Genomic DNA, 288358 nt, shown 5'->3' on the forward strand with positions numbered 1-288358 from the left:
TGGCTGAACTCAATGGTCGTGTCTTTTTACAAGTTACTATGTTACTATGTTATGCAATCACAATCACTACCATTAACTCTTCTTTCAAAATATGACGACATAATAAATAAAAAAAAAGTAAGCCTTATTTAGACTAGTCCAGGTGATCCCAATAGATATATTCATATTCTCATCATTTGCATTTGCAAAGGATCAATTTGCAGCACATTCTACCTCCTGGCAATTATTTTCTATTATTTTAGCTGCCAACATTATTGACGGCTACTTACCCCAGAATTTTCTTCCCTGACAAAAAAAGACCCCGAAGTTTGCTAATTTGTATTGGTTTGCTGAAATATTAGAACCAAAACATACGACTTTTAAAAAGTCAAACTGAGAATTCCAATTGAATTTCCAGCAGTTTGAATTTTATCACATTTACTAGTATGTTCCTGACAGTCTGGAAAGTTTTTGAATGAGCTATCACATTTACCAAAACCTTTTGGATATGCTGAATATTCTGATCAATTGGGTAGTTGCCCAAAAATCTATTTAAATGCATAAGAAAAAAAAAATCTATCAATAAGGAATATTCCCCTCACCCATAAAAATTTGAGAATTCTATCAGTTTGATTGAGAAGAAAAGATGACTTTGTGCATAGTCTCCAGTGGGGCCAATCTTATTTATAATGCTGTGTAAAAATAAAATGCCAAAAGTATACACCACACATCCCATTTCACATAGACTCCATAAAGTATAGATATCCAAATTACAGAAGGATCTATTATCCAGAAAACGCCAGGTTTCCGACGATTCTTGATAACAGGTCCCATACCTGCAGTACAGTAAATCTGCTAAAGAATTTACACCATAAAGGAATAACATATGTGGATATTATCATGGAGGAAGTGATGTGAATGAGATGCAAAAGTGGCTGCCCTAGCTTTATAATGGCAGTTACCAGCCAGAACCTTGGGGAAAATTCATTGTCTTAGTAAACTGCTTAGTAAATTGCTAACTGCTATAGAAAATTTACTGGAGACATTTTCCCTGGAGAAAAGAGATGAATTTGACAAAAGAAATGGAATTTTCACCAATGCAAATATAGTTGGTCAAAACTTATAGTACGCTCCTTTTATTACTTTTTTCAATACTGTCTTGATTTTTATGGTGTACTTATTTCCTTATTACACTGTTTATATTACAAGTAATTCACGCTACCATATAAAATATTATTCCTTAACCAATTTTCTGTATTTCTGGTGTGTAGGTTGTCATCCTGGGTTTTTGTGTCAGAATCTGTGCTTTCAGAAAGAGCCAGCACTTAGAAAACTGCTTTCAGATAAGCTTTTATTTCTCCTACTCAACTTATCTGGAGGAGTCACAGTGGGACTTGGATTGTTACTATACATCTAGCAATGCAGGTGTCAGCTGTTATCTTTCCACTGTTATGTTGCTAGGGGAAAAGGGAGGGAGTTGCTATCACTACAATTTGCAATGCAGCATTAAAGAGTAGCTGAAGTTTATCAGAGCACAGGTCACATGACTGAGGGCACCTGGATAAGTGACATGTCTAGCCCCATGTCAGATTTCTAAATTAAATATTAAAAAAAAGTTCTTTTGAAAAAGAATTCTGCTGGAGCTGCATTGTTAACTGTTGAATTTTAAGAAATAAACCCATGTTTTTTCCTTTTAATTAATTTAGATTTTTGGTGAAAAAACGCCACATTTTTACATTCACGCTTTAGGAATTAAGCCCACAGTTGTTAAAGCTGTGTGATGATTTTTTTCATATTTGTAATGGGGTGGCCAAAGTATGGGGGCAGGTTGCTGTTGCTGTGCATGCCAGGCCCCTCTTCAGATTCTTGGAGTAGTTATGCCATTGATTAGCTCTTTAAAATGGATGAATTATCTGAATGTGATACATGGTTTTTTCAAGTACTGTATAAGAACAACAAGGGAGCTTCATAAATATGCTGTTTATTTTATACAGTGGTTGATACTTGCATAAGTCACATCACACACCTCTATAAATATACCCCTATGGTCTGGAATCTAATGTTTCCATTAGTTCAGAGCTGTCAGTATCACTTCAAGTGATATACTGTATATATATATATATATATATATATATCTGTGTGTGTGTATTGTTATGGTTCTGGTTCCTCTGTTAAAATGCTTATAAAATGTAAAAGATTGATGTTTTTATAACAAGCTGATATACTTCTAGCTATGTCTAAAGGGAATGATGTGAAAAACTGCTGAAGTAGGCATAGTAAATATATTGTGTTAGCATTACTGATAGAATACTGGAGAATATAACAGTTTGTGTATAAATATAAGTCTTTGAAAATAATTGTCAAATTTTTCAGCACTAAAAAAAAAAATCTACTTTTTTAAAAACAGACATGTGAAAACTGTTTGTAAGAGAAACATTTATTTAAATCATCACAAGAACACAATTGTACTAAACAGGTTAAAAAAAAGTGCAAGAAAATTAAAATTAAATTATGGACTTCCCCAATGAGCACACCTTTTATTCCATGCCAACACAGGCATAACTCAGTTGGTTTCGTATGGTTACAAAAGAATAAGAGGTGCTTTTACCACCACATATATTAATTGGATTTTTTTTTTCAAAAACACTTTCTACAATATGTAATAAAATATTTCAGCCAAAAATCTGCGACAACCCAGAAAATGTGCAGGTAATAAATAGTGAGAAATATAACAGATTCATTTTAATAAGGATCAAACAAATGCATCTCTCAAAGCTATATAGGTCATTTTTCAGCGTGGGTGTGTGTATGTGTCATTCTGAGTACAAATTACCAAACAGTCAGCTTTCCTGTGTTTTGGTGGAATTCAACCATTTGGAAAACTAGAATAAAAAATGGGATTGTTATTTTTGACACCTGCTGAACTTTTCAGGACATTACTTCGTTACTGTCAAACTTCTGGTTGAGTTCCATCTGAATACTCAAAATATTAGGCCTGGAGCTGACAGAAATCAGACATGTAGTACAGTTTTCAGGTGTTTTCAGGTGTTTGGGAGCAATTTGTTTTTTTTTAATACATTTATTTTGCAAATGGTCGTAGTAAGCAATATTGTTGTAATACTATTTTACAATTATGTTCATTTTTTGGTGTAAGGTCTTTGAGGATGAATAACATTCTTTATTTGTGGAGACCAAAGTCATCAGTTCTTTTCACAGCTCCTGAAGGCACTGGGGATCCACTGAACAACACATGTGGCCATTCTAGACAGAGGAAAGAAAAATGTAAATTAACATTTGGAATCTCTCAACAAGCTGTAACAACCAGCTGCCCTACTTGTAAGAGCAATTTAGCGTAATGTTTAGAAGAAAACCTCTCAATTATAAGTCACTTTGGGAATATCTCCTTTTGGCGTTATATTCATGAATATACACTGCACTTATACCCAACAAATGGGGCTTTTATAGTCCTAATTTAGATTTGAGACTCACAGAAACCTTTCAGCCAAAAAACCTTTCAGCCAAAAAACCTTTCAGCCAAAAAACCTTTCATGGTAACATTTGTTGGTGTTGGAAATTAAGACATTTTTTTGCTTCCAACTAAAGAGTCTGAAGCTATTTTTCGGCATGGCAGTAGGAAAGCATATGTATTGCAAAGTAACTTGAAATTGCCTCATAAAGCAACTTCAGGCTACAATGCAATATACTGTATATTTTATCCCACTGGCAATTTACATGAATGTGATAGGATGGACTTGGATGTTTTGTGACCCGTGCAAGAACAAAATAAGCGTGGGTAATAAAATGCCCCGTCTGCCAGGACCCTGAAAGGGAATATCTGATTCTATATGTTTCCTGGTAGAAACTTTACAACTTTTACTGAATTGCTAACAAATATTTGTTATGGGGAAGGCAGGGTTATATTTAGTAACTAAGTAAGCACATAAAGAATGAGCTCTTTTTTACTAGACCTTTGTTTCATTTGATGCAGAAAAGACAACTTGTAATAGTGGCACATACATTGATATAAATATCCTTTATAGATAATTACCCAAAGAGGATGAACATGGAAGAACTATTACTATAATAAAATATAAATAATTGTCATTTCCTCCCACTTACCTAATTACACATTATTTATTTGAGTTTGTATTGAATGCAGATATACTGTGTCTAGGGAAATTCTAGCACCGTCTGGTGTTAATTAATTACCCAAGAAATGTACTTTTAACAGTCAGCTGTTTTAATTGTTCTTCATTATAAAAAAAAAAATGCAGAGGTTTTCATGTAATTTTTAAAATCAATAAGTAGTGTGATAAAGCTAAACAGATACATGTAAGTTGAAATGCATGTTTATTTAAAATAGATAATAAATGCAATCATTTGGGGACATAGCTAGTAAGACCTGAGCATGTATAACAGAGAGGGTGTATAAACTGATCTACAGTATAGATGGTATTACACAACAAATAGACTAATCCACCTTTTTTGTGGTCTCCAGTATGATGTTTGTGGGGAAGGGGCAACATTTTCAAGCAAGGGGAGGCCTGCTGGGTGGTTAGGGCAGCCAACTGGAAAAGGGCCACTCTGCAAACTTAACAGACTCTCATCACTATGGTCACTTGAATAAAGTGGAGGTCTAAACGTCTTACAACATAAAAGCTATGATCACAAGTACTATGGCTTACATGGGTGAATTCAAGAGTAGATATGGTGAATTTTGGTTAAGTCTATAATAAGGTAGCAAAGCTTAAACCATCAAACCAATGACATAGGAAGAGCCTAGGCATAAAGAGAATAGGTTAACAATACATTAGCTTTTGAAACAGGGAGTCATCAAACTATCTTTCTTGGCTATGTCAGATGTAAATGCAATTGCGCTGACCCCTCCCTGCTAACTGTATGAGTTAATCAAATCAACTAGATACTGTATATTGTTATCTGTTTAATGCTGTGTTTATTATTGTTACTACATGTCTATTACAACTACAGAATTAATACATTTTATATTAATAAACTGTATAAATGTTTTTTTGTTGTTGTTAATGTCTATGAAAATTACAATATGTAAAGAAACTAATACAAACTGTCAAATCGATCATTACAGATTGCTTACAGTGAACTTAAATCAACATGCAGATGTGTTATTATAGTCACCGATAAAACCTCACCAATATATTTCAGTGTCTTTTTAACAATGCCATGTCTTTATATAACATGACAATATTTTTGTAAAAACATCTTGGGGAATTATTACAGTATATATTGTGTTAACAAACTAGTTCAGTGTGGCGCCTTTGTAGAATGATTGCAAAACTGCCTTAAGTAAAACTTAACTTTTAATAAATTAGGCTAAAAAGAGAAGAGCGCCCACAAAAGACAAACCTACTGCTAATAGCCCATAAGGCCGCAGTGCAGGAACAATATCCCTAAAAAACATTCATTTAAAAACCAGCAAATGGTGGAAACGGTGGTATCTTAATCAGCCAACAAAAATACTTCTACGGTAGTAGTATAAACCATTGGTTACAGTGCAAGCACTACCCACTCCCACCCTTCCATTTGTGCCCCAAGTTAGTCAGCAAGAACCTGCCTGTCTACGTAGGGACAAAGTGGGAGCTAGGCTGCCACCGTCCACCTATGCCGCCCAATGCGTTTCGCTGACTACATCAGCTTCCTCAGGGGCATAAGTAGTGGGCGCTCATCTTTTCAAAGTTTAGATAGGCATTCGCGCTGCGTGTTCGCGTGTTAAAGCAATATTCGCCTGGTAGTTTTCCCCTTTTTCCCGCAATTGAGTGACTGTTTTCTAATTTTCTTATGTTTCTAATTCTTTTGATTTTTGTTGTTATTTTACCTTTAACTAACTTTGCACCTAGGTACCTTTGTTGGTTTTATAGGGGGTTAAATATGTACCCCCTATTAAAAAACGCCCATATATTTGTCAGGCGCCATATGATTGTGCGAAAATACGCCAGCGAAAAGACGCACTAACGTCTCTACGACCTTTTTTGATGATGTCATGCGCAATACCCGGAAATCGCACCCAGCGTAATCTCGCACGAACACGCGGCGCGAACACGCGGCACGAACAGGCGGCACGAATGCCTATCTAAACTTTGAAAAGATGAGTGCCCACCACTTATGCCCCTTAGGAAGCTGATGTAGTAAGCGAAACGCGTTGGGCGGCATAGGTGGACGGTGGCAGCCTAGCTCCCACTTTGTCCCTACGTAGACAGGCAGGTTCTTGGGGCACAAATGGAAGGGTGGGAGCGGGTAGTGCTTGCACTGTAACCAATGGTTTATACTACTACCGTCGAAGTATTTTTGTTGGCTGATTAAGATACCACCGTTTCCACCATTTGCTGGTTTTTAAATGAATGTTTTTTAGGGATATTGTTCCTGCACTGTGGCCTTATGGGCTATTAGCAGTGGGTTTGCCTTTTGTGGGCGCTCTTCTCTTTTTAGCCTAATTTATTAAAAGTTAAGTTTTACTTAAGGCAGTTTTGCCAATCATACTACATAGGCGCCACACTGAACTAGTTTGCTTTGAAGTGATTGTTTATGGACTAATAGTGTTTTGATTTCACTTCTTCTTTTTCTTCTTCTGTGATTAGTAGTTTAATCTACACAAACTTGCAGTGTGGTTGCCTTCGTTACACTGTGTTTACTGCTCCTCATTTCATTTCCTGAGTATATATTGTGTTACATAATATTGCCTATTCATAAATGTTTCTTGCTTTTTGTGTTTTTTATATTTGGTGTACTTCCATGGGATTTTGTTGGTGAATATGAAAAGAACAGTTCAGATAAGAGGTTCTGTGAACAGTGCTGAGTAAGAGAATACATTAAAAATTGAATATTCATTTCTTATTCTGTCATTTGAAAGCATCAGGTCTAATGGAGAGTTGACCATATAATGATTAATCAATTGCTTGCAGTTCTTTTAAAGAAAAATGTGTGCTGGAAGGACATTAAAGAACAAGTTCAATAAAAATGCCCTCCGCTTAAATTGAAGCAGAAAAATGGCATATGGCAAACACTTCACTTTAATGAAATTTCATGCTAAACAGTCACTTGTAAACGTTGGTGCAATAAGCCATGTGGCTTCCCAGTACCTCAAAAGACCATAAACAAGCACGAGAGATTTTCCACACCCTAAACCAAACATGATAGAGGTATTTGCATTTTTACTGGAGAATTCTATGTAAATCGAACAAGCTTTCTTGTGTCTTGTAAAACATAAAACGAGGGTTCTACTGTAATTGTAACCCTGAGCATAGAATTAGTTATGCGGCCAGGCATGGTGCAGTGTTATAACATCCAATGTACCCTTATGGTGAACATTAAAGAAAACAGATTATCTGGCTGACTGTGATCAGTCTGTAAAACCTACATAGTTTTGCATATGTGGCACAATACCAACAGAAAGAGAAGAAATTGTAGCAACAGTGAAAAACCAAAGGTGAGACAACATTAATGTTGTCTATTCATGTTCATATATGAGACAACAGAGGTTATTTAATAAAATCTGATATTTTCTGGTCAGAGTTTTAAAGGAATTGTTCAATGTAGAAATAAAAACTGGGTAAATAGGTAGCCCGTGTAAAATAAAAAATGTTTCTAATATAGTTAGTTAGTCAAAAATGTAATGTATAAAGGCTGGAGTGACTGGATGTCTATCATAATAGCCAGAACACTACTTCCTGCTTTTCAGCTCTCTTGGTTTCCAGGCAATAACCAATCAGTGACTTGGGGGGCCATATGGGTCATAACTTTTGAATCGGAGCTGAATGCTAAGGATCAATTGCAAACTCACTGAACAGTTATGTGGTCCCCCTTCAAGTCACTGACTAACTCAGAGTTAGAGAGCTGAAAAGCAGGAAGTTGGGTTCTGGCTACTATATTAGACATCCAGTCACTCCAGCCTTTATATATTACATTTTTGGCTAACTACAGTAACTATTTTCTACTGCGCATGTGTTTGCCCGGATAAATTTGATGGAAGAAGAAGCCAGAAGATCTCTCCATGGTGAGACTTTCCTTCTCCTTTAAAGGGGTTGTTCACCTTCCAAACACTTTTTTCAATTCGGTTGTTTTCAGATTGTCAAGCTTTTTTCAATTACTTTCCATTATTTATTTTTTACTGTTTTTCCAAAATCTAAGTTTAAAGTTGAATGTTCGTGTCTGTGGTGTTTGAGTCTGGCAGCTCAGTAATTCAGGTGCAGATTCTGAACTGTAACAGTTTTGCAACATTGAGTTGATCCATTTCTCAGCAGCATCTCTGGAATATTAGCAAATATTGTATCAATTCTAACAGCTGTCTGTAATGAAACCCAGAGATTCTGCTCTGCAAGGACAAAGATAAGAAATGTATAAACTTAATGTATCAATTTAGAACAGTTTACAGGGTCGGCGACCCCCTCCCATATTTCAATATTAGAAAAACGGTGACACATAGAAAATAGAAAGTAATTGGAAAAAGTCGTTATTTCTAGTGATCTATCTGAATACAACTAGTTGTTTGAAGCTGAACAACCCCTTTAACATAGATAGATTTCTCTTGTAAGATCTTATATATCTTGAAAGGGAATAACAGGAAATTGCACACTTTTCAGCCAACAAGCCTGGAACATGATTGTTCTACTTTAATGACAGAGAAATAAAATACACTGTTGTAGTGAATAGTACTATAAATACAGTATGGTGCCATGTTTCAGGTATATGAATCCACATTGCTTTCTGTACAGATATATAAAATGGCACATTTGGATTGTGAATTAATTATGTTTTTTCCTTAAATATCTGTAAAATTCTCTATCATTGATTATATAATACTAATTCTCAGAGGCAGTCTGAGGGACAGAGGAAAGATATATATCAGAAATGGTAGTTTTCCTGTGTTTATATTAAAAAAAACTGTCCCGTTGATATTTTGGATTCTGTGCTCCTCTCCTTACTCACAAACGGCTGTATATGAGGATTCATGATAAATCGCTTTATTAGAAACAGACCCAAATGCCACTTGTAAAGTTCACAAACCTTACTGGTTATTTTATATTTAGATCTACATTAGTAAAACAAATCCACTGCATTGAACCATGCCTAACACTACCATTTACAAAAAACAATCTTTAGCATTATGCTCATATTTTATCAGTTCTATAGGTCAAGTAAACCTTTTTGTGACGAGGACTATTTATTATGTTACAAAGACACTGCTATCCTTGTTCAAACTTAGAAATCCATTTTAGTCAGCTGTTCCAGCAGCTAGGGATGTAGCGAACTGCCGATTTGGTGTTCGCGAACGCCGTTCGCGAACACCGGCAAAAAATGCGAACGTTCGCGAACAGTTCGCGAACTTCGAACACCCGCTAAAATCGTTCGTTTCGAACGATCGAAGGATTTTAATCGTTCGATCGAAGGATTTTCATTCGAATCGAACGATCGAAGCCATTCGATCGAATGCTTTTCATTCGATCGAATGCTTACAATCGTTCGAACGAATGGAAATCGTTCGATTTTTAGCGGTCGAAGGAATTCGAATGGTCGAACGATCGAACGCGAACTCAAAATGCGAACGTTCCCAAACATTCGCGAACATTCGGCGGACGCGAACGGTCGAAGTTCGCGTGAACTAGTTCGCGGGCGAACAGTTCGCTACATCCCTACCAGCAGCACTCTCATTAATCTCACTGTTATCTGGAAAGCAGAATTTCCCATAAATAAAAAAATGACCTAGTTGGGCAGCTATTTTTATTCTTGTTATAGCTGAAATGTACACGTTGAATATATATATATTGTGATATGGTAAAAGGAAAATGCATGTTAGTTCAGGGGTTAAGGGCCCTGGATGAAGGATATGGCAGTTAAGAAACTGCATTGTTATTCTTCTTTAGGGTATCCAGGGCTGGAATGATGGGAAGGATCTGGGCGGGCCTTCCATTCCACTCCAGACTGACCTGGGTGTGGTGTTAGCTACCTGCTCATAAATTAATCAGGTGTCTAATTTCAGTGTGTGTGAGGGGCTGAGGAGCCTGCTGTGAACTCAAGCTGAGAGTTACACAGAGATACCATTACAGATTTTGCCTGTTTAAAACTACAAGCCTGGAGCCTTTGCTTTGCACACCAGACACTGAGGAAACTGAGCTGAATCAGTAAGTGCTGGACTGTGATATTTTATTTGCTTTATTTCAACCTGCTGAAACCTTCTGTTTATGCTGTCTGTGTGAACGGCTTCAAATAAAGCAGCCCAGGCTGAATTGGACTGAATTAAGGCTCTGTGTGTTGATTCTGTGCTACAAAAGTGCCGTGGTCAAGATTCCTGCTACCTGAAATCTCACAATATATACATTTCTTTAGGCCACAGCAGTGACAAGGCATATTGCTTTAGTTAAACAAACACCTATTTATGTTATGAATTGAAATTTTGAATTGAAACAAGCAATGGAAAAAATTGTTGACAATGCTTTGGTCGTGAGATCTGTTGATCACCAGCTGAATATCTGCAAGTAAGTGAATCTTTTGGGCATAATCTTTAGTAGTATATCATCTATTCTATAGTATACTCATAGGGAAGTGAAAAAAATTGGCATAACTAAAAATACAAACAAGTGAGGTTTGAAAAAATAATGATCCATGGATTATTGAACTATAAAATGTATTTACCTTGCACTGACAGAGGGTGCACTCCGTGCCTTGTTTTACCCAAGTGGAGCCTGTAAACCGAACCACATTTGTTTCATCTACACAAGTCTTTGTGATGTCATTGCGTATAATATCTGCTTGGCATGGGTCAATGATGCAGCGTGGGCAGCATTCACTTTCTGGAACCACGCTAAATTCACAATCAATTTCTGGGCACGGCAAGGGCCAGCAATCAACTTCTCCTTGCTAAGAGCAGAGACATATAATAAGTAAACCAATTATTTGCATGCAGTTGAAAGAAATATTTTGGGGTGGGTTTGTTTTCTATCATACTTACTAAGCATCTGCACTGCTGGCAATTTTGTACCCATGTGTCTCCACTTTTATATGTCAGCTCTCCACTCTGGTGCAAACATTGACTACTTAGCCTTGGGTCACATTCAGGGCAGCAAAAAAGGTCAACAGTTGGATTCTCACAGTCACAGACCATACGGCGACACATTACTAACCCAACCTGCAATAAAGTATAATATAGAAAACATTAAAATGAAGTGTGACTTGAGATGAAAATTATGAGCATGTGTATGGATAATTCTTCTAATGTATATTCCTATTTCTACCACAAAAACATGATATATACTGTAAATTGGCTAAAAAAAGAGCTAGATGTTAAATGGCTTTATTATAATATTATTACAGTATATACCCGAGTATAAACCGAGTTTTTCAGCATCCAAAATGTGCTGAAAAAGTCTACATCGGCTTATACTCGGGTCAGCGGTACCCGACCCGAGTAGCTGAGATTGCAGTCACTTTTCATCATTCCTATACCAACAGTACACTTGGGGAGAGACTGCAATATCCCACAATGCCCTCTGTTAGTTATATGAAAGAATAACAGTGCACCCTCTGTTGGTTATATGAAAGAATAACAGTGACTGCAAAATCACACAGCCCCCTCTGTTGGTTATATGAAAGAATAACAGTGCGCCCTCTGTTGGTTATATGAAAGAATAACAGTGACTGCAATATCACACAGCACCCTCTGTTGGTTATATGAAAGAATAACAGTGACTGCAATATCACACAGCGCTATCTGTTGGTTATATGGAAGAATAACAGTGACTGCAATATCACACAGTGCCCTCTGTTGGTTATATGAAAGATTAACAGTGACTGCAATATCACACAGTGCCCTCTGTTGGTTATATGAAAGAATAACAGTGACTGCAATATCACACAGTGCCCTCTGTTGGTTATATGAAAGAATAACAGTGCGCCCTCTGTTGGTTATATGAAAGAATAACAGTGACTGCAATATCACACAGCACCCTCTGTTGGTTATATGAAAGAATAACAGTGACTGCAATATCACACAGTGCCCTCTGTTGGTTATATGAAAGATTAACAGTGACTGCAATATCACACAGCGCCCTCTGTTGGTTATATGAAAGAATAACAGTGACTGCAATATCACACAGCGCCCTCTGTTGGTTATATGAAAGAATAACAGTGACTGCAATATCACACAGCGCCCTCTGTTGGTTATACAAAAGATTAACAGTGATGGCAATATCACACAGCACCCTCTGCACATGGTAGTGGGACAGTGGGACAATGCACACAGTAATCCGTTTTGCAATTCTCTGTCACCATCAACTTTGCAAAGAAGTCCGGTTGATCGCTGGGTGGTCGCTTTGGCAGAATGTGCGCTGCTGGGAGACAGGGCTGTAGTTGTGTCTAGGCTTATACTAGAGTCAATAAGTTTTCCCAGTTTTCGTAGGTAAAATTAGGTACCTCGGCTTATACTCAGGTCGGCTTACACTCGAGTAGATACGGTATAACAATAAGTTTTGTTAGCTACAGTGATAAACTCACTACTTGATGCAAATGGAGCCAAAATTGCTCATAGTTGCTTAAGGGATTAATGATATTTGAAGATATAGTATAAAGTATCAGGAAACAGGTGGTGACTTAGAGCCTGTGCTGTATATATATCTGCCAAAAAAATTGTTTATTTCATTGTTCTGTCTAACGCTGGCCATATGCAGGCTCATAAAAGCTGGCTACTTGGTTCCTCCAGATGGACCTGTCCATAAGATGAGGAGCGCATCAGGGAACTTATACACTCTTTGACTTATAGACCACAGCAGGGACCATTGATCAAATCGGCCTGATTTGTCCCTCTACTGTACATGGAAGTCAAATCAAGCCCAGATCTGGCAATGTATGGTCACATTAAGGTGAGCTTAAGGATGCAAAATAATGAAAACCATTGTCAAAACAGGGCTGTGAAACTCTAGGCTTGTAGTATCAATAAAGCCATCCAAGTCCTTTTTAAAGGGGTTTTTTATGATGTCATTTTTATTTCTAAATTACACTGTTTAAACTGAAAATAATTCACTCTACAATATAACATTTCATTCCTGAACAGCAAGTGTATTTTTTTTAGTTGTAATATTGGTGTGTAGGCAGCCATCTCAGGTCACTTTGCGTGGTCATGTGCTTTAAGAAAGAGCCAGCACTTTAGGATGGAACTGCTTTCTGGCAGGCTGTTGTTTCTCCTACTCAATGTAACTGAATGTGTCGTAGTGGGACCTGGATTTTGCTATTGAGTGCTGTTCTTAGATTTACCAGGCAGCTGTTATCTTGTGTTAAGGAGCTGCTATCTGGTTACCTTCCCATTGTTCTGTTGTTAGGCTGCTGAGGGGCAAAGGAAGCTGGTGATATCACTCCAACTTGCAGTAAAGTTTATTAGAGCACAAGTCACATGACTGGGGGCAGCTGGGAAACTGACAGTATGTCTAGCCCCATGTCAGATTTCAATATTAAATATAAGAAAAAAACTGTTTGCTCTTTTGAGAAATAGATTTCAGTACAGAATTCTGCTGGAGCAGCACTATTAACTGATGCATTTAAAAAAAAAAATTCCTCATGACAATATCCTTAAAGGCTTCACAGTCTGCTTAATGGCTCCTTAGATCTGTTTGCATGATCATAATTATCATGTTCCTGAAACATGCAAAAATAGTTGCACTCAGAGAGGAAACTTGGAAATCCTTAGATTTGCATGCCACAAAAGTTTTTAGGAGAACTTCCCAAAATGCTGCTTTTCCTATGTGTTCAGTATGAGTCCAATGAAAAGTGCTTTTGTTGCGCATGCATTCTGCCTACTGTCTTAAAATTGAAATGTCTAGTTTTTGTTATACATTCCAGAACAATGACACTGTAAGTACTTTCAGTTTATACTTGATTCCACCTTCCTGGTTTTCAGAGCATTTACTGGAAAGAGAGGATAATGTATCCTTCCCAGTTAAACCTCTATAAGGAATTCTTACTTATCTGTAAGCCTGAGACACAGATACCATTTATGAGAATTGAGGGGCTCTATTATACTGTACACACATAAATACACATTCCCAAGTGTGGCTTTTTGCAAAAATAAGGGTGACAACAAAAACAGCAATATCATTTTTTTATAGTAATAGGAACATGGTATAGCCATTTTTATACAAACCTTATTTATATGGCTCATGCTGAACATAGGCATAGATTGAAAGAATAATTTATGAATGATTGAAAAAATAATCTTTGATCCTATGGTTGTAGGCTTCTTTGGACAATGTAAATTTTTTTGCACATTTTTTAATTTAAATTGTTGAAATAATTAGCATCTAGGGCTTCTGGCCTTTTTGCCTTCCGAAGTGGCAGACACAATGCCTCCCCTCATCTACAACACATGAACTTGTCCTACACAGCAGGGGGTGACAACTGCTGTAAAGCGATCAGTTGTGCTGTTTTACACAAAAAGAGCTGAATTTCTGTTAAATTCACCGAATTCTGCTTTTACAGCAGATAATGATATGATGTTTTGAAAACAAAACCTTTCACTACACTTTAGGTACGGTAATTCAATTTCAGAGGTGTAGAATCAAAGGAAATAAATCAATGGAACACAATCAATTGGCCATTATCCATAAATTATATACCTGACAAGAGCAAACAGAGCAGCGATCATTTTCTATCACCCAAATCTGCCCATTGTGCTTAATCTTTCCTTCGTGTGTGCAGTCACCAGAACAGTTTTTTCCATGTGGACAGCGACAATCGAATCCTCCATCCAAATTGAAGCACATGGTGTCATTACTGCAGCTGTGTCTTCCCGTTGCACATTCATCAATGTCTGTAAAAAAAAAAACATCATACAATGCTCAGATTATTTACCAGAAAACTAGCTTCATGGAATCTGTTCTACAGAAAAACACAGCAAATGCTATAATAACGTAACATCAGTGATACCAAATCCATATTTAAGACTGCCAGGTATTTGAAAATATACTTTATACATTTTGAAGTGGAAAATTATATTTTTAAAATAACTACCAACAATTGAATTTCCTAATTTACAAAAATTGTGTTTTTTCTAGATTTCGTAAAAACTCTAAAAATTTGAGATTTATTAAGTATAAAAAGCACGAAAAAAGAAGCTTCAATGCAGAAAGAAACAAACGGATAATTCTTCAAGATCCCCCAATAGTATTACAATAGCTCATGCTAAGTATCACTGGGAAAGGAAGGAAAATATTCTACATATATAATGCATATTACATGAAACAATATATTGCTCCATGGCAGATATGTACTACCTTCTCCATATCCAGATTTTAAATGTTTGTAATGGATAAATTGTAAAACAAAAAGCCATGCATGCAATATCATAACTATGTACAGAGGTTAACCAACTGTAAAAAAAAAAAAAAATTTAAACTTCGTGCCTGAGATATGTATTGCTGTCTGTTCATCAATAAAAAAAAAAAATTGCTACTGCTAAATTGTCCTTCAATTATGTAATGTCTCCAGGTCTAATTTCTCTTGAATATCTGCATGTACAATGCCACTATGTTTGACCAAATCCAATGACAATGAAATCATGTTATATCTATATATATCTGTATATGAATATATGAAGTAATTTCTTCACTTGCATTAGACCAAATGCTGTCCTACCTTTTGTATATGTAATCTTACATTGTGAGTTAACCTTAAATATTTTATTGCATTAGAAAGATGAAGAGCTGTCCACGTATAACAACAGTTTTAAATCTGTAGATGAAATGAGAGAACTTGTGCAGAGAGAACCAGATTGGATAAACTTGTTGCAGATGACCGAGCAGCCCGATTATGACCTAGAGAACTTTGTAATGCAATCAGAATACCTCATCCAGGAGCTCTCTAATGTTTTAATTGCTTTGGGAGATAGCATAAATTCCCTGTGTCTTGCCCTGCAAGTGGAGGAACGGGCCAGCAAGCAAATAAGTAAAAAGAGAATTCAGTAAATAACTTAAAACATTAACATTTCTGTTAATTTTATAAATAATTTTGTTTGATTTTATTGTATCTTTTTTTACTCTCTACTTGTATTTGTTAAATTCGAGTACTTTAAATAAAGTGTACTTTAAAAAAAAAAAAGCACAAAAAAACCCTCTAATACAAAAATTCAGCAAGTAAAAGTTGTCGAGGTCCTATAGAAGTCAGTGGGATCTGAGCTGAGAAACGTTCAGAAATGACACAGTGTTCTGTGCTGAGTTGGTGCAAGGTTGCATTTGACAATGTGGAATGCCAAGCATCATACCTGACAGAAAAGGGAGTACACCAACCAAACCATTACAGAAATAACCATAAAAGACCCCCCACGAAACTTGGTTAGCATGCTTAGTGAAAAACCAAAACGCATCCCTAATTTGAAAAACAGCAGCAGGTCAACTATGTCACTGCCACTGCCAGGCACAACCATTTACCTGCAGCAAACTTGGGTAGGGTTTGTAGACACAGGACCAAATAACAATGACATCTTGAACTAAAGCCACTGCTGCAAGAATGGCAGATTTACTAGGAATGGCAGAAACCAGGTTAAGATCATATACACAAACGAAAGGAGAAGAATCTCTGGACTTGAGACTAAAGCTAAAATTCAGCTGAAGGAAGACATTCAGTCCGTCTGTCCTGATTCTAAATGATGAAGCAACATGAAAATTGTTTCTGAGGTTTGATTTTTCATTTCAGTCAGACTATTAATCTGCAGTTGGTAGAAAGCATTTTGCAAAAACCCTCCACAACTTTGGATTCTCTCATCAGAGATGATGAAGTAGGGATTCTTTGACAATGACTTGGGTCAGCTCGAGATCTTTTTTTTTTCAAAAAAGTAAAATGAGCCATTTTAGAAAACCTGCCAACCAATAATAGGATGGCTGTTTAAACTGAAGACAAGGTAAGATGGGGAGAACATTCTGTAGGTCACACATAAAACAAACAGCAAAAAAGTATGTGGCATTTTGAAGCAACACTGCCCACCAGCCGTATCTCTGCCATATCTCTAAAGAAAATCAACCAAGACCAGAAGGCAGATTGTAATAATAGGAGTTTTTTCAATAATGGCTCATGGTAATACTCTGATTAAACCCAATAGCTCATTGCAATTCTTTGCTACAGAACTATATAAAACTATAACACAAATAACTGTTCTACTGTTGAACCCAATGTTGTATGTTGAGCCCAATATAGTGTAAAAAGACAGCTTTATAACGTATAATTGTGTATAACAAAGCTTTGTATTATAGTATACAAGGCGGCTTTATAATCTGTAATACTGTATAATGAAGCTTTGTGCAAGAGAATTCAGGGGAACTAATCAACTTGATGACATAATACTTGTTCTTTATTCTTATTCTGGATATTTTCATATGTATTCTCTAATATGTGTATGATTTTTGAATTCGTTATCAGACTCTTCTTTATTATAGATGGGGGCACAATATGCTATTCAGCTACCGGTTAGCCAAGATAAGATCTTTGCTTCGGATGTGCTTGTTGGGAGTCTGGCCAAATCCCGATGAGCGCATGGGAAGCAAGATCTGTTATTAACCAAATCATTATAACTTTTTACTAAATTACTATATGAGCTCATTGTTTGCTAGGCCTATATAAACTGGGGGTCTCCATTTGGTCAATTGAGATCTCACTTGTGGGGTTAATGCGTGTGGCCACAGGACCTTTGAAGCCATTTGAGCCTCGATCTGCGGACTGTGACAGAATCTCCCTGTCTGGATTGCAATGCTTGCTCAGTTTGCTCATTCGGTAAAGTATATCTTACGTTGTGGGAGTCCACAGACTATTACAACCCAATGTCTCTTTACACTGCCAGTTGATCTTCTGCCTAACAAAGTGAATACACTCCCTAGAACCCCTGGTAAAGGAGCCCTTCCTGGTAGGCAAATGGTTAAGGCGCCTGCCTACGGGGCACATGGTCGTGAGTTCGATCCCCGCCATCACCTGGTGTAACTTGTTGGCCTGAGGCAGTTGGTCGGATGGTGGGCACATGACAATTTACTAACAGGCATAGAGGATAATTTGCTAGTTAAAGAGACCATAGCTAACGCAGTTTTGCTCCCTATCACCAGACAAATTACGCTCAGTCGAACGATCGTTACTCTGCAAATTCACTAAAATGCTAATTTTACAGAATTTTACATTTTACACCAGAGTTTCCTTCACCACCTTAGACCTGGCTAACTGATAAGATGAAGCTACAGACTCCTCAATCTTATGTCAGTGACATCATATCCTGTATGCTGAAAAGTCCTAAAAGTTTTAAAAAACGCTGGTGTTTTTTCATATGTTAAAGCGGGATTGCCTTAAAAGCTCTAACTATTACAATTTTTTGTGTTTTTTAACCATTTGAGGGGCATGCCACATTTGTTTTAGGGTGGACTCATGTCTAGGGCATTAGATGATCTCTTTTGTCTTTATTTTGCTTCCTTGGACACTTGTAATAATAAGTGGCCACTTCAAGCATTTGCTCCAACATCTCTAATAAAGACATATATAAGACCTATATGTACTGGCCCTATTTAAATTGACCTAAGCGTAAGAGCACTAATGAAGTTTCGCAAGCAAAATTGAATGCTAACGAAAGTTCAGTATGAATTGCTCGTGCTGACAAATTAACCCTAGCAAAACTTCGCCAGCATTAGGTTACAGAGACACAACATTTCATTTTAGTGAATTAGTGTAGTGGTAGCAAATGTATGCCTAGCAAAGTGGGGCGGAGACTTCGCTATCAAAAATTCGACCTTAGTGAATTTGCCCCCATGAATTTACTCAGGACAAAGCTTGTCAACCCAGTGACAAAGATTATACTGGAAAAAACATAGGAGCAGTAAGCATCTGAGTTTATTCTTAATTATTATTAGAACCAGGCCTTTCTGCTTCCTCTGCCTAACATATTTTCTACTGTAAATTACAAATGTCTTGCTGTTTGTCAGTAGTACATGGCTGACTCCTGTTGGAAGTCACTTAGACTGGGGATGCATCTGTCAGATGCTCACAGCATGAATGTGTTGTATGCAGCTGGAATAAGGTTAAGGAGATTAAAAATAAATTATTAAATACTGCAAGAAAAATGTCATTTAAACTTGATGAAACAGAATTATTAAACATTTACAACAGTTCAATGAATTTCTAAAAATACTGTACCAACAATTTCCCTTTTATGTTTTTCTCTAACTCGAACCAGGGGCCCTAGCCCAAAATATAAAAAAAGGTCTCAGTTTCAACCATTATTCCTCCTTCACCAAAAGGTGTGTTCAGCATTATACCTTCATGCAGGTAGTGCCCCCTGGCATCCACAAACCCAGACTCATCCAGTAGCCTATCAGATGTTAAAGGGCAATTCATCATTCCACACAGGGTATTTCCTTGGCATTGCATTTTGTGCGCATGTGCATGCCTATAAAGAAATGCTTGCTCTCAATGAATAGTTCTTGCTTGCAATTCTAGAAATTGTGTTTACTTAATATAGCTTTATTTTTGCCCAAATGATGGTAGATGTATACAGTATATGGCGCCATCAAGCAGAGAGTTATATTCACTGCCATAAACATTTAACTGGTCATTTACTTATCCCCTTGGCAGTAATGCAGGACCACTCAGTAAAAGACATCCCAACTTGTTTTTTCCAGAACACTTAATAAATATGTTGTACTGACCTTCACATGACTCTCCGCCTAAGGAAAACATTCCATTGTCATGGTAGCCGTCTCTGCATTCGCAGTGGTACCAGCCGGGTAGGTTAATGCAGTTAGCACGGCTGTCACATTGAACAAAACCTTCAGTGCATTCATCAATGTCTAATCAACAACAAGAAAAAAGAATTAGGTTGATGTATACATAACCTCTGAGCACTGTCTTGTCTGCAGTTTTACTGAACAAACAGTACTCTCTGTGTGACAGGTACGGCAGGTGAACAATACACTGCAGGGCATGCTTAGATCTTTTCACAATCACTTCAGTCGTTTTTAAAGAAGGTTTGTGTAATATTTTAGCTATAGGAACACCACTACCATTATTTTCAAGACTATTGGGGAAATATAACATAAATCTTGTCTTTCAAATATTTAGTAATACTTTGCTACACGAAGTAACTCAAATTTGTTAGGATTTTTGTAATAAATAAAAGTAGCCTTGTCAGTTCTTTGCTATACGAGAATGCTATTTACAACTTTACTATATATATATATTGTAAAATGTATAATTAAGCAATTGAATTCTTAATGAATCAGATGAAAATTAAGCGTAGGACTGGCCAGATATGGGATGACTTTGACGTAGTTGGCCAGCTTAAATATATTGCAATATATGGACAAACAATCCCTGTGTTGTTTAAAGGGTAAGGCATTTTTTAGTAGCAGTATGCACAAAATGTCTCTGTCTTAAATATATTGATAATGGGTTGAGTGCAGAGGACCTCTTGTAGTTGACTATATGTATTTTGTGGTCACACCCTCATTGCACCCCCGCCTAATGGTTTTAAAAAATAGTGGTGAGCACAACTTTCCCTTGTTTGTTATAGTTATACAGGAGCAGTGACCAGCTCCATGTTGTAGCTCCCACCCTTCCCAGCTATAGTCAGGTGATCCCACTGGTGTCTAATAAAAGGGCAGCCAAGTTTGGGAGTTTTACTTTGAAAGCAGCTAGTAAGTTGCAGGTAAAACTTAGTCCCTTTGTAAAATGTATAATTAAGCAATTGAATTCTTAATGAATCAGATGAAAATTAAGCGTAGGACTGGCCAGATATGGGATGACTTTGACGTAGTTGGCCAGCTTAAATATATTGCAATATATGGACAAACAATCCCTGTGTTGTTTAAAGGGTAAGGCATTTTTTAGTAGCAGTATGCACAAAATGTCTCTGTCTTAAATATATTGATAATGGGTGCAGAGGACCTCTTGTAGTTGACTATATATATATATATATATATATATATATATATATATATATAGACAAGACATCACACATTATTAATATATTAAAGGGATTCTGTCATGATTTTTATGGTGTGGTTTTTATTTCTAAATTACACTGTTTACACTGAAAATAATTCACTCTACAATATAAAATTTCATTCCTGAACCAGCAAGTGAATTTTTTTTCATTTATAATATTGGTGTGTAGGCAGCCATCTCAGATTATTTTGCCTGGTCATGTGCTTTCAGAAAGAGCCAGCACTTTAGGATGAAACTGCTTTCTGGCAGGCTGTTGTTTCTCCTACTCAATGTGACTGAATGTGTCTCAGTGGGACCTGGATTTTACTATTGAGTGCTGTTCTTAGATCTATCAGGCAGCTGTTATCTTGTGTTGGGGGCTGTTTTATGGTTACCTTCCCATTGTTCTGTTGTTAGGCTGCTGGGGGGGAAGGGAGTGATATCACTCTAACTTGCAGTGCAGCAGTAAAGAGTGACTGATGTTTATCAGAGCACAAGTAACATGGTTTGGGGGCACCTATAAAATGGCCATTATGTCTAGCCCCATGCCAAATTTCAAAATTAAATATTAAAAATCTGTTTGTTTTTTTACAAAACAGATTTCAGAGCATAATTCAGCTGAAGCAGCACTATTAACTGAAGCGTTTTGAAAAAATACATGTTTTTATGCAACGGTATCCCTTTATAATATATTGATAATAGGTTGAGTGCAGAGGACCTCTTGTCTTTGTCTGTATGCATTTTGTGGTTACAGTCTCATTGCACCACTGCCTAATGGTTTGATATTTTTAGCGGGACAACTTTCTCTTTTTTGCTACAGGTTTAGGATCTATTATCCGGAATGATTGAGATATAGGGTTTTCTGGATAAGGGATATTTCTGTAATTTGGCTCACCATACCTTAGGTCTGCTTAAGATCATTTAAACATGAAATAAATTGTTTAACAACCAATATGGATTAATGTAGCTTAGTTAGAAACAAATACAAAGTACTATTTTATTATTAGTGTTCCTTTGTAACATTAAACTCAGATGAGTTGTGTTTTGAAAAGAAATTCAGTGCATGTCATTTGTACAAGAGTCAGAAGAGCACTTCAGACAGAATCATTTTACAGACATAAAAAAACAAATTTCAGTGTGGCAGTCATATAGAGGTTTGTTGTTCTTACATATACAGTGACGCTCTGCAAATGAGGCAAGTTGAATAACTCGCCTCAGGCAGCAGCACCAGATAGGGTTCCAGGGGTGGCAAAAAGCCACTCCTGGTGCCTTTAAGAGCTGGATTTCGGGCTTTACTATTGCACTCTCCGCATTAACGTTGCTGCCTCCCCCGGAAAGGTAAGCGGGCAGGGGGGGCGGCATTATAGGAGCTGCCTCAGGCGGCTCTTTCCTAAGAAACAGCGCTGACATTATAGTACAGTTAACACAGAGACCCCATTACTACATATTGTATCCATAGAACAGAGTTCCATTGCTGCATACAATACACATATCAACATGCAACATTAATGCATATGCTTCAGTGTGCAATACAGTCTATGAAGCAAAGAATAAAAAAACAACCATACTGTATAAATGCTTTGTAATCATTTTCTCTGTTTATAGAAATAAGAGTACAGTATATTTGTGGGGGATAGAACTCACAGATCCTTCTAACTGAATACGATAGTTAAACATTTCCTTTAATACAGTATATTAACAATATTTTCTTGTGTATGTCTTATCATAGGACCCTATCAGGGGCGATCCTGGCCTCTCCGCCTCCTGAGGCAGCAGCAGTTGCTGCTGCCCCCCTCCCCCGGAAATTCGCTCTTAAAGTACCAGGAGCAGCATTTTTGCTGCCCCTGGTACCTAGTGGGGCGCTGCCGCCTGAGGCGACAGCCTCAACACGCCTCATTGGCGAAGCACCCCTGGACCTTATACAAACTGAATATTAACATAATGCCAAACAAGCAATGTGATCAGTCTTTACAATAACTAAATTCAGACATCCTACAACATGTATGTGATCACACATACAAAAAGGGTCAGACTGGGGGCCCACTTGGGAAGCTACTTCTCGGAACCCCGTCCCAGCAGCGAAGACACCTTATGCCCCCCCCTCGCCGCAACCCTCCAGCGGCAACCTGGGGTCAGAAAGGGAGTTCAGGGAGCAGTGCTAATAGTGGGCCAATCTGACCCTGCATAGATATCCACATATAGTTATGTGGTGTTTTCCATCCCCTAGATACCTGGCAGGGCATCGAGCGTAATGCAGTGGAGCAGCATGAGGAAATGCACACTATACATATAAGTGGCTACTTAAAGGACAAATCAACCCCAAAATATATTTGTTTAAAAAGAAAACATCCTTCTAGGCAACTTTTCAATATACATGTATTAAAAAGGTTCAGTGCTTTTAAAGTTATTAGAAAAGCAACAGCTATTGAAATCATTTGCTTAACATTAAAAGAATCTGAGCTCACCAGAAAAGACATGTCTGTTAATCAGTTGCCTTGTCTGAGCCATCAGGGCAGAGAATAGAAAGGGACAGACGCACACTGCTTTCAGTAGCAATACATACACAAATAACTTAACAACCATTGAACATTTTAATGAATGTATATTGCAAAATTGTTTCGAATTATGTTTCCTTTTATTAGGCAAAAAAATATTTTTTGGGTGACATTCCCTTTATATCTGGTCCCCGGTTAAGTACTCTTTTAGGTGTATACTGGGTTATTATTTATATTAGGTAGGGCCATATTTATTGATAGGCACCTGTGGGCCTGTTCCTAGGGCAAACCAAAACTTAGCTGTCATACTGACAGAATATATAAAAAGACAATGTGAGTGCTTATCTCAGGAACTATCACACATCGCTGTTGCTAGTTTAATACCCTTCATCCTTGACATATAAAAATAACAATTCGCATTCACTCATTTGTAGCGCCATTACTTCCAACAGTATTGTCACTGGACTTCCTACACTGAATGTAACAAATCTACAAAAATATGAAATCAAATTATTTTCAAAACAAACTCATTGTTAGGAATAATTGCAGGTTTGTGTGGAGCCTGTGTGCCGAGAAACTCACCGCTAACAAGGACTGCAAGTTCAACTGATATTTATTCAAGAAAAAATGTAAATGCAGGACAGAAATTTTAAAAACAAGTCCTTAAGATGGGCCAAAAGTCAAGGGCAGGTGGCAAACAAACTTAAACCAGGACACAGGCCAAAGGTCAGGACGGGCAGAACCATACAGGCCGAGGTCAAAACCGGGAGATCAGATAATTGGGAATAAGGCAAGGGGAAGATCAGGACAGGTACAACTTGCAGAGTAAAGAAACTGGCTGAGGTCAAATTGGGGACTTGGAAAAAGCAAAACAGGGACAGGCAGACCTGGATGTATGATGAGGTGACAAAGGCCTGGGGCTAGGGTGGCAAAATTTTAGGAGGGCAACATTTTAGGGGCGTCATGCTGCCTAAAGAGCATTCGGTGCTCCAGTGCTTGAGAGTGTGCTCTCGTGCGCACAGGGGGGTTTCACATCTAAGGGGCCGGCCCTAGGACCATGCATCCATGGGAGGGGGTGTGAGCATGCAAGAGAAGAGTCTGCCACTGGCCTCGGGCGTTGCTTCCTCAAATCCGGCCCTGAGGAAAGGAATAGGGTCACTGGATCAGGAACAGTATTTCAGAATCACGGGCAAGAACTTGAGACTTGGAGTTGGCAGATTGGCCAATTATTCAGGTTTGGGGTGACAGAGAAGCAGGCTTAAAAAGCCCTTTAACAAGCTATTGCTTGGCAGCAAAGTCTGACTTTCAATTGTACTTTAAGGGTTTTCAAAATTGTCTTGGCAACTTCATTCTACTATGAAATGCCTATATTTTACTACCGGCAGTTTACAATAATCCCAGTAGCGGCATTAGACATTTTTCTTTGTTGAACTGTGTGCACTTGCAATGAATAACTAGATAAACAACCAATATTTTGGTTAATACAAAGCAGATGTATTACCATGTCAGCACTTCATCTATAATAAAGAAATACTCAGATCTCTTTCCCTGCACTAAAATAAAACAAAAGTGTTGTTTTAAACAAAACTGTGCTGCCTCAGAGATCACCTGACCAGAAATACTCCAGCTTTAACTGTAACAGGAAGAATTGTGGAAGCAAATGACAAACTCTGTCTGTTAATTGGTTCATGTGACCTAACATGTATGGTTTGTTTGTGTGCACTGTGAATCCTAGGATCCCAGGGGGTGGTCCTTATTTTTTTTTTTTTTTAAATGGCAATTTTCTATTTATGAATACTCTATGCCACATATTACTAAAAAGTATATTATTTTGAAAATGGATTATTTACATGAAGCAGGGTTTAATATATGATCTGTTTTATGCAATATATTTTTATATAGACATTCATTGTTCAGTAGTATAGTTTCCCTTTAAATAGTTTTAAACACCCAGGATGGTTTTATCATGAATTCAAAACATATGCTGTCTTAGATATAATCAAGTACAAGGTGCAGCCTTATTATTAAAGTGAAAAGCAAAATCATAAAAAAATTAAGAAGTATTTGTTTAAATGGCAATGCCTTATTTTAGAGCATTCTAATTAATGGGTTTCTGGATAACAGAATACCATACCTGGAATAGCTGCATAATAGATTGGGATGTATTCAGATCAACTGTGTTGAACATATATAGAATAGTTTTATCATGAAATTAAAATGTATGCTGGCTTACATATAATCAAGTACAAAGTTCGGCCTAATTATTAAAGAGAAAAACAAAATCATAAAAAAATTAAAAAGCGTTTGTTGAAATGGCAATGCCTTATTTTGGAGCATCCTGATTAATGGGTTTCTGGATAACAGAATACCATAGCTGCATAAAAGAATAAGATGTATTCAGAGCATCTGTGGTTAAAATATATAGAACCATTTCAAACTATACCTATTTTATTTCCAAAAATTCATGAAATTACATATTGTAAATGCTTATGTGTTTTTATTGTAGATAATCCTGCTATACCGATGAACATGTGAAGGTTTACAATAAAGGCCAATGCTTTTTAACAATTCATTATTTCCTAGACTTTGATTTTAAAGTCAATTTGTGCAAAAGTCCATTTATGCTACTGTACCTTTATTTTACAACTGAAATGGTAGATTGTTTACGAGTAAATCAAATGTTATTACTTACCAAATTATTTAGTTTCTAAAAATTATAAACCCACAGAATGTTTCGAACAGTTCACTAACTGCTACAGTGAACCAAAAGAAACCTTCATTCAGAACTGCCATTGGCAGGTAAAAGAGCAATCTTTGATATGGGACACTATACATGCTCTACTGAAGCTGGTCATCAGCCAACTTAGCCCAGGTCACCAGATGAGTGGGGTGGAGAGGGGTTGGCATTTACCCGGGGCTGGTTCAAAGCTATCAGTGGCAAACAACGCCATAGGCCAATGTGGCTTCATCTCGCAGCATAGGCTAATGTAGTTTATGTTTACTGTGTAGATGCAGAGTGCTTGAATTAGATCCATATATGATGGTGATAGTTGAGTATCATTACCACATAAAAGGAAACTTGGTATAGTTACATAGTTAAATCGGGTTGAAAAAAGACCAATGTCCAACTCCTCCAAATGAAATCCAGCATACATACACACACTCAACTCCGACCCCTCCATTCACTCACATAACTAAATATAACTATAGCTATACTAACTATAGATCTTAGTATCACAATAGTCTTGGATTTTACACTTGTCCAATGCTCTTAAAAGCATTAACAGAATCAGCCATCTCAAAATCACCCGGCAGTGCATTCCACAACCTCACTGTCCTGACTGTGAAGAACCACCTATTTTGCTTCAAATGAAAGTTAATTTCCTCTAGTCTGAAGGGATGGCCTCTCGTGTGGTGATCGTCTTTATTGGTAAAAAGGTCCCCTGCTATTTCTCTATAATGTTCTCTAATGTACTTGTAAAGTGTAATCATGTCCCCTCGCGAGCGTCTTTTTTCCAGAGAAAACAACCCCAACCTTGACAGTCCACCCTCATAACTGTCTTAACAGTTTAGTTGTATATTTCTACACTCTCTCCAGCTCATTTATATCCCTCTTAATGACTGTAGCCCAAAACTGCACTGCATACTCCAGATGAGGCCTTACCAGGGACCTATAAAGAGGCAAAATGTATGTGTTTATCGCTTGAGTTTATGCCCTTCTTTATGCAGGACAGTACCTTATTTGCTTTAGTAGCCACAGAATGACACTGCCCAGAATTAGACAACTTGTTATCCTTCTGAATTAACAAAACTCCCAACACACTGCCATTTAGTGTATTATTATTTTTGCCAAAGTGCATAACCTTGCATTTATCAACATTGAACCTCATTTTCCAGTTTGCTGCCCAGTTTAGACAAATCACTCTGCAAAGTGGCAGCATCCTGCATGGAACCTATAGTTCTACACAATTTTGTATCATCAGCAAAGATTTGAAAAGCAAATGATGAAGTACAGAGCATCCCGCATGGAACCTATAGTTCTGCACAATTTAGTATCATCTGCAAAAATAGAAACAGTACTTTCAATGCCCACCTCCAGGTCATTAATAAACAAGTTGAAAAGCAAGTGACCTAGTACAGAGCCATGCGGTACACCACTAACAACACTGGTCTAATTAGAAAATGTTCCATTTACCTCTGCTCTTTGTAATCCATCTTTTAGCCAGTTCTAGATCCAGGTACAAAACCTATGTTCCAGGCAAACATTCCTTTTAAACAGTAGCCTTCTGTGTGGCACTGTATCAAATGCTTTACTGTGTGGCACTGTATCAAATGCTTTAGCAAAGTCTAAATAGATCACATCCACTGCAATCCCAGAATTGAGGTCCCTGATAACCTTCTCATAAAAAGAAATTAAATTAGTCTAAAACCATGCTGGCACAAACTCATTTGCAATGAAGTCAAGTATCTTTTCCCTTAATACACCTTCGAAAAGCTTTCCACTGATGCCACATTAACCGGCCTATAGTTTTGAGGCTGAGAACGGGATCCTTTTTTGAATAGAGGCACCACATTAGCAATTCTCCAGTCTCTCGACACTATGCCAGACCTCCATGAATCCTGAAAAATTAAGTAAAAACAATTTTGGCAATTACAGAGCTAAGCTCACTAAGTACCCTGGGATGAATACCATATGGCCCCAGGCATTTGTTTATCTTAACATGTTTTAGTCTCTTTTGAATTTCCTTGTGCATGAACCATGCATCGTTAGTTGTATTTCTAGAATTGGGACTATTAGGAAGGCAACCTTCATTAAAGGGCTGTTCACTTTCAAACACCTTTTCAGTTCAGTTGGTTTCAAATAGTTCACCAGAAATAAAGACCTTTCCCAATTACTTTGTATCTTGAATTTGTGCCCGATTTTCTAATATTGAAGTATTAAATTTTATTTATAAAGTATTTACTTTACTCTGGTAGGAAGAGGAAGAGTTTAACTGTTCTAAAATGATACAATCAGTTGATACATTTGTAATCTTTAGTCCTGATGAGCAGAATCCCTGAGTTTCATTAAAGACAGCCATTAGAATTGATACAATAATTGCTAATATTTCACAGATGCTACTGAAAAATCAACTAATTTTATCAACTAAATGTAGCAAATTGTAATAGAATAATAAGAATTCTCCTGGATCACTGAGCTGCCAGTAACATTAAACTTTAAACTACATTTTTGAGAGAACAGTAAAAAAGAAGGAAAGCAATTGAAAAAAACTGTTAGTGGTGAATATTATGAAAACAGGAAAACTGGAAAAAGGGTTTGGAAGGTGAACAACCCCTTTAACTGGTTCCTCATTAGTGCAGACGGATTAAAAAATAACAGTCCAGAATTTCTGATTTTTTCTGTTCTCATCAATCAGCTGACCCCCCCCCCTGATATTAAGGGTCCCATTCCTTCTTGCTTAATTTTTTTATTTACATATTTAAAAAATAATTTTGGATTCATATTACTCCTAGTGCAATACCCTTTTCCACTTCAATGTTAGCTTGTCTGATAGCTTTTTTATATGATTTATTGGCCTCCTTGTACCTGATAAACGTTTCAGCTGTCCCAGCTAAAGTGAAAGCCTTAAAAGCATGTTTTACTTACCCCTTACCTCAACACCAACACTTCTATTGAACCACAAAGGTTTTGTTTTTCAACAAAGTTCCCCTTACAAGGGGAATATACTGACATGTATAGTTTGTGCAAGGTTTACCTCCATATAATATGTATATATGTATGTACATATAATATGTATGTATAATATGCTTTTTATTCATTCATATCTTTGTCCACTGGAGCTTCAAAACACAAATATATAATATTTTGTTTTATTTTCTTTAGGAGCCAACATACCAGCATGGTTATTAACAGTGCAAAGAACTCAAAGTACTTCTAGTTTTATAGTTGATTGAAGCTGCTGTGTTACATATTACTAGTGATTATCCTTAGTAATGAAGAAAATATTTTAATTCACTATGATTCTCAGTGTATATCTGATATATTTTCTCTGCATCTTCATATCACTTTTGAAAATAATATATACATTTTTAAAGAACAGGGATTCAATGTTCTCTTTTCTAAAACATCATGTTCCAATATTTTTCTATCTATAGCCTGGGTTTCATTCTCAAGGTCAGAATTTCTCAGATACAATGAAATACACTTGCTTTGCATTGACTTGCTTCACTGGAGCCGTCACTATGTCGCTATGTTCAGAAATCAGTACTGATATGGCTTTGACAAGACTATTTTTACTTATTTTGTGCTATATCAATTATTAAAGTATTACTAGTGAAACTTGGATGTTATGTCACTCTAATACATATTAGTTCATTAAAGCATGCAGTCTTGGACACAGAGCAATGCATTAGGGGTATTTTTTTTCCTCTACCCAACAGTTTTCCGGAAAGTGAAGATTTACATCTGCTAAATGGCTTCAGTGCTAAATGAATTAGACGGACTATCAGAGAGGATTGAGTTATGCCCTTCCATAGACATTGTATTGTATTTGGACTTTCCTTGTCCTTTAAACAATTGGATTGTTATATCTCTAAATGCTCCATATGATAAACATATGCAAAGAATCTTAACATAAGCACATTGCATGATATAAAAAAAATATATTACTTTTCTGAGAGCACAAATTAAATGGTTTGCACAGTTCCCTGGGATTAAGACCATATACAGTAAAAGAAAAAGCAGAATTAGAACACTGCAAAGGATGGTTGGTTAGCAACTATGCCCTGACTTAAAGTGGCCATAGAAGTTGGCCCTTGACACTTAGGGGCAGATTTATCAAGTGTCAAATTGAAAATTTGAATTTTAAAGTTTTTTTATGGTCAAAACTGGCAAATTCGACTAGGGAGCTATCCAAATTAGAGTTTTTTAAAAAATTTCAATTAGATTTATCATACTCTGGTCCTTTAAGAACTCACCTAAAAGCCGCCGAATTGCTGTTTAGGTCAATGGGAGACGTCCAGAGATCAATTCTGAATTGTTTGCAGCCTTCCTGGGATTCAAGTTTTTTTCAGAGAAAAAACTTGAATCGAGTTATTAAAACTCAAATCAAATTTGATTCAAATTCGATTCGAGTTTTCGGGTCGATCCTATTCGCCTGAGTTTAAAAAATTTGATTTTAATAATGCATTTCGATTGGTTGAATTTTGAGTTCACAGTAGATTATGGGAGTTTTAAAAAAACTCACATGAATTCGAAATTCGACCCTTGATAAATCTGCTCTAAGTGGTTATAGAAGATGGCCCCTGATTTAAAGTGACCATTGGCTACAGTCAATCAATTAAAGTAATATTGTATTATATTGTAGAGAAATCAATTAAAGCTCTCTTTAGGTTGCGGAAGGAAAGGGGGTCCTTGTCAGGGCTCTGAAGAGCAAAGCGTGCTCTTCTCAGGGCACGGAAAGCCAAACGGATTCCTTCTCAGGACTCAGCAGTTCAGAGATCATTAGCTGTGTTATTTGAGTGAAGTTGCTCCTGATTGGCAGGCTACCAATATAACTGCATTTTAAAGGTATAGTGTCCTGCCAAATAAACACATCAACCGTCCCACTGTGTATGTGTATTGTGGATCAGAGAAGTTCCCAGGGAGGGGTATTACAGTTCAGCCTGTCGTGACCTTGGGTGGAGGCACGCCATATTAAAGTGAACCTGCTCTCCCATATAGTGGAGGCACAGGGCTCCTGTAGCGCCACACGCAAATAAATGCATGCTAGATCTCATGCAGTAGCAGAATTGGGCTATATAAGATAACAGGTCCCTTGAGAAAAGTTAGACTCACAGCTTAAAGGGCAATTCACATTCATTAGCAAAACTGTAACAACTGACAAAAAAAACTACAGAAATATGTTCAAAATTTCTTAACCTGCCAAATTTTGTAAAATTAATATTGTAATTTAGGGGTGTGGCCACAAAAATGGGTGTGGTCAAAATGGCAACTTTTTTGTCCCTCTTTTTATTTCCAAAATGTTGGGAGGTATGATATATAGGAGTTGGATTTTACTCTAAGATATACTGGAAATGTATCCACAAATATAGGAGAATGCCTACCATTTGTTTCACTCTGCAATACATTGTCACCTATATTTTTTTTGCAGACGTTTCAGCTGGGCAGAGCTTTAACAGCAGCATGGTGGTCCCCTGAGGTCAGGTTCTCTTGTGGGTCCCAAGTATCCAAGTCCAAAATGCAGCATACGTTATAACTGTGCTAGAGAACACAGTTGCTGGCAAATGGTGTGTGTGAATGGAAATATGATTTTGTGCATTCCAGTTTTGTATTCTGTTTTTCTGACTGGTGGAGGTATAATATATGAGTCATAGTTTATAAGAGCTTTCCTACACTGAGGCTAGCATAGCAGGCAGAGAAATGGTATTTACTGTGTGTTTATATTACTTATGGCCATTTTAACAACACAGATATTTATAGGTTATTTATAGTATCTGTCAAGTCCTGTACAAATTATGTTTGTAATAAAATTCATCCCTGCCAGAAGGTATAAATTAGATGAAGAAAAGGTCAACGGATGCTCAATCTATAGAAGCAAAAACATCTTGCATTTTTATTATGCAATAAATGGAAACGGCTTTCTTCATATTTGTGTGATAAAGCAAAAAAAAACAAAAAAATAGCAAAACTTATGCAAGTGCCTTTGATGTGTTTTTCAAAGGAATCATTTGTTAATGCAAATATCACATAAAATAGGATTTAATTTGTAAGGTAGTTCTCATCTGAAGCTCAAGATCAAAGCAGGATACCATACTCATAACACAACCTCTAACAGGAAAGCAAAGTAACAAACTGACTGATAAAGCACATTTTATGTATATGTAATTATATTGACAAAGCTCAATGATTAGCTTACCGTTTGTACATTTAGAAGTCATTAATAGTTATCTTTTCTTAGCTGGCACTTAGTATAACTCTTAAACAGAGAGTGGAACTGTGGGACACAAAATAGGAGCATTTGCTGAGCATTTCCACATCTCCAACTGATACCATGCGGGAAAACTCATAAAAAAGTGCAAAACTTGTTCCAGGTCTACTAGCCAACTGGCACCAAACACATAAGGGCAAATTCATTAAAGGGCGAATTTACGCCACACTCTGCTCCACTTTGCCAGGATCAAGTTCGGTATCACTACGCTAATTCCCTAAAATACGAAGTTGCGTCTCAAGGAAGCAAAATAAAGACAAAAGAGATTGTCCTAGACATGAGCCCACCCTAAAACAAATGTGGCATAACCCTCAAATGGTTAAAAAAATATTAAAATAATTTTTTTTAATAATTAAAACTTTTATAGACAATCACCCTTTAAAATACCAGCGTTTTTTTTTTTTAATTTTTATAACTTTTTGGAATACAGGATATGATGTCACTGACTTAAGATTGAGGAGGATGCAGTTTCATCTTATCAGTTTGCCAGGTCTAAGCTGGCGAAGGAAACTCTGGCGACAGATTTGCTCTTTAATGAATTTGCAGTGTAATGATCGTTTGACCTGACTGAAAATGAGCCTGTCGAAAGGGATCGAAACTACACTAGCGACGGTCTCTTTCGCTAGAGAAGTGTCCTCTACACCTGTTAGTATATTAGCGATGTCCCTGCGGATGGGATTTCTGGTGAATTTTCGCTATCGACGGACACTTCGCTAGTGGTACTTCAGCAATGAGAGCAAAATGTCGCTAGAGATCTTGCGCTCAAGTTAATTTGCATATGGCAGGAAATTTAAATGAATAGTTCAGTGTGAAAATAAAAACTGGGTAAATAAATAGGCTGTGCAAAATAAAAAATGTTTCTAATATAGTTAGTTAGCCAAAAATGTAATATATAAAGGCTGGAGTGAACAGATGTCTAATAAAACAGCCAGAATCCAACTTCCTGCTTTTCAGCTCTATAGTCAGCGACTTGAAGGGGGGCCACATGGTACATTTCTGTTCAGTGAGTTTGCAATTGACCCTCAGCATTCAGCTCAGATTCAAAAGCAGCAGATTTGACCCATGTGCCCCCCCCCCCCAAGTCTCTGATTGTTTACTGGCTGGTAGCCAGGGTAACCAGTCAGTGTAAACCAAGAGAGCTGAAAAGCAGGAAGTAGTGTTCTGACTGACAAGTTATACATCAAATCACAACAGCCTTTATACATTACATTTTTGGCTAACTAACTATATTAGAAACATTTTTTATTTTGCACAGCCTATCTATTTACCCAGTTTTTATTTTTACACTGAACAATTCTTTTAAAGTTCTACGAGCAAATACTTTACATTTACACTGTTTATTACACATGTCCAGGGAACCTTAATAAAGACAATATAGTTGTTATAATGCCCTACACATGAGCCCAATGTGAAGTAAATGTTCTATATGTTAGAAAATGTATGGAGATAAACGGTTACAAAAAAATTTTTTTAAGGACTTTTGCATCCTATCACTTTGAAAAAAGGAAAAGTCGCCAACGTTTTTTGAACTTTGATGCATTTTCCACTCAGAATATGATTGGACAGAAGATTGAGGAATATCTATGTACTCCATTTCACTTCACCTGATCTGAGCTGGCGATATTTTAGTGAATTTGCGGAGTAACGTCCATTCGTCAGAGCGAATTGTCATCTGAACATGAATGAACACTAGCAAATTGATGCCTGCACCTGTTAGTGAATTGGCGATGTCCCTGCAGGTGGCAACGCTGTCGAAAAGTCACTTCGTCCTTTAGTGAATCTGCACCTAGTACTTCATGTATATGAGAAGTCTGTGTATGTGTCTACAATTGTTGTAGCAAATTACTTCAAATAAGAATTATTGGTTGTGCCTACTTTGTGTTAGCAGAGAGCTGATCTGAACTGCATGTGCAGCTTCTTTGAAGGTGAAGAAGGACACAACAACTTCTGTGTGAACTGTAACTCAGTTGCTTTATAGCACTCAGCTTAAACACTTCAGTACAACTTTCATAGAGAGAATACACTCAGGAAGAGGAAGAAGAAAATCAAACAGGGTTACATGTCAAACATGACATCACATTGCTAAGCAACAATAGACCAGGACTGGACTGGGAGTCAAAATAGGCCCCGGTAGAGTCCTGCGCGGGTCAATTTTTTGGAACCTGTACCTGACCCATACCCTCAACCTGCAATCTGCAACCTGGACCCGCAACCCGCATTCTTACCCGCTTGGACCCTCTACCCGACCCACAAGTACCTTATCCGCAACCCGGACCCGCGACATGCTGACCATCAAAAATCAGGAAGTGACATCATCAGAAGTAGGCGTGATCATAAAAAAGGAGTATAAATCACTATTGAGAAGACCCGCGGCCCGTGACCCGTAAACCTGCAGAACCGCCGACCTGCATCTATACCTGCACCCGGAACTTCTACCCGCAACCCGCAGGGTACCGCAGGTTTTTGCGGGTAACTGCAATAGACCCTCCCTGCATTAAGTAACACACACTGAAACAATCTCTGTCTGTTGTATTCCAACACTTTGCTTCCAAACTGCCCCTTCTGTCAACCACTTTGCTCCCTGCCAAGTAGCATAAGCTCACTAGTAGTGATGGGCGAATTTATTCGCCAGGCGCAAATTCGCGGCGAATTTGCGCGATTCGCCGCCAGCGAATAAATTCGCGAAACGCCCGCGAAATTTCGCGGCAAAAATTTGCGTTGGCGTCAAAAAACGGGCGTCGGCGTAAAAAAAACGGGCGCCGGCGTTGTTTCGCAAATTTTTCGGGCGAAGCGAAACGGAGCAAATTCGCCCATCACTACTCACTAGCAGTGTTTTCCCTTCTATACTTTTTTTTTACCCAAAAGGCACTTTATTCCTTCACATAAAGGTATACTGATCAATGTATCACAACTTATCTGCATTTATTAGAACAGCATTGTTTGGTAACATACCCTTTGGGCATTCCTGCTGTTCAGAAAGATTAATAAACAGCTGTGAGCAGAAGGAGAAGCAAATATAAAGCAATAAACATTACTTTTTAAACAAAATGTTTCATCCAGATCTAATATGTTTTTTTGTGAGCTGTTCTGCATCTGTCTTTAAACACCATTATAAACAGTGGTACTTGAAATGTAACTGAACATAGAGGAATCACAGTACATAAATTTAAAAAAGCAGCACTTAAATGGCATGACTTAGACTGCATTTTATACACTGCCAAATTTGCAGATTTATAGAAAAACTCCCTGAAGTAACAGTTTGTGTATCGGATTAATAATACAACACAAATACAGTTGAAGAATTCTAGCTAAGCATAAAAAGAAGCAACCAAGGAACAATATAAAGCCCACAAAATTAAATATTAATAAAAATGTATTCTTCCTGGCAAAGCAAAATAAAGCATAAAGCAAAATAAAGCATAAAGCAAAATAAAGCATAGCGTGAAGATAAACAAGGTACATTACTATACAACTAAAAATATAAATTCACTGTTCTTTTGCTAGTATGCAACCATAATGCATTCAGTAAAATGCATGCTCTCTTCCTCTTCTAGATACTTCTTTCAATAACACTTTTACAAATAATTTTAAAAACTTAGGGGCAGATTTATCAATGGTCGAATTTCGAAGTGAAAAATACTTCAAAATTCGACCATCTAATAGAATCATTCGAATTCGTAGTTGAAGAATTTTATTCATCGTACGATCGTATTCCGATCGTAGTACGATCGTACGATTTTCCTACGATACCCAAAAACTTAGAAATATGCTGATCTGATGTTGATCAGAGAGGGATCCTGCATGTAAAAACTGACTAAACCAGCACCACATATGCATATGTGTTAAAAAAAAGGAGTGAGAATAATCGAACAGACACTGAATTCAGAGTGTTCTGATTGTTTTCTGAAAGGGTATGTGCTTTCATACAAAGAATCTAATTCACCAGGCCATATAAGCCTGTGGAGATTAATTTAGAAAGCTCTGAACATATAGCTCTTAATTATAAATTATAATAATTATATATAAATTATAATAAAAGAGGAGGATACATTTCTCATCCCAAATACAAAAAGATACAAAAATTTGTCTTTAAAAAGTCATCCACTTATCTAACTGGACAAACACTCCTTACATAAGAAGGATCATTTACAAAGTGCATTGCGCAATGTGCTAGTTGCCATGTTTTTATCCACAATGCAGCTGTTTCCCTACAATTCCACCATAACTGTGCATGTGAGTGAATTTGCACCCCCCACAATTGCACTATAGATATATTTTTCAAAATGCATCCTTTAATAGTGCTGCCCCAGCAGACTTCTGCACTGAAATCCATTTTTCAAAAGAGCAAACAGATATTTTTTATTTCATTTTGAAATCTGACATGGGGCTAGACATATTGTTAGTTTCCCAGGTGCCTCCAGTCATGGGACTTGTGCTCTGATAAACTTCAGTCACTCTTTACTGCTGTACTGTAAGTGACCCCCAGCAGCCCCTCAGTAGAACAACGGGAAGCTAACCAGACAGCTCCCTGGTAAATATAAGAACAGCACTCAATAGTAAAAATCCATGTCCCACTGCGACTCCTTCAGTTACATTGAGTAGGGGAAACAATAGCCTGTCAGAAAGCAGTTTCATAGTGCAGCACTAGCTCTTTCTGAAAGCACATGACCAGGCAAAATGACCTGAGATGGCTGCCTACACACCAATATTACAACTACAAAAAAAAACACTTGTTAGGTAAGATATACAATTTAACATGCTACAGTGATTTTCTGCAGTATAAACAATGTAATTTAAAAATAAAAATTACACCAATAAAAATCGACAGTATCATTTTAAACATGTGCAGTTACCATTGTTTTACCCATGAATATTGGAGCCTTGCACATCAGATGCAGTTGTTGACATGGCATCAGGTACTGACTCATCTAGTAGAGGAAACCCTAGACTGGCAGAGTTCCCCTGCATCAATAGTTGAACTTGTGAACTATTCATTAGACATATAGGATGGATATGTGTACTTGGTGCAAATACATGCAAGGAGTTTGCATGTAGTATTGTTTGCATGTATTGTGACAGCAGCTGAGGCTGCAATTTTAAACGAGTCCTATATACTTAAGTAGCATCGAGTAATTAGTAGTATATGGAAGACCTAAGTAAAATTGCATCACATACTGTAGGTCAACCAAGTTGCCCAAGTATATAATCGTTTTGTGTTAATTGCTCAGACCTTTATGCACATCCCAATCTCCTTACCTGCTTCACATCCTGGTCCTGTAAAGCCTTGTGGGCATGCACAAATATTAGGAGCTATGCAGGTGCCCCCATTTCTGCAGCCGTCCGTGCAGAAAGCTTCAGCAAGAGAAATAAAGACACAACTGTTAATGTCTATTATTTAACCATATCTTCGTTTTTTGGCATTTTAATATTTGTTTTTAGTAAACTATCAACATGATACCACTTTAAATACTAAAGGGGTAATGTAATAAATGGTCTTGATACTGTCTAGTAACCCATAGCAACCAATTAGGAGGTAGCATTTACTGGTCAGCTGCTGGGAAATGTAAGACTTTTTATTAACTTACACTGTAATTGTTTTATTTAGGAAATGTGTTATACAGTATATGTGGAGATGCAATCTTAGCAGGGCCTCTTATTTAACTTTGATTCTCATGCTGTACTAACCATGTCAAAGCTGCTCTTTGTAGTTTGGAATACACTTTCAAATACATTTTTGGACAGACATTCTTGACAAAAAAATACATTGTTACTTGGAATGAACAATCACACAGAAAAAGAGGAATTAAGAAGGACATTGAAAAGGTGGGTTTAGGTGCAAGATCAAATATAAATAAATTGTCTCAAAGAGTGTTCTTCACAAACTCACAGGGGGTTATTTATTAAAGTCCGAAAGCTAGTTTTTTTTACTATAAAATCCAAATTCTTAGTGGGAAAAAAATAATTTTTCAAGATTTATTATACCCCGAGCATGCAAAAAGTCAGAATCTGAAAAAACGCCATCTTCAACTTGTCGAGGTCCTGTAGAATTCAATGGCAGAGGTCCTATTTGCAATTTGAAGATATTATGGTCTGCGCTGGGTTTCATGTGATAATCCAAACATTTCGGGCTTTTCTGCGGATTCCTCCGATTTCATGGTTTGACTTTTCCGTTGTCAAATCAGAAATTTTTTCCGCGCGACAATACGAAAAAGTTGCTTTTTTGCCACAATCCAAAAAAGTCACGTTTTTTCCTGATCTGATTTTTTTGGTGTTTTTTAATGATTGATAAAGGTAAATCATGGATTCTAGTTTGGTCGGACTTTTTTTATTTAAAAAAATTTCAGAAAAATTGGATTTTGATAAATAATCCCCTCAAAGTAAACGATATGTGTACAGGTATATTAGCTTACCCTTGCAGACAGTGCCGTTCCCTGTATATCCAGGCTGGCAAACACAGTTGTGTCCTCCCACGGTGTTAAAACACATTGCATTTTCATCACAGCTATGCTGGTTGGTTGCACACTCGTTGTGCTCTGAAAAACATGGATCACTTTTTTTTTAGTAGAATGACAATTTACTTTTACTGCTAACAAAGTAAGGGGATTCCTAAACTGCTACTGTTGTATTTTTACATTAGTATAATTCGCCTGGTTCTTAAGTTGATAACAGGCAATACAAAATGTATGTCATTGAGTAGCAAGGAGGAGAAAAAATTTAAATAATTCACCATAACATTTCCAAAATGTAAATACTGTATATCGATTTTTGCCCACAAAATGGCAAGTTTTTTTCAGTTACGGTATATAAGGTCAGGCACTGGATTTGGCTGAATTCTACTAATAATTTCTTGGATTCAGCCTTGATCTTGATTGCAACAAAAATCTGATTATTTTTTCATTCATTTTAAAAAATTTGACTTTTTAAAAAATAAACTATACAAAAGTTAAAAAAATACACTGCCAATTGACATACACAAAAGATTGTCATATTTCATTTCCCACATTTACTCAATCGAACGTCTTTTTTTGATGAATAAAAATCAAAAACCTCATTTTGGAAAACTGAAATTCAAAAATAATAAAATTTTTATGCTGATATTTAAATTGAAGAAAAAAATCGAATTTTTATAAAACTGCTCCTCTCTTTACCAACGATTCAAACCCAGATTAAATAATGCAGTATATAATTCTCGTGTTCTGCTTTATATGTACTATTTAGAATGAATCTTTTTTTATGCTGTATATAAATGTATAAGAAAGAAAATAATTGTATTGAAAATAAAGAAAACACAGGAGGTATTTTGGAGGTACAATATCCTTATTCCAACACCAATTACCACTAACTACAAAAAAGATGAAGAGAACATAAAGATATCACAAAGGACAACTACAATTGATATAAATGATCTTGGACCAGCCTTCATTAGCCTTCATAAGAGCTAAAAGAAACACATTAGTTTAGCACCACAAGAGATCATCAAATAGGAATTACATTGTTACAATTATGTTGTGAAATCACAATTTATTAGGCCTCTGTACTCTGCATCTTTTACCTTAATGCTATTGAAATTATACTGATGTTTATTCCTCAACTGGGATTATTCCTCAGGAAAGCATCTGCAAAATGGATTATTGAAAGGCATACAGACTTGTATGTATCTGCCAGGGGGGATAAATGAAAGACTGGTTTCAAAAGTGATAAAGACTATTCTGTATATTTCAATATTCTGTTTGGCCTCTGTAAGGCACCTCCAGCCTTTCAAAAATACCACTAAGGGGTGACTGCAAGTGCAGTGTGCACCATGCAATTTTGGACAATTTGTCATGTTTTTCACCCACAATGCAACTTTATTCCCAAAATTCCAGCATCATTGTGGCCAAGCACAGGGTTGTGCCGGCCTCAATTAACCAGATATGTTAAAATGGGCACAACATCGCTTGCGGTTTGACACAAATCCAGTGCAAGTTGTGTTTAGCATTTCCAGAGTAGAGGTTGTGTCACTTACGAGACACTGAGTTCAAAATACCTTTTACATCTGATTTGCTGGTCACCTGTCAAAAAAAACTGCTGTGGGAAACCTGGAGCTACCACCAGAGCCAGGGTGGCAGTAGCTCCAGGGTTCCCCAATAGACGCAATCTTGCACCATTTATTAAAAGGACACGATGAATGCAATTAGCACCCATATGGAAGCACAGAAGTATGTTCGGACACAAATATGTCAATTCATTGTGTCAACAAGTGTTCTACATTGTGTCCATATAAGAGCACCTGCAGCTGTGGGTGTGATCATTTCATCAGTCATACCATAACCTGAGGAACAACCATATTTATACTAAAATAATAATTTAATAATTCCCAGATGTCTCCTTGTCCGATTCTGATATGTGATGCCTTCCCTAACCATTGGGATGATAGTTTACTTACTCTGCTCCCTTACTTGTCTGATTGTCTTTTTGCTTCATAAAGTCTGCATCATAAAGCCTAGGGCCTCACAAGTTTGTTGATAAGTACCATTGATTATGAAGCCTCCAGTACTTTATATATGCAAGCTTTAAGGTATTGAAATAACCCAACATAATAATTCCTCTGGTAGCAAATTAGTACCAAAGAGGTTAATTTAAAACAAGCTGATTAATATGTCAAGGAACTTTGTTTGCTGAGTGGTACTGTAAACGAAAATAATAAATGTGAGATTTTAAATATATATTATATCTATCTATCTATCTATCTATCTATCTATCTATCTATCTATCTATCTATCTATCTATCTATCTATCTATCTATATATATATATATATAGATATATATATATAGATATATATATATAGATATATATATATATAGGTATATATTAAGATAGCATTTTTGCAAACATGGTCTTCAGTATGTTAGAGGGTATATTATATCAATGTACTCCATTACCTATGCCCATATAATGAATGAATGATGACTGGAAAATTGCTGGTTGCAGTACAATTTGCTTGCAGACCATAAAAAGCATTTTTTAAAACAATGATCTCGTGGACTTATAAGTGCCTAGTAATAATAAATTCCATTTTTTTTTCTAATATTGTTGATGCTCACGCAAATACAGAACTTATTTTGACTTTTCAAAATATCAGAAAAATGTCCCTCGTCAATATTTATATTCATTAATCTAAAGACTACACACACATATCTGCCAATTTTTCTAGCATGAGACTCCTAATTTTTTTATGTGATTGGTGATATTGTTAATTTCTTCATCAACAGGACCCCTTACAGTGCATGAATCCCGTAGCCTGAGATTTATCAGCATGTGACAGATGGTTGGTCCCAAGTTCGTCACATCCAGTGGTCTATAACAAGGTAAATGACATCAATTACCATCTGTAATTACTGTGGCTTACAATTAATTCTCCCCAGTGGTTAAGGTTAGCAGTTTTTAATGGAGCTTGTCATACTAAAAATACCAAGTCAATGATTATTGCAAAATGTTGTTCAGTATAGAAATGCCGGAATGCAATTTTAATTAACTATTAGTGTACTTCTTCAAGTTTAATTGTCACCTGTTAGGAATACATTTCCTAATTAAAACATTAAGAAAAAAAACATGTTTTAATATCTCAATGATTAGACTGACTTTTTGCAGAGTTTATACTGTAGCTAGCACAGGACCTACATTTTCATCTACTTAATAAATTGTTCATAGCTCTGTTATATTAATGAAGAAGCTACTTTCTGGCTAATAATCTTAAAATTGAATGCAGAATAATCACTCATGGTGACAAATTTCAAATATTGCTGAACTACTCCATACAATGACTCAGTTGATGGGAGTAAGCAAGCTGGAGGTCTGTTACTGTGAGATGCAGGGTAAATGCTAATTTGTCGCTGTAGATATCGTGATGATAGCATTTTTAATTTATGCAGTATTGCTCTGAGATAAGCACCTGACCACATGTTGGAGCACAAATGAAAACCACTGCCTCATGGCCTTGGGCGAATTTATGAATCTATATAAACCTTAGGCATTAACCTATAATGATAAGGCTATACTCCCTGATTTTGTTTGCTTCTTAAACTTCATTTAGTTACAGGGGATCTGCTTCTTTAAGTTAGGATGCAATCAAATTTTCCTTCATTTAGTTCAAGGGGATCTGCTTCTTTATGTTAGGATGCAATCCCATTTTTTTTTTTGAATTCCATTGATATATTCAAACTTTTATAGAATCTTTATATTGCAGGTTCCTTAGTGACCCTGAACATTACTCTTGCTTTCTTAAATGTAAAGTACTTTACTTTGTTGGATGCACTATTACTTTCTGTACACAGTCATTCATTCCAGAAGTCAAGGTAGTAGTCAAATTGGCTATTCCACAGCTCTTGTGGACCTTGTTGAGTTGAAAATATTGCTCTATAATAACATAATATCCCAGCAGTTCTCAACAACGGTGCCTCCAGTTGCCTGATAACAATCTAGTGATGGCCAAAGCTTGGTATTACCTTCAACTTTTAATACTTTGCAGACACAAATCATCTGAGAAAATATTGATTTCAAATTTAAATCCTCTTAATTCTTTACATAATAATCCTTATTCAACAATTGCAATATTTGCTTGTCCATTGATAAAATAAATCTAAAGTCTTGCTTCTAAAAAACTTGCCCATGTGTTTCTCTTTCTGTTGTACCAGTGCACCTCAAAGCAGAAAGCCCGTAATGATCAAAGATTTAATCTTAAAAGTGATTAGTTAGCAATGCCTGTAGATATTTTTAATTGCGTTTCAGTAATTAGCTTCTGTGTATTTCATTACTCGCTTGATGAAATATTAAGATTCATTTGCCTATTTGCAAAATGTGAAATGCTGCATTAAGAGGACGTTATAGCCATGTTTGCCTGATATGATCTATTGACAGGTGAAATAACATGCCTCCAGTTAACACACACAAAGAAAATACAAAAACATAAGAATTGCAGTTCTTATGTTACAGTGTAAAGGGCTAAACACTTTTGATGACAATTTCACAAACTCTTACAGCCAAGTTTAACACAAAACGTGTATCTTCTATAAACAGTTTTTGGTTGATTTTTTTTAACCGTTTAATACTAAGTAGTATTTTTGAGATGTTTTTCTATTTACTCATATTATTTTGCTCTGATTTTTTAACAGTGGTTTATATATTGCAAAGTTCTACTTTGTAAAGGTTTCTAGCTACCCATCCACATTAATATCTGTCTGAAAGTACTATGTAAACATTATTGACATATAGTTCAGTGGATTTGCATACATTTGCATACTGTAAAAGATACTTTAGGGATATAATCAGAAGAGAAATATTCTGAAGTGTTTAATTCCCAAGTGAAATGTGCTCACATTTCCCACCATACCATATATCCAGCCAGGGATCTAAAGGTAGCCATCCAGAGCTCAACATGACTGCTTGAATACAAGCTATCATTTTAGACCCAGCAGAATGTTAGTAGTCACATCCTAGTAGTCTGCCTGACAATCTTGCCAATCCCACCTTCTACAGAGGAATGCATCACATGAAGTGATAAATAAATCTCTCATGTTTCGCTTTGCCAAAAAAATTGTGCAACTACACGAAAATTTGGGAAACACATTAAAGTCTATGGGTGACATTTTTGTTGCGCTGACTTTTTTGTCGCCAAGAGTCTATGGGTGATTTGATGGTGACATTTTTGTCTACTATGCAACATTTTTGTTTTCTGCACGACATTTTTGTCATGCACAAAAAAACATGTGGTGAAATTTTGGTGCCGCTCCGTCAAGCTTTCCGCCTGTGTCGAAACTCAGAAATTCACAATGGAACCATATATGACGAAAAAAATTCACTCATCACTAATCACATGAAGTGATACAAAAATGGGATACTATCTTACACATTAAAGAGAGTAATTGAAATTTTTAATTTTGATTTATAATCTTGTTATAATATTTTAGCTTCTTTATAATAGGTTATGAAAAGATAACGCTGCAACCTCCTGATCATAGAAATGGAAAGGAAAAGAATGCATATATTATTATTGTTATTGAAATAAGTAGAATTCTAAGAATTTAGCAACAAAAGACTTTTATGTTCTCGTGTGTGTTGAAATGACATATTCCCTTATATGATTTTATTTTCCTTACCTGTGCAAGAGTAATCATCAATTTTCAAATAGCCAGTTTGACAGACACACATGAAGGAGCCCGGAGTATTCACACAAACTGTATTTTCCCGACAGTAATGACGACCTTCAGTGCATTCATCAATATCTGTGAAGAGGTGAAAGTAAGAAGTATGAAACCTCCCTCTGCAGGGCACACAATGATAATTATCAATTTTTCATATGTCACTGAAGATCATCTCATAACATCTCATAAGTACTAAATATTGGGTCTACAAGTGAACTATCACAAGGTTAGATGGCATCCAAATAAAGGTTTACTAAACTAAAATATATCACTATATATAACAAAACTGGGTAGCCTTTTGTATTAAATGATTGGCCTACATTTTAACAAGTATATTAACGTTTAATAAAAATGGAGGCTGCCGGGCAATGCCACAACAAGGGTTGGGATAAGAGAATAAAGTAGCTGTCTTGGGAACACTGCTGTGAGATTTAAAAAGTCCATCAGGCAGCGTATTTCACTCTGTTCCTAATTCAGGTGTCTCTTTTATTAATAATAACCAGTCAATTGTATCTTCAGTTGCATTGAGAACTCAACTAATTGAAAAAGTTGAATGATAGATGGGTAAGATCCTTGATTATAGCAGATGGTTCTTTCCTGGACTGAGCCAAATCATGCAAGAGGTGGTTATGCATGAGATGATTCATGCATGAGATGGTTATACCTATGAGTATTTCTGATGTTTTTACTACTCTTTCTGCAGTGATGAAAAGAGTTGTAAAAGATTATTTAAAGCACACACTTTTCTTGCACAATGCTTGTTGATTTACAAGAGCACCAAATAACTATGAAAACTATTCTAAGGAAATAATAGATGCTACATCCTGCCAGGTGTCTTAATGAAACACATTGTTAAAGGCATACGGTTGTGTTTATTATGTTGTTGTTTTTAATATGATATATACTGTGTGAATTGCAAATAATACATTCTAGCATTTAAAATTGTATTCTCAGACAAACATTTTTTGACGCCCATAGACTTAAATGGGCGTCTGCGACATTTCACCGGCTGCGAATTTGGCGAAACGAAATGGGTCAAATTCGCCCATCCCTAATTGTAAGCCATGACAAGCAGACAGAGTCGTCTTAACTGCAACTGGTTTTGCCTGAGAGCAGTCATCCCTCCCAGAGTGAACCCTCTCTGTCTATATGCCATGGTATATACAGTATGCCTTAATAAAAGCTTGACATGACAAATATAATCCCATTTGCTAGTGCTTTGCTACCATCAAAAAGGAAATATTTGTCATATTTTATTTTGAGTGCTCCCTTTTTTTTCTAATTATTATCTAACTTACAGGCAGTTGCCATGGAAGATTTATTTTCCAGACCAATTTAAACTGAATGCTCAATTGAGTTGTTCACAGAACAATATCCTTGTAGGATACACTACCAACCCATTAAATACATTCTCAAGAACAATTTATTTAAAAAAAGATGAGTATGAAATAAGTTTAATTAAAACAAAAACTTCCAAACGTTACTATTCTTGAACTTCACTGCTTACTGTCTCAATAATTTAAATAATTTTCATATACTCCGGGTGAATTTCAAATGCTATCTTATGAGATATGGTTGTCTAATACATAAATACATTCCATGTTTATTCTGCTGTTTATATGGATCAAGCACTGATATCTGGAAGCTGAAAGTTTAAAAGCAGACCTATTCCAACATTATGATTTCAATCAATCGTTCATAATCATGGAAAACACTGCACACATTAAAACCAAATTATATTCAAAATAAGGTATACTTTAATGGTAAGGTCTGATCCAATGTATGAACCCATAGTTTTGTGCTAGGAGTTGTAGCAACCAAGACATAACCAGTGAACGATTCAGGCAGCATTGTTGTGGCTATATTAACTTAAACACTCAAGCATCCGTTTGGAAGCTTTCCCTCTTCCTCACTCATTTGCTTTTGTAAGACTGATTACACCTTTTCATTAGCAGTCTAAAGCCAGGGATGAAAATCAAATGACTGAGAAACTTGGCAGAGCTATTCTGCACACACCAGCTTCCTAAAACATCAAGCCTGATCTCAATAAGCCAATGCATTCCTAGCTAGCCATCATTGGTGCTATTTAAATCAGAGGTCATGGCCTTTCTCAAGGCTAAAGGTGGCCATACATGGAAAGATCCGCTCGTTTGGCGATGTCGCCAAACGAGCGGATCTCCCTCCGATATGCCCACCTTGAGGTGGGCAATATCGGGCAGATCCGATCGTGGGCCCTAGGGCCCAACGATCGGATCCTAGCATTCGGCAAACGGGCGGTCGGATCGCGGGACCGCATCAACGAACAGATGCGGCCGCGATCCGACGGGATTTTTAAACCCATCCGATCGAGATCTGGCCGACTTTCGGCCAGATCTCGATCGGGGAAGCCCGTCGGGGGCCCCCATACACGGGCCAATAAGCTGCCGACACAGTCTGTCGGCAGCTTTTATCGGCCCGTGTATGGCCACCTTAAGAGACATTATAATCATCACCTGGTCTTTACTGGGATTCAATATAGACCCTGGTACCTTATTTCCATACAACCATTTTCAGTTTACTTTAGTGATTGTGGATGCTTACAAAAATCTAAAGTACTTAAAATACTAGGGACTATTTTGAATCCCAGTCCAGACCAGGTGATGATCCTTGAGAAAGGCTATTACCTCTGATTTAAATACAGTGAAACTGAACCAAGAGAAAGCAGAATACCCATTTCTTATATAGCCTAATGAATATTCTGATTGTACATTTTTACTCCCATGGGGTACAGTCACGTTTAACTAGTGTGGCCTCCTCCCAGTTGCAAATGGTTTTTAAAACAAATATAAGTGTGCGGTTCCTATGACTGGCAGATTGACAGACAGGGCCCCATCTCCCCTTTACTCAAGAGAAGACTCCTTGGAGCCACCAAATATTGTCAAAGTTATTGTCTTTTAAGTAATTATATATTAAAATGTTCTTTTATGAGAGTTCCAGTATTTCAATTAGAAAAAAAAACTGTCTTTCCAAGAGCCCTAGTATAGTTTAATATACATTATCTTGGCATGGCCTTCTCCAAAAGTGTTTTCCATACATTTATGTTTGTTGTGCTTTAAAATGTGTTTTCCATACATTTATACATTTTCGGTTCTCTCAGAGGATCTGAGAGTGGAGAATGATTTGTTTCCAGTAACCAAGAGGTCAAATTTATCCATTAGAAAGTGTTTCTAAATGAATTCAACTTCTGTTGCTTATTATTTACGCATCAGTGTCCTTCTCTCTCTATAGACTGTGCAAACAGAAAAATTGGTTGAAATTAAGATTTTTATTTTTACCAAATATGAATGGTTGCACTGACATGGCAGTTAAAGGATGGCCTTTACTTCTGAGCCTGTAAGACCGTCTGGTCTCTGTCTGAATGAGAAGGATTTGCAGTAGCTGGGAAAAAGGCGGTAAAAGGCTTACTTTTCTATCTCTAAGGGATCTTGCACTTAAGTCCAGGTCTGTGGCAAATGATCTCTGTTGTTTTTAAGTAAGTTATTTTTGATGATAGTGTATATTTTAATATGCATGGCATCAGACCTAAATACAGTCTATTTAAATGTACATATTCTGTGTCATTTTGCTCATAATCTACATCATTTCTGAACCTGTTTTTTTTCCACATGCCTAAAGTAAACAACACATATCTGTATATTTTATATGCAATTTATGTAGACAAGAAGGGAAGGTTCATCCTGCAGTTTATGTGCTGGAAAGGCTTGACCCTCTCTTTTCATCAAAGTTTCATTAGACAACCAGTTGTGCATGCTTAGCGTAATTATCATCATGTCTTTCTGAACAAGACAATTTAGCTTCAATTTTAATCACTAACACCGGTGTAAATTATGCTATTAGCATATGAGTCTTTTCGAGAAGCCTGTTTTAATCTCATTATTATTAGTAATAAAAGCAATTATATATTATTCTGAAACAAACTGTCATATCAGACAAGGTAGTAAATTGATAACTACTATTTTTAAAAAGTATTAATTGCATAAGAACATGAAATCTTGTAAAAAATGCAGATTTTTAAATCCAGAAAGGATTTATATATATTGGCAACCATGTAAATATACTATAATTTGGGGAATTATAAATTGCTAATATTGTTGTAGTTTAACATTAAAGGGATCCTGTCATCGGAAAACATGTTTTTTTCAAAACGCATCAGTTAATAGTGCTACTCCAGCAGTATTCTGCACTGAAATCCATTTCTCAAAAGAGCAAACAGATTTCTTTATATTCAATTTTGAAATCTGACATAGGGCTATACATTTTGTCAATTTCCCAGCTGTCCCTGTCATGTGACTTGTGCCTTTAGGAGAGAGAAATGCTTTCTGGCAGGCTGCTGTTTTTCCTTCTCAAACGGAAAGGAAGGGGGGTGATATCACTCAAACTTGCAGTACAGAGTGATTGAAGTTTATCAGAGCACAAGTCACATGACTTGGGGCAGCTGGGAAATTGACAATATGTCAAGCCCCATGTCAGATTTCAAAATTGAATATAAAAAAATCTGTTTTCTCTTTTGAGAAATGGATTTCAGTGCAGAATTCTGCTGGAGCAGCACTATTAACCGATTCATTTTGAAAAAAATGTTTTTTCCCATGACAGTATCCCTTTAAAGGGGTTGTTTACCTTTAAAATAACTTTTAGTATGATGTAGAGCATGATATTCTAAAACCACTTGCAACTGGTTTTTATTTTTCATTATATTTCATTATTTTCATTATATATATAATAATATATAATAATTATTATATTTCATTCTATTGTTTATATTTATTACCATGGCAACCATGTATAGATTTGAACAAGAGACTGGAATATGAATAGGTGAGGCACTCAATAGAAAGAGGAGTAATAAAATGTAGCTATAACAATACATTTGTAGCCTTACCGAGCATTCGATTTTTGGATGGGTCAGGGACCCCCATTTAAAAGCTGGAATGGATCAGAAGAAGAAGGCAAATAATTGAAAAATTATAAAAAAAGAAAAATGAAGGCCAACCGAAAATGTGCTTAGAATTAGCCAATCTACAGTATAACACACTAAAAGTTAACTTAAAGGGGTGGTTCACCTTTAAGTTAACTTTTAGTACGTTATAGAATAGCTAAATTGTAAGCAACTTTTTAACCGGACTTTTGTTTCCTTTCAGTCTTCAATATTTTAATGTAAAAGTTTAATACATAAATCATTCTGATTTAAAATGTGTTAAAATGTGATAACTATTGATTGTTACTTGTCACTGGGGGGGGGATCATGCAGTATGGTAGTTGGGTTCCCAGATAATCCTTGACCTCCTTCTCCTAATCAGGGGTGGACTAGGTCGGCAGGACACAGGGAAAAAACCGGGCCCAGACCACATCTCCCGATCAGCTGCCCCTAAAAAAATGACATGCGCACGGGGCCCAAGAAGTTTGGAACCCTGTGGACTCCAATGCTCCAGTCTGACCCTGCCCCTAATCATGTAGAGTGAGACCCTTGATGATTCTTACCCCACCCAGGGCAAGGTGGTTATGTGCAATCTACCATGCGGTGGTAGAGGTGTGTAATATGTATTTGACCCTACCATGTAGCCAGGGGCCAAATTCAACTAGATATTTAAGTATACATTAAATCATCAATCCTGGGTGGAAAAAATAAAAATATTTGTCTAGATCCTTGCCTATCCCCTGCACACATTAGGAGGCCTGTTTATTAAAGGTCAGATTTTTATGGTTTTAGAGGTTTTTGAAACCATGACTAAACTTACAAACTCTAAAACCGCGAATGTAATTGAATTTATTAAAAGATCCTAATATAAAAGGTGTGAGTGAATAAAGCACTGAACGATGAGGGGAGGAACCCTAGGTCCTTGGTCAGCTCATTATATAAATCATCTTAATCTGTAACTGGCTCTAGAATTATTAATTTAATTAATTAAATTGTTTAAAACACCAGGACAGGCAAAGTTTTACCAAAAATTAAAAAAACTACATTGCCTATCTGCATGCACATACAGTATATAATAAATACTGTAATTCATTAGCATATCATAATAGCTGTGATTTGATTCTGCTATGAGTAGAACTCAGTGCTTTGTCTCAGATGACATATTCATCTTTTTCTAGCTTTTCAATATCAAAAGAGATTAGAAACATCTCAAAGATGCAGCTGTCGAGTCAGACGTCATTAAGTTTCATTTAATGTTCTTGTTTTCAAATATTATTGGCATATCTTTTTGACATGTGTGATTGAGTATGATTTTGTAAATTTTTATTTTACAGTTGCAGGATAGCTATCAATCAAAGTAAACATGTTTATAAAAGTGGCAGTTGATATTAAATACCCTGCATTACTACCAGGCTAGCACTGACTTTCATATGCCGAAGGTCAGCACCTCTTGTTACAAGCACTTTAAGGGCACTGCACTTAACCCAACGCAAGCCTCTTTGGGTCAAATAGCAAATGTTATGAAAAACAGGAAATAAAAGGAAGGAATTTGGGAAAACAACTTGTGTATATGTACAAAGGAAGAGGCATACCGTATGAGTTTTACAAACTGGACATGTTGCTTGAACATACCTTATTTATTCTCCACATATAGTACATCTGTGAAGCACTACTTTTTGAATGGATCGAGAGCCCATATCATATTAATGCTTTCTGATCCAAAAACACAATTTAAAACAGATGGGTTTTAATACAGTGTTGAGTTTGGCCATTTTCTATTTGTTCCTCCAGGTTCTACTTCACCCCAACATATGCATTCTTCTTTACCTCAAATCCTTTTCCCAGTTGAATCAAAGCACCCCCAAAATATATATCTGCCATTCCCATGATAGGCACAACATGCAGTGCTGTTTTTTATATAGAAGATCTTCTAGGGCCACCTATCTTGGCAGGGCAAAGTGCATGTGCCAATGTGTATGCATTGCTTTCACCCTTTTATAAAAGCTATGTGGAGCGTAACATAAATATAATATTTGCCATTCAGTCTTGGTAGACTGGAACTTCTGCCCTGGTTAATGGATATGAACATTTTCCCCAGTAGAAAATGTGTTTATCTTATACAGATATAAAATCTATTATTCGGAATGGTTTTCCAGAGCTTTTGCTAAAAATCATTTAAACTCTATAGGATTGTTTGTAACCAATATGGATTCATGCAGATTAGTACAAGGTACTGTTTTATTATTACAAAGAAAAGAGAAATATTTTTTAAGTATTAAAATGTAATTCCTTATAATGGAGTCTGTGGGAGACAGCCTTCCTGTAACTTGGAACTTTCTGGATAACGGGTTTCCGTATAATAGAGATTCCATACTAGTACTCACCAAGGGGCACATTTACTAAGCTCGAGTGAAGGATTCAAATGAAAAAAACTTCGAATTTTGAAGTTTTTTTTGGGCTACTTCGACGATCGAATTAGCTAATTCGACCTTCGACTATGACTTCAACTTCGAATCGAACAATTCAAACTAAAAAACGTTTGACTATTCGATAGTTGAAATACTGTCTCTTTAAAAAAAACTTTGACTACCTACTTCACCAACTAAAACCTACTGTTAAGCTCCCCATAGACGCGACGATTCTTCTTGCCAAACCACCGATTTTAGGGAAGTCCGACCAATCCTTCGAAATTATCGTGCGGTTAGTGGGATTCGAACGATCGTACATCTTACGATTTTTGTCAGGAAATTGATCGGCCAGGTCAAAAAATCTTTGTCGGTCCCAGTGCAATCTATCTATGTTTGCAGGGCCAAGCAGGCAGCTCCCCTTTGTTTTCCTGGCAAATTGGTCTTTTTAGTTGATGCGAAATTTGGGGGTTGTGGAAGCACTCTTAAGGCTAAATCAAGGTATGTTTAAGTATAAGGGAAGTGCTACTTACAATGCACTTCCCTTTACCCGCCCCCTTTATACTAATGGTGGTCCTATGCTTTTAAATATGGGCGTTGGTTTGGGCAATCTCTCTCTCTTAAAAGCCCTTATGGGCGGGGGAGGATTTAGCCTTCAGACTGACACCAATGTTCAACACACACTGAATACAGGTAATGCTATTATGCAGAGAACCAAGTCTTTTTATACTATGACCTGAGATAAATAAGTTAGGGACCGCCATATGGGGTTTACCTTGACGTGGTATGGTGGCTTTTCAACTTTATGATCATAACTTTGTAACTAAAAACCCCTGTTTTGTAAACACATGCACTTGCATTTATACTGAATTGCTTATGAGACAGGGGACCAGGGAAGTGCATTGTAAGTAGCACTTCCCTTATACTTAGACATACCTTGATTTAGCCTTAAGAGTGCTTCCACAACCCCCAAATTTCATATACTTTTTAGTTGATGGTCAATTCGTATGATCGTACAATCGTTCCGAGAAAATCGTGGTCTCACGATGAGAATCGGATCTTTTAAAAATCTCAACATCTATGGCTAGCTTTAGCCTATGGGAAGCTTTCTTAGCAATTTCTGATCGAAGGAAAATCGTTCGATCGATGGATTAAAATCCTTCAAATCGTTCAATCAAACGATTTTTCCTTCAATCGATCAAACTAAATGCGGTAAATCCTTCGACTTCGATATTCAAAGTCGAAGGATTTTACTTCAATGTTCGAATATCGAGGGTTAATTAACCCTCGATATTCGACCCTTATGTAAATGTGCCCCCTATTGTATGGATAGTGCTAACTAATTCTGTGAACTAACATTAGACATTCATGTTTATATGGACAGCACATAAAAATTGGTCCACAAAGAACAGCATATTCCCCTTTTTACCTGCTTTAAGTAGAACAAATAGAAGGAAAAAAAAGAATTTTGATAGAAGGAACCTTTTAAGCTTTTAACAGCTTAGGATAATATAAAATATACAACCTGCTGCCAAACATATTGGCTGGTCCAGCCTTTTGTAAATCCATACCCAGTTGAACCCAATCCATACTTGGCTAACATACCTTCACAGTAAGCATTATCTTCTCTAAGGGCCCGAAAGCCATCCCGACAAATGCAAACAGCTTTATCATCTAGGTTCTTACAGATGGAATATTCCATGCAGTTGTGTCCTTCTGAACAGAAGTCATGTCCTTTAAAAAGCACACGTTATGCAGAGTTAGTTATCCTCCAGCATGTTGTTTATATTTTCATAAACATAAAAATAACTTTTATTTTATCAAGAGTGAGGCAATGATTGTTTACAAAACATTTCATTAAACTTAGAATTAAAACACAGAATCAGTCATTACTTCTGTTTTTCAGTTGTATTGTTTTTCTACATTATGTACCCATCTCTTAATTGTGTTCAGACATGAAACCCGGATGCCATATTTTCTGAATAAAGTGTTATTTTCTTTGTAAACCAGACTGAAATTAAAACTGCTAAAAATATAAGCCAAATCAACTAGGCAACTAATAACTTGGTTCACTCGATTTTTTTATCTGCCTCTAGTTCTTGCAGCAAATGTTAATATTCCTCCCTATTTAGATCACCAATTATGCCAACTCTATTATTCACACTGTGTGAAAATGTTACTTGGTACAATTACATTACTGTAGCCAGTTACCATGGCAATAAATGCATTGCAACAAAAATTGCATACAAGTGATGGAATCCACATTTCACCTATAATCTACATGAACCAGTTACCATTACACTCACACTGAAAAAGAATAAGGTTTACTTTAATTAACCAGTAAGTGTCCAAATTCTGTAAGCGACTGGTGACTCCCTGTTTTGTTTAAAGGGTAAGGCATTTTTTGGTAGCTTAAAGCACAAAATGTCTCAATGTCTGTATGTATTTGTCTGTAATGTATTTATCTGTATGAATTTTGTGGTCACATGCTCATTGCACCTCCACTTAATGGTTTAAAAATTAGTGGTGAGTACAACTTTCCTTTGTATGTTTTATATAGAGTAGATAGATAGATAGATAGATAGATAGATAGATAGATAGATAGATAGATAGATAGATAATAGATAGATAGATCTTTCCTTTAATATTTATAAATGTATTGACTGTTATATATAAAAAATATTCTATGTCAGCAGATACATATGATAAATATTACAGCTAGGAATTTCACAAACACACAAGTACACTTTAAGACTTTTCATCCATCCTCAGCCTACTGGCATTTACTTCCAAAATGTTGTGTATTTCTGGGGGAGACTCCAGTCAGATATTGGTTATGGATATCAAATTGTATACTGGGATTCCCCCAAAATGTAAAACTGGAACTGGGGATCTTCATTCAGTCATAGTTAACTCTGTACATGTAATCAAATATAAATAGAAACAAAGGCCATAGCAATCTTGACAATTCATTGCATGTAAAACCCACAGTAATACATTTTATATCAAGAACTCCACAGGCAGACAGCACTTCTGGATATGTTTATTGGGAACACTGCTGTAAACCGCCTAAAGCGTTTCGGGATTGTCAGGGCCGGGCCAAGATAGCTGGGCGCCCAAGGCAACCCGGCAGCCCTCTTCACCCCCTTGCGCGCCGGACTTCGAGTGCGCATGCGGCCAGAAATGCGCATGCACGCACAGCCAGAAGTGTGCATGCGTGCACATCAGAAACTGCGTGTGTCAGGAACTGTGGCATAAACTGCACATCCTGGAAATATTTTAATTCGTGAAGGGGGAAGAGAGCGCCAGTGGGAGAGAAAGGGTCTGGACAAGGGGTAGGCTGAAGAAAGAGGTACGTTCTTGCGCCCCCACTTGATTGCGCCCTAGGCACGTGCCTCTTCTGCCTACCCCTAGTTCCGGCCCTGGGGATTGTATCCCTTAATCATAATACATTTTATCTATCACATTAAAGGGGACCTGTCACCCAAAAAAATTATTCCAAATCCTATTTTATCACATTTGTCAAGCAAAATTAACTTTAATTACACTATATAAATTATTTGAATCTTGTTTCCTTCAGTCTGGGAATTCATAATTATAGCAAGCAGGCAGGAGCCATTTTGTGGACATTGTTATTAAGACAAGTCTTGTATCATCTCAGAATCTTGTTTGTGCACCAGAATGGGGGACCTGATGTCCATCCCCATGTTCTGGCTACACAATTAAATGGTAAAGAGAACGGGGGGATGTGGGGAGAACAGTGACATGTAGGAATTGCTGAATGGAAAGTGAAAGTAATTGTCTGCCCCGCCTCTATGCCCAGGGCATAGAGGAGGGGCAGACCGTATTTGATTGACAGCTGAGATTTTTAAATGAGCTTACAGCAGCTATGAATGTTTTAATAAAAAATAGAAATTGGATTTCATGTTTAATTTGAAAATTACTTTTATAATACAGATATTTGTGTCTGGGTGACAGGTCCACTTTAAAACCACAATAAATTACACACAGTTTACAAAAATACATTGTAAGCTAGAACTCTAGGAGACAATAAATGTACTGTAATTTCTAAATCAAACCAGCTTCTACGTTTTACATAGATTCCCTCCTCCAGAATGTATCTCACCTCAGCTGCTGGATGTTTACTACAATTAAAATACATGGCCACCAATATTTTAGAACAAAGCTGCTTATTATATTCCTTTTTACTTTTATTCTCCATATTAGGTGCATAGTACAGTAGAATGGACAAGTGGAGCCCGACGGGCCAGTTCTAATTATATATTTCTCTAGTCGGCCCTCCTGTCAGTGCAAACATGTGGGTTAATATCAATCTCATCTCTGGATGCAGGACAGAAGAATTGACCCCTCCCCTGGTACATAAGTTGTGGCTTCACCTCCCCTTGCCAGTTCTTTGTCCTGCCTCGGAGGTGAAGGACAGAAATGTTTCCTTTCTTTCTAATTCTTTTTTCTTTTAGCTTCAGAGCTTCTACATTCAAGGATGGGGACATGCTTTGCTGTCTCCCAACGTATGGTGACTTTCCCTCCTTGCAGTGCGTTGTGCAGCAAGTGGAATCACCCGAAGATTACTGCAGATCGGCAGTTATCCATGGAGTATGGGGACATGCTTTGCCGTTTCCCAACGTATGGTGACTTTCCCTCCTTGCAGTGCATTGTACAGCAAGTGGTATCACCTGAAGATATCAGCCCTGGATAAATCAGAGATGAGGGGCAACAAGGGCATCCAGAGAGGCCAGTAATTCCCTCCTTGCTTACACAGCAAATGGAATGAGTGCACATCACGCTGTTGGTAGGCCCAATACCATTCAGCTGCATATGTATTAGAGTAAGGGTATGCAGTGCTACCTATTATTACTCCCTATGACCAACACTAATAAGGTGAGAGTAAACAGTACTACAGCTTCTTACAATTACTCCCCTAAACCTAAAGCGACCAGTGTGGTACCTGGTTTTTGACAACTTTTCTCATGGTGCCATGGGCGTATTGTTTTGGACGCAGGCGTCAATATGGACACAATATGGACACAGCCGTCACAACGTCATTGCGCACGTCGCGCGTCTGACGTCATGACGTCACAAACAGCACGGACTTCTCAACGCTGTGTCACACACTCTGGAGAAGTTCAGCAAGCGCAAAGAGTAGCTTACACTCTGCACCAAAGCACAGAAGCCTAAAATAAGGCCCTACTGTTTCCAAGTGAGTTACCACCATAAGAGCCCTGTGCTAACAGAACCTTTGGAAAGATCAGATTCCCTAAGGAACTCAGGGACCACATCCAAACTGCCAAATCCTCTAAGAGGCCCACAAAGAGGGCAGAGAAAGTGGTGAAATGCAAAAAATTGAAAACACCTTAAGAAAATCTGAACAAAATTATTGTTCTGACTGTACCCCAACAGAGGCACCGATCTTGTTACCACAGATCAATGCTACCCCAGAGCATAACCCCATGTTTACTACTGACAATAATGAGGGGCAACAAAAGGCTACTCTCAGCTCCCCTACAGGGTTAACTCAGCGCCCAGGTCCAAATCTGCGGGAACAACCCTCCACATCCCAAATGCCCCTGCAATTAGGGGACTTTTTGGAATGGATAAAAGCCACTTTCCAACCTCCTCCTCAGCAATCACCACATGCTAGAAAGAGGAGGAGAGCTCAAGATGCCATGTCAGACTCTTCTGAACCGGAGGCTTCATTCCCATGGGCCCAAGAACTAATGTATCAACCACCTGAATCAGCACAACAATTAGCTGCAGAGGTGGAAAAACTCCATGCTACATTCGCTTTCTTAGCAGATTCTGCACTAGATATTGCTCGACTTGCAGCAAAATCCACAACTAGTACAGTAGTTGCCAGGAGAGCTCTATGGCTATGCCACTGGTCAGACGACAGCTTCTAAAAACAAACTGACCAACCACAAATTGTCAGGTGAATCCATTTTTGGACCAGAATTGAAACAAATCATTACAGACAGGGGGCAAAAGCACTTTTCGTCCAACGGGAAAGAGAGGTCTTCTAATGCAAACAAATAGATTTTCTACCAAAAAGCCATGGTCTGCTCAACATCGCAGTTACCAATCTTTTCGAAACCCTTCCTTTCGTAATTCCAATGCTGATCATGGAACACGGAGAAATAGACCCCAATGGCACCAACCAGTGAGGCAGGCCAGAAAACCAACTGCCTCAAAACCCAACTCCTCATGACTCATCTCAGCAACAGCCCCAGGTAGGAGGTTGTCTAACACAGTTCCTCTCCTACTGGGAAGCACATATTACAGACCAATGGGTGCTGCAAATAATCAAATTCGGATACAAAATTCCATTTTCAACCCTTCCTCCAAAACAATTTGTCCCGTCTATGCCCTCCCCACAAAGATGAGAGGCTTTGGATGTTCCCTGTTACAAGCAGGAGTAATTGTTCCAGTGCCGGAACTTCAGAAGTTTTGCGGCTTCTACTCCACCCTCTTTCTTGTAAGAAAAAAGGAAGGCTCATTCAGACCAGTCCTCAACCTAAAAAGGTTAAACAAATTTGTTTCCAACCACAAATTCAACATGGAGTCAGTACGCTCCACCATAGCCTTCATGGAACCCGACAATTTCATGACATCAATAGACCTGCAGTATGCTTACCTGCACATACCGATTCACCCAAGGTCACAACCATTCCTCAGATTTGCAGTCAAGGATAAGCACTTTCAGTTCACACCACTACCCTTCGGCCTCTGCACAGCTCCAAGGGTATTTACCAAGGTCCTGGCACCACTCATGGCTTACCTACGATGCTCAGGAATTCACATCTTGCCTTACCTGGACGATTCACTGCTAAGAGCCCAGTCCATAACACAGGCATCAACCGACACAGAGACCTGTATACTGTCCTGCAGCAACATGGCTGGTTAATAAATCACCGCAAGAGTTCTCTCATACCGTCGCAAACCATTCAATTTCTAGGACTAATCTTCAATTCACAACAACAAATACTCCAGAGAACACAGTTCCAGCCATATCTGCATTGTTCATTCCCGGAGTCCTGAACTGGGAAGCAGACTTCCTCAGCAGACAAGAGATCAGAGGGAATGGGAACTACACGGCGAGGTGTTCACACAAATAGTGCAAAAATGGGGTCTACCGGACATATATATCTTAGCGTCCAGACACAATTTCAAACTTCCTTGCTACTGTTCCCAAGCCAAAGACCCAGGAGCAGCATATACAGATGCACTGGTGATTCCATGGACTTTCAACAAGTGTATGCCACCACTGGCGATTCTTCCCAGGATAATTGCCAAGATAAAACAGGAACAGACCACGACCATTCTCATTGCACCCGACTGGCCGAACAGACTATGGTACATGGACTTGGTCAACATGTCAGTGTCCAAACCATGGTGACTGCCCACATGACCGGACCTCCTCATGCAGGGTCCAGCCAGACACCACAACCTGGCTATGCTTAATTTGATGGCCTGGTTCTTGAGTCCCAATTATTAGAACAAAGAGGTTTTTCACCAGCAGCTGTAAAAATACTGCTCCATTCTCGAAAACCTTCCACCACAAGGTATAGTATAGTATACGTTTCTTACCTGGTGTTCAGCCAAACAATTAGTATGGTCAGACAGTACAACCCAGGTAATCACAGACTTTCTTACAGATGGCTTTACTAGAGGCCTTGCACTAAACACACTGAGGTCTCAGATCTCGGCTTTATCAGAACTTTCAAATATCCGGTGGGCAGAAGACACCACCATACAATGAGTCTTACATGTCAAACCACCTTTAAAGATCCTACTCCGCCTTGGGACTTACCGTTAGTGCTCGCCACACTACAGAAACCACCTTTCAAACCCATACACTCTTGTGACCTTAAATCAGGGTGTCACTCAAGGTGCCCATAGCCATAACATCAGCTAAGAGGTTATCAGAAATGGCGGCCCTCTCAAGGTAGTATCCAGCTTTCACATTAACCAAGAGTTGGTATTACCATCTCTATGCCCAAATCCAGCGAATGATTAAGAAAAACAATTACACAAGCTAGACGTAGTAAAAACAATTCACATATATTTAAAACGGACTGCAGTTCTAAGGAAATCAGACTCTCTATTGATATCTTATTCTGCAACTCACAAAGGGAAAGGAGTTTCCAAGAGAACCATTGCTAGATGGTTAGTAGAGACAATACATTTTGCTTACGAAAGTAACAAAAATCCAAAGCCCTTTGAAGTCAAGGCTCACTCTACTAGAGCACAAAGCACTTCATGGGCCTTACACAACTTGGCTACACCTCAACAAATATGCAAGGCAGCCACTTGGCTTTCTCCCAATACCTTCATAAAGTTTTATAAACTACATTTAACCTCGGCCGTATTGGCCACAAAGTGTTACAGGCTGTGATGGCACAGTAGAGCCCCCATGGTTAAAGGACTACACTTAACAGTATTTTATTCAATGTGTTTGTTGCCATACTACTACTTGCATAGTTTTATTGCAAACAGTATATTTTCAACGTTTTATGATTGAAATAATAATAATACTTGCTTTGTTTTATTGCAAACGGTATTCTTTCATTGTGTTATTGTGGGCATAACAATAGTTGCATGTTATATTACATTATACAGTACACTTAACACTAAGAGACTACAAAAATCTGCTTAATACCCACCGTTAATTACGGGACAGCTTTTGGACGTCCCCACACGTTTGCACTGTCAGGAGGGCCGACTAGAGGAAAAGGGATTTTATACTTACTGGAAAATCCTTTTCTAGTAGGCCGGAACTGTCAGTGCAATAAGTCCCACCCAGGCTGATTTTAGTATGGGTCTGTGGACATAAAATTTTTCCATATCTTAATAACTGTCTCTTGACCTTTGTTCTACTTTCCTGAATACACTCCACCTCATTAAGCTTTACAAATGAACTGGCAATGGGAGGTGGAGCCACAACTTATATACCAGGGGAGGGGTCAAGAGTCTTATTCTTCTGTCCTGCCTCCAGAGATGAGATTGATATTAACCCACACGTTTGCACTGACAGTTCGGACCTACTAGAAAAGGATTTTCCAGTAAGTATAAAATCCCTTTCTTAATAAACATAAAAGCTGCATGATAGAAGATAAAAATAATAAAAGAAGAAGGAATATTTATCTCTGTGACAAAGCATTTTTATTATAGCAAATATTTAGCAGTGCAGGTAAGATTCTGGTCTGGATCTCCATAAAAGAGAAGCAGTTTGGATTAAGAAATAACATTTATTATCTCCTAGAGCATTAAATGAAATACAGGGACTAAGCTTACAATGTTTTTATAAACTGTGTGCAATTATTTTTGTTATTATTATAGTGGTTTTAACCTGCAATCTGTATGAAATGTGTTACTGTATTTTCTACAATCAACGAATTGTAAAGACACTCGTCACTGACTCATAGAAAACTTTGCTTCATTTTATAAAGCAGAATATTTTGGAATAAACCAAGGCAAAATACTTTTAGCAAGCATTAATGGTTAATATTTGCACTTGGAAAAGTTTGTCAATAAACCTTTGGGAGAGCTGACAGTCTCAGCTGCAGTTAAACCAACCATTATGGCCTTAGGTCAACTGATACAACATGCTGGCAATTGCACAGCTCCTGTCTTTCTGGTTTTATGTGCAGGCCAGTGTTTGTGTGCTCCACAGCTGTAATACTAATACAGCTGAAATACTAATGCTCCTGATGTGCTGCAATTACTTCTGTAGCAGTTACAGAAGTAGAACTGTTTCCAAAGGAATGTTTATGTTGTATGCCCAGTCCTGGAGCCTGTATTATGGACAGCTTTGAGCAGTACTTGTAAATTAGTTATTTCCTGCTTCCCACCAAGTGCAACACTCACCACTTATCACTGTATGGCTAAATTGTTGCTGAACTGTGAAGCCTAATATATAGAGCCCCATGCCTCTATATTTCCAGCCCCTGAATGCACAATCCAGCCCAGTTTGAAAACACAGCTACAGCTTATTGCTAGGGTCTGTGATATGTGAGCAATTACCTAGACCAGTGCAACCAACAAATTATTGTTTATTATTATGCTCTTTATAGCTTTCCTGAGCTGACCATTATAGAATTATTTTTCATGTTCATAAACTACATAAGCATACAGTATATCAAATTAAATCACGTTTTAGCTATTGTCTAAATATTCTTTTAATTGGGGATGCTGATGTGTTGATGTGTTTTACAGTTGTATTAGAAACCAAATCTGTTAATGGTTTGGTTTGCAAATCCCTGCCATTAATACACTGAGGCTACAATGTGTTCAGTGTTATTTTACACTCACATAACCACATGTTGACTTTTCAAAGAGAACATACTTTACATATTTATCTTGTGATTTTATATCAATCCTATTGCTAAATGAGAAATATATATTTTAATCTTATTGTCCCCTGAAGCCAGTAGTTGCTAGGCAGCAATATAAAACTATATTAAATATGAGGAGGCAGAAGAGGAAGGGGCAAGCTCATGATCAAGGCACATTAGAAATAAATGATGGATAGGAGACATATTTAATTGAGTACAAGAGGTGAGCAGGTTTACCTCATGAGAAAAAATGAACCAGTTAAGCAGATAAAAGGCACTGCAGGTTATACTTAATGGGAAGGAAGAAGAATTCTTTCAGCAGGAGATGGTAATAAATGGGATTAAAGAGGTGCTTTGGCATCCTGGATTCAGTGTATTAGATACAATAAATTTGTGCTGTATGTTTAGCTGTTGTGGCACAGGATATAGTAAACCATCTTACCTTTTTGCATACCAGATTTCATATGTTCATTTTTTCCATTAAGCAGACAATATACCATATATCTCACATATATCTAATCAGTACTGATTGTGCTCCCTGAGGAAGTGAGGTGGAAGCCCAATGAAATGTTGTGCATGCCACACACCATTTACTAAGAATAATTTACCATAAAGGATCTTAATGGATGGAGTGACCCCCACTGAAATGTTGACATGTTTGCCCCTATACTATTGCATGTGGACTTTTGCACAGTGGATTTGGCTGTGAGAGGCTTATAGCACCCTACAACAACTACAGCAAAGATAAGTTTGCTTTGAAAGTATGGCAGAATTTAGGTCTAATGTATTTTTATATAAATGATTGTAAAATGTATGAGAGTGCTATTCTAAGTATTTTTGCAATTTGTATTGCATTATTATGTGATATTATGAGATACATTTAGGAGCCCATTCACCAAGCTCGAGTGAAGGATTCGAAGTAAAAAAACTTCGAATTTCAAAGTGTTTTTTTGGCTACTTCGACCATCGAATGGGCTACTTCGACCATCGAATGGGCTACTTCGACCTTCAACTACGACTTCGAATCAAAGGATTCGAACTAAAAATCGTTCGAATATTCGACTATTTGATATTCGAAGTACTGTCTCTTTAAGAAAAAACTTCAACCCCCTAGTTCGCCACCTAAAAGCTACCGAACCCAATGTTAGCCTATGGGGAAGGTCCCCATAGGCTTGGCTAACTTTTTTAGATTGAAGGATATTCCTTCGATCGTTGGATTAAAATCCTTTGAATCGGTCGATTCGAAGGATTTTGCGCAAAAACTTAGATCGAACGATCGAAGGAATAATTCATAGTCGGGAACTGACCAGCAGGTTTTTCTGTTGTAACAAAATTCATTCAGATTAACAGTACATGTAATCCTTAATATCTATATTAAAATAAATGAATGCAAATTGCAAAAGTGCTTAGAATAGCTCTCTCGTCAATTTTACATTCATTTATTTTAAAGGTTTAGTTATCCTTTAAATGAGACTTTCCCGATACCAGTATTTCCACTCTGCAAGTTAAAAAAAAATATTTGTAGCTCTCAATATCATCCTAATGCTCAAATGATCCAAAAGTGGTTATAATTGCACAGAGGTGAAGCACAGTAGAGAAAGGTGAAAAAAGCAGATACTTTTCACCTCAATGTGCAATTACGCTATAGGACAAAGAAAAATTTGACTTATTGAGCTCACTAGTTCAAAGGGGTTATAAATTTGCTGTCTTGCTCCCTGTCCCTGTAACTTGTGTATTAGATGTAATAAAACATAATGTGAAACTGACTATTAGCAATGTATTCTTTTGGACCCATAACTTTCGTACATATTCGGTACTGTCAAAAACAATTTTAAATTCTGAAAACAAATAATGTAAATTCCAACCATCAGAGCATAGTGAATGCTCCCATCCCATGTGGGAGCAGGAGGTGTATTTTACAATGTCCTACCTTTGCAAACCTTGCAACAGCTGTTCTGCAAAGTGATTTGCTGTGACTGGGGACAGTTCAGGGGCAAACATTCTGGTGATTCAACGCGCTGCATTGTATTACCCTGCAAAACAATGCACAACATAAGGAACAGCTACAAAATAAAAAAAAATAAAAAACAAAAAAACAGCTCACACATATTGAAGCAATACTCAAACAGGGCTTGCAAAATCGCAATTATATTTGTTATAATTTTTTTTAAAAACTTGCAGGATTATTGTCACCAAAACTTTACTATGAAGCAGGGGTACATAAATGTAAATTTTAAAGGTGAATGCTAATTTATTTTCATTATTCTTGGAAATATTATGATTGCATTCATCTATAAAGCACCAAATTATTCCACAATGATGAACATAACATTTTATAAATATAAAAACCAATACTGTAGGTAAAGAGGGAATTTCCTTCAAGGGCCCCACATTCTACAGGGTCAGGGGTTGATGAACTCAGACTTAAAATTGCACATATGTATGACTTTGCTATATAATAAAAGGAATGAAACCAAATCGTGGACAGCAATGGGAGCAGAAAAAAACCTATGCTATGTTTTCAGCTCAGGTTAACCAGAATTAAAGCCTGAACAGAGATGTATTGTTTACTGCAGGGACAGTGGTGATCTCACCTTAAACATAACTGCATAATTATAGACTGTGATATACAGGAGAACACTATAATGTAAAATTCCATGTGAATATGTGAATTTCATTAAAAAAAGAACAATTTATGAAGGCCAGTTTAGCAATAATTCTTGTTCAAATCAAAGTACAGGGCAGCTTTGACCATTCTATGGAGAATACAGTGATAAATAATTTTTATTCCTTTTGCTAAGTAGTAATCCAAAATGTTATTTATTTATTTATTAATTTGGAACTTGGAAAAAAGGGTTAACTGGACAACAGGGCTCATATGCTGTATAATTAATCATTAGAGATTCATCAAAAAAATATAATGTCAAAGCAATAATTTTGTATTGCGTGATCATATCAGCTTGTTTAATGTTTACATCACAGTTAGGTTTCACAAGGTGTTGTTTTTATTCAGAAACATAATCCATTCATTTTTTTAAGGTACAGTATAAAGAATAACTGGCTATGTCTCTGTCTCTCCTAGGTACAATCTCTGAGCTTTGGAGTTACTTTATACTGATTTTAGAAATGACTTTGCATATACACAAATAGTATTGATAGCCGCATATACACTATATTGTATTCCATTAACAGTTTGGTAGGTCCTTTTAATCGTTGGCTTGATATCCTGCACCACAGTAAGAGCAATGATAGATGAGGAGATTAGTTGTCTGCAAAAATTCTCCTCTTTTGCAGACGAGTAATCTCCTTCAAATGCTTTCCCATTGTCTTTAAAGTGAATCACTGGTGGTAAAACATATACTTTGCTTCAGCTTTCTGAAGTAGTTGCCTCAAGAGCAAACATCAGGCAACTTCTGAAAGCCAAAGGGACAAGTGTTTTACCACTTCGCCACTTTATCAGAGGGAACCATATATGTTGCATTTTCATCAAACCTTAGGGGGTTATTTATCAAGGTCCGAATATCCGAACCCCGAATAATTTGTGGTTTTCGGAGGGAAAAAAAACTAAGACTTTTTCGTGATTTATTAAAGTCTGATGGTCTACAAACTCTGAATACAAAACCCGGACATCTAAAAGCTCTCAAGGTCCTGTATAAGTCAATAGGAAGGTCCCAGTGTCTGCACAGATGTCCATAGCGAAATCCGATGAGTTTGTGGTTTCTGCCCAAAAAACTCCGGAGTTTTTTGCGCAGAAACCACAAACAATTCAGAGTTTTCGGGGAAAGCTCCGATGTTTGCCCGACCCTATTTTTTCGGGCTTTTTTCTTCATAAATATGGTCCGTTCGGGCAATCGGATTTGCTCAGATTTCTAATTTAGAAATACTCAGATAAATTCGGACCTTGATAAATAACCCCCTTAGAGTCTAAACATTTTTTATAAATTGAAATTCACTTTGGTTTTCATAATATCTGTCTAACAAGTAACCCTATAGTTAATGAAAACTAAACATAGTTTAGTCTTGTGAGCTTGAGAACGACTTTTAAATTGTTACTTGTATTAAACCCCAACCAGATACACTGTACATATAAAATTGCCATCACTAGAACCAACCAACTACTGTACTACATACGCTGTGCTTTATGTATATTTGAGAATATCTCCTGTTATTAAAATATATAACAAAAACGGTGCTACTGGATACTGACTCCAGCATTGTCTGTGCTCTGTTTGCTTGCCTAAAAATCCAGCACTGCTGAGAACAAACATTTCTGCTACATTATTTTCAGAACGTATGAAGCTTGTTACTCGTATTGTATACAATCCAGGCAATTAGCCAAGTATCTGTAGCTGATACAACTTTCAAGGTAAATGTAGCTAAATTGAAAGCTACACGAATGAGAATATTATTGTGTAGACAAATCTCTTTTTTTTAATTATGTATTAAAAGAAATTCTGATATATGAAAGTTCAGTTTTTTTTATAGTTATCCAAATATTCAGCATTTAACCACACAGCTCGATGTGTGAGTATTATGGCCCCATCTGTGTCCAGATTGCCTCACAGCCTCCTATATAATGTACAGTTTTACAAGTATAATGTCACTATATTTTGATCGAAGTGTTAGTTAAGTTGGCTGGTTTGTTGCCTAAAGTTTAAATTGCCAGGAAAAACCTGTTCCATATGCTAAGTATAGATAACATGGAAAGAGTTTTATTCTGTGGCACTTATTTTATATTAGCAGCTTAAAAAAATCATTAGTAAAATGCATTCACTGTCCGGGAAAAAAAACCATTAGATTGGTATAAGTAAACTAATTTGTTCTGCCTTGAGATTCTGCTAGCAAAAGTAGATATGCTATAATTGGTTACTGCTGCCAGTTTAGCTGTAGGTTAGAAAGTGCACACTCTGAAACAATGATGAAGGTGGGGTGGCAGTTCAAGGGGGTTGAAATTTGTAAACCTCAAAATACATCAATAAATATCAGAATTGAACATTGTTTACAAATCAGCCAACAAAGCTGTCCAATAAACTTCAACCTCAATATGAATCTTGACCAGCAAAAAAAAAACAACACAAAAATAGGCAAGGATAGCTGTTTTATTGAGCTGTACATATGGTATTCCAATAAAATATCTTCTTTATGGGTATCCTCATGTCTGGGTGTGTTTGGCCTTCAATTATTCCATGCTATAATACAGTAAATACAAAGAGAACTACAAATGAATTTCAGTACCAAGTTCTTTCCTCCTCTAGACAATAACCAGGGAGCAATTTTCATATAGCATGAACAGGCAGGCACTACGTTGCTTTGTAATTTATTCATGTGCTACACAGCACAGATCAAGAAAGGTCAGAAAGATATTTTTAGAAAATATTTTTAAAAGTCTATTTTGCATAAATGCCACTCTGCTCAGATTGTGATGTGTTTGGATTAGCAAATTCCTGCCCACCCACCTACTGTACAGCTTTTTAACAAATTTTCCACAAATAGTAAAAAGCAGCTTCTCTACCTATTAGGTCCATGACACTATTCTATTTTAAAACTTCAGGGCACCCCCTGTCATCATTATTCCTGTGTGCAGGGTCGTGTAAAAATGTCCCCGCCATTACCTAGTAATATACTGTAAATCAATAAGGAAGTAATTATGCAATTGGCTTGACTCATTGCTTTGAAATGAAATCTTAAATGCAAACACACAAAGTAGTGCTACACAATCCTTACCGCTTTTTTGTAGTCGAGTGCTGACTGTGATTCTGTCTGCTCAGGTCTGATCCATAACATCCAAACATATTTCAGCAGCACTCCGATAGAGTGAAAATTCTATTTATTTGTGCAACAAGTGAAGCAACATTTCGGGCTTAACCAGTCCTTTATAAAGCAGCTTGATAAAGGGCTGGTGAAGCCCGAAGTGTTGCTTTACTTGTTGCACAAATAAATAGAATTTTCACTATATTGGATTGCTGCTGAAATATGTTTGGAAGCAAGCTTAAATGCATCTTAAATTATCTTTTAATTTTCCTTAATTAAGCTGTTAATTAACCAATAAATTGTCTAATATAAAATATAGTATGCATTTCCTATTGCTTAGAATTGTGAATGACTTAAGGAAATAAGATTTGGAATGGGTCCAATAAGTAATCCCTGATCCAAGGCTATTGTGATTTTAGAGGGAAACTATCACAAAAATTTAAAAAATAATATAAGCTCTTCTTAACTAATTAAAGATCAATTAAAAAAGAAATTTTTTTACCAAGCTTATAGCATCTTCATTCTCTTCTCGTGCAGGAATTGGGTGTCAGATTTTGATTGACAGTTAGGTCTAATATTTATTTTAATGGTAGACTCCCTTTCCTATCACATATATTAGAGCTCACTCAAATAACTGACTCCAAAACAAACAAAATAACTGACTTTGGCACAAATCCTGCATGTAAAGAGACAGGAGAGAATACAAGCTGTTTCTTCTTATGAAATACTTATAACAGTTGAGTTCACTTCTAATGACCAGAAAATGTCCTTCCCTCCCTCTAGTAAACAATAAGAAGTTACAAAAAAGTTAGCACCTTCCCTAACCACAGTCCTATCTGTTAAATTATGTTTACCACCAGCTGCATGCCTTCAACATCAATTGGACTGTTGTTTACTGTCTGCCACCTAAGGTTGTTGCTTATATTAGTTTTACCTTGGGCTGTACAATTCAAAATTGCCTGTTCAGGTTTCAGAGTTCTGAAATCTGAACAAATGCAATGAGTTACACCTTTATTTCACTTGCCCACCCTCCATATAATCAGTCCGTCCCTCAATATAATTGCCCCAAGTTCTAATTACACCAGTCCACCCCTTCTAAAATTGCCACCACCTCTATTTTGTCACCCTTCAGGTTTAGCTACTTGGAAAAGTGTTACCTGCCCTGACCACTAGCCTGTCCATTAGACTCTACTTGCTATTTTTTTCTGCCCTGACCACTGGACAGTTATTAGGCTTTCCCTAGCTTCTGCCTTTTAAGAACCCTACCCTGTCTCATTATGCATCAAACCTTCTCTGCCTATCAGCAGGGTCAGTGTTTAAGGATCTGCTTGATTATAATTCTGAACTCGAAAGTTTAAACCACTCCAGTTGACCACATAATCTGCATGTTACTCAGCACATGGGTATCTATCCTAAAATGTTGACATAAATTAAAAGATGTAAAAACAGAAATATGTATTAATAGGTAGAAGCCAAAGCAATAAACTTTGTGGATAGGTGGCATATTAGGATACAAATTACAGGTAGGTGTTGGGATTTCTTTCTTTACATATTGATCCTTTTAAGGATTTTGTTCTAAGCACAAATCCATAACGTTTAAGAGACAGTATTGGAATAACTTAAAAGTTACAGTTTGAACCAGGTCAGATATCCATAATAAATCTTGACAGATTTTGTTTCAAATATAACATAGTTGACCAGTAAATACTACCTGCTGATTAGCTGCAATGGGTTACTAGAGCTGGAGCGAGCAAACTTTTAAATTTTTATTACATTAACCTATAAAGGTGTATGCATTTAACTATACCTTTCAAAGGCAACATATGGGTCTGACAAGTGGATTTTTTTATTGCCATTAGATAAACTAAAAAGAAGACTTCAGCTTCTTATAAAATGAATGCATTTCAGAATACATGGCAAAACCATCTGTTTCTTCCAGCATTAGCGGATACAAATCCCTGAGATTTGATTCTTATCTTTGTAGCATGCTGCTCTTTGTTTGCCATATTGTTTCCATGACTATTTAAACATGACCATTAGAGGAGAATGATTGATGCTTTCCATGAAAAATCTTTGTTAAAAGATGAAAATATTCTCTATCTCTCTTTGCAATTTTTTCCTAAGGAACCTTACATGAATCAAAGGCCCAGAATGTATACACAGACATTAAAATAATGGAGTGGAGCTCAGGGGCATCATTTTCAGTTGCTTCAGTATCTTCCTACTCCAGCTGCGCATGTGATAACAGCTGGAGTGTCGGCACTCACATCATGAAGATATGGAAGCGTCTGAACATGGCGCTCTTGAGCTCAGCTGCTCTACAAATTTAGGTCAGTTTTGCTGGATGGGGCACATATTCTTTTTAAACAATATGCGGGTAGGAAGCAGGAAGGGGGTCCAGTGGAGAAGGCAAAGTTCTCCTTTAAACTCATTAGTCAGTTGATTTGTTGGTCAGCTGCTTTACTACTGAGAATTTTCTAAGCTAATGTTTTTAAAGCTTTATGATAAAAAGGTACTGTAATAAAAATGTGCAAAATGTAATACTGAGTTACTGGTCAACTGGTTGAAAACAAATATCTGATTGGTTGCTCTGGGTTACTAGACCTGGGCAAACTACATGCTGTCAATTATATTACACCATACATTTGTACTCTAAACAACAGAGCAGCATATTGCAAAATCCGACGTAGCTATCATAAAACTAAATGATGGTAAGAGCAGCATTTCTGATTGCCAATAGTTAGAATAATTCATACTCTATTATCCAAAGAAAGTGTATGGACAGTATATGCAAAATTGTGTGACTGGTCCTCCATGGGAGGCTATTAAGAGTAAGATTTGATTAGAATGCTTATTTGTTCCCCTAGATACTGCTGAAAGCCATTTGAAGGTCAAAAAGAGCAACATTTTGAGAGCTGTATATGGTCCACTTGGAACAATGTTTTATATTTTATGATATAGCAACATATTCTGCAACCTTGTTATTCATTAAAAAGGAACCTGGCCTGAAGGGGAACCTCACTCAAAACAGTCTAAAATCCACTGGCTAAGGATTATATATACATATCCATTTTGGCTTACCCCAGGAGAAAAATATAGATTTTATTTTTATTTTATATTTTATTTTATTTTTATTTATTAAAAATATAGATTTAATATTATTTTTTTACTTCATTATTATAAACCATACTGTTATTTAAATAGTATTTTGCTTAAGGATAGAAACGATAATGTTTTTGCTTAAGATAAAATCCTGGATCCGTTGAAGCATTCAGCATTTGCAAGACACTTACCTTGCACTGAAATAGCACACATAGTCCTGAGCTAGAGTAGACAGCTTCTCTTTCCCCTTCAAAATACATTTGGCCTTGATACATACAGACAGCTATAATGAAGAAGAGAAATCCAGTAAATCAGTTAAGGAAATATATATATTATAATACATATATATATATATATATTCAGTAGCTAATTGCACAGTTTCTCTATAGCATTAGCACAATAATACTAGCTCTTTTTTAATAAGCCTGTATACAATTTGAGGCACTATACAACAGGGTTCTGTAGTGACATACGCATAAAGAATCTATAAATACACATTTTATAGGTGTGAGCATGTGTTTAAAATATAGAGATGGGGAGAAACTGTCACACTGGAGGAATTAACTGGCAACAGAATGCGAAAATGACATTTTCATTATGTAAATCAGAAAGCCTATTATTCACATGTTCTATACTGTATGCCATGTATGGAACAAATGTCTGTTTCCCAGTTGCCGCAATGATTTTTCTGCTGTTCTGATGAGTATAGGGAAGTCCCTATTGTGTGCTGTACACTACATTTCTAAAGCTTTGGGTTAGCATAGACTGAATGCTTATGCTTTGCTTATTTTATTTTTATTTTGAAAATATTTTATTTGATTTTCATGTTATATGCTTTGCTTAAATATGAATGACAACAGTCATTCCCCATTTCCCCATATAATAAATGTATTATTTAGAAAATCCTTCACCGAAAATATATTATTTTTCCTTAAAATATGGCAAGATGGCTACTGAATGCCTCCATATAAACTAGACATTTTAGTTATTTTTTTTTAATTTTGAGCAAGCTGTGCAGTTTCACATATACATCATGTAGGCATACATCTCTTCATTTATCCTGTTACTTTTCTTCCTTAAAACTGCATAGCAACCAAGTGACACTAGTTGGTGCCAAGTCATGAAAAGTTACCCTCAGATTCACTGTTAATGATGTCTTGACCTGTAGAGCCAAGTGAACCTATTTTAAAGATTTGAAATATATATTTTTTCTTCTTCACATATCCACATGGTAAGTACGTGTTACTTCTATAACATAGCAGTTAATTAATCCATACAAAAAGTCTTCTGAACTTCCTACCCTTTGAGAGCAGACAACTCTCCCATTCCCTATGAAGTCACAGCTGCTACATTCATGATATCTACTGTTTGACTTCTAAACTGGTGGCTCAGCAAACTGGAATAGCAATGCAGTTTTTCCTCCTCATAGGCTAAGACATGCTTTAATTATTTTAGTGCTGTTAGAAAGCTACCCGTGCTGTTGTATAGACCATTCACTTTTGTTTTTGCTTCACCGTCACTAGCTTTTTAAAGCTTCTGAAATGTATTCCTGCATGTAAAAGTGACCTTCTGCTCTGCAACAGCTGTCAGTTTGTTCAGCCTTTGACAGATAGCACTCTGAATACATTACTGTACAAAAACAACTGGTCATTTTCTCTAAATTAATAAAACTGTGTAATTATCTTCCCAAGTTTTTTCTTGTTTACATGTATTGTGCTAATGATTTTCCTTTTATTTTACATGTGTGGGGTTTTCTGAATATTAGATTTACCACCAAAGTCTGCAATTGCGCTTCAGATTTGCCACCATCATGGGACATATGCTTTTAATCAGGTGTAGAGATGAATATTTATACATAATGATTTTTTTCTTGAAGGGTTGACATCAAACAAAAGATGATTGGCGTTTATGTAAAATAGACTAGTGTTCCATTTGCGAAACAACTGTTACTCCATAAATCAGAAAAGTCTTTTCAGGTTTAAGTCTTAGATGTGCAAATGAAATTGATTTTTTATGTAGAAAAGCATTTCGAAGTCAAACAGATTAAAGAAATAAAACTTAATATTGAACTGAACATGTATAATACATCAGATTTGCTAGATAAAATGCAAAATTAAATAAATAAAGGCCATTTGAATTCTACACCAACAAAAACTATCCAATTACTTGATCTCTGAAAGGGCACAGTTAAACTTTGATTTGTAAAGTGAACGGTTTCACTGAATGCTGAAAACTTATATTTACCCAGCACAGAGAAGAAATCCAGGAGGTTTAGTCATTTCTATGCATTTCTCATAAATTCAGTGATAAAGCTGAATATTGTTCCCTTAACTGCCATTATAGCTTGCAAAGAATCAAAACTTCTCCCAAACCAATATGGCTGCTACTGTTTTATGTGGCATTGTTTTCAGGCTAATTGTCTGTTACTAAATTTCTCCTGAGGTAGAATCAAAGCATTTTCCACATTATATTTATGTATAAGGACAATGGGACATAAGGATATGTGAAATGTTTTTTTAGATGTCCTTTGTCTACAATGCCGTTAATAATACTAGAGAATTAATTTGCTTTCAATTGAACTACAGTTTTCCAACTTATGTGAACTTTTATTTAGGCTCTTAAAGGAGAAACAAAACCTTAATAAAAAAAACCCTACCCTGCATAGACCCCCCTCCCCCCCCAGCCTAGATGCCCCCACAGGCAGCGCTGATTCTGATGAAGAAGCCGCCTGAATCGGCTCCTTAAATGCCACCCCCCCTCACCGGCTTACGTATCGGGGGGGGAGGCAGGAACACTAGTGCGGAGAGCGCAATTGCCTGGGTGTTGACATATATATATCTCAACTCCTGGACTTTGTTTTTCATTGGTCTATGTACGACTGAAGTGACATTTCAGTCCTCTTTGGGACTTTCCTCAAGGCAGAATACACAGATGAAAGTGAAGTCTTGGGGGCAGATTTATCAAGGGTCAAATTAAAAATTCTAATTATTTTGTTTTTATTTTAGTGTAATTCCACTAGGGAATAGTCCAAATTCGAATCGAGTTAAAAAAAAATCGAGATTCGAATTTTGAAATTTATCATGTACTGTCCCTTTAAGAATTAAAATTCAACTATTTGCCATCTAAAACCTTCCAGATTGGTGCATTAGCCTATGGGGGACCTCCTACAATCAATTTGGAGTCATTTGGTGGACTTTTGAAAATTAAGTTTTTTAAAAAAAATAACTCAAATCAATGGTGAAAAAACTCAAATAAATTTAAGTTTGCAGGTCAGTCCTATTCACCTGAATTTAAAAATTTTAATTTTTTTAATAAATTTTATAAATTCTGTCTTTTTTTTTAATTTTGAGTTTATGAGAGTTTTTATAAACACCCACAGACACGAAATTCAGCCCTTGATAAATATTCCTCTTGGGCTTGCTGATTTTGAGTCATTTTGAATTTGACACTCTTATTGAAAATGAAGGGTAAAATGTAATTTCACTGCATTTGAAATGTTTTAGATGTTTTAACTCATTTCACATTTCACATTTCAAAATTTAATTATAAAAATTTAGAAAATTCCGATTTTCATAAATCTGCTTCCTCATATCACATTTCCTTGCTAGGTTAACTGCGGTTCATTTGTTTGTGTAGTATTTTTTTCTTAACTGGGTTCCTTTAAAGTATCAGTACTATTTGTGATACATTTCAACCATATACTCCACCATTACAATAGGACTGATAATGAAATAAAAATGATTTCTTATGCTAATAATGATGTTTATGTGGTGTTTATACAAATGGCCTGTAGATTTCACTGTGTTCAGACTAATACTGTGCATGTAAGAGTTACTGTTGTGTAAGAGCTGCATGAGCCTGCTAATAAAGCACTGTTATACTATACTCATCCTTGGCTATCTAAAACATAACAATTGGCGACAGGATGTCTCTTCTACCTCTGCAGCAGCCTGCACCTTTTCTTCCAAACCCTGGTGAGCCTACCATACTGCTTGGATTTGTATGTTTGAAAATTACATTATTGCTGCTGACCAAGGGGAGAACCTACCTATGGGGTAGAGAATTTACCTTATGCACTGATCATAGCCCTTTAACTACATTGCTTACCACAAAGGGACTAGGAAGAGCTGGAATGCGTATAGCGAGATGGTCAGCAAGGCTACTGAATTTCAACTATATAATGCAATACAAACAAGGTTTGAAAAATGTTATTGCTGATTGTTTGTCACATTTACTTTACCTGCAGCTTCTGATACACTGAATGAGGACATAGAAGTTGCAGCATTGACTGATTTACTATCTACAGTTACAGCTGCTGATTTTAAGCAAGCTTGCCTCACATGCCCAATTCAAGTAAAATTACGGGACATCTTACAAAGCAAATGGCCGAATGCTGAGAAGAAACTCAGTCCTGATCTTCAACCTTACTACAGGATTAGACAGGAACTGTCCTTAGTAGATGGCTATGTTGTCCGTGGAGCTCATCGTTTACTGGTACCAGAGACCTTGCGAGAAAAGCTCATACAACTTGCACATGAGAGTCATCAAGGAATTGTATGTACAAAACAAAGACTACGAGAACTATACTGGTGGCCAGCAATGGATGCTGATGTGATAACTGCCATTCATTCTTGTGTTACTTGTCAGAATCATGACAAAATAGCTATCACACGTACACCACCACTTCAGCCAGTACCATTCCCTGATTCAGCATGGGAAAAAATTTCTATAGATATTGTCGGTCCTTTTACAGATGTTCCTATAGACTGTAGATTTGCTATAACCTTGATAGACTATTACAGTAAATGGCCTGAAATTGCATTTGTTTCTCATATAACATCAGCTACAGCAATAACATTTCTGTCTACAGTCTTCAGCAGAGAAGGTAATCCAAATGAGTAAATATCAGACAACGGACCACAGTTTGTCTCATATGAGTTTGAATCCTTTCTGAGAGAGAGGAATATTGTGCATAGGAAATCTTCAGTGTATTACCCACAAGCAAATGGAGAAATCAAGTGATTCAACAGAAGTCTGAAAGAAGCACTAAAGACAGCAAATCTTACTGGGAAATCTTGGAAAGTATTTACAACAGAGTTACTACATAACTACAGAGCAACATGCCATGTAACAACCTAATCATCTCCAGCTGAATTATTACATGGCAGACAGATGCACACTAAGTTACATGTTGCAGACATCAAACTTCCACAAAATACTGTGCCTACAAAATCGTCTACTGCTGACATTGTGAAACATTAAGCCAAATGCAAGGCTTATACTGACAGAAAACGTGGTGCCAGAGAAGTACACTTTCAACCTGGATCTTTAGTCAGAATTAAGAAACCAGGAATACTGAAACAAGGACAATCTAAATTTACTACACCACTTGAAGTGAGACGCCAGCGAGAACCATACACATATGAACTGTCTGATGGACACATATGTCTTGCTCCTGTCAGGAATGTCTTTGGAGAAGCACCATTTGATGAAGGACATTTTCCTACTACTGATGCCAACTTCAATAGGCCTGAAGAAAGTGAACCTATAAGGTGTACTGAGAGAATCAGAAAACTAACTGCATGGACCAAGGACTATGTGATGTGAAGAATGTATATTTTGGCTTTAAAATGCATTGCTGTTGTTTAGTACATTTGCCAAAATGCTTTCCTACTATAGGGGGAATATGTGGTGTTTATACAAATGGCTTGTAGATGTCACTATGTTCAGACTTATACTGTGCATGCTTCCTGGACAGCTTAAAAGTGAAAGTTACTGTTGTGTAAGAGCTGCATGAGCCTGATAATAAAGCACTGTTAAAGTGTACTCATCCTTGGCCATCTAAAACATAACAGTTTACTTGCCAGAAACAAAGCAGCATACGTTTATTATTAGGAGAAATTATCTGCGTGGGCTTTCTGTGAAATGAACTTGTCAGACAAACCTAATGGGCTTTTTTTTACTGATTTACTGAAATGATAAACCTCAGTAGACCAGTTAATCAATTAGACAATGCATTTTTTTAACTTTGCCTCACACACAGGTACTGGCTGAAGAAATCATTGAAAGTAGGATTGATTTCTAATGAAATGCCACTGTAAACACTCCAGAAAAGTGTATCTTGCCCAGAAGGGCTAACAATGACTGTACCATGTAGAATTAGGATACTGATCAGCACTGGTCAGGACTTGGCCGTTCCAGAACATTCACTTTATTCTTCTTTAACCATTCTTTAATTAAACAACTTGTGTGTTTAGGATTGTTGTCTTGCTGTATGACCCACTGTTTCTTGAGCTTTAGTTCACAGACAGATATCTTGACATTTTTACTTTATAATTCGCTGGTATAGTTCAGAATTTATTGTTCCATCAATGATGGATAGCTGTTAAGGCCCAGATGCAGCAGAACAGGCCCAAACCAGAACACTTCCACCACCATGTTTCACAGATGAGATATGGTTATGCAGTATTTTCTTCCTCCAAATGTAATGCTCCTCATTTAAGTCAAAAAGTTCTATTTTGGCTTCATCCGTCCACAAAACATTCTTCCCAGTATCCTCCTGGTTTTCCACATGATCTTTAACAAACTGTAAATGCTCAGCAATATTTTGGGGGGAGAGCAGTGGTTTTCTCCTTGCTACCCTGTCATACACACCATTGCTATTCAGTGATGGTGTACATCAACATTCGACAATGTGAGACATTGTGAGTTGCTTAGAAGTTACCCTGGGTTCCTTTGTAACCTCTTTGACTCTTTTCAGTTGGAGTTATCTTTCATGGTTGACCACTTCTGGGTAGGGTACACACTCTGTCTGACTGGTGATTGGTGGAGTCCAAACTTTTTAGAGATAGAACCTTTTCCAGCTTTATGGGCATCAGCAACCCTTTTTATGTGGTCCTCAGAAAACTCCTTTGTTTGAGCCATGATACACAACCGCAGTATGTGTGGTCAGGCTTTGCTGTATCCTCGTTCTTTAAACAGGGTCTCTCATTTGCACATGATTGCAGTCCCATTGACTGAAAACACCAGACTCTGATTTCACCTTCAAATTATATGATAATCCTAAGGATTTACTTACCTTTGCCACATGCGGATATGTAATTGGATCTTTTTTACATGACCAAATATAATACTTTTTGTTTAATTAGGCTTTCTTCATCTACTTTTTGGACTTGTTTGAAAATCAGATGACCTTTTAGGTCACATTCATATGAAAATATAGAAACAGATAACTTGCAATATTTTCATTATTTTTTTCTGTCTAGGATACTGTCACCCATTCCTTGGATGGTATTTATATCAAAAGAGGTTTAAACTTTATTCTTTTCCTTAATCCTACATCTCTAATTTTGCAAACTACAAGTTTTAGAGGATTTGGGATTGACTTTTTCAATGGGTCTATTGTAATGTAAACTAGAGAACAGAGACTTGCAGCAATTCAGGACCTGAAAAAGGCAAAAAAAATTGCATTTACCAGACAATGACTAGAGGCCAGTGACACTACAAAGCCTAATACCTGCCAGGCCATGACTATAGGCCAGAAATTACACTGCAGAGATTTATTCTTAGTGCTGCACAGCAGCATAAACTAAATTTCAATGTATCAGTTCAGTTTTCTGTAGGCCTATCAGGGTTGCTACATTGTGTGACATTTAGTTCTCTCAGTAGGAGAGCGTGACTGTCATGCTAAATGCTTGACACTTGACAGAGCTGCTTCAATGGAATTCAGTATTTTCTCAGCTCATGTTAATAAAGCTAGTTCATAAACCCTCAATACAATCTAAAAGAGTAATCATATTCCCGTCTAGATGCTTGTTGAGGATTCTGCTGCTGAGCTGAGCTACTACAAAAATACATTTTTCCAATGTACAGAATGCAAAAACTGAAGCAAATCACCATTTTGACTCCAAATGCATATTTTTATTTAAAAATTCTAGCATTGTTTTGAACAGACACAAAACAGCATGCGTTAGAACTTGCACAAGATCTATAGATGAGGGTACAACGTAGCATTGGCTTTGTTGAATCATGCACAGGTTTTTCTAAGCCCTTTATGCATTGTCATCACTTCCAGCTTTTTGACACACATAGCGTAAATCTCTGGGTGCAAATCAGTTGCATGTGTTGTCACAACACTCTAAGGGAACCCTGGAAATAGCACCAACTTACTGCAGGGTTTTATTTTAATGCTCCCTTGAATACATGGGCGCTGTTTATTGCAACTTGCATAACACTGTAGACAAATCATTAGAGCAGGCTGAATCTGGTAATTGGTGCTCACAGTGATGTGTAAGCACCCTACTTTTGTGATCAGCATTTAAGCATACAAAATTTTGCTTGTATTTTAGCACTTTGCACTACCTAACTCTTACAGATTCTGTCTGTATTTCTGCAATATTACAATTTGGGCACCTGTAAAGAACCTGCTGTCTATGGCCCCTTGAGTGTGTAAATGTTTACTAGGAACTGGGAAAATAATAAAGGTCTTACTTAATGTTCTTACTTACACATTCACAATCTAGAAAATTTCTTCCACAAGTGACTAGACTGTAAGGTTATAAAAATTTTAAATTCATTGCTGGAGCTATCTTAGCTTGCTTGTAAACTCCTGCTAAAGCAGTTAATTAATGAAATACTTTGTGCCGCCTAATTTCATTACAAGCACTCTGCGTTGTCTAGTTATTTAACCTGTGGCTGTCCTTAGTCTGGTTGAAATTAGATTGCAGAAACACCATTTAATTATGCCTGAAATCATTAATGACTGAAGACAAGACATGAAGAGGCACCATTCATCACTTTATTGAGTCTAGTATGTGAAAACTGGTACATTATAAAAGATGTATAGGTAGGTCATGCATAATACAAAAAGAGAAAGATAATGCTAATGACTGTGTAAGACCTGCAGCTATTAGAAACGGTAATGGAAAACCACAACATTATGCATAACCAATCAATGCAAATTCACAAGGCCGGATTTACATAGTGGGCACCCCTCTGCCCGCTGACATTCATCGCCTGGAGACCAGAGCAATGGGGTTTGGTGCACAGAAATTTAAAAACCTATTGTATCTCCTGCTCATCCCCAGTGTTTCTGAACCAATGTGGCTGTGGTTGGGCATGCTGCCCCCAAAAATCCTGCTGCCTAAGGCCCCGGCCTTGGTGGCATTTCCTCAAATCCAGGTCTGCAAATACATGTAAAATTCCAATAGGTTTACAAAAAAATAGTCATCTAAATGATCCCTCTTTGGAACCCTTCTTTGTGTATTTCAGTTTTCCTGAAGGAACTGTGGGTGTCTGGCTTCTCTTTATGGAGAATCTATTAGAGCAGTTATAGCAGTGTTTGTTACACTCTGAGGCCAGCCCTCTTATCAGTGTCAAGTTCAGTTTTAACGAGAGTCAAGTGGAAGCTTTCTTAATTTTCTGTCTATAAAATTATGTATTATTTTTTCCAAAATCTCAATAAGAAGCTTGAATGTTTACAGAAACGATATACTTGCACAAATCTGCAGACTTGTATCTTGGAACCACAATCCTGCATGTTTATCCATTCAAACCCACCTACTACCCAATCCAACCAACAACTGTTTTACTGAAAATCTGACCAGTTACATCATCATAAAAAGAGGGAGGTAAAAAATAAGTTTATATTGCAATAGCAACCCAGAGACCCACCGACGACCCTCAGTCATACTGATATCTACATATCCTATATGCAACCTGCAAAATACATGCATTTCTGTGCTATAATACTATAGTAATTTAAGTATCAGTCATGATAAAAAAAAGAATATCACTAAGACAGACTTTGCTGCTAAATCCAGCTAAGTGTGCGTGTGTATATATATTTTTTACAAAAGCAATGGGAATTTCTTTTTAAAGCATTAAAAGAATTCATCTGAATTGATACTGACAGATATGTACTTTAGGGGTTCTTACACTTCACTAGCTATTGCTTGGAACAGGTACTTCAGTGCTGAAGGCAATTGGCTATCCACCTCCATCAGCAGAAAACAGAGGTAGGAGAACAATCAGCTGTATTTTATTTTCATTTCTCACTCGCAGTCATTTCTTACATAGAAACCTTTTCAAAAACACACTAGGTTCTCAAGAAAAGCAACAATCTAGCCACTAACTGAAACTGGCAAAATGTAGTTTAGAAATGCATTGGAAGTGTAGTGTGTGTGTTAAATTGACAATATTTAATCACACAAAGCCATGTGAGCTACTAAGCTTGTCTTGCTCTGCTGAACCGTAATATGAATAAAACTGCCAGTGGATTGTGAATCTGCAATTCTCCCAACCTTGTTTCAAGCCAATAAACTGACTACTGACTGCTAAGGCATTCATATATGATGACAAGTGGGGGAGAAAATCTGATATCTTCTAAAAGAGAAATTTATAGAGATGTAATGCTTTCTTTCTAAGTTGTCAAAGTAGGTATTTTTTTATTTTTGTTTGTTTTTACAAACATAATTACATTTTTGTACTTTTTAATACTATCCAATACTAATTGACTTTTCTTCTCTTATTCATGTAGTTCTGTCCTGTGCAAACATTTTTTTAGAATGTGGCGTTTACATTTTTTTCCTTGCATTCAGGCACTATGTGCCAAGAAGGCATGGGACTACTCCTCTCTAATTTGCATCTCTGGGAAGAGCCTGTTTTATTACTTTACTGTAAAAATGTAAAGCACCTTGTTTGTCTAAGCTTGCTTTAAAGGAGTGGTTCGCCATTAAGTTAACTTTTAGTATGTTATAAAACTGCCAATTCTAAGTAACTTTTCAGTTGGTCTTCATGTTTTAAAATAGTTTTTGTATTTATTTGCTGCCTTCTGACTCATTCCTGCTTTCAAATGAGGGGGTCACTGACCCCATCTAAAAGCAAGTGATCTTTAATGCTACAGACTTATTGTTATGGTTACTTTTTAAGACTCATCTTTCTAATTAGGTCCTCTCCTAATCATATTTGATCAAATTTGAACCTTGATAAAATCACCCCCCCCCATTTTAAACCCTTTATTATATGGGACATTTCAACTGCAAATGTCATTATTAATTTATTAAATAACATTATGACGGTGGTAGTATAGTCACATAGATATGTAAAACAGTGTGCATTGTTGGTAACAGATTGATCAGTGCTCCTTCTGTTACTGATGTAGGTACAAATTCTGTTGGGAGTTAGAGGCTTCAATTAATGAAAACACTGAGGTGACAGATAACATTATACAGCGTAGAAAAATTTGCCTGCCAGCCCTCCATATATGTTCCTCACTACATAACTTTAGAAGTGGCAGAGATTTCTCTGCTGATCTACAGCAGAATTATGTGTAAGGTTGTTCCTTCTATTTCACAGTCTCCAGTGTCCTTGGAATGCACCTTGTGCATTGGAAGGGTGACAGGTGTAAGTCTTTTGGCATCATATATACACTGTCTGGGGAATGGACTGCCACCTCAGTGATAGGCTTTGTGTGATGTATTAAACTATCTTGTCATCTGAAGTCTTACCCTTGATAATGATGGGGGATTTACTCACACTTCTCATCCTTCCATCATTTCTGAGATGCACACAACCCACAATGTCTTTATTTATGAACACTGCAGGAATTTGAATACAATATGCAGTGGCCCACGGTGACTTTACAGCCCAATATGGCACATGTGCCAACTTCAACTTTGGGATCTCTAGGTACTGCTGGACTAAAATTTCCAGCATGCAGCAAAATATGATACACAATAAATGTTGTAGACAACAACTGGAAACCAAAAGGCGAGCAATGTCACTGACTACATGAACAGAGGCACCTGATCAGGCAGGTGGAGAGACACAGAAACTTGTTTTTGCTTTGACCTCTTTTGAGGTATATAAAAAAGCATGGCACCTTGAGATATCGCATGGTTTCATGTCTACAGCTTTGTGGGGGTGTTAGCAATATCTGTTTTCTCCACGCTGCACTGCTTTTCCTTTTAACTCCATAGCAACGAGATGAATGTAGTATACAGATAAACCTTCAGAGAATAAATGGAAAAACTGCAATATAGAAAGGTTATCTATACACTACATAATTCGAATAAAACATGTAAAACATGTTGCCACCAAGTACAAAAAACCACATGCTTTCATAACTAACCTTCTTCAGCTGTACTTGTTCCACAGCTCTAATTATACTTTGGTACACAATTACTAACCATTAATGCTATTTCTATAGCTTTATCTTTCTAAGCGAACCCTTTTTTCCAAATCAGCAGGCACTACCTAATTCATTTTTGCAGAAGACTAAAAATAGGATATACCAGCAGCCTAAATAATTTATTTCCTTTGCTTCTAAGCAGGGCATTTTTGACTGCCTACGTATCTTAATTTGAATGCTTCTTTGAACGATTTAGTAAGAGAAACAGGCTTTATTAAACTATTTACATGAAAAAGAATAGGATTGGAAAAAAATGTATGCTGCCATATATGAAATAATACCATTAGTTAATGATAATGATAATTAACGAATATATTGTTACTAAATCGGGGGTTTTTTAAATGCAAGCGAAAGAATGCGATGTGGCTGATGGCGGAGCGCTTCCCTTGTATGCCAACTCCTGCTAAGCCGCAGCTCTCGCGATAGATCGGCTCCTTCTAGCCGGCTTCCACTTCACGCTTCTGTTACCGTTACAGAGCGCTGTTCAAAGCATTCACGGAGTCTGGCAAGTTAGTATTAATATGTTGGCTTTATTGAGCGCTTTACAATTGCTAGGGAGGGGGATTCACATCTAACGCGTTTCGTGTCAGAAAACCTGACACTTCATCAGAGTTTATTAAATGCACCCTAACCCTGAGAATAATGCCATATTTATGTTTGTGCTGCACCTACAGTATAAATAAATCAGTAGGAAGGCAGTTTAATGTTTCTTCTATAAACTTATTTGTTCTTATTTTGAAAATTGGAAGCAGTTCAGGGAACATTAGCTAAGTTTCTGAAATACTTGACAAAGTACTGGCAAAATGAGCACATGTACCCCCAGAATACCATTCTTTAGAAAGTAAATGATTGGCTGGGGCAGCAGCTCTCAAGATTGCCAAGGATTCACATAGTAATCACATTCAATACAAGAGCTGCACCTGCCTGAAACATTAAATATACAGAAGGTGCTTTGGTGCAGAGAAGATGGGTATTTTAGACAGTCGAGATGAATAAGTACAGGTACTGACATATACAGTATTTGGAGGAGGAGTCTACTTGAAGTTTACTAAGGAACTTTCATATTTGTACATTATTTTTCTTTCAAACTTTTCTATTGAAATTTTACATAAACAATAAGATAATTAACAACATATTTTGTACATTCTCGTAATTAGAAGATATTGAGCTGCTCATCAGAATTGTTTAGGGCAACTGTAGTTATTAGTATGGATCTCATTTAGCCTATACTAGACCCCCTGGCTTCCCATCATCCAAAGGGTATATTTTCAGATGTTACTCCCATTATTTATAAGATATATTTTCTTAGTTATTTACCCCATGCAAAAGATGCAGCTGTGAGCAACAATTGACTATCAGTTTGTATCAATCTCATAATTATTTATTTACTTTTTTATATATATAATTACCTTTTTTTCATTTCAGCGACACACTTGGTGGCCAATTCACTAACTTCGAGTGAAGGATTCGAAGGTAAAAAACTTTTGGGCCACTTCGACCTTCGAAGGATTCGAACTAAAAATCGTTCGACTATTCGACCATTCGATAGTCGAAGTACTGTCTCTTTAAAAAAACTTTGACCCCCTAGTTCGCCATCTAAAAGCTACCAAAGTCAATGTTAGCCTATGGGGAAGGTCCCCATAGGCTTGGCTAACTTTTTTTGATCGAAGGATATTCCTTCGATCGTTGGATTAAAATCCTTTGAATTATCCTTCGATCGTTCGATCGAACGATCTGCGCTAAATCCTTCGACTTCGATATTTGAAGTCGAAGGATTTTAATTCCTAGTCGAATATCGAGGGTTAATTAACCCTCGATATTCGACCCCTAACTATTGATTAGAGTCCTTCCTAAACTTAGATCATTGTGAGGAACTCCATTTCAAGAATTTTCCTTTCCTGCATTGTTAGTGACATATGCCACTGGTCATTTGTGCAATTTATTGGTTAGTAAACTAAATCTAGTAACACACAAACACTTTAAGGAAAAGTATAATCACAGGAAGGGTCCCAAGTGTAGACGCCTACTCAGTGATTATAACAACTTACCTGAGACTTTGGGATGGAGCTCCTGTTCACTGGAAAAATGCTCTGACCAGGGGTACTACTAGGAACACCACCTTGCAATCTTCTTTTGCTTCTTGGAGCTTCCCTTTGGGCCTGGACACATGCCCATCTGCAGTATAGTGAAAAGCCATTGTTTTGCTCCTACGGTTTTTAGCTTTTCACTCTACTGCACATGCACTTCCTGACCAGTCCATAAAGATGATCCAGGAGAAATAAGATAGAGAGTGGTGTGGTGCTCCTACATTAGTATCCCAGGCAGATGCAGCTTTCAGTGAAAAAGGACTAGACCAAAGTCTCGGGTAAGTCATTATAATCACTGGGAGGCACTTTATATTCGGCACTCACCTGTGATTATATTTTCCTTCTCCTTGAAATGTGGCCATTATTCGACACATAAAAGGGTTCTTTAATCGCCACAACCACAGTTACATTTATGCAAAATTAGGCACAATCAATGTGTGTATTAATGCCATCCATTAAAAATTCTTTTGTCCAAAAGGGGCTCCCTGCACTTCCCTGGTGCATGTATCCTACCTTCTTTTGTGACACACGTTTGGCTGCACCTATTGAAACAGGGGAGCCCTGCAGCTACTACCACCTTCAAGGTAACAGTAATTCTACTCTCAATATGTGCAGTTGACTTGTGCATAAAGAATCATACTCAGATGTCATTTTGACAGGAAGAGATGGAAAGTGCATAGATGCAATTTCCTTTTGTGGCTGCAATAATACTGGAATTACAGGGGGAAAGTGCTGCATTCTGTGTAAGACATAGTGAATTTTGTCTTTCATACACTGTTAAAGAAACAGTAACACCAAAAAGTACTGGAAATATAATGTACTGTTGCACTGCATTGGTAAAACAGGTGTGTTTGCTTCAAAAACACTACTATAGTTTATATAAACAAGCTTCTGTGTAGCCAAAGGGGCAGCCATTCAAAGCTGAAAAAAGGAGAAAAGGCACAGGATACATGACAGACAAGCACTGTAGTATATAATGGGATTCTTCAAAACTTATCTGTTATCTACTGTCTATCTTATACTTGAATGACTGCTCCCATGGCAACACAGCAGCTGGTTTATAAAAACTATAGTTGTGTTCCTAAAGCAAAACCAGTGCAGGGTAACAGTAGATTATGTTACTGTTGGTGTTGGTGTTACTGTTCCTCAAAGGGCTTTTCATTAAAAAAAAACATGAAAAATGTGACGTAAAGTAAATAGTATTTACAGCCTGCAATTCATCTCAATTATAATATCAGGATGCAATGGAAATAAAGAATGTGTGTACCAGCTGCACTGTGTGCCACAATATAAAATAAAGCCAGTATATGGTAATACTGAAGTCAAAATCTATCTTGTTGAAGATGACAACATATCCCACTATTTCTGAGCAAATTTAAAGCATTTTGAAACTCACGTTGACAGTCTTTGCAGCATTTGCCAGGAACATATGCAGGAGAAAATCCACTCAAACAGTTGGGCACAGAACAGGTAAGTGTTTCACACTGAGCAGTTCCATTCTGTAAAATAAAAAAAGTGCAATTGTAATCTGTATGTAAATATGTTTGATCCACCACAATATACACATATCAGCATAACAACACTTGACTGCATTTGGCTCACAAACGATGTAACTTTCATATTCAGATTTTTTTGTTGTTTTAGACTAGAGAAATGTTACATTTGCCTCAAATACATCCTAGTATGTAGCCATCTAGATGAAAGACAGATTGTGATACCGTCATAAAAAAGTAGTGGAAGTAAAATATTCCATGATATATGCTTTAAAGGTTAAATACATATTTTCATCCTGTATTAGTTATACCATAAACCTAATGTTAGCACTAGAACACAATTTTTATGCATTTTTTGCATTTTGTTGGTGTGCTTTGACAAAATGCCACATTTGATATATAGGCTATAGACTTCTAATCCATAATATGATTACTATGCAAAAACACACTCTCTGGAGTAGTTTATCCTGCAAGGAGCCAGTATAGTATTTCTAAAGGGCAAATAAATCCTCAGTCATAAGTGCTGAATAGCAGGCTTTGTGCCCAATCAGTGGTATCCCTAATGGTTTGCCTAGAAGAATCCTCATTCTATATGTAGCTTCAGGTCAAAATGTTGAAGCCATGGATCTTAACTATCAGAAAGTGCCTGTAACTGTAACTGTATGCTGCTACTGCAGTGCTATGCTTTGCCTTCATAATCTCTAGCCTTATGTTTTATGAGGGCTTTAGATCTCTGTAGTTTCCATTTTTATTAAGCCTGTGCAGCTCTGAAAGTTAACGCAACATCTTACTTCATTTCTACACTGGGCTGCTGAAAGGCACTGCAAATGTCAGTGCTTTCTTTCTCTGAATCTTATAATATCGCTTTCATTTATTATGGGCAGAGAACATGGTATCAGTACACAGTTGGAAAAGACTATGCAATTATCTTGCATTCCCATCTATCTGTCCATCCAAGAACATATGCTGTTTGGTTTAAGGTTGTATTAAACATTTATTTGTGAGTCCTATGTGCTAGTAAATGTATTTTAATTTCAAGCCAATTCATTGGATTCAAAAATCCAAGCTTAGTGGTAGTATTAAAAAATGCAGATGGATGAGGTTAATGCACAGGGTACAGACTGAGACATTAAGCACAAACTGTTGGATGCAATGACATTTGTTACTTAAATTTGCTTTTCCTGTCTGTATCAAATGAAATTATAAACATCTGTTACAGTCAAAGGATGAATACAACAAGTGTAGGACTGCGGGAGACTGGGCCCACAAAGGCTGTAGCACCGGGGCCCACACCCGAAGGCCCCCCCTCCACCACCCTACATGGCCCCCTGTCCCAACCGTAACCCCCTTTGACACCCTTACATTTTCTTTTCGCGATCATGGCAGAAAAGAGCAGAAATGGGGAGCAGGGAGTGCACAGTTAATGTGCTCATGGGTCTGGGGCGGCAGGTCTGTTTCCTTCCTCCTATAGTATCTGTTATATGTTTCTTGAGCACAATTTCACAGATATTTTAAACTATTATGAGAAATTAAAAGGCAACTAAATCACTGGAACTGAGGTGAATTCAACGAGTCTTGCCTTAAATTGGCAGATTATATGAATCCCAGGTAGAATAGATTGACTGTATATTTTATCTGGAAAGGACCTAGAAAGGTTGATATTTGTTTTACCTTTTGTATAAGTATAAATTATATGTATAAAGCAAGGAAAATTTAGATGCATCAGAAGGTTCTTATCTGAATGTAGAGCAATTATTATTATTATTGCCCATAAGTACAGCAGTTCCCTGTGGGCTATAATATAAAATTCGAATACAAAAAATTGTAACAGTTAATAATGTTATAGAATACCAGGATACAGAGAAAGGACACCAACTTTTATTTCTTTACTCAGGCATTCAGATATTTCCAGCCGCACCATTCCTAAATTACTCATGCCAGATATAAACTATAAATATATCTTTTGTTGCCAGAGGGGAGATATTATGCTTCCTACATTTCTGAAGCATTAACAAATGTAAGGATTACATATTGTAGCACTTTTATTTGAATACCGTTTGGTTATGAAAAAATTAGCATATTGTGACCCTTCATCTTATGTTGAATAGTAATTGCCAGGAATGGGAAAATGCTGATTTCAATAATGCAACAACTAAGGAATTCCGGTTGGAAATCCATGATTTAATGAAAAAGAAGTGATGAAAGGAGAGGGAAAGCTAGTACTGAGGCAGTTTATTGCCAATAGATTAGCCACAATAGTGCAAGCTAGAACACTATATTTATTATGTAGAACGCGTTACCATTCCCAAGTAAACAGCTATTGAAGTTCTGTCTGTAGGGATGGGCGATTTTTTTTCGCCTAGTTTTGCCAAAAAAATGACGCCCATAGACTTGTATGGCGGCGTGCGTCAAACCAAAAGACGCGCAACTAAACAATTTTTTGACGCCCATAGACTTTAATGGGCGTCTGCGACATTTCGCATTTAGAATTTTTGGCGAAACGAAACGGGTCAAATTCGCCCATCCCTATCTGTCTGTTTGTTTAGAATAGCAGCTGCCATATTAGCTTGGTGTGACATCACTTCCTGCCTGAGTCTCTCCATGCTTCATTATTGTTCTGGGATTGGAGAAGGGAGGAGAAGAGAGGAGCAAACTGAGCATGCTCAACCCGTGCTCTGGAGATTTCAGCTGAAAGAAGGTAGTTTGATACAGAAGCCCATGTGTGCACAATAGAAGGAATGCATTTTTTATTTTGACAGAGGACTTAGAGCAGCATTACTTTGATTGTTTATTGATGTACTGTATTTACATAGACCTTTCTGATAAAGCTTAGTCCTTTAAGAAAAAAATGTATCCTACATAAAATTGCAATGAAAAAACCCTACACATAGACAGATTAGCATACCGTGCATGTACATTTTTTGCATCCAACCATCCAAGATTCCAGCTCTCTGTAGATGTTGCCCTTTACTGTGCAAGACCTCTCACAATAGCATTGATCCAACCTATTCATCCTCTGCTCAGCTCTTGACAGCTGAAAACATATTTGACACATTGGGAAGAGGAAGAAAAAAAAAAGGTTACGACACAATATATCCCTGATTCCATGAGATCCAAGAGTTAGAAATGAATGGCACATTTGATGGAACAATAAAGCAGGACATGATTTTTCTAAATCAAGTACACACATTTTGTACAGTTTGGTACAAGGACAGAACTTTAACATTAGGATTAGGGTATGATGTTAAAGACAAAGTGTGCCCTACTTATACTTTAGGCATGATTTCCACTTAAACTGACAGAACAGTAGTTATTGTGGGAAGAGCAACCCTCCTGTGCATAGTGTGTCCTTTCATTTGAGTGGAAGCTGAAAAGATATTTTGCACTAATTAAACTCAAGCAGCTATGACCTACTAAAGTTCCTATTATATTTGTACAGAAGGCCCAACCTGGCTAGAAATATATTATAAGCTCCTATTCTGTACATCTGAATTCAATGTAAATATTTAAGGGTCATATGAATAAACTGTATTCTTATGTGAGCTAGAACTATTCAACTGAATGGAGTGAAGTCATTTTTATAGAACAGGAGGATGGAATGTCAAAAAGGAGTTAGCACCTGGGGTCCCATGGGGATACCTTCCAAAAAAACCACAGAGTCTCCTTTAATGTTCATCAGATAGGGTCAGTTAAGGACATTATATGCTCCTGGGACCCCAGCAACCACAGGATCTTCTTTCCCTATTTTTTTACTCATGGCTTTGATGTTTTGATACACATGCAAGCTGCATATTAATGCCTTTTCATAATTAAATTTTTGTGCACCATCAAAACATCTCAATTTTACTGTTGTTGCCAGCACAACCTTTTCTTATTTGGCAGGACATTATAAAATGTCTTACTAATAGCTAATGTACATCATGCTAAAAATGATGTACACATACAGTACAGTCAATTCATGAGCGGTGAAATGTGTTTTGACTGGCTGTATTTAAACACGGGTGTAATTTACAAATATGCTGGGGATGCGACAGGGACTTTAGGCATGAGTAATTTAATGGTTTGAGAAATCTGTCCATAGGCCCAGCAATAGAATTGGATCTCACCATATTTAATCATTTTTCTGCTGAAGTCAGCATTAAAAATCAGGTTCTATTTTATTTAATCATTTGTTATTCAGCTGCAAGAGTATGAATATGTATGAGCTCTTTCCTCTTATAGCACAAAGACTATATTTTATACTGGAAACTTAGTTATCTCATATAAACTTATTTGAGATGTCTTTTTTATTTTTCGTTTATCTTGCTACAAGAAAATTATGTGTATTTTTGTATCAGTTTAAATGTATAGATTTGCTCAGGACTAAATCTCTTGCAATCAACATGCTGGTGCAATATGGCATTTTCAAGAGCACTTTCGTTAGTAAGATGGGAGCAACTACAGTTTTCTCTATGGTTAAAACATGTATGCAATAATTAGAAGATGGATACGTATAAACTATACCTATGCACTTATGGGACCTCTTATCCAGAATGCTCGGGACCTGGGGTTTTCTGGATAAGGGGTCTTTACCTAATCTGGATCTCCATACCTTAAGTCTACTAAAAATCATTTAAACATTAAATAAACCCAGTATGATTGTTTTGTCTCCAATAAGGATTAATTTCTCTTCTTTTTCTCGATATCTGTAGTTAATTTGGCCAGATCAGTAGCACTTCCATTGTATTTTAGTACATTTTTATTTAGCCAGGGAGTGCTCCCACAACCTTTCCTTTTTGCATTAATTATATCATAGTTGGGATCAATCAAAAATTACTGTTTTATTATTACAGAGAAATATTAAGAATTTAGTTATTTGATTAAAATGGAGTCTATGGGAAATGGTCTTCCTGTAATTCGGAGCTTTCTGGATAATGGGTTTCCAGACAACTGATCCCATACTTAGCAGCATTATATATAAAGACATATAATATGTGCACTGAGCAAAAACAAACTGAGTAACATTTTCTGGTATAACCCTAGCAACCATGCATTGGTTTGAATACAATACTAGAATGTGAATAAGCAAGGCCTTGAATAGAAATATGAGTTATAAAAAGTAGCAATAACAAAACATTTCCAGCCTTGCAGAGCGTTTGTTTTTTAGAAGGGGTCAGTAACCCCCATTAGAAAGCTGAAAAGAGCCAGAAGAAGAAGGCAAATAATTCAAAAACTATACAAAAAAAATAAAAAAATGAAGGCCAATTGAAATGTTCCTTAGAATTAGTCATACTTAAACATACTAAAATTTACCTGAAAGTTGAACTACCCCTTTGAATAATGCATATTAAAATACTGACCTAGGACATGCGGATGATTTTAACAAAGCTACTTAGGCGCCCCTCTAATTCATTTTGTGTGGCAGTGTACTAAATATCAAAAGGTGTATATTTAATAGGGGCAATGGGAATCTTGTGCACAGATTATACACCACTATATATAAAATGTGCATCTGCTGCAATTTACATGTAAAACTGAGTTGACCAGAATAATCATCAACACCAGTAATATAATATATCTAACCTCAGGACAAGAAAAATGAAGCGAAATGAGGGAACATGAAAGCCACCAGGCCCGGACTGAGAATTAAAATAGGCCCTGGCATTTCAGGTACACAGAGGCCCAATCAGCCCACACAGAGGCCCAAACAGCCCCCACCAGCCCACTGAATAGTGACTTTCTATGGCACCTTATAGTAGCCCCTCTGGCATTTGCCAGAACCCACAGATTGCCAGTCCGGGCCTGAAAGCCACTCACTCAAGCTGTGAGAAATGTTGTCAGTTCTGCAGCATCGGCAATCTGAGCCCAGTGTGCATCTTAATAACTATTTGCTACAGCACTAATGAATTTATACATAATGGTACTTGTCAGACAGAGGGCACTATATTAACTCATTACTTTCCTAGCATTAGCAGAAGGTGCTGCACTGAAGACACATAGGATGGGTATCAGACATTTTCTAACTTTGTTTATATTTAAAAGGGGCTCAGGGTGGATCTGCTTTACTGGAAAAAGAACTGCAAAACAATGGGGTTTAATTCCAGATAAACTCCAGCCAGAAATCAAATGCGTAAGATACAGATATAAACACATACAAAAGTGAGGGAATGTACTCCTGCAGTATCCTTTCTATCAACATTCAGTCCCCACAATGTATTTCACTTTTAAAAATGAAAGTCCAGACACATAATCCATGACGTGCTATTAAGAGAAGCCATAATAAATATTTATTTCAGAAATTATTGTCCAAGCTTTATGCAAATAAAATAGTCCCTTTGCCTCCAGTAGGACTGCCATTATTATGCAGACTGCGCGTATGTATTTATAGTTACATAGTTAAATCGGGTTGAAAAAAGACAAAGTCCATCAAGTTCAACCCCTTTGAAAGTATGTATGCAGGGCTCATCAGGGGGTACAGGGGGGACAAGTGTCCCAGGCCCGGGCATGAAGGGGGGCCTGGCAGTGCTGCAATTTTGAAAGAGCCGAAGCCGTGCGGCCATCCCGAACAGCCGAAATGCGGAAGTGCCAAAAAGCCGAACATCTGAAGGACCTGAAGCCACGAAAACAGCCGAAGCCGAAGCGGCGATAAGACCCAAAGTCACGAAAGGAAGCAAAGTTGAAGTACTGTAACTATTAGTTCAATTATACTGAACACCAATTTGTGTTTTCTTTTTTTTTTTAATCCCCTGGCCACCAATGTATTATTTTAATAATCTATAGGCCCCTGCCCCCAATGTTTTGTTTTTTTTTAAAAATTGTGAATAAAAACCAATAGTGTGATTTTTATTTTCAATTGGACAGCTGAAAACCCAGACTTTTTGGGATTATTGTCAAGAAAACCACAATTTTTTCAGATTCTTATATGAAACCCAGTGCAGATCATGGTATCTTCCAATTGTAAAAGGGGCATCTGCCATTGAATTCTACGTGACCTCAACAGTTTTGAGATGGAGTACTTTTTTTTCAGACTTTTAGCAGCCTCACGGTTTAATACATCTTGACAAATTTGAGGTCTTTTACCCCACTAATAAATAGAAAAAATTCTGCCACTCTGTCAACTCCAGTCTTATTACTAAGTAAAATGAAACAATACCTTTGCTGATGTCTTGGCCAATATGTCTTGCAGCTCCATAATTTTCTGCACAAGCCCATGAAAGTCATTACATGTAGGGCATGCTGAAAAAGTAATATGAGAGAAGGAGAGAAAATAGCAATGTATTTTAACAAAATGAACTAGTGTTTAAAACAGTTTTTGGTAATGAAATCAGAAAATGTGATACTTACTGCGATTAAGATCAGGGCACTGCGAGATAAACCCTTGTGGCATGACAACTATTTGTAGATCTTGCATTATACCCTATAAACAAGAACTTTTAAATTAAAATCTTACACAGATTTTTATCAGAAAAAAACAGTTGCCAGAAAAAAGCTGCCGAGGTTCAAAAGTAATCAGTGGGAATAGACTCTAACCACCACTTTATATATTTTTCCAGTTCATTAAAATATTTGAGTTTTTTAGGCTCATTGAAAATTAATGGAACAATATGATTCTCGCTGGCTTAACACTTTTTTACTGAGAAGTAACAAACGTTAGAATATTTTGCTGTGGTTTATTTTTGAATAAGATAGCATTCGAGAAAAAAGATGCACGAGCTTTGTTGCAGTTTTTTTCGTGCTCTTGTAGACAATTGTTTTGGTGCTCTTGTAGACAATAGTATATAGAATAAACATTTTTGTTTATACTATAGTTGTACATAATGTACATAATGTACAATAAGTTGTAGGTGTCAAGGTATGAAGCCCTAGAACAGGGCCGAAACTAGGGGTAGGCAGAGTAGGCACGTGCCTAGGGCGCAAAAGCTAGGGGGGCGCCACGCACATGCCTTCTCTGACACCTACCCCATGTCCGGTCACCTCTCTCCAAAATTTTCTTCTATTTGGCCCAGTAGTTGTACTTCGAACATCATTTGGCACATACGCGCGAGAACGTCAAAAGGCGAATGCGCCTGCGCACCACATGAAAGCACCAGGTGCCGGATGGGCCAGGTTGCCTAGGGCGCCTGCCCAGCATGGCCCAGCCCTGCCCTAGAATGGTGTTAAACCAATTTAACAGTAGTAAAGCATTATATATTTTAGTGCCTTCAGAGAAATACTTTGTTTAACAACCTTAAAGGAGTTGTTTGCAGTCAATAGGATGACAATCAGTTGTGAGTGAGAGGCCCTGTTTTATGTAAAGAATGGGGATCAAGCAAAGCCTGTGGATGTGTATCATGGCTCGAACAAAACAGTCAGACAGATTGTGTACAAATGGAGGAAAATCAAGACCGTTGGTACCCAGAAGTGGTCGACCATCAAAGATAACTCTATATATATATATATATATATATGTGTCTTTGAGGTACATATATGTAATTTATGATTATTTATATGCCATAACAGTAGCTTTCAAATGGACACTCCCACGTGTTTTTAGGATATTTTATTTTTTATATGAATTAAGCACTTTATTGTTATCTCATACCAACCAGATGATGTTGATGTAAACTGTTTATTATGAAAGCACTAGCACTTTTGCACATGGAGCATTGTTTGTTTTATATGCTAATTACTGAAGGGTCACTTCCTGTCTGTACTTGGGAGGGGAGGGTATTTATTCAGTGAATTGTTTGGCACATGTTTCACCTTGAGAAAGGTCCCAATGGGGACCGAAACGTAACGTCGGTTACATATGCAATAACACTTTTTTACTCACAGAAACCCTGGTGTTGCTGGTCTCTTCTTTATTTTATATATATATATATATATATATATATATATATATATATATATATATATATATATACATATATATAGTAATTATTCATAGAGTGGAACAATACCCAGACCAGCAACACCAGGATTCACAGGACATACTGTACAGGCTGTATGTACTCACTTAATACACTTTCTTTTTGCAAATTCCTGGTGCTGTCTGCCTTTTTTTTTTTAAAAAAAAAGAAAGAAAATGACCATACAGATTCTCCATAATTCATATTTAACCCCCGAAAGACGTTATAAAATGGCAAATCTCCCCTCGAATGGTTGTACTCGATGTCAAGCCCCCAAAGCAGATCTCTTGCACATGTTCTGGTTTTGTCCTAAAATTACAGACTTTTGGCTGGATGTCTCCTCTTACTGGTTGCAGAAAACTAACAAATTGATTCAACCTACTATAGAATGGGCAATGTTTAGCTCGGTGAAGCAATATACAAATTTAACTAGAGAAGAGAATCACCTAGCGACCCGATTGGCAGCAGCGTCTAGAAAGGCAATCTTACACCAATGGCTCTCTACGGACAGCCCATCCTTTCTACTTACCAAACAAAAGCTACATTACATCTTTCACATGGACTGGCTGAAGGCCACAACCAAAAAAGAACAACAGGTGGACAAATTCTTCTCTGTTTGGGGCGCTTACATCAATAGCCTCCCACATCCACTTAAATATCTAACCACATATACTTTTCAAAACACTACATGGTATGACTTAGAAACTCTTAGGGATAATCCACTATTACGGGAAACTTCTCACTATGTTCAGACTACACTTTATGGGAACGCAACAGCTCCGAATTCGCCCCCCAGGACTCAGCGAACTAACAGGCTTTTGCCTTCATATTTACGGTAATCGACCTTGACCTAAGGAAATATTTTGGGTTTTTTTAATATACCTTACTATATCAGAGCTCATACTCCCTGTTTATTTGTTTATTCTTCAGTTTGTCATTCTATTTCATTACTGACTTTATGATACACGTACATGTAACTGTATGTTATTCCCCTTACTGTCGTGGACCTCTGGTAGGTCCAAATGTTTTCATGGATGTACGTGACCTACTTTCAATAGAAACAAATTAAAAAAAAAAAAAAGAATAAATATATGAAATTATATTTTAAAAAAATTTTACCTTAAAATAGCCATGCACATTATTTTTTTGTCCCAACCATAAAGCTGTCCCTGGTGGTACATCCATAAATGGTTTTTCCACAATTCTCTCATAGATCCTGTTGGCCACAGTAGAAATATTAGTTACTTTATTAATTATGTAAATATACATTTTTTTATCCAGTCAAAAAAATAATTTAGTGTCCTTACTTGTTACAGTCAATGTGCAAAACCAGATGTGATGCACTGATTGCTATAGAAAATCTATGCCATTTATCATCTGCCAAAATGTAAGGGAAAACTTCCGTTTGGGACTGGTGGCTTCCTGAGCGGTAATGTAATCTGACTTCGTTTCTATGCCCACTGCTTTCCAGTTCCAAATATCTGCAAAAAACATAATACAGCAAAAATTAACTTGGCATCTCAGGGAAGTCTTGTGTAAAGCAGCTCAGCTTATGCAGACAAATGCAACTAAAGGAAGGAAAAGAATTTGCACCAGTAGTTTTGTATTATTTGTTAAATACACGAAAAAGATGAGAAAAGAGAGATGAAGAAAAACAAAGACAGACAGACCAAACACAGTTACGATTGGCCCAGACACATAAGAAGGACTAGTATTTTGCGTAGTACTTAAATATCTATAATGTACAAACTGCTTGCCATATTCTTAAATATTCTGTTTCTATCACAACATATCCTGTTTGTATTGCATTCAACAGCTAAATACAATTATAACAGTATGGGTTGCTGACATAATGGGTCAGATTAAATTCCATGAAAATTATATTTTTTATGGATTATCATGTGAAAGCTTCTGGCTGAGATTCAACTTGAATCAACTTGAATTCAGTTACAGTTTTTCCCATAGACTTCAACACACTTTTCATGTGATAAACAGTGAGATGTTTTCCTTATTGAATTGCATCTGACTCTATGAGAAAATCTGGAACAATTAATTATTACAATTATGATACAAGTAAATCATGGGACACATTTGTCAATTTTGTTTTTTTTTGATTCATCTCATCTGAAAAATTTGAAAAATATTTTTTGTGCTTGTTTTGTATTTGCTATTCGGTAATTATGATTTGTAGCTTGAATTTCCTGTAGATTTTAGTGTTAATGTAATAGAAAGATGCATTCAAGTGAAACATTAGCCAAAAAACAATGGCATTCGCCAAAAAACAAGCAAAAAAAAATGCTAACTGATTAGAGGGGAAATCTGATTTTCTTAAATCTAGTAAACATTTCTCATCATTTCTCATCATTTCTCATCTCGTTAATTGATCTTTTATGATCATATTTCTCAACCTCCTGAATTTCTCAGTAACTTCTAAAACTGTAAATGGTCTGCAACTCTGCACACTGCTGATATGACAATTTGCCTAAATTCTGTAATCAAAGGCTTAAGTTACTTTTTTTAAATGTACTGTACATGATCACCTAGGCACCCAATCTAATATATTTATCAGATTCTCTGCCCTTATAATGCATTACTTGCTACATTTTCAATCATTTTACTTTTTGATAAAACACATCCATGAACAGCAGGTTTTCCTTCTTGGGTTTCAGTAGCACATTGACCTTTTTACCCTATGTTTTAGCTTTGCACCAACCCTTTGCACTCTAAAGGGAAAATGCTATTAAAAATCGCAAGCGGCGCTTTTGCAAATGTTTAGCGCTGCTCGCAATGTACATCATTTGCTGGTGAATATTACATTGTGCATTATTGCTCTGCATTAACATCTGCTCTGGAGTTTTATTAAGTATTTTGTTGCAAAAAAAATAAGCGATTGCAAAATTGTATTACATACACTGTGTATGTTCGCAAAAGCAATTTGTTCGCAAACATTGCAAGGAAGTTGTTGAGATCTGTAATCATTCAAAAAGGATTCAGTGATAATACATCCAATAATCTATCTAGCCATCCTGATGAGTTCCTGTATGATATTTACTGCCAAGACCGGATTTGGTCTAGGGCAGCAGAATTTCAGGGTTGGCACTGAAGACACCAGGAGATGTGGGAATTCTACTGCACCCCAGTCTCCAGTGTTAATGCTCTGGACCTAGTAACTGATTAGAGTCAGCTCAAATTAACCCTCAATTTTAAGTAGCCAGGTGCACGTACCGTCAGTGGTCCATCATCCACCAGGAACAGCCAAACAAAAATACTTCGTACAGCACCTTGTAGTTCAAAAATGCCTTTATTCACAATTCCATGGCAAAACCTGGTCAGCAATGTTTCAGGCCTATGTGTGGCCTTTTATCAAGCTGGATAAGAGGGTGAGAGGTCCGTGGACAAGCAGCTAGCTTGTCACAGTTGCCAGACGAGTAGAAAAATTAAGCCCATATATTTAATTAATCTCATAGAGTACACTTACAGTATATCCAACCCTAACCAGAATGTTTGAGATACCTATCAAAAGTGAAAACACGCAAATTATAAAAATGTATATAGTGAGTGAGAGATATTAACAGTATGGAGTGCTAAGGGTATATGTGTTGATGAATTATTTTTTCCCCTGGGAGGCCAGCCAGGCCAAGTCATTAGAGTCCTCATATTATTAATTATTAAACCTTGCACCCCACCCAACAGCTCATTCCTATGTCTCTATGTACTTATATCCCTGGTTAGAAATGTATCAGAGCAAGAAGAAATTCACTGGGACACAGGAATTTAATTTCCTAACCAGTGTAGGATAAGATGAGTTTTTAGTGGGGTCTTTAAAATTTATAGCAATTAATGTAGCAGTGAACTTTAGAAATCTTAGGCAAGAAGTAGGAAAAACATACATAAAACTGTTTTACAGGAAATTAAAGGCTTGTATATATGAATAAATAATAGTGAAAATATTGGCAGTATTCTATGCCAAATTTTGTGTTTAATAAATGCTCAAGCTACCAGAAGTTAGATCTTTAGACAGTGGAATAATGTAGAGGCAATGGAGTCTGGTAGATACATTTCATTTACACTGCAATATGAAATATGAAATTAAAGTTGGTTGTATCAAAAAAAAAAGTCTTCAGAATATCATAAGTGAAGTGGAAGGAAGAGAACAGGCTAAACAAAGCCCAAGGTCACAGTCAGAAAAATAATTGGAGTGGGTTGCAAGAGATTCTTTTGTGATATTAGCAGTTTTTGTAGGCTTGGGTAATTTTTATGAAATGGGATTATTTAAAAACATTCACTGTGTGCAATGATGGGAATGTTGTGTTCTGGGACTAAAAGAAAGGTTGGATGTTGTCAGTGACGTTGGCTATTTTCTCCAGTTCCAAATGCCAATACTATTTCTGGGAAGTTTTTGCGACTTTTAATTGCTCTTTCTATTCAGGTCCTCTCCTATTCATATTCCAGTCTCTTATTCAAATCAATGCATGGTTGCTAGGGTAATTTGGACCCTTGCAATCAGATTGCTAAAACTGCAAACTGGAGAGCTGCTGAATAAAAAGCTGAATTACTCAAAAACCACAAATAATAAAACCGATTGCAAATTAAGTACTAAGTGAAAATTGCTTTTGAAGAAGTAGCTTCTGTCCACGAATTGAGTCAAGTGTTAGTTTGTTGTGCGCTCCATTCATGCTTTTTAACATTTTCTAAATAAAGCGATGGTTTTAACACTGCTAGTGCTATGTGACTGAGGATTTTCTTCCCGATAACCTTGTCAATCTCCATTTATTTTTTCCTAGACCAGAAAAGTTCAGCAGCTTTTAAAAAAAAAAAAAAATACACGCTCAAAGAAAAATCAAGGTTTGTCAAGGTTATCAGGCCAAAATGCAGTGTGGTGAGTTCATTAACTAGCACAGTGTTTGTTTCAAGATTGCGCAACCCTGAAAGCTCAAGCAATATGAAATAGGCCCCTAACATGTCTCACACATGTCTTCGAAAATAAACTACTTTTTTATTGGCAGATCTTGATCTAATCTAAATATCAGTAGCTTTTGGGTTCAGGGGCATGTTATTTGCAAGGGCATAAGAAGCACAAATGCCAAAAAATATCTCTGTGTATACATTTCACTTGTCACTTTTTTGTTATAAAAGAAGACAAATAGTTAAACTAAAGCCAAGATTCCAGTCAACCATCACATGACTAATGTGTGTAATAACATCTGGATTGCTGCAAGTTAAATCATCAGTGCAGTGGAGCACCATGAGCTGCCATAACATGTGTGGGTCCATTTTATGGTTCATATTAATGGGGAAGGGAGGGTAGGTAAATTAACACCTGAAGTGTAAGATGTGCAATAATTATGACTGATTCGGGGAGATTTAGTCGCCCCGCAACAAATTGCCTCTTCTTCAGGCGACTAGTTTCCCTGACCAGCCTTCCCATCCTCTAGAATCTAATTGGCTGGTGGGATGACACTCGGAGCGCTTTGGTTTCCGAAGTCGTCCCAAGTTGCCTCACGAGGAAACTTTGGGCGACTTCAGAAAACAAAGCACTCGAGTGCCATCCCGCTGACGATTTTAATTCTAGCCGGCGGGAAGGCAGTTCAGGGAGACTAGTCGCCCGAAGAAGAGCCGAATTGTCCCGGGCAACTAAATCTCCCCGAATCTCCACATGTATCTCTGCCCTAATATGGAAAGGGCTGTTTTCCAAAGAAACGTATCACATATCACAACATTAATCTGAGTAATTAGTTCCTCTGTGTTAGAGATGGATAATCCTATTTCAGAACGCCATGTTTCCTGAGTATAAATGTAGTCTTTGGTTTAATTTGGATGTATACGTTTGTGTTCAAAATAAGAGGATTAAAATAAAATAGTATTCAAATAAAACTAGAATATTAACAGTTATTTTGTTACAAATTATTTGAGGTAATCAATTGAAAATAATAAATCAATGCAATAATATTAACCAGTAGAGGCTATGCACAGCCAGATATATGAGAACACAGTATAAGAGGAACACAATGAAACCTCTGGTATAGCATTTATGTCTCCAGCACAGTCATCATTAAACATTATACAGATATGGAACCTGTTATCCAGAATGCTCGGGGCCTGGGTTTTTCCAGATAATGGATCTTTACATAATTTTGATCTTCATAACTTCAGTCAACTAGTTCATGTAATAATTAAATAAACCCAATAGGTCGGTTTTGCTTCCAATAAGGATTAATTATATCTCAGTTGGAATCAAGTACAAGGTACAGGTATAGGATCCCTTATCCGGAATCCCGATATCCAGAAAGCTCCGAATTACGGAATGGCTGTCTCCCATAGACTCCATGTTATCCAAATAATCCAAATTTTTAAAAATGATTTCCTTTTTCTGTGTAATAATAAAACAGTAGCTTGTACTTGATTCCAACTAAGATATAATGAATCCTTATTGGAAGCAAAACCAGCCTATTGGGTGTATTTCATGTTTAAATGAATTTCTAGTACACTTAAGGCATGAAGACCCAAATTACAGAAAGATCCATTATCCAGAAAACCCCAGGTCCCAAACATTCTGGATAACAGGTCCCATACCTGTACTGTTTTATTATTACAAAGAAAAGGGAATTTTTTTTTTTAAATTGGATTATAAAAGGTATGAGTGAATATAAATGAGGAACAAATACAATAAGGAAGCCTCGAAATCTTAATTCAATAAGAATGTTCAAATGATTGCAAACAGAAAAAAAAAACAAAATACTCTAAAAGCTCAGTGTAAATAAGAATTTTAATATTTGGAAAGGACATGACTTCACCAGCTTTTAGATGGCGATGTTATGTTTTAGAGATTTTCCTGCTTTTTGCATTTAATAAATATTTAATTGTTTGAGGTTTGGAGCAATTCTTCTATTACACAATTTTTAGCATTAACATTTTTGATTCAAGAAAATGAAAAAAATACAAATGTTAATCAAATAGCCCTTGAGACTGCTACTCCAAATAGCGGTAAAAATATTGCTCTATCGTTTTCTTTGGTTCTTTAGGGTTCAGGGACTTGTCTGTCTTTTCTGTTTCTTAACATCAGAAGTGAATATCACTATAGGAAAAAGAGAAATAACTGGCTTTTTGCCACGCAAAGGAAAACAGCACAATACTGTACTTCAGCTCAATCAAATGCGTGAATAAGTAGATTTTCTAATAAAAAGCATCAGCTGAGGTCACATGTGCCATGACAGTTAGGTACTGACCTTGTAAATCAACATAGTATTCATGCAGTTGTACCATATTAATGTGAAGAAGTAGGTGCTACACTGCATGACACAAAATAAACATATAGCTCTCAACATTCTGACTCACAGAGTTCATCAAAAATGCATTGTGCCAAGCAACGTGTGGAGCTTTATGCAACCTAGATGTGAGCATCACGTTTACAGTTTGAGCCTACGTTGTACATGTCCCCCTGCATTTTCACAAACAGCAAATACTGAAAGCTTAATGAGGCTTAGCACCTGCCATATATCTCTGTGTTATTATGGTTTCATACAAGAATTACACTGTGCTTCTGGGTATTGTAATAAATACCCAGACCAGTATTGTAATAAATAAAATAAAGTTTTATTTTAAAAAACTGGCAGAACTGTGTGTACAGTTCTGCCAGTAGGAAAAGATACATTTTTTAAAATAATACTTTATTTTATTTATTACAATACTGATATTTTTTCTATAAGCAGTATTTAGTAGTTCAATCAACAGTCTAAAACCCCTACTCTGGGAAGTGTATAATTTAGAGAACATTTCAGTAAACCATTGTTCTAACCATTTTTATAATGAGGCTGGAGTGTTTTTTAGTCTCATCTTGGACCTAATCCCCACTGGACTCATTACAACTGCACCCACTCTTGTGGTTGTACAAAAATAAGCATAGGTACTTTCGATATAGTTGGGTTCAGCAACTTTGAGTCCATCTTGCCTTCTGATCAGAACTTATGCAGACATCATTTTAATGCTGAGCACCAGAAACATTGTATCCCCCTACTAGGAATATTTTCTGATTCGTCAAACACACACCTGCATGTCATTTCTATTTTCTCTTTTTACAGCTTTTCTAAAACATATGACAAAATATGATTTGTTCCAACATGTTTCCCAATAGCAGTGCTTAAAGTGGTTCCATAGTTTATGTTAACAGCCGCTATGCAACACCACACTAGCAACATCACAAAATGAGTTTTTTAGCATTCAAATATAATGTACAGTGTACTGTTACAATGCACTGGTAAAAATGGTGCATTTGTTTCAGAAGCTCTGCTGCAGTTTCCATAAATAAGATTCTTGGCAGCTATGGAGGCAGCCATTTGAACTGAAGCTTGGATACAAGGCATACCTTTACACAGCAGATAAAACAAACTCTGAGTTCTTGCACAGGAATGAAAACTTTCCCATATAAAATAGGACAGTACTGGTATATTAACTCTTCAGCTGAAAAAATCCTATGTATAGTGTCAACAGTAACAGCAGTTTTTTTCGAGATATATTATATTATGTATGCATTGATGTACAGTACTATATATTATTAATTATGTAGAGTTCAGTTACTTATAAATTAAGCTACCCAAAGGTTCTGTCTAGCACAAGTTGATAAGGTGACTATATATGGCTTTTTTGCCTTGTAGGTATTGTCCCTACTTTCACAACACATTTAGTTACAGTAACATCCAGCACATGAGCCACAGCTAAACACAACTAGTAGCATGTACCTTAATGGCCTATAGTTAAAATACATTTCCATTTATAGCATTCATTACTTAATATGCAGAGCATAATTTAATCTATGTAGAGAACGTATATGGTTGATTAAATGAAGACATTAGGATGGTCATCTGTTAAAATTTGTCTAATGTCCTCAGTACTTAATTGGTTTTAACAAATTTGTATATTGATTTTATTTGTTTTATTACAACTAATTTTTAAAATGAGTATTATCATAAGGTATAGATAAAATCAATTCATGAACTTACCTGTGATCTGAGTGGTGGATAGAAAGAATAACGCCCGAATTTAACATGGCCTGCTTTAAAGTCACCAAAATTGTGAATTCATGTTTATTTCTCAGCTTCTGGAAAATTCTTTCTGCATTTTCTGTTGAGGCTTTTATGCTTCTAGATGTATCTAAAATAAAAATTGTAATTATATTTAGTATATCAGTATATTATTCAGAACACCCTGACCCCACATCACTCCAGACTAATACTATAAGATCTAGCTCCGAAAATAGTAGGGCCTATGTTACAAGTGACATTTCCTCTAGTGGTAATCTTCTGCAATATATGTGTATTGCAATTTAAAGCAGAAAAACTATTTCATACAGTCAAGAATGCAGCCAGGGTATGTTCAGAACCAAAGAAAAACATATATCCAGCATGGGGAACATCCAGTTCTCTTCAGGGACATTTGGCCTATAGGGCTTTTATGAGCCATTTATCTGTAATAAATGGTCAACCTTATGACAATTAATGGTGCAGAGGTGGACTTACTTACAGCAAGACAGTCTTCTAAATTAGTACTTTTAAAATGGAGAGTCCAGCCACCCTTGTCATGTGAACTTTAAATCTGGTGAGGCAAGACTTGGTAAAGCAGCTCCTACTCCACACCATGCATGGTATTAGCTGCTTCTGAATGCAAACTTTAATTTAACAGCAAATCCTGGAGAAGTTCAGCTGCAGAGAAACACTTACAACTTTTACTTGAAGTTTTGCCCTAGTGGTTTTTACATCTTTTAAATCTCAGATTTTCATATATTTTTAAAAATATAGGAAAACCACAAATGTTTCAAGATTTGTTTAAAAAAAAAAAAAATTAAATTTGATTGTTAGTAAATGGACCCCTAAGTGAAAAAATTTGACAATTTGAAGTTGGCCAAAATTACCTCTTTAAACATGTATTTCTGTATGGCAGTTGCCCGTGCAGGTGCTTATGAAGAATCCTCTTTAATTGAATTGGGAAACGGAACTGCGAGAAGCCATAGTCCTAAGGATGTAGTGCCATGATACCTCCTGTTCGGCTGTGCAGCCTAGTCATATAATTGTACTGTATAAGATTATTGCTAGTGATGGGCGAATAAATTCGCCAGACACTAATTAGCTGTGAATTTCCATGCTTCGCCGCAATCGGATTCATTCGCAAAACTGTGGCGACAATTCGCGCATAAAAATGTCGAGCATAAAAATTATTTTACCGCCATTGACTTCAATGCGTTTCACAAAATTTTCACAGTTTCGCAAATTTCACAGTAAATCCGTGAATTTTTTTGGTGAAACGCCACAGATTCGCCCATCACTAATTATTGCATAAAAGGGAGGAGTTTGGGTATTAAAATAACACAGTGCCTTTCATTGACAAATCAATGTCTCCACACTAGTAGAGAAGAATGAGGAAACATTGCAATAGAGAAATCAGTTCTTCCATCAAAAAAGAAAACAGAATTTAGTGTGACTTTTAACATGTACAACAAAATAATAACCAAAATATCAGTTTCTGTCATAAATATAAAAGTAGCCTTTTAAAATATTCTTATATTCAAACATATTTGTAACAGCCTCTTGGCGAACCCCCTGGTGCCAAGGTTGTACATTATTACCGACTTACAGGTCCTGAGTCCCCTTTGCAAGGTGCAAGGGTACTGGGAATTCTTCTCCGGCAGTGCCTCCACCTAATGGGATCTGGGAATCCACCTGCGGTGGCCCATTAGGAATAACATGCAACACACACTTTGCTTTTATAAAAAACAACAACTTTATATAAAGAAAGTGAAAATTAAAGGGTAAGTAAAAACAGCATTTACATCATACAAATATAACCCACTCCCCTGGGAACCTGTGGCAGTCCATTTCCTGGCCCGCCATGCCAGGCAAAGTCCCGCACTACTCCCTTTGGCAGAATCAGAAAGTCTCGGTCCCTTTTCCCCAAATGAGCACACTTGGTCCCAGGCAGCGCTAACAGCCCAAAATACCTTTCCCTCCAGTAAGGGATCCCTCGTGGCAGGCATCTACAAACAGCCTATGTCATAAATGGAAACCATCCTGGATCCTCTCTTTTTCTACCCTCCCCGGGGCACACCTTACCCTGGGGATTCACACAGATGGGTAGGCTCCTCCTGAGCTGGAGCAGGCATCCACAGCGATGAATCCATTTCATGAAGCACATGAAGCTTGCTTGATCCTCCAGACATAGCTCCCAGCACTGTCTATAGCACGAGCACACTGTTGCTGAATCTGTAGATGAACTGTAGCTCCCAGCACTGCATATAGCGCAAGCATTTCCACATTCAGTTAGGAAAATCCGGAGCTTCAGACCCTCCTGATTGAGATCCCAGGCATGGGGTCGCCTACCCCAGCCTCAGAGGCCTCCTGCCTCTACATAGTGGCAGTTGAAATCACTATCTCCTTAGTGAAGGACAATCAGCAGAAATACTCCAGCAGTAATGGCTGTGAGCACATGGCAATCTTTTGGGATCGGCCATGCTGCACCAACACAAGGGCTCTGCCCCTTAGGAAACCCTGTAGTTAGTCCCAAACATGGTTTCTGCACCATGAGGCTCCGACCAGAGGGGAATTAACCCTCCGGGTCCCTACATATTTGTAACATTTTTAAGCATTATGTTAAAAAAATATTTAAGCAGTTTATTTATCTAAATGGTCAAAAGCTATAAAAGAAAAGCTATAGAACTGGTGAAGTCTGATATTAAAGAGGATACAAACGACTAAGAATATAAGACTACACAAAGTGTATAGAAACAAGGATGTGATAAGCTTTCAGTTCTCTGTGGAAAACAAATAAGGAACAAAGGATTATTACTTTCCATTAAAAAGAAACTCTTGAACAAAGTATCCTGCATTGATGATGAAAGCTCAGCGGAATTACTGAATGAAAAATATATTCCTTCAATGAACATGTGACTCAGAGATCAATAAGTGAATAAGATAAAGTTTCACATAGAACTTTAATTACTTTCTGTCCTGGCTTCTTCTAAATTCTACACTTAATCCTCAGCATCTGTTTTAAAACATACAAATTCCTCAACTCGAATATCTGTCTTTTATGAGCAAGTTAAGTTGTAAACGGAATAACTTGGGGCATTGGAATAATTTAAAGATGGGTAGACAAAGCAAGATATTATCACTAAACAGAACAATGAATCCTTATTAATGAAGACATATATCTAGATTATCTGATCTTCTGTTGGAAAGATCACACAGCAGACTGCTCATTTATGCAAAGACTTCAGTCAGGAACATTATCCTTTGCCACTGTTATTCTTTCGTTATTGTTAGATTTAATATAGACAAACAGATAATATCTTTTAGCCAAACTGTTTCTAATTGTCAAACCTGCCTAGCTGACAATCATTCATGGTTTAAGGATCTTTCTAAACTCACAGGAAATTTTCTTTTCTGCGTACTTTTTAAGTTCAGGTCAGAGCAAATACAAAATTATGTGCTCACGTTAATGTGTTATACAGGGTCTTTAATCATGAAATGGTGACTGAAGCATGAAATACAGTTGCACTGTAGAGCCCCTCAAAAACACAATACTGTGGTCTCTATCTACTCAAAATAGTGTAGCACCCTGTATTACCATTATGTATAGGTGAATTGTCTAATTTAAATGCAATGCCTTTTGTTGTTGTTTTTTCTTTTAAAGTTTTTCTATTAACACTATAATTAGATTATTAGTTTAGATAATTAGTTTTGAAGTTAGCAAACAAGGTTTTCAGTTGGTGTATCAGTGTGTAGGAGAAACAACAGTTTATCTTAAAGCAGATTAATTGTGAAGTGCTGGTTCTTTCTGAAAACACAGGATCAGGCACAATGGTATGAGATGGCAGCCTACACACCAGTATTATACTTATTGGATTAAGAATAACATTTTAAATGGTAGAATAAATTACTTGCAATGTACACAGTGTATTTTAGTGATAAAACTATGCCAAATAAAACCAGGCCAGAATCATATAGCAACAACCTACGTAGCACTTTTGCCCTGCATTGCATAAAGCAAATACATAACTAATGCTGCAATATGGGTCAGAATACATTCTAAACATAGTTCACATTAAACTACAGTGTAAGATATGCATTTCTAGTCAGTGTCTGCTGGGATTCAAGCCAGGGACCTTTGGGTTTCTGGTTATGTTCCTTAACCATGTAAGATATGCATTTCTAGTCAGTGTCAGGCTCTGTTGGGATTATAGCCAGGGACCTTTGGGTTTCTGGTTCTGTGCCTTAACCATTGGGCCAGATGAGCAGGCAGGGTCGCTCACTATCTTTTAATCGGCCTTTGCATCCCTAGCAAAGAAGAGTAAACAGATCCGCACACACACAATTTTCTGCAGTTGGGGAACTTCCCCTTCTATTATGCCATTAAGAAAATCAAAGTTTCTATATAAAGCCAGCCTCCCTCACCCTCCTTGCCTAATCATTGACCTACATTAGCACTGTGACATCGCCCCCTAGCTATGGTTCCTGCTCTAGCCTCCTTCCTTATCCTACCTTTAACCTTGCCTTGTTTACCTTTCCTTGTTCTGGTCCTATCTTACCTTAAACCTTGCCTTGCCTGTTTATATTCCTGTTCCAGTCCTGCTTTGACCTTGATCTGCCTTGCCTTAACATTGCCTTGACCTTGCCCTGCCTTGTCTTCTTTGCTATTTTGTATATTGCTCTGGTCCTTGCTCCAATCTTGACTTTGCCTTGTCCTTACCTTGCACCTTGCCCTATCTTTCCTTCTCCTGTCTGAATCTACACCCGCACCATCCTGTACTATCCAGTGTGTTCCTGTCTATGCCTGCTCCATCCTGCTCCTGTTTTGACTCTTCACCCTCGTTATCCTGTCCAGTCTGACTCACCGCCATCTTCATCCAGTCCAGTTCTGATTCTACGTCCTCGTCACCCTGTTTCTGCTCTTTCCCTTTCTGTGTTCCATGGGAACAGACAGTTCTTTCCTAATGGACTCACCTTCCTCCTCTGCCTCCACAGCACCCCCTACCTTATCCTTGACAGTTAGGTAAGTTACTTATGAAATTACCTTTAAAAAACATTATTTTGTAAAGCACATGAGTTTGTAAATTTACATTTGTCTTGAGAAGGAAAATATTCTTTGTTTGAGTAGATAAATATTCTCATTTGTTATACTTGCAGGACGCTATATTTGAACAGAACAACAGAATTCTGATAACTTACTTTAATACTTTAGTTTACTCATCACTGACCATGTTCTCGTTAACCATGACAGAAGGGCTATCCAAAGTTGAGTCATATTTACCTATGAGAGCAGCATTATGCTGAATAAAAATTATTTTTGTGGTCATCCACTAGTTTCTTGGAGCACTTTAAAATGCAAAACTAAAGTATATACAGTTGTGTTCAGAATAATAACAGATTTTTTTAAAAAGTGAATAAAGCTCAAAATTCTTATTATAGCTTTTATTTCCATACACACAAATGCATTGGGAACACTGTACATTCTATTCCAAATCAAAACATGAAGACAATTTGTGTTATTATTTTACAGAAAGTAAAGAAAAGGGAATATTAGCCTGTTAAAAAAACAGTGTCTGTATTCTTCTTTACAAACTCAAACATTCACTGCATAAACTGAAAAATGTTTCAAGATTTTGATTTCCTTTGAATCACTGAACTAATATTTAGTTGTATAACAACTGATTCTGAGAACTGCTGCACATCTGTGTTGCGTGGAGTTAACCAACTTCTGCCACCTGTTACATTCCACAATTCTTCTGCATTTTTTTTATTTTGCTTTAGAAACAGCATTTTTGATGTCACCCCACAAGTATTCTATTGGATTAAGGTTGGAGGACTGGACTGGCCACTCCATAACGTCTTATTCGTCTTGAACCAAGATGTTGCTCATTTACTGGTGTGTTTTGGGTCGGTGTCTTGTTAAAAACATCCATTTGTAGGGCATTTACTCTTTGGCATAATGCAACATTACCTCTTCAAGTATTTTGATGTATTGAAACTGCACCATAGTATGAGAAACATCCCCATATCATGATGCTTGCGCCACCATGCTTCACTGTCTTCACTGTTTTTGGGGGTCGTCTGACAAACTGCAGCCTCTAGATCCAAAAAGAACAATTTTGCTTTCTTCAGTCAACAAAATGTTGCATCATGTCTCTTTAGGCCAGTCAATGTGTAACCTCTTTAGCACGCCGGACTTTGTGGGGGCTTTATGCCAATAGCTTTGCTTCACATAGGCATCTTCTAATTGTAACTGTACTCCCGGGTAACTTTAGACCTTCTTTGATCTTCTTGAAGCATTGGCTGAGTCTTTGCTATTTTGGCTATTCTTCTATCTATTCGTATGGTAATTTTCCATTTTCCTTCACATCTTTCAGATTTTGGTTGCCATTTTAAAGCATTTGAGATAATGTTAGCTGAGCTGCCTATAATTTTCTGTACTTCTTTATATGGTTTCCCCTCTCCAATCAACTTTAATCAAAGTATGTCTTCTGAATAATGTCTGGAACAACCCATTTTACTCAGATTTTCAGAGCAAATCCACTATAATCAGCATGCACAACATTTGCCTCCTTCCTTAAAGGACCAGTAAAATCAATATTTTTTCGGAAAAAAAAACACCAACACAAATTAAAGTTTAACATTGCAGATCCTTTATTAAGAAATAACTTACTGAAACTCCACTTCTCCTCCCTGGCTATCTCCCATATTCTCCTGACAGTATGTGGAGGAGCCGTGGTCCTTAGTAAGAAGCAGGCAGCCAACCAGATGTTTAGAATACAAGGGTAGACGGAGCCATGTAGTAAAGCTGCGTGCTGCTACTGATCCTGAGCGCTGGGCCAGTGGAAGTGTTGGGTGGCAAGGATTGTACTGTTAGCTTCTCTGCGGCAGCGAGTCTTTTTCCGCACCGGCTCCTCTCCAGGCTCCTCTCCTCTGCTCCTCCAGGCAGGGCAGCTTACTGAATGTCAATGAGCTCACTCCTTCCAGCCATGCCAGTTCGTCCTGACACCTCCAGTACCAGTAATTAGGCTTTTTATTCCATTACCACACAACATGTTTCGGGCACCTGGCCCTTTCTCACACTTGAGAAAGGGCCAGGTGCCCGAAACATGTTGTGTGGTAATGGAATAAAAAGCCTAATTGCAGTTACTCTGCTTTTGTGAGTGTTTCCAACTGCTACTATAAATCGAATATATAAGGGATGCCAGAGGCGGAGCACCCAAGGAATCACCACAAGAACTGTTTGAATTAACGCTAATCAGTGTAAAAAGCCTTTTTGGAGCACCTCCAGTACCAGTCTCAGTACCACCAGTGCCACAGCCGGCGAGTCTGAGCAGCAGCCAGAGCCAAGAGAGTAACCCTTTCATGGAAATAGCCATGAGCAGCTGCAGGTACAACAGCGGGGTCATGCAACCCCTCAGCATCCTGAGCGCATCCGAAGGAACCTGCATGAACTCGGCTCTGAGTGGCAGCCCTTTACTACCAGTGTCTAGCAGAAGCGCTGCTCCAAGCCGAGCACATCTCCAACAGTCTGGCCCCGTATGACTCCGGCGATCGGCCTAGTGGGTCTAAGTCCAGGGAAAAAGAATTCTTGCGAGTCTGTGAGGAACGATGCCCCTAAATTGAAATCTCTCTCTTTGTCAGCGATTTGTTCTCCTTTGCTGTGATGCCTGTAGAAGTGATTTCTATTGGAACCTTAGCATGCATCTCACACATCACCCACTCCCCGGCTCAGACTTGCAGATACCTCTGACTTCAGGACAAAAGAGAGTTAGGGGGGAAACACAGCAAGTTTTACTCAGCCCTTGCTACTTGTTTAGGCTCTGCACTAAAGACTCTGCGCTGGCTCTGCACGCTAAAGCAAGAGCAGAGCAGCATTAGCAGAAGAGCGCTTTATAGCAGGAATGACAGTGCAGAGGTCCAACACAGTAGCCTCTAAACAAGTAAGTTATGTGGGGATCATATAATAATCTCTCTAATGCTTTATTTACCAGTAAGTTTTTCTAGCTGAAGCAAGGTCACCCATTCCAAAGAAAGGAGTTTCCATCTAAATATTCGGAAGGGGTTTTTTACAGTGAGAGTTGTGAAAATTGGAATTCTCTCCCTGAATCAGTTGTACAGGCTGATACATTGAATAGCTTTAAGAAGGGGTTGGATGGCTTTTTAGCCAGAGGGAATACATGTTTATGGGAGATAGCTCATAGTACAAGTTGATCCAGGGACTAGTGCGATTGCCATTTTGGAGTCAGGAAGGAATTTTTCCCTCTCTGAGGTAAAATGGAGAGGGTTCAAATTTAAAAAAAAAGTTTTTTTTTCCTTCCTCTGATTCAACTAGCAGTTAGGCAGGTTCTATATATAGATTTAAAAAGTGGAACTTGATGGAAGTGTGCCTTTTTTCAACCTAACTTACTATGTTACTATTACTCTACTACACCTACTAGTAAATTATTTGCCACGTAGAAATATAATTTTGAGCAAAAACAATCAGGTTAGTGATGTCGGACTGCTATTATTCTTAACACAACTATATTTTTAGTTTGCATTTTAAAATTCACCAAAGAAATTAGAGCATTATTAAACATAATGCTGTTCACAATAACACCACCTCAAAATCACCGCAATTTTTTATTGAACCACTCCCAAAAAAGATTATCCAAGATACTATTTATTTCTTCACTCAACATATGAATTGCTTCTGTGCTGAAGATATTTGGAGATAGCATTCTCAAAAATAAATCTTGCAGAAGCACTTCCTTTCAGTAGTGTGTACCTGGAAAAGTTAAATCTGTTTTTGAATTGTTCTGTGTTACCTGGTCACTATGAGTTTGTAGAACTAGGACACTCTTTGCTCTTATTAATTATATTACCCCAATGTTTAATTCCAGCTAATAAGAAAAAGATGGGTTGTTCCCCACTTTTATGTGTGATGCTCAATGCATCCATATGGGATCAAAGAAATGCTGGCTGTGCACTTTGATAATCCCTATGTATGCATGTCAACTATGCAAAATACGTTTGTCAGCACATGCAAGATTGTTTTTTGTTTTTAAATAATTACTACTTTGCTTTTGTTTAACATTGTCCAATATATAAAAAATCTACATCAGACATATTTTTGTCATGATAAAAGTCAATACAATCACAATTAAATGAGACTTACGGCCAACAACTTTCATTAAGCACTGCAAATATGTTAGAACAAAAAATCTGAGGATGGAAATCCAAACCTGTTCTGAATACCAAGTCACATTGTACTGGAATGCACATTAATGGATTAACTGAAATGTTACTAAATTGTAATTAAAGAACCCCATATTATACAAATAGCTGTAATCCCTGTCTGGTTATTATATGAAAATAGAAAAATGTTAATTTCAAGCTGGTAGACACCTTCTGTAAAATGCAACATTGTTGAAATGTTAAATGATCGACTAGACAAAGCACAAAGCTTGCAAGTCAAGTTTCAAAAAAATTATTTGAGGACAGTGACTGTCAATTATCTATTGGGTTTATAATTAAAGAACAATGATGCTGCCTTTCCAGCATACTCAAGGTGCTCAGTTTAGTCATACATTCTATAAGTATATACAGTGATTATAGTACTGTTTCTCAAAATCTGAGGCTAGCCTTATTTTGAGACTTGTTTATACCCAAGAAACTTCCTATTGACTAACATTTATATATACATTTAATATCCACCCTGACTGACACCTCCCAGCAATGTGATGTCAGCAGCAAATAATACATGATCCAAAGCTTGCCAAAAGCGATAAAAAGAGAGAGAGATTTTTCAGAGTTTTTTCAGATCAAATGGTCTTTATGAGAGACACGTCTATAGAGTTTCATTATGCCCAGTAGGATACTTTATGATTTAAATAGTTCTAAATGGTTCAGCTGGAAAACAGGTGACTGTAACAAATTATGATATTTATTGTGCCAAAATTCAGTGTTGTAATAGCTAGTATTTCTTCTAACCATGACTAATATTTTGCTACAAAGACAGCTAAGAAGAGCATTAAGAATTAAAGACATTGGTGCAATAAGAAGTGCTATTTTTTCATAAATTTCCACTTTTTGTGCTAGGTAATAAATGGTGACAGTCTGCACCCATGAAAAATAAGTAGATTGCTGTTGTGGAAGCAATACTCTGTTCCATATAGCTAAATGATTGGTTATTAGAAAGGTTATTAAAATGTTAATATGCATAAAGAAAGAAACTACATAAGAAGGTGCAGATCTACCATTTTTGTTTGCCCACAATGCACCTTGTTCCCATGTTTTTGCACCTGCCACTGTTAGGAGTAAATTTGTGTCTCTTGAATTCGGCACATAGGTTTGTGCCTGACATTAAATAGCTTTACTCTACATTGTAAGAAATGGCAAATTAGTGGCACTTGGATGTCAACTTTCACCTGTGTGTCATTGTTGAGGTGAAAAAAGAAGCACAAAGTAAATTGTGGGTCCTGCACTTACTGCCTCCACAGTATTAGGTACAAAGCTCAATTTTGCTCCTGAATGCTGTTCTCTATGTTTGCTCCAGGCATGTAATTTTCTGCACCAGGTAGATGCAAGTGCTAATATGGCAACCTATGGGGCTATAAATTGCTATACAAAACATATACACTGCATGCAATAACACAAACTATTTTCATTTTTAATATACAAAATATATATAAAACATGCTCATCAAATCACAAATGTGATAAAACAAGTAATATTCCTTAATTTGTTTGCAAAATCCTGTACTGCAATGTTCTTATTCTACACAACATGATAGGTGTTTAGCTTGTTACAGCTGGTTTTAATGTAGGGCAGGCCATGTGCCCACAGCCAGTATCATCAGAGGGGTCCTGTGGATTTGTGTGTAATTTTTGTCCTTCCTCAGACGGGGGACCAGCTTTTGCTAAGGGTCCTTCTTCTTTTACTCCAGTCCTTTTAGATTTCATTGATTATCACAATTTTTCAAAAACAGTTGTTCTACTCCTACAGGCAACTACTACTATGAATAAATCCTATTCTATTCACCTTCTTTATTTAAAAAAATATATTAATATGCACAAACAATGTAATGCAGCTAAAGGATGTGTGCTGTCATTAGAATGCTGTATATACTGTACTCTGCGATACAGAACATATATAATAAAGAGTATGTGGGTAGCATATTATGTATTCGTTCTTATGTGTTTTCAAGAAACATGACTGACTTAGTGATCTGAAAATTGTATTTAAAGATCTAATTTAGTTGCTATGTTGACTAATCTCCTACTTAGAATGAATAATATCACTCTGTGTGAGATCCCACTGGGATGTGTTCAGAAAATTTATCAGTGACTATATCTATTTTTATGGCTCTTTGTTTTATCCTAACTGCATTATTACAGATTTTCTCTGTGGTTAATATGCAATAAGACCTTACTTAATAAAATATTATTCATTATTTATGAGGACACTTCTGCAACAAGCGTAATTGTATGCAGTATTTGTATGTGTCGCTGCATATTTTATAGTGCTTATTTGCCATCACAAAAGGATTTACAGCATTCTTTAAACAAAGGTTCATATTTTATAAATGAGCATGCTTGTTTAAATGTTAAAGGAAAAAATTCAAATAAAGCATCAAAGTTCAGATCTTGCAATAAACCGGTTGAATTAAAACAATCTTGTCCATTAAATATTTAGAAGTTTTTAAAGAAAGCCCTCAGGGATCATGATTATTACTTCTCTTATTTAAAATACATCATTTTAATAACATTTCATCATAGGTTTATTTTTCAGATCTTGCTGTAAGCATGCTATATTAATATAATCTAGGTGTCTCCTTGAACTGTTTATACGTCTTTATCAGCTAAGCATCTACTAACCTCCCCCTCTGCATTTCAATCAAAAGATTATGTTGAGGGTATAGCTGTGCCTCCTGTGCATAATGTCCAGGAATATAAGAACTTTCCTATGCTTTACCTGCCAACTCCTATGTATTAAGTTTGGCGCCAGAGAATATATACTGTATTTATATACTCAAACAATTACAGGGCAATTCTCATCTGTGATAGTTGAATACTCATGTTTAGGAGCTGTGGCTTCCTGTACCAATTTTATATACATATTGTTTATTTTTATATATTTTACTTATATATTTGCATTTTTACTATATATATAATGCAGTTATTTTTTATAGGAAAGGCAAATAGTGTCTTATTAACATTTATTTTAATAAAATGTGAAACTTTCCTGTGAATATTATACAAATTGAAAAAATGTGTCCACATAACCTTAACCGAAGACTTCACAAACAATCCCTTACATATTCTGTTGGTATCAGAACCCAATAATAGACAGCTAGCAGAACTTAACCCATCTATGAAGATTTCATAGGAGGAAATAACATTTCTTCCTGAACCCTGGTTTTATTGCCTTTCTTGCTAGAAGGAATTCCAACCCATTTTAAATTCTACAATGAATTTCTCATGCTGACCAGATGCATAATATGACTTATATATAATATGACTGTCAAGAGCCTGATTAACAGCTTCGTAGATGTTACTTTCTCTTTATTTACCAATTACCATGCACATGTTTACTGGAAACACATAGCACAGCTAGATGAAAGATGAAAGAACCAAGTGTTAAAATATGCCTATATTTCTGTTATTGTAGTTTTTATTGTACAAAAATACTAATACATTAATTTGGTGAAAAATATTAAGGGGTTTAAATACAAACCATGAATATCCTTGTATGTATTTTATTTCAGTGCCAAACTTTTTGTGCAGAATTAGCTTTTGACAAAAATCTCAAAATCTCGTTTCATATACCACTTTGCTATTTGTGTCATAACCCATGTAAACTAGCTCTTTCTTTTAGCTTTGGATGTTATTTTGTGCCTAAGGCATATTGCCTATCTTTAACAGATAGACCTGGTTACAGTTACATAATAATGGGGGATGAAAAAGACAAAAGGCCCTACATTTTAACTTTTCTAAACCCACTCCTTATTGGTGCAGAGTACAGACATACATTCTCCTGCAAACTAGATACAATTTCATAGAAGGAAATAACATTTCTTCCTGAACCCTGGTTTTATTGCCTGCCTATGACCTTTCTTGCTAGAAGGAATTCCAACCCATTTTAAATTCTACAATGAATTTCTCATTCTGACCAGATGCATAATATGACTTCCATAGTCATAGTGATAGAATTCTTTCTGAAGGTTACATTTTTTTCTCATAATTTTTTAGTTAATGCATTCAATGAATAGTTGGGAAAATCTTGGTAAAAACCTGGTATATATGCAGTTGAAGCTGATAAAAATAGAATAAACAATTGTATGTGTCATTGACCTTCTTTTCTAGTATCTGTGTGCACTTACAAATGTGAATCCCATACATAAAGGTACTGTCTGACCAATTATTTATTTTTAGGAAAAATGTGTGTGCTTTCCTTTAATTAATTATCCTATGGCAGCCAGCAGAAAAATGGCTGATCCACTCCGGCATATACTATTGGTTGAATATCGAGGGTTAATTAACCCTCGATATTCGGCCATCGAAGTTAAATCCTTCGACTTTGAATATTGAAGTCGAAAGATTTACCGCAATTCGTTCATTTGAACGATCGTAGGAAAAATCGTTCAATCGAACGATTAAATCCTTTGAATCGAACGATTCGAAGGATTTTAACCCATAGATCGAACGAATTTCCTTCGATCCGAAATTGCCTAGAAAGCCTATGGGGACCTTCCCCATAGGCTAACATTGATGCTCGGTAGGTTTTAGGTGGCGAAGTAGGTGGTCAAAGTTTTTTTTAAAGAGACAGTACTTCGACTATCGAATGGTCGAATAGTCGAAAGATTTTTAGTTTGAATCATTCGATTCGCAGTCGAAGTTCGAAGTAGCCAATTCGATGGTCGAAATAGCCAAAAAGAATTTCGATATTCAAAGTATTTTTTATTCTAATCATTCACTCGAGCTTAGTAAATGTGCCCCCAATTGTGACTGGCCTAAGGATGTACTATTCTTTGCAGTAGCATATACCAATAACGATTCCAATATCCTTTTCGAACTACAATTTGTAAAAATGTATTTAAAAGACAAGGAAAAATGTATTGATGAAATTTTTCAAGAACCCCAAATGGCTCTTATTGCTAATCTCTGCAAGACTGCCTACCACATGTTCTCTCACTTAACCAGGCATCCTCTGCAATGATTTAGACGTGACATACGTGCAGTACAGACGTGGGTAGAAAAAAATATTTTGTACTGAAAATGTGCCAAATCTGATGGTCTGACTTTGAAGCATGGGAGGTCTGGGTTGCTGAAAACTACCTCAGGCTGCCTATCCTCTTCCAAATATTATTTTGAGATCATTTTCAACAGGGCCAGATGGCTGATGCTCTATCTCACTTCCATTGTAATCTGCTTATTTAAGCCACCAGCTATACAAACCAATCAATACTATTTGCTAAATGTAAGTGGATAATGCAGACAATATCCAGCTATTTGGCCCATAAGCCTAAAGGTCAGACACTAAGGAAAATGTGAGTTGTCTACAGACTTTACAGGGAGATCTATATTTTCTAAAAATATAAAATAAAAAAAGACCCACAAATGTAAGCTATTGGTTCAAGGTGATTGTGTTCCATGAAACAAACAGGATTTGTTAGGTAATTACATTTTGATCTAGAAGAAACATTCCATCATAAATTTCTTGACTTCCAGGGACATTAAGGAATATAGCTAATTAGCAAAATGCTATAAAAATTAAAAATCTTTGCTTGTGTTTACGTGAACATGTGCTCACATGAAATGTGCATGACTGTTTACCCTATAAATATGCATTCATTTAATTACAGAGACAATGCATAAAATGTCCATGCAGCATATACCAGTGCACAATAAAAAAAAAAAAAAAAAAAAATTCTAGAAATATATTTCCTAATGTTTACATTTTTGCACACCCAATATTAAACTAAAATTATTGAAGTTCACCTAGAGATGAAGAAAAGCATGATACCTCTTATTCTTCTTATATAGTTATGGGACCTGTTATCAAGAATTTTCAGGACCTGGGGGTTTTCCATAATTTGGATCTTCACTGTAAGCATTAAATAAACCCAATAAGCTGGGTTTGCTTCCAAAAAGGATTTATTATATCTTGTTTGGATCAAGTACAAAGTACTGTTTTATTATTAAAGAGAAAAAGGAAATAGTTTTAAAAATGTTGGATTACTGATTATAATGGAGTACATGGAAGACAGTCTTTCAGTAATTGTCAGTTTAATAAATATAAAGAGAAGAAACTTATATCCATTGCCAGTTTTCCCATTTTAGTCATCATTTCATTTCAGTAAAGAAAAGAGAACAGGTTAGTTAGGGAAAGTAGGTCAGCAAACATAAATGGGGGAATTTAATATAGGTCACTAGTGGAATAATTTTGCCTTTCCAAACATTTTGCAGTCCCTTTGCTCCTCACTTGACAGTACGATAGCAAGTTTTGTAGTTTATAGTATAGTGTGCAGTGTATGTAATAAAACGTCTTAGTAGTTAGTTAAGGTTTACACACAACACATTTTTGCTAAAGTAATTGCATCTAGCTTGAATCTTTTCTAAAGGTTCTCCAGTTTGCCTCAAATAGGAGAAAAATGATATCCTGCCCCCATCAGCAATAAGACGAATCTCTTATCAACACTGTGCCTTACGTATTGAAACAGATAGTCTTGCTTTTCCGCACTTGTTAAAAGACATCCAACAATGATGTCCAACTTGATACCTACAGACTGGGTGTGGCCTCCAATGATTTTTTTAGGTTGTATAAACTGCTTTTTGTAACATAATCCCACTGCACAGAAAAACATTAAGGCTGGGGGGAGACTAAGCCTTCCCAAACCTAGCTGATAATACAGAATCAAGAGAGAAATGAAAAAAAGAGCTTTACAGCCTCAAGAGGATTGGCTAGAGCTAGGCCGGGGATGAAATTTGAAGCTTCCTGCACCCTAGCCAATCCCCTAGTGACAGGACAGACTTGCCTTTTGTAGGGACCTATAGGATATCCTATCCCTATAGAGTTAATCCCCTACCTTTTGTAGGTAGTTCTCTTTTCCCTTGTTATTGGGCCAAGCCCTTGTAACTGGTAAAGTGTAACACCCACACCTATTGGACAAAGAGTGTAATGACACTCCCCTGCCACACTGCTATATAGTGCTGTGCAGGGAGTGTCCTCTTCCTCTTTGGCTCCTGGTGCTGCTGCTAGGTGAATCTCCACTGAGCCTGGGATCACCATAGGCCCCAGTAAGCATTTACCCCAGAGGGACCTGACACCTCTGGTGCTAAGTCGGGGACCAGGTAACCCCGTGAACGAGGACCAGCTAAGATAGTAAGATACTGTTATAGTTCTCTCTAGGAGAGGAAGACAGAGAGGTGTAGCAGAAAGAGCAGCTGTCGCTCCAACGAGGATTGTAGTAGGGAGTAGCTTCCCACAAGGCCTGTTTGCCTTTAGAGCAGGGAACTCAGTTGATAGGCATCTAGGTGAGCAAAGGACTACCTGTACCCTACCTGATAGATCCCGATCCCCTCACTGGCAACGTCGGTTGAACTGGGAATTGATGTACACCTATCTGCAATATCTTTTGGGAGTCGCACCTGTTTGACAGTGAACCCTGTACTGTCCAAAGTGATTCCACCTGCTGTGTCCTCAGTACTTTGTAAGTAAACCTGTGGTCATTTGCCTCTGGCATAATAAATCTGTGCTCCTGTTTTACCTTTTTAAAGAACCTCCTGGCGTCCATTATTCTATTTGCACTTAAATGCCTGTGAGTTGTAGTTCAACTACAGTTTAAAGGGGAAGCTTCCATTTGGCGAAGGCTCTGCCCTGGGTGAAGATTCGCATTGTAACCCATGCTCACTACCTAGCTGGTCACCCTTAACTTCTAATTGGCAGATTAGGCCAAGAAAGCGTTACATTTTGGCGCCCAACGTGGGGCCACGCCCCTAAATCCAGGCTATTTTTGTATTTTTGTTGATTTAGTGTTTTTGTGCACTGTCGCTTTAAATTTTCGTGACAGGCGGCGGACCTGATTGGCAAAAGGCTGCCTGCACGTCTTTTCTACTAAATTTGCTAGGCATTTTTCCCCTAGTATCTCAGGGCCGTGGGTTCGGGCTTGGAGGTTCTATTTCCCGATACACGAGCCTGCGCCATAGCTCAAGTCTCGCGAGCGCGAGATTTCACTGGCGCCAATCTTTTTCCCGCGCAGTAACTGTTGGCGCGCTTAGGTAGTAAGGCGGTCCCTGACGTCACGTCCCGCCGCCATTTTGTGAAGAGACTTTACAGGGAGAAGACGTGTGCATCACAGCTCCACCTGTTTGTGCCTGTGGACTTCCGGCGGCTGCCTAGAAAGTTTCACTGCACTTCCTACTCTTCACCCCAAGCGGTATATGCTTGCTACCGTTTTCTTTTTCAGCAAACCGGAGGATTTCTTCATCGCTCCTGTTCAAGGTGCTGCACCATCACGGACCACGGCTGTGGCCCATCCACGTGCGGACCTTCCGGACTTCACTACTCATTACCCTGAGGCTGCGGGTATAGTGGAGGACTTACTACCTACATTCTTCATACGGTAAAACCTTTTCCCCATTATTATGGCTGACCATTCTTGGGAAGGTTGGGCGGATACGGAAGAAAACCTAACTGGGGCTCCGCTGTTCTCGGATGAGGACATAGAAGATGTAGACTTTGGCCTTAGATATATTTGGACATATGGAGAAAAACTAAATGTCCACTATAACCGGATAGTTGTTCCCTATTGCGGGCACTGTACCCGTGAACTATCCACAGAGACCTGTAATTTCCACTCTTCGTGTCCCTATTGCTTTCACGAGTGCTGGTTAGGTCCCTATGTACTTTATGCTGATCCTAAAAAGGGCATAAAGACAAAATCCATCGCTACAGACACAGATGGACTGTCTTCAGTGTCAGGAGACTCTGCTCCTGCATCTGTTCCCGCATATCCTCTTCACCTCTCCTCAGTGTGTCCACCCAACCTCCAAAGCCTGCCCGTTCCTATAAAAGCTTTGTCTATTTCACTTGGAGTAGGCGCTAGTGGGGATGCAGCCACAAAGAGTGAGGATCCACGTGTTCCACCCAGAGGGAGGGGGAGTACTATGCGCAGGAACCCTGATGTTGTACCTAGGCCTATCACACCCAAGCCTGCCACGCCTAGGCCTGCTACTCCTAAGCCAACCACTGCACCAAAGGATGAGGCTTCATCCACAGTGGTTCCATCAGAGCTTCCAAAATCTCAGCAGCCTGTTGCCTGCTTGTCAAAACCCTTGCTTTCTCCAGAGGCACAAGGTTTCTGGGTCTCTCAGGGAAGGGCCGACCCTAAGAAGGCACGCACAGTGTCTAGGGTGCAACGCATCATCAATGCCCGTGTTCGTGACCGTTGGGGTTATCCAATGCCCTATGCACCTGAGTGGGTTTATGACGAAGTAGAGAAGAATTTGGAAGAATGGCTTTATGGAGAACTTTTAAAGAAAACAGATGTGGGACCCAAGGGATTGTTTCAAAGCGATCCACAGAAGCGGCAGCGTGACATGGTCTTCCTCTGTGACACCCTCAGCGAATGGTGGTATGGGCGTACCATCTTAAAGCACCATGTTAAAAGTTGTGGGAAGTTTCAAGAGGACCGCTTCTTCAGCTTGTCAACCACTCTGCCTAATGGAGGGAAGGTAGAAAAGCCTCACCCTTCCTACTATTTGTCATACGAACACACCCTGGAGAAGTATGGGGTGAATGTTTGAGCTGTCCACAGTGGTTCCGGCTGGACCTGTGTGTGTAAAATTCTCAGTATACCTCTAAGAGTGAGTATTCCTCTTAGAGAAGATTTGTTTACACTTGAGGACGTCGTTTGATTGCCCCAAGTTTTGGGCCTTCTTCATTTCCTGATGTTCTTCAAGATTGATGCCCCAAGTTTTGGGCCTTCTTCACTGTTTTGTTCACTCATTGTTCCATTTCTGGACGTTTGAACATTGTCTGGAACTTGTAAATAGTTGGGTTCATGAGACAAAGACTGCTGAGCCCCCACCAAAAACTCTTCTACCTCTGACTACTCGCTGAGTAGCACCTTTATTCTTTGCCTTACTACTCCCCAAGTGGCTCTCAGTGACTTTGTACACTTGGGTAGGGGGGGGTGTGATATGGAATAAAGCTTTTGGTTATGGTGGGGTCATGTAACTCAACTGCAATGAAAATGAGTGTTCATGTGTGAAAAGAAATCAATGCTAATTTTTCTTTTCAGCCAAGCCTGTGCCTGGACCTCCTGATACACTATGGATGGTTCAAGTATCGTAAGTTAAGTGCCTGAGTGTTTCTTTAAGGACCTCATGAATGTAATAAAGTTATGCAACTGATGTTATTTGCACTGAAACTTATCCAATGCAGTATTGCACTTTTGCTCTTTACTGTTCTTTTCTCCACAGTACCCATTGTTACCAGGTATTCCTCAGGAGAGGATACCAGAAGAGTGATGTTCAATGGTATTGTTGGTTTGCACTTATATATTCACTTTGTTACTATTGTGTCTATATCATTTCACCATTGTCAGGACGAAATGGATTTTTCCCCCGGGTGTATGTAGGGACCTATAGGATATCCTATCCCTATAGAGTTAATCCCATACCTTTTGTATGTAGTTCTCTTTTCCCTTGTTATTGGGCCAAGCCCTTGTAACTGGTAAAGTGTAACACCCACACCTATTGGACAAAGAGTGTAATGACACTCCCCTGCCACACTGCTATATAGTGCTGTGCAGGGAGTGTCCTCTTCCTCTTTGGCTCCTGGTGCTGCTGCTAGGTGAATCTCCACTGAGCCTGGGATCACCATAGGCCCCAGTAAGCATTTACCCCAGAGGGACCTGACACCTCTGGTGCTAAGTCGGGGACCAGGTAACCCCGTGAACGAGGACCAGCTAAGATAGTAAGATACTGTTATAGTTCTCTCTAGGAGAGGAAGACAGAGAGGTGTAGCAGAAAGAGCAGCTGTCGCTCCAATGAGGATTGTAGTAGGGAGTAGCTTCCCACAAGGCCTGTTTGCCTTTAGAGCAGGGAACTCAGTTGATAGGCATCTAGGTGAGCAAAGGACTACCTGTACCCTACCTGATAGATCCCGATCCCCTCACTGGCAACGTCGGTTGAACTGGGAATTGATGTACACCTATCTGCAATATCTTTTGGGAGTCGCACCTGTTTGACTGTGAACCCTGTACTGTCCAAAGTGATTCCACCTGCTGTGTCCTCAGTACTTTGTAAGTAAACCTGTGGTCATTTGCCTCTGGCATAATAAATCTGTGCTCCTGTTTTACCTTTTTAAAGAACCTCCTGGCGTCCATTATTCTATTTGCACTTAAATGCCTGTGAGTTGTAGTTCAACTACAGTTTAAAGGGGAAGCTTCCATTTGGCGAAGGCTCTGCCCTGGGTGAAGATTCGCATTGTAACCCATGCTCACTACCTAGCTGGTCACCCTTAACTTCTAATTGGCAGATTAGGCCAAGAAGGCGTTACACTTTAGTTTAGTTTAGTCTAAGAAGTTGAGTCTATTGCTCAGTCCAAGCAGAACATTTTATCAAAGTAAGTCCTGCCTGTATAAAGGTGGCCATAGACGTAACAATTACGATCGTTCTTGGAAAAGATCTTTCCAAGAAAGATCGCTCGTTTCAATACACACGTGTAGAGCTGAATCATCAGATATACAGGTAGATATACGGGAAGAAACAATAGAATTCTACCTGTATCTAACGATTCAGCACTAACAATGGCCGATATTTGGGTCCCTTCAAAGGCACCAGATCAAAATTTTCCATCCAGCCCGATCGACGAGCCGACCGATATCCAAGTCTTCTGCCGATATCGGTCGGCTCTTTTTCCACCATACACGCACCGAATATCGGACGAAAATTAGTTTTGTACGACATTATCTGTGTGTCTATGGCCACCTTAAGCCTTGATTCAAGAACTTTACAGAGCACATGTTATGTTTTCAGATGTAAATGTCACTAATGATGTGTCAGAGGGAAAATGGCCGAAGGGTGAAAACTGCTATTTGTTTTAGGAAAACATGATGGTGCTGCCGCACAAAGGGATATTTGCCATACAAATGATGCAGAGAAGGTGGGGGAAATTCAACTTATATTCAAGGTAGGAGAATGTAGGATATACATGTCCTTTAATCTCTGTCAGTGACTTACTACTCAACATAACTCTTACAGAGTCTTACATAACCTTCAACACATCTCTAGCACTGCACCAAAGCCACCAGTTGTGTAAAATGCCTTTAGAAAGCACTGATATAGGCTATAGTAGTGTTTCTGATTCTGTTGAAAACATAATTTTCTTTACCAGCGTAGGACAATAGTATGTTATGAATATAAAACTTTTTAATTTTTTGGTGTTACTGTTCCTTTAAATGGAACAGTAGGAGGATTCCTGGTGGACCCAGTCTAGAATACTTCCCATCATCTGACACTTATTTCCACTCTGGGCCAGTGATAGGCGAATCTGTCCGAAACGCATTGAAGTCAATGGGCGTCAAAATAATTTTGACGCTTGACAATTTTTATATGCGACAATTTTTTTTGTTGCGGTGGATTTTTTGTCTGCGAATTTTTGACACCGTTTCGTAAAAACATATGCAGGTGGAGAAACTTGAAAAAATGTCACAAATCCATGCATGGTGCATTTATCTACTCTGGGCATATAAAAATCTTATATAATTTGACTATTTAACTACTATTAGAGCTGGCCCAGAGTGTCAGGTCCTCTGGTGGTCCAGTCTAACACTGGAAAGAATACAGCCAGACACTCACGACTGAGAAACCTTTGGCTGATGCCTAATTTTGGCAGCTATAAAGCAGTGACAAGCACTATGCCTGCTTCTAGTGCTATGCTTGGTCTATGGATCAGTGTTATATGACAGTATGTGACAAATTGCACACAATGCACTGAATGGTGGGTCATAGGTTTTGGTGGCAAAGCCCAGCAACAAAAATATAACTATATATTCTTTATTAGACCAATGCAAAGGAAAAAGAAAAAGACAGTTATAGCAGAATCATATTAAAGGAAGAAATTGAGTGATTAACAATGTTAAAACAGAATCCCCCACTTTTACTGCTATCGAAAATCTAATAAATGTTTTATTGTTTATGTTTACGCAACTTTTTACTTAGAAACGTGTCTCTGCCATGGCAGGTTTTTTTGTTTTGTTTCTTTTTTCAAATGGGCTTAACTTGTCTTTATTGTTATTTTACAAGGCAATGAAACAATAGAAGAGCTAAAAGAATAATGAACACATAACATTTTCATAATTGTCCTTGTCTACCCTGTTGTGGGAACAGATGAGACTTTTATTAAGCCCATCAACACATTTCCAGCTTGTGAGCAGCTAACAAGAGACAGAAGCTTTCAAGTGAAATATTTTCTTCTTTAATGTAAGCTGCTTCCAGCATCCATTCTTTGAGGAAAAGACAAGCTCAGGATAAACAGATAGCAAGAAACTGCTGAATAACAAGAAAATCCCTCACATTTGCTGGTAATGCCAAGCATACAAGTCTCCAGCTGCTGCTGCTGTAGCACTACAACTACAAATCCCAACAAGCTGGGCATGCTGGGAGTGATAACTATGATAATTATTTGTACTGTAACTAATTTGATCTGAATAATTACCAAAGCTCAAACATTCTGACACTTTAAGCAGTTTTTATGCCCTGAGACACCAGCAAAATTATCTTTTTGGAAATTCTTATGAGTTATGTTATTCCACATAAAAGCGGTCCTTTATATCAAGGAAAGCAATCAACCATGTTTTTGCACTTTGTGCACTGCCTACCTTAGTTGCTGAATTGTTGCAGGTCTCCGGACTTTCTTTCAGAGAACAAAGAGGCAGGGGGAAGCATGAAGCCTTCTGCCCAGCTGCCCCCTATCCATCCCTTAACTTGCATGTCATTCAGGCAGGCAAGTTAGGGAGTGGCAGAGAAAACAGGTGCAAAGTGGCCTTGTTTTTATTGCTTGTCCTATGGCTGGTGGTAAGGACAAGGCTGGCCTGTGACCCCTGGTGATGGGATGTACATTTTATGCCAGATTTTTAGAAGTGCAGAATTATCTTGCGAGTCCCTTAACTCTCTTGTACTTTTGCCTGGGCAAATGTAAATGACCCCTAAAGGCAACCCAGCTGGATTTCCTAGGAGTCTGTATTTATATAAATTGAGTTGGGTGACATAACCACTGGGGGTATGTGTGGCAAAAAGTCCTGTCATGTCTATGACCTTCCTAGACTTTATTTTTGTCATATTATACCATGAGTCATAATTAACCCATAAAATATACAATTATAAATGGTAATGGATAAATGTCATCAGTTACAGTTGGTGCTTACCGATATCACTTGTGTCACATAACTCACACTGAAATCTATGTATTAAAAAATACTGTACCAGCTATTGGTAAAAATGAGGATATTAAAAACCAGGCGTTTCATGACCTGTAAAAAAAACTACTGACATATGATTACAGAACACCCCATAGGTAGTGATGGGCGAATTTATTCGCCAGGCGCGAATTCGCGGCGAATTCGCGCGATTCGCGCCGAGCGAATATATTCGCAAAACGCCCGCGAAAATTCGCGGTAAAAATTCGGCGGCGTCAAAAAACTTTTTTTCGAAAAACGGACGCCGGCGCCAAAAACGGGCGCCGGCGTCGCAAAAACAGGTGCCGGCGTCAAAAACGAGACGCCGGCGCCGTTTCGCGAATTTTTCGCCGTTTCGCGAATTTCGCTTGAAATTCTCGAATTTTTCGGCGAAGCGAAACTGCGCAAATTCGCCCATCACTACCCATAGGCTAAAACAGCAATTCAGCAGGTTTAGGGTGGTGACTGGTCAAATTTGAACTCTTAAAGGGCCAGTAAAAACGCGAATCTAATTTTAACTATTCCCTAATTCCTAATTCCACTTACTAAAATTTGAAAATTCGAATTCAAAAATTTGAATTTTCACTTCGACCCTTAAATCTGCCCTTAAATCTGCTTACATATGTACTGGGTACACTTTAGTGCCAGTGTGCAAAGAATAATGCAAACACTCAGATTCTAAATACTGGATTTCAAAGTAAACCAGTAGTGCCCCTTCTTGCACACAGTTGCACCAATTTTACATCCCAGCATTCAGATTATATGTATGACTGCTATTGTATGTATGTTTCTTAGATGCTAATTGTTTCTGCCATAGAAATACAGAGAACAGGCCATCAATAACATCAAGTAACAATGGCAACTGTGCAATTTTCGGAGACGGGGCGAGTAATTAGCTAACTCACTCTTGATGTAGATAAAGTATATCAAATGACTCAAAAATCTGCCATTAGCAACGACTTCCATTTTATTGCATTTCATTTTGGTCCAATTTCACAGATCTTGTAACCTACAAATGGCCACACATGTAACTACAGGTATGGGATCCATTATCCATAAACTCTTTATCCAGAATGCTCTGAATTACAGAAAGGGTGTCTCCCATAGACTCCTTTTTATCCAAATAATTAAAATTTTTAAAACTGATTACCTTTTTCTCTGTAATAATAAAACAGTAGCTTGTACTTGATCCAAACTAAGATATAATTAATCCTTATTGGAAGCAGAACCAGTCTGTCTGGTTTATTTAATATTTACATGATCTTATAGTAGACTTCAGGTATGCAGACCCAAATGACAGAAAGAACCGTTATCCAGAAAACCCCAGGTCCCGAGCATTCTGGATAACAGGTCCCTTACCTGTATTTGGATATTTTCTTGTTTTTGTCAAAATTAACAGCCAACCCTGAATTTATTGGGTCAACCAGCAATCAAAGACATATTTCATTGTACTGGATATGAGTGCTCACACTTGAAGAAACACTAAAACTAAAAATGAAAGTGTTTTAAAATAATTAAAATATAATATACTGTTGCCCTGCCTTGGTAAAAAAAATATAAATAAGCTATAAAGCCATGGGGATCAAGGCACGTCATATAGTAGATATTAAATAAACTGTGTAGAATACAAAGGGTAGGGAGAAAAATAAGGGGCATATGCCATTCATTGCTCTCTACAGGACATTTGTTGCAGAAAAAACGGCTTACTTGTAGTTTTTGCAGTTACAAACTTAATATGAAAAAATAAGTATTCTCAGTTTTTAACAATACTGGAAACAGAAACCAGTTGCTACATGTGGGGAGTTCTTAGTTCTCAAATACACATGGCCAAATCAAATACAATCTGATTAAATGCCCACCTATATATGACTACACTTACTCTATCCTCAGCACAATTCAACACTCTGCAATCATTTATACACTTGAAGAAAATATATATATCTTAACCTGGTATTTTCTCCTTCATATGAAACTTCTCCTGGAGCCCTGGTCTCTAAAGCATCCCAGTTTTTGGTTTTGATTTTCAACTGCACATTTTTGTACTGCAGACATGCGTCAGAAAAAAAAGAGCCATAGTCAAGTATTGCCTACTGGCTGCATCCCAAGCTCCTAATGAACTGAATCTGCAATACAAGATGTCCTGTTTCCCTTCCTGATATATCCTGTCATTTCAGTTTGCTGTTGGACAGTTGAAAACATTATCCATTACTTGTTGCATCACAAGCACAGATGGAGGAACTAGAAGAAAAACACAGTTTTTTGCGATTTCCACTATTCAAACTATCAAACACCAATTTCCTGCAAATTTTGACCTAAAAGCACAAACAGAGTAGGTTAACTCAATCACCTATAAAATCTGGCAGCCATTAATAAAGTGCATTTAGCAAGGAAAATTAATTTCAGCCAGAGCTACCCTGGTAATTGTGCTCTTTATTATGTGCATTTGATTTTTCACATGATCAGGTAACACCTGTCAATAAGTAAAATGTAGACTGGTGGCCTATTAAGCTTCCACAATAATAAGCTCCACCACCATAGTCTTTCAGCCAACATTCATTGTGCATGTATATGCTGAAAGCACTGCTTGGGGGTTTCATCTGTACAAAGAAATACTGGAAAGAAAAAAACTGCTGAAGCTAACGTGGGGGCAGCAGATAAAGGTTATCAGCCATATGGAGGAAATGTTGGAAGCAGCATATAAACCTAATCTGCACAATTATTGTTTCTCCACGATATATACGTAAAGATAATCTGGAAGCCACACATTCAGGGATGTAACATACACTCACCTGCATATAAAATATTTCTTGGCCTGCCAAATGCTTGTTGCATTTATTGTTACTACCCAACACGGACATTAAGCATTATTTCACCTAATCATACTATAATTTCTAAAATGTGCTTTAAATTAAGTTCTAGTATGCTATATAGGAACCTAATCTAAAGTACTTTTCAATTTTTAAAGCAGGTCTTAATTTATTATTGAAGGTTTTTTTTCTGCTTCCTTCAAGCATGCAAGTACAGGTATGGGATCCTTATCTGGTGGAAACCCATTATCCATAGGAGGGGCATCTCCCATAGAATCAATTTTATCCAAATAATCCAAATTTATAAAAATTATTTCCTTTTTCTCTGTAATAATAAAACACTTTTGGGGCTGCTGCCACCTGAGGCAGAAACCCAGATGTTGCCCCCCCCTTGACCGCTCCGTGCTTAAAAATCAGCGTCGGAGCGGGTCAAAGGGGGGCAGCATCGCTAGTCCATTGAGCCTAATTGTCCTCTCTGCACTAGCGGAGCCGAATTTCCGAGTTAAGTTACAAGAGGCGGAATATTGCTGCCCATTGTAACTGCCCGCTTGCTGCTGCCTGAGGCAAGGTTCTCACCATACCTCATGGCAGCAGCAGCCCTGCTTCTACTTGATCCAGATTAAGATATATTTAATCCTTATTTGGAGCAAAATCAGCCTATTGGGTATATATAATGTTTGCATAATTTTCTAGTAGACTTGAGGTATTTAGATCCAAATTACAGAAAGATCCATTATCCGGAAAACCTCAGTTCCCCACATTCAGGATAACAGGTCCCGTACCAATATTATAAATGTGGTTGCTACCAATAACTGACACTAGAAAGCTTAAACAGATTGATTTTGAGACTTCCATTTTAATATACTTATGGTATTTTGACCCTGGCAACCACATAGCAGACTTATATTGCAAAACAAAAGAAAAATACAAAAAATGAACTGAATTTTGTGTTAGAATACTACTGTCTAGACATATTAGAATTAGATTAAACGTAAACTATCCTTTTAGGACGGTGAGAGCTCTTTAGTTTCAGAATCCATTTTATATTTTCTCTTTCTATACACACAGGCCAAAACTTTATTTTATTTTTTTGCCATAAGTCACAGGTTCCCAGCAGCATTAATCTCCCTGGCTAATCAGGGGTAGCGTGTGTTATTATTCATTGCATCCCTAGACTCAAATCAACCATCTGCCAGCCTTAGTTCTGGTGTACATTAATTATGGGGCAATCAATCAGTGGGAAAGCAAAGCTGTAGCAAAAGAACACTGCCACTAAGTGGGGAAAGCTCACAGCTAAGGGGGATCTCTGCTCACCAAGTGACCAATCCCCTAATTGTAAAATTAGAAGTATTTGTGACCACAACCACTTCATTTGTTCAAATGTTCTTAATATGAGGAAGCCTAACCAGTATCCCCACTGCACAGTGCTCAACAATACTAATCTGTACCACTCAATGACCACTGCATCTCTGTCTTCTATGCTGGTTGCCATACTTCTTCATGATGGATCTATTATTTTTAGATGTGCCCCAAGCAAAAAAAAACAAAACATAAACCTGTGCTACTTAACATTATATGAGCAAATCTGAAGTCTTGCTTTGGCCAGGGGAGTAAAAAGTAAATTTGGTTTTGCTGAATGTTGCAGAAAATGTTGGGATTCTGCCAAATTCTAAAAGGAATCCTAGTTTATGTGCAAGCCACCTCTCAATTGTTCCAACAATGCTAACATTTCATTGGATATTGGCCCCAATTAGAAAAAAAACTTTTATTTTAACAAATGATGATAGAGGGAGATGAATGAATCAAACAGTCAGAGAGCAAGATGATGCCCAACAATGGTCAGTATATATATATATATATATATATATATATATATATATATATATATATATATATATATATATATATATATATCCAGACAAAGGCCAACCATAGCAGGCATATCCAGCAGTCTGAGTCCCTCCAGCTGTTGTTGAACAAGCAAAACCCCCTGCACCCTCAGAATAACAAATGCCGCAGTTGGATGGAAGCTGGGGGTCAGTAACAGCCAGAGGGTGTAATTGCTCCCTAAGGAATACCTTGGAAAAGGAAGGCTTTACTCCGGTTGTGGAATCCTTGAACCTGCTGCACTCCAGGGGTGGCCTCTCCCAGTTGGAGATCCTTGAAGATGTCTATCTGCAGGGAAGGGTCCACACCAAAGCCTGCACCTGCACAGGGAAGAGAGCACCTCAAGTTACTGGGAATGGCATTAGATTCCATCTACCTATATCTATCGATCTATCATCTATCTACTGTATCTATCTATCTATCCATCATCTATCTATCTATCTATGTCTATCTATCTATCATCTATCTATCTATCTATCTCTATCTATCTATCTATCTATCTATCTATCATCTATATATATCATTTATCTATATATTTATCTATCCATTGTCTATCTATATATCTATCATCTATCTGTCGATCTGTCTATCTACCATCTATATATATATATATATCATCTATCTACAGTATCTACCTATCTATTTATCTATCCATCGTCTATCTATCTATCATCATCATCTACTGTACCTATCTAGCTACTGTATCTATCTACTGTATCTATCTACTGTATCTATCTAGATCTCTCAAAGGTCAAGGTACCTGATATAACTGCACTTGTCTGTAATAGCAGGATCCACTTGGCACCAGTCTGACCTACTTCATCATCAATATCCAAGAAACTTATATGTTCCATCTCCAAATCCCATTCCCCATCCCATATCATCATATCAGTTTCATACCCAATATAAGCTCAGATATAATCTCAGCAAAGGGAGGGGACCGATTTATCTTGCTATGTCTCTTACCTGGTCTGAGGCAGAAAAGAAGGCAGAATGAGCCCAATATAAACTCCATTCTGCCGCGGATGCACTTATTCCATAATCTCCACTCCTGCTGCTGCGAGTCTAGTGCTGCTGCCGCTGTCCGGGAGTCTCTCCTAGAAGAGCACAGGCAGCCAGCGGATGAGCCAGTAACTTGGATTCCCCTGCGCTCGCATCATGAGCTCCAGCAGCAGCAGCAGGAAGGCAGGGCTGCCCAATAAGTGCCCACTGGCACCCTCCTACCCACCCCAGAGCCTGCAAAGGGGGATCTGGAAAGCAGGGAAATCCTCACTCCGAACCTGTTAAGAGACAATGGCTGTTCCTCTCCACAGAAGCTGCTGCTAGAGCTGCACTAATTGCTCCTTCAGGGATTGGGGAGAGGAGGGGGAAAGGGACAGGCTCCTGTGTCCCTTTCCTCTTTGGGTGTGAACAATTGGTCCTTCCAGTGGCTGCTGATGAGAGCTTTGTGCAGACACCATCCGACTGCTCAGCTGTACAGGTTGTGTCCTCTAGTGATTGGCAGGGGGTGGGGGCTGAATGACTGCTTTTACTGGTGCAGATGGGCATCCCTTTACATTACTAGGTGTTCCCGGGAGCCTCTGTGCCCTGTCCTTTCTAAACTCATTTAAGAAATAGCTGAATGCAGCATCCTCTCTTTTAGTACTGACTTAAAGCTGGAGACAGGAACATTAAGATTAGTGGAGCACTATAAATATGATTTAGATTTGTGCTTCAGTTCACTTCCCAGTCCCACATACAATGTATTTCCAGATCATCTTAATGGAGAAGAATTTTAGCCTCATGAAATATACGGGTAGATCCTCCTTAGTAAGGCTGACATCATTGCTCTCAGTTCTTTCTGCCATTTACCTACAGGACCCTTTTCATTTCTTCCCACTGTAGTCGCAATCGACTACAAATCGATTTGGTACTTTTCTGCAGTGATTGAATATATAATTTTATTTTTAAATCTGCATTTCTATTGTTAATTCACTCTGCCCATTTTAATTTCCTGTCATTAACAAACCCAGCTGAATTTCATTCATTTTCTATTATAATGAATACGATTTTGTCTTAGGAGAATACAATTCCACTAAGAATGGAAAATGACATGGATCAGTACATTAGTAAAAGCTTCTGGAAAATTAGTATGTTAGTTTGGAGGGAAAAAACCCTCCTCTTGTATTGTTTCAACTTTTGGGTAAAAAATATGGGCAGTCCAATGGGATCTAGACATGTCAGCGCTGAAAAGGATCAAACAGCTTCTCATTAGATTGGTCACCCATGTCTAGTCTTATAAATCCTTGTAACCACAGGAAGAGCAGACTTTCAACATAAGCATCTTTACACTGACATCAACTTGCTGCAGTCCCACACACTGCGATTTTACTAGAATTTTTTTAAAATTTAAATGACAAGAAATGCATTAATATGTCACTTATCTGTGGACATTTTGGGTGCTAAATATGTTAAGTAATGCTCAGTGTTTTATATCCTTGATATGCTGATATAAATATAATTTATATATATATATATAATTTTTTTTTAATTCAGTAGGTTTTGTGTGAGTTCCAATGGTACAACTATAGATAGAGAGGTATTGTTTTTGTGTGTTTTCTTTACATATACTTTATTTAAATAAGCTACTATGAATGGCATTCATGGGTCTCCAAAATAAAATAAAAAAACGCTCTCATATAAAACACCAGTGTGAAGGGCATATAATCCTAAAGACAAAACTTAGTATTAATTTAGCATTTTAACAATTTCGATAAGTTCTATAACAAATAATTTATTGGTTAGAGATGCAGTATTTAGGGGCTGATGAATAAAATATATTTAAATAAATATGGAGGGTTGGGCTTGTCTATGTAGAAAACAAACAGTCGCATTCTTTGTCATGTTCCAGTTTTCCTGCAGTTCCTTTTTCTTAATTCTGGTTTTTGTTTAAAAAATAAAAGGGGGCAAGTATAGAAAAAACGTCAATCACAGCAAAAAAAACAATGGCTTTTTTTACATTGATAACCCATCTTGACCCTCGACTGTCAATAAATCAGCCTCTAAGTGTTTGGTCCCACCCCCAGCATCTGCCACTGTTCACCCCTTGTCACCTGCTGCTGGGGCAGTATCACATTTATCTCTAAGCTAACAGGACAGTCTCTAGTGCAGCAGCTTTTGGGGAGGTGTCCTGCTTGGTGTAGCTGTCTGGGCAAAATCCACATTCAGATCAGACTAGAAGGCTTCTAGCAGCATTTTTACCCTTTTCAGACCCTCTCATCTTGCATGCACAGTTATGAGAAAACATATGGTATGGTAAAGATCTGGTTCCTGCTATGATATTTTTGTGTTTTTATGTGTATTTATGTGACCATAATATATTGAGTCTCAGTTCAGACATTTTATTAAAATATTAGGATATTAAAAGTCACCTCAGAGTTTGATGACGTTTATAAAAGCAATTGGTCTGCAGCCTCATTTCTGTCCATGGAAATCCTCTGTGACTTCTATCAGCCCTATATTTGACAAGAGAGGGATGCATTATTCCCTATATAAACTGAAGTATTTTAATTTTCCAATGACCCAAAATGTAAATTACACCACTGTAAACGAAAAGTTCTGACATCTTCTTGACAGCAAACTATCATCAATGCCAGTACCACAATTGACAGGTACCAACAGGGTTAAGCTATGAGGCCAGTTGAAATCTGATGAAGGACAACTCTATGGCTATTGGTTAGAAAGCCAGCACTTCCACTCCCATGCACTTGTCTTCCATCCTATTAGCATGACCCTAATTGCAACCAAACACTGAAATAGCTGTCATGTCAGGCAAAGACACAAAACAGCCCTATTTGATTTTAAAGGAAACAACACGCAGTGACAGGGAGTCATTCTGAGAAATAACTGCCAGAGTGCCTGGCCACCTATCCACTACCTGCTTAAACACACAAGAGCCATGAATGTCCTGTGAATTATATCCTTTTAAACTGTGTTTAGTGATATCATCCGTTATAATTGGTGCTTTGTGATGTTTGTCACATGGCTCACTGTATTATAATAAATGATGTACCCCTGTTGTAAAATATGAGGATATTTGATCTTTTATATGGTCATGGGACTCCTCTGTGACTTATAATTAGGGATGCACCGAATCCAGGATTCGGTTTGGGATTCGACCAGGATTCAACATTCTTCAGCAGGATTCGGATTCGGACGAATCATTCTGCCTGGCCGAACCGAATCCGAATCCTAATTTACATATGCAAATTAGGGGCGGGGAGGGAAATTACGTGACTTTTTGTCAGAAAACAAGGAAGTAAAAAATGTTTTCCCCCTTCCCACCCCTAATTTGCATATGCAAATTAGGGTTCGGATTCGGTTCGGTATTCGGCCGAATATTTCACAAAGGATTCGGGAGTTCGGCGAATCCAAAAAAGTGGATTCGGTGCATCCCTACTTATAATATCATCATATTTTACTACAGGGGGTATATATAAATAATGCCCCATTACTCATCAGAATCGAGTTAACTAAGAAAGCTAAGAGCCCTTCTGTACAAACCAATATTTCCTACAAAAAACATAATTGTTAGGTCTATGCATAAACAGGTCACACAATGCCAATTTATTCCTCATTCTCTCAAGCTTCGGATAAGACAACAAAGATTGAAATTCTGAGATTTGGTGATAAGCCTGTCTCGATGTTTACCAATGTTTCCTTGACAGCTTTTGTTCATTAATAATTTCCTTGAATAACCTTTCTACACTAATTTTTTTATCATGGACTAAATCCTAGCAATCAACTTCACGATGATGACTTGAATACTGCAACAATGTGTTTTGTTCAGTTATTTTCCACAAAGAATGTTTTTAAATTGGAACATCAATCACAACTAAGACATCCAAAAATGCTGCAAGAATTGCACTGAAATAAAAAGTTAATGTAATATCCTCAGTTCTAGTGTTTAACCATTCCATAAATGACACTAATGACTACTTGTTGACAACTAGGGGCCTATTTATCATGCTGTGTAAAACAATGGAGAAAAACATCACCAATGATGTAAGAAGTTAGAAAACAAAACAAGAATCTGATCAGTTGCTATGAGCAACATCACCGGTGATGTTTTTCTCCAATATTTTATGGATAAATAAACAATAAACAGGCCCCTTAATCTATGGATCTGCACAAAGCTAAACAATGTCTGGTGAGATTCATCTGGATAAATGTGCTCATCATCAAATGTGTACATATAGGCATTAGTGTAAGGGGGCAACAGTGCAGACGATAGCATTCCATTTGCATTGTAGGTAATACATATATTTCAGAAGAAAATAATTGTCATACAGTATTAAGGTAACCCAATCCAAAATATGATGTATAGAAGTTTATATGCATGTAATGCAAATGAGACAGACAAGCATGCATTTTAGGAGCACAGAGTAAAGATTACTCAAAGTATTCACAGTTAAATAGCCGCAAGAATAACAACTACTATTAGAAAGTTGTTGTTCGTGGAAGACACAGACGTATGCATGTGTGTATTGGTGGTGGAAACCCCAGGACAAATAGCCATTTAAAAACAAAGCTGGGCTGCTGTTTATTTAATAAGCACCCCTTTCTACATAAGCTGTATCAGTTTGTTTTCATGTGACAGCAAATAGGGTAAAAACATAGAAAACAATATTGGAATTTTTCAACAGAACAAAAACTCTTCTTTACTGTATTTAATGGGAAAAGGGCAAGATGAGTTTTTCACTGGATATGAGTCTGATGGAGAAAAGAGCTTAGCCCTGGCCTGAATAAAAACTGAGGGATTAGAGGTGGAAGAGAATTTCTGGGCATAGCTTCAATTATTTCTATACTATGGAAAAAAATTATAGAGCAGGTGACAACAGTCTATGAACTCTATGGATAAAAGCTCACAGCAGGCGGAAGGACTTAACTGTGTGTGCGGCAAGATCCTATTAACAGCCAGTATACTTGTATACCATGTTTAAAGTTTATGTGTTGATTAATGAAAGCTGAGAGTGAGAAGAGAAAAAACAGCCTTTCAATGTATTGTTTGTGCTGGGTAGGAATGGTACTAATGAACAAAACTAATGAGCCCATAGATTAAAGGTGCCTTTGACTTTTTGTGCATTCTGTTTGTGAAGGCTACACAAAGGATAGTGGCCGGAAGCTGGATCTGGCCCAAAACTCTCTTTTGATTCCATTGCCAGCTCAGGAGACCTCAAGTCAATATCAGATTGTAAATTCACCTGCATTTTCAGTTTCTTACATTTTGAAACTATATATTAACAGATAGATGATAGATCAAAACAAAACACAATCAGTGGTCTGAATATATATATATATCACGAGTTGTGCAATCTCTTGTTTAAACAAAACTTTAGAAAAAAAAGCTTGGCACATCTAAACCTAAAAAAAATTGATTAATGGAAACTTACACAGAGTACTTATCTGAGCACGCCTGCATTTTACATTAATTTTCTATTTTTAGCAGTTGCTTGGATATTTGCATTTTTAAACAGCTAATACTTGTTTTTTGTCTCAACTGAGAGTCAGCATCCCAAAGGTAAGCAGAATTAACGTAGTGCCTAGAAAATGCATAGACAGGGCTGGCCCTTCAAAAAGCTGTTGAGCTGAAAGCCTGTCTAGTAATATGAAACTGCTAATAAAAATTAATGTAAACTTAGTGGTTCTCAAATGACCACTCTTAGTTAGTTGACATCAATTTTTTGGGGTTAAGGTCCCCTTTTAATAAGAAGACCACAAATTCCAGCACTGGCGGGAAACCATTAGGGAACAAAACGATATCTGATTTAAATACTATACACTATCCTCCTGTATATCATAAGCCTGTCTGTTTCCTGGCATTTTTTCTTACAGTTTTACTTATCAAACTGACATTAACTGTTCAAACTGAATTCGTAAAATGTTTATGACATGAGTGAACAATTATCTGCAATACAGAAGTGGCTTGTAATGGCTTGTAATTATTCATTTGAAATTAATAGACAGACTAAATGAGATAGTGATTGCTAAAATAGCTTTGCACTTTCTTCCCTCTGCAAAAAAGTTAATTGTTTTGTTACTGTTAGGAAGAAATAAGACTGTCATAAATATGTACATTGAATTTCTGATTTCTATAAATGTTGTAGCAAATTATTCTCTCGGCACCCCAGTCCTAGTTACTGCAGGTTTTTTTATTATTATTATTATTATAGCAGCGACATTGTCCCCTGTAATGCTTTGCGTTACAACCGTGGTTGGAATGATCCCATTGAGTGGTAGATAGAATTTAACTATAAACATGTATCAGCACATGCTTTTTGGGCCCTGGTTGCAGTGGCAACTATGGAGAACACAAGTTTGAACAACAGATGATGGGCAAAATTATAAACTGTTGTTGGCCAAGGATCAGGACAGGCAGCAGACATCAAAATGCATAAAACTAGATGTAGGTTGAACTGAAGAACTGCTCAGATGAGTAGTGAAACGCTTTCAATAAACCTTTCAAAAGTCCAGTTGCCTTTGACTTATTTCTACTAGATACTGTAGATAAAGGTCAAATTTAAACTCCAAGGTTCAAGTCATGGTCAGGGCAGACAGCAAATAAACAAAACCCAGACAGGGGTCAGAAGCAGGCTGTGAATAGGTATAGTCAGAATCTGTAGTAACAGGCTGCAACTTGGGTGCAAGGAAACATTAACAATTTTATTTGCCCCAGGGTCCCCAATGTCATTTGCACATGAACCTGAAAAGCTGATATGCTAGCATGTCTTACATATGGACTCATAGACATGGACATGGCATTAGTGCATTTGGAATAATCCATATAACATTCATTCTTATGAGTCTGCATTGGCATGTCAAAATAAATATATACATGTCCATGTGCCCAGTGGTGTAAGTCAGTGTACAATGTCAGTTTCATATCATCACATCACTACAAAAGATTTAAATACAAACCAAATTATATCAATACATTCAAAAGTGCCTGCCGGAAGGTAATGCTCAGATTTCCATTAGAGACGCTTTTCCAGTGCTGTTTGGATTCAGGAGTAGTAAAAACCTTAAAAATAATAAATGGTATAAACATATTCGTATACCAAATAATTTCAGCTTTAACTACTGCACACATTAGAGATACAATGACCAGGGCCAACATTGGAAATCACGTGGCCCTGTACAACAACTCAAGTCCCGCCCCAGGCCCTGCCCTCCCCACACCACAAGTTAAAAGACCACACAGACATCAGCGCTAAAAATGCAACCCACACAAGTTATAAAAAGCCATCTATGGTCCTATAAGTTTAAAAAAACTGTGGCACCAGGGCCCCCTACAAGTTAAAAAAAAAGAATTGGTGACCAGGGCCCCCCTGTAAGTTAAAAAAAAAGCATTGGCACCAGGGCCCCCATTAAAGTTTTTTCAAAAATTATTGGTGGTCAGGGCCCCTCATAAGTTACAAAAAATGTCAGTGCCAGGGCCCTCATAAAAGTTTTTTTAAAAAAACATTGGTGCCAGGGCCCCCCTTACAAGTTGAAATTTTTTTTAAAAAAAACATTGGTGGCAGGGGTATTCAAATAATACATGGATAGGGGTTTAAAAAAATAAAAAACGCACATTGGTGTTCAGTAGAACTGAACTGGTGGCTTCAGGCTCCTTTCGTGACTTCAGGTCTTTTTGCGGCTTCAGGACTTCAACTTTGGCTCTTTTCGTTACTTCGGGTCTTTTCTCAGCTTCGGGACTTCAACTTCAGCTCGTTTCAGGACTTCAGCTATTTGGGACTTCAGCTTTTTGGCTCTTCGGGACTACGGCTGTTCAGGACGGCACAGCTTGTCAAGGGGGACCCAGCTATTTTGAAAAGTGCAGCACAGCCAGTACCCCCTGTGCTCCCCCTGATGGCGGCCCTGAAAATGACCTAACAATGTACAACATAAACTTGCAATTTTAGATAAATAAAACTAAAAAATATATTTTCTGTTCAGTCCATTCAGCCACACGCTGAATGTTTTTTTACTCAAAACATATATCTGCACAATTAGTTTCAGTCACCTGAAATCACAGTTGAACAGCTTTATTCACAGCCAAACAGAAGTGTTCAGGTAAGGGAGATCTAAATTTAAATTTAGAAATTCTAAACCTGGGCTAGTCACACGATGATCTAAAGCTGGGATCAATCAAAGTTTTATGTGTATTTTTCAACACTTAAAAGTATTTAATTGTGTCTTAACTACCCAACATCACTTTTAGCTAGTCATATATAAATTTCAATATCAGGTTATTAGGTTTTTAAATCAGGTATGCTTGAAGAAGGGCTGATGAAAACCCAATTATTTCCTGGTGAGCACAATATATTTACTCAATTGGCAACTAGAGTGCTACAGTTTGTTAAGAATATGACTGTAAGGGCTGTGGAAGAGGGGAAATGCTACCTGTTATATATATAACACCCTTACTATACCAAGAGTTCAGTACATACTAAAAGACAAAAGCAACAGCTTTTAATTTTCTCAAGGTTCAGGTTTTTCATGTATAGTTTTTCAAATCTTTTCATCAATTTGGAGCCAAAGTATTAAAAGGGTACTACTTTTAAAAACTATTTTTGCATAGTGAAAGAAAATGGACTTCTACACAATTTTCCAATATACATTACACATTGTCAATGGATTTACAGTTTCTTGTAAAATGAATTGCTATTAAAAGCAGTACCTGCCAGTTTACATTCTCTGCATTCTGTCTCCTGAAACAGTGTTACAACCCAGCTGATAAAAGCTGATTAAAACAACAGGAAGCCAGACCCAGACAACAAAAACAAACGCCACTCTTGACTGCAATTACATTTATGAATAACTGTGGAGCCTTTTTAAAATGATGTGCTGGAAAGTTGCTTAATATTACAATTCCTTTTATGATGAAAAATGAGGAACTCTCTTAAAGCATTGGCTACACTGGACATTGTCCACCTTGCAGAGAAATCACCACAGCACAGTGCAGAACGATCTATTAAAACACTATGCACTCTGCCAGAAGATGACACATTCAGTGCATCTTAGGTTCCCAGTTTCCTGGCTCTGAGTAATAGTTGGAGTGTTTTATACTTATACTTAATAATGGAATGAGAAAACATACGCTATTATTTAAATCTTTGTACAGCATTAATAGACAGATGGAGGTATGAAATGATATGAACTCTTTACATTTTTGGAGCCCCTAGGTTACAATTAATCATTCATTTACCGTATATACTCGAGTATAAGCCGAGTTTTTCAGCCCCCAAAATATGCTGAAAAACTCTACCTCGGCTTATACTCGGGTCAAACGCAAAAACGGTCGCCTGCATCTAAGAATAGTCGCCGGTGTCCAAGAATAGTCTCCAAGAATAGTCACCGGCATCCAAGAATGGTCGTCGGCGTCCAAAAACGAGATGCCGGCACCTCCAATGGGAGCAGAAACCCTAAATTTTTTGATTGAAACTTACCAGAAGCTGCTGCATTTCTCACCCTAGGCTTATACTCGAGTCAATAAGCTTTCCCAGTTTTTGGAGGTAAAATTAGGTACCTCGGCTTATACTCGGGACGGCTTATACTCGAGTATATACGGTAAGTGTCAAAATACATTTGAACCTTTGATAAAGTACAGTGGCATTCCCCTTGGTAGAACTCTGGTTTCACCCCGCTATAAATACGCCACGTTGTTAGAAAATAACTGTAGCCCTAATGCTCATTATTCTTGCCAGATTCTACTAGAAGAGCAAGGTGTAAAGTACAGAGTTGTGGCACCATCCCTTGACTGGAAGCAACTTATTTAAAAGTACAGTAAATATTTTATTTATCTAACACTGATCAATGAAACATTATCAATTTTCTCACTACAAATATATACATTTAATTGGTGATAAACGTCACCAGTTACTCATGACAGTCAATTAATAATTTGTAGATATGATCCAACTAAAACAAATTATAAAATGAAAGCAAAATCTAGTTAGTTGGCACATATATTGTCACAAATCACTGGTTCAACTTACCAACTAAATTAGTCCATATATAGATAATTATGCAGCTATGAGTCCTATGGAAATAAGACACCCAGACTGATTAGATTTATTGCATTCGTGGATTAATAAGAGGATGAGGTTTACAGAGGCCTGAACCCGAAACGTTGCACTGCTATACCGCAATAAACGTGCAAGGTGTTCCTTGCTTGCATCAGTTCGGTGTGCCTCTGGATTGCTTGACTTCTAGATTGGATTTGGGGTTGCCGGACCTCTACCATTGTGCACCAGACAGCACTATAATTATCTCACACAAGGGTGTGCGAGAGCCAGATTTCTCTTGTTCAGCATGGCAAAGCATGCCCTATAGGTAAGCATATTTATTTATTTGTGATCCATTCTATCCATTTGACAATACTAATCCTGTCCCAGGGGCATCTAGCTCCTTCATCATGCCCTGTGATTTTGCTGGTGTCTCGGCCGCCACAGTGCATGCGATCTTCATTACTCTCTGCCTATGTTTTAGCAGATAGTAATGCAGATATTTTTCAAAATATTTTGTGGAAAATGTAAAATCATTTTGAAAATTGTTTTGAAAACCTGTCACTGGATCTCTTATCCTGGTGCAGAAATCCCTCAGGCATTTAACAGCAAATATTTTTGCAATAAACTCCCATTCTGTAGGATATTTCCCCTCTCTATTTTTGCTTTATAAATTATGATATGACACTGTAAGCACATTACAGCTGCAGCTGACAGCACAACAATGCAAAGACAATGTATGCTCAATCTTATAAATGATGGAAATGTATGGAAACAGCTCCATAATAAAACTACTCTTCTCTTTCAGTTTGCATCTTATCACATTGAGATTAACTCATTAAATGGCCCAAATTACGATTCATGCACAAGCAAACAATTTCACTGCAGTTCAGTATATATTAATACTTTATTATATATATTTTATTACCAGCATCAGAAGTTCTGCCAGCCACTGGGGGTCATACTTTCCATTGAAACTGACATGAAACTCCATGTGTTGCATCCCACTGACATCCTTCAGGCCTGGTATTATCAAGTGCCTGAGTGCCTTTCTGGTAATAAGAAGCAAACCACAGTATGACAAAATGTGAGATTCCATCATACAGGCATATTATTATCTACCAGGAATAGAATATGATTTTTGTGGACAGCTATTAATCTTCCTATTTGATGTTGAAAATGAAGTGAAGTTATTCTTTGCATTGTTCAGTCAAAAACGTTGATTCATTTTAATATTATGTCTTGCATTCTACAGAAATGAAATCCCTTGATCTTATTTTCTTTTTTCTGTAGGGCTAAGTAACAAAGAAGATTTAATGATCGCTCCCAATCTATACAGCCTTTGTAGACAATTTCTATTTTTAAAGTACACTTAAAAAATGTGCAGTACCTAATTAAATACACATCTACTTAAATCATTAATTCAAGGCTCAAGTGAACTGCCTGACTTGCACTTTTTTATAAACGCACTTACAGCCCACTAGTCCTATGGGTTCCATTACATTACACCACTTTTCCTCAGTTAGAAAAGATTCCTATATGCAATATGTAATTCAAGTTCTTACCCTTTCTTTAAATTCTTTCTTAGCCACTTTGTGGGAAACCTTTATTAGAAATTCTAGTAAAGGAAAATTTATGAGGGCTGCCCATTCAGCATCAAAGGATGATACAGCTGTGCCTATCACATATTATCAAGATTATTATTATTATTGTAGATTATCATTATTGTGTATCACATGGATAAATAATAAAAGGGACCTTTTGGATTCTAATAAACTTTGGAATGTAAGGCAGTATTGTACAATTCTAATGTTGATAGATCTACCTAATGTAACATAGCTCTCTAATCTTAAAGCCAATGTGGGCAGAAGGGAAATCCTTCAACCTCCTTCTATCAGGTAACTTTCACTGGCACTATTTAATTCAAGCATATATATTGCATAAAAAGTACTTTCATTTAGAAGCTAGTCTTCTACACAGTTCACAATCTACATCTGCCATTGCTGTCATGTTTGCTGTTTCATACAGTTTGGCATATTTGGTATTTTAAACGAAAATATTTGCACCCTGTAACATTCCTGACAGAGGCCACATATCACTGGAAAGAAGCTGTCACTTCTTTCCACAAGCAACGGCAAGGAGTTAGTAACTTCAACGTCCTTGGTCAATCCCTATCATCTTCTTCTTTCTGTCAATAGTGATGTAGATTCAAGGGATACTGTTTGCCACCTGGGTATTATTCATACAACAGGTGTCTACCCACAGTGTATCAGGATTTTCACGATGTGTGCCAAGGGATTTTACTCACTATCTGTGAGTCCTACCTGTAATGTTTTGGGTAGCCAAGGATGAGTAGAGTATAACAGCTCTTTATTAGCAGAGACTCATGCAGGCATTACATAACAGTAACTTTCACTTTTAAGCTGTATGAAGTATGCACAGTTTAAGTCTGGGCACAGTGACATCTACAGGCCATTTGTATAAACACCACATATTCCCCCTATAGTAGGAAAGCATTTGGGCAAATGTAATAAACAACAACAATGCATCTTAAAGCAATGATATACATTATTTACATCACATAGTTGTGGGTCCATGTAGGTAGTTTTCTGATTCTCTCAGTATGCCTTATAGGTTCACTTTCTTCAAGCCTATTGCAGTTGACATCAGGAGTAGGAAAATGTCCTTATCAAATGGAGCTTCTCCAAAGTCATTCCTAACAGGAGCAAGACAACTTGCATTCCATATGCATCCATCAAACAGTTCATATGTGTATGGTCCTCGCTGGCATCTCACTTCAAGTGGTGTAGTAAATTTAGATTGTCCTTGTTTCAGTATTCCTGGTTTCTTAATTCTGACTAAAGATCCAGGCTGAAAGTGTACTTCTCTGGCACCATTTTTTCTGTCAGTATAAGCCTTGCATTTGGCTTGGTGACGTTTCACAATGTCAGCAGTAGATGATTTTGTAGGCACAGTATTTTGTGGAAGTTTGATGTATGCAACATGTAACTTAGTGCGCATCTCTCTGCCATGTAATAATTCAGCTTGAGATGATTGGGTTGTTGCATGGCACGTTGCTCTGTAGTTATATAGGAACTCTGTTGTAAATACTTTCCAAGATTTCCCAGTAAGATTTGCTGTCTGTAGTGCTTCTTTCAGACTTCTGTTGAATCACTCGATTTCTCCATTTGCTTGTGGGTAATACACGGAAGATTTCCTATGCACAATATTCCTCTCTCTCAGAAAGAATTCAAACTCAGATGAGACAAACTGTGGTCCGTTGTCTGATGTTAACTCCTTTGGATTACCTTCTCTGCTGAAGACTGTAGACAGAAATGTCACTGTAGCTGATGTTATATGAGAAACAAATGCAATTTCAGGCCATTTACTGTAATAGTCTATCAAGGTTATAGTAAATCTACAGTCTATAGGAGCATCTGTAAAAGGACCGACAATATCAATAGCAAGCTGAATCAGGTAATGGTACATCTGGTCTCAACTTAACTTTGTGTACAAAGTTCATTGCACAACCCAGTGAAGTGTTGGTTTGTGGTGAAATTTTAGACACTGGCTGTGTGGCAGGCACTGGTGCTGTAGTAATGAGACCATCAACTAATTGTAGGGTTTTTTTTTTTTAACATCATAACCTTTATTAAAAGATGACAGGCATGACATGTAGCGAAGAATGCAACATAAGAGGCTTAATGGACAATGCAGTAGATGACATATCACATGACAGTCACATACCAGTCAAATAAAGTTATACAATGTGATAATCAAAAGAAAAGAAAACAGTAAAAGAAAAGAAACAAAACAAAAGAAAAAAAACCAGAGAAAGTGCATATATTCAACATTGTCTAGAAAACAACAATATGATAATCTGCCAACAACAATATATATAGATAAGAGTCCCGAATGCAGTAAGCAAAGCTGTCTAAATGCAAGCATACATCGTGTACTCAATAGAGCAATCCAATCGCCGTGCCTAAGAGGCCGGCCACGATCCCCAAACCTTGTCAAATTTGTTAGATGATCCCCGTTTAGTGTATAGGTAAGACATACAGTTAATAAAGCTAAGCATTTGTTCCATCCACATCTGATGGGTCGGGGGAGCAACATTCTTCCACTGTTGAGTTAGGCATTTGCGTGCATGGAAGAGGCTCTGGCGAACAATAACTAACTGATCCCTATTGAATTGGGAGTCATCACAGGCACCCAATATGGCTAGTTCAAGGGAAGGGACTAGAGGGGTCCCCAGTACATTCGTTAGCGTAGCAAACACCTCCTCCCAGTACTTCTGTAGTTTCCTACAATCCCAAAACATATGTTTGGGCGTTCCCATCTCTGAGGTACATCTAGTACAGGTAGGGGGGTTCTGGGAGTGCATTCTGTGCAATCTCACCGGGGTGAAATAGGCTCTATGCAGAATATACCTCTGTATCATTTTGTGGTTAGCGTTGGGGGACACAAATCCAGGTGCCTCCAGGGCATCTAGCCATTCCTCATCAGTAAGTGAAGGGATGTCTAGTTGCCAAGCCCTGAATAAGCTAGCATTGGTTTTATCAAATTTACTAGATCGTAAAACTTTATATAAATTGGAAATAAGATGTTGGTTATCTTGCAGTTCCAGTATCCTGCAAAAAGGGGGTTTCCCAATTTTAAACGGGTCTTTAGAATATGCATGCTGAACCTGCCTATAGTGTAACCAGTGGGAAGCAGGTATATCAAAGTCCCTTTGGAGATGCTCAAATGGTACAATAGCATTATTATGAAATAGATGGTGCAACAGCTTTATGCCTTTCCTCTCCCATGCCCGACCCACCGGTATCAATACAAATTCCCGAAGTTGTGGGTTATGCCAAATAGGAGTATCTGGATGTTTTAATTGATGAGTGCATACAGCTCGTGCTCGCTCCCACACTTTACGGGCTAACTGCATAAGGGGGCTACAAACGGATTTTCTCCTATCTAGTGAGGGTCTCAAAACTAATTGTAGGTTTAATGCAGCAAAGAGATCCCTTCCAAGTATATCACTACCCTTATTCACAATGTAAAAGTCACATTTTGCAGTATTTGATTCAGATTGTACAGTCACTGGCAAGCAACCAAGCACAGGGAATGGATCCTTTAAGTAACTGACCAGTTTCAGGGCAGGGGCAACAAGCGGATCTTTTGCAAAGTATTTAAAAAAAATATCCTTTGGTAGTATAGAATAAGGTGAACCTGTTTTAAGCATCAGTGTTGGACTGGCCCACTGGGACACCAGGAAAAATCCCGGTGAGCCCCAGTCCTTGTGGGCCCCTACGACCACACATCTATTTTTTGCCAGCGCTCCGGTTTTGCGCTTGCTTCTTCCACAGCAATGGGCCCCCCAGCGCTGCCGCCTATTCTACCTGGGCTCCTGGGCTGGCTAGTACTGAACTACCTGGCATAAGCTGCTCCCTGACTCTGCTATGCTCCGGGCCAGTTGGTTGTTTGTGCTGCGCATGTTTTCAGTGCGCAGACCGTCTGTGCCTGATGACGTCATGAACTGGCCGGCGTCCACTGCGAAGTTCACGTGGGGGAAGAGAGAGAGGTGCGTGTTTGAAGCGTCAGAGAGACAGCGTTACTGCTGGACTGGTGCGGTGGGGTGGATCCTGGCTGGCTGCATTCGCTGGGCAAGTTGTGCTGATTAGTCTTCTCTTCTCCCTGTCTCCTCAGCCCAGTTTTGTTGCTGGAGAATATTAATTTTTTTATACTACACACTACAGTGCTGGTGAGTGCCATCTCCTGGTGATGTTCATTATGGCCTTTAGCAACTGCTTTTTTTCTGGGAGCCTATCATTTCCCCCTTTGCTCAAACATTGGGAAATTGGTGTTTGCTCATTGCTAGTAATTTGTTTAATGAAAGTCGCAAAACTTCTGAGTATGTCATGTCTTCATTTGACATTTGCAAGTGTGTTTTCTATTCACAGTTGTTTTTCTTCTACAAAGGAGCAGATCAGCAAATTATAAGATGATCCATTTACCTATTGCTGTGGGCCTTCAGACTGGAATTTTCGAAAACTAAAAAAAATAGTTGTTCAATAAGGGTTGGACTGGACATGCAAGTGAAAAAAACAGATGGGCCCAGCCTTTGCAAGGGTTAAATCCTGCTGTAGGAGCAGTCTCTCTCTAATGCGAGGTGAGTTTGTTTTTTCCAATATTTGGTCTCTTAGCATTTCATCTTTTAGATTCCCAAACTCACAGGTAACAACCAGCTCTCTCAAAGCTGCTACAAATTTTTCTGTGGATTCGCCTTTACGTTGTCCACGTTGGCGGAATTTATATCTTTCAGCAACCACATTTTCCCTTGCCACGAAAAAGTTCTTTATAGCAGTAAGAGCAGTTTCATAAATATCATCAGGTAATGGTAATGTATAGAATATACGCTGTCCCTCTGCTCCCAGGCAGTGAATAAGTAAATCACGCTTTCTAGCAGCAGAAATCTCCCCTTGGTCGGCAGCAATAATGTAATTTTCAAACATACAAATCCAAGCAGTAAAAGGTATGGTAGGCTCACCAGGGTTTGGAAGAAGAGGTGCAGGCTGCTGCAGAGGTAGAAGATCCATATCGTTGTCAATTTGTTATGTTTTGGGTAGCCGAGGATGAGTAGAGTATAACAGTGCTTTAGTAGCTCTCACTCTTTGAGTATGCTATAATAGGTGCTGCATAAAACTTAAAGCCTTCATTCATTTTCCAGATATCCCAGGTATCAGGCATACCATTTGTTCCCTCCCCTTTTATAAACTATATCCCTTACAGTATACAGATATGGGACCTGTTATCCAGAATGTTCGGGACCTTAGAATTTCCAGTTAATGGATCTTGCCGTAATTTGGATCTTCATACCTTAAATCAACTAGAAAATCATGGAAACATTAAATAAACCTAATAGGCTGGTTTTGCTTATAATAAAGTACAGGACAGTAAAGTACTGTTTAATTGTTAGAGAAAAGGGAAATCATTTTTAAAAATTTTTAATTATTTGGATAAAATTGAGTCTATGGGAGATGGCCTTTCCATAATTCGGAGCTTTCTGTATTGGGAAGAAGTATCTCTTTCTTGGTAAAAATCTGGGATTAATTCCTAATTGTGAAACTTCTGTTGTGGCAAATGCTATGATATTCTAAACAGTGTGCTGGAACCTAATTTCTTAGTCCTGATCTGTGAAGAAATAAAAAATATCCATATTTTAATATATATTGTCCGTTAGACCGCTGCACACACTTAAAATGAGGTTCTGCCCTGTTTCTAACAGAAATAGTATATAAAAGTTGCAGAAAATGCTGTTGCACTCTTGGGACTTTTGCAAATAAAATTAACTTTATTTAGAATTATTTAGAATTTAGATTTTATATATATATATATATATATATATATATATATATATATATATATATATATATATATATATATATATATATATATATATATATATATATATATACACATTTGCATAAATTTGTGCTATGTAACTGAATTTACTAAATATATTTACTAAAGTTTATTACAAACTATTTTAAACTTTCATCTTATTGATTTGATTTAAAACTGGAGTTTATAGGGCTATTTATTCAGTGTGTCGTTGTTAAAAGATAAATCCATATAATGATTAATGATGCCTGAAGCCTTTGTGGTTTAGAATTTATTAATCTTAATTTTTTCATTATTTTGAGCATTAGGATAATGGTACAAATGGTGACTTTTACCCTCATATGTTTTAACAGATAAAAATGCAAATATCTGAATTCACCTCCCCCCTCACATGCTCCCATTAAGAAAGTAAATATGGAGCTATTCAGCCTAAATACCAAGAATATCAAGGGCAGTAAATATACTTCAACAACAAGGGGCAAATTTACTTATATCGAGGGTTAATTAACCCTTAATATTCGACTGCCGAATTTAAATCCTTCGACTTCGAATATCAAAGTCGAAGGATTTAGCGCAAATAGTTTGATCGAACGATCGAACGAAAAATCGTTTTGATCCATCGATCGAACGATTTTTCTTCGACCAAAAAAAGATAGCAAAGCCTATCGGGACCTTCCCATAACATTGACTTCGGTAGGTTTTAGGTGGCGAACTAGGTGGTCGAAGTTTTTTTTAAAGAGACAGTACTTTGACTATCGAATGGTCGAATAGTCGAACGATTTTTAGTTTGAATCGTTTGATTCAAAGTTGTGGTCGAAGGTCGAAGTAGCCCATTCGATGGTCGAAGTAGCCAAAAAAAACAGTCGAAATTTGAAGTTTTTTTTCTTCTAATCCTTCACTCGAGCTAAGTATATGGGCCCCCTAATGTCACCCTTACTGATATTCATGCTGGGCTTTCAGGTATATATAGAAGAAACACTCACCATAGGTGGCGTTTTCATTGGGCCCCAAACCCACTGCTCCAGGCAGCCACTGTTTAAATAACACTGCTCTAAAGGCAATTTCATCAGGATGCAAACTAGCCCCAACTATACTGCCTCCCAGCCTCATGGGCTCCATAGCTAGCCTAGAGAGTGCTACTTTACTACCCCGACACTAGGAGAGTCAAGCAAGCCTTCAGTTCAAACGTGGGGAACGATCGCAAAAATAAAAATGTAATATAAGCTGTTCATACTGATATAAGAAACATTTTAATACAATAAATTAAATATTCTGCATCATTTCTGACATAATCAAGTTTATGTTAAATATGCCTCTCTCAGCATCTGTTTCTCTTCATTTTGTCTTCACATAGCAGTTGGGTGTCAGGTAGTCATTGACAGTTAGATCCAATATATCTTATAGGGGGGCTCCTTTTGCCTAGAAGATGTATAAGAGCTCAGTTTGTTAAAATCACCAGACACTATGTCTCTCTACATGCAAGATTTGTGCATGAGGCAGTTATTTTGTTAGATTTTTAATGGTATCAGTTATTTGAGTGAGCTCTAATACATCTGCTAGGAAAGGAGGCCCCACCATAAGATATATTGAACTCCAACACCGAACTCCAGCATGATGAGAGAATGAAGAGAAACAGATGCTGAGAAAGGGACAATGAACATAAACTTGAATATTTAATTGATTGTATTTACAAAGTTTCTTATTTTAGTATGAGGAAGCTCATTTTCATGATAGTTCCCCCTTTAAAGTTAAATGTGCCTCATGGAAGGGCAAGTAACCTTTGCTGACCCTGCAGGGGTGCTACCTAAAGTGAAGCTATTTTATCATACCATGTGAGTTTCTTATTTCAGTATGAAGAAGCTTATATTAAATTTTCATTTTCGCGATAGTTCCCCTTTAAAGTTAAATGTGCCCCATGAAGGGCAAGTAACCTTTGCTGACCCTGCAGGGAGGGTTCCTAAAGTGAAGCTATTATATCACCCCATGGGAGAAAGATGTCTGTGTGTGTAGAGATTTACAGTAACCAATAAACTTGTAGCCCAGTTAATCAGATCAGTGCAATTTTGTTGCCCATGCATCAGACCAAATAGTTCCATGTTATGTTCATAAGACATTTGAAATGAGTATCTTTTCATCTCTTTATTTAATCTGTGCCGATGTAGACAGTACAGTATATAGAGAGAGAGAGAGAGAGAGAGAGAGAGAGAGAGAGAGAGAGAGAGAGAGAGAGAGAGAGAGAGAGCAAGCCATTGTATGAAGTTTGGCTGTCATCAAGTCAAATTCACTCAGGATTGTTGTTACTTGTTCATATAGTCAGTTTTGCAGGACTTTTAACCAGCAAACCTTGGGGCCCTTCCTAGCCATTGTTCTCAAAAAAAGTGCTCTTGATATTTAATTGTTTGTTGCCTACCATGATCATAGCCTGTTCCTTGCTACAGTGATCCAAACCAGTTTGATTCCCCTGGTTTCTATTTAACTTGGTGGGTTCAGGTTTGCTAGTGAAACATGTCTTGAAACATATCCAAGTCTTGGCCGCACATAAGTAGCAGAGCACTCAATCCCAAGCCAAGGTTGATTACAGTTGATAAACAATTATAGAACAGCAGAAACCCAAAATAAATGTTTCCACTGGGCTGCTAAAACATAGAACTTTGGTTATTTCCAACAGAGCTTTCCAACTGGAAACTTCTGGTATGGAGGTGATTTTTTATGTCCGTCAATTAGCCACATGTTTCATGTATACCTTTGGTTGGCATTATGGTTGGTATGCATCAAACAAACATAAATATATAAATAATCATTGGAGATCACTTTACTATTTTCTTGTAATACTGTGATTAGCCCTTGGGTTGCTGTTTTTCTCCCACCTTAGAATCCTATTTAGAAACTGTTTGTAACAGTTTTTGGTAAAATCAACATTTTCTATTGATAAATTACCAGTGATGGAATTTTTATGTGCATAGTAAGATGTTACTTAAATCATTCCTAAAATGATAACCAAAACAAATGCCTAACAAAAATATTCTCATTTAGTAAAAAGTTCTTAAGCCTCTTATATAAAATAATCAGTTTTGCTGTGAAAATGGTTCATCAAAAAGTTCTGGAAACATGTTAAAGCACATAAAATCTCCTTGTCAATGAAGTATTTTTGTCAATTTGGGCAATTTAGAAATAAAAGCTGAACTGAAAATCACTGGCAATATAACCAATTTTTACCACATTTTTTTGTTTTCATAGACAGGGTCATTACAAGCTCACCTGCCTATGCTGGACAAAATACTCCACTATTACAGTATGTGGGTAAAAAATGGTAAACAACCTGGTAAACAACAATGATAGTCACTCCTACTAATGTGGTCCAAGGATTTGGTAAATCCCACAGAGTAAAAATATAATTAACAATTGAACCTAAAAAGGAGTTTTTATGTCTATCATGTAGATACAGTAACAAACACCTAAACTGCCAGTGGAGCTAACCATTTACCTGCCATTCTCTTACTGTGTTTAAATGCAGTCTACTGAACAGGGCATGTAAATGTTCTCCTTTGTATAGTATATGACTAAAAATCTAATTGGTGTATGGAGTGTCTGGAATATAAACAACATACTGTACTAAATTTATTCAAAGGCATCTTTTCAAATGAAAAAAAGTAACAAGACAATGATTACTTTATCTGCACACAGCTACATCTACAGCTTTGTTTACTGTATGTAAATATAGTGGTAGTGATGAACTTCAATAATACGCAGTGGGTTGCTGCAAAAAGGTGCTGTTTATTTAAACACACTTGACAAAGAGCTACGCTCGAAACATGTAGTGTTTAAATAAACAGCACCTTTTTGCAGCAACCCACTGCGTATTATTGAAGTTCATCACTACCACTATATTTGGATTAATCTGCTTCATTGGACGGAAGTATTTGTAATTGAACTGAGACTTTGAATCCTACATTCTATTAGCTTTGTTTATGTAGTCTGAACTATACTGTGGGTTAAGTGGCAAAATCTTTTCATTGGATTGAAAAATTACTAAGGATCTAGCTTTTGATCTTAACATCTGCTCATCCCTCCCAACTAGGCTTATGTGACATTTTTGTTCATCAATTTGTATCCTAGTAATAACCCCATTCTTTTTCTCAGTGACAAGATACTGTATACTGGATCATTCTCCATTTATATATAAAAAAAACACACCCTCATCAAACTTTCCATATCCTAGATGTGAGTCCTTGCTATGATATTGATCAAAGAGCTTAGATTCTGCCTATATGTACAATAGTTGTTATTAAATAATATCAAAATAATGATTTTTTTCTCATGAAATATATTTTATATTGTTTATATACAGCATATTATATATTGCAGTAGTGATAGGTGAATCTGACCCGTTTTGCTTTGCCAAAAATTTGCAAAATGGCAAAAAAGTTGTCATACGCATTGAAGCCAATGGGCATCAAACCAGGTGACAATTTTTCAAACAATGCAACATATTTTTTCTTTTACTATCCATTATAGTCTATATATATATATATATATATATATATATATATATATATATATATATATATATATATATATATATATATATATATATATATATATAAAACAACATACTGCATGTAATGACTATGAAGATTTTCATTCATCCAGGTCATGGTATATCTAGTATAAGTAATTCTAAAACAACTGGACTTGCTGAGTACTCATTGAAGACATCTCACTACTCATCCGAGCAGCTTCTTCAGCTCAACTGACTGGTGTGGGAAGTTCTCGGCATATAAACTCTTCCACTAATCCAATCACAATGGCACATTGTAACTGTTCAAAGAGGTGACATCTGAAACTCACAGAAGTGTTATTCTGTGGGGTTACTGTGATAGGATTACACCACATCCCTGTGTTTTTCAAACCTAGCAACACACTAAGGCAAAAACTGGTACACCCAAAGGATCAAACACCAAAAGAAAAACAAAGCAATGTGGTATACGGAGTCCAGTGTAGAGAGACATGCACAGATCTATACATTGTGGAGACAAAGCAACTGCTCACCAAGCGAATGGCTCAACATAGAAGGGCAAACTCTACAGGGCAAGACTCAGCTTTCTTTCTACATCTAAAAGACAAGGGACACTCCTTTGAAGATAACAATGTCCAAATCTTGGATAAAGAAGACCGCTGGTTTGAACAAGGCGTGAAAGAGGTGATTCATGTCAAGGTGGAGAAAACATTCCTAAATAGAGGTTGGGGCCCACGACACCACCTGTCTGTAAGTATTTTAATGCAGTTTTACTAGTAAGAAAGTAACACTAGAGAAGAAACTTTCACGCTGACAAATTTTCGCTAGAGATAGTATGCCATCGTTCATTTGCCTAGACTAATTTCCACATTTTTACAAATACGCATAGTTGTAGCAAATTAACATCTGATGTAGTTAGAAGTATGGCAAAGCTTTCCAAAGCAAAAATTTGGACCTAAGAAAATTTGCCCCATAGAGAGAGATGTTTTTATACGTGGAGTCATCCTGTTTTTTTGTCGCTGTATCTACTTCATAAACTGCAAGTACTTAAAGAGAAATACTGTAAATTTAAGGAAATTACTGCAATTTATATTACAGTAAATATGAAATTTTATAGAATTGTGCTTGGTACCAGAATAGCCATCTATAAGATGCTATAGACAGTCACTATTTATTGGGCCTTTGGGGGGTGTTGTTTGGGCCTATTTTGAAGTGTGAGCTTTTGTATTTGTTTAAGCTCGTCATTATACAGAATATTCATACAATGAGATTTGTGTGGTGCTTCTTTTACAGCAGTCTTGGAAGAAGCAATTGATCAATTTGATATGATTTATAGTCCAGGAAATTCTTCATGGAACCATTAAATGGATATTCTCATCACAACATTACCCTATTTTATAATAATAGTAACATGTATTTTTCTAAATAAGATTTAAATGTGTTCTTTTTTTTATTATTTAAAGGTTAAGATGCCATATATTGATATAATGTATAAGTGCTATTCACCAGATTTCTCATATGTAAACAGTGAAGCACTACTATACTTCGCTTTACATTGCAAAGCCCCCTTTAAATTACAGTATGTAATAAATAACTTCATGGTTGCTATGGGTTACTGTTTACCAGAGATGAAATAGAAATAATAAGCTTTGTACAAGAATATAGGCTTTCTCAGTTTTTTTAACTTTTTCAATGCCAGCCGATATGGCACTTTATTGCCAGTCCGTTTTTGAACATTTTGTTCTTTTTCGTTTTATGGGCCTTACCTTAGATGGTTCTTTTAGTTTACCCAGGAAAGAGATATATCGTTTTCTTCAGGACAAGCTAAGGTTTCAAAATTTTATTTTAATTTAATATTGTTGTAATTCCACTTCTGTAACAAGATATAGGCTTATAGGTGTCTAAAAATTGAAACGTTGCCTTTATCTTTGGGGGGTTGATACATTTTTCAGAGTTTTCAACTGAAACGGGGGAATGTAATAAAAGTTGTAAAGAGAAAAACAATCCGCACCAATAAGAATAAAAATCCACATCTCGCAATGTAATTTTGTTCCTTAAACTGTTATTGCATTGCGAATTTTAATTGCACATGGGAATTTTAATTGCGCACTCTTAAGAAGTGCTTGAAGGAGCAAACAAAAAATCTTTTGGAGCAAACATAACGACTTTTTCAGTAAGAAGTTTTATTATATTAAATGCGCATTGGCGCAAACTATAAATTTCACAAACGGTCTTCGATTGTTGGAAGTGGTTGCTAAACAGTTTCCAGGTTCGCAAAAGCTATATTATATTTGTGCAAAGCTAAATTTGTTCGCGTAAAGGCATAACTTTTCGCATTGCAAATAGTTTTTCCATTACCAACTTTTATTTCATTTCCCTGAAAGTGTGCCATTGTACTTTTTGCTTATGAAAATCATGTTTCTAATTATATAAATAAGATGAAACTCCAGCACACGGATGCTTAAGGGTTCATAACCCGTGTTTATTGTCAATGCCAAACAGGAAACAACGTTTCGGGGGCGTACCCCTTCGTCAGGTGAGCTGTGCAGACCCCACCTCCACCTTAAGTAGAGGGCAAACCAGTGCAGGTGTGCCTTTCAATCCCAAATCCAAGGTTAACCCCCAATTAACCACATAGTATCAAAAGATTAACATATCAATGTACAAATGCAATTAGCAGAAATATCAGTCCACATTTTGATCAGAGATAATAATCTACATATTTGGTCAAAAAGATGTCAAAAAAAGTCCATAATAATCATTGGAAAAACGTCCATATCTGAATACATATTGATCCTGAAAAATGAAAAAAGTCCAATGAAAAATATTCAATGTTCAGTGAAGGCAAAATTCATAGCAACATAAAATGTACAAAAAGCTCTATAAATATGGCTATATAAGGAAGGATTAGATATTACCTTTCCTTAGATACTTTGTATCGAAACAATAATCAACTTAGGAGAATCTGTAAGAGAACAGGAAATAAATTAGCAACAAACGTATTTAGCAACTTTGTAAATAGTTATAAGAAGCAAGCCAAACTGAACTCCTCGTTTAACCCTCTAGGAACCTGTGTCTGCAATAACCAGATCCAGAATGCTTCACGTTGTGCCAATTTTTGTTTTAGAATGTGCTCAGGTGCCTTAACCCTTTCTAAGACCTGCCACCTTAATTGGGACACTCGGTGACCTTTTTCAAAAAAATGTTTATACAGAAATGTTTCAAATTTTCTCTTTTTCTCACCTATCCCTTTGATAGGTTCCTTCTGTGGTTCATAATTCCTGATAGCCGCCTTGTGTTCATTCAACCGTATTTTAATTTGTCTGCTTGTTTGGCCAATGTATGCCAAGCCGCATGGGCACTTTAAACAGTATATTACCCCCTGAGAGTTGCAGGTGTGGAAACCCTTAATGCTGTGTTTTGTACCACTCAAGGGGTGTACCACGTAATCGCCCTTAATAATGCCGGTACAATGCCCGCAATTAAGGCAGGGATAGGTACCCACCTTAGATGTATTTTCCACAGGGGTAGGCATACCTTTCTTCTTAATCATGTCACCCACATTCCTACCACGTTTATAGGAAAAAACTGGGGGTAGGCTGAATAACTTGCCAAATTTAACATCGTTTTTGAGACACTTCCAATGTTTTAAGATGGTTTTTCTTATATACTTAGAATTAGTATCGTAGGTAGAAATGAATGGTACACGTTTGTCCCTATCCTGTGTTCTTTTCTGTTTAACCAGTAAACTAGCTCGTGGTATCTTACCCACCTCCTCCCGTATTTTCAATAAGTTATTCTTATCGTAACCTTTTGTTGTGAATTTCCCAATCATTTTATCAGACTCGTGTGTATACAGTTCGTCATCAGATGTAATTCTCCTAACCCTCATTAACTGGCTCTTTGGGAGACCGTTAAAAAGACCCGGGGCGTGAAAACTAGTCGGACTTAAAAGATTATTACGGTCTGTGGGTTTGGTAAAAACTGATGTTGAAAAACCATTATCCAATCGATGGATATCGACATCCAAAAAGTGTATATTGTTGGGGTGATATTCCAAAGTAAATTTCAAAGAGCCATGTACACTGTTCAAATAAACAAGAAACTCCAACAGTTTCTCCTCTCCACCTTTCCAAAGGAAAAAGGTATCGTCCACATAACGCCAATAAGATACAATATGTGGGGAAAATTCTGGATTGGAAAAAATATATGTGTTTTCAAAAAAATCCATAAAAATGTTAGCGTAAGCTGGTGACATATTAGCACCCATAGCGCAACCTTGTGTTTGCAGAAAAAACTTCTTCTGGAAAGAAAAGTGATTTTTGGTTAATACCATCTCCAATAAAGAACATAAAAAGGTGATTTGGTGTGTAGGTGTTTTTGTAAAGCTCAGATATGAACGTACACATTCAACACCCTCATTGTGTGGGATAGACGTAAAGAGATCACACACATCCAGGGAACACAAAAGAAAATCCTCTGTCGGTATAGTTATTTCACCCAAACGTAGCAAGAATTCCCCTGTATCCTGTACACAGAATTTCAAGGTTGGAATAATTTCCTGCAATGCAATATCGATATAAATTGCTAGGGGTTGTAACACAGAACCCACATTGCTGACTATTGGGCGCCCAGGTGGTTTGTTAAGGGACTTATGAATTTTTGGTAAAAAATTGATTTGTGGAATCTTAGCCTCATTGCGAAAAAGTAACTCGTATGTTTCATCAGTAATAATTCCCTCCATAACTGCAGAGTATAGGAAGATCTTTATTTCATCCCTTAGACGGATTGAAGGATCAAAATCAATCTTTTTATAGTGAAATTCATTATTTAACTGGCGGAGTGCTTCGCTAGTATAATCACATTCATTTAAGATAACGACTCCTCCTCCCTTGTCAGCTTTACAAATTACGATAGACTCATTTTCCTGAAGACTGCTTAATGCTTTTTTCTCAGCCATGGTGATGTTAGATTTAACCTTACTACTATTAAGGTGGCCATAGACTACAAGATCCGCTCGTTTGGCGACATCGCCAAACGAGCGGATCTTTCCCCGATATGCCGCTAAACTGCGTGGCTATATCGGGGGTAATTCGAACGTTCGGCCGTATGGCCGAACGATCGAATTACGATGCGACAAGCAGCTCCGACGGGTCGGTCGGGTAAAAATCCAACCTTCCCGATCGATATCGTGGCCAGATATCGATCGGGAAGACCCGTCGGAAGCCCCCATACACGGGCAGATAAGCTGTCAAATCGGTCCAAACGACCGATATCGGCAGTTTTATCTGCCCGTGTATGGCCACCTTTACTGTTAGACAGGTACTTTTCAACATCCATTCTCACAAGGAATTCAAAGGCATCGAGTGAGGGGTAGTTGCCAGGGGGAACAAAAGTACTTTTTTGTTGCAATTTACATGCCAATTTTGAATTAACATTATCAATTCTAACATTTTCATCTTTGTTTGAAAAATATGTCTTTAACTTCAGTGAACGCATGAATTTATAAAAATCAATAGTAAAGTCAAATGGTGCGTTAACATGAACTGGAACAAAATTAAGTCCCTTATTGAGGACTGTTAATTCAGCCTCAGACACCAGACGCACCATTTGACTTTACTATTGATTTTTATAAATTCATGCGTTCACTGAAGTTAAAGACATATTTTTCAAACAAAGATGAAAATGTTAGAATTGATAATGTTAATTCAAAATTGGCATGTAAATTGCAACAAAAAAGTACTTTTGTTCCCCCTGGCAACTACCCCTCACTCGATGCCTTTGAATTCCTTGTGAGAATGGATGTTGAAAAGTACCTGTCTAACAGTAAGAGTAGTAAGGTTAAATCTAACATCACCATGGCTGAGAAAAAAGCATTAAGCAGTCTTCAGGAAAATGAGTCTATCGTAATTTGTAAAGCTGACAAGGGAGGAGGAGTCGTTATCTTAAATGAATGTGATTATACTAGCGAAGCACTCCGCCAGTTAAATAATGAATTTCACTATAAAAAGATTGATTTTGATCCTTCAATCCGTCTAAGGGATGAAATAAAGATCTTCCTATACTCTGCAGTTATGGAGGGAATTATTACTGATGAAACATACGAGTTACTTTTTCGCAATGAGGCTAAGATTCCACAAATCAATTTTTTACCAAAAATTCATAAGTCCCTTAACAAACCACCTGGGCGCCCAATAGTCAGCAATGTGGGTTCTGTGTTACAACCCCTAGCAATTTATATCGATATTGCATTGCAGGAAATTATTCCAACCTTGAAATTCTGTGTACAGGATACAGGGGAATTCTTGCTACGTTTGGGTGAAATAACTATACCGACAGAGGATTTTCTTTTGTGTTCCCTGGATGTGTGTGATCTCTTTACGTCTATCCCACACAATGAGGGTGTTGAATGTGTACGTTCATATCTGAGCTTTACAAAAACACCTACACACCAAATCACCTTTTTATGTTCTTTATTGGAGATGGTATTAACCAAAAATCACTTTTCTTTCCAGAAGAAGTTTTTTCTGCAAACACAAGGTTGCGCTATGGGTGCTAATATGTCACCAGCTTACGCTAACATTTTTATGGATTTTTTTGAAAACACATATATTTTTTCCAATCCAGAATTTTCCCCACATATTGTATCTTATTGGCGTTATGTGGACGATACCTTTTTCCTTTGGAAAGGTGGAGAGGAGAAACTGTTGGAGTTTCTTGTTTATTTGAACAGTGTACATGGCTCTTTGAAATTTACTTTGGAATATCACCCCAACAATATACACTTTTTGGATGTCGATATCCATCGATTGGATAATGGTTTTTCAACATCAGTTTTTACCAAACCCACAGACCGTAATAATCTTTTAAGTCCGACTAGTTTTCACGCCCCGGGTCTTTTTAACGGTCTCCCAAAGAGCCAGTTAATGAGGGTTAGGAGAATTACATCTGATGACGAACTGTATACACACGAGTCTGATAAAATGATTGGGAAATTCACAACAAAAGGTTACGATAAGAATAACTTATTGAAAATACGGGAGGAGGTGGGTAAGATACCACGAGCTAGTTTACTGGTTAAACAGAAAAGAACACAGGATAGGGACAAACGTGTACCATTCATTTCTACCTACGATACTAATTCTAAGTATATAAGAAAAACCATCTTAAAACATTGGAAGTGTCTCAAAAACGATGTTAAATTTGGCAAGTTATTCAGCCTACCCCCAGTTTTTTCCTATAAACGTGGTAGGAATGTGGGTGACATGATTAAGAAGAAAGGTATGCCTACCCCTGTGGAAAATACATCTAAGGTGGGTACCTATCCCTGCCTTAATTGCGGGCATTGTACCGGCATTATTAAGGGCGATTACGTGGTACACCCCTTGAGTGGTACAAAACACAGCATTAAGGGTTTCCACACCTGCAACTCTCAGGGGGTAATATACTGTTTAAAGTGCCCATGCGGCTTGGCATACATTGGCCAAACAAGCAGACAAATTAAAATACGGTTGAATGAACACAAGGCGGCTATCAGGAATTATGAACCACAGAAGGAACCTATCAAAGGGATAGGTGAGAAAAAGAGAAAATTTGAAACATTTCTGTATAAACATTTTTTTGAAAAAGGTCACCGAGTGTCCCAATTAAGGTGGCAGGTCTTAGAAAGGGTTAAGGCACCTGAGCACATTCTAAAACAAAAATTGGCACAACGTGAAGCATTCTGGATCTGGTTATTGCAGACACAGGTTCCTAGAGGGTTAAACGAGGAGTTCAGTTTGGCTTGCTTCTTATAACTATTTACAAAGTTGCTAAATACGTTTGTTGCTAATTTATTTCCTGTTCTCTTACAGATTCTCCTAAGTTGATTATTGTTTCGATACAAAGTATCTAAGGAAAGGTAATATCTAATCCTTCCTTATATAGCCATATTTATAGAGCTTTTTGTACATTTTATGTTGCTATGAATTTTGCCTTCACTGAACATTGAATATTTTTCATTGGACTTTTTTCATTTTTCAGGATCAATATGTATTCAGATATGGACGTTTTTCCAATGATTATTATGGACTTTTTTTGACATCTTTTTGACCAAATATGTAGATTATTATCTCTGATCAAAATGTGGACTGATATTTCTGCTAATTGCATTTGTACATTGATATGTTTATCTTTTGATACTATGTGGTTAATTGGGGGTTAACCTTGGATTTGGGATTGAAAGGCACACCTGCACTGGTTTGCCCTCTACTTAAGGTGGAGGTGGGGTCTGCACAGCTCACCTGACGAAGGGGTACGCCCCCGAAACGTTGTTTCCTGTAAGGTCCCTGCTGTGTCAGCGTTGCGCCCTGGTCGGTGTGGTCGCAGGTGCAGTAATCAGGCAACTGATGTGCGCCAGCGCGCCGCATCGAATGCGGGCGACGGACGCCGGCGCGGAGGCGCGGGCGACGGTCGCGGGCGCCGGGGCGTGCGCGACGCAACGGACGCGCGCGTCGTAGCGGACGCGCGCGACGTAACGGACGCGCGCGACGGACGCACGTAACGGACGCGGTCTGATGACGTCAGTTGGCGCCAAACTAGCGCTATTTAAACCTGCTCCAGTCTCTGCTCTGTGCCTAGTTATTAGGTTTATAACTGAAACCCTAGCGTTGATACTTTCCTGACGATATTGTGTTTGACCCTGCCTGTACCTGGACTCCGATTCTTGCTTGTTGCCTTGACCTTCTGCTTGTTTACCGTTGACGATTCTCGCTGCCTGCCTTGACCCGGATATCCTGACTACGCCTTGCCTGATCCTTCTGTACCTCGTTTAGTCTCACTGGCTACTCTCCACACCCCTGCTCCCCGTTTCCAACCTCGGGTGAGTTAGTGGGTGTGTGAGGCGCTTGTGGTTCATTGTCTTCTGTTCCTACTCCTTCTACGTCTGGATCATACTGGTAAGCCTGACATTATAACCAGGCCATGGATCCAGCTGAAGGGGCTTCACCGCTTACCGTACTCATCCAACAGATGTCGGAATTGACACAAGCAGTGAGGGAGCTTCAGAGCGGATATACCCAGATGCAATCCCAGCTGAGGGCCCAACCATCCACCGCAAGCCAATCCACTGTAGCTGCTACCGCTTCCGTTGGTCCCACTGAGGTACAAGTTCTCACCTCCGAAATCTCGGAACCAAGAGTTGCTTTTCCCGAAAAGTTCTCTGGGGATCGGAAAGCCTTCCGTAATTTCAGGAGCAGCTGCAAACTCCTTTTTTCTCTGAAACCTCACACATACCCCGATGAGAACACACGAGTAGGGGTTATTATTACCTTTCTGTCCGGAGAACCCCAGACCTGGGCCTTTCGTTTAATGGATCGACGGAGCCCTGTATTAGCGTCTGTGGACACTTTTTTTGATGCCATGGCGATTCTCTATGACGACCCTCATAGAGTCTCCACCGCTGAAGCCGCCCTTCATGCTCTCAAACAGGGAACTCGTCCTGCGGAGGACTATACGCTTGAGTTCCGGCAATGGTCCGAAGATACGGATTGGAATCCTGCGGCCCTTAAACACCAATATCGTTTGGGTCTTTCCCCTGAACTGAAAAACGAGCTCGCTCGTACAGGAATTCCAGATACGTTGGAGGGTCTCATCACTCTTGCCATTCAGCTCGACCAGAGACTCAGAGAGCGCAGAGAAGAGGAGAAAGCTGAAAAAGCTGGCCTGATACCTCATACCTGGGTTGTACCTACCGCCCCTCCTCCAGTCCAAGTACCTTTTCCCTTGCCTTCCTCTGCTTCAGATTCGTCCTCGGAACCAATGCAAATTGGAGCCATCAGGTCTGCCCTCACTGCGGAAGAACGCCTTCGTCGCCGCAGGTTAAACCTTTGCCTCTACTGTGGCCAGGCCGGTCACTTACTAAGGAGCTGCCCAACCCGTCCTACGGGTAAAGACTTTTTTAGTAAAGACTTAAAATGTTGTAACAAACCAGTACCTTTACTGACAGTCTCTCTCTTTCTGCAGTGGGGAAGTCAAACAGCAAAACTCCAAGCCATCCTTGATTCCGGAGCAAGTGGCTGTTTCATGGACAGTATGATCGTTTCCCAACTCCAGATTCCTCTCCAACCTAAGAAGAATCCCATTTCCCTTCGGGTGGCTGATGGTTCCTTAATTACTTCGGGCCCAGTGGTGCAAGAAACCATTCCTCTTTTTGTTTCCCTCAATAAAAAGCATTCGGAAATGATGAATTTAGATGTGGTCACGTCTCCTCTTTTTCCTGTCATTTTGGGGTTGCCATGGTTACAAAAACACAATCCATCCATCAATTGGGCCACAGGGGAAATAACCTTTCTTTCGCAATTTTGTCAATCTAAATGTAGATTCGAAAGTTATCCTTCTTCTAGTCAAGTTTGTTCGTTATCCTCCTCATCCGAAGTTCTTCAAATTCTTCCTCAAAGCTATTGGGAGTTCGCAGATGTGTTCAACAAGAAAGGTGCCGATTCTCTACCCCCTCATCGCATCTATGATTGCCCAATTAATCTTTTGCCCGGTTCCCAAGTACCCTTTGGTCGTATTTACCCGTTGTCCGAACCAGAACTAGCTGAACTTCGCTCATATCTCGATGAAAATTTGGCCAAAGGTTTTATTCGTCAATCCTCTTCTCCAGCCGGGGCAGGGATATTCTTTGTCGAAAAGAAAGATCACTCATTAAGACCCTGTATTGATTATAGAGACTTGAACAAAATAACGATCAAAAACCGATATCCTCTTCCTTTAATTCCAGAGTTATTCCAACGCTTAACGGAGGCCAAGATTTTTTCTAAGTTGGATCTGAGGGGAGCATATAATCTGGTCAGGATACGTGAGGGAGATGAGTGGAAGACGGCGTTTCGTACTCGCTACGGCCACTTCGAATATCTGGTGATGCCGTTCGGCCTTTGCAACGCTCCCGCAACATTCCAGCATTTTGTCAATGACATTTTTCGGGACTTTCTTGACATTTTTGTTATAATTTATCTGGATGACATTTTAATTTTTTCTAGTTCCTTAGATGAACACAGGATCCATATGAGGAGGGTTCTTGCTCGCCTTCGCACTCACCAACTCTATGCCAAAATTGAAAAGTGCATTTTTGAGCAGTCCTCTGTTGAATTTCTAGGATTCTTTATTTCTCCTCTAGGCATCCAGATGGATTCAAAGAAGATCTCGGCAATCCTCGACTGGCCAGCTCCCACATCCAGGAAGGCAGTTCAACGCTTTATTGGTTTCGCAAACTTCTACAGGAAGTTTATTAGAGGTTTCTCTCAGACTATTCTACCAATAACAGAGCTGACTCGCATGAATAAGAAATTTTTTTGGTCCTCTCAAGCCCAAGTATCTTTCGAAAACTTAAAGAAACTTTTCACATCAGCTCCTATCCTTTGTCATCCTGATTTATCCTTACCATTTGTTCTGGAAGTCGATGCCTCTGAAGTTGCGGTGGGCGCTGTTTTGTCCCAAAGATCTGGGATCCAAGAGGAGCTCCATCCAGTAGCTTTTTTTTCCCGTAAAATGGCAAAATGTGAGTGCAATTACGATGTGGCCGATCGGGAACTACTCGCCATTAAACTGGCACTGGAGGAGTGGCGGTATCTTCTGGAAGGTTCCAAGCACCCTATTCTTATCTTCACCGACCACAGAAACTTGGAGTACCTTCGTTCCGCCAAGAGACTGAGACCAAGACAAGCGAGGTGGGCTCTTTTCTTCATGAGGTTTAATTTCCACCTTACCTATCGGCCTGGATCTAAGAATACTAAAGCCGACGCCTTATCCCGTATGTTTACCCTCGATGACGAAATACCTTCTTCTCCTGAAACCATCCTGAAATCCAACAATTTCCTTTTACTACAGCCGACCCTTCTTAAACAGATCCAGAACGCTTCCAAGTCCATCATGGAACCAGCCCTCGTTCCTAAGGGAGGATTTCTTCTTCTAAAAGACAAGATTTTTGTTCCTGAGGAGATGCGGTTGGAGGTTCTTAAAAGTATACACGACTCCAAATTGGCCGGACATCCAGGGGTCAAGAAGACTATTATCGCAGCTAAAAGATCGTTCTCTTGGCCAGGATTAGCCAAAGATTGCTTCCAATTCGTTTCTTCATGTGAAATTTGTGCCAGATCTAAAGACTCTCATTCTAAACCCTTTGGCCTTCTTCAACCCCTTCCTGTCCCTTCCCGCCCCTGGAGCTCTGTTTCGTTGGACTTTATCTCGGAATTACCACAGTCTGATGGATGTTCTACCATAGTGGTATTTATTGACCGTTTGACCAAGATGGCTCATTTCAAGTCCTTGCCCAAGCTCCCTTCCGCTTCCGAAACTGCAGACGTTTTCATCAAGGAAGTTGTTAGGCTCCATGGTCTTCCACAGGAGGTGATATCGGATCGAGGGCCACAATTCACATCTCAGTTCTGGAAAACCTTGTGTGGCGCCCTTCAAATTTCTGTTTCCCTTTCTTCAGCCTTTCACCCTCAATCCAACGGCCAGACGGAACGAACCAACCAGACTTTAGAACAATATCTGAGGTGTTACTCTTCTCATCTTCAAGACAACTGGGCAAACCTTCTACCTCTTGCTGAATTCGCTTACAATAATGCCCACCATTCATCCATTAACCAGTCTCCTTTCTTTGCTAATTATGGTCTCCACCCTTTAACCTTTCCTTCTTCTATAGTGGCTGATATTCTGGTTCCCGCAGTTCAAGACCGCCTCAACTTCCTAACTGACAATTTTCGGAAACTGCAAGAGAACATGTCCAAGGCCCAGAAGAATTTCAAGTTTTACGCTGATCGGAGACGGAATAAAGACCCTGAGTTCAAGGTGGGTGATCGAGTCTGGTTGTCTACTATTAATCTTAAGTTATCTTCTCCCAGCAGGAAGCTCGGCCAACGTTTCCTGGGTCCTTTTTCTATTGTTCGTCAAATTAATCCTGTGGCCTTTCAGTTAAAGCTTCCTGCTTCTTGGCGTATTCATCCGGTGTTCCATTCGGCTCTCCTGAAATCTGCTTCCACCTTCCAGTTTCCAGGTCGTACGACTCCTCCTCCTCTCCCAGTTCTAGTGGATAATCAAGAGGAATTCGAGGTCGAAAAAATTCTGGACTCTCGTATTAGAGGCAAGCAAGTACAATACTTGGTGGGATGGAAGGGCTATGGCCCTGAAGAGAATTCCTGGGAGCCAGTCAAGAACATTCACGCTCCAGATCTGTTGAAAAAATTTCACGAAGAGCATCCTAACAAGACCGCTGGTTGTCGTGTCCTGAGGCCACTCCTTGATGGGGGGCAATGTAAGGTCCCTGCTGTGTCAGCGTTGCGCCCTGGTCGGTGTGGTCGCAGGTGCAGTAATCAGGCAACTGATGTGCGCCTGCGCGCCGCATCGAATGCGGGCGACGGACGCCGGCGCGGAGGCGCGGGCGACGGTCGCGGGCGCCGGGGCGTGCGCGACGCAACGGACGCGCGCGTCGTAGCGGACGCGCGCGACGTAACGGACGCGCGCGACGGACGCACGTAACGGACGCGGTCTGATGACGTCAGTTGGCGCCAAACTAGCGCTATTTAAACCTGCTCCAGTCTCTGCTCTGTGCCTGGTTATTAGGTTTATAACTGAAACCCTAGCGTTGATACTTTCCTGACGATATTGTGTTTGACCCTGCCTGTACCTGGACTCCGATTCTTGCTTGTTGCCTTGACCTTCTGCTTGTTTACCGTTGACGATTCTCGCTGCCTGCCTTGACCCGGATATCCTGACTACGCCTTGCCTGATCCTTCTGTACCTCGTTTAGTCTCACTGGCTACTCTCCACACCCCTGCTCCCCGTTTCCAACCTCGGGTGAGTTAGTGGGTGTGTGAGGCGCTTGTGGTTCATTGTCTTCTGTTCCTACTCCTTCTACGTCTGGATCATACTGGTAAGCCTGACAGTTTCCTGTTTGGCATTGACAATAAACACGGGTTATGAACCCTTAAGCATCCGTGTGCTGGAGTTTCATCTTATTGATTAATTGTTGGAGGTGCCGTCCTCCTTTAACCCCAAGCACCGGTGAGGATACTGAGAGACCAGGTGTGCTACTGCTTCTATTTGTTCTAATTATATAAACCCATGTATCAAAAAACATAATTTCTGTTATTTTATGTACAGAAACACAGCAGATTTAAAAGGTTCCTATCTCCTAAATGCTGCAATACAAAATATTTATTTTTGTGGAGATTTCTCACAGAATGCCAAGCAGTACACTACCAAATTTCCAAAGCACTGCTTCACAAACCTGCATGCTTCGGATGTCAAGGCCAAATATTCAACCAACAGACAGTTTACCCTAGAAAACTACATTTTTTTGGAAAGAACATTCTAACCAAAAATTGTTAGAAAGTCCAAAATTGGTAAACATTTCACCCAAAAAGACATATATTTAAGTACACATAAGTACACATTCCCCCAAATTCAAATTCTGTATGCATGTCTTTCTACTCCAAAGTACCAAGTCGCAAAGGTTTCCTATATTTGGTGATTTTGGTAACATTTCAGAAAATCACCTCCAAGCTTCCACTTTGCAGCACCTTATCTCCAGCATATCATTAGGTTCCTAGATAAAACACCCTTAATATCAATGCCTGGGGTCCAATGAACAGTTTGATACTCAAGGTTTATCGAAGTGCATGCCATTTAAAGACCCCCAAAATGTACCTTGTGAATACTTATTTGATGGCTTATATTTACCCTAATTTATAAAAAGTATTTTTTTACCCTAATTTATAAACAAGCTACATAAAAATATGGTGACCCCTGAAAACTATATATATTTCTGAAAATCACCTAAAAATATTGCAATTTGAGACATTTATCTCACCCAATTTCTTATGTAAAATGGTAAACCACCATAAATATGAACGCCATGAGTCTACAGTTTAATGCCCAATATGCATACTGTAGATACTTTATACTAAAGCAGTTGGCACGTACGGACACCAAATGAAAATAGTGCATATGAATTCTCTCAGCTGTCAATTTTCCTTCTAATGGAGTATTATGTGTCATAAGACCCCCCTAACAGTCAAAGAAATGACCTACGTTGTACCTATATGCTTGGCAGGTAAAGGATTAAAGGACTTGTTTTCACACAATGTTTCACATTGCCCCAAACTATAGGTTTCTATAAAAATATACAGAGGGAGCACAACACATGCCATCACAAAATAGGAGCTCAAGGAAAAATATATAAAAGGGCAATATTTAATTAAGTATATATTCCAGTTTGTGTGTAACAGTCCTGGCTATGAAATTTCATGGTAGATATCATCCTCTCCTGAAGAACATATGTGGGTACCTTGGGTCAGTTATTCAGATGCATCCAATCTGGGCAACCACCTGGGTGACCAATTGTGCAAAAAGATGCTCCTTTGTATGGCCAGATTTAGTCTAACTAAAGTAAGCCAAGAGTTATTTGCTATTTTGTTGCCATGACTTTCCACCTGTTTTTGGATATTCCATCCTATGCCATATTTTCACATTATCATCAGTAACAATTTTTAAAAAAAAGATCATACTATATTAATGTTATGCATTATCATGAAAGTCACCTTACTAGATGGGATCTAACCTGTAAAAAGATTTTGGATGTAAATGACTTCTGCAAGTCTCTTTGATTGAATTGGTTTACTTTCTATGACATTGCAATGCATTATACGGATTAAACGTTAGTATTTTATCTACAACTTTGTATGAAAAGAACATACTTATCTAAAATGAAGATTCAAAGCAGCCTGTATCTTGGCATGTAAGCCTTTGCATTCTAATGTCCTTCTTAAAGGCTTCTGTGCTGTGGTTGTTCTGCAGTAATGATGCAGTAATTTATGTAACATAAATTGGATTTCATGATATTGATTTAAAAAAAATTATAGATATCAGGAACAGGCAAGCTTTCAAACTGAAAGCTAAATTATATAGATAATCAAATAAATATAGATTGGTGCAGGAATAATATTACACTGGAAAGTTTATAGGAAGTGCTGTTTTGGACAAATGAAAAAGAAAAAAATTGTTAGGTTCTATATTTGTTTCAGGCCACACATTCTACCTTTCTTTTCTGCAGACTTTTCTACTGCAAATATTACTTTTTACAAGAAAGCTTTAAAGAATCCTTACTTGGTATTCTGGTATTAGTGGTAATTACATATATTGTATCACTTTTAAATTCACAGTTTGGAGGTCAGAATGAAAGGACAGGGCTTGAAAAAAGAAAAGCCTTTAAAATAGAAATACCAATAAATACCAATAAACCTTGTATTTGATCTTGACTAAGCTGCATGAATCCATACTGAAAAACAATCAAGTATTAATGTACATTAAAAGTTACCTTTTTTAATATTTTTCACTGATAGGTCTGGTAAGTCATTTTTACTTGAAATTCCTAAACCTGACTGTTATGCCAACCTGACTCAACCAGTCAGTTAGAGTTTCTAATGCTAATAACTACTGCTGCACAAATATGGGGGATCCAATAGATGTTGTAAAAGCATCAGGCAAATACTTTCATCATAAAATTAAAAAAAAACATGTATAGACAATTTTATAATAGATAAAAAAAAAGGTTTAATTTCTGGTAGTATCCCTTTAAGTTAAAATGTAAATACTTATTGAGACAATTAAAATGCAACTTGATTCATTGCACTTCAATGCACATATTCATAAGCATAATGGTCATGACTAACATTAGTTCAGGTAACATGATGACATCATCTGCTGTTATTATTTGTGCATGAACTGGAATGCATGGGAAGATAAATTATACTATTAGGTTAAATAGGAAAGAAGGGACCAACAATATGAAACTTAATATTTATCAATCTATGTTCAGGTATTATCCAAGTTGCCATCTGTCATTTCTATACATCTAATATTCCTCTGGGGTAAAGTCCTTTAAAAATATATTCTTATACTTGCTTTTACACCATGACTAACCCCATTTGTATTCCTACTTGCTATAAAAATGTGAATAAAGGGGATGCTTTGATTTTTTTAAGATTTAGAATAACCTTTTATCTGTAGCCTATGAGCTTACTGAGTTAATATATTCACTTTCTACGAAGTCTCCTGAATGAGTAACATTTCTACTCATTGCATATTATCACACATTACTGATGGTTACAGAGTTTAAAATGATTCAAATTGGGCATCTGCTAGATATCTTTTTTCTAGGGAACAAGAAAATTCTTTAAAGACAATTTTACTTTAAAAGGCAAAAACCCTAGCTAATTCCATTCCAGTTACTCTCTGTATCCATTTTATTATTTCTTATTCTTCTTTGAACTTATTCTCAATTATAAATATTATCAAAATGCCTCTCTCCATTATTTTGGGCCTAAATGAAAACCAGTGAGGTCAGAGTATTGAGTGTAATAAATATCATATCATAATATAATATAATGTGTTAGTAATGCCAGCCAGTACCAGCTTGGCTTCCACTTTCCACTGGAAAACTTACAGTTATATATATAGCAGCTGGTATATTTTTGGAAAGGCCCAAAAAGAACCGCCTATAGTTTCCGCAGTCAAAATTTGTATTAATTTGGTTGAATGGCATAATGAATGTATACATTTTCAAATTTACTGCATACAAGCTATATTTTAAGCAATATTTGTTCCTTCTTCCTGAATTTTCAAGCTCAATGTGTTGAAGAAAACTTTATAAATTAACACGTAATAGGAAAGAAAGTAATGAGTTAGTCTTTTAAATAGACACATTAGCCATGAAATCATATAGGAACTATTTCCTTTTATGTCATTTATTGCATGACATTTTGGTGAAATCATTCACAATCACTAACAAAAAGAGCAATTACTAAAAGCATGCCTTTGTTCTTCCCTAAGGCCCATTATAGTTCAAGGACCAGTGCAGCTGTAGTGAGCTATTCATTTGAACAATGTCAGTACAAGGATGAGGATCATTGATTTTCATGCCTAATAAAGAGTATGATTTAAAAAATTCAACATGCTCATTTATCCTCCAGAGAAATGTCACCCAAACGGATAAGGTATAGACCATGTAGTGATATTCATGCAATAGTGTAAGATTTTTAATTTATTGATATCAAGGGGCAGATTTATCAAGGGTCGAATTTCGAGGGTTAAACCTCAAATTCGTCCCTCAAAGTAAAATCGAATATCGAATTCTAAGAATTTTAGTGCAAAAGGTTCGATTGAATAAAAATAGTTCGAATAAAATCCTTCGAATTGAACGATTCGAACGATTTTAACCGATCGATCTAATGATTTTTATTTGATCAAAAAAATCTTAGAAAAGTGCTCTGCAAGGTCCCCATAGGCTAACATTGCACTTCGGTAGCTTTAATTTGGCAAAGTATGAAGTCAAAGTTTTTTTTAAAGAGACAGTACTTCGATTATCGAACTGTCGAATAGTCGAACGATTTTTACTTCGAATCGTTCGAATCATTCGATTCGATTGAATTTGACTAATTCGATGGTCAAAGTACCCAATAAATACTTTGAAATTCGAATATTTTTGCATTCTAACTATTCACTCGAGCTTAATAAATCTGCCCCTAAGTCTCATGCTTTAGACTTGAACTCCAGGCATAGTAAGCAAGCAAGCAATCCCCCCTCGACCCCGGAAACAGTTCTTATTCGACTATTCTCCACCTTAAACCTGTCGAGTTCATGTAGAAGTCAATGGCAGAGGTACCTTGTACTATTTGAACAAGTTAATAGTAGTGACGAGTCACATTTTTGCCAAGTATGGGTCAGAACTTTTCAATGGAATTTTTTTTATAAAAGGTTTATGCAATTGGCAGATTTTAGGGATGTTGCCAATTAAAACAAATACTCAGAAATATTATACAGTAGTTCCATAGAACAATGATGCCCAATTCTCCTCCAGTTAAACTGTTCCCACCAGCACCTCCCACAAGCCAAAGTAAAACATGAGCCTGACATCCCTGATATTCAGGATAAGAATTGATTGTGACTTTTGGATAGCTTTTGCCAATTGTTATAGCTCTTAAACCAGGAGGGGCTATGTACACCTTATAAAAAATAAGTGAAAGAAAAATTCATAACGTATAAGACATTACAAGTCCTGGCTATTTTTAGTAATCCTCTCTAGAAGAACACTCTGCTAATATATTTGTAGTTAGGCACTTAATATTCTTGGCAGATTTCTTACAGTTACAATCATGTCAGTATTTAACAGCTGTGTACTTTATACTGCAGAATATTAAGCAAAATTGCATCCTATTATATTAAAATCATTTGTGTGTTTCAGCTTGTGTATTTTAGCTTTCTTAGCAATTGTAAGTCTGAGAAAATATGTTCTTATTGAATATTATACTTTTTGCTTCATGTATAAGTAATAAAACATGTTGCATAAGTTTAAAAAGAGACTATGGGGCCCATTTACTAAGGGTCGAACTTTGAATTTTCAAGTAATTTTTGTGTACTTCGACCATCGAATAGGTCAAAATTCAATTCGAATTGAAAATACTTCACAAATTCGACCATTCAAAAATCGAAGTACTGTCTCTTTCAAAAACTTCGACTTCGACACTTCGCCACCTTAAACCTGCCGAATTGCTGTTTAGCCTATGGGGGAACCTCATAAAACCTATATGAGCCATTGGCTAAGTTTTGAGAAGTCTAAGTTTCTTTAGTAAAATTATACGATCGAATTTAATCAAATTTGAATCGAATTTAGTGGAAAAAACTTCGACATCGACTTTGACTATTGTACTATCGCACCTATTCAATGGTCGAATTTCAAAGTTTTTTCACTTCGAAATTCGACCCTTGATAAATCTGCCCCTTAGTCTCAGAGTCAGTAAGTTTCACCCCTGTATGGATTTCAGTTGCTCCTTGGCTAAACTCACAAGAAGAAACCAATATCCCCTCTGTATCAGTCGATATATAAGTTAAGTAAGTCATGCCCCTTGTATAATCTCTATATTATTGTTTAGATGAATGATATAAAACATAAATATTTAATCAGACTGCTAAACATAGTCCATAAAGTTTGTGAATAATGCTATAACAGATGGTATCTTTGTTGTTAACAACATGGGAAACATTTCCCTCCTACTAAAATGTCCATGTGGCCAACCATCTGGAAAAGCCCTGAAGACATGTAATTATATTTTAATAAAGCATAGGAAACAAACCAGGATTTATTTAAAAAAAATAAAATAAAGTTTTGAATTGGTGGTTCCATCCCCTGCAGGGAAGAAGGCACCATATTGCCTATGATTAAGGGATTTTATCCAGAAACGCGTTAGGTGTGTGATCAGCTACCTGCTACAATAAAAAAAGCCCAGAAGTGCCGTCTATTCGGATGATTGTGTATGATACAGTGGGGACACTGGAGACTGAGCACCTGGCATAGGGAGAAGTCTACGGTGAACGGTCTCTATTTTGGTTTTTTTAACTTGTTTTACGTGCTGCCTTAGACCCGGACAGAAAAACAAAAATGAAGGAGAGTAACAAGAAGCAGGATATAGCGCAGCAACCTGTAGCCAAACACTGGGCCGAGGCCAGGCATGATGTATCGGCCTTTAGATGCATGCCAATTGATCAAGTTAAACCTTGGCTCAGGGGAGGAGACATTGAGAATGAGTTGTTGCGGAAAGAAGCATTTTGGATACATGAATTAAATTGTATAGCTCCTAAGAGACTTAATGGACAGGTGGCAATGAATTGCTTTTTAACTTGAGGAACAGTGGTATACTTGAGAGGCAATTTTGTTTCTAAATAGCATCCTCTTTGAAAAAGTTACAAAATATTATCCACTTAAGTAACAGTATCTGGTTAAGTAATAAATACAACAGATACATTGTATAGAGAGAAACTTTAGATTGGAACAACAGATTTTTATTATGTTTTGCAGGATGAATTACATATGGAACTTTAAGAATATGCAACAACAAAGTAACTAAGATAGGGCTTAATGAGATTATATCTGACTACAGGTATTGGGGTGTCCACTAAATCAGCAATAAATTAGCAAAGTGTTTTCACTTTAAGAATATGTTTAAAGATTATTTCATAATTATATGTAAATTTTAAACTATTATATGTAAATTTTAAACTATTAATTATTTATTGGTATTGACACTTCACATTTTTTAACCTTTTAATTCGTTAGATCGTAAATGAATTATATGAATAATGAGATGTATTCTGATTGGTTGAAACTCATTAGCACCATGATGTAATTTTTTGGCGCCTTTTGGCACTGTCTAAGTATTTAAAAACAGTTTGCACATAGCATTATATCCTTGAAAAAGGTCCCAAAGAGGACCAAAACATCAGAATTGTATGAGATGTATGTGAAATAAAACTACAGAAAGGGTAGTGCTGGTCCTGGAATTTCTTTCCAAATAGACTGTACATATATATATATATATATATATATATATATATATATATATATATATATATATATATATATATATATATATATACTGTATATATATATATATATATGCAAAAATCCTGAATAATTTGTGTTGTTTTTTTTATAAAATAGGACTTTTAAAAAATCATGAATTTTTGGAATTTATTAAACCCAGAGGATGTAAAACTCTGAATCAGAAAATCCAGCATCTCAGACCTGTCGAGGTTGCATATAAGTCAATGGGAGAAGTCCCAATGATTCTTTGATGTGCGCTAGGTTTCGTGCCGTTCCCTGCAGTTTTCGGGCAAAAAAGCATAAGAAATTTCAGTTTTCGGATGAAAAATCTGAAAAAATTGTGAAAATCTGTTTTTTCCCGCAAAGCAAATTTCCGCAAAAATATGATAATAGAGTGAAAAACCAGAGCGGATTTGATCAGAGTTTGTAGCAGAAAAAATCTGCTACTGACAACTTCCTCGACTAATTCAATTAACTGATGAGCAGGTGTTGCTGTTGTAACAAAATTCATTCATATTAACAGTACATGTATTCCTTAATTTTAGAATTAAAAAATAGAATAAAAAATGAATGTAAATTGCAAAAGTGCTTATAATAGATAGTTCATCAATTTTATATTCACTTATTTTAATAAAATATTTCACTTTATTAATAATAATAATAATAATAATAATTCTACAATTAGCAAACTGAATATTGCATTTTGTAAAAATAACACCTTTAAGGGGGAATGTTACTTATTCTAATAAGATAAATTGCATACCTGATATAGTTTGCCCTGTATCACACTACAGGCATTGACTTGCTTGAAGTCTATGGGGCAGATTTATTATGCGGTGTAAAAAAGAAAAGCTGAATAATTTGCCACACATTGCCGGGCATTGCAGTGTAAAAAACAGCGTAAAAATTGTGTAATATTTTTATGTGCTTTTTCTTTGAGCATCTTCTGCTGGAACTTACTTAAAAAAGTAAAACAGCGGTGTAAAATAACTGCCGAAAATCATGGCATGGCAAGGCATAAAATAAAACACAGCTTGATAAATTTGACATTTATTTTACACCCAGATATGCTATGTTTTATCACCCAGCCTATAATCTTTATCATAATATTGAAAAAAATATATTATAAAGGGATCATGATGTACAAATAATGGGATGAAGCAGTCTCCTATGTATGATATTATATTCTCATTATATTTTTTGAGCATATATACCAAATAATGGATTGTTGATCCGACTTAAATGGACTATAGAATGGATTGCCATTACTCAAACATTTATATACTACTCTGAATTCCGTTTGTTACTTGAATTGCATACAACAGGATTAATTGAACTAAAGCTAAAATAGCATGTAAGTGGAACTTTAAAAACCTTAAAGGAACAGTAACATAAAGTGCATCAAAGTAATTAAAATATAATGTACTGTTGCTCTGCACTGGTAAAAGTTTAGAAACACCCCTATAGTTTATATAAACAAGCTGCCGTGTAGCCATAGGGGCAGACATTCAAGCTGGAAAAATGCACAGGATACACAGCAGATAACAGATGTAACACTGTATTCTTCAGGTCTTATCTGTGACCTGAGCCTTTTCTCCAGCTTGAATGGCTGCACCCATGGTTACACAGCAGCTTGTTTATATAAACTACAGTAAAGTTTCTAAACATAGAACTTTTACCAGTGCAGGGCAACAGTACATTATATTATAATTACATTGATACACTTTAATTTTTTGGTGGTACTGTTCCTTTAAGGCTTATTCACTTACTCTGATGCAGTAAGCAAAATTCAATTATGGATGCAAACGCCATGGTTTTTCCCACATTGCACCATTTTTCCCAGTATTCATGGATCATTATGCACTCTATGTGGGCGAGGAATTGGATGCAACTGCACTGCATCTGACTCATTTCTAGTGTTCGGCATGCGAGTGACATTTGCACCTGATTCTTTGGGTTTCATCTCAGTTGAGGCAATTTTTGCAGGGCGCTACTACCTGTACAGCACCATACGACAAACGAGCAGCAGTACTATATGGAAGGTCAAAACGTGCATTTGGACCCAAGTACCTTTATTGAAAATGGTTTTAGACACAAATCTCATGCGGGGAAAATCATATGTCTTGTAGATGTATATCTAAGCTATATCATATATCTTAGTAATGGAGTTCTTCAATCTGTAAATTGTATGCCAGGGCTCATCCTTCTGCAATATGGAGACAAATGATGAAAGGGTGAGGTAGTATCCTGCAAATGGGCTCAGAATTTAGTTAATATCATGAAGGAGGTAAAGTTTTATTTATACAGAAAAAAGTTAATGACTGACAAGAACTTCAAAAATGGGGCACTATAGAGTTGCTTTTTTTTTTAAAAGAAAAATTCTGACAGATCAAAAAGGGGAGGAGGTGGGACTGTGAGGGTGTAGGGCAGTGAGTACAGTACAAAAGGGGCGATGATACAAAACAGGCAGACTGGATAGGGAGTTAGTGAGAAGTGACAGAAGCTAATCGGAAGCAGAGAAGCTGACCAAGTGGTGGATTTAATAAGAAATGTCATTGGCACTTTTCAGAGCTTTGTGGATAAAGGATTTCCAGATAATGGGCCACATTAAATTCAGTGGAAAAAACAGGTTTATCACGTGAAAACTCACGGACAAGATTCAATTTGAGATGCAGTTCAATTCAGAAAAACTTATCTCACTGTTTATCACGTGAAAACTCTAGTAAAGACTATAGGGGGAAAAAGTGGATTTGGAGAAAATGTTTCCTGTTCGCATTACCTTTTTCTCATTGAATTAATTATGGCCCAGTGTGCTGAATAACTATGACATAGGCTTAACCAAACAAGATAGATTTTACAGTTTTATTGTAACAGTTTTGCCATTATACTTAGTTAAACAAAAAGGCTAATAATCAACATAGTTCTTTTCTTATACAGGTATGGGGCCTATTATCCCGAATGCTCGGGACCTGGGGTTTTCTGCACAAGAGTTCTTTCTGTAATTAAGTCTACTAAAAATTAATTTAAAAATTAAATAAAAGGATGGGAGATGGTCTTCTCGTAATTTGAAACTCAAATCATAGGCGGTACTGTTGAATAATAGCATGTAACTGTATACAAATCAATGATCACAACCAATCTGCTTTTTCTTCAGGATTGTTCAGTCCAATAAGGAAATCAATACATTTTTACTATGAAATAAAAAAAGCTTTATTGGGAATGTTTTACTGCACCTTCTGGGAAACATTACTGCAATGCAGAATATAGAATTTGAAATGTATGTGCTGGTCCATCTGCTTTACATACGGAAAATATACTTTACTTAGAAAAAGAAGGACATTGGGTGAGAAGGATAGATTCCAAGAAAAGATTAGTGCTTAAAATACAAGAATTGTGCACAGAACTCTGTTCATGCATATCCAGGCCTTTTATTATTAGGTCTGTATTAAATCTAAGCAAGGCATCTGGATTACTAACAGCATGAATGTATACATAAGCAATTCTTGGAACATGGGAACATCAATATCCATTTTATACAATCTAATTAGCAGGAAGAAACCCAGTGATTTATTGGAACTCACTCTCCATATCCTGAAATCATAAACAAGTAGCCTATAACAGATGGGGACAAATGATCTCTCTACCCGTAGCCACACAGACATGACACTGCTTCTGAGTTATGCATTAGCCTAAGAAAAAATTATTTGACTATTACTCTAAAATGTGCTATAGAGATAAGCTGATTTAAATATTAGCTGCAGTAAAAACGTTATTTAAAATTGTTGTCTATGGGGACCGTACTTTACCTTGAGATGGATAAATGAAGTTCTAGCATGCTTTTGGGGAAAAACATATTGGAAACATGTATACAACTACAAAAAAATTGGTTAGCTGCTAGGATGCAATAAATAACAAGAGTCTGGTAACATGCAACATTTAGGGGCAGATTTATCAAGGGTCGAATTGAAAATTCAAATCTTTTTGGAAATCGATTCGAGTTTGAAGGTCGATCCTATTAACCCGAATTTAAAAAATGTGGATTTTTTTAATAAATTTCGATTTGTCATTTTTCCCCCCCCCCCAAATTTCGAGTTTGTGGGAGTTTATGGGAGTTTTTATAAAATCCCATAAACTCTAAATTAGACCCTTGATAAATATGCCCCTTACATTTACTGGAATTAAATTGACAAACTACAACTGCTTCAAAACATTAAGGGGCAGATTTATCAAGGATCGAATTTCAAGTTTACTCCCATAAACTCTAAATTCGAAAAAAAATCTAATCTGGACTAATCTAAATTTATTTAAAAAAATGAATTTTTTAAATTTGGGTGAATACGATCGACCTGCAAACTCAAATAGAATTCGATTTAATTCGATTCTAGTTTTTTCACACAAAATAATTTTTTTTTTTCTCAAAAGTCCACCGAACTTCTCCAAATTGATAGGCTAAAATATCAACTCTGCAGGTTTTAGATGGTGAATAGTCGAATTTGGATTCTTAAAGGGACAGTACATGATAAATTTTGAAATTCAAATTTTTTTTAAACTCGAATCGAATTTGGACTATACCCTAGTCGAATTACACTAAAATGAACTCAAAATTCGAATTCAAAAATTTGAATTTCCAATTTGATCCTTGATAAATCTGAGTGAGTGAAATACAGCGCAATCAGTTAACTGCCGGAAAAATAGTTATCCACATATTTGTTATACCATATCCATAAGTTAGAGCCATATACTGCCTTGGAATGGTGTTTTCTTGCTTTCTGATAGCTTGCATGGTTTGTTCTTTCATGTATGGAAGGTTTTCTCTTATTGTTTAATGAGGACAGCATAATATAAATATAAAGAATTGGGAGTTAGAGATGAGAATATTTATAATATTATTAACAGCCTCATAATTGATTGGTAGTACCGTATGGGCATCATGTCATTATTTATGAGAGCACCTTCTGGCCTGTTGCTTAGCCACAGTAGTCCAGCTGCTCTTGCTGCAATAAAGTTTCCCCAAATTCTAGCATACTAAAGGACAGGGATTATGTCCATGATTTATGTTAAGTATGTGATTATCAGACTTTTGGATCAAGGAGTAGTGATGAGAAAAATTTGACGTGCAGCATGGCAAGACAATAAAATTTGGGGGCCCATAGACATCAATGCATTTTGGCAAATTTTCACAGTTTTTGGCGAAACGAGTCAGATTCGCCCATTACTATCAAGGAGTCATTATCAAGGAAGTGCCGAGTATTGTAGCAAGAAACGCGTAAGTCCATTACACCCACCGCACCAGATTTGTACTACAGTGTGTGTTTTAATAAAGCCGATGATAAAAGACAAAATTTGTGTCCCTGCATGGATTTCCAGGACAGCGCTCGTCAATGCGGGAGTCCTTACTGCTAATGAAGTGTAACGGCATGGAGTAGGCGGTGTCTCGCAAAGGGCAGCGTCTGGAAGGACACATCAACTGGGTGAGCTCTGATGCGTTCGCATCATATCTATTTGTTTGCAATGACATATATACTGTAGTTTCTAGGATTATATATCCCACTCTAAATGTACGATAATATAGGAAATCACCAAGAATTCCTGTGACCTTTATAATAACACTTAGGGGCAGGTTTATCAAAATATGACATAGAACTCACCACAGAAAAACTTGCCCACTTTCTATGTATTCTTATGGGATCTTATGAAGTGTATTTATCAATGAGTGAAAGTCCAAGTTCACCATTTGATAAATACGCTTCTAAAAATTCCACAGGAATAAATAGAAAGTGGGTGAGTTTTTCTGTGGTGAGCTCTCGCATTTTGATAAATTTGCCCCTAGGACTTTGACCTTGTGCTTTTATATTGCCTTAGTGATCAGAACATCTTTATAAATTAAGCTTGGAGATGCATTATCCTGTGAATCATTTAGAGCAGTGGGTGAAATAACCTTCCATACTGGGCTATATTGAGGGTTTGTGCTGATTCTGCATAATCTGCATTTAATGGAAGTTTTGTCCACTTTAAAAGTCATATTAAGTAAATGCAGCTTTTCGCTGATCATCTGTCAAGGAGAAATGTTATTCTTCATCTGCTACTTCTCACGAGTAATGGTTGAAATCAGTGTATTACTATTCATGTCCTTGATTTCTGTGTTACAGGTGGCTCATAATTAGCCTCTGTGACTCCAGTACCTTGCGGCTTCCTTGTTAGTTAACCAAACAATCCTTCATATTCTCTGCCTCTGGTTCTGGTTACATTTCTTCTATCAACTCATATATGTCCTTGGCCACTCTCCTTCACTCAATATTCATCTTCTCCATGCATACTAATTACAGCCTTTTGATTCCTTTATCAGTACTACAAAACAGTCAAATATACCCACTCCTTCTATCTCTACAAATCTTCTTTAAATATCTATCAGTCCATCTGCCACTCCATCTGTTATACCAGGCATTTTTTTAAATGGAAGTACTGTTTGTTAAAAATATAGCTATATACTTTTTTCCCCCATTCTCTTGAGTTTTTCCAGGCCCCTACTATCTCCATAGTAACTCCATCTTCTAATCCATGACCTACATCCAACTCCCTGTGGTTATCTTGCTCAGACCTGCTCAAAATTGTTAGTGTTTTTTTCAATACCTTATTTATTCAGAAAGAAAATACCCACTATTTTCTCAAGTTTTGAGTTTTGTCAAACGGGGCTTTTTATTGTCACATTCTCAACATTATATCATACATTTCTTGTTATGCTGTTCCAACTTTTGCTGTTACTTTAAATAAAAAAGCCAGGCAAGATAATTCAAAAGACTTGGTCACGGAAATACATGCAGCAGACAAAGCACAGGCATAATGTATGTAGAATAAACTATTTAGGCAATCTGGGTGTAAGGGATAACATAGGAGGCGATGTGGAGGCAGCAGGAGGAAAAAAAAGTATTTTAGGCAAGAGCTGGTTGAACCCACAGGACACAGACAGGAAAAGGGCAGGAACAGGGTGACGAGGGTGATGAGTCAGAATGGAACAGGTGCAGAGCGGAACAGGACGGAGATGGTGAATATCAGGACTGGACTAGACAGGATGAAGAGGGAGATGACTCAGGACAGGAACAGACTGGATGGAGCAGGAGTGGAACAGGAACAGACTGGATGGGACAGGACGGTGTGTTGTAGATCAGATCAAACTCTTTAATTATTATTATTTATTATATATTCTTCTTAGCATCCCAATTGAATTAGTAATAATAGTTTATCTGCTTAGAGTAGTTTACTTACTAGTATAAACCGTCATATCTACTTAGGTCAGGTTGTTTACTTGTATAAAATTTCTTTAGCGGATTTCTTTAAGGGCAAAGATATAGGGACAATTTAGACTTCTGCTACTTGTAATGGTCATTAAAAAACCCTATATTACTCCTTTCCAATGATATTGGTAGCATCACCTGTGTTCATTATCAGCATGGGTGATTATCAATTAAAAATGCTCATCAAGCAATGATTTGCATCTGGGGGAGATGAATGGTGCTTCTCATCCAATACGATGCAGCCTGAAGAAAGTAGCAGATATTTTGGTAAGTTAGTATGGTTTAACTACTGTCTGTGAATTTGATATTCTAAGACAAATTATGTTAAGTATCCTATATGTAATGTTGTGAACAAAATTGTGGTTAAGACGTAAATGTGTTTTATAGATATATTAGAATAGATAGATAGATGTGTGGGTCGACCTTAACCTGACGGTTAGTTACCCGCACCTGTCCCTAACCCAGTGAGCCTCCATAATAATAGGATCGTGCCAGACCTACCCTTCTGTGATGTCACAGCAGGTGAAAATCTATAAAAAGGAAAACCTGCAGGAAGTGGGGCACAACAAGGGTGATAGAACTGCAAGGGGCAGTCAATGCTGGGGCATTGAAAAGCAACATTATGTACTGTTAAGTATGATGTGGAATAAAAGACCCCACAAGTAAAAGTTTTTTTAATGGCATCTCTCCCTGTGATATTATTTATATAATAAACAGTTTTGAGCCTTTTGAAGCTGAAGAAAATGACCACATTAATTGGTCTGCTCATTAGTGTATTCATTATTCAATCAAACAAACAAGTGATCCCTTTCCTAATGTATTTATCCTGCGGTTGAAGCAGAGGTCTGACCTAAGTCAGTGAGGATTGATTCAATAATAAGAGAGAAAAAAGGTCCCCGGCTTGCTCAACCTCGCTCAGCAGTCTCTCAATTGTTCCAACTACCTATCAATTAGACAATATCTATATTAACGTGCAATCTTACAGATTACCCTATAGCAATTGTTCCAACTACCTATTAATTAGACAATATCTATATTAACGTGCAATCTTACTGATTACCCTATAGCAATGATTGCTATAGGGTAATCTGTAAGATTTCACGTTAATAAAGATACTGTCTAATTAATAGGTAGTTGGAACAATTGCTATAGGGTAATCTGTAAGATTGCACGTTAATATAGATATTGTCTAATTGATAGGTAGTTGGAACAATTGAAAGACGGCCGAATGAGGTTGAGCAAGCGGGGTACTTTTTCTTCTCTCTTATTATTGTATTCATTATTCATCAACAGGTCATATGATGGGCTGTTGTTTTAATCTTTTTGATAATAAAGTTGAAGTGTCTCTGCGTCCAGTCCCTGTGTCCGTGGGATTGCGCTACTGCGCATGTGCCCCACGGACCTCTAGCGTCCGTTAATTTAACGGTCTTAATGTCTAGTACTGTATATTACATGTAAAAAAGTTGAAGCATAAAAACCAAAGAATTTGTAGCATGAAAGCTGTCTTACTACAAAATAACTCGAAAGGTTAAAGAACTGATGTTAAAATACCATTTTGTGACTGTTAAAAGCAACATTTTCTACAGCCTGAGAATCTGTTTTTTTGTATTCCTAAGAACTTCTGTCGGCTCAACTTTTCCTTGCTGACTCACTCAACCAGATGGAGAGATTTCAGGCTTGTACAGTACAAAACCCACGTAATCCTCTAATGCAACTTCCAAATAATCAATGTTATGTGCAATTCCCATTCCATCTGAAGATGAGAGACCAGCAGAGCATTACAGAATGAAAACTAATATCTGTCTCATATCTTCGCAATCAGTAGCCTAGGAAGAAGTTAAAAGAAATGTTTTCCCAAATTCTAAGACTAAATGTACTGCTGCACCTAAGAGTCATCAAATACATTATCATGTATCTTGTTCATACTTCCATAAAATGACTAAATCTGTCTAAATGTGCACTAGGCTACACAAGTAAATGAGATGTGCTCATCTTATTGCAGCATGCTTGAGATCATTCAGTACAGACTTTCAAACAAAAAAAAATCCCTGCAACAGTTTTTCTCTTTTTGTTCACTAATTTGTTTTTGTTCACTTATCTGTAGTGATGAGCGAATCTGTTCCGTTTTGCTTCGCTGAAAAATTTGCGAAACTCTGAAAAAACCAGCAAAAAATTTTGCGAAAGCATTGAAGTCAAAATAATTTTGACATGTGACAATACACGCACATTTACATATTATGTCATAGGGTAGTACTAAACCAATACAGTATGACAGTGGAGATTTGAAAATTACCTCTCCTCTAAAATACAACACACAAATACCCTTCATGAATAAACATGAAGAATCGTAACCCAAATCATAGCAACAAAAATTCAGGCATTTGTGCCCTGATGTTAGGAATTTGAAAATTCCCCAAGAAGAGCTTGTGGCTATCACAGCCCAATAACAAATTCAAGCTTAAGAAGTCTATTCTTCAAAATAAATCTGCACGCACTCCTGCGACCACAGCCATGAGGGTAAAAGAATAACTTTATTCCATGTAGTTAAAAGGTATGCGTCCTAACGCGTTTCGTATCAGCAGATACGTAATCATATGCCTATATGTAATCATATGCCTATGATTACGTATCTGCTGATACGAAACGCGTTAGGATGCATACCTTTTAACTACATGGAATAAAGTTATTCTTTTACCCTAATGGCTGTGGTCGCAGGAGTGCGTGCAGATTTATTTTGAAGACTAAAGTTTGCCTAAGCTACGGGTTTGGGGCACGGCACCCGGACCACTTGGCCAACTTGGTGAGTGAAAAGCCCTTCGGCTGTTTTCCATTTTCTAATATTCTAAGTGAAGGGCCTGGGGTCTGGACACCCAGGTCAAATCCGTCTGTTTGGTAAGGATTACCCAGCGGTTCTTTAGTAACAAACGATTTGGATCATTATTAACCCTTTGCCTGCCAAGCACGTACGGCGTACGTGCTGGCAGGCAAATGCTCAGGCTGCCAAGAACGTACATTGTACGTTCTTTAGCAGCTGAGCGCTCTCTCTGCTTCGGCGGCTTTTGCCGCCTCCGCAGAGAGTGGGGAGAGAAGACAGCCCCCTAGGCAACGAGGCTGGGGGGCTGTCAAGTCGGATCTGCGACTCGATTGTCGCAGATCCGACTTCAAAGTAGCAGACGCATCGCATGGAGCGTCTGCTACTACACTCACCTTCTTCCTGCCTGCAGAGCCGCCCACGCACTTCCTGCTGCGCAGCAACTCTGCAGACACGCTGCCAGGACTCCTCCAAAGAAGACAGCGATTCTCCTGCTCCAAAAACGGTAAGTGCACGTTTTTTTACACACTTACCTGCACCTACACATACTTACAGTACATTTATGCATTTTAGTAAAGATTGGAATTTTTTTAAATTTTTTTTTTTTAATTTTAGCACACTTGGTCCCTTTTGTACAGTTATTTACACTTATTTACACTTATTTACATGTATTTGCACACTCAGATAACTTTTATTAGTGCACAAATATGTATACACAAACAGGTGTTTTTTTTTTTTTTACGAATTCATTATACTGTTATCTTTTGTTTTTTTTGCCTAAAAACGTGTTATTTTGGCAGCGTGACTATTGGATAATCGATTTCGGCCACTAATTACGCTGTCAGAACAATTATTTTGTTATTTCATTGATTTACGCTATTTTTGTGGTTTTATTGCAATTTTATCCCTGCATTATTGTTCCCTATGTATCTTTAGTATCGTTTTGCTGTTTGGTGCTTTGGTATAGAAAGATAGATTTTACTTAGTTTGATCCGCCAAAATATGTGCTTTCCAAAAATATATGGGTTTCTGGGGGTCTTTTTACAGTTTGGGGGTCTTACGGCACATAACGTACAGTTAGGGTTCTCTTTTCTGCAGCTTAGTTGGCTAGCGTGAAAATTCATAGTTACGTTTTTCATTTGGGGTCCATACACAACACATACTTTGGTAAATCTATACATATTGGGCATCAAACTATTTATTAGACCTCTGACGTCCATATTTAGAGAGATTTTTCTTTGTACGTAAAACATTGTGTCCGATAAATGCGGCAAACTGCAACATTTTTAGGCGATTTTCAGAAATGTTGTAAAAACCTATATGTTTAGAAAAGCTTTGCAGTTTGGTAGTTTCGTGTAGAAAGACGTCGTTATCTTTGTTGGAATCGGCAGAATGTGTACTTTCCAAAAATGTATGGTTTTGGGGGGTCATTGCTGTTAGGAGGGTCTTGAGGCAAATAATATGAAGTCAAGGGTCTATGTTCACAGAAGGCGAATGGGCAGCGGAGAAAACTCATATTCACTATTTTTATTTGGGGTCCGCACATGCCAGCTGCCTTGGTATATCTATGCATATTGGGCATCAAACTGTTCAGTAGACCCTTGGCATCAATATTTATGGTGTTTTACAATTGTATGTAAGAAATTGGGTGAGATAAATGCGGCCAATTGCAATATTTTTAGGCGATTTTCAGAAATGTAAAAACAGTTGCTTTTATCGCCAAATTTAGGAAAGGCTTGCGACTTGGTACTTTGGAGTACAAAGACATGCATACCCAATTTGGATTCGCAGGAATGTGTACTTTCCAAAAATATATGGTTTTATGGGGTGAACGCACTTTTTTCTACCTTTGCCCCCCCCAAAACAATGTAAATGTGTTGATTTTGCAGTACCTGAAATGACAGACCATATGGGGGTCTTTGTTTTGGGGCCCCTATACGCCACGTGCTTGGGTACACCTATACATATTGGGCATCAAACTGTTCAGAGGACCCCAGGCTTTCATATTTGGGGTGATTTGTCTTGATACCTAAAAGTATGTGGGTAATACAATGCTGCAGGGTCGAAATTTTGAAGTCATTTTTGGAAATGTCCCCAAAATCACCAAATTTAGGAATGGTTTGCGGCTTGGTACTTTGGAGTACAAAGACATGCATACCCAATTTAGATCCGTGGGAATGTGTACTTTCCGAAAATATATGGTTTTCTGGGGTGAACTTACTTTTTTCTACATTTTCCCCCCTCAAAACAATGTAAATGTGTTGATTTTGCAGTACCTGAAATGACAGACCATATGGGGGTCTTCGTTTTGGGGCCCCTATACGCCACGTGCTTGGGTACACCTATACATATTGGGCATCAAACTGTTCAGAGGACCCCAGGCTTTCATATTTGGGGTGATTTGTCTTGATACCTAAAAGTATGTGGGTAATACGATGCTGCAGGGTCGAAATTTTGAAGTCATTTTTGGAAATGTCCCCAAAATCACCAAATTTAGGAATGGTTTGCGGCTTGGTACTTTGGAGTACAAAGACATGCATACCCAATTTAGATCCGTGGGAATGTGTACTTTCCGAAAATATATGGTTTTCTGGGGTGAACTTACTTTTTTCTACATTTGCCCCCCTCAAAACAATGTAAATGTGTTGATTTTGCAGTACCTGAAATGACAGACCATATGGGGGTCTTCGTTTTGGGGCCCCTATACGCCACGTGCTTGGGTACACCTATACATATTGGGCATCAAACTGTTCAGAGGACCCCAGGCTTTCATATTTGGGGTGATTTGTCTTGATACCTAAAAGTATGTGGGTAATACGATGCTGCAGGGTAGATATTTTGAGGTGATTTTTGGAAATGTCACCTAAAGCACCAAATTTAGGAATGGTTTGCGGCTTGGTACTTTGGCGTAGAAAGACATGCATACCCAATTTGGATTCGTTGGAATGTGTACTTTCCGAAAATATATGGTTTTCTGGGGTGAACTTACTGTTTTCTACTTTTGCCCCCCCCCTAACGATGTAAATGTGTTGATTTTGCAGTACCTGAAATGACAGACTATATGGGGGTCTTCCTTTTGGGGCCCCTGTATGCCACGTGCTTGGGTACACCTATACATATTGGGCATCAAACTGTTCAGAGGACCCTAGGCTTTCATATTTGGGGTGATTTCTCTTGATACCTAAAAGTATGTGGGTAATACGATGCTGCAGGGTAGATATTTTGAGGTGATTTTTGGAAATGTCACCAAAATCACCAAATTTAGGAATGATTTGCGGCTTGGTACTTTGGCGTAGAAAGACATGCATACCCAATTTGAATTCGTGGGAATGTGTACTTTCCGAAAATATATGGTTTTCTGGGGTGAACTTACTGTTTTCTACTTTTGCCCCCCCAAAACAATGTAAATGTGTTGATTTTGCAGTACCTGAAATGTCAGACTATATGGGGGTCTTCCTTTTAGGGCCCCTATATGCCACATGCTTGGGTACACCTATACATATTGGGCATCAAACTGTTCAGAGGACCCCAGGCTTTCATATTTGGGGTGATTTGTCTTGATACCTAAAAGTATGTGGGTAATACGATGCTGCAGGGTCGAAATTTTGAAGTCATTTTTGGAAATGTCCCCAAAATCACCAAATTTAGGAATGGTTTGCGGCTTGGTACTTTGGAGTACAAAGACATGCATACCCAATTTAGATCCGTGGGAATGTGTACTTTCCGAAAATATATGGTTTTCTGGGGTGAACTTACTTTTTTCTACATTTGCCCCCCTCAAAACAATGTAAATGTGTTGATTTTGCAGTACCTGAAATGACAGACCATATGGGGGTCTTCGTTTTGGGGCCCCTATACGCCACGTGCTTGGGTACACCTATACATATTGGGCATCAAACTGTTCAGAGGACCCCAGGCTTTCATATTTGGGGTGATTTGTCTTGATACCTAAAAGTATGTGGGTAATACGATGCTGCAGGGTCGAAATTTTGAAGTCATTTTTGGAAATGTCCCCAAAATCACCAAATTTAGGAATGATTTGCGGCTTGGTACTTTGGCGTAGAAAGACATGCATACCCAATTTAGATTCAGGGGAATGTGTACTTTCCGAAAATATATGGTTTTCTGGGGTGAACGTACTGTTTTCTACCTTTGCCGCCCCCCAAAACGATGTAAATGTGTTGATTTTGCAGTATCTGAAATTACAGAACAAACGGGGGGTCTTCCTTTTGGGGCCTCCTATGCCACGTGCTTGGGTACATCTATTCATATTGGGCATCAAACTGTTCAGTGGACCCAGGATTTTATATTTGGGGTGTTTTACATTGATACCTAATGATGTGTGGGAGATATGTTGCTGTAGAGTGGAAGCTTTGAGGTCATTTTTCAAAAAATTCACCAATTTCTATAAAACACTATAACTTTAGGAAACAATTGCAACTTGGTGGTTTGGAGTACAAAGATATTTCTACCCATTTTTGATTCACCAGAATCTGTTCTTTCTAGTAATGGGTAGTTTTCTTGGGTAAACCTACTGTTAGTGGAATGTTTGGCCTTGAAATCAAAAGTATGCCGTTTGGGGAGTGTTGCTTTGGAAATTTGGTTGTGTACTGCTTGTAGATTTTGAGCTATACAAGTGAGAAATCTCCATAAAACTATATATATTTGGTATTGTCGCGTTCAGGAGACATAGACCTTTCTAAATCAGCTGTGTTCTCGTACGTAAAATGAATGATGTTTCTGATATACGTGATTGTTCTTCGTGCAACATGATTTTTTTCATTTTATTTGACACTTAGAATCCAATATTTTTTTAGAGAAGTAGAATTACACCAAAATTCTTGCATATTGTGAAAGTTCAGGTTGTCCTGAAAAAAACAATATATTGTTTTCCTGGGTTAACTAAAAGACCACCCCAGGAAAGGCCCTTAAAGTGAAAGAGTGCAAAATATCTAAAAACTGCTTGGCAGTAGATGTTCGCATCTAGGACAAAACGGCTGGCAGGGAAAGGGTTAAGGGATTTAACCCGTGAATTTTAGAAGTAGTATTGATTCACATATTTGTTTCACTAATGTCCAGAAGAGATTAGAGCCGGCTTTTTTCTTTTTGTTATTTTGCTTAAGAAGTCTATTGCAAAGACATTCTTGATAAAGTGCATATTGTGCTTATGTTGCAGCAACCAAAAGTTTACATTTTGCAGTTATGTGTCTTTGACTGAAAATTCTAGCCGAGTAATGTATCTAAATAATGTATTACTGTGATGTCTAGCACGGACTTATATTCCATTAATATTTCATTTTGGATGCAAAGATTATTTTATGTACTGATTCACAGTGAGATTAGAGAAACATAGCTTTAAAAAAATGTTTTCCATTGAAGACATGCTTTGCTGAATTTCTCCCATAAATAACTCAGGCATAACACAAGGCATGTTGTGGCTCACCAGCTACTGCAGGACAACAGCAGCAAGGCTTTTCCCTGAAATAGGATGTTTATTTTTACTTTATCTCGTACTACAAGATACTTCAGGTATTGATACCAGTTAGATGCTTCTGAATTGCCTTTAATATGCTTATACTGTCCAGAAACAATTGAAGGGCAACATTCTGGCATTTTAATTCGTAATTGTACCTACCTAGCAGTCAGAAATATTGCACTTCAGTTGGATTCCTCTAAACTACTATGTCAGGGACATTTTCTTACTTAATACCTAGGCATTTCTTTTTTGCCACATGAAAAATTATATTGGAATTGTTTACTAAAAAGCATTCCATTTACCTTGACCCTTCTAAACCACATACATTCAGCTACATATTAGATCTTTAATGTTTGGTAGTTATGAATCCCTTGTTAAGCAGCCTGACAAGTGTTAGTACCTTATAATGACTAACCTCTGGTTTCTAGGTGTTCATACGATGGGAGATGAAGAGAACAGTGGAACACCCAGGAAAGTACCCTGTAAGCGGGCAATATTCTCAGTAGAGAAGCATGGTCTTAATGATAACTTCTTCCCGCAGGTAATTGATGCAGAGGTCCATTTCGGAGGTAAGTATGCACAGAACGAGGACGAGAGGAGGACAGACCAGCCCAACTGGGAATTGCTGACCAGACCAAGGTAAGTGAGTGGTTACCACTGGGGGCACACAGAGCAGACCTGACAGGGATACTGGTGTAGACAAATTGTAGCACGGTGGATATTTGATTTAATGATTTACAATATATATCTGATTTATAGTGAATCAAACCTTAAGTTTGAGTAAGTATAAGATTTTGGGATAGTTATTTGAATCCAATGTCCCTGATGTAGTTATATTGCTGGACAAACATTCTATAGCTAACACAGGCATTGTTGGCCAGCAAACATCTTTAAGAATGAATAAACAGACAGCAGACAGACAAGACTCAGATTGAGTAACAAACTGTGTCTTGGTGAAAGAGATCAGCAAGATACAAATCTTGCTGATCTTTTAGAATTCCATTGGACAGCATTTTGGGCTAGCTAACTATATTGCCTAGGTCAGCATTTGGGGTTAAAGGTCTCTCTAACTGTTGATTATAAAGCACACCTTCACTTTACATGGGTAGCTTCGCCTCGGACCCATGAGTGGGTGCCAGGATTTGGATCATCGCTTGATTATCGGGAACCTGAGGGTGATGAACCAAAGGTTGTGGGGCTCCCCGATTGTGCAGAACTGGCTATTCTTGTAATTACCATCATATGAAGTTAAATTTTTAAATTCTACCTTTACTTGTGTGTGTGTAAGTTATTGCTCACAAGCAGTATATCAAAAGGTTTAATCATTGATCCTGTATATTTGTATTCATATATTTATTTTAATTAATACAAGTATTATTATTGATAAAGGTTTACTCCTTTATTACACAAGTCTGCGGGAGTAACAGCTCCGTCTCTTGCAGAGAATGCAAGCACGACCAACACAGGAACAACAATTCCGCTGAAATAAAATGTTTTAAAGGCAAAGCCTGAGGATGGTGTGCTTCATATCCTGTTATTCAAGATAAGGAATTTGGCTGACTTGGAAGCAGCTGGGAGTGGATGCACCCTGGAAAAAGTAAGTGGTGTGCTGAAGAAAAAATTGTATTTGGACTGTTAGGGAGCGAAGTACAGCTTTAGTCTATCTCCTTCGCTAGCGAAATTACGCCAGTGACCGTTAGTAAATCGGCGAAGTACCGAAATGACGAATTTTCGCCAGCATTAGTCACTTTGCCCTTTAGTAAATTTGCACTTATATTGATTAATTGCTAGTTTAGATAAAAATCTGACTTTCTACTAATTTGTTTCAAAATTGGGTGTTTTTACAGTCACCAGCAGAGCTGGAAATACATTGAGATATAACCTCATGTGACAGGTAATTAATCTTCCCTGTTGATGTGGCTGGATCAGGCCAGTGTCAATTTTGAACTGTGTGAGCCTTATTTGTAAGTACATGCCCTACAATAATTGCTATGTAATATTTTTACATATTTTATCTTAAATAAGACTGGAATAAACAAAAAAATATATTTTTTGCTTCTTTACAAGTGGTTTAGGATAGGTTCTCTGTAAGACAGGTTATTGTTTCTGCTTTTTATTGCTGCATTGCATTCTCGTTTATCCAAGAAGGCAGCAACTTCCACAGGTTCTTTGTGTTCTCTGTCCCCAGGCAGCAACTTCTGCAGGTTCTTTGTGTTCTTTGTCCCAAGGCCACAACTTGCACAGGTTCTTTGTATTCTCTGTCCCCAGGCAGCAACTTCTGCAGGTTCTTTGTGTTCTCTGTCCCCAGGCAGCAACTTCTGCAGGTTCTTTGTGTTCTCTGTCCCAAGGCCGCAACTTGCACAGGTTCTTTGTGTTCTCTGTCCCAAGGCCGCAACTTGCACAGGTTCTTTGTGTTCTCTGTCCCAAGGCCGCAACTTGCACAGGTTCTTTGTGTTCTCTGTCCCAAGGCCGCAACTTGCACAGGTTCTTTGTGTTCTCTGTCCCAAGGCCGCAACTTGCACAGGTTCTTTGTGTTCTCTGTCCCAAGGCCGCAACTTGCACAGGTTCTTTGTGTTCTCTGTCTGCAGGCAGCAGCTATCACAGATCAATCGGGCACTCTGTCCCCAGGCAGCAACTTATACTAATCAACACACCAACCCGACAAACTTTAGACAGTCCCTGGCTGCTCTGCAGGGAAACAATCATACTTTCAAACCCAAGGGGGAGCCCCCTCACCTCACTTCACAGAGCAGCTTTGTTTGTTTTCCTTTAGAGCAGCCAGCGATCAGTCTTGCTGTATCTGCTTCTATGGCAGAAATTATTTGGCTTGTGCTGTTTTGATAATTTATGACGATCCCTAAGCTTAACCTCCCCACAGAAGCCCAAACCCCACTGAGCATGTGCATGGTCTTGGTCTTTCAAAGATGTTTAACAAAGTTACAATATGATGACCCCCTGCTGCCTACTTTGAAAGCTGCATTAACCAGTCACAGCTACTTGGAATTCAGGCAAAACCGTTAAGGGGAATGCAGCACTGGGCTGTCTCATCTATGTCGCATATGTCAAGTGGCATATTTTTCATTCCGCAAGAGCTGCTGGCAAGCTCCATTTTTTTCAGCAGGACCCCCCCCCACCTTCTATCACAGGCAGGCCACCTCTGGCTCCCCCTTAATGGCAGCTCTCCCTTCCCTCATTCGCCAACTTCATTTGATTGACGTGGTGTTCTTCCTCTTATCTACAGTAGTATCTAGTCAGTGAGTATCTAGTAGAATTACATCTGAGGCAACTAGTCATTAAGAGATTTTCTTGAAAACGTTTCATCACTCATCTGAGTGGCTTCTTCAGTTCAACTTGAAGAAGCCACTTCTTCAGTAGTGAAATATTTTCAAGAAAAACTCTAAATGTCTACTAGATATTGCTGCATTGTGTGTCATTTTTAGAGAGCTAGCTTGTCATGGCTTCCACCATAAATAGTCCTATGCAGCCCAGCAGAGTATTGGAAATTCTCCCGGTGGGTTTAGGCTATTTTCCTTTATATCATAAGCCCTGGAGATCCGATTCTCTGGAGGGCCCTATGAGATCCACTCAGACCATGGCATCTTTATTCATAAAATGTGCATCTTCCTTGAATAGGCAACTGCTGCGTTGGATGAAAGAATTACAAAAGAAAATACTATTCAGAGCTTTATTTCACTTCGAAAGGGTTGCAGTGGTGTAACTATGGAGGCAGAACCTGCAGTCGTGGGGGGGGGGCACCGTTTCAGAAAAACAAATACTGTCCTTTGTATATTTTTAACTTTGTTGCTTATTAATAGCATTGGGATCAAACATTATTTTTTTACTGATCAGGCTGGCAAAATACCAGCCAGGTGGCAGCCCTGGGCCCAGGGGCATTTTATACTGTTCTGGGGCTGACAGTCATGAAAAACACTGTGCACCTATTTGTTAACTTATTGGTGTGGCTGCAACTCTTTCTCATTATGAGATTGTGGGTGACTCAGAACAGAGGGCTGCAATTCAAAGCCAAGTATCTGTGTTAGTAAACATGTTTCTTCCTGTCACCCATTAGTCGCAGAATTGAATCTGACTTTTGTTCATGTTTTTTCATGAGGGGCATTTTATGCTGAAAAGTAATCAGTTTGATTCAGTTGTCTTCATTAATAAATCTGAGGCAGTCCACTTTGTTCTGACTGTTTGGTGTCATTCACTAAACAGTGCTAAAGCACATACAGTATCCCAGTCTTGCGCCTCTCTATATAGAGAGTTATTTAATGAAATGCCTGCATCGCATGTTTCTCCTCAGTTAAAAGGCTGCAGTGGTTTAGTGAAGTAATTTGGTAAATTGTGCTTCAGAAAAGCTGCAGTGACATCTTGTGGCTATATGTTCCAATGAAGCAAAAATGTAACAGAAAGTATCAGTTTCAAATAATCGATGATACCGGTATAGAATTTAAAGGGCAGTGTTAAGGAGTTGTTCTCATTTAACCCTTTAAGTGCCAGCAGAATTTCCCATTTTGGTTACGCGAAATGCCAGCCGTTTTTAAGCATTTTGTACTTGTTCAGTTTAACAAGGTTTTATTGTAGAAAAACCTCCATGAAACTAGGAAAATTATATATTGTTTTTTTCGTTTTAAAATGGGCTTTGACGTGCAAGCGGAATTTTGCTACTTTTCTGGGGATTTAATGTGAATTTTGGGTGAAATATGTAAAAAAAAAATAAAATTGTTAAAAAATTATGTATATCTTGAGTTTTTTTTCCACAGAAAAGTTAATTTTACATGAATTTTTTTTGTGTTTGTAAAAGCCCTAATCCTGCCAAGTCCAACGATACCCAATATGTATCAGTAACCCACTTTTTTTGTCCAGGAGTAACCCCCAAACTAAAACAGCATTTTGTAGAATTTTACACCAGAACAAATTGGATAAGCACACGTGACAGTTGATGCAGCATAACTTATATGTAAATCTAAATTATCCCTTCAAGTTTGGTATTTTTAGAAACTACAGACCTTCAGGTTTCTAGGGGTGCTGTAGTTTTTACTCAAAATTCAAATACATTTTACCAGTGCGTTGTGATATTTAGAGCTTTTTTGTTGAATTTTTAGTTTTTTTCTAAAATGCTAACTTAGACGCAGGAATAAATGTAAATCTGACAAAATAACACCGTTATAAATGCTATAATTACAGACAATTTGAAAGACAAACTTCTCCTGAACAAAATGATACCCCATATGTATGGATACACATAGAGACGCAGCCACCAAACACCCCAAAACAGGAGCAACGCATAAGGGCAATTGCAGTTGAAAATCTGGGGGCTGCGCTCTATGTGTACTACTTGCAGTTTTTCAGTCTAAACACCCCCCAAACTGTGAAATAACCCCCACAAACCTTATATGTCCGAAAAGTACACTTCTTCAGCTATTCAAAGATGCCATTCTTGCTTTTCTACACGGAGAATTGTGGCCGCAGTCATTCTTAGAAGTCAGCGATTTGGTCTAAAATAAAGGAAAAAAGAGTTCCAAAGTTAGATTTCTCCCACAGTTTCCATGGCAACTAACAAAAACCTGCTCAACAACAATCTGCAAGTTCCCCTGAATAGAATAATACCCCATATGTATGGATACACATAGAGACGCAGCCACCAAACACCCCAAAACAGGAGCAACGCATAAGGCCAATTGCAGTTGAAAATCTGGGGGCTGCGCTCTATGTGTACTACTTGCAGTTTTTCAGTCTAAACACCCCCCAAACTGTGAAATAACCCCCACAAACCTTATATGTCCGAAAAGTACACTTCTTCAGGTATTCAAAGATGCCATTCTGGCTTTTCTACACGGAGAATTGTGGCCGCAGTCATTCTTAGAAGTCAGCGATTTGGTCTGAAATAAAGGAAAAAAGAGTTCCAAAGTTAGATTTCTCCCAAAGTTTCCATGGCAACTAACAAAAACCTGCTCAACAACAATCTGCAAGTTCCCCTGAATAGGACAATACCCCATATGTATGGATACACATAGAGACGCAGCCACCAAACACCCCAAAACAGGAGCAACGCATAAGGCCAATTGCAGTTGAAAATCTGGGGGCTGCGCTCTATGTGTCCTACTTGCAGTTTTTCAGTCTAAACACCCCCCAAACTGTGAAATAACCCCCACAAACCTCATATGCCCGAAAAGTACACTTCTTCAGGTATTCAAAGATGCCATTCTTGCTTTTCTACACGGAGAATTGTGGCCGCAGTCATTCTTAGAAGTCAGCAATTTGGTCTGAAATAAAGGAAAAAAGAGTTCCAAAGTTAGATTTCTCCCAAAGTTTCCATGGCAACTAACAAAAACCTGCTCAACAACAATCTGCAAGTTCCCCTGAATAGAACAATACCTCATATGTATGGATACACATAGAGACGCAGCCACCAAACACCCCAAAACAGGAGCAACGCATAAGGCCAATTGCAGTTGAAAATCTGGGGGCTGCGCTCTATGTGTACTACTTGCAGTTTTTCAGTCTAAACACCCCCCAAACTGTGAAATAACCCCCACAAACCTTATATGTCCGAAAAGTACACTTCTTCAGCTATTCAAAGATGCCATTCTTGCTTTTCTACACGGAGAATTGTGGCCGCAGTCATTCTTAGAAGTCAGCAATTTGGTCTAAAAAAAAGGAAAAGAGAGTTCCAAAGTTAGATTTCTCCCAAAGTTTCCATGGCAACTAACAAAAACCTGCTCAACAACAATCTGCAAGTTCCCCTGAATAGAACAATACCCCATATGTATGGATACACATAGAGACGCAGCCACCAAACACCCCAAAACAGGAGCAACGCATAAGGGCAATTGCAGTTGAAAATCTGGGGGCTGCGCTCTATGTGTACTACTTGCAGTTTTTCATTCTAAACACCCCCCAAACTGTGAAATAACCCCCACAAACCTTATATGTCCGAAAAGTACACTTCTTCAGCTATTCAAAGATGCCATTCTTGCTTTTCTACACGGAGAATTGTGGCCGCAGTCATTCTTAGAAGTCAGCAATTTGGTCTAAAAAAAAGGAAAAGAGAGTTCCAAAGTTAGATTTCTCCCAAAGTTTCCATGGCAACTAACAAAAACCTGCTCAACAACAATCTGCAAGTTCCCCTGAATAGAACAATACCCCATATGTATGGATACACATAGAGACGCAGCCACCAAACACCCCAAAACAGGAGCAACGCATAAGGGCAATTGCAGTTGAAAATCTGGGGGCTGCGCTCTATGTGTACTACTTGCAGTTTTTCAGTCTAAACACCCCCCAAACTGTGAAATAACCCCCACAAACCTTATATGTCCGAAAAGTACACTTCTTCAGCTATTCAAAGATGCCATTCTTGCTTTTCTACACGGAGAATTGTGGCCGCAGTCATTCTTAGAAGTCAGCAATTTGGTCTAAAAAAAAGGAAAAGAGAGTTCCAAAGTTCGATTTCTCCCAAAGTTTCCATGGCAACTAACAAAAACCTGCTCAACAACAATCTGCAAGTTCCCCTGAATAGAACAATACCCCATATGTATGGATACACATAGAGACGCAGCCACCAAACACCCCAAAACAGGAGCAACGCATAAGGGCAATTGCAGTTGAAAATCTGGGGGCTGCGCTCTATGTGTACTACTTGCAGTTTTTCAGTCTAAACACCCCCCAAACTGTGAAATAACCCCCACAAACCTTATATGTCCGAAAAGTACACTTCTTCAGCTATTCAAAGATGCCATTCTTGCTTTTCTACACGGAGAATTGTGGCCGCAGTCATTCTTAGAAGTCAGCAATTTGGTCTAAAAAAAGGAAAAGAGAGTTCCAAAGTTAGATTTCTCCCAAAGTTTCCATGGCAACTAACAAAAACCTGCTCAACAACAATCTGCAAGTTCCCCTGAATAGAACAATACCCCATATGTATGGATACACATAGAGACGCAGCCACCAAACACCCCAAAACAGGAGCAACGCATAAGGGCAATTGCAGTTGAAAATCTGGGGGCTGCGCTCTATGTGTACTACTTGCAGTTTTTCAGTCTAAACAACCCCCAAACTGTGAAATAACCCCCACAAACCTTATATGCCCGAAAAGTACACTTCTTCAGCTATTCAAAGATGCCATTCTTGCTTTTCTACACGGAGAATTGTGGCCGCAGTCATTCTTAGAAGTCTGCAATTTGGTCTAAAACAAAGGAAAAAAGAGTTCCAAAGTTAGATTTCTCCCAAAGTTTCCATGGCAACTAACAAAAACCTGCTCAACAACAATCTGCAAGTTCCCCTGAATAGAACAATACCCCATATGTATGGATACACATAGAGACGCAGACACCAAACACCCCAAAACAGGAGCAACGCATAAGGGCAATTGCAGTTGAAAATCTGGGGGCTGCGCTCTATGTGTACTACTTGCAGTTTTTCAGTCTAAACACCCCCCAAACTGTGAAATAACCCCCACAAACCTTATATGCCCGAAAAGTACACTTCTTCAGCTATTCAAAGATGCCATTCTTGCTTTTCTACACGGAGAATTGTGGCCGCAGTCATTCTTAGAAGTCAGCGATTTGGTCTAAAACAAAGGAAAAAAGAGTTCCAAAGTTAGATTTCTCCCAAAGTTTCCATGGCAACTAACAAAAACCTGCTCAACAACAATCTGCAAGTTCCCCTGAATAGAACAATACCCCATATGTATGGATACACATAGAGACGCAGCCACCAAACACCCCAAAACAGGAGCAACGCATAAGGGCAATTGCAGTTGAAAATCTGGGGGCTGCGCTCTATGTGTACTACTTGCAGTTTTTCAGTCTAAACACCCCCCAAACTGTGAAATAACCCCCACAAACCTTATATATCCGAAAAGTACCCTTCTTCAGCTATTCAAAGATGCCATTCTTGCTTTTCTACACGGAGAATTGTGGCCGCAGTCATTCTTAGAAGTCAGCGATTTGGTCTGAAATAAAGGAAAAAAGAGTTCCAAAGTTAGATTTCTCCCAAAGTTTCCATGGCAACTAACAAAAACCTGCTCAACAACAATCTGCAAGTTCCCCTGAATAGAACAATACCCCATATGTATGGATACACATAGAGACACAGCCCCCAAACACCCCAAAACAGGCACAATGCGTAATATTGGGGCTGCAAATTTATGTACAGTTCTCAAGTTTTTTCATCATAAACTGCCCCTTACCTGTAAAATAACCCCCATAAACCATATATATCCGAAAAGTACACTTCTTCAGCTATTCAAAGATGCCATTCTCGCTTTTCTACACAGAGAATTGTGGCTGCAATCATTCATAGAAGTCAGCAATTTGGTCTGAAATAAAGGAAAAAAGATATAAAAAGTTATATTTTTCTCTAAGTTTCCATGGCAACTGAGAAAAACCTGCTCAATAACAATCTGCACGTTCCCCTGAATAAAATGATACCCCATATGTATAAATAGACATAGATACGCAGCCACCAAACACCCCAAAACAGGCACAATGTCTAATATTGGTTCTGTGAATTTATGTGCAAGTATCCATATTTCATCCTAAACTGTCCCTTACCAATGAAATAACCCCCAAAAACTATAGATTTCTTGAAAATAAACACCTTCAACTATTCAGAGATGCCATTCTTGCTTTACTATGTGGAGAATTGTGGTTGCATTCCATTGTAAAACTCTGTGCTTTGGTCTGAAATAAAGGAAAATACAATGTACAAAGTTAGATTTATCCCCAAGAATTCTCCTAGAGAATTTTGGGGCTACTCTGTGGATCTGTATATGGTTGCTACTACCCCATATTAACCCCAAAACATATTTCACTCACCATTTTGGATTCAGTGGAGCGTCTTTGAGTTTCATCTGTCCTGTGGTGTTACAATACCAATTTGTTTGCTTCTTCCTACACTATTTCAGCAATGACAAAATCTGTACCACATTTGCAGATATATTTACCAACAAAATCCATAGTAAATTTGGCCCATAAATTATGCAAGTGTCCTAAGAAGTTTAGGAATTTAGGTGGCAACAATAAGGATTGGGGCATTAGCAGCGGAGATAAAATTATGCCCAGCAGCAGAAGTTTGTAGAAAGCTGGTGCCCCACTGGTAACAGGTATGGCAAAGTGCTATTAGGGCTGGGACACACTGGGCGATTTAGTCGCCTGGCGACTAATCGCCGCGACTTTTCTCCCCGAATGCCTCCCTTCGCTATGCGCCTGTCTAAAATGAAAAATCGCCTGCGCTAATCACACGCGGCGATTCATTTTCCGAAGTCGCCCGAAGTTGCCTCAGGAAACTTCGGGCGACTTCGGAAAACGAATCGCCACGTGTGATTAGCGCAGGCGATTTTTCATTTTAGCCAGGCGCAGAGCGAGGGGAGGCATTCGGGGAGAAAAGTCGCAGAGATTAGTCGCCAGGCGACTAAATCTCCCCAAATCTCCCAGTGTGTCCCAGCCCTTAGTATTCAGAGAGCACTGCAACTTAGTCTAACCTAAACACTGCTTATATATTCACTTTGTGCTATAAGTACAAAAAAAATGGATTATTCCAACCACAACTTATCAGGAAAAATATGCTGAATGCATACACTAAGAACAAATCTAAACGATAGACCATAGTGTTTCGGTCACCCTGTGCTCAAAAACCTTTGCTATTCAAGAAAACTGAAGACATACTACCCACAAATCCAGAGATGCCTAAATCTACAAAAACAAATGCAAATGTTGCCCAGAAATACAGACAAAACTATAGATAACTGCGCTGATAGATGAGCTTTTGAGGTGCCAGTAAAAAAAAAGACTTGTGGCATCAGCATTAGAGATGCACATCATCCCACGTATTCATCACGCACCACAAGTTCTATCGTGCGCCCTCTCGACCAACCAGCACCTCAGTTCGCTATGGCACCAGCGCAATACAAATGCTATCCATAACACTACAACTGGCCTAAAGCACCGTAGCTCAACACAAAAGCTGAATGCATAGACTAATAACAAACCTATATACACACACAACTGTTTTTACTGCTACACAGCACAAAAAAATTGCACACCCTGTGCCAAATCCTACACCATAAATCAAAGATCATTACTATACAGAAAAAAAACTGCCAACTTTTATTTTGTCAAACTTTTTTTTCATTACCAATATCTATAACCTATTTATAAATGAAGAAGGGACCTGCCAAAATGATCTCAATTGGGGGCTTGAATCTAAAAAACCACTGCACAAAAAACGCTTCACTTTGACAGCACAAAAAAAGCTTCACTTTGACAGCACACCTAACCAATTACTGCTAGTGTGTGCACAAAAACCTAGAGCGTGAAATGTTAGATCTCAATGGGGGGCTTGAATCTGAAAAAAACACTGCACAAAACACAAAAAAAAACAGTGCATGAATCTGAAAAACCACTGCACAAAACACAAAAAAAAAGTGCATGAATCTGAAAAACCACTGCACAACACAAAAAAAAAGTGCATGAATCTGAAAAACCACTGCACAAAACACAAAAAAAAGTGCATGAATCTGAAAAACCACTGCACAAAACACAAAAAAAGTGCATGAATCTGAAAAACCACTGCACAAAACACAAAAAAAAAGTGCATGAATCTGAAAAACCACTGCACAAAACACAAAAAAAAGTGCATGAATCTGAAAAACCACTGCACAAAACACAAAAAAAAAGTGCATCACTTTGCCAGCACACCTAACCACCTAAACAGAGAATGCCAAGCTTACTATACAGATTTACTAAATCCTTTTACCACCAACAAACCCAGAGAGCCCTAACCTACCAACACAACACAGAATTCAAGCCCTCTCGTAGTGTACCACAGTGTGGTACACCTCAAAACAGGGTTCGAAACACAAAGCAGGCTTGCTAGGACACTTGGGACAAAAATACCGCACATCTTTTCTAACACCCCTGGAACGACAAACCTTACAAGCTCTCTGGGCATATCTTTTATTAGGTGTTGGTGGAATTTGGGCAATGAAATGCTTACCCACCATTCGGGCAACATTGTCATTGCCAGGCACATCTGGAACCTCCTGTACATCTCCAAACAAAAGGGCAGGGAGCAGTTGCAGCAGAAAATTGTAATAAGACAATTTGGGGCCTGGTACTGCCGCCTTGTAAACGACATAAGAATTATAGAGGGCCATTTGAATCATGTAAATTGCTGCTTTTTTGTACCAGGCCCTGGTTTTTCTGGTGGCGTCATAGTAAGTTTGAATTTGGTCTGTTTTATCGACGCCACCCATATGCTTACTATAATCTTTACAACAGAGTGGCTTTGATTTTGCGGGCCTGCCACGTCTGTGTTGGACAACTACACTCTCATTGTGGATAGTAGTAAGCATAAAAACATTTTTTGTGTCTGCAAATTTTAGGGCCAGGAGCTCATCGGTTCTTAGAGCATGTACTTCTCCACGTTTCAATTTCTTGTCCACCAGTTCCTTAGGCAGTCCTTTGCGGTTTTGCCTAACGGTGCCACAGGCAAGGGTGTCCAAGCAATAAAGGGTCCTAAATAAGAGGATGCTCGTGTAAAAGTTATCCACGTATAAGTGGTAACCTCGGCCCAACAGTGGAGTTATGAGCTCCCAGACAATTTTACCACTGGCAGTCAAATCAAGGGGACAACCGGGGGGGTCCAAATTAGAGTCCTTTCCTTCATAGAACATGAAAAAACTAGTATAGCCCGTGCTGCTTTCGCAGAGTTTGTAAAATTTCATCCCATAGCGAGCCCGCTTACTAGGGATGTATTGGCGAAATCTAAGGCGCCCTTTGAAGAGCAAAAGGGACTCGTCCACACAAATATTTTGGGAGGGGGTGTAGACCTCTGCGAAGCGCTGAGACAGGCTATCTATAAGGGGCCTCAATTTGTAAAGCCTGTCGTGACCGGGCTCATTAGGGGGAACAGCCGCTGCGTTGTCGTTAAAGTGAAGAAACCGCAGTAAAATTTGGTAACGGTTTCTTGGCATAACGGCTGAAAAAAGAGGGATGGAAAGGACTGTAGTGGTATCCCAGTATGAGGCTAAGGTGTTACGTTCTACGAGTCCCATTGCCAATGTGAGTGCCAGGAATCTTTTGATTTCACCGACATTAGTGGGATACCACGCATGGGCTCTTGAATACCCTGGTAAAGGGTGGCTGGCAAGATACTGCTCAGCGTATAAATTTGTAAAATGGACCATGTCCTGTAGGATGGCCTCTGTAATAAATTGATTGAAGAAATCTAGGATTTGAAAGTTAGTGGTGTCCACCTTGACGCCCGCGACTGCAGTGAATGGGGGAATTTCTGGGGCATAATTACAGGGAGGCCCCCACACAGGCGCTCCAACTGCTGCATCACCACTACCCTCACCCTCTTCAACCTCCATGGGAGCATCTGGCACACTGCCACCAGCCTCTGACTCGTCAGCAGTAAGTGTGCCGCCACTACTAGCCTCTGCGCTAATAGTGCTGCTATCACCTACCTCTGATTCCTCAGTAGAGGCATCAGATGGGACATACTCAGAATCTGAATCGCTGAATTCCTCTGAGCTGGAGTCCATGCAAAACCTAGCCGCTTCCTCAGCGGTATAAAACCGTTTGGCCATTGTGCCAGAAATATACAGACAATTGCAAAACTATGAATCAATAGGCAGTCAAACAAATGAGAAAGCAAGACAGCTCCTACTTGAAATATGAGAATAATAAAAAGCCAGCAAAATATGACCAAGCACTGCTAATACAAACAAACAGAACAAAAAAAAAAAAACACAAGCTAGCAAGATGACCAAAAGTTAACCCCTCCCAATATAAACAACCAGAACAAAAAAAAAAAAACCAAGCCAGCAAGATGACCAAGAATTAACCCCTGCTAATATAAACAACCAGAATAAAAAAAAACCAAGCCAGCAAGATGACCAAGAATTAACCCCTGCTAATATAAACAACCAGAATAAAAAAAAAAAACCAAGCCAGCAAGATGACCAAGAATTAACCCCTGCTAATATAAACCACCAGAACAAAACAAAAAAACACAAGCCAGCAAATTTCTGGGACAATCAGCTGAATGAAGCAGAATAAGACCACTAAAACTAAGTCACAGCAAAGGGAACGTTTTTTAGGGGCACTAAACAAGCAATAAAGAACAGTGCAAAGAAAACTCTTGAATACAATCACTAAAATGCAATAACACTACCCAAAGCAATAAAACAACAACTGAAATCAGTGGTCAAGGGTCCTAGATGCACTAGTGTCCCTGCAAAGAAAACCTTTTTTGGGGAGCTAAGCAAGTAGTAAAAATGCAAGGGAAAAACTGAATATAATCAACAAGATGCAGCAAAATTACTGTTATTGGAGTGAAACTGGTGGTCAGAACTATAGATCCACCAGCGTCACTGCAAAGGGAAACTTTTCTAGGGAACTAAATCAGCAGTAAAGGACAATGCAAAGAATAAACTAAAAAAATCACCAAAAGCAATGAAAATTACTGTTATTGGAGTGAAATCAGTGGTCTGGACTATAGATCCACCAGCGTCACTGCAAAGGGAAACTTTTCTAGGGAACTAAATCAGCAGTAAAGGACAATGCAAAGGGGAAACCAGCAGTAAAGACCAATGCAAAGAATAAACTAAAAAAATCACCAAAAGCAATGAAAATGAACAGTTATTGTAGTGAAATCAGTGGTCTGGACTATAGATCCACCAGCGTCACTGCAAAGGGAAACTTTTCTAGGGAACTAAGTCAGCAGTAAAGGACAATGCAAAGGGGAAACCAGCAGTAAAGAACAATGCAAAGAATAAACTAATAAAATCACCAAAAGCAATAAAAATTAAGTTTTTGGGGTGAAATCGGTAGTCTGAACTATAGATCCACCAGTATTACGGCAAAGGGAAACCAGTAGTAAAGAACAATGCAAAGGGGAACTAAACCAGCAGTAAAGAACAATGCAAAGGGGAAATAAACCAATAAGAGCAATAAAAAACACAAACCAATGATAAAATGGCAAAAAACAGTAAAAAGCAATCAAATAATTGTAATACAAGATCAGAAATAAAGTTTGAACAACAAATAAAGAAAAACTACTAAAGAAAGCAAAGAAAAAAAAGTAAAGAAAAAAAGTATAGAGAAAAAAGTAAGAGTAAGTGTGAGTGTGAGTGTGAGTGTGAGTGTGTGCTTGGCAAAGTTGCCTGTAAGTGTGTTTTAGTGCAAAAGTGTACTAAGGCCAAAGAGAGAAGAAAAAAAAAAAAAAAGAAAAAAAATTTTTTTAGACAGTTATAAACAGAAATAAACAGAAATAAAGGGTGTAGAGAGGTGTAGTTGAGCTCACTCAGTCGAATCCAGGCAATCAAAGCGACCAACTCGGCAGGAAACCAGCAGAATGGCAGCAGGGGGGCTCCAACTGTAGCAGATGCGCAGCAGGAGTGGAAGGGGCGGCGCTTTCCGGGTGTAATTTATGGGGGGAGCAGTGGAGACGTCATCACTGTGCTCCTTGCGTCTCCACTGCTCCTATTGGCTGCCCAAAACCGATCGCTTACCGGATCGGTAAGTATAACCTTATTTGCTCGTTGCCTAGGGGGTTCTGAACGGAACAGAAGCGGTGCGCAGCTTTTAAATGCGCACCGCTTTCTGCAGGGAGGGAAATGCTGCAGAACGTAGAATCTACGTTCTGTGGCATTTCAAGTACCTTTGCCACAGAACGTAGATTCTACGATCTGTGGCATTTAAAAGGTTAAATTAACTTTTAGTATAATATGCTGTAGACAGTGATATTCTACAACAATTTGCAACTGGTACAGTCTTTTTAATAATTCAGCCTTTTGTTCAGCAGCTCCCCAGTTTGGATTTTGGGAGCTATTTGGTTGATAGGGTCCAATTTACACTAGTAATCTGGCAGTTTGCATGAGAGACTGGAATATGAATAGAAGAGGCCTGAAAAGAAAATAAACAATAACAATAGGATTTTAGCCTTTTGGCTACCAGGGTCAGTGACCAGCTGAAAAGATGCAAAAGAAAACATAAATAAAAATGACGACCATGTGAAAACTTATTTAGAATTGGCCATTCTATGACACACTAAAAGTTACATTTATGGTGAACTACCACTTTAATTCACCCTTAAGAATACAAATGAAAACTCTGACTCCAATTTTTACACAGCTTTGTTTTTACCCTGTGGACATGTCCCTACCAACAAACATGGGGATTGGTGCTTTCAAGGCTACTCCTGAAGTTCTCTATGATCAAATCAAGCAGACAACAATATACTGGTGTTCTGTGGTGACCTTGAGTTTTAGTTTTCTAAAGGAAATAAACCTGGAAGCAGGATTTCGAGCGACAAACTGAAAAAAATTGTACAATTCTGATTTTTTCACAATTTTATCGAGTTTAATTCAATCGATCTTGACAAACTGGCAATCTGGGCAGCTAAGTGGCAAATGAGATTCAATGTTGATAAATGTAAAGTCATGCACCTGGGATGTAAGAATATCCAAGCCACTTATACCCTTAATGGAACTGCACTAGGCAAATCCATTATGGAAAAGGACCCTGGAGTCCTTGTAGATGATAAATTTGGCTGTAGCAAGCAATGCCAGTCAGCAGCATCAAGAGCAAATAAGGTCTTGAGCTGTATTAAAAGGGGCATAGAGTCAAGGGAGGAGGGGGTCATTCTTCCACTGTATAGAGCACTTGTAAGGCCCCATCTAGAATATGCCGTACAGTTTTGGTCTCCAGCACTCAAACAGGACATTATTGTATTAGAGAGGGTACAGAGAAGGGCAACTAAGCTGGTAAAAGTTATGGAAAAATTTAACTATATCGAAAGACTGGTCAAATTGGGGATGTTCACTCTGGAGAAGAGGCACTTAAGGGATGATAACTATGTATAAATATATAAGAGGATCTTATAATAATCTCTCTAATGATTTATTTACCAGTAGGTCTCTCCAGCTGACGTGAGGTCACTTATTCCGATTAGAAGAAAGGTGCTTCTGTCTAAATATTTGGAAGGGATTTTCTACAGTGAGAGCTGTGAAGATGTGGAATTCTCTCCCTGAATCAGTTGTACAGGCTGATACATTAGATAGCTTTAAGAAGGGGTTGGATGGCTTTTTAGCAAGTGAGGAAATACAGGGTTATGGAAGATAGCGCATAGTACAAGTTGATTAGAAAATTGGGATTAGCAAATTGTAGAGGCTTCCAATGGGGTTTTTTGCCTTCCTCTGGATCAGCTAGCAGTTAGGCATGTTATATATAGTTTTAAAAGAGAAGGAAAGTGTTGTTTACTTGGGGGTGCTAAAAGTTAGGCACCCCAAGGCCAGTGCTCCTATCAGCAGTAATGCTCACTGGCACGTGGTTCTTCCATAGAGCACCATCGATCAATCGTCTTCCTGCCTCTGTCTTCCCAGGGCTGCGCATGCGCAGTAGCGCAAAAAGCCGAACTTTACCAAAAAAGCCGGCTATTTCGTTCTACTGCGCATGCGTCTGCCCTGGGAAATTTGAGAAGAAGTGAAGAAGAAAAACGCTCAGTGGTGCTCGATGGCAGAAGCCTGGGCTGGTGCAGTTTTCTGCTGATAGGAGCACTGGTCCGGGTGTCTAAGTAAAGACAATCACTTGGGCGTGCCTAACGTTTGGCATTCCGTCTCCTTTAAAAGGTTGAACTTGATGGACTTTTTTCAACCTAACTTACTATATTACTATGTTTTCCCACACCAGATTTTTTCAAGGTAATTTTTTTAATAAATGAGGTAAAAATGTGGATGGGAGTTTGGTCAAAGTGGTTTTACTAAAATAATGAGAAATGTTCAGATTTCATTAAAAATAACCCCCTGCTGGATCAACTAGCATTTAGGCATTGACTATGTTACTATGTACACATGACAGCAAAAGTTTGTTACTTAAATCAGAGCTGTCAACCCTCCTATTCTTTCAGGCATTATCAGATTTTGGCCAATGTCCCCCAGTCAATCATCACTCTTTTTAGACAATTTGCGGCAAAAATCTGATGTGTGCAGCACAGAATCTGTGGCTTCTGCACATGACATCACTTCAGCTGATGTCACTTCTGTGCCGGTTGACAGCTCTGCTTAAATATGTTTGTTGTTTATGGCGTTCTGTGCATATCACCACATGGCTATGCATGGGTTAAATGCTCTCATGTTTCCTGTTGCCAGTTTATCTGACACAGACTAATCCATTCACATCTTTTTTATACATACTCCCTAAGATCCATTCAGTTTTTTGTCCTTTAGCAAGATTCTTGGATAGAGTGCTTAGGGAGTATGTGGTAAATATAAAGTCATATATCAGAGACACTGGGGACTTTAAATAAGATCAATGTGATTAATGATTTACCATTGGATGCCATTTTGGTTACCTTGGAAGTGTAAAGCCTCTACACCTTCATCCCACATCATGGGGGTGTAGAGGCGATAATATACCATTTGGATAGGGATAGTGCATTGGATGGAGCCAATGGAGCAGCACTTGTGTTAGGGAGCTGTTATCGGGTTACCTTCAGGTTACCTTCCCTTTGTTCTGTTGTTAGGCTGCTGGGGGGAGAAGGGGAGGGGGGGATATCACTCTAACTTGCAGTACAGCAGTAAAGAGTGACTAAAGTTTATCAGAGCACAAGTCACATGACTTGGGGCAGCTGGAAAATTGACAATATGTCTAGCCCCATGTCAGATTTCAAAACTGAATATAACAAAATCTGTTTGCTCTTTTGAAAAATGGATTTCAGTGCAGAATTCTGCTGGAGCAGCACTATTAACTGATGAAAAAAACATGTTTTCCCATGACAGTATCCCTTTAAGGTCAGGTGTTTATGCTTGACAAAGAGTGGAGTGCCGCTCGAAACGTTGCATTGTGCTGCTGTCCTATAAACAAAAAAGACAGTTTTTTGAAACTGGAGTGCTGTCTACTGGAAGAAAATCTGTGTATTTGGATGGAGCCCATGTGAACAGGCTACATGACTTGCACCTGATTATTATTTGGGCAGAAACAGTAAGTGCGGTCTAATTGGAATTGTATGTCCCGTTGGGATACTACCAGCAGGAAATACACTGACACTGAAAATTGGTCTTTTAGCCTCACTGTTGGCAATACACTTACTGATGAAATTCATTTTGTATGAATTGCAGTATGTGGCGAAAAGACATTGATTAAATGTTTACTATATAAAGTGTTTTGAAAAAAAACGTAATTAACTATAAAAAAATTTTTAAAACAGATCAAGGAAACCCTAGGCTACAGTGAGCTTCCGGAATTTGTTGTACCACATGTAAAAAAGCAGCTTGAGGTGTAACCTGGAAATGTAAATCAGAAGGCATTAGCAGGCAAATGGTTAAATATCCACTACAGATTGGTGTTTTTTTTTCTCTTAGGGTAAGGCCAGGGAGGAGATTCAGGGAGATTTTGTCGCCTGCCGACTTATCACCACGTCTTTTGCGTGACTATCTCCCGAACTGCCTCAGTGTCTTTTCCCCATAGGCTACTGAGCAAAATCGCCTGCGCTAATGCACACGCGGCGATGCGTTTTCAATAGTCGCCCAAAGTTGCCTCAGGGCAGTGATCTCCATCCAGTAGCTCGTGAGCAACATGTTGCTCTCCAACCCCTTAGACGTTGCTCCCAGTAGATTCAAAGCAGGTGCTTCTTTTTGAAATCCTGGCTTTGGGGCAACCTTTAGATGCATAAAAACCATGTGTATTGCCAAATAGAGCCCCCTGTAGGTGTCAAGTCCACATTGGGGCTACCAATAGCAAATCAGAGTGCATATTGGCATCACCACAAACTTTTTGCATGCTTATGTTGCTCAAGTTTTTTACATTTGAATGTGGTGCACAGGTAAAAAGGGTTGGGTACCCCTGTCCTAAAGAGTTAGATTTCTGTAGAAACTGTTGCCAGAAAACACCAATGGCAAGTTCTGCTTACTTTTGCACTATTTGTTGTATTGAGTGTTGCTGATCCTAAACATTCAACCAACAGGTTCCATTTACTTTACAATCTGAAAGCAAACATTTATTTGGTTGCTATCTGTTATTGGATCTTGAACAAAGTTTGCAACTTTTATTACCCCATAAGTCTGGTGCCATAAGTATACTATAATTAGATGAGTACCCAATGACTTGATTCAGAGATCTAACCTATGAATAACAGAACTGTTATTCATATTATTTGCACAAACTATTACAAGGGGCCAAAAAAATTTATGTAAATGCTGGGATGCTTGCTGGGTTCTGCCAAGAAATTAATTTACTACAAATCATCCCTTTGACCAGCATTGTCATTTCACCCATTAACAGGTATGGGACCTATTATACAGAAAGCTTGAGACCTAGGGTTTTCTGGATATAGGGATCTTTCCGAAATTTGGATCACTATACCTTGTCTACTAAAAAAAAAATAATGTGAACATTAAATAAACCCAATAGGAATGTTTTGCCACCACTATGGATTAATGCAATTTAGTTGGGATCAAGTAAAAGGTACTATTTTATTTTTACAGAGAAAAAGGAAAAAAGTTTTAAGAATTTTAATTCCTTGCCTTCTCTGTGGGAGATGGCCTTTTGGTAATAAGAGCTTTCTGGATAATGGGCTTCCTGATATATACCTGTATGTTCAGGGAGACAATGCTTAGGGGTATTACATTTGATATATAAGTTGATATATACACTACATTAGGCAAATGTTATAAGTCTCCCATAGCTGATCTGGTATAACTTACACTAACTAATACAAACACACAAAAGCTGCACCTCCAATGTTTCACACATCATCACCATTTACATATAGTATCAAGGTTCACAATTTGGCAACAAAGGGGAGTGCATTCCATATATTCAAGCCATCTCAATGTTTTGGGGTTGGGACATTTTCTCAAGGGTAAGGATAACATTTCTGAAGAGATTTGTCATCTATGGTAGCAATTTTTTTACATCCTCCCAATTTTTTCACATCATGGTGTGTCATTGCCCTTAACCACTTGCTAAATGTGTTGTGAAGCTATGCAGATCATTGCATCTACTTTGTTAATACAACATTTCTATAACAGCTCAAATCGTTTGCTCAAGCAACTTGCTTTAGATTTTAATCAACCAGTTGGTTCTACTAGCCAGGCAGTCCTGACCACAATGCAATAACAGCAGTCCTCTATGAAGAAATCTATAGGGACAAATATTACAAAATGGCCATCAGTGCTAGATTTATTATTATTGTCGGAGGTGTACCTAGCTTTCTGATGTTTGTTAATATAGACAGCTGTAAACATCAAGCTAAATAATATGATAAACTGTTTACACAGTATAGTTAGAACATAATAATCAACTGCACATTTAAACAATAAGTTTTAGGAGGAAGGCTAGAGGAAATTCTAATGGCTGAAATGTATGAAAATCACACTGCTTTTTTTCCCCTGCCAAATGTATAAACAAGTACATTAGCAACTAACATCAAATCATAATCTCCCATCTGAGAACAGCAGCAAATATTGCAATTTGCTTTGCTAGGCAGAGGAAACATTCCTCGTGTATTTTAAATAATTGCAGAACTCCTGCTAAGAGAAATCAGATAAAAAGATTACATTGCAGTTATAATTCTGCTATATGCTGCTCTGTTATATTGATACTAGGGTTGCCACCTTTTCTGTAAAAAAATACCGGCCTTCCTAAATATTTATATTTTTTTCCTAAATAATAACATTGGGATCAACCATCATTTTTACCGGCCAGATGGCAACCCTAATTGATACCAGTTGATTTTATGAAAAGTTCAACAATCTCCTTCTCAATATGTTTCTAAATCTACCAACGATATCTCACTATATCTAAAGTCGACTTTACAGTTGCCAAATAAGCACTGGGCTGCATTATTACCTGTTTCATATACATTCCCTATAAAGGTTTGTGGATATAAAGCCTGTCTCTCGTCTGTAGTGTGAAGAAGTTGGAAAGTCCATGTTCTGGCATATGTACTCCCTAGAGCAGTGATCCCCAACCAGTAGCTCGCGAGCAACATGTTGCTCTCCAACCCCTTGGATGTTGCTCCCAGTGGCCTCAAAGCAGGAGCTTATTTTTGAATTCCAGGCTTGGAGGCAAGTTTTAGTTGCATGAAAACCAGTTGTACTGCAAAACAGAGCCTCAATGTAGGGTGACAATCCACATACGGGCTACTAAATGGCCAATCACAGCATTTATTTGGCACCCCAAGAACATTTTTCATGCTAGTGTTGCTCCCCAACTCCTTTTACTTCTGAATGTTGCTCACGGGTTCTAAAGGTTGGGGATCCCTGCCCTAGAGAGTTAAATTGTTCTGCCATAGGACACTGTGTGACAGGCACATGGCTGTAAGCCACAGGAAGGCACTTCATGGCCAAAGGGATCACATCATTTAACAAATCATCAATCAAAAAGCTTCTCCCCAGGTTCCCAAATCCAGGAGGTGCTATGGAACTCTGTATGTGAGCTGCAGGTCTTGAAAGGTCCCATCTCTAATAAGACGCTGGATCCATTCTGCAGACACAGCTAAATAAACTTCAGATTCCTGCCTGGCTCCCAGTTTTTCTAATATGGAAGCAAAGAGAATAATTTTAAGCAAGGGGGTGGCTTTGAATGGCTACAAAAACAGTTTTTGTACATTCATCTGCATGGATAGCTTAATTAGAATCCACAGAGATAAGAGATTTGTTTCTTCAGGGGGAAGGTGTGGTCGGCCATTCATTATGTCAAGAGGGGTATGACATGGCCAACAATAAACTACTGCCCAGGGCTAAATTCAGTAAAGGGCTATACTGATCTGAGGCCTCCATGTGCTTGCTGTAGTGTAAGGAGATGCAGTTGAAGAAGCCTTTTCTGCCACAAAAGTAATGGCTACGAGGCATTTTAGGGGCAGATTTATCAAGGGTCGAAGTGAATTCAAGGGAATTTTTCGAAATAAAAAAATTTAAAATTCGAAGTAATTTTTTGGATACTTCGACCATCGAATAGGATACTACGACTTCGAATTGACTTCAAATTCGATTCGAAGTAAAATAGTTAGAATATTAGAATATTCGAATATTCGATAATCAAAGTACTGTCTCTTTAAAAAAAACTTTGACTTCAATACTTCGCCAAATTAAACCTGCCGAATTGCTATGTTAGCCTATGGGGACCTTCTACAAACTTTTTTCAAGTCTTTACACATCGTGGAAAAATATCTATATTAAGTGTTTTGCACACAGCCTTGTTTATCTACATATTTGGGTTTATTAATGTGAGTGGCAGCTGTCCTCTACTTACTCAGCTAAGTAAATGAAAATGAAATACTCAGCAAAGCAATGCTTCCTACGTTTTGTACAATTACATTGTAATCAAGTAGAATACGCTTTTCAGAGACACAATGGAAAAGAATATTAACAAATTATACTATGGAGTTGATTTATTAAAATGTGTAACTTTTTTTCCATGCTTTAAGCAATAAAAACACAATCATGAACTTTCAAATCAAGTTTTCTGATTTAAAATTTTTTATGAACCCAAATAAAAAAAAAATTATTTTAAAATTTGTCTGTTAGTGTTTCTTTTGATGTAAGGCATATATGGGGGAATGTAAAAATATTCGAAATGCGAAAAGTTATGTCTTATGTTTTTGCCTTTGTGCAAATTTAATATAGCTTTTGCGAACCTGGAAACTGTTTGGCCTCTTCCAACAGTGGAAGAAAGTTTGGGAAAGTTTACGCCAGTGCGCAGTGAATGTGATAAAAGTTCTTACTGAATAAGTTACGTTTGCTCCAAAAGATTATGACACCTTCAATCACTTTTTAAAAGTGTGCAATTAAAATTCTTATTCTTTATTCTTATTTGTGCAAATTGTTTATCTTTTTGCGACTTTTATTGCATTCCCCCCAATAGACTTTTAATGCAGTCCTATTCACTGAGCTAATAAATTAATATTATAATGTAAACAGTAGATCATATTCTACAGAAAACATATATTTTGCATTGTGATGGAAGAATGCCCTAGCTTGTGATGTCCCAAATGTTGGAACACTACAGCTCCCAGTATCCCCTGTTAGCTGAGGCTAACAGACACTTTTTCAAAAGCTAAATGGCCTTATAATTAAAACTCACATTAATCCCTCCCCTAAAAACATTTAACCCCTATCACAGCAACCATTAGAATAACATTTAGTCCAAACAGCTGTGATAGAGAAATCAAAACAGGGATATTAATTAGCAAGCTGTACTATTAAATATAAATGTATGTATAATACCATGTACACACATCATATGGACAACAATATAGGCACAATAACAGGTATCCCCTTTTATAAATAACATGAAATCTCCCATTTATTATTCATCCCCACCATATGTATCAATTGTCTTGAAGTGGTAAATCCAATATGCCTCTCTCTCCAAAAAAAATTTCTTATGTCTTCTTTTGTCTTATTATATATATAATAATTAATGTCTATCCCCCACATGTTTAGCTCTGGCCAATCTGAAATCACGTCTCTTAATGGCTGATAGGTGATCCAAAAACCTAACCGTTACCGCAGCATTCATATTATACATACATATTGGGCCCCACATTTACCATTTTACCACAAATAGACCACTTCTTTTGACAATTAAAATATTGTTTAGTATCAAAACTCCTGTCTGTATATGTGCTGGTAAAGGATCTCACTTTGATCACTGTACATGCTTTGAGCCTACCCTACCACAACGGTAGGTGACCTTGTATTTTAGCCATGCTGAATCATTGGTATGTCCCTTAGATTCATACAAACTTCTTGATATCCATGACGCTAGATTTCTCCCTGTCTGATTCAGAACCTTAGATAACACCGGGTCCTTTAATAACACATCCCAATGCTTCATAACACTGCATCGGATAAAATGAGCATCTCTACTGTAAGTGGTACAATACCTCAACTTTGAAAGTGAATGTAAACCCGGTCTCTTATAGCACAACAATTTGTACCTATCACATGCTTTAACATCCCATGAATTATATCTCAGCTCAATACATCTGTCCCACAGTTCCATGGCTTGCAACTGAAACGCATCCCAAGTAGAACAAATCCGTCATAATCGAATTAATTGTCCCACTGGTATACCCTTAAGGCATGAATCCTGTTGAGCACTTTCTGTGTGTAATACAGTATTTTGTTTAATTAAAATAAAGGGTATATATTGACCCTCCACTCACTGTAAAAATAATGTCTAGAAATGGTATACTAATTGGATGAGTCTCATACGAAACACGAATACCCTTCTCGGCTCCATTACAATATTCTATAAAACCCTTGAGTGACTGTTCATCACACACACCTATACAGTCATCAATGTAGCGATAAAATCTGTTTAAGTTAGATCTGAACTGATCTCCATCCCCATAAACATGGCACCTCTCCCACCATCCCATGAAAAGGTTGGCATATGTGGGAGAGAAGGAAGCAGCCATAGCAGAGTCTCTGGAGAAAGAACTTACCATCAAAATAAAAATAATTTGGATGTAACAAGTCCCGTACTAATTGGAGAATAAAATTATTTTATCAGAATCAGCATAACATCACTCATTAGTAATCCAAAGATCTATGGCCTGTAAACCCAGCTCGTGATCGATGGAAGAGTAAAGAGCTGTCACATCCATTGAGAACCACCTATAACTGGTCTTCCATTGCATATTCTCAAACTTCTTTACGCACAAAGTTGTATCCCTCAAAAAAGTAGGTAATTTTTCAACTAATGGTATTAACAACTTATCCACATACTAGGACAAACCTTCCTATTTTTATTCAAGGTGTTTAGTGCCTTGAATTCTCCTCGGGTGAGATTAGCAGCTCTTGACGCCTGACACCTATTTTCAGCCAAAAACTCAATATCCTTTTGTACCAACTTCTGAAACAACTCCACATAATGTCCCTTAGATAGTATTGGATAATAAGTTGAGGAGGGTTTAAAGGTTTTTCCCTTATAATAATTTTCTAGTATGCACGCAGCATATTTCCCTTTTCATTGCCCTCTCCATATTTATCGCATAAACCCCCAGCTTGGGCAGAGTTCTCTCCGAGCTACCAAATGCTTCTGTATTCTGTGCTTAAAAAAGCTTCCTTCTCTGATTGAAACTTGAAAGGGCATTGGCTAAATCATTGGGAAACAATTTAGCTGTTACTTTTGCATGTAGCTGCATACTATAGAAACAATAGTGCTTTATATGAAAATATATAGCTTTTATAGATAATAAAGCATAAGGATAGAAAGGAAACAGATAAAAGGTCATTTCGGCCATAGGGGTGGGTTTCCCACGGGATCAGGCTCTAACATGTGGCACACGTGGATGCCGCTTACCCCCATATGTAATAAAGGCACAAAGTTTGCCCAATGCATATCAGCAAATATGTTTGTTTTTAAAAAGGTGACCAATAAACACTTTCTGCTGATTGAGTGCTATAGGTTAGTAGTGGAAAATATTATATTTCCTCATTGTCCTGTATCCTAGAATCCTTAGTAATAGTTTTTGTTTTTATGATGCCAAAAAGCAACGTTACTATAGGGAATGCACCTTCCCCCCCCCCCATTGTATAATAAAAGTGTTAGTAGTCACTGAAAAGTTTGCGACATATAATGGCTTTGGAGCTCTGAAATGCTTTTTTTAATATCATTATGGGGGTTATAATATACACGTTTCAAGTCATGAGTCATGTGACACAAGTAACTAAAGTTACTGAAATGACTATGTGCCATTCAGACTGTATCCAGGCAACAATTCTAAACATAACTATCCTAAAACACATACTTCTACATTTTAGTCTTTGAAAGCAACATTAGCGCAAGATTGCCAGGACTCTAAACTAGGGAGCATAGATTTTTGTATGAGCAAGCAAGCCTAACATCACCATGCCCAATGCCAAGTGTCGACTGTGCTTAATAAAGTAGATCCTTGCATTGCTATTTGCTACACAATGCTTGCAAAGTCAGTGTAAATGACCACCAGCATCTGAAAGAATTTTATATACAACAGAAATTTCCTTTTTAAATGGTAAAGGGGACCTGCAGCACAGGGTATGACCAGAACGACGCGTCTTATATTTAGTGCTCTTGTGGTACCTTCTAATTTGATGAGGTTGGTGCAATGTTACATTTGTTATTTCATTCAGCCTGCATATTTTAATGGTATTACATATGCAATTAAATATGAATTTTGCAATGATGTGCAAAAAGGCCTTCATAGATCAACCAAATTTGTATTCAAGTCATTGTAAATGGCAAAATGTCAAATTGTTGGAGCTACAAAATAAAAATGAGGAAGAAAAAATCATTAACCGTGCTCAGCAAATGCAAAAATATATTTATGTGGATACTGATTAGTAACAGGGTGCATTAGTTTCAGAGTGATTTATTAAGCTTTCATAGAGAAAGGCTGCTTAAAATGCAAAGAGCTGTGAACAGTAAACAACCATGTCTTAGAATGAAAATGACAGAACCCACATGCTGTGCATGGAAATTGCCCTTAAGAGAATAACCTATTGTCTAAAACATAGAAAGCCAAAGGTTGCTTATAATTAAATTTGAAGTTCCTCTTATTTATAAAAAAAACATTTCCCATGAATACCTGTTGTCACTATGGATTTCTGATTACATTCATTAAACAAAATAGTATTTTGCCTGTTTTTCAGTTGTTTGAATTGAGATCCAATGCAACTACACAAGCTATTGCCTCTAAACTGAATTGCTCACTCTGTAAAAATTAAAAGTAGTAACCTGAGTCTTTTAAAGAGACCAAAAATTCAACCCCTTCTTAAAGCTATCTAATGTATCAGCCTTTACAACTGATTCAGGGAGAGAATTCCCCATCTGCACAGCTCTCATTGTAAAAAACCCTTCTGAATATTTAGGCGGAACCTCTTTTCTTCTAGTGACCTTGTGTCAGCTGGAAAGACCTACTGGTAAATAAAGCATTAGAGAGATTATTATATGATCCCCTTATATATTTATACATAGTTATCATATCACCCCTTAAGCGCCTCTTCTCCAGCGTGAACATCCCCAATTTGGCCAGTCTTTCCTCATAGCTAAGATTTTCCATACCTTTTACCAGCTTAGTTGCCCTTCTCTGTACCCTCTCTAATACAATAATGTCCTGTTTGAGTGATGGAGACCAAAACTGTATGGCATATTCTAGATGGGGCCTTACAAGTGCTCTATACAGTGGAAGAATGACCCCCTCCTCCCGTGACTATATGCCCCTTTTAATACAGCTCAAGACCTTATTTGCCCTTGATGCTGCTGACTGGCATTGCTTGCTACAGCCAAGTTTATCATCTACAAGGACTCCAAGGTCCTTTTCCATAATGGATTTGCCTAGTGCAGTCCCATTAAGGGTATAAGTGGCTTGGATATTCTTATATCCCAGGTGCATGACTTTACATTTATCAACATTGAATCTCATTTGCCACTTAGCTGCCCAGTTTGTCAAGATCGCGCTGCAAGGATGCCACATCCTGGATGGAATTAATTGGGCTGGATAGTTTTGTGTCATCTCCAAACACTAATACATTACTTACAATACCCTCCCCTAAGTCATTAATGACAAGTTAAATAAAAGTGGACCCAATACCGAGCCCCGAGGGACCCCACTAAGAACCTTACTCCAAGTAAAGAATGTCCCATTAACAACCACCCTCTGTACCCGATCCTGTAGCCAGTTTCCTCTCCGTGTGCAAACGACTTCATTAAGCCCAACAGACCTTAGTTTAGAAAGCAGTCATTTGCGGGGCAAAGTATCAAATGCTTTGGCAAAATCCAAATAGATCACTAGATCTACTGCCCCCCATTGTCCAGCATCTTACTTAACTCATCATAAAAAGCAATCAAATTTGTCTGGCATGACCTATCCTTCATAAAGCTATGCTGATTGCTGCTCATAATGCCATTGACTAAGACAACATTTTGAATGTGATCCCTTAATAAGCCTTCAAATAATTTGCCCACCACAGATGTCAAATTTACTGGCCTATAATTGCCAGGAGATCGTAATCCCTTTTTAAATATTGGAATAACAATCCATAGGTACTATACCAGATGAAAGTGAATCTGAGAAAATCAGAAATAGGGGCTGGTCTAGAACTGAACTAAGCTCTCTTAGAATCCAGGGTGTATGCCATCAGGCCCTGGAGCCTTGTTTACATTAATTTTTATTAAAGCTTTATGAATCATATCCTGAGTCAGCCACTGACTAGATTGAGCAGAGCCATTATAAACTTTATAAAAGCAATGGTTATGTAACTATTTATCTTGCAAAAACACAACTGCTTCCAATAACAATGTGCTTTATAAATGTAATATGCATTGTTATTAAGTTAATTAGAACACAGTTAATACACCAGAGAACTAGAAAGAACAGCCAGAATTTCTATGTACATGCAAAATAGTATTTTATCACAATGGGATATTTATGATAACTGGACAAGCTTCTGCAAGGATGGACCTTGCCTGCATGTCTCTTAATTAAATATACAGTAGGTTTATTACTCAATCAATTATGAACTTTATGAAAACCATTAACATTTCAAACAGTTGTAAAGCAAATATAAAAATAATTTAAGGATTTGTCAATGGTTGCTGCAAATGTGGTTTGGAGGCACTAAGGAAAATTTGACTATATCCTATTAGAAAGAAAGGTTTAGGTATGAAAATGAAATAAAGGGCTAGAAAGTCATACTTAAATGTCCCTGTAAAAAACTGGAATGTGTCATTATCCATCTATGATTACGCATCGTGGATACAAAACGCGTCAGGATTTTGTATGTTTTTAACATGCTGAAATAAAACCTTTGATTTTATACGAGTGGACTCACGGAATGCTTGCCGTTTTCTTATCTTCAAGTACCGCTCACCTTATCTACTCGTCCGATTGGAGAGTGTTTTTCCTTTTGAATTACAAATGTACCTGTTTAAAGCCTTGCGAACCCAGGAGCGCGGACCTGGGGTCTGTGGACCCCCGCGTCATCGGAGAATAAGGGTGAGCATATATGCTACTTTCATGGAGCAATTATCGCTAAATAACAATTATAACAAGACATGAGAATATTACATTTATAGCGAGTGTTGCCTTTTGTTAATATATGTAAGAAAAAGAGTCAAGCCATATTGCATCAGTCTCCATATAAACCATGGTTAAAAATCTAACCAGGAGAGAGAACAACACTAGTGCCATCCCTGACACTAGTAGATATACAAAATACTTTACTGAAAAATTCTTCCATTTTTGACTTTATAAGTGTGAGACAAATTTGTTTCCATCAGGTTCTATATTGTATTGCTAGTTAGTAATTGATTATCTTTGAGTGGAACTTATCTCTATTGACTTTCTTAAAGCCTTTTAGTGGTAATTGAAACTTCCCAACAAAGCATGAAATGTTGACTTACAAACCTTTACTTACCTTTACTTGGCTTCATATATTTTCAGATAAAGGGAACAATGGGCACCTTCTTGCACCAGGCTGCTTGTCTGGTGAGTATTCCTCAGTGCAAGTGTTGGTAATGTGTATTTATTGTATCTCTATAAAGTCCTAATAAGCTCCATGGGTGAGAATGAAACCTTTTTCTTTTTCACACTGTGCTCAGGACCCTTAAACTTCATGGGGTCAAGCCAGAAGAAAACGTAATTGACCATGAGGTGTAGATTGATAGACCCTACATTAACACGCTAACAAGAATGTCACACAATGCAACTTTTGGGGTAACAAGGAATGAAGCTCTTTTTATAGTGACATCATTTAGCAGTGAGATATTGATGTCTCCATGGTGAACCTCTAAAAATGTCAGAAATGTGATATATTTGTCAGGTGTCTAAGGCCCCTGCATTATGTGTGTGCACACTTGAATATCTATTGACTATCTTATGTTTCGGTCCTACTTGGGACCTTTCTGAAAGTGTGACTGAAATTCTATACAAAGGCAAATAAACACATTTTGAAGTAAGTTGTAGCATTTAGGTCCACTTTGTTATTTATAAATGCATTAAGTGCTATTCATATTGTATAAATATTTATGTGTATTTAATTTTGTATTATCATAAAATTATCGTAAAATTATCATAAAATTATCATAAAATTAGACACTCATGATACTCAATAACCTGTCAGGGTGCACTGTCCTATCTATCACATTGCTGCTGTTTTCCAAGCAGATTGACAAGCATTACTTTTTTATGTAAATACAAGAATTGCTGATTTTCATTTTCTGGCATTGATTTCTTTTTTCTTTATACAGGTATGGGACCTGTTATCCAGAATGCTCGGGACCTGGGGTTTTCCGGATAACGGATCTTTCCGTAATTTGGGTCTTCATGCCTTAAGTCTACTAGAAATTAATTTAAATGTTAAATAAACCCAATAGGCTGGTTTTGCTTCCAATAAGGATTAATTATATCTTAGTACAGTACAAACTACTGTTTTATTATTACAGAGAAAAAGGAAATCATTTTTAAAAATTCAGATTATTAGGATAAAATGGAGTCTATGAGAGACAGCCATTCCGTAATTGGAGCTTTCTGGATATCGAGTTTCCGGATAAGGGATCCTATACCTGTACAAGTTTTTCTCACATAATTTCAGTCAAAGCTAAAACTCAGCTATTAAATCAGCCCCATAGTGTAAATTGATAACTTGGAAATCCCTCTAGGAATAGAACCTTTCCACAATGCTCTACTGCAGAGAACTGGCTTCAAGATGTAAACTCTTATTATATGCATTTATGCAAAGTTTATAATGTCTTAGCTCACCGGTAAGTAGATGGAACAGTGGTCAGGAAGAGTTGTGGGAATGGGGTTCCCTTAATTACAGATACTGTATAGTTCAGAATTATTATTTTTTAATTCTGCTAATTAAAACAATATACCCCAGTCAAGGGCCTTAGATCTTTAAGATGATTACTTTCATTTAGGCTGATAGGATAAAATGAAAGCTGTTGTGGTGCAAATAATAATAATAATGTTTTATATGACTCCTTTTTCATAAGAGAAAATAAATCTACCTGCACAACTGACAGTAAGCAAAATTATAGATAAAGTCCTATACAGTAGTTTAGTCTCCCAATAATATCCTGATTACTTCTATTATAATTCTTGTTTTTGTACATCAGACAAAATGTGTTTCTTGTCAGAGTATTTTTTTACACCAAACAATGCTGCCACTACAAGCTCTAATTGAAAAGTGTTTATTTTAAATAATAAATTATAACCTATCACCTTATAAAAATATAGGGTGATTGGTTATGTAGTTGCTTCCCAGCAGTGACAGTGACATCATTAGGAGACAGAAGCAGGCCTCAGTTGTCTGGAAACAGTGTGAATTGTTGCCAGTGTATCCTGGGCACCCTGAGGCTATGGGCAACTCCCTGCAACTCCCAGCAATGTATAGTGGTCCCTTTGGCTCCTTTCCCTCAGGTGGATCCTGGGTGTCTCTTGGTGCAAAGATCAATCAGGCAATTAACAGCAGTCCAGGATGATTGCTTCATAAAAATAACTTCTTTATTTGACAACGGCAGATTGATAAGGCTCCCAGCAGTCAGGCAGTATAGCTCTTCAAGTACAACCACAGCACACAGTTTCTGACAACACTACTGAAAACTTTCTGATATTTCCAGTAGATCCCTTACAGGGGTAGTGCAACCAGTCCCCAGCACTAGGGATCCCACTGGTTATATTGCTCCTTGGCACTTTCCCTGTTCCTGAGCTCACCCACTAGTGTCCCTGTCTGGCAGCTTGATAACCACGAGTGTGCTAACCCCAACTTCTCTCCTTGTTGGAGCCAGCTGCTTGCTAAAATATTCTGCCACTATCTTTCACTCCAAGAGTGTCAATAACTTAACCTCCTTCCACTACATAAACTTTCTCTAACTTTTGGTCTGATTAGGGTTTTTTTTTGGCGATAACAGGCAGGGGGTGAGCCGGTGATGTAATGGGGTGGGTCAGTGATGTTTGGGGGCGGGTGCTGTGGGGAGGCATGGTGGGTGACATCAGGAGCAGGACTGATGACATGCCAATCAGCGATTGGCCTTAATGTCCTGACATTATGCTAATTTGGAAAGCAGTCAGGAACTCAGTTAGTTGGCAGCTTTTATCGATCCATGTATAGCTACCTTTGCTCGTACATTTTCTCAGAGCTAGCTATTCTTACCTAACATAATACTTTCTGGGAGCAAAAGAGCATAGTATAGCTAGAATGGGCTAGGATAGAGAAACAGTGATCCTCCGTGATCCTAGCCCTTATTGACAAAGTTAATAACACTTAAGCAAAAAAAAAGGTAAACTTTGTTATGGAGCTGTCTCCATGAAAAAGGGAATCAGTTGAATAGTAAAAAAAAAAACAGTATACTACACCTCATATAAACGTGTTGATAGCTGTTTCTCCACCAGAGGGCAAAGTGGTATTATATTTCCAGTTCCCATTGTACTGAGCAGTCAGCATCTGCCTGCCAATGTGATCGTTGCCCCCAATATGTATTCATGAATAAGTAAAAATAACAAGAGTTTAACTTGTTTTTTTTTTTTTTTAACTTTGAGTACTCAACAGCTTCACATGCACAACTAAATGCAAGATAGCATTTCTTTTCTATTGTTCATTTAAAGGAATTCTGTCATGATTTTTCTGGTTTATATTCTTTATTTCTAAATTACACTGTTTATATTGCAAATAATTCAGCCTACCATTTAGCATTTTATTGTTGGACCAACAAATGTAGTTTTTTTTTTAGCTGTACTATTGGTGTGGAGGCAGCCATCTCAGTGCATTGTGCCTGAGTGTGATCTTTCTGAAGGAGGCAGCACTACACAATAGAACTGCTCTGAGGCAGCTTTTATTTCTCCCCTTCTTATTGTACTTCTGTATGACCCAAGTCCTGTAATAGCAAAGCAGGGTTTCTGGATGAGTGCTATTCTTATGTGTACCACTTGGTGGGGCTAGGATTGCAAATGATTTCTGACTTAATTTTGATGCTCAAATCTTCTCCCATGGTCCTTTGTGATACTATAATCCTTTTATTAGGTTCCATATGAGGTATTTCTAAGAGACCGTGGGGGAGAAGAAGCACACTGGCACACAAGACTGCAATCGCAGGGTACAACCTTGCAAAATTTTAATGCGGAATTGCAACATTTCTGTGCACGCCCCTTTGTCAAGGAAATTATGATAATGAAACAATAGAATTCTACCTGTATCTGATGATCCAGCACTAACAATGACCGATGTTTGCGTGCCTTCAAAGGCACCCGATCGAAATTTTCCATCCAGCCTGAACGACGAACTGACCGATATCCAAGTCTTTTGCCGATATCGGTTGGTTCGTTTCCCACCATACACGCACCGAATATTGTACGAAAATTTGTTTTGTACGATATTATCTGTGCGACTATGGCTACCTCAAGAGCAAGCCGGCGGCAGCAGATTTGTTAAACCTAACAATATGCAGGCAAGTATTGTCAGGGCTTCTGTTCTCTGCTATCAGGGTCAAAATAATAGTGTTCATTAATTTAAGAGGGGTTGATCGCTAGTGTAGATCTGACTGTCAAAATACGCCACTGTTTCTTTAATTCTTTGAGCTGTTTATATGGGGGTAGCATATACTGTGCCTTCATTTTTATTTGGCTTCTGTTGCTACTACCCAACATTCTGCCATCTCTGTCCCATCAATTAATAGTGAATCAGATAAACCTTTCCTGCTCTGGCTCAAATTCAGAAGGTAATTTTTCCCTTCACCATTCTTATTTACCACTTGAAAATGTTAAAACAGTTGGCTATTGCAGTCAAAATACATCCTTACAATATAATATATTAAACGTACATTCCTCTCGCAACAAATGGTACATCATAATTGACATAGAACAAATGGGTCATTTTGATCTCATGATAAGTAAAATGAATGATTTTTATGCATTGCCTAGATACCGTAACTTTTGTTACCCACATTGACATGACCATCAATATGAATACAGCGTAAATTACTGGCATGTTATTATGGAGGTAAATAGCCTTATTGGTCTATTGTACATATTTCCCCTTGCAATATTTATTAAGCCATCATTTTTCTGGTAAATAATTTGTTTGCAAAACGTAAATTAAATGGACACTGTCATGGGAAAACATGTTTTCTTCAAAACTCATCAGTTAGTGCTGCTCGAGCAGAATCCTGCACTGAAATCCATTTTTCAAAACAGCAAACTGAGCTTTTTATATTTAATTTTGAAATCTGACATGAGGCTAGACATATTGTCAGTTTCCCAGCTGCCCCCAGTCATGTGATTCTGATAAACTTCAGTCACTCTTTACTGCTGTACTGCAAGTTGGAGTGATATCACCCCCTCCATTTCCTCTCCCCCAGCAGCCTAACAACAGAACAATGGGAAGGTAACCAGATAGCAGCTCTCTAACACAAGATAACAGGTGCCTGGTAGATCTAAGAACAGCACCCAATTGTAAAATCCAGGTCCCACTGCAACACATTTAGTTACATTGAGTAGGAGAAACAACAGCCTGCCAGAAAGCAGTTCCATCCTAAAGCGCTGGCTCTTTCTGAAAGCAGACGACCAGCCAAAATGACCTGAAATGGCTGCCTACACACCAATATTACTACTAAAAAAAATACACTTGCTGGTTCAGGAATTAAAATTTATATGGTAGAGTGAATTATTTGCAGTGTAAACAGTGTCATTTAGAAATAAAAACGACATCATAAAAATCTTGACAGAATCCCTTTAATGAAGAGAAAATTGAGGAAGGGTGTTTATGAACCAGCTACAAAGATCTCTTTGAACTTAGGGGCCGATTCATCAATAGTCGAATATCGAGGGTTAATTAACAGGGGCCTCTTGCCGATAGCTTGGTTTCACATACTGTAGGTGTCTTATAACTGTAACAGTACTCACAGGTAGGGTTGCAACCTGGCCGGTATTTACCTACCTTGCTGGTAAATGATGGATGATCCCAATGTTATTAGTAGGGAAAAAAGATAAATATGTAGGAAGGCAGATATTTTTTTACAGAAAAGGTGTCAACCCTACTCACAGGTAACTTTAAACCTTTAATCTTCCTGGAGCTGATCATTGGCTGAGTCTTTGCCATTTTGCCTATTCTTCTATCCGTTAGAATGGTAGTTTTCTGTTTACTTCTACCTCTTTTAGGTTTTGGTTGCAATTTTAAGCATTTGAGATAATTTAGCTGAGCAGCCTATACTTTTCTACACTTCTTTAGATGTTTCCTCATCTCCAATCAACTTTTTAATCAAAGCACACTGTTCTTCTGAACAATGTCTGGAACAAGCCATTTTTTCTGATTTTCAGGGAGATATGCACTATAACCAGCATGCACAACATTTGCTGCCTTCAGTAAGGACTGTAATAGACTATTATTTTTTACACAGAATTAATTACCTCATTAATTGAACTCCACGCTGCTATTATTTTGAACACTGCTATTATTTAGAACAAGCCTCAATTAATGATTCAGTTACACAGAGTTGACAGCATGCATGTCATGACTGTTGAGTCTGTTGGTTTTCTATTACTCAACTACACCTTCTAGTAAATTATTTGCCATGCAGAAATATAATCTCTACCAAAAACAGATTGATCGGGTTAGTGATGTTGGACTGCTATTATTCTGAACACAGCTGTATATGTGTGTATTTGTGTAAAAGATTTGTGTTTTTGTGTGACACTAAACTGGGGTAGGCAGGCTCCAGATCCAGTACTCAAGGGCAGAGGCAATGCAGGAAGACGAGGAGGCCTTTATCCATGCAGGTACTAATGAATGGAGGGCACACCAAAACTTTCAAAAGATAGCGAGAGGTGCAGAAACAAATGTTACCCCTACTACAGGTAACCTATATCAATAATTAATCTGCATGTTTGCACACTCAAAACCAAAACAAAAACAATTTAACGAGAGGGTGGTTTGAAAAAATAATTTTTACTTTTGTTCAAAGAAAAACATTTTACATGAACAACGCCATACAACACATGGCATAATTTATACAATGTTAAAAAGTAGCATAGAATATCAACCACCCATTAGTTATATGTAGCAAGCAAGAAATCAGCAAGGGAGCGGATACACCTACCAGAAAAATGAGAATGGCCCCAACGTTTCGGCACCAAGGCCTTTGTCAAGGGGACATGCAGGGTCTGGTGGTGGGTGGGTGATGCTGTTCAGGAAGTAAAAGTAGCAACAGCCACATAGAATTTCTACCAGAAACAGTGATTGATCAGGTTAGTGATGATGGACTGCTATTATTCTGCATACAAAGTAACTCCAGCACACGTAACAAGCTCAAGGGATTGCTCCCGTGTTTAATGTCAATCCAACAATACAACGTTTCGGGGGCGTGCCCCTTCGTCAGGTGCTCAAAACCACCCACCACCTTCCTTAAATTCGTTAATTGCAGGTAACCACCCCTCCAATTATGTAGATATACAATTAGTGACAAATTAGAACATAAGTCCAAACAAATGCAAAAAGTTCGTTTTTAAAGTCCAAGCATATAATCCGTATGGTATGATCATTGAAAAAAATACTGAAAAAAAATAGTAACATAAAATGGTCAATTACAGAGCAGTAATTTATAGTTCAGCAAATACAATAGACTGTCAAAGGCCTTATTTGAAAAAAAAGGAAGTAAATTTAGCCATACCTTCCCCTGCTATTAGATTCTAATCGATACAATTAGGAGAATCTGTAAAGAATAAGGAAACAAGTTAGATACATGGAAATAGGATACTGTTACAAGTAGCTAGTCAAACTGAATTCCTCATTTAACCCTCTCGGGGTCTGTGTTTGTAACAGCCATATCCAGTAACTTTCCCGCTGGCTTAATTTTAATTTTAAATTATAATCAGTAGTTATTACTTTTTCCAGTATCTGCCACCTTAACTGGGAGGTTCTATGGCCTTTATCAAAAAAATGTTTGTATAAAAAGGTTTCTTGTTTATTCTTTTTCTTATCACTTTCTTTGTTTGTTTCTTTTAGGGGTGGTTTGTAGTTTCGAATGGCTGCTTTATGTTCATTTAGGCGTATTTTCACAGGTCTACTTGTTTGCCCAATATAGGCTAAACCACATGGGCATTTTAGGCAATAAATTATGCCCTTGGAGTCACATGTATGAAAGCCCTTTGTAAAATGCTTTGTGCCTTTTTGTGGATGAATCACATAATCCCCTTTGGTAATGCCCGTACAGTGGCCGCAGTTGAGGCAGGGGAAAGTGCCAACCCTGCTGCTGTTCTTTTTATTAGTATTTACAACGGGACCAATTCTCTTTTTAACCAGATCTCCAACATTCCTTCCTCTTTTATATGAAAAAATTGGTGGCAAAGTGAAAAGATTTCCATGTTTAGTATCCAATTTTAAGACTCTCCAATGTTTAAGAATTGTTTTTCTTATGTACTTCGCATTTGTGTCATAAGTTGAAACAAAAGGGATCCTTTTTTGTTTGTTTGTAACATTCTTTTTTGTGAGAAGTTTGGCTCGCGGTATCTTTCCCACCTCGTCACGAATTTTTAAAAGCATGTTTTTATCGTAACCCTTTACTGCAAATTTATTAACCATTTTTTCCGATTCTTGGGCGTATAGGGTATCATCTGAGGTGATTCTCCTAACTCTCATTAATTGGCTTTTTGGTAAACCACTGAACAGGCCTGGGGCATGGAAAGATGTGGGGCTTAAAAGATTATTGCGATCTGTGGACTTTGTAAAAACTGATGTACTGAACCCTGTGTCTGAACGGTGAATATCGACATCAAGAAAATGTATGTTGGAGGAGTGGTATTCTAAAGTAAATTTGATAGTGCTATGCACCCTATTAAGATAATTAAGGAAATCAAAAAGTTTCTCTTTACCACCTTTCCACAAGAAAAACGTGTCATCCACATAGCGCATATATGTAATGATATGTGCTGAATATTCGGGGTTAGAAAAAATAAATGTGTTCTCAAAAAAATCCATAAAGATATTTGCATACACTGGTGACATGTTAGCTCCCATGGCGCAGCCTTGTGTTTGTAAATAAAAGTCTGTGTTGAAAGAAAAGAAGTTTTTTGTAAGTACTATCTCCAATAGTGTGCATAAAAAAGTGATCTGGTGTGTTGGTGTTTTAGTATTACCGAGGTATGAACGAACACATTCTATGCCCTCATCGTGTGGGATAGACGTAAACAGGTCACAGACATCAATCGAGCATAAGAGAAAATCCTCTGTAGGTAAAGAAAGTTTTTCTAAATTCCGTAAAAAACGGGAGCAATCCCTTGAGCTTGTTACGTGTGCTGGAGTTACTTTGTATGCATTAACTGTGGAGGGGCCGTCCTCCTATACCCCAGGCACCGTACTTAAATCGTTTGGAGAGGCCAGGTGTGCGTGTGCAAATTTTTGCCTAATCGTGACTGACTACGGTAGCACCCTACGCACCCTCAAGTGAGCCCCCACCGTGATGTCTTTTGCCGACATTTCTGCCTCTACTGACCTGCGAGCTGATACTTTCAGTTTTACAGAGGCAGAAAGGAAGAGGATTCTGAACGCAGCACAGTCATTACCTTCAGTCGCACCAGCGGGAGACGCGGAAGTCCTGCACACCCTAGAGAAATTCAAAAAGAGAGAGGTAGCATGGTCGCTACACTCTTCCACGCTGTCCGAATATGCGCGTGTACAGAGAATACCACGAGGGCTGCGCTTACACATCAAGCCGGTTCTGTTTCGCGAGGACAAAGATTTCCTGTCCAAATGGCAAAGTATACTGAACCGTTGCAGCCTCGATCTCATAACACTGACCGTTCAACAATTGCAAGGAGGATTAAAGGAGACCCGCCAGCAGATTCACACGATGGAGGAGGAATACAAGGCCAAGGCCCCCGGGGATATCTGCAGCACGGCTCTTGCGGAACTACAGGCAAAGATAGACGCACTCCAACAGGAGATCCTCCAGACCAAGCTACGCAAATTCAGAAGAGACACCAGGGACTACGAGCGAGGAGAGGTGTATACATGGATGACACAGAGGAAGACGCAGCGCTCAAGGAATCCCAGACAAGTAAAGGAATCAGAAACATCATCTTTACACTCCTCAGATTCGGAATCGGTTTCCTGCACCTCTGCACAGTCATCACCGGCTTTTTTAGGCCAGCGCCAGAACACCATAAAAAAACCAGGCGGGGGAAAAAAACGCGAAGTTTCTCAGGCGAAGGGACAACAGAAACTGAGGTGAATAATGTTTTCAATTTATCATCTTACACCTTGTCAAATTCGGAACTTTCTGTGCTTAATAAGGGTCTTAATTTTGTACCTATGCATACTAATCCACCGTTTGATTTTACCCTGGATTTCTTTAGATTTATGCGTGCAATCAAATTAAAGGTGCATTTTTCTGACAAAGAATGTGGTGTTAAGCCTGATAACATGAATATGAAATTAGCTGGTAAATTACAACAAAAAAGCACATTTGTACCCCCAGGTAACTACCCTTCGCTAGATGCATTTGAATTTCTTGTTAAAATGGAAGTGGAAAAACACTTAGGAAAGAGTATGGGTAAAATGAAACATAACGTTTCATTGGCTGAAAAAGTAGCTTTACAGAGTCTCCAGGATAATAAAAGTATTGTAGTTTGCAAAGCGGATAAAGGAGGAGGAATCGTTGTAATGAATAAATGTGACTATGATAATGAAGCCACTCGACAGTTAAATAACAATGCACACTATAAAAAACTTGAAGGTGATCCCTCAGTGAGACTGAGGGATGAAATCAAAATCTTTTTATATTCTGCTGTCATGGAGGGTATAATCACTGATGATACTTACAACTTATTATTTCGTGAGGAAGCAAAGATACCCAACATTTATTTTTTACCAAAAATACACAAGTCGCTGGAAAAACCTCCTGGACGCCCCATAGTTAGTAATGTGGGCTCTTTACTACAGCCATTAGCTATCTATGTTGATATTGCTTTACAAGAAATTACCCCTAATTTAAAACATTGTGTACAGGATACAGGAGAATTTTTACGGAATTTAGAAAAACTTTCTTTACCTACAGAGGATTTTCTCTTATGCTCGATTGATGTCTGTGACCTGTTTACGTCTATCCCACACGATGAGGGCATAGAATGTGTTCGTTCATACCTCGGTAATACTAAAACACCAACACACCAGATCACTTTTTTATGCACACTATTGGAGATAGTACTTACAAAAAACTTCTTTTCTTTCAACACAGACTTTTATTTACAAACACAAGGCTGCGCCATGGGAGCTAACATGTCACCAGTGTATGCAAATATCTTTATGGATTTTTTTGAGAACACATTTATTTTTTCTAACCCCGAATATTCAGCACATATCATTACATATATGCGCTATGTGGATGACACGTTTTTCTTGTGGAAAGGTGGTAAAGAGAAACTTTTTGATTTCCTTAATTATCTTAATAGGGTGCATAGCACTATCAAATTTACTTTAGAATACCACTCCTCCAACATACATTTTCTTGATGTCGATATTCACCGTTCAGACACAGGGTTCAGTACATCAGTTTTTACAAAGTCCACAGATCGCAATAATCTTTTAAGCCCCACATCTTTCCATGCCCCAGGCCTGTTCAGTGGTTTACCAAAAAGCCAATTAATGAGAGTTAGGAGAATCACCTCAGATGATACCCTATACGCCCAAGAATCGGAAAAAAATGGTTAATAAATTTGCAGTAAAGGGTTACGATAAAAACATGCTTTTAAAAATTCGTGACGAGGTGGGAAAGATACCGCGAGCCAAACTTCTCACAAAAAAGAATGTTACAAACAAACAAAAAAGGATCCCTTTTGTTTCAACTTATGACACAAATGCGAAGTACATAAGAAAAACAATTCTTAAACATTGGAGAGTCTTAAAATTGGATACTAAACATGGAAATCTTTTCACTTTGCCACCAATTTTTTCATATAAAAGAGGAAGGAATGTTGGAGATCTGGTTAAAAAGAGAATTGGTCCCGTTGTAAATACTAATAAAAAGAACAGCAGCAGGGTTGGCACTTTCCCCTGCCTCAACTGCGGCCACTGTACGGGCATTACCAAAGGGGATTATGTGATTCATCCACAAAAAGGCACAAAGCATTTTACAAAGGGCTTTCATACATGTGACTCCAAGGGCATAATTTATTGCCTAAAATGCCCATGTGGTTTAGCCTATATTGGGCAAACAAGTAGACCTGTGAAAATACGCCTAAATGAACATAAAGCAGCCATTCGAAACTACAAACCACCCCTAAAAGAAACAAACAAAGAAAGTGATAAGAAAAAGAATAAACAAGAAACCTTTTTATACAAACATTTTTTTGATAAAGGCCATAGAACCTCCCAGTTAAGGTGGCAGATACTGGAAAAAGTAATAACTACTGATTATAATTTAAAATTAAAATTAAGCCAGCGGGAAAGTTACTGGATATGGCTGTTACAAACACAGACCCCGAGAGGGTTAAATGAGGAATTCAGTTTGACTAGCTACTTGTAACAGTATCCTATTTCCATGTATCTAACTTGTTTCCTTATTCTTTACAGATTCTCCTAATTGTATCGATTAGAATCTAATAGCAGGGGAAGGTATGGCTAAATTTACTTCCTTTTTTTTCAAATAAGGCCTTTGACAGTCTATTGTATTTGCTGAACTATAAATTACTGCTCTGTAATTGACCATTTTATGTTACTATTTTTTTTCAGTATTTTTTTCAATGATCATACCATACGGATTATATGCTTGGACTTTAAAAACGAACTTTTTGCATTTGTTTGGACTTATGTTCTAATTTGTCACTAATTGTATATCTACATAATTGGAGGGGTGGTTACCTGCAATTAACGAATTTAAGGAAAGTGGTGGGTGGTTTTGAGCACCTGACGAAGGGGCACGCCCCCGAAACGTTGTATTGTTGGATTGACATTAAACACGGGAGCAATCCCTTGAGCTTGTTACGTGTGCTGGAGTTACTTTGTATGCATTAACTGTGGAGGGGCCGTCCTCCTATACCCCAGGCACCGTACTTAAATCGTTTGGAGAGGCCAGGTGTGCGTGTGCAAATTTTTGCCTAATCCTGCTATTATTCTGAACACAACTGTAAATCTTGCAGTTGTGAAATCCCATTGTGGCCAAAGGAGCAGAGCTTGCAATGTATGGCCAGAGTTAGTCCCAAGAGCTGTTTAAAACAAATTAGCAGTCTACTGAAATATGGACAAACAATCCCTATTTTGTTTAAAGGGTAAGGCATTTTTCAGTAGCAGTATGCACAAAATATCTTCGTCTTTAATATATTGATAATCGGATGAGTGCAGAGGAGTCTTGTATTTGTCTATATGTATTTTGTGGTCACAGCCTCATTGCACCCCCGCCTAATGGTTTTAAAAATTAGTGGTGAGCACAACTTTCCCTTGTTTGTTCTAGTTACACCACTGCTGCAGAGCTTTCAGTTAAAAGAGCTTGGGGTTGATTTTATATAACATAAGTATGCCAGTAAATTGCGGTGAGGCAGGATCTTTTTGAAAGCTCGGGATAACAATGGTAGCTGTACTGAGATGGGGGTTTAGTAGGTCTAAAGGAATAACCCCCATTGTTCTGTTTCTTTTCATGTTTAATTACAACATCCTGAGTTGGACCTGTGGAATCTAAACGATAATTACTTTTACAAAGATCAGTTTGTTTTGGTCTGTATTAGTTTCTGAAAAAGGCAAAAAAGGTATGGATCTTGCATGTACAGTAATTTACCAGACATAACAGCACAGCCCACTTGTCTCCACCAGAGGGAGAACATTTCATGCAATACTACAGAACAGGGTTAAAATTCATTCCTGTTAGGCAGAAGTAGTGGGCCTAAAAATCTCAACCAAGCTGTAAATTTAAGTTAAGTGGTGCTGGCTGTGTGTTTTGAACAACAGTTATTATACTAAGGGGGTATTTATTATTATTTAAACTCGTTTTTTTTTTCAAATGCCCATATTTACTAAAAAATCTGAAAGTAAAAGCATGTGCAGGAAAAGTCGAGACAATTCAAATTGTGCAACTTTTTTTAAGTTGTTGCTCGAAAATCCACAACTTCTCCACAAAGATTTCAGCGCGATTTGACGCGCTTCGACAAAAAGCATGCGACTTGTCGCATGCAACAAAAATAAGGTATGAGATAGAATTGTCGCATGGTGTTGCAGCGTTGATCCGACGCGACACGACTGTTGGATGCAGACGCAGCGTGCAGCGTCTGCATCCGACAGTTGCGTCGCGTCGGATCAATGCTGCGGCACCATGCGACAATTCTATCTCTTACCTTATTTTTGACGCAGCCAAAATCGTTTGTGTTGTCCTACCCTTAAGATCATGAAGGCAAGAAACATCATCCAGTTGTAAAAGTGACATCTGCCATTGACTTCTACATGACTTCGGCAGGTTTTAGAGTATTTTCCGATTCGTTGCAGTTTTGTCGTATAATAAATCCTGAAAAGGTTGTGGTTTTTTTCCCCATGACTTTTTCGGATCAGAATCAGAAGAATTTGACCCTGAATAAATGTGCCCCTAAATGTATTGTAGAATGGTTGACAGAATACCGGGAAAGTCCTGGACACATTTTATATCTGTCCCAGGTTTCTGTCAGAATGGTTCCAGGCCATGAAGCCATCCCAGGTTTTCTTACACTCAGGTGGGCTAATTTAAACAGCATTTCTCAGTGTGTGGGAGTGTGTGAGTAGCTGGGAAGGTGACTGTGTTTTCCATGCTGAGCTGCACTTTTGTGAAATATCCCCAAGTGACTGTTGGAAGAAACGGAAAATCTCTCCTAAGAGACTGTGTGCTGGAAGTTTGACAGAGGACTCTTGGGCTTTATATTTCTAATGCTGTAAGTGCTGGATATATTTTGTTTATGGTACACCATTCTGGGTGTCAAAACGGGACTGCTATTCCTATGTTGAAGCAAGTGTACTGAATCTGTTCATTTTGTTTATAATAAAAGCCAGCCAAGCTGCATAAAACTGTTTTAAGGTGGCCTTCAACTAACATTTTTGAGCTAAAACAGTGCCATGTTTATGATCCCTGCTAGCCTGAAACTAAAGACAAACAATAGATTGTGATGACTATAGTACAAGTAATTTCTGGCTATTTTAGGGAGAAACCTGCAGGGCCACTCCTGCAATGAGGCAAGGTGGGAACCTTGCCTCAGGCGGCAGCGAGTGACTGGTTACGAGGGGTGACAAAAACTGCCTCTTGAAAGTTTGAGAGCCAAATTTCTGGGTTTTAATTCGGCTTCCTTATCCGGAAACCCGATATCCAGAAAGCTCCAAATTACGGAATGGCTATCTCCCATAGACTCCGTTTAATCCAAATTTTAAAAAATGATTTCCTCTCTGAATTTTTTTTTCTGATAAAAGACGCAAATCAAGTTTGGTCGAATTCAATTAGTTTTACATATTCGATTTTGTTAATAAATAATCAAATATTGGAGTTTCAAGTAAAATTTAAAAAACTCACATGAATTCAAAATTCAACCCTAGATAAATGTGTCTCTAAGGGTTGGGATTTGGTCTGGATGCAGTGAACTTGTTACACAGGACACTTCTCTGAGAAACTTCAGAATATTTAATGTTGTAATACTTCTGGGTTATCACAAACATTTATCCAATTAAATAATGACATCAGGGTATGCAGCAGAATATCATAACATTGTGACAGTAAACAAGAAGGCAAATGAAACTGGATACAATATAAAGGATCTGGATCCAAAGTACATGGCATTTACAGTATCTCTGAGTAGTCTAAACCCAATACATTGACAGCAGTGGGCCTAGAGTCTGAATTTAGAACCTGTACTGTACAACTATTGGGTTTCACAGTGTAAAAGTCAAATAACCTTCATCCACATTGAATTCTCAAATGTTGGCAACAATTTGAATGTTTGCTCAAGGACTTGTGCAGTTGCCTGTTAAACAGGCAATTATTCAGTATATGGCTGAGGGCACACAGGTCACAGGCACATCTTCGGCCTGAGCGCAGCTACATGGTGTGCAGATCAGCCCAAAAATGCATGCTTTTGCATGTATAGTAGAAAACACAGGCAGAGGAAAGCATTGTGTATGCCCTGTGTGCCCTTGGCTTTATGATCCCTCTATGAGGTAGTCCTGAAGCAGAAGGTAATGATCTTTGAGATCTGCTCTCTTGTTTGTTGTTTGGTGGGGGAGGTTTTATCAACTTTCTTCAAGCCCTTAGGCTTGATAAACAGCTAAAAAGCACTTTGACCTTTCTGCTCTGCAAATTTAAAAACTCTTCTGCTTTCCTTCATTCATTAGTATTCCTTTAGGGCTAAGTACCATTACCATTCAATGTGACTATTGTTAAGTCTATGATTGAAGTTGTACATAACAGATATAAAACTGTGAAACCAACATGTGCAGCATCTGAATATTTCCTTTTACGATGGCCATAGACGTGCAGATATGATTGTACGAATCTTTGTTTCGTAAACTTTTCGGACCGTGTGTGGAGTGTCCCGCCTTTTTTCGTGCAATGGCAATCGGCCGTTCAGACGATCAAGCAAATTTCTGTTGGCTACGGATAATATCTCTGCATGTATTGCCAAACTGACGATATTAGTGGAAAACTGTCACCAGCTTTTGTTGGACATAACTTTTGTACGATTGCTGTCAGGGGCAGAACATCATCACATCTGTTCTTTTACTACTTTATATGATCTGAATGGTTAGTGGCAGGTCGGAAGATTGGAACGTCCAACATTAAAGGTATATCTGCACGTCTATGGCCAGAACAGATACCTTTTTGTCTCGGACAGTAGCCCAGACACAATCATTTGTTAGATGTGAAGGTTTCAAGTTTTCTATGGTTAGAAGAGGTAAGTATCATGGAAAACAAAAAGGTTCAATTAATCTATAAGGCTATGGACACACATGCGGATTTAACTATTGTTTTTGGAGTGGTCTGCGCCGAGGTTTTTAAAAAAGCCGACCGCTGCGTAAAAATGCTTAGCAGTTTCAAGTTTAGGCAATGGCAATAAAGCCAGCGTATTTACGCAGCGGTCAGCTTTTTAAAAAACGCAGCAACCAGTGGACATCCCTATAAAGAAAGTACAAGAAACAACAATTTTATTTTGCTTTATAACTAATTTGTTTTTCCTTAAAAATGTGTTTTTGCCACTAATGCCTTTCATATTTGTGAACTGTAATGCATCAAGGAAGTACTTTAGACTTAGATGGGTGGTTCATCTTTAACCTTTAGTATGTTGTTGAATGGACAATTTAAGCAACTTTCCAATTGGCCTTCATTTTTTCACTTCACTTTTTTTTATAGTTAGTTATTTGCCTTCTTCTGACTTTCCAGCTTTCAAATGGGGGTCACTGACCCCATCTTAAAAACAAATGCTCTGTAAGGCAAAACATGTGCTGTTATTTCTACTTTTAATAATTATTTTTTCTATTTAGGTCCAGTCCCAATTCATATTCCTCATTCAAATCAATGCTTGTGGTTGATCGCATGCATTGATGTGACCCTAGCAACCAGATTGCTGAGACTGCAAACTGCAGAGCTGCTGAATAAAAAGCTAAATAACTCAAAAACCACAAATTCAAATTGTCTCAAATTATCACTCTCTACATCATATTAAAAGTTAACTCAAAGGTGAATAACTACTTTAAAATGTATGCAATTTCCAGGTCACACAATCTTAGCTTCCTCTTGCTGTCGTTTCCTTTGATTCTTCAATACATTGCAGTTGCATTCATAGTCAATATAAAACAGATTTATGTTTGTAATTGCAAGTATCTGCAGTTATAGTCACGTGCAACTGAATTTTTTTTCCATGCATTTGTGGCAGGTTTGAGAGCACCAAAGCATTTAAGGTAATTGACTCTGGTTGTATGTAGGAGTATCCAGATATGCATTTTAGCACTGCTGCATTTTACTGTGTTTATTTTCAAAGAAAACATTTTTTTTTTTACATGCGTCTCTCATATTCAAATTAGTTGAACTCACAATAAAGCATCTGTATTTAAAATAAAAACATAAATAGACACAATATTTACAGAGGTATAATGAAGACACATGATTGGGCCACATCACTTACTTGATATGCTGATCTTACTACTTCTCTTGTAAGTACATGTCTTTTATTAACAAATTACAATAGTTCATTATGTTCATTTATTCATATGTTATGGGAGGATGCACCTCTGTTTTTGGTTCATTTGTAGAAACTGGTAGTTTGACCTGATCCTGCTATGTTTCAGTTGTATCCATTGGTGTTACCTACAGATTCTTATATTGGACTCTGTTTGATAGACTAATTTTGAGTGGACTTTTTTCCAACCCAACTTAACTATGTAAGGTTTACTTTTCATGTGCAGTCTTTTCTGTAAAGCATTCCTTGGTGTTTTTTATAGTTATTTATATTTACAGATTCAGCATGCATTTCAAGAGCCCTAAAAGGAATAAAAACATCATATAAGGAACAGACTGGAGAAGACTAAAATAGGATTGCAGTCTCACACTCAAATTATTTTTGTAGAAAATAGATAATATAGATAATGAAATTTAAATTTTTCCTAACATAAAGTAATACTGTTGCCTTTTAATTGTAGATCTTTCTATTATGAATGCTGAAATCTCTTGTTTGTGTGCCTAAATAGCTGCACTGTAATTTATTGTGTAAGTGACTTGGCTTTTTGCAACTCCCTTAAATACTCTACCACTATCACAAACCTCCACCTTAGTTCCCAACTAATATTGATCTTTTTGAACAGCAGTAATGTCAACTGAAGCCTTTGACAGACATTCCACCTCACCCCCACCTCTTCCTTAGTTTACAGGAAGGTAAGGAGGACACCCCAGCAGAACTCCATGGACACTGAAGTATCATGTTACACCAGTGATTTATGCACTTTTTGTTTAATGATTTTGCCTTTGTTCTTTGAAGCATGGATACATTTTCAGTGTCTTTCCCTTCTGCTTTTCAGTATAGGCAGGGGAAATAATAAGCTAACAGAACTGCAGGCAACTCAGAAGAAAGTGTCTGTTAGAGTAAACTTTAATTTTACAGATACAGAAGCAAACACAGCAACAGACAACTGCAAAGCCCAACCACATGCATCATTCAACACAGAAAACAAAACAGTTCTAAATCTAAATTCTAAATCTAAAACATTATTAACCCCTCTTTTGGACAGTAAATACTTGGACTGCATATACTTAGAAATAAAACACTAATGATGAAAACAGAAGAGTCACAATGGACATATTATATTTCCCAATGGAAATAGAGGGTGGTCTGTGGTGCTTACCCATACACAGTTATTCTCATCCAGCAAGTAAAACTCGCATGGGTTATGTACAGAGACGTTGGCAAATTGTACAGACTTTTCCTTAATCTAGCCTGCTACCTGTCTGAAAGAACATATTGGGGGTTATTTATTAAAGACTGAATGCTAAAAATGTTTTTAGTCAGTTTACTAGAAAATCCGAATTTTTTGTGGAAAAAAGTTTAATACAGCTAGAGGATGCAAAAAGTCAGAATCCTAAAAAACTCCATCTTCAACCTGTCGAAGTCCTGTAAAGCTCAATGGCAATTTGAAGATATTATGGTCTGCATTTGGGTTTAATACGATAATCAGAACATTTTGGGCTTTTCTGACGATTTCACAAAAAATTCGTATTTTTGCACAACAATCTGAAAAAGTTTAGATTTTTCCTGATACGATTTTTAATGATAAATAACGGTAAATCATGGATCCTAGTTTGGTCAGACTTTTTTATTTTTTATTTAAAACATCAGAAAAATTCGGATTTTGATAAATAACTACATTGTGTTGTAACATTTTTTTTTCATATAAAAACTCACATTGAGTCTTTGCCCTAATATGTATAATTAAAGGGGTGCTTCACCTTTGAAATAACTTTTAGTATGATGTATAGAGTGACATTCTGAATCAACTTGCAATTGGTTTTCATTTTTTATTATTTGGTTTTTTTTTTAGTAATTTTAGTTTTTTTTTATTCAGCAGCTCTCCAGTTTGCAATGTGGTTGCAAAGGTTCATATTACCCTAGCAACCATGCACTGATTTGAAAAAGAGACTGGCATATGAATAGGAGTGGGCCTGAATAGAAAGATGAGTAATAAAAATTAGGAATAACAATACATTTGTAACCTTACAGAGCATTTGCTTTTTAGAAGGGGTCAGTGACACACATATTTGAAAGCTGCAAAGAGTCAGAAGAAAAAGGCAAATAATTATTAAACTATAAAAAAGAAATAATCAAGACCAATTGAAGAGTTGCTTAGAATTAGCCATTTTAACACATACTAAAAGTTACCTTAAAGGTGAACCACCTCTTGAAGAACAAAGCACATGTAAATGTTATGTAGCACTGCTTGCTGCTGATAGTTTATGGATATGTTACCAATTATCACCTTACTTTCCTTTTATTGGTCCATCCATTTGAAGCCTGATGATGACTGAATTATCACTTTGTGTAGTAGTCAAAATGCGCTTCTTTATAGAGTTCCTGTGTTGATATTCCTGTTTAGTCTGTAATTATATAAGTCTGTATTGTGAACTTTCTGTCAGCATCCATTTTTTTACAAGGGTAGAGACATCAGTATTCAGGTATCCACATATAAAATAGTAACATTATTGGCTTGTAAACATGCACAAAGACATCCCAATACTGATAAACGGTCTTCTTATGTGACAGTTTTATATGATTAATAAACCTCTGATAGTGGTGTTTGTCTTAAATACTTTCTGGAGTAAAAAAAAATGGTATGGCTTAATATGACAACTTGAATGCCCAGTATCATGGTCCTATTGCTTATGAGTGATTCTATCTCTATTTGAATGGAACGCTGTTCCTGGCTTCTGTAGGCTCCAATGCAGTTTGGGCAGTCTGTAGGGATATTTGCTGAGTTTCATATTACTGGGTTCTCTCGCTCAGCGAGCTTTGTCAAAGGCAATCTCTGATTTTGACAAAGCTCGCTGAGCGAGCGAAACGCACGTCAGGCGCTGGGTTTCTTTTAGCTCAATTAGGCAGGGAGACAACATGCTCTAATCTTAGTCACTTTTCCAGGCTATAGACGCTACCTTCTTCAATACAGCATATCTGGGGGTGCGTTAATGGCTGGTGGGGGAATGGCACCATAGTAATTAGCATCTACCATCGATAGAAACGCCGACTACCTCACTTACACTAGCAGGGCTGTGAACTGCACGCCTCGTGATTAATGAGGGTTACCTTGCAAGTAGTTTTGGGTGTACAGAGGCAATGGGAAGTTATGCCCACGCTGTCATTCTATTGGACAAGTGACTGTAACTTATTTATTTTTACACTCAACAGTGAACAAACAGTTTGGGTAACTGTGGGCGATTGCTATGGGCCTTTTTGCTCAAATTTATATGACTTAATGTAGTTAATCCCTACTATGATGCTCTCCATATAATCTTTTCAATTTTGATCATGACTAACCTATAAGCATCTGGGATACACTACACAATTTAGCAAATAAATGTGCTCCGCCTGATTGTAATTTTAACACATTTTTCACCCTTGGTTCATTTTTAACATATACCAATAAAGGTTAAATTTTATATTTTTGTTCTTGGGATTTATGGAACATTGAATGGGGTGCTGCAATATTTTGGGTCATTCTTTTTTCTCAATAAAACGTTTACCACATGTACATATATTGTCATTCCTTTAAACACTTTAAGTTTTTGGTATTATGGTTCCCTAAAAGTTACCTTTAAAGGATCAATAACGCCAAAAAACTAAAGTGTTTTAAAGTAATGAAAATATAATGTCCTGTTGCCTTGCACTTAGTGGCGTAACAAGAGCTTGTCGGGCCCCCACACCATAAATCTTTGAAGGGGCATAGTAACAGTCCCCCTCCCCCCTCCGTCGCTTGAGCGTGCATGCCTGCTCGTTGCGGCGTGCACGCAAAATTTTTCTTTAAGAGAGTGCCGAAGGGAGGTTTTTAGTGCAGCTGACCCCACGGTCTGGGCCCCCCACCGGGGTCTGCTTCCTCTATAGTTACACTCCTGGTTGCACTGGTACAACTGGTGTGTTTGCTTCAGAAAGACTATTATAGTTTATATAAACACGCTTCTGTGCCATGCGGGCAGCCATTCAAACTGAAAAAGGCACAGGATAAACAGCTGATAGCGGATAAGCTATGTAATATACAATGGGATTCTACAAAAAGTTTATCTAATGTGTATCCTGTGCTTGAATGTCTGCCCCCATGGTTAAACAGCTTGTTTATATAAACTATAGTAGTGTTTCTTAAGCAAATACACCAATTTTTAAAACAACTATCTGTTTAAAATGCTTCTGTTATAGAACAAGTTAGACATTTTTGGTTGTGTTACCTTATTTACACTACAAATATGGTGTATTGTCACTCTTTCCAGAACAGTAAGGTTAAGATCAGCCAAATTTTCTGATTAAAAAAAAAAAAAGGAAATTGACCAATTTTAGCCAAACTAACATCTGCCTGTGTGGTTGAACCAGTTTCTAACAGGAATCCACCCTGCTAGCCAGCTACAAAGAACAGCTGGTGCTTTTCAGAAAACTGTAGTCTTAAAATGCTCTTTCTTCTCTAAAGGACAAGGAAACTAAAATTCATTCGGGGGTACTAATACTCCAGACCAGTACATTTTTAGCAAAGAAGAACAGTGACTCGTGGTCTAAGGTTAGTGACTGTATTCACCGGGGGAGAGGGTACCTAACACATTGGCACACCCCAGGCCGTAGGACTCACTGTTTTGTGATATAAACCTGAGTTTTTCATTAGGGGCTGCAGGAGCCCAGAATGCCAATTCTGTGCTAGCTCCACCATGATAAAGTATTTGGCATTGAGGGCATTTCCCTGGAACCTCCACAAGTATGACATGTCTTCACAACTGTTGCCTGAAAACCATATGCAGATGTGCCATAATTGTGTATATTCCAGTTGTTCATAAATGGAACCAGCTGGAGGCAATAAAGACATATATTGTCCACTCGTCACTGCATAGAAAAATCACAGCTGCTACATGCTGACTGGTGTGACATTGGTCTAAGAATCTGCTACTTGTGCCATGTCTGATTAAAATGCTCAAAGTGTGGTACCTCCCTAAATTTCAGTCTGCCTGTCTTGCTCACACAAACATTTTACAGAGTATTCAAAGAAATAAAGATAAATAGATGGTAGAAAACTTAACCCCAGCTCACAAGGAGAGAGAGGTTATTTTTTAAAAAATGATTTCCCACAAAGGGAAATGGTTCTCTCCAATGTCTAAATCCAACGACAAACAAATAAGAGGATGTTGGTGCAGGAAATCCTACCTTGAACTCTTGCCTCAACTACTAGACCATGGATAAAGCTTTAGCAGCACTGGAAGAATGAAAAATTTACAGTTTTAAAACTGGAACTAAATAGCATATGTGTACAGAAAATATGTATGTAGAACAATGGCATGCTGGTATAATAGCTTTGGGAAAGCAGAATAAATGTTCCCTATTTATAAAATCTGACACAGATTATGTGATCTCATCTTGACGTGTCCACTTTTGGAAAATAACAGGGTAGTATGGCTGCTAAATTTCTATTATGTTACAAAGTATGGCAGAGGTCCATTAATTAGTTGTATAATAACAGAGAAGCAGAAATGCAGTGCCTATCAGGTGTTAGCATCTGAGGAAAAAACGCTTATTGACAATATATTTTGAGACAAAACGTTTGACTAATGCCATTAAAGTGCCAATAGACTATATTTTGCAACAAAAAGTCACCGAGAAAAAAATGTCACCCCCAGATTCTAATAGTTTAGTACAAAAAAGTCTCCCCTAGACTTTAATGCAAAATTTTCAGCAGGTGAAACAGGACAGATTTGCTCATTACTACTGCCCATGCATGCATTCCAGGACAGCACAGAGTATTGCTGGGACATTGGGAAAGCACTGTATGTTCAAACGAATAGTACCACAGTGTGATGCACTTTTCATCAAAAACAAGAGAGCCAGTCATCTTCTAATGTTAATTATTTACTCACTGGGGGTTCTTAATAAAATTGCACCTCCCAGTGAATAACACTTGGCTTGTCCTTTAAAACAAATGGAGGCCAAAAACATGTGTGTATATATATATTTATATCCTCTATGTGGGGTATGCAGCCTTGACGCTTCAGAGAGATTGGTATAGCATTTCCTCTTTTCTCTTTGTTATCTCTTATTTGAGGCAAAACAATCTTATTGGGTTTAATTAATGTTTAAATGATTTTATTGTTTGCATATGGTAAGGAGATGCAAATTACAAAAAAACGTATCCAAAAAAAACCCAGGATAACAGGTCCCATACCTATATATATAAACTTTTTTTTTTTTCATCTTACTAAAGATATTTTTATTTCAAAGGACTTACAAATTACATTTTAATTTGATGTAATTATGTTACAAAAATAATCTTAAGAAAAAATGCTTTCATATGTATTTCAATGACTTCAATTTAAATATTTTGTAGAGCCATATTGTGCAGCAGTAATAGCTTTAAATCTTATGAGATAAGTATAATCCATCTCAACACAGTTTGGGCCCATTCCTCCAGGCACATTTGCTCCCAGGTTGTACAGAATAATCAGACATCGCTTGAGTATTTCAATATTTAAATGCAATGTTATAAACTTATATTATATAGGATTCAAATTGTATTGCTGCATTTCAGAACTGGGGTCTTAGTACCCCAGCTGCAATCAAACCTATTTACAAAGACTTTGTATATCTTCCCCCCCCACCCCAAATTGCTTGAGTGGGTTTCCTCAGGGCACTCCAGTTTCCTCCCATGAACAGACACGTTAAGACACTTGATACAATTAACCAGCGAAAGTATGTGTGTATGTGCGAGTTCCACAGGGAAAGGACACCATTGTGAATGATGCATAATGTCCATATGACATGGCGGAATATGTTTTTGCTATATAAATGAAATAATATACAGTGACATCTCAATTTTACATACTGTGATGTTATGCTTTCCCTTATTTTAGTGTTTATATGTGGTCCTGCCAATATTTTATGCATTTCCTTGATTTTACATTTTTCCCCCAATTTTTCACCAATTTATTCTGGTCCCCTAAAAAACATATGAAATGGGGGTTCTACTGTACATGCTTTTATATAGTCCTAAATGTTGAAAGCATCTAGAAGAGTAAAGGAAAATAATGGGCACGTTTAGTTTTTTTCTAAATTGAATAAACTCAAAATTTAAAATCCAAATTTAAAGGAGACATTTTGTGTAAAAAATAAGAGTGTAACAGTGCATTATACTCAATTAGATATAAAAGAATCGTGCTTAAAAAAAAGTAGTGTTTCAGGCTGGTTTATTGAATATTTCAGCAAAAATCCTAATAATTCCTCCTTTCCCTTACTGCTCCCTGAATTCCCAGGCTGTGCAGGGGAGCTGGCTGCTCTCAGCTCACTGCACTGTAGGATAGGAACCAATCAGTAGCTAGCAGGACCTGATAGGGAACTGAAGCCTGTCTGTGCTTGTGTGACTGCAGGGCTGTGATTAGCTGTCCCCCTCCTACTGTGCTTCTGGCAGGAACCTTTAGGACATGCCCACCCCTCGTTTGAAACACAGACCGGGACCAGAGAACATCTATATGGAGCTCCAATAAAGGGGCTATTTTTAAAGATAATTTTTAGCACCATGTAAAAGCAACATCATGTATTACTTGTAATTGCCTACAAAATTAGTTTTTTTATTTATCCTATATGTCTCCTTTAAAAATCTTCTATACAATTGTGAAAAAAAAACTAAAAATTTTCCAGTTTATAGGCTTAAATACAGCACTTAAATTTGTGCGCGGACAACTCTCATTAACGTCAACATGAACTTTTAGTTGTAGATTTTTCTACATTCAAGTCTTTTTTGCTTAATAAATACCAGACATTTGAGTTTTTAAAAATATCTTTGGAATTTGAGTTTTTGTGCAATAAAAAAACCTGAATCCTGGCAAATGTTATTTCGAACCTCGGTAAATCACCCCTGAAGTGTTTTGCTAAAGTAAAGAAGCTTGACTCTCATGTTACTGAATAACAATCTCCACACTCAATTGTTCTTCTCTGTGAACTAGAAATGTAATAGAAGCCTTGTGCAAAATGAATAGGAAGACTATTTTGGTGTGGAAATGCAGCAGAGGAGGCATTTGCCCTGAGTGCCACTAGCAGAGAGGTGCCCAAAACGATAAAGAAATGCACAGAGTTCAAGAAATGTTGCATAACAGCTGTTGGATGTTTTATAACAATTGCAACCAAAAGCAGTTTCTGAGCCTTATCAGCCTGCACAGAAAATGTATCAGATATCAACTCTCCACCAGATCAGACTCCCCTTCCCACAATGCCTTGCACGCCCCTCTCATCCTCCTCCTACAAAGGCATGTGCGCAGGGCATTGTGGGATGTGGAGTCTTGCCGCTGATACAAAACAGTCAGGGAAGGAGGGAATTTTAAGAGGCAGATAAACGTGTTACCATTACAGGCGCACTAGTTATTCGGGGTAACTAAGCAGAATTCTGCACTCAATCAGCTTTATGATACCTGTATTTACAAACATAATAAAAAAAACCTGCCGCTGTGAGAGAAGCAGCGCTGTTACATGTCGCTATTTCACAGCCGTAGCGAGAGCAATTTGCCCTCATGCTACTCGCGCCATTACACTCGTGTCCAGCTGCTGACTGTCCTACAACCCGCCAGTTCATATGGGAAGCAGCTCACATGATACAACTGCTAAAATACAGCAAAGGGAAATCCCCTCCCAAAGTTCCAGTGTCGATGTTTCTGCAGCCTGACTAACGCTCACACACAGCAATGCCACTTGTTGTGGGAGACTCCTTTTTAACCCGCCCTTACGTCATCATTTAAAATATCATCAATAAAGCGACGCTTTTGCTACGATCCCTAAAATCTCCCAACGGTTGTTTGTACGACTCTCTTCCGCCCGTGGTAGAGGCTGTCTCTTTGCACACCGTCCCTAATCCTCGCATACACTCAAAACTCCTCTTTTTCTATTGTTCCCAATCGCGCGCGCGATGCGGACCCGGAGAAGAGCGCTCACGCACAAGACGTCAGCCGTCCCCGCTTCGTTTTGCGCGTGCACATTTGGCTGGAGGGGGTGCAGGCCCTGTGTGTAGTACCTGCGGCCGACGCTAAGGGAGCGCTGTTCTGCGCTTTCTGCCCCCTCACCAGCAGCAGCGGCAGGAGCAGCAGTGGCCGCCGCGGCCTGAGATCTTTTTGTCTGTGAGACAGAGCGAGGAGTAGTGAATTCCGCGGGCGCTGCTGTGCTGGGCAACCCGGTGCGCGAAGTGCATGAAAGAGGAGCCTCAGAAGGGGAAGAGTCGTGGAGGCCGCAGCCGCCATCTCACATCAAGTCACGCACAGACAGGGGCCGCCGGTACTCACACAAAGGGAAAGAGGGAGCCCGAAGCGGCCCGGCACAGAGATGTCCCGTATGAGGCAGAGAGCAGCCGGCCGCCCGTGCTGAGCAGTGGGATCCAGACAGCCGACAACTGCGGGCGCCTCTTCCACCCGGCACAGCCGCCGCTCGGGCCGACATTGTGTTCGGCGCCGTCACTACTTGTCGACGTTATTTGTTTTTCTTTCTTTCTTCCCGCGGCCTGAACTTTTCCCTCTCTTTCTAGTGCCGTCTGCCCAATCCCCCGACCCCCTGTGCGCTTTTCCTCCTCCTCCTCCTCGCTCCATGAGCGGCCCAGGCTCCCTGCTCTCCTGAGTGAGGGCTGAGGGGAGGCCGCCCTGCCGTACGGACTGCTGCCTGCTCCTCTGGCCAAAACTAACCGGTTATCTGAGGACACGGCTCGACCCTCCTCCCCCTCCGACGCCGGAAATAACAATGCCCAACTCGTCGGGAAAACCGGAGCCCGATCACCGGAGGAAGGGGCAGGCTTTCCTGGATGAGCTGCGGCAGTTCCATGAGAGCAGAGGGTGAGCATGTAGCGGCAATGAGTATCTCCACCTGATACAAAGAGGGGGGGGCAGGGCATCATATGCTCATGTGGACCTGATCACTCAACACTTTTGGCCACAGAGCTTTAATCAGCAGCTGATGCTGGACTACAACTCCCAGCGTCCCGACAGAGGTTGGGATGCTGGGAAGTGTAACTAGCAACAGCTGCACTGCTACAGGGTAAACGTATCCTCATTAGCTTTAAATCCCACACTTGCTAGTTGATATGAATACATTTAGCTCCACAGTTGAGTACCAATAACCTGTAGTGCAACAGTTGGGAGGCCTCCAGTTGTGACATAGTTTTCTGTCTAACAGAGAGACTGTATTCTGACGATTCTCTTGCTTGTCCAGTGAACATCTGGGACAGCTATGCTAACAACCCCCCAGCTGTTAATCCTATATCTCGGCAAATAAATGTTTCTGCTGAGCAAGTTTTAAAGTAGGAATCCCCAATCTTTAGTACCTGTGAACCCCATTCAAATGTATGAAGTGTTGGGGAGCCTCAAAGCATGACAAAGGGATGTTGTCCCTGAAGTGATATCCTGCTTCACTGTAATGTTGCTGATCTAGTAGCAACACCTGTTGGTCTAGTCCTATGGTGCTGTTCTCTTTAATTTATGTACGCACAGCGTGAATGAGTTAAATGTTACGGCTCTTATTTGAGCAGTCTATCTTTATGCTGGCACCACATTTATATTTTTGTGCCTCAAGTATGGAGGGGAAAGTGCCTCAAGCTACACAGAAAGAGAAGCTTCTTTTGCATAGATTGTGTCCCTTTTCGTGTATTGCTATGTGTAATACAAAGAGAATGTCTACCGCAGTCGTTTATTTGCAGGGAAATTCCTATCTGTAAGATATGATATAATACACACTATGATAATATAGTACACAAAAGCCATGAATATATTGTAAATGATATCCTTATAAATAGGGAGTAGTGATGTCATCAGTTATAAACGGTGAGTAGTGATGTAATTTTTGTCACATAACTCACTAAAACATGGTTATAATAAATAAAGTACACCTTGTTGGAAAATATGAGGCTATTAGAAGTAACCTCGGAGATCCATGACCTGTATAAAAGCACTCGGCCTTCAGCCTCGAAGGGGGTACTTTATTCAATATATTACCTATTGGGGAGTGATCATTCACAGGAATTCTTGCTAAGAGTGATCTTTATGCTGCACCTGGAATGGTACAGGTATGGGACCTGTTATCCAGAATGCTTGGGACCTGGGGTTTTCCGGATAACGGATCTTTCCGTAATTTGGGTCTTCATGCCTTAAGTCAACTAGAAATTAATTTAAACATTAAATAAACCCAATAGGCTGGTTTTGCTTCCAATAAGGATTAACTATATCTTAGTTGGGATCAAGTACAAGCTACTGTTTTATTATTACAGAGAAAAAGGAAATCATTTTTAAAAATGTGGATTATCTGGATAAAATGGAGTCTATGGGAGACAGCCATTCTGTAATTCGGAGCTTTCTGGATATCGGGTTTCCAGATAAGGGATCCTATACCTGTAGTTGGAAATACTGATTTGAAAATGTCTGTTTATTTATTATACAAATGGGTTCTATGAAGAGGTGCAATAGATATGCATAACTTTAAAAACATATATATCCAAACTGTATTAACTTCATAAACCCCATGGGTGCTAGTTAAAGTTGAACTATAAATAGTATATATTATAGCACTCACAGGGTATTTATGTCTTTTGAAAATGTTGAAAAACAGAACTTTATTTTGTCACATACAGGGACCTAGAGACACGCTCAGCATGTATCCAAAAAATTAAAAAATAATCTCTTCAAAACACAAATGCTATCACTTCTACTGTTTATAATTTATTTTTCTTGCATTTGCACCCAATCATGTGGTGTTTATTGTCAACAGAAAACTTTCCATAATGGACCCCTAGTATAAATTATAAGGATACTTAAAATTTCTATAGTAAATACATTGATTAGACATTTTCTGTTTATGATTTCCCCCTTGTGTCTGTCAGAATGTCAAAATAGTAAGGACAGGGGGTGGTGTTTGGGGTCGGCATCAACCCCCAAATCACCCAAGTTCCACATAATTATGTTGATGTTTCTGTACTGCCTTATTAGCCTTGGGGAAAGGTCCTGGGAAAGACCATAACATCAACCCAATACATTTGCACTTTCCTTTTTTTTTTTTATTAAGACCAATATTCTATTTGTGCACACTTTGGGCTGTTATGTAAAACAGAGCAATGCATGTATATTACTACCATAGATTTACATTATAGGGTTTTTTCACCTTTGAGTTAACTTATAGCTTGACCTAGCGAGTGATATTCTGAGACAATTTGCAAGTTGTTTTCATTTTTTATTTGTGGTTTTTATTCAGCAGTTCTTCAGTTTGCAATTTCAGCACTGTAGTTGCTAGGGTACAAATTACCTTAGGGACCCAGCATTGATTTGACATTGAACAGACTGGACTTTGAGGCAGAGGACCTGAATATATAGACGAGTAATAAAAAAAGTAGCAATAACTATTCATTTGTAGCTTTACTAAGCATTTTTTCTTGCATAAGGCAGTGACCCCATTTGAAAGCTGGGACAAATTAGTGTGTGTGTATATATTATATATAACAATTGAAACATTTCTTAGAATTGGCTATTCTATAACATACTAAAAGGTGATCCACTCCTTTAATGTCGGGCGTATGATGATATTTTTTTGCCCCATGCTAGAGGAGATGCAGCCACACTGAGATGATTCCCATCAGCCACTGCACTTGAAGTAGTGCTTTTTTGTGTCTGCATCTGGAGCCACTGCATCATCCCAGGTACAGGCACATGGAGTGGGTTTTGGAGCTGAAACTTGGGTTTATGCATTTTGGAGCTGAAATCCGCTCCTAATGCCTGCACCTGGGCTGATGTCCCGTGTGCCTGTGCCCTAATGGAAACCACTTGCAACTCCATCTTGTTGTTTTGTTTGATCGCAAATTGTTTTACCCAGAGTGACAGACTACAATTTACAATGTGAAATCAGATTTGACTGCAAACGGATTGCACCTGCCTTCCACGCAGCTCCATACTGGTGCTTTTATGCCACTTCAATTTGAAGTGGTGGTGGGGTTTGAGTTTTTTATGTTTGTTTGCTGTAGTTTGTCTAAAGGGAAAAAAAAGTGGCTTGTAAAGTCCCATGCAATTTTAGGTCAGCCAAAAATAACATACATGTGTTCTACATGGGTACATCTAATGGGAGTCATCACTTTTCAATTTTAGAAGTTCAGTGCCAGAATTTGATTGGCCAATTATTTTCATATGGGTGCCCACACGGGCTTCTCAAAATCAGGTCAGGGAGAAATAAGTACAGCCCAGTGGAAACACATAGTTCTTTGCTTTGTCCTTTATATTAAAATTAAACACAACGTAGACAACTAAAACAAATATTCAGTGTTTACATTTTAGTCTGCTTGCTTTCCTCGATATTTATCTCTTGTTCATCAAACCAAGTTTCTCCTCATTTATGTCCATTTGTGTCTGTCTTTAGAGTTTTGTTTATGTGCTTTGTGATTGTCTTTGACTTAATTAGGATTTTATTTAGATATGACTTTTGGCATTACTGCATTGCCTTGTTTTCCTGGGGCTATCTCATTGATATTATTATATGTGATCCAAGACTGGACAGGTCTTGGTAGCAGTTGCAGCATACTTCAGCTTTGTCACATTCTATTACATGCAGTGAAATTTGGTGGGAATCACTTTAAACAAAAATAGCCTAACCCTATTTACAATGGAGAATTTTTTTTGTCTTTTTAGAAGATTGTTTTACTTAGTTACTTTGAAAGTGGATCATGTCTCATTGTTTTAACAGTGCTTTATTCATTTTACTAAATTGTAACTTAAACTGGCCATAGACGCAAAGATCAGATCGCACGAATCTAGGATTCGTGCGATTTTCGGACCGCATGTGGAGAGTCCCAAAATTTTTCGTCCGCTGAAGATTGGTCGTTTGGTCGATCGGACAGGTTAAAAGATTTCTGTCGGACAGGTTAAAAGATTTCTATCTCTGCATGTATTGCCGATCGTACGATTTTCAGAGGGAGACTGTCACTAGCTTTGGTCAGACATAACTTTCGTACGATTGCGGTTAGGGGCAGAACATCAGCTGATCTGTTCTTTTGTACAGGTCGGGAGATGGGGGAAGTCCGATCGTACGATTCATACGATTCATACGATCGGATCTTTGCGTCTATGGCCAGCTTTAATCAGATTACAGTCAGGCCCACTGAAGTTTTAAAGTAGATCATCTTATGTAACAGTATTATTCAGACAATTTGTAACAAGTTAACATTTTTGTTGATTTTTAAATATTTTCATTGTCCTAATTCTCGGGCATGAAGTTTCAGTTGTTGTCTGAGTTCTATGGTTTAGCGTTGGGGTAATTGTATGAAAATTAGAGTGGAAATTTAGGAAAGGGCGTGAAAAGGCAATAACAAGAATAGTTATAATATTGACCTCTCGAGTGTCTTTATAATTGTTGTAGTTAATAATTCCAAAAGCATACAATACAAAATATGAAGGTTACTGGAAAAGTACTTAGAAAAAGTCACACTTTAACATACTAAAGCTATCCATACATGTAACAACTAGTGATGAATGAGAATTTTCACCACAAAAATGACGCCAATAAACTGCAATAGGAAAATTGTCACGCAAATTGTTTCACAAATTTTTGGCAAAACGGGTCAGATTCGCCAATCACTTGTAACAACAAAAATAATATACATACATGTATTAGATGTTTTTGGATAGTAAATTTGAAACATATTTGTTAAACCACATCTGGTTTGTTTAATCCATACGCCTTGCTATATGCCACAGCTTTTTTTTTTTACTTGCCACTTTTCCATCCATTTGGATTGCTGCCCTAAACAAACAGATTAGTATTAAAGGTGAAGAAAAGTCGTTTAGCACTTGGCGGTGCCAAATGTTAGGCACCCCCACATGAATGTATTGACCTGAAACCCCGGACCGGTGCTCCTATCAGCAGAAAACTGCACCAGGTTATTCCAACAAGCACCATGGAGTGATTCTCTTCAGGCTTCTTCGTTCTTCAAATTTCCCGGGGCAGGCACATGCGCAGTAGAATGAAAAAGCCAACTTTTTAGTTAAAGTTTTGCTTTTCACTCTAATGTGCATGCGCAGCCACGTGAAGAAAGAAGAAACCAGAATAGAAACGCTCTGTAGTACTCTCTGGAATAACCCCTGGCCGGTGCAGTTTTCTGCTGATAGGAGCACCGGTCTGGGGTTTCAGGTAAGTAAATACATTCATTTGGGGGTGCCTAACATTTGGCACCCCCAAGTGCTAAACAACTTTCCTTCTCCTTTAAGGTTGTCCCTCATATGATATCTATCCATTAAGCTTGTAAGTGATTGGTCAGATACTGTATGAGGTCAATTATAGAGGATTGCGCTGCACCTTTGATCTAATGTGAACAGTTACCCCATTCATACACAAATTTAGAATGGGGTGGTGCTCCATTGGATGTTAAACAACATCTCTTTGGTTTCTTTCTTATATTTAAATTTAACTGTATGAGGTCAGCCATTAAAAGTTAATTTGAAGTTAAACCTCCCCTTTAATTGGAACATGTTGAGTTTCTATATACTATGTGACCTCACTGAAGTCAGACAATTGATTACCAAGAGTGAAAAATATTTTTTTTTCCTGCATATGGATAGTGGACCCTCACATAGGCCATTTTTTAGCCAGCCATGGGAAAAATGGAAGACAAGTTAAAACACTGATTGACACTTAGGAAATTCTATCTTTCAAGCTTTAATATACATACAATAAAGGTATACTATAAAAACAGTTTTCCTTAAAAACATTGTGCAATGTTTAGTGAATACAAAGGTTTGATTTTTAAAAACTTGAGTTTTTAAAACTCTGGTATTTTTCCAAGTACATATGGATTTGAGTCCTTCCACTCAGCAGTTGATCTTATTCCCAACTTTTATTCAGTATGTAGTGTAATAACAATATAAATAAGATTATTTTATTAAAACTGGGTAATGCCTGTTTTTTATTAAAACTGGGTGATGATGAGTGTAAGTTGAGTGTTACCTACTTGTCTTCAAATCCCTTGCCTCTCTGTTTCTCTGCAGGTCTGGCTTCAAAAAGATTCCAGCTGTTGGGGGAAGAGAACTGGACCTTCATGCTCTTTACACCAAAGTCATTACTTTGGGAGGATTTGCCAAGGTGAGGAAAAATTATTTTGTTTGTGCTGGAAGGCAGGCGTAATTAAATATTCATAATATATTGACTCCATTAGTGTTTCTCCAAATTGAGTACATTACAAGCTCTGGGTTTAGTGAACCATTGGCTGCAAATATAGGGAGGCTGTAATAGAAAGCAGTTTGTAAAAACATAAAATAATTAATTTACAATATTTGAGCATGCTAAATAGAATGTAGTATATGATTTTAATTATTTTATGTTTTTACAAACTGCTTTCTATTACAACCAATGTTACCTTGCCTCCCTATATTTGCAACCAATGATTTACTAAACCCAGAGCTTTGTAATGTACTCACTTTGGAGGAGCACTAATGGATGGTAACTGATGCATTTTGAAAAAAAACATGTTTTCCCATGACAGTATCCCTTTAATTAACAATATTTGAGCATGCTAAATAGAATGAAGTATATGATTTTAAAAGGGATACAGTGATGTTTTTTTCAAAATACATCAGTTAATAGTGCTGTTCCAGCAGAATTCTGTACTGGAATCTGTTTCTCAAAAGAGCAAACAGATTTTTTTTATATTTCATTTTGAAATCTGACATGGGGCTAGACATATTGTCAATTTCTGCTGCCCCTAGTCATGTGACTTGTGCTCTGATAAACTTCAGTCATTCTTTACTGCTGTACTGCAAGTTGGAGTGATATCACCCCTCCCTTCCCTCCCCAGCAGCCAACAAAACAATGGGAAGGCAACCAGTTAGCAACTCCCTAACACAAGATAACAGCTACCTGGTAGAGCTAAGAACAGCACTCAATAGTAAAATCCAGGTCCTACTGCTACACCTTCAGTTACATTGAGTAAGAGAAACCGCAAAAGCAGATCCATCCTAAAGTGCTGACTCTTTCTGACTCTTTCTGAAAGCACATGACCAGGCAAAATGACCTGAGATGGCTGCCTACACACCAATATTACAAATTTAAAAAAAAATACACTTACTGGTTCAGGAATGAAATTTTATATTATTGAGTGAATTATTTGCAGTGTAAACAATGTAATTTAGAAATAACATGCATGATAACCATAAAAATCATGACAGAATCCCTTTTAAAGTCGTGCTTTCCCCAGAACTGTTTATTTTCCATGCCAGATCTTATCTTTCATATGTGTACTTCTTTACTTCCACTGTGTAATACCCTGTCAACTGGGAAAACTGGCTTTAGACATATGGCCATGTCAAAGCGTTGCCAATTAGGAAGGTTGATCAGAGTAATGCAATTTGCTGTCTATTTGACTTGTCTGTTTTATTTGCTTTGCTGTCTCTCAACTTGAGCTCTGACTTTACTTTTCCTTTTTGTAAGTTTTCATGTTTTATTGTCATATAACGTTTATTCTATTGATTTTTTATACTGATCAACCAACGTAGACTCATTCATGTCAAAGTAAAAACAGACCAATGCAAAGTAACTTAAATGAATTTAAATGGAACACCACAAAACTGGTTGCATAAGTATACACGCCCTTTAAGCTAGAATTAGGTAGATCTATATTTGGCAGCATTACAACATTGTGTCTGTGTGGATAGGTCTCTAACTATACAAATCTGGATACTGCCATTTTTGCCAATCTTGTTTGCAAAACTGCTCAAGCTCTGGCAGGCTGCATGGGGAATTTTTAATGAGCAATATTTTTCAAGTCCAGCCACAATTCTCTGTGGGATAGAGCTCTGGACTTCAGGACATTTAAGATGATTGTTTTAGACTTTCTTGTGTAGTTTGGAATAATTGTCTTGCTAGAAGGCAAATCTGCCAAGGCTTAAATATCTTGCTGTTTTTTTCTTCCAGATTTCACTGCTTTCATTCTATCCTCACAAACCATTCAGGGTCTGCTGTGCAGATGCATCCCTAAAACATAATGCTGCCATCACAGTGGAGATGTGCAGTGTTTGTGTTACTCCAATTGTGGCATTTAGTCTGATGGCCAAAAGATCAATTTTGATCTTACCAAACCTTCATCCAGCTGACATTAGAATCCCCCAGCTGACATTAGTCTTCCACAGTCCCCAAAACGTTTGCCGAGATCTCACCATAAATAAAAGAAAAAAAACTTTGCAGAAGCATTGAAGTGAGTGTGCCTTTGTTCCTATTTTTGTGTGTACTTTAGAGTGCCCCACATGCCTTCTGGAAAAACAGAGAAGAGGTGTCATATAATTTATTAGTAATGGTGCCTTTTTATTTAAAAATATTTTTTTTGCACTTTCCCATAAGGCTGCAACTGGTGAATTGCGAAATAGTTCTTGCATAGTCTTTTGAATCTCAGCCATTAAAGGGATTGTTCACCTTGAAACAACTAGTTGTTTTCCGATAGATCACCAGCAATAACAACTTTTTCCAATTACTTTTTATTTTCTATGTGTCACTTTTCATTTAAAGTGGCCTTTTTCACCTTCTAAAGCTCTGGCGAGGGGGGTCGCTGACCTTGTAAACTGTTCTAAATGGATACATTTAGTTGATACATTTCTTATCTTTGTGGCTGCTGAGCAGAATCTCTGGGTTTCATTAAAGGCAGCTGCTGAAATCGAAACAATAGTTGCTAATACTCCAGAGATGCTGCTGGGAAATGGATCAACTCAATGTTGCAAAGTTGTAACAGTTTAGAGTCTGCACCTGAATTACTGAGCTGCCAGACTCAAAACACCACAGACAAGAACATTCAACTTTAAACTTAGATTTTGAAAAAACGTAAAAAATGGAAGGTAATTGAAAAAAAGTCTTTATTTCTGAAAACAACTGAACTGAAAAAAAGTGTTTGGAAGGTGAACAACCCCTTTAAAGGGGTTTTCACCTTCAAACACATTTTTCATTTCAGTTGGTTTCAGTTCACTGGTAATAGACTTTTTCCAATCATTTTCTATTTGTGACCGTTTTTCTTTTATTAAAATGTAAAGTTTCATTGTCACCTTCTAAAGCTGCTCTGGGAGGGGTTTGCCAACTCTTGAACTGTTTAAATTGATACATTTGGTTGATACATTTGTTATTTTTAGCTCTGCAGAGGTGAATCCCTGAGTTTCATTAAAGGCAGCTGTTAGAATTGATAACAATATTTGCTAATATTCCACAGATACTACTGATAAATGTATCAACTAAATGTAGCAAATTGTAACAGTTCAGTATGCTCCTGGATCACTTGGCTGCCAGACTGAGACATCAGAGACCGGAACATTCAACTTTAAACTTGAATTTTGGGAAAACTGTAAAACGATTGAAAAAGTCTTTGATTACGGTGAACAATCTGAAAACAACTCAACTGAAATGGTGAACAACCCCTTTTAACAGAGTTTTCACAGGTCTCTTGGTGACATCCATTGCTAGTCTGAAGGAGAGCGGTGTAATTCCCCTTAGAGTGTTAATTTTATTAGGTTAAAGATTTCGAGGGCATTCAGTTCTACGTCATAGGATCTACCATTAAGGTCGCCCCAAAGGGTAATGGCAAACTTGGAGATTTATTGCATGTGTGAAAAATGCACTACCACGGGCGACAAATTCCTCACGAGGTAACTTCGGATAAAGTATATTTAGATTTGTTGCCGGTGGAAGTGCAAATTTACCCTTGCCGTTACCCTAATATTTTCTGTTGCTACATATCATTTTGCCTTTATCATAAGGTTATTTTTTTCTGGAAAGGTGTCAGTTTCCACTTGCTAGGAGGGACCTTGCTAATTTACAGGAGTTTTGAAACTTTAAAGGCATACATTCTTTGCAGCAGACTTGAGTTTGGGTTAGCTTTAATCCTGCAATGAAGAATCTGGGAGATCATCTCGGTCACCATTTCCAAACATTTATGGTCCTCTAAACAGATCATAAAGTATACTCTCTTCCTGCAGCCATTAAAGCATTCTGATGGGATAGAGCCCCTGATAACTTGTGGTGGTGTATTGCTATTTTTATATTTTCTTGTATGTTCTCTCTTTGGTGTTGGCATCTACTGATGCTTTCCCGGCCCTCTCCCTAATGAATCTTCAACATATCTGAGTGCTCCTCATCAGGGAGAAAATATGGTTAGCTACTGTGGACATAGAATCTCAAATACATCATCTGGTGCTTCTGCACTCTCCCCAGCTTAAGGTGGCCATACACGGGCTGATAAAAGCTGCCGACAGACCGAGTCGGCAGCTTATTGGCCCGTGTATGGGGGCCCCGACGGGCTTCCCCAATCGAGATCTGGCCGAAAGTCGGCCAGATCTCGATCGGATGGGGTTAAAAATCCCGTCGGATCGCGGCCGCATCTGTTCGTTGATGCGGTCCCGCAATCCGACCGCCCGTTTGGCGAACGCTAGGATCCGATCGTTGGGCCCTAGGGCCCACGATCGGATCAGCCCGATATTGCCCACCTCAAGGTGGGCATATCGGAGGGAGATCCGCTCGTTTGGCGACATCGCCAAACGAGCGGATCTATCCGTGTATGGCCACCTTTATAGACTCCACAAAATGCTTAATCTTTAAGTATGAAATTAATTGATTGGAATGTTTTGTTCTTTGGAAGCATATTGTGGTTAGTTTCGTAAAATGTCAGATTCAAATACATCCGGGGTCTAAATGCTTCTGGCTCTCCCTGCTTGATGGATAGATGGGAGATATATTGCTGATTAGTGTTTAAGGATGCCTATGCAACAAACTAAACTTAGGGGCACATTTACTTAGCTCGAGTGAAGGATTAGAATAAAAAATACTTTGAATTTCGAAGTATTTTTTTGGCTATTTCGACCATCAAATTAGCGACTTCGACCTTCGACTTTGAATTGAACGATTCAAACTAAAAATCATTCGACTATTCGACCATTCGATAGTCTAAGTACTGTCTCTTTAAAAAAAACTTCGACCACCTACTTCGCCACCTAAAAACTACCGAGCACCAATTTGAGCCTAAGGGGAAGGTCCCCATAGGCTTTCCAGGCAATTTGGGATCGAAGGAAATTTGTTCGATCGGTGGATTAAAATCGTTCGATCTAACGAATTTCGCTAAATCCTTCGACTTCGATATTCAAAGTCTAAGGATTTAGCTTTGAGGGTCGAATATCGAGGGTTAATTAACCCTCGATATTCGACCAATAGTCGAATTAGTGTTTATCTTTTTGTGGGTAGGACTCTTAGTGTTACCGTTAGTGTTTATCTTTTTGTGGGTAGAACTCTTTCTATTTCTTAATGATTGATATAACTGTATTCCAAGGGATATTCACTAAAAGTTGGATCTTCCACAGACTGGCAGTTAGGCAGGTTAAAAAAAGTTAAAAGGTTGAACTTGATGGACGTGTGTCTTTTTTCAACATAACTTACTATGTTACATGTTTATACTACTATCACTTGAAACCCCATGACTACACATAGGTGATCTTCATTCAAATAATTGTGTAACTTTGGGAAAGAACTGTCTGCTCCAGTGATGTCACAGTAAAAGCAGTGTACACTTATTCAATAAGTTATTTTTTTTTCTAAATTGTACTTTCAGAGATCTTTTTTCACTTTGTCATGAAAGTCTTTCTCTGTTGATCAGTGTCAAAATAACTGATTCCATGTTCTAATAAAATATGAACATTTTCAAGTATGTTATATACCAAATCTGACCACTACATGGAAAAAAGTGGACAGTACTGCCTGGTTAGTAGTATTTCAAAGTATATCTTATTTATATTGGTTTTCAGTGTGTGCTATAAATAGCAATGATCTAGTTAGTTAATTTTGCCCTGCTGCTCTGTTTTATTGCAAAGATCTATAAAAGGTAACCGTTTGCAGTACACTTTTTTTTTCTTCACAAACAGCTTAAATATAATGGTCTAGAAAGTTTCCAGGCCAATGTCCTACAGGTGCCGCTGTCCCTCTCTATAAAAGTTAATATGTTGCCTATGTTTGTGCCTTTCCACAAAAGTTAGACTTTACGTTGTGTTTACTTAAAGCTGTTACAGCTTTGTTCACAACAGACAATGCGTTATTATTTTCATTTATACTGCAGTGTGTTTTTTTTCTTTTTCATGAGTGTTTGTCTGTGTATAAAACAGAATTAGATTTTTGTTACATTTTATCTGTTGAGTTACAACTATATATTAAGCAAGAACATATTGAACGGCATGGCTCTTCCCTGAATTGATTTTTTATTAAAATGTCACACTTTTGAACAGTGCTGTTTCTGCCTAATAGCAGTGGCAGATAAAATGCTGCTCTCCTTCTGTTACTGCCTCCCATTGTAATCTATGGGAAACCTGCATCTTTCACAGAGCAAATTTCTGAGCAGAGCTCTTCCATACAACTTTTGATATTGATATGTAATCTATAAACTTTTGACATAGATTTGTAATGCTTAATTTTTTTTGTAAACAAAACTATTACATTTATGTACACTTCTCTTAATGTAGGTGTCTGAAAAGAATCAGTGGGGTGAAATTGGAGAGGAGTTTAGCTTTCCAAGAAGTTGCGCCAATGCTGCCTTTGCTTTGAAACAGTATTATCTGCGGTAAGTTTGAACACTTTTCAAAAGTGGACTATATTCACTTTATTCTATTGTTGTTCATAGGATTGAAAACTTAGAGTTAGGGTTACAAGTTCTTCAGTCCAGCCTCAAAGTCTGCCATGACCGTAGCAACATATTTATTTTTATGTTATGTGAATATTATCCATGTGGTGAAGGGTGTTTCGCCAATCTTTGAAAATAAAATATGTTAGATGTTTGGAACAAATCTGTTGTAAGGTTATATCTTTTTAAACTAAAAGTGGCAAAACAATCCTTTTGGGTCGATTAATGCGTACATGGTTTTTAAGCAGGCTTAAGGTATGGATATCTAAATTATGGAAACGTCCCTTTTCTGGAAAATCCCAAGGTCCCTTGCACTTTGGATAATAGATCCCATTTCTGTATTTGTTTTATGTAGAAACAACATTACATGCTTTTTACAGAGACTGTTCATTATTAACATCAGTCTTTGACCAACTGGAGTAAACCACAGTACGGATCATGCAAAAAGAACATATAAACTTAATGCAGATTGTGCCCTGAATGATTTCAGACCAAGATCCCAACCACTGTACCCCCATCCCACCCAATGCAACATAATGTTGCATGTTCTAATTTAAAACTACTAAGTCTGGTGTGTGCAATATAACTTTACATTGTCTTAAAATAATAATTCAATGGTTGATATGCATTCTCATTCATTCCAGACCAGTGCTACAGTACTGATTCATCAATGGTAATCAGACCATAAAGTTAAAATTAGTGGTTTACTAGACCCCGGTACTCGTTTAATTGGCAGCCTGCCTTACCTATATGTGTGTGCAATTTTGGATCAGCTTTGTCAATGCTGTAGTCAGCATCCTAAGTGACAATTGCCTGACATGCTTGTGAGCCTTTCAGTTAGGTGATGGCACTGAAGGCATTTTGGAACATTTTGTCTTCTGCCTGCTAAACTGGAAACTTCTTGGGTAATAAAACACCCTCAATTGCCTCATTGCCCTTTTAAGGAACAGTTCAATGGATAAATAGGCTGTGCAAAGTAAAAACTGTTTCTAATATAGTTATAGGCAAAAATGTAATCTATAAAGGCTGGAGTGACTAGATTTCTCACATAATAGCCAGAACACTACTTCCTGCTTTTCAACTCTCTAACGCTGAGTAAGTCAGCGACTTTAAGGGGGACCACATGGGCCATAACTGTTCAGTGAGTTTGCAATTGATCCTTAGCATTCAGATTCAAAAGCAAACCGTTATGACCCATGTGGCCTCCCCTCAAGTCACTCATTGGTTACTGCCTGGTAGCCAATCAGTGGAAACCAAGAGAGCTGCAAAGCAGGAAGTTGTGTTCTGACTATTCTGTTACACATCCAGTCCCTCCAGCCTTTATAAATGTATACATTTTTTGTTTTTTATTTTTACACTGAACAATTCCTTTAAGATAAAATCACTCAAGCATTTATTCTTACATTGTAAGATCTCACAACCATAAAATGTGTGAAATCATTAGGTATTATTTTACATCTTAATAATCTGGAATAGCAAATATAAAAGGGATTAAATATCATTAAGAATGTATTGTTCATTAAGACTGCATTGTAGACTTTTATAATCCTGGATGCATAAGGGCCTTAGGGATAGAGGTGGGCAGGCAATTACTTTCACTGTCCATTCTGCACTTATTAAATGTCACTGCACCCTCTACATTTACCCTCCCTCCTCATCTAATTTTGTAGCCAATGCAAGAACATGGGCATCACATGCCCCATTTTGGCACATGTCATTTTGGCAAGATCTAAATCTTGTCTTAATAATAGTGTCCACAAAATGGTGCCTCCCTGCTTGATGTTATTGTTAATTCTAAGACTAAAACAAGATTGAAATATTTTATGAAGTGTAAATGAAGTTTATTTCGCTTGAACAACATCATGAAATAGGATATGGAGTTCTTAGGGTGAGACTTAATGAGAGTTAAGAGACTTCTTGGGCCTTTGCTATTTACATTTTGTGTGACCCACTTCATCTTTTATAACAACCTGTCTAATCTTGATCCTATGACTATTGTCTAATATTGACAAAGTCATCTTTAGTATTTACATTTTTATGAAATTCATTGGCAGATATATAACAAATAAAAGCATTATGTTGGTACGGTTTACATACAGTCTTATGTTACATAGTCTTATATCCCTGCTGGCAATGGATATAGTTCTATACTCAATATAAAATGGATTAGGCTGAAAAACTTTGTATCAGTTTTTTTTTGCAACCGGGAGTAATATGGATTCAACAGATGGGAGATTCGTTCAATTTAAAAGAATTTAACCACTGATGTATCAATTCTAATAGCTGCCCTTAAAGAAACTCAGAGATTCATCTCTGCAGGGCCACAGATATGAAATTTATCAATTAAGAACAGTTACAGAGTTTCTTTCTACTGAACTATCAGAAAACAACTGAACAATTTTCCTGAGCTTATTGCAGGCAACGTTTGCTAATACACCTGCATTAAACACAGAAATATTCATTGGACTATTCTGTATCTGACAAAGGTTCTGATTGTACTGAATACATATAGATTGGTAGAACCAAAGTCACTTTGCTTTTAAATCAGCTTAGTAAAAATGTTCTGTCCATGCAATAAGCCAGTTTATTTTTTCAGAAAAATCTGTTGTAAATTAGCTTTTGTGTACGCGTAGCAGCTTTAGGATGGCTGCTGCTTTTGAAATATATAGTCTGTACTTGAATACAGGACATAAGTTGGTTTCAGACATTTGGCAGCAAAGAACATTCTTTGATACAAATGGCAGCGACTTTGCTTATCAAGAACAGTTATTGGGCACAAGAAAAGCTGACAGTTTTAGCTGACAGCTTTTAGTCTTAATCTCTCCCCTAAATATGTGTTGTTTTTACTTGCTTCCTTTCTCTCTGCTTAATGCTACCTTTCCCTATTGCACAGCTCTTCTGAAATGATTCAACTGTATGTTTGATAGGCTTATTTTTTTAAAGCTTGATTGTTTCAAGAGAAAAAAAAACAAACATAACATTCCTTTTCTAAGAAGTGAGTGCGCTCCTCTCTTTTATAGAAAACAAGTTCACTTATACTCTCAAAATATATAATGTACCAATATACCTCATTAATAGAATAGCTAAAAGAGAGGGTTAAACAGCGATCCTTTCAAACCCTTTCAATGCTTCATACATATATAAAAGTTACTTGTTAGATGTTAAAAGTTCCCGCAGTTCTCTTGTCACTTGTGTATGCGTGAGATATCCAATATGACGGAGTCTCTTCCAGATGAACACAAAGTATAAGTGCAGTGGTGGGTGAGTCAGTCCTGCTCCTCCACTTGTGATCCCTCCAAAACAAAATCACATAGAGTTCGTAGCGCAGCAGACTTCTTATAATCACCCCTACTTGCTATTAAGCAATTTAGTCTGAAGAAAATCCACATTGTATAAGTTACCAGCAGCATCGCTCTCCTTCAAACACAGATCTGTAGCTTGCTTCCCTTCCTCGCATGTGACTTTCTTCCTGGTGTCTGCAGGGTCCTAGTGCTCTCTGCTAGTCTCTCCACTCATAGCACTCCAAACAGCACAAGAATTGGAATACAATAAGAATTTTAATCAACTCAACACAAAATCATCCAGACTTTCATTTAAGATTCCTTGGCACGGCCTAACGCGTTTTATGTATACAATACACTTCCTCAGAGGCTTCCTGTGTACCTTGGGCACCCTCCCCTAGTATTTTACATGTTAAAGGTCATAGGGGTACACTGCATTGTCAAATTTAAATATGCATAAATAGGTAAAACATTTTATATTCACTTGTTTAAAACCTTATAATTTAGTGAAATCACAGTTGTGAATATGTAAAATTATACGCTCATAAAAAAACTTTCACAAAAAACATGTTAAGTCGAAATTAATATTTAACCCCTGAGCTACCAATGTCCCCAGCTGGTATCTTCATTTAGTTTCTTCTTGGGAGAGACTCCATTTTGTGTTTCCTCCTCTCCAGTTGGATTTTGTATGGCTAATCCCCATGAAACATAAGTCCACTTGGATCTTTATTATGTGCCTTGGCAATATGTTCAGATAAATGATGTTTCATATACCTCTTTTTTATATACCTTATATGTTCCTCTAATCTGGTCTTTAACTTTCCCATAGTCCTCCCCACATATTGTTTTCCACATGGGCATTGTAAGAGGTAAACTATATTACTCAATACTCATATGGCAGCTCAATGACTTTTTTTTTATATATCTATTCCCATTTGCAGTTGCCTTTAACTCTTTTTGCTTTTTTTGTGCAGTTAGTTGTTTTACACGCCACACAATTATTACAGTAGGTGAACCCTGATCTATTCTTGAGCCTCATACCTTCTTGCCTGCTGGTCCTAAGATAACTCGAAACTAATTTACGTTTGATGTCTGACCTTTTGTAAACCATCTTAGGTTTATTATCAATGATAGACTCCATACTCTTGTCCAATTTTAGAATATGCCAGTGCTTATTCATTATCCGTTCTAGTGCCTTATGGTCAGCATTAGACTGGGTAATAAAGGTGACTTCCTCCCTTTTAATTTATCAACTGATTTTTTTCTTCATAATGGGCTCTCTAGTGGATACATCAACTTTATTTTTTGCCTGGTCAATCATTTCTTCCCTGTAGTTAAATCAAGGAAATTAACTTCCTGCTGACTATACTGACTTGTGAACTGTATGTTACAGCTGTTGGTATTTAAGTAAGAATTAATTTAGGCCTTCTAGGGACCCACCCCAGATGAAGAGGCAATCATCGATATATCTCTTCCATATCAATAAACCCTCTGGATTCCCCAGTAGATGGTTAATATAAGTCTCCTCCCAGAACCCCATGAACATAACAGGGAAATAAAAACAAAAATAAGTGCTGAAAGATTCTTCTTTTTGCATTATTTGCCCCAGTCTCCTATGGAAGAATTTCTGGCCATACAGATCTGCTTGTTTTGCAAGGTTACCAAATGAGTGGATCTTTACTTGATATGCCCACCTTGAGGTGGTCAATAATGGGTTGATCCAATTGTTTGGTCATCTTGCCCAAGTGATAGCAGCACAATAATGGAGATACAGGTTGTTGGGCCAAGGACTGTATGCCGATTTCAGCCCCTACCACTGTCAGTAACTTAATTTTTCTTTCACATCTGAAACCAGTGTGCAAACGCACTCGACTGATTTAGGAGCAAAATGCCGTCTTGAGTTTTTCATCAAAATCAGCAAAGTATGTTCACTTTAGCGCTGACTCAATGGTTCCGGACATGAACAGAAGAGGAAGGCTGCTGCTAGTGGGTAGGGGCTGAAATCGGACTGCGAATTTCAGCAGCCTGGTTTTGGCCCTGTATGCTCCTATACTTAAACGTTAGTAGAAAGCAATAGTGTCTGGGGAATTCCAACATACTGAAAAAAATATTTTGTTGTTTACAATGTGTTTGAAGTGTCTAAACATGAAATACTTAGGGGCAGATTGATCAAAATGTGAGATTAGAGCTCACCTCAGAAAAACTCACCCATGTTCTATTCATTCCTATGGCATTTTTAGAATAGTGTTTATCAATGGAGTTTACCATTTGATAAATATGCTTTTAAAAATCCCATAGGAATGAATAGAAAGTGAGTGAATTTTTCTGTGGTGAGCTCTAAATAAATATTTTGATAAATCTGCCACTTTTTGTATATCATACCATAATTTGAATGATTGCTAAGAAACAGAATGCTGTGCTCTGGCATATTTATGAATATAAGTGCTTTTGTGATCGGATGCATATTTATGAAAAAGGTATGGATTATTTATTTTCCTATAAAGTCATGACAAAAAATGTGATCACATAGTAATGTATTTACTGAGTTGGTCATAAAGACTTAAATGTCTAAAACCTATTACACTTCTACTTTTGTTCTTACGGATTCCAATTTTGTTTTCTCCATTTTAATACAATTATAGCAATTGAAGTGTGCAGCCACTACATGGTACCTGAGAAACACCTGTACTGTAAAATATTCTGTTTAAATCAGTATTCTTTCCAAACACAAGATTATCGAAATGATTATCAGAATATTTCAGGGTTAGTGAGCTACTGAGTTACTTCATCAATGTCATACTAGAGAAAATAAAAGCTTTGTTCCATGAATTAGTTCAATTTAGCATTTCACGTCTGGCATTTGGCAAAATACCTAGGTATATGCCACCAATGCATCTATGGTGTATATTTACCAAAGAGTGACGTTAGAGATCTCCAGAGTGAAATACCTCCCAACATTTTGGAAATAAAAAAAGAGACAAAAAAGTTGGCGTGCGTATTGTGGCGATTTTTTTTACCATGCCCATTTTTGTGGTCACACCCCCTAATTACCATGTTTATTTTACAAAATTTGTCAGGTTATGAAAGTTTGAACATATTTCTGTGTTTTTTTTTTCTTCAGTTATTACAGTTTTGCTAATGAAGGTGCATTGCCCTTTAAGCTGTGAGTCTAACATTTCCCTAGGGACCCGTTATCTTATAATGTTACAATTACTTATTTGCTTATCTCCAAGTTGTTCCAAAAGTATCTTGAAAGCAGCTTTGGCTGTTCTGGGCTCTCTGCGAAAAGCCAATTAAGTTAAAAATTTGTTTCTTTTTCTGGCTGTTCAGTGCAGAGAAAAACAGGACTTTCCAGTACAAACGAGGCACTGCGGGTTGAGCTGGCAAGAGAGGGACTGTCCCTCTAAAAACGGGACAGTTGGGAGGTATGCTCCTCTTTCCATTCATTTCTATGGCCTTTTTTAAAGGCATATTTATCAAAGGTTGAACTTTAACTTTCACCCATCGATAAATACTCTTTTAAAAGCCCATAGAAATGAATGGGAAGAGGCGGAATTTCACTCTAGTGCACTGTGGTGATCTCACTTCACTCTTTGATAAATATGTTTTAGCTCTTGCCATAAATTGTAATTTCTATGGCAGTTTATGTTATTGGACTGACTGCCAGCACTGTAGATTTGAAGTTTTCCACCCATTCAAGTGTACACTGTAAACCATACCTGGATGTTAATAATGGATGCCATTATAATTGTAGTCTTTTATATAGAGGCCAAACCTAATTTTACAATGTACAAAAAAAACATAATATGCAGGAAACTGGGGGAGCCAAAAAAATCTGTAAAACCGGTTGTAAAATGCAAATAACGTAAAAAAAAAAGTTTTCGGAAAAGTATTTATTATTTATAGTGTAAAATTATGACAAAATGCAGAAAAATATATTTAAAATATAATAAATGCCTTATTGAAATGCCTGTAACCTGTAAAAAGGGGTGGGTAAGTAAAATTAGGGTTAGTAGTAGTGCTAATATTATTACTCAGTACTGCACAGATCATACATCTTTTACATCAGACCCTGCCCCAATCTAGGATTCCTAAAATCAACAATGTAGTATCTATCTTATCAGGTGTCATTACTCTGCCTGTGTATGTTTGGATTTTGGGAGGAAACAACTACTAGGAGGAGAACAATTTGACATTTCGAGAACATACAGACTTCTCGCAGATGTCAGCCAGAGTCCTGGTTGGCATCAAACTCGAGACCCCAGCACTAAAACAAAGCAGTGCTAAACATTAAGACAACTTTATATTGTTTTAACTCATTTTATAATACAATATGCTTCCACACCACAGCTAATATCTGCCAAGCATTGTAATTGTAAACACTTTTTTAAATGATATAATTTGTCAATTTCCAGCAAGACTGTAAGTTTGTTAGTGCAGTGTGATCCTCCTATTCATTTAATCAGCTAGTCACACAGTTCTGATATTACCAAAGATCATTGGCCAAGCTAGCAGGAAAGATCTTTTTTCAACATAATTATGATACGTCCTTATGTTATAATTATCGCCTGATTCGTTTATTTAATATCACCTAGAATATATCTCAGAAGATGTGTTAAAAGCACTTATGAATCATATGTAGCCTTGTCTGGCAGTTATATTTGCAGATGTTGCAAGGTGTAATAAATCATAATTTTATTAACGCTAACAAACCATTTTATGCAGTTTACATTAATTGCTGATTCCATTTTTTATTCCAATAGAATTAAATTACTTGGATATTTTGAGGAAGAGAAAAAAGACAATGTTAAAGATGTAAAGTCTTATCAGTGATTTGTTTTTATTTAGGCATGCAGAAGGCCAAATAGGACAGAGCAGTCAGTTTGTCCTGTAGATCTAATGGTTCGATAACCCGAGGTCAATCCATGTATGGCCAACTCCAGGCCCTGATATACATGTTTTCAGAGCTTTAGCTAGAAATATTTAGTATCCCCTCTGTCTGTCATTTGTAACAATACGTTATCATCTTATAATTTGCTGTCTGGTAGTAATATTTTGTATTTAAAGGTGATCAAAAGTCAGGTCATGCTTTATGGTTTCTGCAGCTTTACCTTGTGTCCCTTGTTTATGATTCCCCTTGAGGTTTGGCTGCTGCTGACTATCCTTCTCCCTGGTGCTTGAAAGGCTGCGCCTCTGTTTTCGAATGAGACTCAAGGGTGTTGTAACCTATACACCCAGCACCAGCACCAAGTCTGCTGGTAGCTGCTGAACTTTAAAGGGATCATGAACAGGGGTGAGAAGAGAAAGCTGCAAAAATTATCACATGTGCCTCAACTCAGCTACAACAGACATAAATTTAATAGTTTTTTTTACTTTAGTGCTAAGAACCTGTACTGATTTTAGATACCACGTACAGAGGAATTTTTTCCTCCCTAAATAAAAAAATATATAATTTTTTTGTCTATTTAAAAAAAAAAAAAAAAAAAAAAACTAGTTCTCCTTTCCTCAGGATCTTTAGTGAAACAAGAAGGAAATCTGTTTATAACACACAGATGTATGTCTGTTGCAGTTTAACAGTAACATTTGAAATTAAATAATTTTGACTGACGCTTTTCTAAAATGGCAGACCTCTTTAATTTCAATAAAGTGGAAAAACTTTTTCACAAAAAGTGTGGTAAATCTGCTTGGTGGTCTAATGCTCTTCCATGCTTGACACTGCAGTTGTTTGCTAGAGGGAGCTCATTTGAAAAGTGTCATTATGTGGCTACTAAAGCAAATAAAGTTCTGTCTTGCATAAAAAAGGGCATTAACTCAAGGGATGAAAACATAATTATGCCTCTTTATAGGTCCCTGGTGAGGCCTCATCTGGAGTATGCAGTTCAGTTTTGGACTCCAGTCCTTAAGAGGGATATAAATGAGCTGGAGAGAGTGCAGAGATGTGCAACTAAATTGATTAGAGGGATGGAAGACTTAAATTATGATGGTAGAATGTCAAGGTTGGGGTTGTTTTCTCTGGAAAAAAGGCGCTTGCGATGGCACATGATTACACTTTACAAGTACATTAGAGGACATTATAGACAAATAGCAGGGGACCTTTTTACCCATAAAGAGGATCACCGTACCAGAGGCCACCCCTTCAGACAAAAAGATAAGAACTTTTATTTGAAGCAACGTAGGTGGTTCTTTACAGTGAGGACAGTGAGGTTGTGGAATGCACTGCCGGGTGATGTTGTGCTGGCTGATTCTAATAATGCCTTTAAGAATGGCTTGGATGATTTCCTGGACACACATAATATCAAAGGCTACTGTGATGCTAAGAAAAGGTAGAAAAGGCACAGGGTACACAACAGATAACAGATATGCTCTCTAGTCTACAATGGGTGCTTGAATGGCTGCCCCCATGACTAATTTTTCTGAAGCTAATTTTCATTCTTCTTCTTCTCATTTTTAGACGTTACTCTTCCTTTAAAGGACATGTAAACCCCCCACAGAAAAATGTAATCACTGAAGAGCCTCTTTGAAATCTTTAAACACCTGCCACCTGTTCAAAGGTTAATCAGCATCCCCTTAGTCACTTAGGATTCCTTCATCTCCTCTAACCCACTCAGCTCCCTCCCTCTGGAATTTCCTTTGGCTGTTGGCTCAGGAGCATGCTCGGTTCTTCTGAACTCAGATTAATAAACACACCCTCCAGTCTAGCAGCCAGTGAAGAGATGGCATTGCTGGTTCCCATAGAACTCTCTAGCTGGTCTAGCCGTCTGCTCCTATTTTTAAATCCTGACCCCCTCTCCTGAGCACAGAGTAACCATTACAGTGCTCAATCCAAACAGGACTTGTCATCATAGTAAATTCTGCTTGTGTTAGCTTGCACTCTTTAATTGCATGAACTTTACATCACATATGTGCTGTTTGCAGATATAAATACATTGATGATGCGTCAGAGGGAAAATGGCCCTTTGTGAAACTGCTATTAGTTTTAGAAAAATGTAATGATGCTGGCACACGGAGAGGATACATGCAGTGCCTTTTGGGTGGGTGTGATTTTACCAACCTATATACATGGCAGGAAAATGTCGGCTTTACATGTCCTTTAACTTCAGTGGAATATTCATGCATCCCAGTCCACCCATTCTATATTTTTATGGGGTTTTTTTTTTGTTAAATGTAAAATGAATGTAGCCACTTTTATGAATAGGTGTGAAGTACTTCGGATGCACTGTGTTTTAAAACTCAATAAAGCCATAGTGTCTCTGATTTTTCTCTCTAATTATCTGCCTTGCAAAAACCAGACATGGATTAGTTTCATTTCCCTGTTTGCCATGTTTAGCTTAAGCGATAACAAAACCCTATGTAAGTATGTATGTTCAGCCCAAGCTTTAATGCTCAGAACTGCTTACAAAGGGACCTGTTTATCAAAGGTCAAATGTTAGTGGTTTTTGAGGTTTTTGAAACCACTACTGAACTGACAAATGCTAAAACTAAGAATGTTGTGAGATTCACCTTTATTAATAAAGTATGTCATTGGGTATTTGAATTTTCTTTTTTTTTCTGGTCTAGTTATTTGGAGAAATATGAAAAGGTGCATCATTTTGGAGAAGATGATGATGAAGTTCAGCCTGGGAATCTAAAACCACAACTCCCAATTGGTGCAATACCATGTTCATACAATTACCAGCAGCACATTATGCCAGGTAAGTCACTCTCTGATCTGCATGTAGAATTTTAATTTTAATATGGTATATTAGCCAAAACATTAGCTTGCCTTGGTTTACCTCAGATTTGTTTTTACATCTGTCCCACACCATCTTTTTTAGATTATTTACGGCAGAGTTATGGGCTTTCCATGGACTTCAATTCTCCAAATGATTACAATAAATTGGTGCTCTCCCTTTTGTCTGGACTTCCAAATGAAGTGGATTTTGCAATCAACGTGTGTACGCTTCTGTCTAATGAAAGCAAGCATGTAATGCAGCTCGAGAAGGACCCTAAAATTATCACCTTATTGCTTGCTAATGCTGGTGTGTTTGATGACAGTAAGTGGGATTTACATTTTAATTAAAATGTAACCGTAAAATAATGATTCCTTTTAATTATAAGTCAAATTGATTTAAAAGGGTGGTTCACCTTAATGTTCACTTTTAGTGTGTTATAAAATGGCCATTTCTAAGCAACTTTTCAATTGGTCTTGATTATTTTTTTGTAGTTTTTTAATAATTTGCCTTATTCTTCTGACACTTTCCAGCTTTTAAATCGAGGTCATTGACCCCATCTGAAAAGCAAATGCTCTGTAAGGCTACAAATGTATTGTTATTGTTAACTTTTTATTGCTCATCTTTCTATTCAGACCCTCTCCTATTTATGTTCCAGTCTCGGATTCAAATCAGTGCATGGTTGCTAGGGTAACTTGGACCCTAGCAACCAGACTGATAAAATTGCAAACTGGCGTGCTGCTGAATTAATAGTTAAATAACTGAAAAACCACAAATAATAAACCAATTACAAATTGTCTTAGAATATCACTCTCTACATCATACTAAAAGTTAATACAAAGGTGAACAACCCCTTTAATGGTTTATTTTTAACCCATTTTGAAGTGAAATTTCAAACTTTTTTTGTGATATTTAGTTATGAGGGAATCTGCCCCGTTCGGCCAAAATTCTCAGAAAATGCATCAAAGTCTATGGCCGACAACATTTATTTTGATACACAGCAAATTCTGTGACTATTTTTTTTTTCACCCATTAGAGTCTATGGGCATCATTTTTTGCGGCAAAACTTGATGAAAATTTTATCTCATCACTAGTGATATTCAAAAAATTGAGTTTCCACATTCTGTCTATTTATCTTTATGTAACCAGATGAATGCTTCCACGGCTAAATATTTTTCCTCTGCCAGCAATTTAGATCTGCAGAATCAGGTTGTGTTGAAGAGTTTTTTATTTAAAACAATTAAACACTTGGGGGCACATTTGCTAAGGGTTGAATATCGAGGGTTAATTAACCCTCAATATTCGGCCATCGAAGTAAAATCCTTCGACTTCGAATATCGAAGTCGAAGGATTTACCGCAACTCATTTGATCGAAGGAGAAATCATTCGATCTAACGATTAAATCCTTCGAATCGAACAATTCGAAGGATTTTAATCCATCGATCGAAGGATTTTCCTTCGATCAAAAAAAAGACTAGAACGCTTATGGGGACCTTCCCCATAGGCTAACATTGGTGCTCGGTAGGTTTTAGGTGGCGAAGTAGGTAGGCAAAGTTTTTTTTAAAGAGACAGTACTTCGACTATCGAATGGTCGAATAGTCAAACGATTTTTAGTTCGATTCAAAGTCGTAGTCGAAGGTCAAAGTAGCCAATTCGATGGTCGAAGTAGCCAAAAAAAACCTTTATTCAAAGTTTTTTTCATTCAAATCCTTCACTCGAGCTTAGTAAATGTGCCCCTTGGTGTTCAAATTCTTTAGTAATGTTCACTCTAAGGCATTAAATTACACACGGCTAGTGAAAACATTGCACACAAGTTGTGAAGCTCTCACAATGCATGCACATTAACACACCCATATTATTATATAATAATAAAGCAAAAAGACTATGTCCGCAAACTCAGGTCTTAAAAGGTGAAAAAAATATGTATTAAAGCAGACTAAAGTTTTGGCTAGGAATCTAGCCTTTATATGCCTTGATTTCTATCTGATTGTTGGGCCAGAAGAGAGTGATTTGGCCTACCAGCTAGTAGGCCGATTAGTCTTCAAGGTGAATGCTTACACACACTCACCTTAAAGAACCAGTAACATCAATTTTTTTTTTTTAAATTCGTTAGTATAGAATGAAAAAAAACAAAGACAAATTAAACTTTTAAATCGCTACGTCTTAAGAAATAACTTACCGAAACTCCGCTTGCGCTCCTCTTCAGAAAAGGCGATCCATTGAGCGGCGCTCGATTTCTCCTCCCTACCTTCCTTAAAGGAGATAGCCAGGGAGGAGTAATCGAGTGCTGCATGATGGGTCGTGTCGCCTTTTCTGAAGATGAGCGTAAACGGAGTTTCGGTAAGTTATTTCTTAATAATGGTTTAGCGATTTAAAAGTTTAATTTGTTTTTTTTTTTTTTTTCTATACTAACAAATTAAAAAAAAAATTGTTACTGGTCCTTTAACCTCGGGAGACCCTTCCCCCACAAACAAAAGCTCCCATTCACTGTCCTTCATCAGCCCCCCCCCCCCACACTTCCTTCCCACAGAGTTTATGTGGAAAAGCGGTCCTGTTTAGCAATATTACAGCTAAGTTACACAGGAGATACAGAAGTTGCCCTGGGTCAAAGGACAAGAACTTGCTTCAATGGTTCATCACTAATCTCAATCCAACTGTAAGAATATTTGGCACAGTATCAAAACCTTGGTGCAAAGTTATTTGACTGACCTAAACAGCCTGAAACCAATGTGCTTGAAAGAAGGGGCCAAATGCTAACATACTACTTTACATAATACTTAATTAAGCTCTTTTAAAGGGATTCTTCACCTTTGAGATAACTTTTAGTATAATGTAGAGAGTGATATTCTGGGAAGACTTGCAGTTGGTTTTCAAAAGCGTCAGACGAAAAAGGCAAATAATTATAAAAAGTATAAAAAAAATAATGGAAACCAATTGAAAAGTTGCTTTTGAACCACCCCTTTAAGTTAATTACTGCAATTTTATATCCCCAAGCCCTACACCATAAACTGGTGCATTAAAATGATTTAAACTTTATCCTCATATCCAGACAGCTTTCTGCTCCTGTTGTTGTAGCAAGGGCCTGTCATTTTATTTACTTTGTCTTTTTTGTATATTAGCAGTCTATGGTCCCTATCACATTTACACTCAATAGGGTCAGTGATAATGCCAAAGTATATCCTGTGTGACATTGAAGTCCTGTGGGATGAAGGGCTTACACTATTTCATGTGCCCAGTGCAAAACAGAGTGAGAAGGAAAATATGAGAAATGAGCTTGGCACAGCCCTGCTCTGTTAGCTTGTAAATGCAAAATGGTTCCAGTGCCAAACAGAGAGATGAGTGATTGTATTTTATTTTATTATTAGTTCTTCGCAGTGACTCTACATCATATTTCCCCTTTCCTTTAAGTTGAATTTGGAGCAAAAGACGGGTAATATAAAATTAAAGGGAGGGGATTAAATGTATATTTATACTATTAATATATTTATAGTATATTATATATTTTTTTCTTAAAATGTTTACAGAAAACAAATGTTACATTGTATATAGTAATTTTGCTTTTTAATGTAATTTTTATCTGTAGCTAGGTGTAAGGGCATAAAATAGTGCACAAAACATTTTCACCAGATTTGCACACTGTAAAAGTGGGAATTGTAATTCTGCTGCCGTTAAAGAAACAGAAACACCAAAATATTAATGCTTGAAAGGAATGACAATAGTATGTAATGTTGCCCTGCACTTGTAAAACTGATGATTTTTTTTAAACTTTCTAGCTCTGGGATCTTTTTCAGCGGTGTTTGGCAATGAATGGAAGGAAAAAACAGACAGAGATTTTGTACAGGTAATTTATAAATGAAATAGTCATGATTTTGTTCAGGTAATTTATATATTAAATATTTATATATTAAACTTCAGCTGTTTATACAAGTATAAAAATTTAGGTAGTCATAGACATGCCTTTCTCCATATATCAGAATATGCATTACCATGATGTGTAAATGTGGATATCAGAAGAATGAAAAGTTTTAAACCTTTTACATGGTCTGTGTCAAATAGCTGGCAGGCCTTTTCACGGGTAGACCATATTAAAAAGAAAATAGCTCGAAACCACCTTTTTGTAAGTTTTCATATTGTCAGTAAAGTGGGTAGGCCATGATTTTTACCCTGCATATACTCCGTCAAAACCAAAACCAATGTGTTGCTACTTCTTTTGAAAACACAAATGTATTAGCCTTACCAGTAATATTTTATTGTAACTCTTTAAACGAGAACTTAGACATTTTTCAAACCATAGGTCCGCCAGAGTCCTCCAGTCCACCTCTTAAAGGACATGTAAAGCCTACATCTTCCTACCACGTATATAATTTGGGCACATCTCCTCCACCCAAATGGCATTATTTGTTCTGCTTATACCCCCTCGGTTTGCCAGCATCATTACTTTTCCCTAAAACAAATAGCTTTCACCAGGGGGCCATTTTCCCTCAGACATATTGTCAGTGCATTTATATCTGCAAACAGCACATATGCGATGTAAAGTTCATGCAATTGAAAAATGCAGGCGAACACAGGCAGACTTTTCTATGATGACGAGTCCTGCTTGGATTGAGCACTGTAATGGTTACTCTGAGCTCAGGAGAGGGGTTCGGATTTAAAAATACGAGCAGACAGCTAGAGAAGAGTTTCTATGGGAACCTGCAATGCCATCTCTTCATTGGCTGCTAGACTGGAGGGTGTGTTTATTAATCTGAGTTGAGAAGAACTGAGCATGCTCATAAGCCAACAGCCAAAGCAAATTCCCGAGAGAGTGGGTTACAGGAGGAGAAAGAGAATCCTAAGGGAATGAGCATTTGTCTTGAATTTATAATGGTTATTTAATCAGTAGAATTCTCATTGGTGACTTTTCTTGAATCTATAATTATGTTCTTTAGCAACTAGGGGGCGCTGTGGGACAGTGTAACTGTAGGGTTTAGATCCCTTTGGGCAGGACTACATGGCCGATTCCGCCGCGCTGCACAAAATCGCAGGCGTCACGACGGATGCGACGGAAACAAGGTAAGTAATGGCAGTGTCGGATTGTGTCGCATTGTTGCAGCATCTGCATCCAACAGTCATGTCGCATTGCAATAATGCAGCGACACAATGCGAATTACTTAACTTTTTTCTGTCGCATCCGACGTGACGCGGGCATTTTTCGCACCGGATCGCTGCGGAATCGGCTGTGTAGTCCTGCCCTTTAACCTTACAACTGAGTGGCGTGCATGCATTTAAATTTCAAAACCAGTGCCAGTATCACACACAAAAGAAAAGCGTAATCTCATTGGCATTGCCACAGTCCACCTTGTTGTATATGTCTTGCACCTGATGCTTTCATCATGCAGCAGAATATCTATAATACTGAAAATATCTATGTGTATTAACCATATTGCATATATTTGTATTTCACAGGAGAATTGGTGCTATAAAGAAACAATTATTAAAGGACATTTATAATTACGTATAATTGGGCTTGTTTTTTCATTTTAGTTTTGGAAGGATATTGTAGAAGATAATGAAGTACGTGACCTTATATATGATAAAAGTACAACTCAAGGTAAGCCCTCAATTTTTTTTTTTTTTTTGGCATACTCACTTTGCATGCTGATTGCAGTGTTTCACATCTATCACAAAAACATGCATCAATCACTGTCACAAGTTATACCGGAGAACCCCAAATGCCATTTGCTTAAAGGGGAATTCTAGCTAAATACTTGAAATATAAAACGTTTTAACATAGTTTTCAAATGTAATTGCTATTAAAAACAGTATGTGCACATCCCTCTGAATTAACCTAATTGCTCTCCCTGTTTATGAAGAGTCCGATCTCCTCCAGCCAAGACTCCAATTCCTACAGTGTACAACCAGTATTCTTTAACCATTGATTACATGTTGAACAACGCTACATTGTAGTACAGTGATATCTGGGACCCCAGTAGTAGTATACAAGTAGTGCCATATCATGGTATACATATTGTGGGCATAGTTATTTGGATGAAAAGAAGCTTTACTGAAGGTAATTTTAATTCTGGTAATCATCCCTGAAAGAGGAGCAAAGCCCTGTCTGAAGAGATTATAGATGCATTGACTTTTGGTTTAAAGGAACAGTTCAGTGTAAAAATAAAAACTGAATGAATAAAAAATGTTTCTAATACAGTTAGTTAGGCAAAAATGTAAGCTATAAAGGCTGGAGTGACTAATATAATAGAATAGAATAGCCAGAATCCAACTTCCTGCTTTTCAGCTTTTCAGCTTTTCTAACTCTTAACTGAGTTAGTCAGCGACTTGAAGGGGGGCCACATGGGACATATTTGTTCAGTGAGTCTGCATTTTATCCTCAGCATTCAGCTCAGATTCAAAAGCAAAAGTTATGGCCCATGTGCCCCCCCTCAAGTCACTAATTGGTTACTGCCTGGTCACCAGGGTAACCAGCCAGTGGAAACCAAGAGAGTTGAAAAGCAGGAAGGTGTGTTGTGTTTTGTTATGTTAGACATCCAGTCACTCCAGCCTCCAAAAATTTTTTTGCACAGCCTATTTATCTAGTTTTTACTTTTATACTGAACAATTCCTTTAAGACAAGTCTACCACCAATTTTAATAGGGTCCTCAGAGATCCTGAAAATGAACAATAACAAAAGTAATGTTTACAATAAACCTTCTGTAGAGTGTAGTAAACATAGTGTGTATTTTATATCTCTTTAATTTCCATGTGGTTCTTTATTTCTGCTTATAGGTTTGTGTTGGTTCATTTTGACTTCCAGAGAATTGACTGCTGAGGTGTTTTCCCTTTTGTGTTTATTTGCCATCAGCCCAGTGAAATTTAATTTCAACAGATTTTGATTTGTCTTGAATAAATTTTGGGTGTTTTGGCTGCATTCAAATAATTTAAGTTTGTTTTTGTTTTTTTTACCAGCAGAAGGTTCCTCGCAAGAATCCTTGTGGAAATCTTTATTTCACCCTCCTAGAAAATCGGGCATTAATGACATTGAAGGGCAGCGTGTTCTCCAGATCGCGGTTATTTTACGAAATCTTTCCTTTGAGGAAAGTAATGTTAAACTTTTGGCAGCTAACCGTACATGCCTGCGTTTCCTGTTACTGTCTGCTCACAGTCACTTTATTTCGTTAAGACAACTGGGGCTGGACACATTGGGAAATATTGCAGCAGAGGTAATGAAGCTGACGTTATGTGTAAAATTGTATGTTAAAAGGTAGATTTGAAACATCCATAGAAACATTATATTTAAACTTACATTCAGTATAGATTTTTTAAAATTCTCTATTTAAAGTGATCACCATTGGACCTTGATTATTTCATACCAGATTTTAGTTTTAGTTGCATTGTTTTACTAGACTGGGAACAGGAGATTGCTGAGTTGCAATTCTTCATCCACGTCAGAAGTGCAGTTGCTGTAACTTTATCATTATGTATTACCCCTTGTAAGTTTTATTTTAGAAAATAAAAATCTCTCATTAGCCACTGGGGACTCGCATGTGTTTGCACCACATTTTTAAATATATTACATGTTTATCGTCCACAGTATCAGTGAGACGTGATTTCGTCATGTATAAAGCGTAATTTTCTACATTGCCTAAAAACTGTTCTTTGCATGCAATATTATAATATTTGTGTGTTTATAATTCCAGCTTCAGTTAGACCCTGTTGACTTCAAAACCACTCACCTAATGTTCCACACTATTACAAAGTGTCTGATGTCAAGAGATAGGTTCCTAAAAATGAGGGGTAAGGCATCACTGTACTTGATTTTGTGTCCTTTTCCCCTTATTTGCAACATGAATAATTCTTTTTTTTTTCTTCTAACAATGGCAGGAATGGAAATTTTAGGCAATCTTTGTAAGGCTGAAGATAATGCAGTCCTTATTTGCGAGTATGTGGATCAAGATAGTTACAAGGAAATAATATGTCATCTTACTTTACCGGATGTGCTGCTTGTAATATCTTCCCTCGAAGTACTGTATATGCTCACAGAACTGGGAGAAGTGGCATGTGTGAAGATTGCAAATGTTGAAAGGAGTATAGGTGAGGAATGGTTTAACTCCTTTGAATGCTATTTTATTAACCTATTTTATTTTGTGAAGCTCCAAGTGTAATTTTTGTTTCTATTTGTAAAAATGTTGTAATATTAGTTGTAGGTATTGGGCAAGCCTAATAACCTATAGTATTTTAGTTAAAATGTAACTATTCTACATTTACCGTATATACTCGAGTATAAGCCGAGTTTTTCAGCATCCAAAATGTGCTGAAAAAGTCTACCTCGGCTTATACTCGGGTCAGCGGGCAGTAGCTGAGATTGCAGTCACTTTTAATCATTCCTATACCAACAGTTCACTTGGGGAGAGACTGCAATATCCCACAATGCCCTCTGTTGGTTTTATGAAAGAATAACAGTGCGCCCTCTGTTGGTTATATCAAAGAATAACAGTGACTGCAATATCACACAGCGCCATCTGTTGGTTATATCAAAGAATAACAGTAACTGCAATATCACACAGCGCCATCTGTTGGTTGTATCAAAGAATAACAGTGACTGCAATATCACACAGCGCCATCTGTTGGTTATATCAAAGAATAACAGTAACTGCAATATCACACAGCGCCATCTGTTGGTTATATGAAAGAATAACAGTGACTGCAATATCACACAGCGCCCTCTGTTGGTTATATGAAAGAATAACAGTGACTGCAATATCACACAGCGCCCTCTGTTGGTTGTATAATGGATTAACAGTGATGGCAATATCACACAGCACCCTCTGTTGGTTATACGAAAGATTAACAGTGATGGCAATATCACACAGCACTCTCTGCACAATTCTCTGTCACCATCAACTTTGCAAAGAAGTCCAGTTGATCGCTGGGGGAGTCTCTTTGGCGGAATGTGCGCTGCTGGGAGACAGGGCTGTAGTTGTGTCTAGGCTTATACTAGAGTCAATAAGTTTTCCCAGTTTTCATAGGTAAAATTAGGTACCTCGGCTTATACTCGGATCGGCTTATACTCGAGTATATACGGTAACATGTCTACATGTCTGTTTTCTAAACAGACATCATTACATTTAAAATTTTACAGATTACATTTAACATTTTACAGATTTAGTAATGCTGCTAAAAATTAGATGGCTAGTTATCTATATATTTTCTCTCACCTAAATTGGAGGACACGGGCACCATGGGGATGAAGTTCCTGCAGCTTGGAGAGTGGACACTAAGATGTTAAAGTTGGCTCCTGCTCCGGGCTTCATCCCCTGCCTCATCCTACCATCTCCAGTTTCTTTAGTGTCCTCAGAAGGAGACACACGGGCACTTGGTGGGGATCATGCCACTTTAGGGCCAGTGAACTTGGTTTCCAGTGCCTCAGCAGCCAGACAGTTTGTAAAAAAAAAAAAAAAAATCTATGCCCTTGCCTTCCCGCTCTACGGAGGCTGCAGGCACAGCTCCCACATCCCTGAGGCATTCCTCCACAGAGGACTGCACCAGCCTGGACACACTCCTACACAGGGAAAGTTTTTTTGGGCACAAACTCTGGCTGACACGGTAAGGATTTTTCCCTACCCCCCACCCCACGACGCGCTGCTGTTTTCCCTTGGGTGTCAGTGCTGCACAGAACAACGTGAGCAAGCGTATACTGTTGGGCTTACAACAGCGGGTATTTTCCCCTTCAGTTCATTGTCCCCCGTGCCGCTAGGCCACCCCCCTCTGCCATCTTGCGCACACAGCCGACATCTTCGGTACGCAATAGAGAAGACTGGCAAGAGCAGTGACTGCGCTGCTGCACTAAACTGCAGGAACTATCAGGCAGCACTCTCCCTAATAACCGAAGTTCCGATTTGCACTGGGGGTTTATATATAATGTACGGGTGAGCTCTGGGCACATATTCCCTGCTACATATTACTCCATAGTAGCTTATACGACTAGAGGGCATACAAAGTCTCATGGAAGCCCAACCCCATAGTCGGAGATAATATGGCATCTATTATTTCATACTATGCCTGTGCAAGCTGTAAGGATAAATACCCTTCTGCTGAGCCACTGTGTGCGGCATGTAGGCCTATCAGTTCCTCCAGTCCTACTCCCAATACCGCTCAACCTCCAACCCACACCCAACCCTTACTTCCACACACAGCATCCACCTCTCTAGGGGGTTCGGACTCTGAACTGATGCGTGCTCTCTCCTTGTCACTGCTTGGCTTACAAAAGCTAGCCAGCATACCGGAGACCTTAGATAAGGTACTAGACCACCTGTCTAATCCAGTTCAAAATCTGGAAAAGCGCACAGCGAAACGACCACCAGATTTTTCCCCTGAACCCAGAAAGGGTTGAACAGCTCTTCAGACAAGGAAGGACTAGTAATGACCGGCAATGATTCAGAACATGATCCGGATTCAGATATTCCCAGAACACAAGGGGAAGTGGAAGGTCTCATACAGGCATATATCGAGAAGACGGTCTCAGCTACTGAGACTGGAAAGAACATATTCAAGAGACAGAAAAAGTTGGCCTGTGTCTTTCCGGCCTGTGATCAATTAGATGAGATCATTAAGTCTCAATGGAAGACGCCTGATCACAAGATGCAGACTTCTAAGCGTTTTTCCCAAGCTTACCCATTTCCACAGGATTCCATAGATCTGTGGTCACCCCCCCCACACACAACAGTAGATCCACCTGTATCCAGACTATCAAAGACTACCACCATCCCGGTAGCAGACACGGCAGCATTCAAGGACCCTATTGATAAGAGACTAGAGGGGTTCTGTAAAACAATTTTCTTCGCATCAGGAAAGGCGTTTAGACCAATCTTCGCCATCTCCTGGGTAGCTAAGATAATGGAGTTTTTGGTGGAACAGGTGGCACAGTTACTGGGTTCTGAGGATCCAACGACAGATCTCTTGCTATCCAAATAGCGGACGCTACAACCTACATCTGTGACACTTCACTGGACGCAGCAAAGCTCGTGGCCAGAGCATCAGCTCAATCAATAGCGGCACAGATTCTTATGGCTGAAGACCTGGTCAGCTGATTTGACTTCTAAAAGATTGTTAGTCAGTCTACCCTTTTTAGGAAAACAACTATTCGGGGCAGAGTTGGACAAGAGCACTCTGCTTCCACAAAGCAAACCCAAGAGACCCCCGTTTATCCATTCCGTCAGGGGCAGAGGTCCAAAACACAGACCGAGAAACCCAGCTCTAACTTCCGTCAAAGATACCATAGCAAGCACGGATCCACATGGACCACTTCCAAAGGATTCACCAATCCATCCCAAGACAAAACCACTTCTGCCTGAAGGTGTGCCCACCCCTGGCGGGATACTCTGAGGCGGACGCTTAGGAGCCTTTCAGGAGGTGTGGCGAAGTCTAGTGAGTTCCAAGCGGGAAGCATTTCTTGGAGTTCTTCAAAACCTAGCAAAGACAGGGTTTATACAGCCTGTCCCGAACTCAGACAGAAGATAAGGATTCAAACCTTTTTATAGTACTCAAAAAAGACGGCTCCTACAGACCAGTGCTGGACCTAAAAAACCTAAAAAAGACTTGTCACTTCAAAATGGAATCAATCCACTCAGTGCTTATGTCGATGGAGAAGCACAAAATGATGACGGTGATAGAAATCAAGGATGCATATTTGCACATACCCATTCACCCAAATCCCCAGATTCCTGAGGTTCTACGTAGCTGGGAACCACTGGCAGTTTGTAGCTCTACTGTTTGGTCTATCGTCAGCCCCCCACAAATTCACGAGGGTAATGGCGGCAACATTATCGGACCTCAGACTGAAGGGCATAAGAGTGATCCCATACTTGGACGATCTGCTGATGAAGGCTCCCTCACTATCACACTTCCCAGGTCCTGTAGACTCTGACTCACATTGGGTGGCAAGTCAATTACCACAAATCCAATCTAAATCCAGCACAGACAATGGAATACCTAGGGATAATGCTGGATTCCAGAAGGGAGACTTCTGGATAATACTGGATTCCTGCAGGACAAAAAGACTTATTCTACAGAGCCATATTGAACTCCTAAGACAAAGAAACACAGACCAATAAATCTTCAAAGTTCATGGAACTTATGTAGTTACAACCACAGTTGGTTACAATCTCCATGTTCGGAGTTTTGGTTTTGTTTTTTGGTTTTTTTGGTATGTTATAAACTTAGGTTAAGGGTGGGGGAAAACTCCTCCCTGTTTTGGGTTACTAGGTTAGCTTACTCCTTCTTCGGTTAGAAACTGGAGACGGTAGGAGGAGGCAGGGGATGAAGCCCAGAGCAGAAGGAGAAGTCAACTTTAACATCTTAGTGTCCACTCTCCAAGCTGCAGGAACTTCATCCCCATGGTGCCTGTGTCGCCCAATATAGGATGAGAGAAAAGGATTTAACTGTATGTACAAAAATCTTCCTATCGTTATAGTCCAGGTATATTCCTTCTATCCAGTTGGGTATACCAAAAAATAGTTATGCATTGCCATTGTCTGTAATACTTGCAGTTATATAACCAGTGGTTTGCTTTTATTTTCATTGTTTTGTAAAGTGTCATAGCTATTTTATTACGTGGCTTCAATATTCCCTGTCATCTCTTTGAAGGGGTGCTATTGCGAAAATAAAAATGTAAAATAAGCTTCATCATACTGAAATAAGAAAGTTTCTAAATACAGTCAATCCAAAATTCTGCTTCATTTCTGAAATAATCAAGTTTAGCTTCACTATTCCTTTCTCAGCATCTGTTTCTCTTCATTCTGTTATCATGCAGCAGTTGGTTGTCAGGTAATCATTGACAGATACAATATATCTTATAGAGGGGCTTCCTTTCCTAGAAGATGAATTAGAGCTCACTCAAGTAGCTGATTCCAATCTTAACAAAATAACTGCCTTTTGCACAAATTCTGCATGTAGAGAGACATGATGTCTGTGGACATGATGTCTAATACATTTACTAGGCAAAAGTAGCCCCCATAAGATATATTGGATTTAACTGTCAATGATTATCTGACACCCAACTCCTGCATGGAGATAATTAAGAGAAACAGATGCTGAGAGAGGGACTGAATGAGGCAAGCAAAAAAAGGCTTAAACGTTAAAAAACAAACATCTCGAAAAGAAACAAGTCACTAAGTCTATCCATAGCCTTTACAAAGGTACCTGTAAACTTTTAGGTTCAGAGTTAGCACTGTCCTGTATGATTCTCAAACCAAACAAGTAAATTTGTAATGTAAATTGAAACTGTAAAAGCATGCAAAGCTCATACTACAGTGTAGTGCTGTATTCTTGGCTAGCAGGATTTAAAAATGCTCATGTAGAAATGGCTGATCTAAAGATGCTTATAAATCACAAGCTTTTTTTTTTTTTTTTTTTTTTACTGGTGCTTAATGCTGGCAACCAACAGCAAAAAGGGTAAAAATGTTCTATGCTGATCCAAAAACATTTATATGTTGCCACAGGTAATTGGCATACAAGAAGTCATATTTTCTATATATCCAATTTTACAAAGTAAATACGTTTTTTTCATTATTTAAATGTTAAAGTAGAAGCAAAGTCTCTGTTTACTTGGGGGTGCCAAAAGTTAAGTACCCCCAAGTGATTTTATATACTTGCCTCTAACCACGGGC

At 37.9% G+C, this 288358-nt stretch overlaps 2 protein-coding genes across 3 annotated transcripts in view; one reads left to right on the forward strand and one right to left on the reverse strand.

Annotated features, from left to right (window-relative positions):
* Positions 1-2400: 2400 nt before the first annotated feature.
* On the reverse strand, positions 2401-134598 carry nell2.S (neural EGFL like 2 S homeolog). Its single transcript, XM_018255905.2, has 20 exons — positions 133928-134598; positions 133153-133281; positions 104801-104951; positions 97112-97285; positions 96924-97020; positions 94261-94333; positions 94070-94152; positions 89843-89971; positions 86841-86943; positions 71359-71450; positions 64245-64347; positions 53571-53699; positions 44562-44687; positions 38836-38958; positions 37682-37777; positions 19665-19805; positions 14610-14803; positions 10958-11134; positions 10642-10866; positions 2401-3240 (listed from the first exon to the last, which is right to left on the reverse strand). Exons 1-20 carry the CDS (start codon positions 133974-133976, stop codon positions 3190-3192), a joined length of 2445 nt encoding a protein of 814 aa, XP_018111394.1. The 5' UTR covers positions 133977-134598; the 3' UTR covers positions 2401-3189.
* Positions 134599-249120: 114522 nt separating this feature from the next.
* arid2.S (AT-rich interaction domain 2 S homeolog) overlaps positions 249121-288358 on the forward strand; it is a 59498-nt gene continuing 20260 nt past the window's right edge. Inside the window, exons 1-10 of one of the 2 annotated variants that reach the window (XM_018255907.2) lie at positions 249121-250907; positions 257085-257178; positions 263568-263665; positions 274564-274697; positions 274821-275039; positions 278489-278556; positions 280239-280305; positions 281661-281914; positions 282392-282488; positions 282576-282785. In XM_018255907.2, coding sequence (XP_018111396.1) covers positions 250816-250907; positions 257085-257178; positions 263568-263665; positions 274564-274697; positions 274821-275039; positions 278489-278556; positions 280239-280305; positions 281661-281914; positions 282392-282488; positions 282576-282785 — 1333 coding nt within the window. In that variant the 5' untranslated portion in view covers positions 249121-250815. The remainder of the gene's footprint in view (positions 250908-257084; positions 257179-263567; positions 263666-274563; positions 274698-274820; positions 275040-278488; positions 278557-280238; positions 280306-281660; positions 281915-282391; positions 282489-282575; positions 282786-288358) is intronic. The other variant, XM_018255908.2, reaches the window with a different exon arrangement.

Source organism: Xenopus laevis, chromosome 3S, assembly GCF_017654675.1.
Source record: "Xenopus laevis strain J_2021 chromosome 3S, Xenopus_laevis_v10.1, whole genome shotgun sequence".
NCBI lineage: Eukaryota > Metazoa > Chordata > Amphibia > Anura > Pipidae > Xenopus > Xenopus laevis.

Bases quoted from the DNA above. Each gene is read 5' to 3' on its own strand.
- nell2.S (XM_018255905.2), bottom strand. From the start codon at position 133,976: ATGGAGTTTATATTGGGCTCATTCTGCCTTCTTTTCTGCCTCAGACCA. The intron at 11,135-14,609 runs GTATATAATTTA...ACTTTATTGCAG, and splicing joins GCTCTGTTTGCTCTTGTCAG to GTTGGGTTAGTAATGTGTCG. The intron at 3,241-10,641 runs GTAAATACATTT...TCCTCTGTCTAG, and splicing joins GCACCCTCTGTCAGTGCAAG to AATGGCCACATGTGTTGTTC.